General features: G+C 46.9%; 1 protein-coding gene across 1 annotated transcript; it reads left to right on the top strand.

Moving 5' to 3' along the window:
- Positions 1–52,019: 52,019 nt before the first annotated feature.
- LOC133139542 (agrin-like) lies at positions 52,020–287,134 on the top strand. Its single transcript, XM_061259113.1, has 39 exons — positions 52,020–52,427; positions 55,201–55,462; positions 127,980–128,000; positions 156,893–156,931; positions 188,881–189,096; positions 201,643–201,867; positions 205,467–205,691; positions 209,017–209,223; positions 222,566–222,787; positions 227,250–227,447; positions 228,016–228,216; positions 236,108–236,253; positions 236,481–236,586; positions 239,299–239,415; positions 240,987–241,151; positions 242,990–243,133; positions 244,282–244,406; positions 244,956–245,061; positions 249,664–250,080; positions 252,671–252,802; positions 255,179–255,306; positions 257,769–257,883; positions 259,350–259,469; positions 259,799–260,167; positions 261,040–261,232; positions 261,910–262,125; positions 262,998–263,227; positions 265,748–265,882; positions 267,709–267,805; positions 269,087–269,251; positions 269,736–269,847; positions 273,149–273,265; positions 273,664–273,859; positions 274,122–274,209; positions 275,677–275,700; positions 277,423–277,455; positions 280,945–281,174; positions 281,863–281,970; positions 284,274–287,134. Exons 1-39 carry the CDS (start codon positions 52,233–52,235, stop codon positions 284,429–284,431), a joined length of 6,303 nt encoding a protein of 2,100 aa, XP_061115097.1. The 5' UTR covers positions 52,020–52,232; the 3' UTR covers positions 284,432–287,134.
- The last annotated feature ends 1,224 nt before the right edge of the window (positions 287,135–288,358 follow it).

Genomic DNA, 288,358 nt, shown 5'->3' with positions numbered 1-288,358 from the left:
CATTAAACTGTAATATTTCTTGTCTTCATTGTTAATAAGGAAATAAAAAATGAAATATGAAAAGTTCTCATCTGTGTGCACCCTTAACCATCTTTTGAATTGTATTTTTTATGAGCTGATGGAGGAAGAAGAGTTTCTTTGATATCCCGGCTCTGCGCTGGAGCTGACAGACACGTATATCTCTCTCAGATTCCTGCACAAGGCTCCGCTGTGTACAACGCCCACACCGCCCACACCCCCACACTGCCTTCACACTTCCCAAACTCCTAAAACAGAGGAAGAGTCAAAAGATCCCTAAAACAGATCAAACAGGAAGAGAAGACAGGGGAAAAAATAAATCAAATTACATGTGAGGAAAGTGTCAAAGGACAACTGTCTGGGCACTGCTGAATTTAGTTCAGGGGCTAGAGGATTGATATACTATGTAGCTCCTCCAGAAGTATCTGTTCCAATTGTTTGTAGGCTTCTGACGCCTGTGGTTTTATACGGATGGTATAATAGGCTGGAATAACCCAATAAAATGATGGCAACATACTCTGATTGGTGGAGGCAGTCAGTATTTTTATCTATACTGAGAGCCTCAATAATTGTATTATTATGTGTCAAAAGTGTGCAAATACCCTTTTTTTCTGTTGGTATAACAGTCAGGTAAAATGCCACGTAAATAATTATAACAAAAAAACAAAATATGATGAAGTTATGATTGTACCTATCCATACTTAATAAGTTTAGGCACAAAATAAGTTTCAAGATGTGAGCATAAGGATGTGAATTGCAAATTGGCAACAAATCTTTTAAAATTGATTCAAAAGATTTGTTTCACATTGCGGTTAAATTTAATGGAGCCCTCAATTAAATTAAATGTTTCTATTCGCAATGTGTATGATCATTTATTGACCAAAATCTTTAAGAAAATGTATTTAGATCGAGGCTTATGTTTGGCATGCATTTGCGAAAATAAATATATATATTAAAAAAAGAAGAGAGTTCTATTATTAAAATGTAGAGCATTCTATAGTTTTGAAAGTCAATTTTCTTGTCCCATTCAGGTTGTTAACAGGAAGTGTTTTGGAGTAATACTAAATAACAACCTGCCTGAAGATCTGAAAATAGTACTTCTGTGTCTAAAGTTGTGTCGAATCCATTCCGCCAAACCAAACACCGAAGTTAAAGGAAAACAGGATTGTTTTGTCCTGCTGAATCACGCCTGTAGCTAATGCTGTTGGTTAACTGAAGAAGCTGAAAACAACCCAGAAAAATGGGCATTTGTCAATGCTTTTACGCACTGATGAATGTATTTCAATCATTCAAGTTGATAAAGAAATCCATTCAAGGCCGTTTTCATTGTGCACTTCAAATGTAAAATTATTCAAATTTGGGATGGGTGTTCTCGATCTTTTGCTAAAATTAGCACATTCCAGGGAAAACAGAAGTGTATGCTATGGATACTGACGCGGTGGAAAATCGTCAAAACTAATATTGTACAATGGACACAATGTGAGTGTATTCCCCATGATAGCCATAGTAAAGGTGCCATTGATCCTTTTGCTCCTTTGGGTCAGATAATGGAATATGCCCTTCCATCCAGTTTCCATCAGCAAAAACCCTTCCCTTTTGTGGAGAATCAAAATCAATGCAAATTGCCCTTTATTTCTTTATTTTGCTCCTCTGTGAATAATTAAATGTCTGCATACTTTTGTTAGTTTGTGGATTTGTAAGCAATACAAGTGCCAAAAAATGTATAGAATTTGAGTATTTATTGGGAGGATAAGAGAGGTAGGCCCGCACTCTGGTGACAAAGAGCCTATTATAGCAGTAGAGCATTGTAGGATCTGACCAGCACCATGGGGAACTCTAACGCTATTGTCATTCCAGAAAAATAAAGAATATTTACTCACATAAAAGATGAGCAAAACAAGGCACAGAGTGCACTAGCTTGGCCTACTGTTGGCAAGCACTCGATTGAACAGACAAATGAATGGACGCGCAGACAAACGAACAAACGAATGCACAGATGAGCTGTCATTTGCTGCCGATTCTGTCCCTGTCAGATGGCTGTGGGGACATTGATGAATCGCTGGGTGAGTCTAATGGTCAGTGCTCGGGATGGACGCTGTATGGCACAGGGGTGTGTCTCTCTCAGACACTGGATGCTGTGTCTCTCTCAAACACTGGACACTGTGTTTCTCTCAGACACTGGGCGCTGTGTCTCTCTCAAACACTGGACGCTGTGTGGCACAGGGTGTGTCTCTCTCAGACACTGGACACTGTGTCTCTCTCAGACACTGGACGCTGTGTTTCTCTCAGACACTGGACGCTGTGTCTCTCTCAGACACTGGGCGCTGTGTCTCTCTCAGACACTGGACGCTGTGTCTCTCTCAGACACTGGGCGCTGTGTCTCTCTCAGACACTGGACGCTGTGTCTCTCTCAGACACTGGACGCTGTGTCTCTCTCAGACACTGGACACTGTGTCTCTCTCAGACACTGGACGCTGTGTCTCTCTCAGACACTGGACACTGTGTCTCTCTCAGACACTGGACGCTATGTCTCTCTCAGACACTGGGCGCTGTGTCTCTCTCAGACACTGGACGCTGTGTGGCACAGGGGGGCCGTCTCTCTCAGACACTGGACGCGGAAGCCATAGCTGCTAAATATACTCAGACTAGGTCCCCCTCTACAGCTGAGGCCCAGTTTGAAAGCGCAGACATGGAAGAATAAAATTAAATAAATAAACAAATGGTAAAAAGTGAATATTATTATAGTAAGAATATTTAAAATACTCTCAGAACATACCTTCCCTGTGTTCAGTGTTCAGTGTTTTTACAAGAGCAGAAACACACACCACAGTTTCAGCTCATACTTCACCGGCTCAAGAGCAGAAACACACACCTCAGTTTCAGCTCATACTTCAGAGGCTAAAGAGCAGAAACACACACCTCAGTTTCAGCTCATACTTCAGAGGCTCAAGAGCAGAAATACACACCTCAGTTTCAGCTCATACTTCAGAGGTTCAAGAGCAGAAACACACACCTGTTTCAGCTCATACTTCACCGGCTCAAGAGCAGAAACACACACCTCAGTTACAGCCGAGACCAGCAGAGCCGTGGACACTTCGCTGAACACTGGCCCTGCGTGCCGGCGACCTCACTGGCTACCGGTCGGCTCCAGACCCATCACGCCTCTGCAGTCTCAGGGAGGGAGGGGGCGGGCAGGATCTGTGTCTAATGCTGCTAATTACCCAGCCCTGGATGTGAGACAATGGCATTCTTCCCTCATCTCTGGGGACGGGCCGGCACACAGAAAGGTCAGCACGGCGGTGTAATCATTAAAGAAGGTCGCATTTTCACAGAGCGCTTCTGCTCCGGGGCTTTACGCAGCGCCTGTGGGCGTGCGGGGCTTTTAAAAAGTAAAAGTAAATAGATATGAAGAGAGAAACTAACGAGTGAATCTGACTGAAGATGCAAGCCACAGGGTAAAGTGCCGTAGGCCACGTGGCAGTTTTGTCGTTTTTTTTCTTCACACAGAAATCACACAATATAGTTAACAATGCCTGGAGTTACACCACTCTGAGGGAAAAATATGCTGAGATGGAAACAGCTTCGTAATCTTTTTTGAATATTCTTTTATTTTAATTTTTTTTCTTCAATTTGACTAAATATGAACATGGCTATGAGACTGGACTGATAGAAATCCTTGTGTTCTCAGGGCTATACTGCCATTCAGCCTGACCGCAATGTATTTTCTGCTCAACATTTTGCATGGAATGAAAGCAAATATGAAACTTTTGATTTTATTTAACCATCCTTTAAAGTTATAGTCTTGAGGTGTCAACAAAAGTTTATGATAATTTCGTTATTTGATTTTACTATAATCAATATTACAATTAAATTTGAAACATTACTCCAGATAACCTTTAATCTTACTTAATTTTTAAAAAGGAATATAGAATAAATTAAATAATTGAATCATATTTACTTTTATTTCTCTTACTGTCTTCGGCCCCCGTTGTTTTATATGAACTGTCTCTATTCTCTGTTTACGCTGCCCATCTTCTCCCATTTGTATTTGTGTTCTCCCCTGTGTTGTGTGTTACTTTCAACTGTTTTATTTTGTGGTGCTTTTAAACTTTTTACCAGTATAGTAACTAACTAAACAAGTCTGGAGAGATGGTGCATTATGTTAACCTGCATTCTGTAGTGCAGACAGGTGGGTGATAAAAATTTACGAACAGACAAACGAACAAACGAAAGCACTCACTCTCTAGTTGGTCAAATACCGATTTGTTCTTGTGAAAGTGCTAATGTTTTAGGTACAATTGATGCTTATAATTGGAAAGTGAAAGAGCACAAGATGCGTACGAGTACAAACGTTTTTCTGAACTTTCACTGGCGTGTGATCTAGGTCTAGATTTCTGGCCACATACTGTACAGCAAGTGAAATAACCGACTGGTGTTGCCTGTTTGTGTTCAGCTTTAGCTGCGGTCAGTGCAGCAGACTTCAGGGCACTGCACACTTGCACATGTGAGGCTCTGCCTGAGCACAGTCACGGTACAGTGTTAAGCGCCTCAGAGACACTCAGGGGCTGTGTTCTTTGCAGTTCCAGGTCTGTAATCTGTGCTTTGAGCGCTAACCTCGCTGTAGCACCTCACTGAATAAACCTGTCGCATTCTCACTTCTAGTTCCAAAAACTTTCCCAAACACCCCCCCCCCCCCAGTCCCTGACCGTGCCCCTCCAGTCCCTGACCGTGCCCCTGCCCGGTCCGTGGCTCCGCCCCGTCTCCTCCAGGCGGGGGGACCTGTGGCTTTGGCTCATTAACAGGGCCCCACCTGGGGGCAGAGGGGCCCTTGATGTGGCGGGTTTGAGCGGCGGTATGACACGTGGCCCCCGGCTGGAGCCGCTATCCCGCCGGTTAAAGAGCTGCACCAATCGCTATAATTACCCCTGTGGGTAAAACAGGACACCTTTTATTCCCCCAAACCACCACCCACCCCCCCCCCACCACTGCAGCCTTCCTGGGGTTAACTCTTTACTTTACGGCCAAACACTTTCTCTTTAACAAGGGCTTACAAATAAAACACAACTGCTCGACACCAAAGGAGGAGAAGGCGTTTTGTGATATTGTTGTAGATATTTCCCTAAACATTATAAAAACACAATTAATTAAAACACAATAATTTAATACATTCAGTGGAATCGGCAAGAATCAGCAAGACATAAAACCTGACCCCCTTACATACAAATACATCCACAAACCATGGTCCCGGTAACAAATATGAGGAGGTATCATGGTACCATTTTTCTTCATCTGTGTAATTTTCTCCCGTGTTGTCTTTTCTCCACCCTCCAATTCTGGGAGAGGAAGAGGAGTGCCGCAGATTCCCGGAGTGAACAAGAGCGATAGCATCATCGCTCCTCCACTGCTGAATCCCACTGGGTAGACCCTCCTGTTCCATTCCCTCTGCTCTCCCCTTCTGACCAAAACCAAAAATCAACCCTCAGATCCCACAATCCTGGGCTACTCTCATGCCTTAAAGTGTCACAGGTTGTAAAAACGCTTTTTCTCAATTTGAAGCCAGCTTTTTACAACTTTCAGAAAACTGTCTGAAACACTGTGCAGGATTTGATGCACTACAACATTTCTACACTGAAAATATTTTTGTTACTGCACAAATTGAGTGGTGCATTGCTGAGTAGAGAATGATGTTTTGCACGGTTGTTCCAGATCAGCGTTGTTGCTGGATTCAATTAAGTGCCTTAAGGGAGTGTTTTGAGGGAATGTTCTGGTCTAGCATTCTATTTTACAACAATACACCTCTGTTCCCCTCCTTAACCCCCCCGCCCCCCCACTTCCGGGAAGATTACAGAGGGCTTGGGGGTGATTGAGCCTTCACGTGCACTTTACAAGATTTTAACCAATTACTCCCCAATAATGAAACTTTAATATGGCCTGCTTAACATCCTTTAACATTATGACAGTACACACATTTCCCCGTCAGCCAAACCAGTTAGACTAATGACACAAGAAATTCACTTCTAACTAATAGCAATAACGTTATGATAACAAAATACACATAATTTCTCATTAGAAACATATATGTCATCAGATATAAGTTTAATCTTTGAAAGAATGTATTTATTTATTGCTATTCTTCTTTAGAAATGTATAAAAGTAATCATTTGAAATTGAATGGAAATGACCAAAATGATATTTTTGGCTTAAGATCTACTCTTAATTAACCCTACAAAACAGCACGCATCGTGCTTCAGCTTACATTTTTGAATGGGGGGGGGGGGGGAAATGATTCAATTTCCTCGCACATGTAGTGCTGTGTGAAAGAGACGGGCTGAGAGACGCGGTTATTAACAAGGTTCCTCCTGTGCATCGCGGGTAGGAGGCGTTTTGTCTGCGGGTCGCAGATGGAAGTTTCTGGACTGCAGGGCGGCGGGGCTGAGCTCCTGGACCCAGCAGGCCGGACGCTCCCCTCCGCCCCAGCTTTAATTACAGAGAGAGAGTGCTGACACAGGGTAAATCCTCCCTGGGTAATCATTACCCCTCTCCCGCAGGGAGAGGAGAACTTTCCCCCTTTCCCCCCTCCCACAGTGTCTCCGGCTTTCACCACTCCTTACGCCCCGACTCCTGTTCAACCTGATTTAGTCCTCTGAGCTACTGAGCTACTGTCCAACAATCGTCTTTAAATGTGGATGACGCTGAGCATGTTTGTTGTGTGTTTGCAAATTCTGCAATGCAAGCGCACATTGCCGTGTGGAGAAATGTAAATCCTTGAAGAAATTGAATAAATCTTCTTTGCTAAAATGGAAATGCTTTCCATGGAACTGCCAGAAGAAGAAGAAGGTTATAATAAAAAGATAATAATCATAATAATAATAATAATAATCATAATAATAATAATAATCATAATAATAAATCTCTCCCCACACGGGGAAGTTAATGAAAGAAATAAAGTGTACTGTGGAATGCATTGTTCACAGGCATGTTAAAACAGAGGGCAGGAAGGCCCTAGTTACCTGCCGGGAGAGCAAGTCAAAACGGCACATTAAAAGGTAGTGTGTCGGAATAGTAGAAATTATATCTGAAGAGCGTTAGAACGGAGTGTTAGCACAGTGTTAAAACGGGGCATTAGAACAGAGTGTTAGAACAGAGCGTTAGAACAGAGTGTTAGAACAGAGAAGTAGAACAGAGTGTTAAAACAAACAGAGCGTTAGAACAGAGCCTTAGAACAGAGCATTAGAACAGGGCGTTAGAACAGAGCAGTAGTGCAGTGTTAGAACAGAGAAGTAGAACAGAGTGTTAAAACAAACAGGGCGTTAGAACAGAGCAGTAGTGCAGTGTTAGAACAGAGAATTGGAACAGAGTGTTAGAACAGCACTACAGTACAGCATGTTAGAACATGACAGCCTCCAGCCTCATGAAGCCTGTTTCTCTCCTCATGAGACCTGTCTCTATCTCCTGCTCCTATAGTCAGCTGCTGCCATGAATGCTCTATGCAGTCTTTAGGGCCACAACCATCATGGTGCATGCAATGCAAATTATATATCTTTTTTTTAATGTTTTTTTTTTTTCTTTTGTAATTTCGTATTTTCTGTGAATAGCTTTTTCGATTTAAAATTGTTCTTGAGCCAGCTCCCTGTCCCCCTCTCACTGCTATCCATGCCCTGCAAGTCCATTCTTGTTTTGGGGCCACCAAAAACAAAATCCCAGAGCTAGCTCCCTCCTCCTCCTCCTGTGCTCCTGCGCCTCCTCCCTCCTTCAGTTCAGCGTCGTCCTCCAAAGCTGCTGAGACAGGGAGGAGCCCCAGGGAACAGAGATATTACACCGCAGGGCGCGTTAGCAGATTAAATCCCAGAATTCCCTCCTTCAGAGCCAGGCACACTGTAACCTGCAGCCGGCCTCTTAATGGAGCATTAGCTCCGCTTCATATTAGCTTTCAGGCTAATGAAAAGAGGGACAAAGCGTGAATTTGAAATGCATTCAGGCACAGCTCTCACTGGGCATGTCACACTTTGCTAATCTCTGATCTTACATCGCATATCCTATATGAAGCAGTAGTGCGTATCAACGTAATAATACAGAATATTTTTTATCCGGCCATCCTCTTGACAAATGCATTGTTTTCCAAGTATGACCCATATACATGCTGTAAACACCAAGTTTATATAGACTATACGATAAGCCATGATAAGAAGCCCTTGAGGGGTGCTTAGTCTAATCAACTGAAAGTCACTTTGGATAAAAGCATTAGCGATATAACACATTATTATAACAAGTTATTACTATAGGTCCAGGGACAAATCAAGAGATGACAGTAGTCAGTTAAAACAGCACACCATTCTGCAATTACCCTGCTGAAAAAAACAGCTCAAGCTGTGTTTTACAGCTGGCAGCTGGTATTTTCAAGATGGATTTTACACCAGTTTAGTTTCATGTATTTAAACTATTTATTTGATATACTTTCACAGAGTCAATTTCTTCAATATATCCAATTCAAAAGATATACCTGTACTTGAATTACACAGTAGAATTGACTTGGATATCAGTTACTAGTATTCTACATTTCTGCGTTCCGCAGTTGCTTTTGTTCAGTTAAATGCATAAATACCGGTTTAGACAACAAACAGCAATGAGTCATCGGTGTCATAACTGACAGCAGTGGCCACTACATAGCCTTACAACTTAGAGCTCATATTACCTGCAACAGGGAAACAGAGAATCTGGTATTATTAAGATGCAAATGGGTTAGAGGATCTAGGTTTAGATTAAGAACAGGTCAGGCTAGTTAACCCGTGAGAAATGTTCGACATCAGGCTGGAGACGGTTTCGGGAGTGTGCACGAGACGGCTCAGTGAAGTTGAGGTTTAGGCCCAGCCCCAGGTCTGAATGCTGCTGACGGGAGGAGCAGAGGAGCGGCACGCTCCCCGGAGGGCCGGCTCAGGGGAGACGGAGGGGTGACTCCAGCCTGACCCTGAGGGGCAGCAGGGCCATGAGAACAGGGCTCACACCGGCACCGATCTCACCGCAGAGCCTGGGAAACACCGATCTCACCGCAGAGCCTGGGAAACACCGATCTCACCGCAGAGCCTGGGAAACACCGATCTCACCGCAGAGCCTGGGAAACACCGATCTCACCACAGAGCCCGGGAAACACTGGGCCTCACGGCAGCTGATCAGGCAAATTCTTCACCGGGAGACAGACAGCACAAAATCCAGAATGTGAAAATTGGTTTGAGAAGCTGGAATGGAATTTTTCCCCCAAAAAATGTAATCTCTCTTCTTTGTCTATCAGTCTGTCCTCCCCTGCCACTCTCACGCTCGCACACTCATTCTCTCTCCCTCTCAAATTTCAAATCCTTACATTTCCAAGTGCTTTATTGGCCGAGTACCCATTTGACTTACAGAGGTGGCATGAAAAACCCCATTACCCTCTATAAACCTATACATCCTCCAATCTATGAACCTATAATCAGAGGAATATCACGTATCTAACCCATTTGCAAAACACAAGGCACTCCGATAAACAGTATGACTGGTTAACATCTGTCAACATGACCGGTCCATCCAGTCGGGTTCAGATAACACCTGTCCATGCATACTACAGGGTTGGTGGTGTTGGGTAATGATTTGCCCATGTACACTATATGGGTTGGTGGTGTTGGGTAATGATTTGCCCATGTACACTATATGGGTTGGTGGTGTTGGGTAATGATTTGCCAATGTACACTATATGGGTTGGTGGTGTTGGGTAATGATTTGCCCATGTACACTATATGGGTTGGTGGTGTTGGGTAATGATTTGCCCATGTACGCTATATGGGTTGGTGGTGTTGGGTAATGATTTGCCCATGTACGCTATATGGGTTGGTGGTGTTGGGTAATGATTTGCCCATGTACGCTATATGGGTTGGTGGTGTTGGGTAATGATTTGCCCATGTACACTATATGGGTTGGTAGTGTTGGGTAATGATTTGCCCATGTACACTATATGGGTTGGTGGTGTTGGGTAATGATTTGCCCATGTACGCTATATGGGTTGGTGGTGTTGGGTAATGATTTGCCCATGTACGCTATATGGGTTGGTGGTGTTGGGTAATGATTTGCCCATGTACGCTATATGGGTTGGTGGTGTTGGGTAATGATTTGCCCATGTACGCTATATGGGTTGGTGGTGTTGGGTAATGATTTGCCCATGTACGCTATATGGGTTGGTGGTGTTGGGTAATGATTTGCCCATGTACGCTATATGGGTTGGTGGTGTTGGGTAATGATTTGCCCATGTACACTATATGGGTTGGTGGTGTTGGGTAATGATTTGCCCATGTACACTATATGGGTTGGTGGTGTTGGGTAATGATTTGCCCATGTACACTATATGGGTTGGTGGTGTTGGGTAATGATTTGCCCATGTACGTTATATGGGTTGGTGGTGTTGGGTAATGATTTGCCCATGTACGCTATATGGGTTGGTGGTGTTGGGTAATGATTTGCCCATGTACGCTATATGGGTTGGTGGTGTTGGGTAATGATTTGCCCATGTACACTATATGGGTTGGTGGTGTTGGGTAATGATTTGCCCATGTACACTATATGGGTTGGTGGTGTTGGGTAATGATTTGCCCATGTACACTATATGGGTTGGTGGTGTTGGGTAATGATTTGCCCATGTACGCTATATGGGTTGGTGGTGTTGGGTAATGATTTGCCCATGTACACTATATGGGTTGGTGGTGTTGGGTAATGATTTGCCCATGTGCACTATATGGGTTGGTGGTGTTGGGTAATGATTTGCCCATGTACACTATATGGGTTGGTGGTGTTGGGTAATGATTTGGGACCTTGAGCTTGCAGGTTTGATTTTTAGATGGGGGTCTGTCTTTGTACCATTGAGTGAGGTACTTTACCTGCACCATTTCAGTTAATATTCAGCTGTACAAATGGGTTTTATTTAAAGAATGTAAGCTGTGTGAGTCACTTTGGATAACAGCATCCTCAAAATGCATAAAATGTACAATGTACACAATTAGAAAGGATGTGTTAAACAATTACACAAACCCTGTCATATTCGTACACACAAATGTGATTAACATATTCTGTTAATTTTACCATAAGACTGTATTATCAGACTATACAAGGCTTAGGAAAGGATTTATTTCTGCACAGACTGCGGCACATTTTTCTGTGTAAAAAAATCAAGCACATTATGTGTTTATTATCCGCTGACAATGTATAAAAAGGGCAGCACACATAAATAGTATACATTTTCAACACATTAATCTTTAAGGGTGTACTGCTAGTCTCTGCCTTTCAAGCTGTACTTTCACCTGTTGTCCATATTTATGTAGGAGAAAGTGCATCCTCATGGGAGAGAGTCTGCCACAACAAACAAACAACAACACCTTCTAAAGTGACTGAACATGCCCCGGTGCATTGTGGGAGGGGAGGGTCAGCCGACGGAAAATGCCAGGAATGCTAGACTGCCCCTCGATGGGAGACCATGTTACCCTTATTGCCCACTGGCAGGGGTGATCCTCTGGGGCACTGTCCCAAATGAGATCCCAGACAATGGGGACAAGACATTTACGACTCCGATGCCGTCAGATGAATGAGTGATGTTCAGCGGGGAGACGCATATTGCTCCATACCCCACCGGAGCCCCACGACACCCCAGACAGCAGCGGTCTGAGTCTCAGTCTGAGATCGCAAGCTTTCTCATCACAACAGATGGGAAGAGTCTAAAGGGCATGATCATTGGTCGCAATAAACCCAACTTGACCAATCCCAGCTGCTCTTATATGAAAGGCCTCTCATGAGCAAATACCTTCAATTATTGCCATCGCAGCTCGTCACGGAGGAAAAGCAGAATTCCTGCATGCCATTATTTTCTAAAGTGCCAGTAGACCGGTCGGAGACAATGCAGTTTCCTCCAGCACCAGAGGAACTGAGCGCAGGAATGTGGACTGAGCTGCCCGGGCTGTGGCAGAGAAAGTACTGCTGATTACCATCATTGCTCTCGCAAGATCATGAGATCACGTTTAGGATGTTTGAATCAAGATACTTGATGGGGGATGGGGGTATTGAGTCTGTCGGAGGAAAAATGCACTGCATAAAAAAAACAGATATACAGATACTACAGTATAAGCACTTGTTAAAATAAAAAATGCTGCTCATTAACACTAGTTATTTCAATTTAATTCAATGTAATTAAATTTAAATTCATTGGGTTAATGAAGTGGCCTGTGCGCTGCAGTGGTGAGGTTTTTATAGTCACATGGAAAGTAAGACACACCGATAATGTTAGCAAATTTCACACAGGGATGTTGTGCGTATGTCTTTGCATACCAATAGGCTAACATACTTTGATGTGATAACCCCAGCTAATATTTAATATGCAACATTAAAATGAGAATTATTTGTTATTTTGTAAGGTAAGACAACATTTTCTTTGATGGCTGTGTATTGGTTCTTCGCAAGGATGACTCCTGCTGGTGAGCAGAGTTTAAAAACAGAAACGAGATCTAGCCTAGGTGACCACACTCTTCTGAACGGTAGTGAATATTTTTTTATTCCACACAAATCAGAAATCGGACTCTTTCATTTCTGTTGTTGGCATTGTGGAGGGTCTATTATATATAAACTCTGTCACTGAAGGAAAATGCCGGCACTCACTGAAGGAATTAGTTATGGAAGCAGAATGACTTGCACTAGAGCGCCATCGTCTGGTTCACCTTGATTCGGTTAAGTACCCACTTCAGCACAAAGTGCCTATACTGCAAATATTGGTTGTCTACAGATGTCCTCTTGCCAAGGGGATAAAATGTTTACAAAATATATGTAGCTTATTTTATTTTACAGTAAATTCTTCTTATTTGCTATTTAGTGTAATATTGGCTTGCATTCAGAAATAACTATGTTCAGTTAAAGAGAGTTTCCATCCTGCATACCAAATAACATCGAGGTAAATGGAAATATATTGGGGGGAAAAACATATATCAGCAGCACTAGCAATTGTACTATAAGGTTCACTTCAACATCCTGGATTTTGAGTAAATGGATGTTCAATTGATCAAAACTAGCCGTATTAAAAGGACCAAACCTCGTTTTCCCAAAGGATCTCCTTTGAAACATACGGGAAATTCTTACTACCAATTAGGAACATACCGGCACCTTTTCAGAGACGGATGCTACCATTCCCCCTTGTGATCGCTCTTGTTCTTTGTGTCATTCAGCTGGTCTGCTGCTATTTGAACCTCACACTATAACCTATCCTCCCAATTAGAACAACCTTTAGAGTTTACTCTGAAAACAGAGAAGGAAAAAACGAGCCGTTTAACAAGTGTGCCCCATTCTCCAATTCAGCAAAGTTTACCCACAGCTGCCCTGCCCCTAACCGCTGCAACTGAGGGGTCACAGGGAGAGGTCAGGGGTCACCACTTGTTCTTTTGTGTGACAGAGCCAACATGAACCTCTGTCCACCTCTGCCATTGGTGTGTGTGTGTGTATGTGTGTGTGTTTGTGTGTGAGTGTGTGTGTGTTTGTATGTGTGTGTGTGTGTGTGTATGAGTGTATGAGTGTGTGAGTGTGTGTTTGTGTGTGTGTGTGTGTGTGTGAGTGGGTGTGTGTGTGTGTTTGCGTGTGTTTGTGCGTTTGTGTGCGTGTATGTCTGTGTGTGTGCAGGAGGGGTTCAGGTTCAGGAAAGAGAAATGAACTGGGGCCCAATGCCACTGCTTCCCGTTCAGGAGGTTGGAGGGTTCCGCGGCTTTTCTAATTAGGACCAGAACAAGCGCATGCAAGGGCTCTAGAAGTGTTATGAATGAGAGGGCACAAAAACGGAAAACGGACGCAAGCGGGGGAATGAGAAACGGCACACCGCGTACACGGTTGTGTGCGGGACTCCTGTAAAGAACACAGCGAGGCAGAAGGGAACATCGCTGTTTTCCCGGGCGACGGGTTGCTGTGGGAGTAGTTTTGGGTTGGGAGCAGGACAACGGGTCTGACAGACCTCCAGCGGTCCGGGCGGGGCCGGGTCACGGGGCCGGCTGGCGGCCGCAGGGACACCCCCCACCTCATCAGCCAGCCGTCTCCTCTAATTAACCTGGTTCCCAGAGTCCCCCCACGCCCCCGCGCCCACACCCCCGCCCCTGTGGCCACCCTCGCCGCTGAAAAATGGGCAGCATATAGGTGACGAGCGAAAAAGAACACAACAAAAGAAAAAAAGAATGTATTCCTCTAATAGGTTCTGAAAGGAGAACAGAAATATCGGTATAATAGCCCAGGTCCCCCTCCCACACATTCACTCACTCACACTCTCTCCTGCCCTCCCTCCCTCCTCCTAGTCTTGATTAACCTCCTCTCCCACTCCCCCTCTCCTTCCCACACACATTCACACACACAATGTGCCACAGAGGCCCTGACAGATGGGAAGAGGGCTATTTTTCGGTGTGGAGGGGGGGGGGGGGGGGGGGAGTGCAGGGGGGGTAGTTCTCTGTATAAATGGCGGCCTGGTTTAATGTGGTGTTGTCAAGACTTGAATTGATCCCTGCTACCATTGAGAGACCCCCTCTCGGCCTGCATGCCACAATAGCAACAAGTGCGGGGATCTGGGAGCAAGCTTGCGCAGGCCCGGTCCCGGCCCATGAATGATAGCCTCGCAAATGGCCTTTCCTTTCAGCGCCTTTTCATCAGGAACCATCCTCCCCCTTTCATATCTCCGGAGCAAAAACCTGCACCACGTTCTCCTCCTGACTTGTTGTGATGGGCTGGGGACTGAGAATGTGATTTTGAGTTTTTTAGCCGCGGGGGTAAGAAGGGAGAGTCCTCCGGGCTCTCACGGTACGACCGGTGCCGCCTTGAAAAGGTATCTGTCATCTGCGAGGGGGCTTGAATGTAATTCACGGCCCCAACATGAATGGGGGTCTTGCTGGGAGGTCCTGTGGTGGGGTGGGAGGTTTTTCGTGCACTGAGAAACAGAATCTCCACGTGTGTGTTTTTACGCTGGTTACAAAGCACATCCTCTGCCAATACTGTACGTCTCAAATCATAAAGGTATCGAGTATACAGACATACAGACATACACAGATGCACAAGAATTTACAGGATATGAAGCGACTGGATATACAGGCAATTCACATGTATCCAGGTTGCCCCCCCCCTCACACACACACAAAAAAAGGAAATAAAAATATTTATGGCGAATAAAATAAAAGCATCAGTTTCATGAATGTAAGAGTCACGCCAGGGATCCCAGTGTTTTTGGCCTTTTAAGCACCATTATTACATTGTTACTCCGGTTGTAAAGTCTTCAGAATCACACCGTGGGCAACCCCTCACTGCACACCGGCTGTCCCGAGCAGACCCTGGCAGAATGACCGCAGTGTCCCCCACTGTGACCCGTGGGGACAGAGATAGGGTCCAGGGCAGTTTTCCGGGGCAAAGACAGGGTCCGGGGCAGTTTTCCAGGGCAGAGACAAGGTCCAGGGCAGTTTTCAGGGGCAAAGACAGGGTCCGGGGCAGTTTTCAGGGGCAAAGACAGGGTCCAGGGCAGTTTTCCTTAAGTTTTGCTTAAGATGCTAATTCCTGAACTTCCTCTGCAAGCGACAGATTAAGAGACAGGGGCTTAGGCAGAACACACAGCAGAACGGAACAGAGTCAAGCCCTTGATAACGAGAAGGGTCAGTTCAGATGCATGACCGTATCTCTGTACACATACGCTGCATTCTTTTGCTCTACTCGAAGGTGATGGAAACCTTTCAGTGCATACAGCCATTGCATCTCCTGCATGTTAGAATGTATGTGTGTGTCTGTGGGTCTGCATATGTGTGTGTGTGTGTGTGTGTGTGTGTGTGTGTGTGTGTGTGTGCGCTCGGTGCGGTAAACCTGACATGGGTTGGTAGATCCCGGTGCGATATTGCTGTGCAACATCTGCATTCACCCTTAAAAGCATAATATCACAACTATGAGATGAGAGCGTTCTTAGTTGAACATTCCTAATGCTGATGTCACAATCACTACTGCCAACTGAGGTTCAGTGGAGTTCTGGAACACTGACTTGGAATTTTGAAAAAGCATTCCAAAAAAACCTGCCCACTCTTTAAAGGGCTTGTGCAATACACAGAGGGGGGATTGGTGGCCTGTCAGTTCGCCTGAATCAGAATCAATTAATTTTCATTTAATGGAGAAACAAAGAGAGCCTGAATTAGCATCCGAGAGCCCCGTTTGACACCTGTAGACAGCTCCGGGGGCAAAGTGAGGGACACATGAAGATAATGACATGATTAGAGAAAGGGCCCTCTCTGACCACCCCCTCTCCCATTAGCACCACAGTGTCCACCCTGGTCAATGATTTACCGCTAACTGGGCTTGGAAATCAACATGTGTGACTTCTAAATGGCTGTAGAAGACACTGTGATGAAGATTATATAGGGTTAAAGGGGCATAGTTAATATTTATTTTTGTGTTGTGCAGATGATATTTATATTAAATGATTTGAATGTGACAGAATACATGTACTTTCTGTGCTTGTAAAAGCCACGTTATGTGTGAATGTAATGTGAATTGCCTCTTCAAATGTGGACTCACAAAGCAAGCAAGTAACCTTTCAATAAGGTTGGGGAATATTCTAGTCAGTTTGTGATTAACGGTTTGATAAGTCTAATCAAAATCACTGAACAACAATTCAGGCGTGTCATGTACCAACTTATAGGAGAGATCTCTTGATTGGATATTGTTTAACTTGAAGGATCATGGAGGATGTATTCTGAATTAGTATCGAAATGGAAGAGTTTTCTGAATTCCTGAAAATAAATAAACTCTAAAAATTCTAATTCCTGTTCAACTTGAATTTAAAGAGAAAAAAAAAAGTTCAATTCCTTCAGGTTTACCCTAACTTGCCAAACATTCAGGGAATGTTCTGAGAACCTCAAATAGTTTGATACGCAAACTGATCTGATTTGAACACCTTTAAGGTGTAATATCACACACAAGTGGTTAGAATGTTCTTAACTGAATGTTCTAGTGCTGATGTAACAATCTCTGCTGAACAGAATTATGAAAAAGAAACATTCTCTTCAAAGGGTTAAAACAAGCAGCATGCAGAACTACATTTCCCAAGGGTCATGAATTCATCAATGCACTCTCCTCTTCCTTCAAAGGCAAGGTATCATATCTTGGCTTTCCAGAGATTGATTGCAGAGATGCTCACGGGAATCGTTGTTAGAGACCTATAGATGAACGGATAGATGCGCGTGCTGTTCCCGTGATATGACTCCCGGTTCGCTGAAACGTACACGTCTGCATGCGTGTTCGCTCCGCCCGTGAGGAGCCGGGCATGAGGAGGTGAAATAAAAGGGGGATTAGAAACGAGGAGCGTGTGCTGGGCGGTACCGGGACTCCAGGGGTTAGGGAGGGAGGGGTTGTTGGTGTAACTCCTGACCCCCAGACACGGGCACGTGCTGGGGGCAGCGGAAGAGTCCGGAGAAATGGGGCGGAAAAAATAAATGAAAGGGTGATAAAACAGTTCCGGGGAAGAAAGGAGTCTGGGCCGCATCTGCGAGGGAGCAGACACAACAACGCGTTGGGGCTGAAAGCGTGTCGGCATCACGGCCGCCGCCCAGCTGTCTGGGTCACCTGGCCATTAAAGGCAGCGTAACTCACCCTGCACAGACCGGCTGGCAGCTTTATATGTCCTACAAGAGGATGGTCCTGAAGGGGACAGTTTACACTCTAGTGCAGTAAATCACCCTGCTTCAGCTCCCTCACCCAACAGCACACAGGGCCCGATCGCCCTGCGGCCCTTAGGGACCGCAATGTGAGGGAGTATCATGGCAGATTCCTCCAGTATGACACGCATACAAACAGACATGCACACACACACACACATACTATAGGCACACACAGGCACACATACACATGCGTGCACAGACACACACACACACATACACATGCATGCACGAACACACACACAATGCGTGCACAGACACACACACACATACACATGCGTGCACAGACACACACACACACATACACATGCATGCACGAACACACACACAATGCGTGCACAGACACACACACATACACACACACACTCAGGCATGTGCATACAGAGACATGCACAGTACGAGTACATAAGTGCACATTTATACCTTAAAAGGAAACACAATCTGCAAAGTACTCGATGGCATGAGGGCTCCACAGAGCAAACTATCTGTCTGCAACCGTAACAATAAGAGAGAGTGAAAAGACCGGCCTTCAGTACTTCAGTAATACAATAACACGCCGTGGAAATAGGCTTAAATGACTCTCAGAAATCAGATGGCTCAATTGTTCCCATCACTCAAAAGAACAGTTAAAGGCATGAACAGGGAGCGGAGAAGGGAAGCCCCACCCAGGATGAAGGGAATAAAGTGGAGCACTAAAAACAGTGGGGGAAAGGAGAGAGTGGCCACTCCATTGTTATGGCCGTGGAGAGAGCAGCCATTTTACAATACTGTACAATGCTGTTCTGCATCATTAACTGCTGTGGAGGTGGGGTCAGGACAATGCGCATCTGTGCCCCCGAGAGAGAAACAGCAGCTCCGCCGCCCCCCCTCCCTGTCTCTCCCCGTCCCTCCCCGTCCCTCCCGGTCTCGGCCCATATGCTTGTGCCTGGCCCACAGGCCGGCGGTCCTCCAGGACAGCCTGGGCAGCATCTGGACGCAGCTGCACTCTCCTCCGACGACAGGGACGTCATGCGGGGGGGGGGTCCGGTTTCCTTGGCAACCTCAGGGGGGGGGGGGGGGGGCACAGCAGGGTACAGAGAAATGGGAGGATTAGGCTCCCCCATTTGCCATTGTGTCTGTATTCAAAGGGGCTGGACATTCATTAAATATTCTAAGGGCTGTCTGGCGAATAATCGCAGGACTACCTTTTTGTTTGGTTTGTGTTTGTAGCTTGTACATAAAAAAAAAGAAAAGATTTCAATCTCAGTTGGGTTTTCCTAATTAGATAAGGCATACATAAACAATGATTAGTTAAGGCGGTGGTTTCTACAGTTAACTCGCTTGACCTGGTTTCACTTCAGTTACTTATTCTCCAGGACCATGTTGACAACTGGTCAACATTAATCGATGCTGCTTAATAACATATCTATTCTTTCTCTTGAAGTGCACCCCTCACAAAAATGAACCATGGTTTTACCATGGTAAGCAGGCTATGGCTAATTACAGTTTTTTTGGTGAGAGATCACAACCTGTGTATTAATGAATGACCAAAGAGCTTTGTATTTGGATTATAGTAAGCTCTGATAATACCATGGTAAATAAATAAGCAAAAACGGGTTGCTCTCCCTTAGCCATAACAGACCATGGTAGCATCATCGATAAGAGTACAATAAGCGTAGTTACCATAAAGTGCCATAGATCAACCATGGTAGTGGCATGGTGACCATAAACTGCCATAGATAAACCATGGTAGAGCCATGGTTAGGAGCATAGTAATCATAATTACCATAAATTACTATGGTAAATAGTATAGTAATACCAAAGTAAACCATAGTGAATTTTCGTAATGGATGACATTCTTTCTTTGTTTTTGCTTGTGGTTATGGTGCATGACTGGGACCCGCAAGGTCGGTGGTTCAATCCCCGGTGTAGCCACAATAAGATCCGCACAGCCGTTGGGCCCTTGAGCCAGGCCCTTAACCCTGCATTGCTCCAGGGGAGGATTGTCTCCTGCTTAGTCTAATCAACTGTACGTCACTCTGGATAAGAGCGTCTGCAAAATACCAATAATGTAATGTAATGTCATATGAATTGAGGAAGCCCATTTTTCTATTTGTCTGTTTCTATTGAGGACTCAAACCCCAGTCAAATATATTCATTTCTATGTATGTCCTACAAAGATGGAAATACATAAATACTCAACTACCAAACCGAAACGCATCTCAACTCTCAAAATAGTAATGGACATTAAATATTCATTCATTCATTCATTCATTCATTCATTATCCTAACCCGCTTATCCTGAACAGGGTCACAGGGGGCTGGAGCCTATCCCAGCATACATTGGGCGAAAGGCAGGCATACACCATGGACAGGTCGCTAGTCCATCACAGGGCACGCACACCATTCACTCACACATTCATACCTACGGGCAATTTAGACTCTCCAATCAGCCTAACCTGCATGTCTTTGGACTGTGGGAGGAAACCGGAGTACCCAGAGGAAACCCACGTAAACACGGAGAGAACATGCAAGCTCCGCACAGAGAGAACCCAGCCAACGGAGATTCGAACTCAGGACCTCCTTGCTGTGAGGCAACAGTGCTACCCACTGCACCATCCGTGCCGCCACATTAAATATTCCAAAAAGGAAAATGAATACACATGAAAGTGTTAACTTGAAATAAGTTAATGAGTTAAAGACGTCCGTGAGCCGTGTGTAATGTGTTAACTTTAAATAAGTTAATGAGTTAAAGATGTGCGTGTGGGTGTGTGTTCGCATGCTTTGTCTGACTGTCATGCATCTGGATGTTTCCGGAGGTCTTCGCTTTGACCGAGGCCCTTCCGCCCTGTCGCACGGCTGTCACTCAAAGTCCAGACCGCAAACTAACCTGCCTTAATACCTGTCCGTCAAAAACACATGGACGGGTAAAATAAGACCGCCTGGAGTTGTACCATCTCTTTACCATGTTGGCCCTCATTCTGCCATTATAGTGGAGAGCAGCAGACACCCACAGGAGGGGGAGGGGGGGCCCTGATACAAGAAGAAAGCCAGGGTCCAGGGGTCAGGGGTCACGGGGCTGAAGCTTTCTTCACAATGGGGCCAGCACACTTCAGCCTTTCTCCTCCTTTCACGGGGCCCGCACTGGAGGGAGAAAGATGGGCCCGCAACAACCGGGTGGGACCCGGGCCTTTGTGGCGGCCGGGGGGAAGAAAGGAGCCGGGCAGAAAGGGTTAAATGAAGAGCGAAAGGGCCCTTCTGTCCAATTACCGCAGGACAAATGCGGGCGGCGACCTGCGGGGGTCAGAGTTCACGGCCGCGGCACACTCGGGCTCTTTGTGGGCCGGAGGAGATGAACCTCCGCACTGTTTATCTAAGTGACTCCTGGGCTAGTCCTGAGGGTATAAATATTTTGGGAGGTTGAATGCTGCCACTCTAGTGAATTAATTTATAGGCAGGGGCCGTGTTGGGTCAAACTCTTTACCAGGCCTGTCTATGGACGGACACGGACATGACCGACAGATACACGTCACAACGCCTGCCACCGAAACAGGCCTGTGTGCTGTTTCAGTTCTTATAACTATTGTTTTGTATTTCTTTTACTCATTTTTGCCATTGGCAATGTGAGGATAAAGTTGCTATTTCTCTTTACAATAACAGGTATTCATAACTGTATCATTAACACTGTTTCTATCGCTACACTAATGAATATCACTACACTGTAGCCAATATTGTTTTTTCAATGTCAGGCCATCATTGTAAAGATCCTGGTAAAATAAAGCTCTGATAATTAAGACCCAGTTTGTGGCTTCTAAGTAAATGTTATCAAAATAGCACACAAAAAATGATCGTGAAACCGTACACGTAAGCTTGGTCTCAAACAGATGCCCCACATCCCCCTACCCCAAAAACAGGGACCAGAGAAGAAAGAGGCACTTTGTAGTGCGGGGAACAGAGATCTGGGTCCTGTGAAGGTGAAGGAGGCGAACATTCGGCAGGCCCGATCCCCAGCTCCCCTCCTCAGGGGGGACTCCTGGCCCTCTCCTCCCTGATAGCGGAGCTGGCCGGGGCGGCTCTTGAGGCCTAATACCTGGGGACACAAAGGGCCAGCGGAGTGGCACTGTGAGGACCCCGGGGCCCGGGCGGGGCCGAGGATTAGGCGGCGGGGCCACTTCCTCTCTGCCCGCGGCTGCAGCGGATTAACCCCGGCAAATTAATCACCCACTTGTTAGGTTAACAAGCAAGGTGCAATCACGTTACCGCATCCGATCTGACTTCTCCTCCTCGCTGCCCCGTCTCCGTGAGGGGCGCCGGCGCGCTCGGTCCCGGAGTCAACGCTAAAGCCTTCCCGGATCCCGCGCTCCGTCTCGAGTGCTGTCGGGATTGGGAACGCCGACGGAACAATGTTAAGACCCGCGATTACTTTAATCGTGCTTTCAACCTGAAGGCACGGACTCAGGAAGTTGCAAGTAATGAAAAAGGGCTAATGAAAAAAGTTAGACACTTGAAAGCTGAATATTGTTATTACATTCTTCTTCACGTGGGGCTCCTCTGTTCTCCACTCAACAGCAGAAGGGAGTGCATTTTTTATGAATCACCAGGGAAACACAAACCAATTCATGAACTCGCTAATATACCTCAGCAAAACATTCCTTCCATCTAAACTGCTTGAATTCAACACTAGAAAACGTGATGATTGTGATTAAAATTGACTTCTTTAATAGCTGGAATTGTTTTATTTTTGCTGCATATTTGCTATAACTCTGATGTTAGGTGTGCATTATTTTTTGTCTGTGTCTGTGTTTCTGTAAGTAATTTAGTTCTATATAGTTGTTGTTTAGGTATTCTATGCCTTTAAAAACTTTAAGAAACTTTAAGTGTACGGCATCAGCCAGCTTTATCACACATTGTTATCATGCAAATGCCACAGGTTCTTGTTAGGGATCTTTTTTAGGACTCGGGGTCAGGGGTCATGGCAGTGGTCAGTGGCAGGGTTAAGCACTGAATGAGGTCGGAGTGAATCTCATAGCAGAGCTAGGTCTTACAGGTGTCCCCTCTCACACGAGTGCTGCTTAAATCGCCATCAAAAGCCGCCAGCCGCCTTTTACTTTCTGTATATAAACGGCCATATTTTAGCCGTTTGCACAGTTCCTGTCACATGACAAAAGGACCGTGACACTGCCCGATATTTTTTATTGACAAAAGGGCGACGTCCAGGTCAAAGGAGAGCAGGACGAGGTCAGAGGTCGCCTGAACCACACCTTGGTTAACTGGACACTGCGTTTCGGTCAGCCTCGGAAATTACCCAGAAGGGTCCTCTGTCAAAGCCGGGCATTGGGGCGCTTGAAAGCAACAGGCCCATGACAGACATTCGAGTGTGAAAGCCTGCATCTCATTATGGAGAAATCCATTTTCCATGCGTCTGCCGTGAGGTTGGGCGAGGGGGGGGGGTGTGTGGGGGGGGTTTGGGCACGGAGGGGGGGGGTGTGAATGCACCAGGGGGGGATTCAGGATTTTCCACACTCCGGGACATCTTCTGCCCAAACCCTTTCCCCTCCCGTATGAGTCCAGCTAAGCCTGTTGGACACACATCAGCTCTTCTGAAGCGGCCCGGCAGGAGCGGACCGGACTTTGGGGGTCTTACAGACCCTTAGGGACTGCGGTGTGACCTTTAATCTGGGATCAGGGTCTCCGGCCACAGCTGGGCCTGACCGGCGGCCCGGCAGCCCTCCAGGGTGCACTGAGCATGCTCACAATGAAGTAATCAGGGCAGCCTCTCCCCACATGCCAGCACATGTGCTCCTCTTCCCAGTCCTCTGCCACAATACAGCTAGACACTCCATCAGGCCGATTAGACTCAACTTAACCCTTCCAAGAGTAGCCTTTTTAGAATCTTTTTTCCTTGAAAACTCCAAGTCAGTGTTCTATAACTCCACAGTAGTGATTGTGACATCAGCATTGGACTGTTCAGTTAAGAACATTCCAGTCACATAATGGTGATATTACACCTTAACCCATTGAGGAATGATGCAATTTGTGTCAAGAAGCTCTTCCTTTAATTTCTGTCACATAACTGTCTTATTTCTGAACATAGAATCTTTTTCTGTATTTGTTATGCTGGGAGACTTGCCACTCTCAAATATGGACTAAATAGACACCCTACACACTTTAGCTGTAACACTTTAATGACAGTTCTTTTGGATTATAGGTTTTATCTCAAATGGCACTTTCACAGGCAGTGTGTCACCTGCTTCAGTAGCTTGTAATCATTCATTTTATGGCTAAAATAATCATTTGTAATTAAGTAATTAAGTATAAAGTTCATTTATTTTAAATGTATAATTCAAAGTTGTAAATTGTTATTTATTGCTTGTTTAATTGGTTGCTGTGTCACCAAACAGAACCATTTAATTTGACCCTTTCAGTTCCCTGAACATATTTCCACCAGGTACACAGCTGATCATTTTTTATATTATAAAAAAGATCTATTGAAATGGCTGTATGCTGTTCTTACTCCATACAATCTATTCTTGTAATGTAAGATGATATACCAGAACTGACACTGTTGATTTTGGAGATATACTCAAGTGAACATATTTTTAGTACGCAAAAAAAACTTATATTCGTATATTGGGGTCCACCAACCATAAAGAAATAAACCATATCATATCCAGGCCTAAGTTTGGCATATACAGTACTGTGCAGAAGTCTTAGGCACCCGAGACTTTATTAAATATATGTTTCTTTTTTTGTGTGTGTGTTAGTATAATGGAACATTTGAAACACAAATTACTGAAATGTAATGTAAAATGTATAGTACGTTTATTTCGGACCTTTCATTGAATGTGCAGAATGTTATACAGGTGCCTAAGACTTTTGCACAGTACTGTATGTATTGTGGAAAGAAATTAGGGGTTATCTATGAGTTAGACCTGGTTAATCTGTAAAAAATCTGAGAAAAGTGAGAACCCTCTTTAAGGGTTAAAGAGTACAACTTGGTTGAAATGCCTATTAATCGAAACACAGCATTGTAGTCAGTCGGAGAAAAAGTTAACTTTCAAAACCATCTTCAGCGGTGCAGGACTAAGTGAAGGGGTGCAGTGATTTCCCCTGGTAGGCATTACATTATTCGTTTTTTCTTGGTTTCTTGGTTTCTTTTTTTTGGTGGCAAAGGTACCTTCAAGGAGAAAGAAGGTGTAAGATTACTTTGAGAGGGGGTGTCTTCACACCGCCAGGTTATCTCACCTGACAGCCTCCCGCAATCCTCCCTGAGCGTCCCTGTGCCCCAGCCGTGCCCCGCCATCCCACCGGCCTCTGGCGCAGGGATTAGCGCCGGGCCTTTCATTCACCTCCCGAAAAAACCTTCAGCAGACCATCTCCCCTCCATTATTACCCTCCTCGCCCCCCGCACACCTCCCTCCTCCCCCGCCCGCACTTTTCTTTTCTGCCTGTGAGAGCGAGGAGGAGGAGGATGAAGAGGCAGGGGCTTTCAGGCGGAACAATCCTCTGGGGCGGAGAGAAGGAGCGGGCACTCAATTAAGGGCCGGCCATTGAGCGCGGGAGTGGGCCTGAATGCGGGCCCATGAATAGATTTGGGGGGCTTCATGAAATATTAAAGAGTGGACAGATTTCCCACAATATTTGTACACCTCCCTTTGTGCGGATTTCTCCCTCCATTGAGCCTGAAACTGTTAACACATCCGCTCCGATACGCCGCGGCCGGCCGGCAAGACAGAGCGGGGAGTCCATCATCAAACACGGCCCTCTCCCCCTCCTCTCTCTCACTCCCTCTCTCTCTTTCCCTCTCTCTCTTCTCCCTCTCCTTCTTCCTCTTTCCCCTCCTCTCTCTCGCTGCCCTCCTCTCTCTCCCCTCTCTCCCTCCCTCTCTCTTTCCCCCTCTCTCTCTCTCTCTCTCTCTCTCTCCCTCTTTCCCTTCCTCTCTCTCTCTCCAGCCCTGCAGTAGAGGACTTTCTCTGAGTTATTCATTGAAGGATTACAGCAGTTTTAATGGCCACCTGCCCCTCTCCTGCTTTGAGCATCTGCAGATCCTGCGGTCCTTCTTCTGAACCCCCCCCCTCTCTCCTCCTGCCCAAACCCCAGCTCCCCCCCTCTCTCCTCCAGCCCAAACCCCAGCTCCCTGCCCCTGCCTCCTGCCCAAACCCCAGCTCCCTGCCCCCTGCCTCCGGCCCAAACCCCAGCTCCCTGCCCCCTGCCTCCGGCCCAAACCCCAGCTCCCTGCCCCCTGCCTCCGGCCTGTCTCTCCGTCATTAGCATTGTTGATGCTGCGTTTAACACTGTGATCATGGGTTTGATCATCCCCGTTGTCCCACTGCTGTTATCATTATCACCTCCACTCACTCATTATGGAGTATTATGCTCCGAGACCCTCCTCGTGTGATTAACACCGGCGTTCCCTCGACAGGGAGCCGGGAAGGAATCCCACAGACACTCAATGGGACAGACAGCACTGCGTTTAGGCATGGCGTCCCAGGACCTGTTCCTTTAATTTCCTTACCAAATCTGGCACTTTGGTGTACATTTAAGTGAATTTAAATATAATAAGTTAAACATTTAATTGATAAAACAATATTTTAGCTCACAATTCAAGTTACTTTTTTCTATTTTTCTTTAATTAAAACATCTCATTTTCAGATGATTCTCTACAGCACTTGCCAGAGCCAATTACTGTACATGGAATCTCAACAAGCGAAATGGATAAATAGATAATTAAATGTAACTGAATTAGCTTGTTAAATTATAACTGAGTTGGATCACACCTACGATGCCCTGCCCCTTGGTCGGGTGTTGTGGATGGTATTCCTGGTAGATACTCTGTTACGGAGCAATAATCAAAGAATCAAGGAGAACAAGTCTTCCTCCAGGACAGGCAGTAGAACAAACAATTCCAGTCCGGGGGCAGATTTTTTGTCTCAGAACTGCTCTGAGCAGGGGTATCAGAACTACCTCCTGTGGAGGTCTTCATTGTGGTTGTGTGGCTTCCTTTAGATAAATGGCTAATTTAGGTCATGGAAACAATCGTCAACCCTTCATAGTAGGGGTCTCAAACTCGGGTCCTGGAGGGCCGCAGTGTCTGCAGGTATTTGAGGTCTCCTTTCAATCAGCAGCCAAATAAGACCTTGAGAACAAGGTGTGTGGACTCAATGATTCAGCAAGTTCAGCAACACGTCAAAAATCAGCAGACACTGCGGCCCTCCAGGAAACAGGAACTCAGAATACCAAAACACAAGTACCAGGACTCTCCCTCAATCCGCTGTTCATCATGATAATCCAGCACCTAAACCACGCCGGTCAAAATGTCTACAGCATCCCCCCGTGAAGAGGACCACTGATCCCCATGACCTCTACAGTTCCTCTACACTTCGTCAAGGGCAGGTCTATGCATCCCAATCTTTCAGTGCACTGTTCACCTCCGTTCAATAGCACCCCCCAAACCCCCCAGCCCTGTGCTCCAGGGGATTATCCCCAGGGTCAGGCAGCCACCGTGGGGCGAACAGAGAGCAGGCATTGAACTGCTCCTGAGAGAGACTCCAGCGTCTACGGGGGACAAGTGGCTCTCAGCATCACTCTCGCGGGCCAGGGCTGAGTAGCAGTGCTGCGAAAACAGGCCGGGGCTAAGGAGCTGGGCAAATCTTCCATTAGCATCAGAATGGCAGTATATTCCTGCACTGTGTCAACATTAGTTAATGTTAGAATTGTGGGGGTTGAGAGCAGGCCAACAACAAACACACACACACACACACACACACACACACACACACAGAGAGCTCTCATGTCTAAATAAAGAATTCCTGGCATTCAAGGCTGTCCCTGCAGCTCGAGGAGAGTGTGTGTGGCCTGGTGATTCAAGGCCTCTGAAATATGCATGTGTTTCTCAGATTGACTGCAAGCCAGCAGAGTGCCACCGGTTTCTGTGGAAACTGGGTGGGAGGTGATGGCACGGATGGCATGAGAGGTCTTCTTCAGCCACCCCTCTTCAGATCGTCAATTAAAATGTCTGGAAGAGTAACGGGCAAGTGTGCCTTTTTAACGAGGCTTTTGGAATGTTTTTCTTCGAAGTCAGTGTTCTAAGTTCTAAGTGTTCTAAGTTCTAAGTTCTAAGTTCTTCTAAGAACATTGCTTTCAATCACCAGCAGCGATTGTTACATCAGAATTAGAATGTTGAGTACAGAACATTTTGATCACATATTTCTGATCTTGCACCTTAAAGGGTTAATATGCTGATCTTTCTCTGTATCCATCCTCAAAGCCTCTGTGTAAAATCTCGTAGAGTCACGGCAGAAGGAGCTCATGTCATGATTAAGGTGTCTGTCCCCGGGAGGATGGAGTTTAGCAGTTTCTCAACACGACTGCCTTTCCCCACAGATTCCTCTATCAGCAGTCCTTTTACTCAAAATGATCTACAATTCTTGAATTATTGGGCAGTGGTCTGCTACCTTATCAAATGTAACTCCAACTTGCTTCCCACCAACATGGTGGAGAAGGGCATACCGAAACAAAACATTCAAAATGTATTTTTGCGTGTCATACACAAGCTCTCTCTCTCTCCCTCTCTCTCTCCTGCTCTCTCTCGCACTCTCTCTCTTTTACTTACTGTAAATCAATAAAAACTCTGCTGTACTAAAATGAGGTAATCAGTGGAGAGTACAGTGCAAAAGCGCAGGAAGGTCAGCAGACCGCTCTTTAATGTGACTGCTGAACAGCGTGAGTGTTAGCAGCAGCAGCCTGTTATGACAATGAAGGGTAAAGTAACATCTGGCCGATGGCTCAGGAGGAGCTGAAAAACAGAGCCGTTCCCCAAGATGCCTTCCTCCTGGCTGAAGGGCCGAACATTACATATTCAGTCCTGCATTTCCCTGAACTGCGCACAGAACACTCGGTGACCCTAAAAAACCTTCCCAAACAGCCCCCCGGTGCCAGGCCGAGGCGCCTCTCAAGGGCCATCTCTGTTGACGCTGGGAGCTCCAGAGAAAGGAGGCTCCATATGCTGGGGCCCCGGGCCCCGCTCCCCCAGCGTATGGAGGGCAGCTGGGGGACAGGAGGCGGCCGAGGGGGGCTTTGTGTCTCAGGGACAGGAGCCGCCCGGGGCCCAGCAGGAGAGAGGAGCCCTTTCTAAAGAAGCAGCGACTGGAGCTGTTTCTCACACCCTGCTCTCTCTGCCCTCTCGCTCTCTCTCTCTCTCTCTCTCTCCCTCTCTCTCTCTGCCCTCTCACACGCTCGCTCTCTCTCTCTCCCTCTCTCTCTGCCCTCTCACACACTCGCTCTCTCTCTCTCCCTCTCTCTCTCTGCCCTCTCACACATTCGCTCTCTCTCTCCCTCTCTCTGCCCTCTCACACACTCGCTCTCTCTCTCCCTCTCTCTCTGCCCTCTCACACACTCGCTCGCTCTCTCTCTCCCTCTCTCTCTCTGCCCTCTCACACGCTCGCTCTCTCTCTCCCTCTTTCTGCCCTCTCATGCATTCTCTCTATCTCACTCTCTCTCTTTCTCTACATTCTAATACGTTCTCTCTCTCGCTCTTTCTTTCTCTATGCTCTCTCACTCTCTCACGCTCACACATTCTCTTTTCTTGTTCTCTCTTTCTCTACGCTCTCAAGTGTTCTCTCTCTCACTCTTTCTCTTCCCTCTCACGCATTCTCTCTCTACACTCTCTCATGTTCTCACTCTCTCTTGCTCTCTTTTGCTCTCAACCTACCTCTCTCCATTTCTCTCATGCTCTCTCATCCCCATTGCTCTCTCATCTTTCTTTCACACCCCACAATTTCCCTCTTTCTTCTTCAGGCTGACAGATTGATACACTCAGTGAACTGAGGTTTTTTTTTTTGTTCATTCTCCCTGAATTGACTCCATCATTTTTTAAAAAAATCTTTTTTCTGAAACCGCACCCCACCTCCCTGTTTTATTGGCCAAATCAAATTGAGCCTTGCTTCCCGTGCCACAGGCAGCTCGTCCACATCAAAGCGCCCCCTCGGAAAGTAAAAGTACGAAAGGCGGACTCCTTTGAGGGAACTAGACAAATCTCCGCAGCTTTGTGGCCACAATGGCCTGGCTCTGAATCCCCCTCGTAGTTAATCAGCCGCCTGAAAGCCGTCGGTGATTAAATGCTGTCTTTGTGACAGCACGCATGTATTCCACAGCTGAGGGAATAAATTTCCTTCTTTTTTTTTTGTGTTTTTTTGACATCAAAGTTGCTTCGGTAATATGTGCAGGAATGTAGGAATTGTGGGTCACCAGGTCTGATGTTTATTTGGGGCCCTCTCCACTGAATGTGATGCTTGTGACTAACGGGGCTGCTGTAAGGTGCTTCTGCTACATCCACCAGAAAACAACACTCAAAGCTGCAGCTCAGATGTTATGAATTGTAGGCCTTTTCTTCCTGAAATGAGCCACTGGCTTTTTCTGGGAATACATGAAAGGGTTTTTAATAGATGAATGCGTTTAATTCTCAGTACACACACAGAAAATTATATTCTGAATCCAGCATATGATAGATATGACTCTCTACATTGTGAGCAAATGATGTGGCATTATTTAAATACAAATATTATCAGGATGGAAGCAAACCCATATTTTGGTATCAGGTGCACGTGTAACTCCTTATCAGTAAATTCCATCCATGGCTAAAATTCTATAAAATTACTCACAATCTATATGTACTCAGCAAACTGTAAGTGAGCAAATTCAAAATATGCATCTTATCCGCTCACTTGTTAATGCAAATACTTAATCAGCCAATCATGTGGCAGCAACTAAATGCATAAAAGCATGCAGACATGGTCAAGCAGTTCAGCTGTTTTTCAGACCAAATGTCAGAATGGGGAACAAATTTGATCGAAGTAACTTAGGCCGTCGAATGATTGTTGGTGCCAGACAGGGTGGTTTGAGTATCTCAGAAACTGCTCCTTTGCACAACAGTCTCTAGAGTTTGCAGAGAATGGTACGAAAAAACAAAAAACATCCAGTGAGCAGCAGTTCTGCAGGTAGAAACGTGTTGTTAATGAGAGAGGTCAGAGGAGAAGGGCCAGACTAGTCAAAGCTGACAGGAAGGTGACAGTAATGTAAATAACCATGCATTACAACAGTGCTATGCAGAAGAGCATCTCTGAACACAACGCATCAAACCTCTAAGTGGATGGGCAACAGCAGCAGAAGAAAATAATTTTAATAAATACCTAATAAAGTGCTCACTGAGTGCATGTTTTTGCCTGTGTTATACCTTATGCAATTTTATATACCAAGATATGTTGCATGTTAATGTGACAAAAATCTGGAGTTGGGCATTTCGATGCTTACATTCACTTGAAAGAAACTGGGGTGAAAAATATCTGAATGTAAGTCTGCTGTCCCCTAGTGGCACATCAGAAAATGACAACTCTAAACAACATTACAGAGAAACAAGCCTCTATAACTCCTGCGGTTTGATCCTCACTCCTTCTGACTTCTTATTTAAAGGATGCATGGAATTGGTCAGGATGGGCAAAGTGATTCAATCTGCTCATTGTTTTCAGTTGAATAGCACAGTCGTAGTAGAGCTTATTCGTGCTTCACAGTCACAGACTGAAATCGCACACCAAGTTAAATAAATCGTTGCATCATGTAAGTGAGCTATATGTTAAATAGTACATTTGCAAACACTATTGAAACAGCAAATAAAGTCAAGAAATACAGTGTATTAAAAAATTGCTGAAGCATAAGTTCAATGTAGAAGAGGGACAGGAATGAGCAGTGGGCTATGGGGCATGATTACATTACATTACATTACATTAATGGCATTTGGCAGATGCTCTTATCCAGAGCGATGTACAGTTGATTAGACTAAGCAGGAGACAATCTTCCCCTGCGGCAATGCAGGGTTAAGGGCCTTGCTCAAGGGCCCAACGGCTGTGCGGATCTTATTGTGGCTACACTGGGATTAGAACCACCGACCTTGTGTGTCCCAATCATTTACCTTAACCACTACACTACAGGCCGCCCTGTAAAAAAAAAAAAAGACTTATTAAGGAGTCTGGCAAAATAAGGAATAGGGGAGTTAATCTCATAATACCACTTTATGGTATGTTGAGTTTATGACTATTGTAGGTAGTGTGTCCATTTACTTTGATAAAATTAAAAGCTTACGGCTCTCTTGTACTGCTCCTGCCCATGAGCATGGTGTTTACTCTGAATAGCTTCCTTTAAAATGTCTGGCTGTATAAATGTATTTATTCTATGTTTAAAAAAAAAAGATGTTTGCAAGTAATTCTAGATAAGACTGTCTGCTAGGTGCCAATATGTAAATCCTACAAAAACAGCTGATTCATGCTCATTAGATTAGACTCCACGCTTGATTGTACTTCACATTCCTGTAAGTTCCTTTATGTTTCGAGATTCAAAAAACATCTGAAAAGATATATTTTCTTTGAAACATTCTTTGAAACATGTTCATATTTATATATGAAAGGTCGTAAGCTTGGTTCTGTTGTAGCCGCCCCCTTGTTGGGCTCTGCATGTTGCCTAGTAGGTGGCAGCTTGCTGTCCTGGTCCTGGCACCTTGCGTTTCTAAGAAGGAAGGAAAAGGGCTTTGTCTGCCCTACACTGCCCCCATATGGCGGAGAATATATAGGCACATCACTTTTACACTGCAAACGACGACTGTCTTAATAACATTACATTACATTACATTAATGGCATTTGGCAGACGCTCTTATCCAGAGCGACGTACAACAAAGTGCATACCCATAACCAGGGCTAAGTGCGCTGAAAGACCCTAGAGGGAAGTACTATTTTTTTTTTTTTTGCAGAAAAACAAACAAACAAAACGCAAAAGTATGACCAAACCCCTTAACTAGCCAAACACTGCTTACCTAGCCAAACTAAAAATAGTGATACACAAAAAATTAAATCACAGACAGACAACAATTAAGGTTCACAGGGAGGTGGGGAGGGACGGGGAGAGGTGCAGCTTGAAGAGGTGCGTCTTCAGTTTGCGCTTGAAGGTGGGGAGAGATTCTACAGTTCTGACCTCAACGGGGAGTTTGTTCCACCACCGTGGAGCCAGAACAGACAGTAGTTGTGAGCGTGAGGTGGAAGTTCGGAGAGGGGGAGGTGCCAAGCGGCTTGGTAGGAGTGTAGGGTCTGATGATTTTTTTGTTGGTAAGCTGGGGAAGGCTTGGAAGGCAATGTTTTGAATTTGATGCAAGCCATGACAGGCAGCCAGGGGAGGGAAGTCAGCAGGGGCATGACATGTGAGTATTTGGGAAGGTTGAAGACAAGACGAGCTGCTGCATTCTGGATAAGCTGGAGGGGTCTGATGGCGGACGCTGGGAGGCCAGCCAAGAGGGAATTGCAGTAGTCCAGGCGGGACAGAACCATCGCTTGGACCAGGAGCTGGGTCGAGTAGGGGGTGAGAAAGGGGCGGATTCTCCGTATGTTGTATAGGAAGAACCTGCATGACCGGGTCACTGCCGCAATGTTCTCGGAGAGGGACAGTCTGCTGTCCATCACCACGCCGAGGTTCCTTGCACTGGGTGATGGTGTAAATGTGGTATCCCCTAGGGAAATGGAGAGATCCAGATGGGGAGAGGTAATGGCAGGGATGAATATCATTTCAGTCTTGCCTGGGTTGAGCTTTAGATGGTGGTTGTCCATCCAGCTTTGGATGTCACTCAGGGCCTTAGTCTTGAAATAAGTCTCTTATTTTTAAACAGAAAATATTAGCTTGTTTTAAGTTACTGTTTGCTTGACTGATGAAATTGTCATACCCGATCGGTAAATCTTGAAATTAGTCAAATTAGTCTTGCCTCATTGCCAATATTGTTTGTCTTATTTAGCAAAAAGACTATACGATTTTGACTCAATATAAGACTCAAATACTTTATACTGGATTTTTTCTTTGATTTTCACAGTGTAAGGGAGATTATCTGACATGGGTAATACGGATCAGTGAAATGGTCTCCATGCTCCATAAATCACTCTCCTGAGAGAACATACTACATAGTCAAGTAACTCACAGAAAGAAAGGTTAAATCTATGTTGGCTATTGAACTATTGGAGTTTGAATTCATGGAGGAACTCATCAAGGGAGCATTGAGTTGAGCAAGAAAACATATTTCCTGGTGCAGCCATTCATTCAAAACAGACTCCTGGTTAACAGTATAAAGGTTAACAAAGGTGTAATATAACACATTCAAATTCCATTAGAATTATTCATATGCATTATGTGAATGGCTTCTGAATAATGTATATTAGGTAGTTGAAGAGGTCATTTGAATTACCTCATCTTCCCATCATTATACTATGCTGTGAAATCACATGAACTGTCATATTCAAAGCTGGGTGTTCAGAAAACCCAAGCCCATTCAATTCAATTCAATTCAATTGTGTTTGTATAGCGCTTTGCACAGAAGACTGCCACAAATATGCTTTATAGATTAACAGACGCCTATGAGGTAAACGACTCCTTATGGGGAGAATTACCCCTAAAACAATAGTGAGAAAAAAAACGCCCCGATGGATGTCAAGAAGTCTGGAGAGGAACCCGGCTATAGGGGCATGCCCATCCTCCGCTGGCCTATATGTTGAGATCGTTACATTTGATGTATGGTCTTGGTAGAATTAGTTTCATATTCATGCTTTATAGCTTCATGTTTCACTTAATGAAAATATTGTTGTAACATATTAAAATATGAATGAAAAACTGGAAAATATTTTTCAGGAACATTTATAACATATTATTGTTTTCTCAGTTTTTAGTTTGTAGCATAATTATTCCACCAAGCTCAGCGCCGTGGAAACGGAATCATAAATAACGGCCAATGGTGACAGACACCGTCTCATGTTCTTTCCTGTTTTACTGCCCAATATTTACTAGTCATGAAAGCCCTAGAAAGTCATTTTGTGGTTGTTTTCTGCAGATATAGGCAATATCTTTTTGAAGATATTTTACGATTAAATAAAACAGCGGATTGTTCTTCACTGAGTCAAGGACATGTAAGAAATTGTACGAATTGCACAACATTTTGCACTGGCTTTTGAAGGTGTCATTTCCATTTTGTGTTGATTAAGGTTCACATGTTTTTCATATGTTAAATGCTGGTCTATCATTGTTGTATGGATAATGAGCAGACACTCTTATCCAGACTACACGACTATCACTCTTCTTTTACATAGTATCCATTTATACTGCTGGATACACACTGAAGCACTTCAGGTTAAATCCCTTGCTAAAGTTTACAGGTCAGTGAGCCTACCTGGGAATCAAACCTGCAATCTTTTAAAATGATAGATTCACATCCGTGCCCTCTTTTCCATTGTTTCTTCCTCTCTCTGTGCTGGCACTCCACCCCTTGTTTTTCCTCTCTCCTCATTCATGTCTCCGCCCTTCACTCCCTATATGGACTTCCTTCCTGTCCTTCACTTTATTGTCTCTTGTTATCTGTTCCCCAGTTCGCACACCTGATTCTCATTTCCCCTTGTTACCTGTTCTATATATACCTGTCTGTTTTGTTTGCTCAGTGCTAGTTTGTCCTATCTGTTCCCTATCCTGGTTCTAGCCTCCTCTTCACTGTGCATTTGTGCCCGTTATATTCTGCCCGGTTTTGGTCTTTGCCCTTGTACCTTCACTTGTTTGGACTTCCCTCCGGTTTTTGACCTCTGCCTGTTTTTTTCAGTTTGATTGGTTTGGCCCGTATATACCGGTCTGCCTGTATTTCGACCATTGCCTGTTTGTGGATTACGTTTTGGATCTGCCCTCTTATTTAACCCTGCCTTTTTCACATTGAATCTGCTGTTGGTTCCCTCTGCCTGATTCCTGACCGATAAATAGCATATGCTTGAGTTGGTTGGCACTTCCATTCAAAATGGCACATTCAACATTTTTGAACCTCAGTATCTCACCCGTTTGAAAACCGATCTAAATGCCAGTAATGCTATTACTACAATGGCAACGAGCTCGCCAACTACCGATTTTTGGTATTGCCACCGTGCACCATTTGTGTTATGGATACCCTTAATATATTGGTATATATTATTTTTTGTTGCGCAAAAATGACTCTAAATCTAACGGATCCCGACACGACGACTCATGTTTGCAATTTAGACGTATGCTTTCTGTAAGTTTATGACTTGACTTTTGACAATTTTCACCCAGTCTTAACATGGAGACATGTCAGTCTCAAATAACCCTTACTTGACAGTGGCTAATTGAACCTTCTAAATAGAAAAATAGAAATAACGTTATGTTGACTTGAGAATGAGACTTATGTTCAGCAACGTTACTGCGTGCAGATCGCTGGTAGATGACACGGACTAAGGCTAACAGCAGCCAGTCTCGCTGTCCGTCCAAAGTGGAAAGCAATCACTCAATTTGTGAATATGTCGGATAGAGTAAAGCAAGGGCGTCCAGCTTGGTTGGCTTACATAAACACAAAACAGGGTGAGTTCCCTAGGCTAGCCAGCTAGCTCTAGCTACACGGAAAAATGTCAAATGCTTTGGTCCAATTGTCAAATGACAATTAAAGTTCTCAAAACAATATGTCAAAACCTCCAGACCATAACATTACTTGTTCACAACATACGCAATTTTCCATTGCTTTCTACAAATGGCAAAGGTGTAGCATCATTATTGTTTTTAATCATTTTTGCAAATACTGAATTTTGTTCACGCTTCTGTTTTAACTGCCATACTGTTGGCATATAGGTGCTTTAAAGCCTTGATAATTCCATGCTGGTTGCGGATCTGTGCTGTTTATTTATTCATTTCTGTGATTGAGGCGTCCTTAGAGGTGCCTTAAGGATAAGGACAGAAACAGCAGTCACTTACAGCATCTCTCAAGTAGAATTTTCTAGGGCCTGCTTCATGAATAAAAGATTCGCCTCATACTCATACTTTCCAGCGTAACCTCGATCGGCTCCTGCAAATATATGTTGTGGCCACAAGAGGGAGACATTGTCTAGCAAAGATCAGGCAGTGACACATTAACTTGCTGGTGAATCAACTGACGATGAAATTAAATGGTAAATTACAATGTAAAAAAAGTGCATTGGCTACGTTTACATGCACTCTAATGATTTGCTCTTAACCCTATTAAGTCACAAGTCTTACTATGAGAGTTGTCATGTAAATGGATATAGCTGATAATTGGGGTATGGTCAAAATCTGAGCAAACATAACTCAATTGAGAGACCTAGACTTTTGATTTATTGGTGTATTTAAATGTCTTGGTTTACCCTTTTAAACTGAGCATGGGAACTGCTACTAGGGGGGTATTGCACAAAGCAGCATTACTGAATTAGCTGGATAACTGCTAATGTGTTTATTTCTGTATATATGTGATTATGGTTGCTTGTTCTTTTCTAATGGCTTCAAGTTACCAGGGTAGTCTTTTTTCTCATGAAAATACATCAATTATTTAAACACTTCTAAATTTTAAAGTTAAACATTGCATAAATACTTACTGTTATTCAACACTGAACTAGAGTGTATAAATATGGAAGTAGACAATATGCAATCATCCTGTCGCTATGATATAGCAATGCCCTTAAAGATCTCTTTGGTCACCTGTAGGAAATCTTTTGTCTTTTTAATGTTAAACTGGCATTTTTCTGTACCTCTGAGGTCATTAAATATCCAATGGCCATTACTAAAGAGGGTCTCCCCAGGGCCCTGGCAAAATTCCCAACCTGCCTCAGTAAAACATGCTATCTCATCTCGCCTTAACAATACCCTCCTCTCCATCTCAGCTGATGTAAAATGGCTGACACACATTGTGAGTGTTACGCAGTGGTAATGGTTGTGGCACCTGCAGGATTTCTCCCAAGGGACTGCATGCAGATGCAACTGATAAAGTGGAATAATTTTCTATTTGAAGAGTGAAGACATCTCTGTGGTTTTGTTTTAAATGTATTGGTATAAGAGTTATGAGGATAGACTTAAGATGCTTAATCTCTTTAAGCCTAGTAAAAGGAGACTTAGGGGGGGATTTGATTGAGGCTTTTAAATTAATTAAAGGGATTAACAAAGTGAAGTATGGGGGATTCTTCAGGGGGAGTTTGGTTAGCAGAACGAGAGGGCGCAAAATGGAAATTGGCAAAGGAGAAATTTTGTACAGATATTAGGAAGACTTTTTTTCAAGTGGTCACTGTGTGGAATAGCTTGCCAGGACATGTAGTGGAGGCAGAAACACTGGAGGTTTTCAAAACCGGCAATGAGTGCTTGATACTATTTCCGTAGCTTTTAGTCAAACTAAGCAGTAGGTACACTTAGGGGTAGAAAAAGGCGAACATTGCTGGGCTGAATGGTCTGTTCTCACCATGATATTATGTTATGTTATGTTAAATTCAATTGGATATTTGTGTTTTCCAGGCCAAAATGTTCGGTATTTCATTAAATAAAAGAGAAAAACCTTGAGGCTTAAACCTGGCTTCTCAGCCCTGGTGTAAAATCCAACTATGACCAGCTTGCAATACCAGCTGTTTCAATATGATATGTTGAGTATGAAGATGATCTAACTCGTTCACCAGCTACGAGATGTTTCAAACCCTAGTGTGAGCTGTTTTTTTCAGCAGGGACACATTCACAACCATAGTGAAGCAGATAAAGACTTTAAGCAGAAGCAAAACAAGGTAGCATGTTCTCTTATTTACCTTTTGTTAATGGTTCCAACTTTAAGCCTTGGTTGTTTTTTGGTGTTAATCTGACAGTGGTTTCTACCAAAGTGGTGGCTCCAGGTTGCTAAGAGGAGACTGTGGCAGTGTGGCACTTATCGTGACAGCAGATGTGACCATTAACAAGGCTGTCTACGGGAGGGAGGCCGCACAGTGTGCCTGGAACACAAAAGCTCTGCGGAGAAAGAGCACCCAGACACAGGCATCGGGTGAGACTGGAGGTGAGTCAGCGAGCTGTTTGTTGAACTCACTTTGTGTACGGGTGTGTAGGCAAGCTGTTGTCAGCTCCTGGAGGTCTTTTCCGGAGACCCAGTCCCCAGGCAGCTTTCAGGCTGTTATGTGTCATTTCTATAGCAGGTAGTGGGTGAAGGAGAGAAAAATGTGTCGAATGAAAGGGTGTTGGCTTTCTCCCCTGTTCTCCCATGGTCTCGGCCCCTCTCTGCTTCAGCCGGGCCTCGTGTGGTCTGGTCCCTAACTTCCTGCCAATTAAACAGAGTGCCTCACAATCTGTGCTCATGAAAGTGATAGGACACACGGGCACATCACCCAAAGACAAACAAAACAGAGGGTATATTTTGAATGGAGATGTCTACACATTACACAGAAATTACAATGGACACATTTTACAGGTGAACATTTTCAGGAGCATTTTTCCACAGATATTACCAGCGAGGGTATAACATCATGAAGGATACAGGCAAGCAGAAAGAAGTCTTTAGTCACTGCAGTCAGTCCCGGGTCACAGAAAGCTAATCACTAAACGGCACTACGGTAATTGAAAGTGGCTGAGCCCTCAGCTGTCTCTCTCTCTCTCAGGATGTCTTACTAATGCTACATGCTGAGCTGACTGCAGATGCTGGTGATATGACCCTTTGAGGTGGCTCAAGCATGCCCTGAGACATATACAATGTCCATGGTGATTACTTGATGACCACTGAAGGCTGATGGAGTTACATTTGAGGGCCCCAGGTCGTTATAGGCACACACTGTAGCTAGATGATCTGCCCAAAGATACATTTCCACCCTGCTGAAAATACCAGCTTAAACCAGTCTAAACTGGTCAAGATGTGCTTAAGATGTGTTTTCATCAGCACTTCTAGCTGGTTTCAGCAGGTCAACCAGCTGACCAGCCTATAGTCAGCTAGTCTACCAGTGTGTCCAGCAACTTACTCTACCAGCCTAACCAGATTTAATGAGTTTTGACCGGCCACAGACAAGCTATGACTAGCTAAGCCCATCCTAGAATCCCAGCTAGTCTTAGCTGAGATGTTCAGCAGGGCACTAATCCACCTTAGCGTCAAGTCAGTTATTAGTGAGGCTACCTGCTGCCAGCTGCATACCTGTTATAAATAGTCCAGATATGATATTCATCCAGCTTGAGCCAAGCAGAAGAATTGTAGTTCAGACTCAAGAACCCAGCAAGGTGAGTTAACTGTGTAATTGATCGATTAAGTTCCGACTAACAATGACAGCCAGCACACCCTGCGGCTCTCCAGGACCTGGGTTGGCCACCCCTGTCCCAGGGTGTATTTTTCAATGTTTGCTCCCAGTCACTCAATCATCTGAAGTTTACACTAGCATGTTAGCTGCCAATGTTTACATCAGATGAAGATATAGAGCATTCAGCAGCATTTGCAGATATGTTGTGGTCTCTAATGCAGATTTTTAAAAATTCATCAGCAGTATTTGTTCCCTCTGGAAAATAAATCCTTGGAGCAGCAATGCAAATGTGGTTGAATGAGTAAACTGAAAAACAGTTGAATGTAGACTTAATAATCTTAATTTGCAAGGATTTGTAACACAGATACAGTAGATGTATCAATGAGTGGGTGGTACTGCAGAGTCTCTGGATGACCTGGGCAGTAGATAAGACTTCAGCTCAAGAGTTAACCAAAGAAAGTTTGGTCACCTTGTCCTCTCTGTAAATGTGTAAAATGAAATAACTGTAAGAAAACCCTGCTTTGGTTTTTCACTGCTCTTGACTTGAGTGAAAAATCATGCAATAATTCAACACACACAGTGTGCGGCATATTTTATCAGACAGCCTGGGTTCAGTCAGAGTACAGTGATGTTAGGGTTAAGGTACTGTACATTTAAGGGAAGAGAGTGCCTAAGGTAGGGATCATTAAATATGGCCCTCGAATCAAAATCCAGCCCTGGTTGGATTCAAATGATACTATTTTGGACAGTACTTTTCCATTTTCAAGTCCAATTATTTCAAAATGTCTCTCCGCCTAGATTTCCACCCCTCTAGACATCTAGTTGAATGCACATTCAGAACACAGATACAGTAGATGTATTTTTTCAATGAGTGGGTGATAGTGCAGACTCTCTGGATGACCTGGGCAGTAGATAAGGCATCAGCTCAAGAGTAAACCAAAGTAAGTTTGATTATCTTTGGTTTACTATTAATGCACATTCAGCTAGATATCTAGAGGGGTGGAAATCTAGGCGAAGAGACATTTTGAAATAATTAGACTAGGTTACCTGGATATAGCCTGGCTACCTCCCAGCCAGCTAGTAAACTTCTCAAGCAAATGTAGCCAGATTTTCACCGGAATGCCTCTCTGCTCCCTCTCTGAGTGGAGTCATAAGAGAAGCTAAGAAATGCAACAACAACAACGTGGGCCTGGAAAACAGGGAGGCTTTTTTTTTTTTTACTGATGAGACACCACAGGCTGCAGGCATCTTCTTGGGCCACACAAAAACACTACAGGCCCCGGACTCATCAGAGACCCCTCTGTGCTCCAGACAAGCCCCAACAAGCTGCTTCAATCTGTCATTGAGTGACAGGTCCGACTCCGGTCTCTCCTCCCGGAGCACTCTCACAACCCACACAGCACACAGCTTTGATTGCCACTTGGGTGCACCTTTGTGTTCGCTCCTCTCTCGAAAAACGTCTCTGTCAGAAAGCGCGTCATGCCTTCAACACGGGGGTGCGGAATTAGGTGAATGAAAAGATCAAACACCGGAGCATTATTGTACGAGGCCTATTCGTGGCGATGGAGTGACGTGATTCATATTCTCCATAATTCTGCGTGTTGCAACACCACCTAGACGATGGGGGGGGGAGGGCCAGACGGCTTGGTTCCCAGCCCGACGGCAAAAGCCCTCCTCCCACACAAATGTGCTCCAATGCTCAAAAGAAAAAGTACAAATCCTTTTACCAGCTTAGATCAATCGTAATCAATCAAATAAACCTTTGTCGAGTGACGCAGCGATTCATCAGATCCAGCTTTTACCTAATGAACTGGACCAGCTGAGTGGGGGGAAAAAAAAGCTCTCAGCGGTTCTGAGCATGATGATGCAGCCAGTCCCGTAGAAGCCACTGTAGCATTACCCAGCAGCCTTTGCACCCCTTCCTGATTCCTGAGCGGGGCATTAGCCCTCGGGGAGGTATATCTTGTCAGGTTAGTATTGATCATTATAATTCCTTAGTGGAGACAGACGTATTGATAAAGACCTAATGTATGATAAAAAGAGTCTTGGGAGAGGACGCGGCTTTTATGTAAACTAGCAATCAGTCAACCGCAGCAAACCCCAATGGATGAAGGATGGACGAAGAACAGCCCGAAACGGAGTGAAGCGCGGCGCTTCAATTAGCAAATGAAGCCTTTAAAATTTTTTGCTGAGTAACCGCACGTCGCATTCATTGTTCCCATGTGATGACAAAAAAAAAAAAAAAAAAAAAAAAAACTGGCACCCTAAAACATTTTTTTAAAGTCATCTCGATGACTTCGTTTTCATCTCGACGACTCCGTCAGCCGACAGAGACGCTTTGATCGGGAATTAATTTATGGCGGCGTGGGAGAGCAGAATGCCCTCTGCGGACTCATCTCCTAATTGACTTGCCGTGCTTTATGCCAGAACTCGCTCCAAATGAATTGCTTCTATAAAAGCCGATGGCCTGTAAATCCTGTGCACTCCTCCCTTACTCCGAGCTCCGGCACTCAGGAGAAATGCACAACGACGTTCTCAGAAAGCTTTCTGCTGCCGTTCCTGCAGTTCATTGCTCTCGTCTGTCAGAGGAATTAGATTATATATGTGGAATAACTTTGTTTTCATGTACTTACGAGAACGGCTTCAGAATAAAGAAAATAATTTACGCGGCATCTCTGTCTCATCGTATCTCCTCCTCCAGATTTTGACCTTGTCTCTTAAAACATTTATTACGTCCTCGTATTACATACCATATAGGTATTGCAGGAGAAAGCACACCCTGAAATATTCTTGTTTGTATCCTCCATATTTGTAACAATATGCTATTTTCAGCAGTTGACTATCTACTATATATGTACACACATATATCAATTGTAATGACATTATATGACAGTTATTTAGCTGATCTTTCCAAAGCTACCTACAGTTGATTAGACTAAGCAGGGGACAATCCCCCCTGGAACAATGCAGGGTGGAGGGCCACACTCAAGGGCCCAACAGCTGTGCGCATCTTATCGTGGCTAGCTAATATTTATCTTATCTTATGAGAATGTATGTATCATGTTCATGACCCCTCCTCACCCCTTCCTCTTTTTTGAAAACTGAAATCACCCCAGTCTTGTCCTTTGTCCATGGGGTTAGCCACGAGGGGTCCAGATGGGTCCAGATGGGGTCTGTTTGCCGGTTGTGTTGACCGTGCTGACGACAGTGCAGGGACCTCACACCTCTGGACAAACAGCAGACGACTGCATCTCTTTTCTTGTCTTTCTCCCTCTTTCTCTCTCTCTCCCACCTTCTCCCTCTCTCTCTTCCCCTCTCCCTCTCTCTCTCCCTCCTTCTCCATCTTTCTCCCTCTCTCTCTGTCTCTTCCCCTCTCTCTCTGTCTCTTCCCCTCTCTCCCTCTTTCTCTCTCTCTCTCCCACCTTCTCCCTTTCTCTCCCCCTCTCACTCTCTGTCTCTTCCCCCCTCTCTCTCACTCTCTATCCCCCTCTCTCTCTCTCCCTCTTTCTCCCTCTCTCTCTCTCTCTCCCTCCTTCTCCCTTTCTCTCCCCCTCTCTCTCTCTTTCTCCCACTCTCTCCCTCTCTCTCTCTCTCTCTCTCTCTCCCTCCTCCCTTTCTCTCCCCCTCTCTCTCTTTCTCTCCCCCTCTCTCTGTCTCTTCCCCCTCTCTCTCTCTCTCTCTCTCTCTCTCTCTCTCCCTCCTTCTCTCAGACGGCGGGTGTGACAGCAGCGCCGCGGCCCCTCAGACGTTCGCCCGTTCTCTTCGCCGAGCGACCAGAGGGATGAGAGCGCATTCCACTGGCGTTTGGGAGGGTGGATGAGGGGGGTGAGGGTGGATGAGGGGGCTGAGGGGGGTGAGGGTGGATGAGGGGGCAGAACCAGGTGTGAGCGAGGGGGGGGCCTCCTGTTTGGACTTGACGCTGCAGAGCTGGACAACATCTGGCCCCTGCCAGCCGGCCGGCCAAAGACGACCTGTTTACCCGCAGCTCTGTGTTTGCGGCGGGATGATTTAGCGGGGTGTGGAGGAATGCTTCCCACAGCAAACACTGCATTCCCCTCCCATGAACAACGCGTATGCTTCCCTCAGTCAGTCAGACGCCCAGCCCAAAAAGAATTACAGTACGGCTGCCAGAGGCTGCTGGGATGCGGAGCTCTTAAGAGACACATGAAGTATAGCCACCGCTAATATCTATTATAATATTTATATAATATATAATATATATAATATATAATATTTGCTATTATTCAACCAAGTGCTATGAAAGTTCATGCTTTTTGCTTTATTATGTCGTGAATAACTGTATTTCCGTGCTCACCCATGTTTACTTTTGAAGATTGCAAAAAATGTGTTGCGCCAATTTTATTTAGGCCTAAAAACATGTTGTGTGATGAAAAGCGATACAGTATTCCGTTAGCCGGAGACATCTGCTAAATATTAGCAGCTCAATCCCCAGGAAGCATCCATGAGAAAGCATAATGCAACAGAAGGGATTTTGGGCCCCGTGAAGAGATCCCACTGCCCCAGGGCACCCCATCCCCGAACAATTACAGCAAAACGAAATTGTGGGCCCCTGTCAACCTACCTGCCTACCATATGGCACCCCTGACTGCAGGTTTAAAATGTCCTGCTCTGGGACAGGCCTGCCCACCCTGGTTCCTGGAGGTCCACCATCCTGCGGATTTTCAGTCCGCCCTCATTTGGGCACACCAGATTCTACTAATTAGCAGCTCTTGATTCTGCTAATCTCTAGCTGTTGAGTGAGGTGTGCTGTTTTAGGATTGGAGTGAAAACCCACAGGATGGTAAATCTCCAGGGACAGGGTTGGGCAGCCCTGCTGTAGTTGTTGAATGAGGTGCACTTCTGTTGGGATTGGAGTGAAAACCCACAGGATGGTAGATCTCCAGGGTCAGGGTTGGGCAGCCCTGCTGTAGTTGTTGAATGAGGTGCACTTCTGTTAGGATTGGAGTGAAAACCCACAGGACGGTAGATCTCCAGGGTCAGGGTTGGGCAGCCCTGCTGTAGTTGTTGAATGAGGTGCACTTCTGTTAGGATTGGAGTGAAAACCCACAGGACGGTAGATCTCCAGGGTCAGGGTTGGGCAGCCCTGCTGTAGTTGTTGAATGAGGTGCACTTCTGTTAGGATTGGAGTGAAAACCCACAGGACGGTAGATCTCCAGGGACAGGGTTGGGCAGCCCTGCTCTAGGAGATATGGGGAATGATGGGGTGAGACCCAGGGCATGTTGTAGGCAGTAGCACAAAGTACATGGAGGTGACGGAGAAGCAGGTGTCCAGGCCACGCTTCCTGGCTGGCAGGTAGACACACCCTGCCTCTGTGCTGTGCAGAGAGACATGGCAACCTGTCCAGGGCACACTGTCCTCTTCAGCAGAGAGCTGAGGGACTGATACACTGTCTCTCCAATGCAGCAAAACACACAGGAGGAACGGCTGATGAAGCCCGAGAGGCTACTCTGGTGTGTGTATGTGAGTGTGTGTGTGTGTGTGTGTGTGTGTGTGTGTGTGTGTGAGTGTGAGTGTGTGTGTGTGTGTGTGTGTGTGTGTGTGTGTGTGTGTGTGTGTGTGTGTGAGTGTGTGTGTGTGTGTGTGTGTGTGTGTGTGTGTGTGTGTGTGTATGTGTGGTGTGTGAGTGTGTGTGTGAGTGTGTGTGTGTGTGTGTGTGTGTGTGTGTGTGTGTGTGTGTGTGTGAGTGTGTGTGTGTGTGTGTGTGTGTGTGTGTGTGTGTGTGTGTGTGTATGTGTGGTGTGTGAGTGTGTGGAGTGTGTGTGTGTGTGTGTGTGTGTGTGCGTGTGTGTATGTGTGGTGTGTGAGTGTGTGTGTGTGTGTGTGTGTGTGTGTGTATGTGTGGTGTGTGAGTGTGTGGAGTGTGTGTGTGTATGTGTGTGTGTGTATGTAAGTGTGTGTGTTCGTGGAGTGTGTGCGTGCGTGCATGTGTGTATGTGTGGTGTGTGAGTGTGTGTATGTAAGTGTGTGTGTTCGTGGAGTGTGTGCGTGTGCGTGCGTGTGTGCGTGCATGCGTGCATGCGTGTGTGCATGTGTGTTAGAGAGAGAGATGGAGTGTGTGTGCACATGTACAGGTGCAATTTCTTGACAGTTTTCATTAAATGAGAACAAGAAGAAGGTTTGTGTACTTCTGTGGAAGAAGAAACATCTGCCTGGGGCCCATATGGCACATACTGTAAATGTGACCAAATCCCAAACTGCCAGATGTATAGCTATGACAACATATGTGACAAAAATAGTTTAAACTGGATAAAAATGTAAAAGTTTTTGTTGTACTGTACCTGACATAGCTATTTTTAATGACTTTGCACAGAGGCATTGTGGGCACCATAGTTTCTGTATTGTCTTACAATACTCAAATATCAGTTGATATGGATGCAGCAATGTCTTAGTGTCTGTGCAGTAGTTTTAGATGCAGGATGTTTCCGATTACAGACAGACATCATTACTGTGTCATAATACATTTTAAAGTGATCAATAAATATGAATCATTATCATTATAATTTTATTAATTATTTCTAAATAAATATGTGCTTATTTTGAATAGAAATCACTGTTTTTCATCTTACTCTATTTTATTAATAGGCCTAGCAGGATTTCATGTTTAGCTGATATTTTTTAATTGTCTCAATTATGCAATGCAGCCTGACTTATGGCAAGAGCTGGATAGTTCTTTGATTTAGAATAATTGTTCAATCTACAAACTAAATGAAATCTGTACAGTACAATGAATCCTTCCTGGACTAATTAGACTTTTTAATATGTGCCGGTTGTGAAAGACCAGAACTCATTATGTTTCTGTATCTGTGTTCATAACTCAGATATTTCTTCATTTCTCCTCTTAGGCCTAACTGAAGATAATCTAAAGTCATATCTGAGCAATTTATACCTGTAATAATTGCAAGCTCTTAACGCAGAACACTTTAGAAATTTCAGGCAAGGCCAAAGTTTTCATCAAATGTATTCTATTCTATAGGTACTTTAAAGTGAGCCAACTAGTGCTTGACATGATGAATTAACAGTCAGGAAATATTATATTGGCCAACTCTTGTATTATTCAGCTCAGGTATCATTCACTGCCAAAGTTCATAACATTTCAATGAAAACTCAAATGTTGCAGTATTGTGGCAATATACTGGCAAAGAATATCTCTTGAAACTGCCATCTGTAGTTCCTTGCTAACATTGTTAGGCCTCAGATTTATTTGCCTTTGCCTCTGTCTGATCTATTTGTGATTCTCCACAGTGGAGGTTTCAGTGGTAAATAAATACAAACTGGTAATTTAGGTTTGGGTAATTGCTGTTCTGTTCCCATGCTCCTGATTCAAATATTATAGGAAATTGCTATGAATACTGTGATGCGCAAATATGTCATATTTGCATGATGTGTATTCGCAGTTCATTTAATGGAAGGTTACCAGAGAGAACACAGCCTATGCTATTCTGAGATCATGTCTCAATTATAATTCACCTTTTTGTGTCATAGAATTTGGTGACATGGTTACTTTTGGCATAATCACTTGCCATATACTCACCATAATGCTATTTCATCACTGTTCATATTTATAATTTTTGAAGCAATCAGTAATTTGTAATTCACAGTTGGCTTATGTTTTGTTTGTATTGTTAATCGTCCTGAGTATCTTACCAAACTACCAAACAATCATTTTATTCTTTTCCATCTGTAAGTGCATTTTCTTGTGAAGCTCCGCGCTTTTTATTGTATTTATTGTTAATTGTGAGGTGCTTTACACACTGTGCTCCTACTGTAAAAGACCACAATGACTACAGACATTGGTAGTATCCGTGTTATTTGTGTTTTCTCCATGGGTATGGAAACACACATTTGCACATTTGCAGATTTTAAAGGAATGATTAGCTAACAGCCCACTCCACAAACACTCTCAAGATATACCAGACCGTAAGATGTGATACGGGGGCCTTTTATATTCTGAATCAATGGTAGGCCTATATTATGCTGCTTTAATTATATTTGTCTATGACTGTCAAAAATGTAATATGGCTAAGCTCCACATTTCACCACTGGAGTACTAACATGTGAGTGAGAGACTGTGTAAACCTGGATGACGTACTTTTATGAAGAATAAATCCTCCTACATCGAATCCGTGCCTGCAGGGACTACGCTTTTGTCTCCCTGATGGTTTAAGTGTAATTGCATCTGTTTTACAGGTTATGAATTGAGTGACGACAAAAAGAAGTGACAGAAAACACCTGCATGTCTTCTCAGTTGAGTCATTGGCCTGTTGAAGCCCGCTCACTGCTAGACTTTTATGTGCTCAAATATCTGTGGGGGGAAAATGACTGCTGAATTGTTGCCTGGGAACACTATTTCTTATGTTTCAAGACAGGGGCGTAACCCCTGAGAGGCAGAGTTTGACCTGTCAGTGTGTGTGTGTGGGGGGGGGGGGGTCTGGGGATTTAAGATCATGATCAGGAACCCAGGATGAGGGGGAGGTTGGGGATTTGTGATTTCCGACCCGCCAGAGGGTTAAGATCGTCGAGGAATTGTGTTGGGGGGGGGTCTGGGGATTTAGGATCACGGACCCAGGGGGCTAAGAACCTCATCGCAGACCATGGAGGGGGTTGTTGTGCTTGCAGTCCCATCTTAATCTATGCCTATGCCCTGATGTAGACACGGCCTTAATGAACAGCAAAGTTTACATGATGTGAATTTTGGCACGTCATGAATGTTGATCTTTGCCAGTGTATCTTTTAACCTCCTAAGACCTAGCGTACACATGCGTGGACTCCACATTTTGCGCTGTACAACCATAATACTTCATTCTTAAGACCGAGAGTCCACATATGTGGACATCATTTTTCTCAAAAACTACATCCTGTCAAAAGATGATGCTTAGTTTTTATACTTATCAGGTCCCAATAAGCCCAAATAGCAAAGAGAAATAAAAAATGCATACCAAAAAAGAGTGCAGGTCTTAGGAGGTTAAAGAACAGCCCTGTGTAGTTACACTGCAAATGGGCCTGTACCGGCCTGGAAAACCACATCAGGTGAGTGCTTGAGAAATGAGGTTGATTACAATGGCTCCAGCCAGCCAATCACAGGTGCGTTATGCTCCACTGTGATGCAATGGAATGGATATTGAGCGTCCATCAATGTTTCAGTAGGGGCCTCCCAACGAGAACCGTCCGCTATAAAGGAGAGCGAACAGTCTCTCACTATCTGCGCAACGGTGCAGCGACCACACCGGACATGGCTGGGTTGGCCATCTGGAAATTCTGACGAAAGCCCACACCAATGCCACCCCTCCCAGTTTGTGATCATAATCTGTCCAACTAACCACCCACACCCCCTCAGTCCTGGTCAAGGTAGGCTGCTCCCAGTCCGGTCCTGGTCAAGGTAGGCTGCTCCCAGTCCGGTCCTGGCTGTGGTAACCATGCTCACAATCATCAATCCACCGAATACTATGGCGCAACAGATGACTAACAAAACATTCGACACACTGCTCTATCTTCATCCTTCTGTTATTTTTGGTGTGGGTGTGTCATCCAAACTTATCAGGGGAAACTCATGACTCCAGTGAAGAATGTAGAAATTCTTAAACAAGACGCATCCTTCCTTTCCGAATGCAAAGACATTCAAATGTCTATTAGACTGAAATAATGCTGATTCATGCAAACAAACAAGGCATTTGGCCAGAGCCTGTTTACTGGGGGAAATAACAGGTGCATTCATCAGATAAGCTACACACAGCTAATTACAGACTGCTCCATGTCTCCTTTGAACTATTCAGACACTGCTCACTTAATGCTCCACTGCAGTTGTTTATCAGAGAGAGGGAGGGAGGGAGTGAGAGAGGGGAGAGGGAAAGAGGTGTAGAGAGGGAAAGGAGGGAGAGAGGGAGGCAGAGAGAGAAAAGGAGGGAGAGGGGAGAGAAGGAGAGAAAAAGGAAGATAGAGTGGGAGAGGAGGAGGGACAGAGGGAGAGGAAGAGAGGATAAAAAGGGAGAAAGAAAAACAGAACAAGAATGGTAGATATTAAAACACAGGCTGGGTTTAAAGGTAGCAGGCCACCTTGTGTACTGTAATTGCTTGTTAATAATTCAACAATGTTTGAATGTGTGGTTGATTTTGAAAAGACTAACCTTGTGTACACTGTTTTGGGGTACATAAATTCCCATATAGCCATCAAAAAAGTGCAAATAATATCCTGGCACTCGCTCAAGGAGAGTTTTCGCAATGCCATATACCTGTGGCAGATGGAGTGTCTCTTCCTCATCAAAAGTAAATTCACTGAACAGCAGGCAATTTCTGACAGAAGCAGCGCTATCTCATAAGCTCTGAACAGACACACCAGGGGGAAAGTGGGCTTCCACCAGCATCCTTCGGAGAAAAGACGCCAGCATCACATCCTGGAGTCATTTAGATAACATGCTGCACATTAAGCTAAAAAGACATTTCTGAAAACCATCAGAAGCTATGTTATTTTACTGTGGTCTCCTTGGCACCAAATTCAGCCACATCCACGTGGTCATCTACTGCAAGGTTTATGGAATGGGACACTGAATGACTATGCACATGGAAAATAATTGCTTTAATGGAGAAGTTTCCTGTGTTATCTCATTCTAGATCTTGCATAAGGACGCTGTTACCATTTCAAATCATTTTCACTTTGTAACTCAACTCATGTTTTGGTGGGCAGGATATTAAAGACTTTTTGACAGAGGGTTACACAGTTGAATGATAGTTTATTCAGTCTGCAGCTCTCCCCATTCCGCCCATGAAAAGAAAAATGATTCAGTAGACATCCGAAATGTGTTCTGGACACAGTTCAAGTTTTGTCACTTTAAAGACCATCAGTCATACTGTGCAGCCGTATACTGCTGCGCCACGGCACCCACTTAAGCATAAAATGCTTTTGCAATATTTATAGAAAAGATATTTCTCTCTCTCCCACACATACACATACGCCCGTGCACGCACTCTGACACACGCGCACACATTCACACACATGCTGCAGTTCGTCTGCTAACAAGGCAGTTAACAAAATTATGCCATTTTCCGCTTCAAAAATAAACAAAAAGTAGCATCAAGCGTCTCGATTTAATTTATCGTAATGAATTCAGGTACACATAACTGATGGAGTTTTTTTTTTACACAGGAAAATCTTCAGTGTAAAATCAACTCCGTTATGATACTTTTAACTGTAATTGAGCACATAATTTAATGTTCCAAAATAGCTTTTGCATCTCGTTAAATTTTTAATGTAATGGAATCTGGCACGTGCACAGATAGACTCCCCCTGTCCTGAGACAGCAAAAGTGCACTTTTGGACGGCAGAGATTTTTTTTTAACTTACCACAGGTGGCGTTTTTTATTTTAACCATATGCCCCTAAGAAGTCCGTGGACGCCCGTGAATGGAACGATAAAACCAATCACAGGTAGCCAACACAGATTAAACATTTTGTTTGCGGTTTTTACTAATTTGGGTACTCGCAATGAAGTGTACAAGGGAAACGTTTGGTTTACATTAACGTGACTAGATCTGCACAAATGGCTGTTACGTTCGACAGCACATCGCAAACCCTGTCATTTTCCAGGAATAGATGAGCTAGTCCTGAAATTACAGCTTTAAGAGAGTGGTAAAGTGCTCACTGTCTCCATCAAAAAAGGACCGACGCAAAGAATTGCACACATGGAAACGCTCTATGAACATTGCAAACCAAATTAGAACCAATCTACATCGCTGCTATTAAATTAGGCCTTAGCGAATGGGTAAACGGTCAAAATAGACGAATGGATTTAAAGTAGGCCTACTATTTAAACATAACTACAGCCAAAGCAGCCCGGGTATTTTGCATATTTAGCCAATGCCAGCGTTTTACGAGTCGCCGGTAAATCGGCTGGTGGGAAGTTTAGCGTGTTCTCCCCACCTTGCGCTTTGAATTTTAAATATGATCAAGGCTGTCGCGTTGCAGCCGCAATTTCTCCAAGGGGTGGCGTTTTACAACAGTTTCGGAACTGAAAGAATCAAGGCTCCTCTCCCCCCCCCCCAAACCCAGCAGTCTTATCAGCAATTCAGATTGCATGCAAATTAGTAGCGTCATTCTTGTGAAAGAAGGACCAAGTGAGAGAGAGGGGAGAGCAGTGTTGCACATTCCTTGAGAAAGAATTCGTCGTCTCTTCCAGCCGGCTTGCAACAAAGTAGCTGCTCTGTTGCGTTTAGTTTAGATGCTACAAGCAGGCTATTTTGGTTTACAGGGAAGTTGGGATAAGGTGTAAGCCATTGTGGAAAGCGGGAATTTTCCTCTTTTCTGGTTGCATTTTAATAGTGCTGTTTGGGATTGCAAGAGCGGTTGAAATAACGCTGTAAATCATATTTTTTAGCCGTGTTCCCCCTTTATTTATTTTTTATTTTTTTGCGATCATGCAGAGGAGACGGACTATAAACTTGTATGGGTGGGCAGTGGTTATAGTTGCGGTTTTGAATCAACGTTGCTGTCATGGAAGTTGTCCGGAGAAAGAGCTTGAGAAAAGGGAAGAGGAGGCGAACATCGTTCTCACTGGAACTGTGGAGGAAATCATGAACATGGACCCGGTGCACAATACGTACTCCTGCAAGGTGAGATCGCCGTGAGAAACTGCCTGAAGTGAGCCGGAGTGAAGGAGGTGCTCACCATAGGGCCGCGAGAGTCCGGTTATGGCAGAAACAGTTTACCCGTGTAGCCTGTTTGTTTTGATTGTGCAGTAGCCTAAGCGTAAACAAGTTAGGCTATACCTCTGTTTTTGTTTTTCAATTTCACTTGCTGTGTTAATTTCCCATCGGATAAATACTATTAAAAAAAACTTCCGACATTATATACCAGAACATAACGTATCTGTCAGAAAGTGTGCTGCCTCAAGTTGCTTGTCAGTACAAGCCTGCACAATAACCATAAATAATAGAAACGCGAATTATTATACCATTCACCTGTTAAGGCTAGGATATCCGCTGGGTTGCTCATTCTGGTTTCTGTTATGTCACGTTTCTGCACCAGGCTTCTACCCGAATAGATTCGGGGTTCTTGATCATGTAGCTATTATAGATTAATCTGATTTAATTGTGGCTATGTATGCGTTGCGAGTAAACAACGTTTTCACTTGCCTTACATCTACAAGTACTGCGGGACAGCAGTAAGTCAAGAACAAAAGGCAACACAGTGACTAGCGATCTAGTTTTGTAAAACGTGCTCGTTTATCCTTTGGGCAGTAGGTGCTTGCTGTTTTGCGAATAGTAAATTGTAATTTTATGGCGTTTAAGGATATCTGAAGGTCTCAGATCCGGGATGATCACCTCCCTTGGTGACACTTAAAAGAAGTGCTTCTGAACCCCGGCAGCTGTGAAACGAGTTCGCACATTCTGTTGGATCGACGGAGCACACCGAGCGCGCGACACATGCAACGCTAAATTAGTACTTTCTTCCCACATTAGCGGAGGCATCTCCGTGCGTAGCTCGGGGCTACCGAAAAGTATCTGCTAGTAAAAACATTAAGCCAAAAATAGATCACACCACAGCGTGAGCGCCAACGAGCGTAAGTTAGTGGATGGAACTGAAGCGCAGCCTTGAAGCTTTCTGTCGCTTGTTTTGTGGACATGGTTGTTTTTGCCTGCGAAGCACGAACTGTGGCAAAAGCATGGTGTATTTGTAATATGAAATGCCTTGCATTACTGATTATATTTTGTAGGTTCTTCGTTAATTGGTTAATGTAGGCCTACAATGTAATTTTGTAAACTGGTAAGTTCAATTGTCCATGTTTTAATAAACGAATGCTGCAGAAAGCCTTGGGTCTGTTTTGGTCGCCTCCGTAGATATTACACACTTGTTGCTTGCTATTCTGTTTTGATTAGTTTGTGGCTTGTTTATTCTAATCGGTTGAGTCATAGTTTAAACAATATATAATTATTTAGCGTCATTTTTTTGCCTAACATACCGATAAGAACCTGTCCAATGGACGGCATCTCGTGAATAAGTATACAGTGTGCCATACTGTGTTTTGGTTCTTCGCGGATAAAATCCAGAACATGATACTGAATATGGTGCCAAATGCTTGAATAGATTTTAGGTGTGCCCCTTTTCAGCAAGTCTACTGTCTGGCCTAGTGTATGTAATCAGATAAGAACTATGTGTCACACCAACCCTTCCTCCAGTATGTCTGTTTTGCTCAAATCGCACTTCCCGAAACTGATCAGTGATCTTCTCCTGTCCGTTGAACCTTTCCCAGGTACGCAGTTCAGATGGAGTTTCCCCTCTTCCTTTCATATCCTGCCTACTTTAGGGATTTCGACTTTTGCTCAGGACAAGCAAAGCATTATTTTGTGTCGTACCTTCCTTCTCAAAACAATGACTCAATTATAATTGTAAAAATGTGCATAGCAAACAAGATGCAGCTTGTTGCGTTCTGGATCTTGTTAGTGGATCGTGTTCATTTCTGCTGGTTACGAGGACAGCAAGAGCCACAGTGTAGGGCTGTCCCAATTTGGGGTTATATTCCCACTTCCCCCGAGGCCACAGTGTCCAGAGCCTTAACCACTAAGCTCTGTTTTCTGTTCCCCTTTTTCTGAGCTTTGGAAGTACAAGGCCAGGATGCATGTAGTCTTTGTTGGCAGGCAGGTCCTTGCAGGTTTGCTAGGTGGCTTTCAATTACTGATTATCAGAAAGACAGGGCGTTGTTCCACCAGCTGTGTGCAGTTCATTCATGGCCAAGGTGTTACATGAAACCCAATAAACACTGCATTTTTCAGGGGTATTCATTCAATCACAAAATAATTACACTATAAATTTACACAGTCCGTTGGTATTTAAGCATTTATTTTATTTTATCTTACTTGTGCAGGTGAATGAAAAACCACTTGTGTGCATTTAACTGTGTGACCTTCTTCTTGCTTTCATTCTGCTTTCGTCCTGTGCCTCTTACAACCTTAAGGATGTGATTATGTATTTAAATGAATCCTTTAATCAAACCAAATGAATAAAATCTGCATAATAAAGACGGCTAAACGCCCGAGGCTAGTCTCCACCACCAAAAAGAGTGTCTTATTTTTTTGTTTTTGCAGTGCACATTTTTGAAAACATTTTATATCTTGCTGAGGTTGTCTTATATTTAGATCTTATTGTTCTGAATTGAGGTGTGAGAGTTTGACGTGATTCATGATTTCTCTCTGGGGTAAAAAAACCCCCAAACATTTCAAGCAAGTTACTGTCAAGCGAGCTTAAAACCAGCTAATATTTTCGACTTGAGAGAGAAAAAAAATAAGGGTAGTAATTCTCAGCACAAGACTAAAACCCCTGTTGAGACAGACCGTGTGCGGTGCGCGCGTTAACATGCTGTATTCCTCCCTGGCTGTGCGGGGAAAGGTGCGGGTGTGGAGGTACCTGAAGGGGAAGTCCATGGTGAACGGCGAGGTTCTGCTCGACGGCGGGAACAAGGTGATGATTGGCGGCTTCGGCGACCCGGGGATCTGCGACAACCAGGTGGCCACCGGGGACACCCGCATCTTCTTCGTCAACCTGGCCCCGGCCTTCATGTGGCCGGCCCACAAGAACGAGCTGATGCTCAGCTCCAGCCTGATGAGGATCACCCTGAGGAACCTGGAGGACGTGGAGCACTGCGTGGAAGGTAGGTGCGGCTTTGCTTTACTGTACACGCCGGTCCCCCCCCCCTGCACTGCACCGCTCGGAACAAAATGGCGGCCGTTCGACGTGGGTGCACCGTCGCCGTGTTTGTCTGCGGGACTTGGCCCGAGGAGCCGGAGTGAACGTTGTTAAGACGTCGCCTCCGGTTGTCCGTGCACCACGCTCTTTATTGTGCCTTTGGGTCCGTTAGAAGGCATCGTTTTACAGTTAACAATATTTTAGTGGTCTCGGGTCAAGATCTCATCTCATCTAATGTGGATGTGGCAGGAGAGCCCAGGACAAACTCATTTCAGCTTAGTCTGCTCGTCTGTGCCACAGTGCTAGGCATGGGATCAGTTTTTTTGGTTGTTAGTTGGGTTAATGCTTAGTTTTGGACATGCAACCATTGCTTATATTCTTGTGAGATTCAACCAGAGATGCTGGCACTAACAAACAATGTATCAGATTAATGTGCCTTTTTGTCCCTCTGATTTTGTCAAGTCATTACTGTCTGAAAAGCCTTGATCATATCAAGGAGAATTTTCAGAAAAAAACGTAGGAAATCTCAATTGTTCTGCGCAGTGGCTGACAAAGGCTTCCTGAACTACAGTTTGTATCTGGCTCTGTCGGTTTCTCACCCACATTGTTTAATCTGGTTGAGATTGGTGTGCTATGTTGTGGCATTCATTAGAAAGTGGTCCTGCCACTTATTATTATTTGCCACATCACCATTTCAATGGCTGCCATTTTGTCAGGCCCCCTCGAAATCACAGACGTTGAGGATGTCGGAAATGTCCTCCTCCTCATCAAACCGTGCCAGCCGTTTAAAATGGCATTTCGAAGGAGCTTTCATCTCAGCCTTTTTTCTCAGAAAAGCGAAATGGTAAAAAATGATTGGACAACCTCTCTCACACAGATTTGGCTGTCTGATTCGTGAGGGGTATCTGCAATAGAGTAAAACCTATTTGGCTCTGCAGGGGTTTGAAACACCTGCAACTTTTTTTGAGTACTGTCACCATGGAAACAGCAAATCAAATGTTGCCCCTGTGAAATTGGTGTGTGGTTTAACTGCCACCGCACACCTCAGACCTGCCCCCCTGCAGTGGAGATGTGTACTCTGGCGCGACACCTCTGTCCTCCCCTAATGTTATTCCACACAGCCGTTGGGCCCTTCAGCAAGGCCCTTAACCCTGCATTGCGCCAGGGGAGGATTGTCTCCTGCTTAGTCTAAGAATCAACTGTACGTCGCTTTGGATAAAAGCATCAGCCAAATGACGTGTACTGAAATGTTTTACATAAGTCAGAATGGAGCTCCTGAAGTGTTTTACACACAACTTGGCAGATTTGAGGCTTCAGCATCTGTCTCAGTGTAATCCATATCTTTGTACTCTGAAAGTCCACACGATAGGAAAAAAGCTACCTCATGTAGTTTTAATTTGGATAATTGGGAGCTGGGAGAAACTGCACCTAAAAGTAAATAAAGGAATCGATCAGCATTCATCAACACGAAACCATAAAATAGTCTGCAAATAGTTTTGTTGGGTCTCACATTTTTCTTTAATGGAACAAACCGGTTTTTTTAAATTGCACTTCACTTAAAGCTGTGGTCTCAAAGTTTACCGTAAGAGATTTTAAATTCCGTCAGATCACCAAAGCCCTTGCCGTGGTATCTGACAAAGCCAGGCTGCAGCGATGTGTGTGGGGAAACTCTGCTTGCTACTTTACAATGCTGGCAGTGCTTTGGCTTCAAGCTAGTACACATAACCCAGGGCTGGAACACTGTGAGCTCTGGAGTGCACAGACCTCCCTCAGGAAGACACTGGCTCAGTCAAAGCGACACAGTAAAATGTTCGGTGTTCAGATCAACCCTTACAGAGTATATGGTCCCCGTTAGACTCTTCTGCATTCTGTTAGAGTTCAATTAACGTTGGACATCTTACTGTGCGCATCCCTTCACAACGGCTATTGGTATCCCTCTTTGGTGGGTGATTCCAGTGGCTGTTGCTTGTTTGTGGCATTTAGCAGAATCTGGCACCGATGTTCGAATTCCTCTGCTTCCCCGTCTGGGCATGAATCGGCTATCCTTTCTCTCTTCCTTTCATTCTTCTACCTTTTCTTGTGGCATTTGCGAGTGGAATTTTCTGGAAATACTCTTAAATACCGTCTTGATATTCATCTTTTTCTTTGGGTTGCTGTTTGTAAGTGGAAGGTCTCCGCATGCCCACTTGAGTGAAGCTTTGTATTTCACAAAAAAAAACAGAAGAAGATGAAATAAGTTCACCGTTGGATATAAAAGCCGCGGTACTTCAACATTGCTTTTATAACCACTGTGAACCTTTGAGTGATGCAAAGATGTAATGTACCCTAGGGATTAATTACATTCATATTTCTATATCATTTAATTGAAAAGCGCTGCATGAATATTATTATGAAGCAGAGCCTTGTTCGGTGGGACCACTGTGTTTGGTTATGGAGGTTACGATGTTTGACAGGAGGTTAATGGTAGGCAGAGTTCATTTAAAAAAAACGTACCAGATTTTTTCTCTTCCCTTCTATTGTTTGATGCTGAAGCCCTGTTTCTTGTGTGTAGCCAGTAGTTTTTTAAGCCACCTGTATTATGCGAGGAGATTAAGTAGATAAAAAAAGGAAATTCAGCGTGTTGTGCAGAAACGCGTTATCCTTGGCTGCGGAAGAAAGCGTCTATGCGCTTGGCATAATGGTGACTGGAGTCACAACCCCCCCCATTTGGCTGGAAGCAGAGAGAATGATGGGAGGGGTGGCTGTTGTGGGGGTGCACATTATGCTACTCATTAGGTTAAGTGCTTTAATTAGAGGGAGAAGACATTAGCACGCTCATTCACTGGGCAGCTCAGCGAAGACTGATCAGCAGCTGCTGAATAGATGACTCTGCACTGTTTACTGCGTCTGTAGGTGGGCAAGTGAAGGTGGATTACATCGCATTAGGCGCATTCTCCAGGCTTCGGCCTGATCAGCTAAATGCAGGACTCATCTGGCACTCAGGCTCACTGCGTTGTGGTTCTGGACTCCACACAATGCCACCTTGGTTTCCCTTATTATATCAGTGCTGCCTCGCTGGGTCACCTTTTTATTTCGCTTGATGGCCACCTATCAAATGCACGTGTGCATGTGGAGTACTGGATGCATTATTGATGACAAAACTCATGAAGCTGACTGTAGATGTTATTTTAAAAGCTGCTTCCCATGTAACACTACTGCAAGAAATGGAGACTTTATGTGTATGTTCAGTGTACTGGGCAAAGTTTTTCTTATTGTAGAAATGTGAAATAAATCATAAAACCTGATTGTTAAACCCCATTTAACACTTATAGAAAAAAAACATAACACTTGATCGATTTCTGCTTTCTCGTATACATTGCATACGCTATGCTGATGTGCGCACTGTTTAAAAAGTTGAAATTTTAATCACGGATGACGTGCAACTGCTCCCGCCATTCTCATCTTGAAACCTCATCCTTTTCCACGTCCCCTGACATGCAGGGGGAGTTCAGGAATGCCCGGAGAAGAATGTTAGCGTTGAGGCTCTTCAGAGAAAAATAAAGAAGCGCATTTGGAGCCTTTCTTCGTGCTGCTGTTGAACTTGAAAAGACAGCAGGACACAGGTGTGGATGGGGCTGTCTCACGCCTCACGGGGTGACGGAGGGATTGGATCTCCATGGGTGGAGGAGACACATTTCCACTCTTATTCTGCTCCATGCTGTTGTGGAACCAGCAGTTTGATCACGCTGGATCAGTAATGCCCGGGTGGGGTGGCAGTGTGTGCTGATATTTCCCAGGAGAAGCCAATGTTTCTTTCTCTTGTACTTCACTTGCCGCTATGGAGTCCTGTATAAAATATAAGAGCAAAGAGAGAGATTTGAGGAGCATTTAAGCGATTATAGACATTTTGTTTTGTGAAGCTGTCGAGCCGTACAGATCTGTGTCGACGTGCGGCTCAATGGCCTTTGTGAAAACATTCACTGTTCAATGGCTACGGAAAGAAGAGAAATGTTGTTACATTTGCTGGTACTACGCCACTGTAGAAATGCAAATCAATTCATCAGAAGTCAATGGCCACAGTACTGCTGAATGCAGACTACTCCTTTATTGTAAGTAAAAGTCTGCTTTACAGACCTTTTATTTTTCCACGAGTCTAGTCTGAAATAATGTAAGAGATTTCGAGTTGAAGTGTCCACCAGTGCCTTGTCTCTGTTCAGATCCTGCAGTCTCACCCACTCGCTCAGGGCTAAAGGGGCTGCTAAATCTCGGCTGGGCGGAAGAGGAAGGACGTGACAGCTTGTCTGTCTAACATTTCCCTCTTAAGTGTTATTATGCGCTGCCTGCGTGTGACAGCGGGAGGGGGGAGGGCTGCCACTGATGGAGAGATGTTGAACAGACAGCGAGATGCTATCAGCAACACTTCCGTGTTTATCAGTTTCTCTCTGTTTACTCTTTCCCTCTCACCTCCTGCCTGTTTTACTGAGCCCGTCACCGACCCTGTGGCCGATTCGGCTTGACCCCTGAGCAGATGGCGGGGTAGGGGTACTTAACCTGACTTAGCTGCCCGGTGCACCCCACAGTCATTTGGGGGACCTGAAAAGAAGTTTGGGCGCACTCTCAATACGCAGTTTTCACAAGAAAAGATGAAAGAATAATCCATGTCGATGGTCGTATTGTGTTTATACACATGTCTGTTTGATTTGTGATTTCAACTGTGGCTCCGAGAAGTGAATTGACGGGGAGCGTGTTTGGTTTTGGAAGTCACTGTTGCCCTGTCTGCTTGTGCCTGTAAAGCCCCAAGCCTTTCGCTGTAGAAGCGTCTGGTCCCACAGCAGACATGGGCTTTTATTGAGTAGTGATGGAAAGAGACAGAGGAATGAGGGTGTCCCATGTTTGCTGGCTCATTGCTTATGCAGGAGAATCATGTCCAAGTAGGAACTCTTCCACATACTACGGCAAAGCTGCCAGTGCCACAGCCATTTATTCTCAATCTGATGATACTGCTGCCATTTCCAAAAAGTAACTACAAAAGTTGCCAACACTGGAAAAATCCCCAAAACATCAAATGATGTGTAATGTGTAATCAATCTTAGCTACTATTTTAGAAGTACTGCATACTTAGACGTGAAATCTTATTTATAATGTCAAGATTTGCTGGTAGGGTACGCTAAAAGTAACTTAAAACAAAACCTAATATTTTCGACTTGAGAGGATTTCTGAATGAATCCCCCCAGTAGGCATTACGGAAGGGAATGAATCATTTTGCCACCATGTGACTTTACCCAGCCAGCATTCCTATCTGATTTGGCTGCTGTGATTCATGTTGACTTTTAGAAAACACAACATGGCTTGAGGCCATTTTCTTAAGATTTCAAGGCAATCTCCAACATCTTTTCCTGAATGGGGATATCGACATATTTACATCCACACGCGGGAAGCCTGTTTACTGAAGTTACTGGGCCGGGTGTTCTCTGAACCGCAGCCTCCTGCAAACTCCACCTGCACCTTGTTTGTCAAAATCATTCAGAAACACGTCTCTGTATAAACAGGCGAGGAGGAGGAGGAGGCTCGAAACCTCGCCGAGCACCTCCTGGGCCTCGCTTAAACCTCACGAGGGGCCATGACATCTGAAATTCTGGAATCCTTGAATTCTGGAATTCTGGAATCGTTGAATTCTGGAATTCTGGATTCCTTGAATTCTGGAATCCTTGAATTCTGGAATCCTTGAATTCTGGAATTCTGGAATCCTTGAATTCTGGAATTCTGGAATCCTTGAATTCAGGAATTCTGGAAAGAGGATCGATGACAAGAAGAGGTGACAGTGGGTGAGGCAAAGGGCACAATGAAAGATGGAGAATAGATGATGAGGAGAAAAGAAAGAAAGAAAGGCGTGGGAGAGAGGTGAGCGATGAAGGTAGATTTAGAGAGGGAGTGAGAGACAGGGAGCAACAGTAAAATTGGGGCGGGGGTTTTTTGAAACAAAAAAAAAAAAAAGATAAATGTAGCTGCTTTGCCAGCTACCCAAAGTCTCTGGGACAGATTAGGTTTTTTTTGAAGTTTTAATTAAACCTGAGAAAGTCGAGTGGCTGTCTGGAATGATGATGGCGGGGGCTGAAAATGAGAAAGCTTTGACAGACAGACGGGTGCTGGGGTGGGGGCTGCTGTGAGATTTCAGTGCCTCCACCATGCTCTGTTCAACAACTACCCCCCGTCCCCCATCTTCCCCTGGCCTCTCCTGTTCCCGGGCAGTGTGCCGGACTCAGTGGCACGACAGCTCCCACAGGGAGGCCCGGGAATTAGAAGCGGGATTGATGGCTCGAAATACCGCCGCATACTTGTGGAGCGCGCTGATGGACTCAGACACGCGAGGAATTCTGGTGTGTGTACGAGCACGGACAGCTGTTAAAAAAAGCGAGGAGATTAAGATCGGTAACTGCTACGAGCAGGAGTTTCCCTGCGCCCCAGGGGGGCAGGGGAGAGGCGTCCTCCGCGCCCGCTTCAGCTCCTCACTGATTCAGAGTTTTATTTCATTCCTGCATCCCGAGGCCCCTCGCCGTCAGACACCTTGACAACGGCCAGGCTGGGATTAAGCACTCCTTTTCGGAGAAGGGAAATCCAGGCGGGGTGGGGCCCCCCGGGTGAGAACTCTTGGCCGCAGACCGGAAAGCCCTCCCCGGATTTCGGGGCTCAAAAGACGAGAGCAGGGATGAAAGCCCCTGGAGTTTTTGCGGAATATTTGTTCTCTTAAGAGATGTGGTGGCGGCGTTTTAGAAGGGCAAAGGATCGGGTTCCCGAACTCTTGTTCATAAGATCTGTGACAGCATTCCATCTGACCAATTACAAAAGCTGTAGTTACCACAAGCACTTAACACCGTAAACATCTGAAGGCTTCTGGCAGGGCTTTGAACCTCTGGGTACTTAACAATTTCAGCCTGTGTCTGAATTTGTTATATCTTGGCCACCTAGGAGAATTAGTTTTCTATTTTGTTTTTATTCTGAATGTGCAAATGTATAATGGAAGACGGATTCAATTTCATGCCCTGCAGAGTTGTATAAACCATGTTTGCCCGTGTCATTTCAGGCACGCCTAACTTCTCTCATTTGAATGACTGTAAATTAAAAATGTCAAATGAGAAAGAGCAAATATGCCCGCATTAGGTAGTAAAAAGGAATTTTTTCAGTCTTAGCATTTCAGATCTCTGCTTCAAAAAATGTGTTCATATTTTTACATTGCGTGTTCATTGTAAATGTGTAACCAACGTTAAGCTATGTGGAAAATTAAACGGTAGCAAAATTAACGTTACAAAAATCATTAAACAGAGGAAGAAAATCCCAATGTTAATCCTAATGGCTTCCTTCACATATTTGGAATTCTTTTACAAAAATAATAGGCAAAAATACCTTCTAAGGGGCAAATAATTACCTTACAATAATGTAATGATTGACATGTTAAACATAAAATCTGCATCATTATGTTTGGAAATACTACTTATTTGTGTATCATTATAAAAAACAAGCAATTTTTGCAATTATATTACAATGGGTATTGTTGGCTTTTTAAAGGTTTTCTGTTGTGTGTACTGTATGTGTCTTTGAAACAATGTTAGATGAAGGCTTTAGCAGTTGCATTTTCTCTTAATTGCATGTTCTTATGTAGGAATGCACATTAAAGTGTAATGAACCGTCACAATCAAACTGAGGAGAGAGGAGGCACACTGAAAGCTGGATAATTATCTTGAGGACCTGTTAAAGTTTTTTAATTAGCGGGAAAGATGGAATTTCTCTGCTTGGTGTGGATCATTTTGTCCTTTGCAAAACAGCAGCAATGTAATATATTGATAATTGTATTAACCCTTTGCGATGAAATATGATTATTTATGGATAATCATGTAGAATTAAGAAATCATTATAGAAACATATGTTCAGTGAATTCATGAATTAACATCTGACACCATGGAAATGTATGAAAAGATCTGCTTGGATGAGCATCTGCACACACTCATAGACTACTGCAGGGGATTGTCCTCTAACTGCCATTTAAACATGTCTTTCATCATCATCATAATCTCTTTTTACATTTTTGTATAAGACATCATTGGGAAAGAAAAAAAAAAAAAAAAAAAAAAATTCAGCTTGTTCTGTTTGCCATAATGGCGCCTGTGATTTCACATCAAAATTAATCCTGCTTCCTTGACATCCCGACACAGTAGCTGGATAGATACTCATTGCAAAAACTTCCCAGGCTGATTAATCAGCTGTGGTGTATCCACAACATTAATGTGAATAAGGGAAGGGAGTCCAGTATTCCTGGGGGGGGACAGTAAAAGAGCTGGGAACTGTCCCCCGGAAGAGTCTAGAAGTTTCTGAGGGGTCAGGAGGTCACACTAGAGTGCACAGTCTGCACCTGTTTGCTGTGTTAACAAGTCCGTGTTGACTGGACTGGGAAACCCCATACCGTGCCACTGCGAGGCAGGGTAGCTGCTGAGGTGTAAACAATGTATGCTAATTGAAACACAGTAGTGTCCTCACTGCCCCCTTGGCCTCTGCGTAGCACCAGGAAGAAACGATTTGTGCGAGCAGATTGGCCCCCTGATCCTCAGGTGCATTGCCCTCGCTGGCGCTGGTAAATATTTAAACGGTCCCTGCTGCGTTTCCTTCCTGTACGCTCACCTTGTGTGCAGGCTCCTGCCGGCTTAGAACCTGCGGCCGGTAGTTAACCTCAAACTTTTGAGAAGACACCTTCTCAAAACTCTTTCTGACAGCCGTCTCATCAGGGATAGCCCTGGAGATGCGCACTGTTCGAATGTGTAGTCTTTTTGTGAAGTTAATAAAAGTATTTTGGATTCACATTGCACACTAACTTTGTTGCCCAGAGAGAAATCTGGGATCTGGATGTCTAGAAGGGAGGGAATCTAGGTTTAGAGACTTTTAGACATAAACTGATTAGGTTAACCCCAATATAGCACAGGTTTCACTCGGATATAGAATGGATATGTGCAACTTGGCTTGAAAACTTCTTTACTAGTGGAGTTTTCACCTGAATTCCTTTTCACTAACTTTTCTCCTAAAAAATGTTCACTGGGTGTAAAAGTTTCTGTCGTTGGTACAATGGCCTGTGCTTGCTATTCCGTCCTCCTGGGAAACTGTCTTTCTTTCCTGGTGAGAGTGCCAGGCCATGCTGTTGAGGGCCCTGCGCTCAACGTGGTTTGTCTGAGTTATTTTACATGGCTTCTGATTGTATCTTCTCCACATTGTCCTCTTGACTTCTTGCTGTGGTTGAACCACAAGATTATAGCCCTATGGTTAGCAGGTTTCCCACACTCTCCTACATCATGCCACAGAGCACATCTATAATTATCCAGGAATCTGTAGCCATAAACCTGCTGGTGTAATGACAAGGTAGGCACCACCAGTTAATCAGACCTAGTAACCAGGTTTTGATAAACAGAGCCAGCTCTATGATTTTCGTTGCCTGGGATGAACTGAACCACGAAAGAATAAGACTCTCACACTTGATGTAATGATCCAAAATACTATACTATGTGACAGAAATTATACTTGTAAGTGAGACATGCAAGCTGATTCACATAACAGTATCAGCAGGGAGGCATGGTTATATCAGGGCCCTATCTGTTTCTGTCAGTTAAAAGCTTAAAATGAACATATCACTTCAGCATACAGATTATGGGTGATATGAATATTAATCAAAGTTGTTTTAATTGCTGTTATTTACTCTTATTTATTTTTAATTGATGGGTTTTCCCAGCAAAAGTCTCAAGCAAAGACTCAGTACCTCTCTAGACTTTTGCTCTCTGCGTGACAACAAAGTAAGCAAGTTTAAATTTGTTAGACAATTAAATTGTAATAAAATTAAATAAATAACTTGATATTCTCATCTGCTTTCATGATGAACGAGGCAACTTGGTACGAGTTTCTGCTATAATGGAAAACCAGAAGGTAGCATCACTCCGTATGTCTAGACGAATGTTGTTCATTGACCGTGGCCGCAGACTCTGCATTGTGTGCTTCCAGTGTGTCCAGTGCATTGATATTTATATGGGGATGGTGGATCGGGCCATTAGCAGCTGTCCGCGGTCTGATTGAGGAATGCAGCACTCTGCTGCTGAAGCCAGCTCCAGCCTGGGGATTTGCCGGGATTGGGGCAGATTGTTAGTGGGAATCCTGTTGTTTTAGCTAACAATGGCAAGGAAGTGATGGCTTTCAGAGGCAAACTGAGACCTCACAGAAGGCTCAGTAGTTTCAGTGTGCACACATACGGGTGTGCACGAGCGCACACACACACACACACACACACACACACACTTAAATATGTGCTGTCTCTCTCTCTCTGTCTCACACACAAACACACGCACACACACATGTGCTCGCTCCCTCTCTCCCCTTCTCATTCTCTCTCTCACACACACACACATACACACTCACAGACACACTGCTTGCACATGTGCTTGCTCCCTCTCTCTCGCACACACACAGACACAGACACCCACACACACACACACACACACCTAAGCACATGTACAGTCTCTTTCTCTTATTCTCTGTCACACACAGATGCGCAAACACACAGACACATGTGCTAACTCCCTCTCTCTCACCCTCTCATTCTCTCTCACACACACACACAAACACCTACAAGCACCTAAACACACATGTACTCCCTCTCTCACACACACACACACACACACACACACACACACAAACGCCTACAAGCACCTAAACACACATGTACTCCCTCTCTCGCACACACACACACACACACACACAAACACATTGTCAGGCATGGCAGCGTTCATGAGTGAAGACATCAACACGGCTCATTTCTCTTGATCGGTACTTATGATCCAAACCGTATTCCCACGCGGGTCTAGTGCATCAAAGGCCCCGTCTTCACACGCGATGGTAACTGACTGCAACAGGCAGATCTCTTTGCAGAGTTGTGTCAATGCAAGGCGCTGAGATTAGTGAGGAGGATGCACCCCACCAGGACACCACGTAGGGGGAAAGGGGGATGGGGAGTTGCCTCCACCCCCTTGTTTGTAGTTTTATTGTCCATGCTGAGATGAAGCCATTACAACAGCCGACAGTGGGACCCCCTGGATCCCTCTTTACTGTCTTTCTGTGGCCTCAACCCTATGTTTTCCCTGTCACTGCGTGTGTGTGTGTGTGTGTGTGTGTGTGTGTGTGTTTTCTTATCCAGATTCCCACACATCACAGCTGGCCAGCTGGAGGAAGTGTTTTCTGCAGGTGTGTTCTCACACTCAAGCCTTAGGAAAGGAAACGGGGAATATACACGTTCGCACACCGCTCTTTTAATGTTCACAAATCCGCCCGAGCCTTTAAAGCGCCGTTACGTATGCGGAACATGTTTGTGCCAGTTGCATAATTACATAACTGACTGTTGTTGGCTTTGCTCAGTTAGTAGCTTTGTTTGCTTTTGAGTTGGGTCTTCATTGAGGGCCCCAGGCCCAGATTTCAGCCACAAGCGCAGTGTTATATCCATACTGTAGAAAACAATGTGGACAGAGAGACTCGTTGACTTACTGTATCAGTGCGATAGCCTCACGAAAAGTGCTTTGAATCTGCAGAAGTGCAGTGATTACAACCAGAGGCCACACTGTAGGGGAAAGTGCGGACCCTTATATGGTCATGAATTCCGGACCGTGTCCGGGCACAGTGTGATTGACAGTACGGAGCCATCCATAAACGCGTGATGCACACTGCCGGCGATTGGTCAAAAGAATATTAAAATATTGTACAAAGGCGACTTAACTAAATAATTCCGCAGATGCTGAGGCATTAGATGAAGATCAAACACCTTTTGGGTACATGCGTTCTTGTGGGTAAGAATATAGAAAAAATAGAATAGTGTTGGTACCATTAAGTTCTATTGAAACAGGTGGCTGAAATCTGCCTTGGCACTAACAACAAGACCAGGAAGTGATCTTCAAAAACAAAGCCCAGTTTTGGCCACGTATGTGTACCTCTCTCTTTTCGGAGGGGGTGGGGGGGGGCGGTGGAGAATTGCGGAGACTGCGCCCGACCGAAACCGTTTTCATCTTCAAAGACCGCGGACGGCGGCATTTTCACTTGGCAGGCATCAGCCCTCTGGCGTCCCGTCTTTGAGTTTCTGAAGGTAGCGTTTGAATTTTTGATGGTGCAGACCAAAGCCGACGAGCGCCGGGGCCTGGTCATGAGGACACGGGGCCTCATCAAATATTTCCCCGTGCCGGCTTTGAAGGTTCGACGGCAGCTCCTCGCTCTGCTCGGGCGGCCTGTCTGGCTGGAGGAAAGCACGGGCGAGAGAATGAAAGAGCGCTGTCTGGGAGAAGAGATGGAATGGCCTGCGGCTGAAGGAGGAGAGCGGGATGGAGGGAGGGAGGGGGGGAGATGGAGTGATAGAAGGAGGGAGTGGAAGGAGGAGGGAGATGGAGGGATGGAGCAAGTGAGTGGCAGGAGGAGAGTAGGATGGACAGAGGGAGTGGAAGGAGGAGGGAGATGGAGGGATGGAGCGAGTGAGTGGAAGGAGGAGAGTAGGATGGACGGAGGGAGTGGAAGGAGGAGGGAGATGGAGGGATGGAGCAAGTGAGTGGAAGGAGGAGAGTAGGATGGACGGAGGGAGTGGAAGGAGGAGGGAGATGGAGGGATGGAGCAAGTGAGTGGAAGGAGGAGAGTAGGATAGACGGAGGGAGTGGAAGGAGGAGGGAGATGGAGGGATGGAGCAAGTGAGTGGAAGGAGGAGGGTGATGAGGGATGGAGCAAGTGAGTGGAATGATGAGAGTAGGATCGAGGGAGGGAGGGAGTGAGTGAAAGCAGGAGGGAGATAGAGGGATAGAGGGAGTGGATGGGGAAGAGGGGGATAGAGGGAGGGAAGGAGTGGGTGAGTGGAAGGATAGAGGGATAGGGGGACAGAGTGTAGGCGGAGAAGGGGATAGAGTGTGAGCAGGAGGAGGAGTGTAGGATGGAGAAATGGAGAGGGTGTGTGTGGGGGTGGGCGCTCTCTCTGCATTGGCTGATTCCTCGGTCTCTGGAGTGCGTCCCATGCGCTCAAGGAGGATGGGCATTGCTAAAAGGTAGCCCAGCAACAGGGAAACAAGTTGATACAAAGTGCACTTGAACTTGATTGGAGAAGAAAGGAATTCCCTATTGCAGTTGCCTCTCAGACTGGCTCGAAAACCATTGTGTTATTTTTCACGGAAAACCTTTGCGGTTCTGTAGCTGTCTGTGTAGAAACTGTTGGCCTGACTGATGGGTCATTGTACTTTTGAAGTAGTGGGCATTCGTGGCTGGTGGCCTCTCTCATTCTCCTCTTTTGTGACATGGCAGACAGACCTCTCATCAAATGGGATGGGAAGGCAAAGCAGAAGAAAACGTGTGCAGTCCAGCACAGACTTGCTGCACAACAGTAAGATGGATAGCAGGTTACTGATGATACAGCGCATACATTTCAAGGATGTCTGTCTTTGCAAGGCTCTAGTCTTGTAACAAGACTTAAAATCTTATTCTTATTCTTTTTCTCTGAAGTTGAAAACATTAGCTTGTTAAGTAACAGTTTGCTTGACAAGTGCAATTTCCTTACCCCACTGGCAAATCTTGGAATGAGTAAAACTCTCACTGCATCGGCAATTTTTTTATTTTTTTTGTCTTGTCTCAATACGTCTAAAATACTTGTTGAGATTGACTTCTTTTTTGAGTTTCGCAGTGTATGCGCCTCTGTGGATTGTGGATACCACTTTCCAAACTGTCTGCACTCGTATCAAAAGGGAAATCGGTTATTTTCTTCCGGAAAAGGTATCGTTGCAGGTTCCGAAACGGAAGATAGGCTCCTCATTTTGAATTGCAGGGTAACTGACTTTAAAGTGTTGCCGTGCCTACTGGAGCCATGCCCGCTTATGGTAATCACGAGCACAGAGAGAGTTAATTGGTCTGATTACGGCTCTCACTGAGATAGCACAGGTGCACCGGTGTAAATAAATGAATACGTAAACTTGGCGTTTAGCAGATGCTCTTCTTCAAAGTAACTTACAGATTTAAATATTTTCCTGTCGTGTAATGGGGAGATTGCTTATGAGCAGTTTCTTGTTTGCTTTTAATGGATCTATTATACACTTTTTAGCTCAGATAGTGAGCCGGCTAATGAAACGGCCTACTGAATCAGAGAAAGTATCATAAAGATGTGTTTAGTTGGGAACTCCTCCTGCTTGTACCCAACTCATTCACATGCGCTCAAGGCAAGTCAGACATGTTTTGTAAAGCAGGGTTTGACTGTGTCAAGCATGTTTTTTTTTTTACAAGCTGGAAAACCGAAATCCTCACGCTTACTATCGGGAAGGTTTTCCAGCCCTCTGGGAGTATAGGGCTGATGTATATTTGACTCTTCCATATGAATGTGTGGAGATGTTAAATTCATTAATGCACATGAGAGGAGAGATTAGGAGAGACTTAACACCATCGTCACCTCCGCTGGGAAACGGCAGGGAGAGAGATGTTGCGCTGGAGAGTTTGCGCTGCAGAGGGACGGGAGTGAAGAGGCAGCCGCCCTGCTGTATGAGTCACGCCAAGAGAGCGCATGACCTGCATCTGCTGAGAGAGCTCCTGGGGTTCTCTCTCTCTCTGTCTCTCTCTCCTTCCTCCTCTCTGTCTCTCTCTCTCTCTCTCTCTCTGTCTCTCTCTCTCTCCTCCTCTCTGTCTCTCTGTCTCTCTCTGTCTCTTCACTCTTTCCTCCTCTCTGTCTCTCTGTCTCTCTCTGTCTCTCTCTCTCCTCCTCTCTGTCTCTCTCTGTCTCTCTCTGTCTCTCTCTGTCTCTCTCTCTCTGTCTCTCTCTGTCTCTCTGTCTCTCTGTCTCTCTCTCTCTTTCCTCCTCTCTGTCTCTCTCTCACTCTCTGTCTCACTCTTTCCTCCTCTCTGTCTCTCACTCTTTCCTCCTCCTCTCTCTGTCTCTCTGTCTCTCACTCTTTCCTCCTCTCTGTCTCTCTCTTTCTGTTTCTCACTCTCTCTCTTTCCTCACTCTCTTTTTCCTTCACATTTTCCTTCTGTTTCTGTCTCCCTCTGTCTTTCTCATCTCTTTCCTCCTCCCTCCCCCTCTCTCTCTGTGTCTCTGTCACTCTTTCCTCCTCCTCTCTCTCTCTCTCTCTCTCTCTCTCTCCCTCTCTCTCCGTGTTTCCCTGTCTCCCTCTCTCTCTCCCCCTCTCTCTCTGTCCCCCAGTCTTTGTTCTCGGGGTGGCTGTAGGAATGTGCACAGAGTTCGGTCACAATTGAGGCCGATGACAAAGTGGGGGGAGTTTGGGGTCGACCGCGGTGGGGGAGGGATGTTTGGTGCGGTGGTGGTGTGTGTGTGTGTGTGGGGGGGGGGGGGGGGGGGCATATTTCTCAGGACCTGGGGGCCAGAGACTTTAGTCTGCGGTGGTCATTGTGGCCAGAATCATTTTTTGTCTCCATTCTCCAGGGAAATTGACATCAGGCCCTGTTTCCCCAGATGGCCATAGCTGTGTCCCTCCAGGGGTTTAGTGTGCCAGCCCATCAGATGTAGTCAGGGCTTTCATGTGTGCTGAGTAATCAGGTATGAGTAATGACAACCAACTAAAAGTTTGACAAAGGGAAGCTGTTATACAATGCATATTCACTGAACGTTATGGGTTATATTAAGCAGGTTTTTCTTCCTCAGTGGTGGAATTCCCAGACCTGGGAATTTTGTAAAAAACCTTATACCACTCTGCTGATCTCTTTCCGCTAGATATCAGCAAAAAAAAAAAACACCTGTAATGTATCTGCATTCAGAAATAATTTTATTTTGTCGTCCATTATGGGTAATCCGATGGTTCCCTGTCTGAATTTTTTAAATATTGTTGTGCGTGAGCTTGTGACTTGTGTGTGTCTATGCATCAGTGTGAGTTTCTGTGTGTGACTGCTTGTTACTTGGTGTGTTGTGTGTTTTATAAAGGTGTGTTATGTATGAGCATGTGTTTGTATGTGTGTGCGCGTGTGTGTATGTGTGTGACGTGCGTGTGTGTGTGTGTGTGTGTGTGTGTATGTGTGTATGTGTGTATGTGTGTATGTGTGTATGTGTGTATGTGTGTGTGTGTGTGTGTGTGTGTGTTGTGAGGGTGGCCTCCCTCCTTTGCACCCCCTCTCTAGCTGTGGCGGACCTCTCCCGGCAGAATCTTGATCAGGGGGCATTTACATCCAGACAATAGAGGAAGTTCAAGCGATTTCTCCTTTCTCTTTTCTTTCCCTCATCTCCCTCTCTCCTCCGTCGCTCCCCAAGATCATTCTTCTCAGATCAGTGTCCTCTCCAGAGAAAGGAATCATTGACACGGTGCTCAGCAGCGGCACTCCACTACAGTAGAATGGTCTGAATAGATCCAGACTTTATATCTGCTGTAATGGACAAGCTCTTCTCAATACCCACTACATAATGAAGTGGTCCCCACTCGCCCACTACATAATCACATGGTCCCCACTCGCCCACTACATAATCACATGGTCCCCACTCGCCCACTACATAGTGAAATGGTCCCCACTCGCCCACTACATAATGAAGTGGTCCCCACTCTCCCACTACATAATGAAGTGGTCCCCACTCGCCCACTACATAGTGAAATGGTCCCCACTCTCCCACTACATAATGAAGTGGTCCCCACTCGCCCACTACATAATGAAATGGTCCCCACTCGCCCACTACATAGTGAAATGGTCCCCAATCGCCCACTACATAATGAAATGGTCCCCACTCGCCCACTACATAGTGAAATGGTCCCCACTCTCCCACTACATAATGAAGTGGTCCCCACTCTCCCACTACATAGTGAAATGGTCCCCACTCTCCCACTACATAATGAAGTGGTCCCCACTCTCCCACTACATAATGAAGTGGTCCCCACTCTGCCCCAGGACACAGTTAAACAGCCTTTTCAGCCTGTGTTTGTCTTGTCCTGGGCCATGTTCGAATCAGCCTCCTCGCTACTGTGTCCTCAATGTATGCAGTCTACCAAGCATACTATATGCTGGTTGGTGCATGTGTTTGGTAGTAGGCAGTACGTGACAAATATCCTCAATACTATTCTCCAGCCATATTGTGGAAGTGTTGCAGGTTCTGTTATTTCGCTCTTTTACAGCCAAGCTGTGCATATTATTTATGGGGCCAACATTTTTTTTTTTTACTTCCTGAAAAGTATGCTCCCAAATGTACTTGGCAAATCCCTGGAAATAAGTTTGCCATCCTGTGATTCTTCTACTCTAGTGTACTCAAAGACTGTCTGATTTGGACGGGGCACTGCTTTCATACTATTCAAAATGAGAGGTAAAAAGTATGACATTTCCTTATTGCCAACCAGGTGGAACAGAGCTTGTCTGTCTATCTGTCCGTCTGTCTGCCAATCCGTTCGGCCATCTGCATTTATGGTTGTCTCTCTGTGAAAAGGTTAGCTCAAACCGCTTTGGATGTCTTATTTTTCTTGAGATAGCCTAGACCACTGCCAAGGACAAAGGGAATGTTGAAATGGCTTTTCAAGGATGCTGGAGTATGCATTCTACCATGTGCCCCTTTGGTTTTAAAAGCGTCTCAAGCACAAGCCTTTTCACTGTATGAAGTGCCGTACGTCTGCAGGGTGACTAAGAGTCAGTCAGAAAGACATGTTTGTGCTTCGCTTGCGTTATCGTCCTTGCGAACCCCGGAAAAAAAGAGAAATGGAATCTGCCGTCGTGATCAGATATCGCCTCATTGCATGTTGCTGGGAGGTTGAAATGCACGACCCTATGAAAGCTGTTGTTTTTCAAGGGTTCGAAGTTATTCCTGTTGGACCGTGAGGCTTTCTTTCGCCCCTTTCTTACAAAGAGAGGTTGAAATGTTATTATATACTATTTTTCTGTTCTGACATGGGGGTGGTAGGGTTGGAATGCAGTGTAGGAAATGGCAGACACACTTGGGCAGAATGACAGAGAGGCAGGGGTGTCACTTATGAAAGCATTTTGGGTGAAGGGGTGCAGGAGCTCTGAAAGAATTTAACTCCATGTTCATGTTGCTCATCAGAGTACCAGGTGGGTTATGGTGCCTTCAAAGGTTTTGGTGTGGTTTTTAGTTTGTTTCAGACTGGACAAACTGATGGCTAAACTACAAGTCAACCATCTAGCCACAATCCCTTTGTATCTCCCTCACAGCACACCTAATCACACACAATCTGTCACTAGTACAGAACCAACAACCGCAAACTGCAAACCCAACCAGAACACCGTTCACATCACCAGCGACCCCAGAACTGGCCCTGCAGGGAGAATCTCTGTTCCTCATGAGGGGGAGGTGGAACAGGGCAGTGAATTGGACAGCTCAACGACCTTGAGCTCAGTGAAGGAGAGAGGGGGGAGTGTGTGTGTGTGGGGGGGGGGTGTGACAGGATTAAGGAGAGGGACCACTGTGGCTCTGAAGAATCGCGCCATTGTTGCGGCCCTCTTCATAAAAGAGAGGAGAGAGGCCTGAGGCAGGAGAGAGAGAGAGAGGGAGTAAAAGAGGGAGGAAGAGAGAAAGAGACAGAGTGTGTGAGAGAGAGAGAGAGAGAGTGTGAGAGAGTGAGAGAGAGAGAGAGGGAGGGAGTAAAAGAGGGAGGCAGAGAAAAAGAGAGAAAGAGAGAGAGAGTGAGTGTGAGAGCGGCTGAAATTGCTGTCCGTTCCTGTTCTCCTTCCCAACTCTCTTGACCAAGTTTCTGCTGTGGTTTCTGAACTCAGACCCCTGCAGAATCCCGCGTATAGAGGCTACTTTGTTTAACGCAGAAGATCAGCTGAAGTACTGAATAAACTATTTGTTACTTTACACTACACAGGCACAAATCTGCCGTAAGAAATGTCTGTGTTTCAGTTTCGTTGTTACTTTTTTTTCAAGAAGATGGAAGAAGAAAATATTTGCTTCTTTTAAGTTACTGTTTGCTTGACAATTGAAATTTTCTTACCCCATTGGCAAATTTAAATGAGTCAAACCGGCTCAATCCGTTTGCAATATTTTTCTTATTTAGCAGAAAAGTGATAGAAATAAGAATTCAAGTCTAAATACTAAAATACTAGACTAAAATAGTTGCTGAGATGAAGTTGTTTTTTATTTTCTCTTTGTAGAGGCAACTTCAGATCAGCTGAATTAATGAATAAACTATTTGTGACTTTACTTGAGGGGACTGAACCATGTCACCTTTTCTACCTCTCTCTCTCACACACACACATACACACACACACACACACTCACTCACTCACACACACGCACACACACACTTCTACACACTGCCATGCTTAGCTCAGTGCCCTCTGAAGCAGCGTAGCCCCAGCTGGCAGGGCGCTGCTCAGTAATGGGGTCAGCAGGACTTATGCTGGAACGGCCAGGCTTTGGAGCTGGAACATGCCTCTTCCGTCCGACGCTCGGATTAGTCCGGGAGTGAATGCTGCCCGGAGGCCTCCTCTCCATTCTGACACTCCCGAGAGAAAGAAACGGGAAAGTTGGACTTGTGCACCACCAATTATTCATGGAGATTTCTTACTTAATAAGGTGAACGTATCGCCCTCATCATTGCAAGTCAAGGACCCAGGTAATTAAAGACACCATTGCTGTTATTCGCTGAGACGCAGAGTTATTGAAATTTGGATATTGTACCAAAACATGGAATCATATTGGTGATTTATACTCATACCAATCATATTGTGATCTATACACATTTTATACAGAGACTCTATCACAGAGGATTTATAGTGGAAACGCAAAAGCAGAACCATCCCAGTGTAATATTTAAGATAAAATGAATGGTAACAAATGTATGGAGGCATCTATGCTCTCAGAAATAATGGTACAAAAAGTGACTAAAAAGGTACAAATGCTTGTTGCTGGGGCGGTAACCTAAAAATTGTACCCCTAGCCAGCAATATAGAATTAATTTGTATCTTTTTTACTTGGAAACATACTCATTTGTACCCAATGTGAACACTACTGTACTTTCAGGGTACATTTGGAAATTTGATCCTTTGAAGAACAAAAATGTATACACAATAACATGTGTTGGGCAGGTTACAGTCAGGTAGTTAAATTAGTGGGAAAAATAGGCAGCCCACAGAGAGGTTTGGTAATTAGCAGAGCAGAGAGAGGTTTGGTAATTAGCAGTGCAGAGAGAGGTTGGATAATTAGCAGAGCAGAGAGAGGTTTGGTAATTAGCAGAGCAGAGAGAGGTTGGGTAATTAGCAGAGCAGAGAGAGGTTTGGTAATTAGCAGAGCAGAGAGAGGTTTGGTAATTAGCAGAGCAGAGAGAGGTTTGGTAATTAGCAGAGCAGAGAGAGGTTGGGTAATTAGCAGAGCAGAGAGAGGTTTGGTAATTATCAGTGCAGAGAGAGGTTTGGTAATTAGCAGAGCAGAGAGAGGTTGGGTAATTAGCACTGCAGAGAGAGGTTTGGTAATTATCAGTGCAGAGAGAGGTTTGGTAATTAGCAGAGCAGAGAGAGGTTGGATAATTAGCAGTGCAGAGAGAAGTTTGGTAATTATCAGTGCAGAGAGAGGTTTGGTAATTAGCAGAGCAGAGAGAGGTTGGGTAATTAGCAGAGCAGAGAGAGGTTTGGTAATGCTGGGGTGATGCTGCTAGGCCTCCAGGCTGCATCGTGGCGTGGGCTTGACCCAGGAGAGGGACGAGGCTGGTGCACTCTGGGAACTCAGGACAAGGGGAAGGGACAGAATCCCCTGGGAAGTAAAAAGAGAAGAGAAGAAGGATTAGGCACCATATAATTATGAGATTAACCGCTGCATATGTAGAGGCCTTGAGTGTCATATAGAAACCCCCATTGTGCCGTGCTATGGCAGATGTCAAGAAAGGGGGTATGGGCAACTATGAGTGATTTTGAGCAGGCAATGCCCCAACATGGCACATGACTGCAAACGTGAGCATTGGCATGCAGTGGCAAGGCAACAGCACAGTCAGTTCAGTTCACATAACAGCTCCAGGCTGCTGATTTCACCCTTCCTGCACATTACAAAAGGATTGACTAACTGTCCACTTTGAGTGTACACTTAAAGACAGAGAGTTTGCATAAAGCCTGAACATGCAAGGGGGGATTGTTCCATACGTCAGGAGCTCTGTACAAGAAGGCTCTTCCTCCCACTCTACTTTTAGATCTTCTTTTTTGATTTTCAGATAGCCAGCACCTTGTGAGAGAAGCAATCTTGGAGGAGAATGGAGTATAACTCTTAAAATGTTCTGGAGCCGAATGCCTTCTGCTTCAGCTGACTATAGTATTCACTCTTAGTATTCTACCCATTTATATTTAACAGGCAAGCCAGGAAGAGATCTGAGCCCCAGCTCTTGTAAATTCCCAAGCGGTAATTTGGAGATGTTCCAATGCTGAATTAGGGCAGCTGCAGTATAAAGCATGATTGTAATCCAACCTTCAGGTTGCAAAGGCATGATCCAGCTTTTTAGCATCCTTCAGGGTCAAACTCTTCCTCAAGTTAGATGTTTTCATCAGGTGAAAGGAGTCAATTCTGTGGCATTATTAATGTGGGTCTGAATCAATAGTCACGCCAAGGTTTTTAAACTGCTTTGGCCTTGTTAACGTAACCATCTCGATTTAAAGAAAAGCGATAAATTATTAAATATGTTTACATCTTATGTTTCCATATAAGCCTGCCTCGGCTCAGAGATTTCTGCAGCAGAGTGGCTGGCTGCATCAGCTTACTGTGACCTCTTGAGCAAACTCGAGCACATAGTTAATATTTACACCATAACTGGGTTATTAAGCGCAGTGATTCTGAAGGAGATTAATGCCGTTCAAGGGTTTAATTGGAATCTCATTGAAAGTTGAAGGAGTCGTGACCTTGAATTATGCACAGTGTTTGCTCAGCTGGTGTCCTTATCGAGAGCTCATTACACAGCCTACATGTACTGTATAAACCGTGCACGTGTAATACGTAATATAACGCGTAGCTGGATTTGCAGGAAATGGTTTCCTGTGTCAGTCGCCTTTCTCTGGGGTTCAACTGCACGGCCTCGCCCGTAACTCTCTGGTCAAAGTCCGCTTTTGTGACTGCCTTGTCTTAGCACTGTATCAGGGGGAAATAACACTTGTGGGAATGGCAGCTGAAACGATGAATTCCTACCCTCCTACACTGCAAAATATATATATATATATATATATATATATATATATATATATATAATAAGACAGATCTTATTAACAGGTATTTTAGTCTTCTATTTAGGTTTAAAATCGTATTTATATTTTTTGAAAATAAGAAAAAAAGATTGCTAATGAGTCAGTTTGACTCATTTCAGGATTTGCCAATGGTGTGACTATGTCACTTGAAAAGCAAAACTTGTCTTTGTCTTTACTTGATTTGCAAGACTAATGGTAATATTTTCTACCTGAGAGAAAATACAATACGAGTCCTCTGCCTCCGTCTGCTTGTGGTCCTCTTCCCACTGAGAGACTCTTGCTCAGTTCCGGGCAGCGCGCTCTTGGACTACAGGGCCTTGTGGACGCTGTGCGGCACCAACAAGTGGCACAAACACACAAACACCCCGGCCCCTGATCCACCATCTGCCCTGTTCAGTGTTAAGAGCAGGGATTACAGCAGGACGGCCAGCACCGTGAGACCGTCTCCAATCACAAACACACCTCTCTCTGTTCCAGCACCATGCTTTCAATTTTAAGTTGATTTATTTAAAAGAAAGGGACAGTGCACAGTAATGAAGATTATATGAAATGTGCCAGATTAGGGACAATTTTCATCTGTAGTCCCGGGTTAGATGGGTATAAAAGAACATAAGTCATGACATGAATGCACAAACATCGCAACAAATGAACATGACCAAGTGCCCAGCAAGCACATAGCAACACATGGATCAGATAGAGCGCACATAGCGACACACACCGACACATACGTGCCTTTGACTTCTCAAATTTCATTTGCAAGCCCACTGACAGATTTGTCACTAACAGTAACAATCGTGAATTGTATTATATAAACACACGGTTCTTCAATAAACATCAAAGGGACCAAGCACCTTCCAGAGAGCCCTACTTGACCCCTTTCCCCCAGGAAAGTAGAGGCCCCAAGGGGGAGCCCTAAAAAGAAGAGCAGTTATTTTTATGATGTTGATGGAAATCAGGGTGGCGGATGGTGATATGATAAGAGTGGAGATCTGCCTGCGCTGGTTTTACCCTCCGAGCGACGAAGAGGAGTTTAGACCCCGGGGGTGTGTTGGAGGGCACAGAGGGGGTGATGGGGAGGGGGGAACACACCACACAACAGAGCGTTCTTTGTTCTGCGTTTACCACGCCGCGGTCAGAGCACTGATACTGCGGAAGTTGCTATTCTGTGCACGTTGTCAAACTTTTTCTTTTTTTTGCCCCCCCCCCCCCCTTTTTTTTTTTTACCCCATATACGTTTTCCCACGAGGCTCCCAGGGGAGTACGGGACAAAAGCCCCAAAATGAAGCAACACCCTCCCCTCCCCCACCCCTAGAACTGCGAGTGCTGGAGGGGGCTGAGGGGGTAAGATGGCACACAGAGAGAGAGAGGGGGGGAAAAGAAGGCTTTCGCTGTTCCGTCCTGTAGGTGCTTCTCTTCTGCTTGGAGACTCCTGGTGGCGTCTCCACTAATGCAGTGGGACATGACTAATGTTCCCTGTGATCTGGGGTCTTGGGCTGTCAGCTCCTCACAGTCTGGGCGCTCCTGGATGCTCGACGACGCGTTTCCCCTGGCCTGCTCTCTCCGGCGCTCTCGGAGGTTTCTAGAAGGATCGGTATCGATTGCAGTGCTCCGGTGCTTCAGAAATACCGCCTGCTTCATCTGTTTTCAGATGGCCTTGTAATGAAGCGATTCATATTGAGTTTTTTTGGAAAACAGTAAGGCAAGAGAGGTGAGGACGGGCTCATACAGGTGCCTCCTTTGAACCTCCCGCACAGGTATCTGAGCACTGATCTTCAAAGGGCCAGCACCTGGCCTGGGCTATGGAGGACCTCAACCCCTCCTCAATGCCTCCTCAACCTTTCCTCAACCTTTCCTCAACCTTTCCTCAACCGCTCCTCAACCGCTCCTCAACCCCTCCTGAAACCCTCCTCAACCGCTCCTGACTAAAGAACAGTTTTGGATGTGAGCAAAGTTTTGGTGTGACACAGAAAGGTCTGGCTTAAGCTGTGCAGACATCTTTTAAAAGGCTCCAACCTTGGCCTGATGCATCACCGAGTCCTGCATGTTTTCAGTCACATACTCTTTTAAAGGGCTTTTTGTTTTTAATGAGGACATATGTTTAAGTCCAGGCATTACAGAGTAGCAGTGACTACAGCCTTGTGTGCAGTGCTCTTATCGGTTTCTGCTAATTTGATTACCATGATGTGTAAGGGACAAGCAGTACAGCAGCGCTGTGGAAAGAAAAAGGGCATCCAGTATCCTGACAGCGGCCTCTGGACACAAGGGAATTGGATAACACAATTTGATTTTTTTTTTCTAGTCTGTGGAGACATCTAAACTTGCTCCAGGAATAACATGGTCATATACGTATATGTATACACCAAGTGTGTATGTGTGTGTGTGGGGGGGGGAGTGGGGTGTGGTCCATGGTGCAATGGAATATTTTTCCCTGATGCGACAGACATTTATGTGCAAAAGGAAGGTGATGATTCAAAGGCCTTTTCTATTAAAAAAAAAAATCTAATCCTGTTGACACAGTGGCAGTGTATTTTAATGGGTAAGAAACAGGCTTGTAACCCAAAGGTTGCAGGATTGACACTGTGCTTGAACAAGGTGCTCAGCATATATACTGTTTCACAATACACCCAGCTGTATGATGATTAGAGTGTCAGCTCTGTGCAGGTAATTTAATGTATGGATAAGATGCACTGCTGATTCTGGAGAACAGAACAAGGTGTGTTAACTCTTATAACTTACACACATCCTTGGGCTATCAATTACTACATTGCATTACCGCCATTTCGCATTTAGCTCTTATCCAGAATGACTTACACAACTTATTTTGCATTTGTACATAGTATCCATTCATACAGCTGCATACTGAAAGCAATGTAGGTCAAGTACCTTAGTCAAGGATACAACATCTGTGTTCTACCTGGCAATCGAATCTGCAACCTTCCTTACCCATTATTCTACACTACCAAATACAGATTTGTAATTCTGCACCATGAATATGCTTTTAGCGTAGCTGCCAACATAATTTCACCCAGCTGTTTCACTGAAAATATGAATTGTTCTCCATTTTGTTCATTGTGTCGTAAATGTTTTTGACCCAGAGTTATTTATTTCATTTTGAAGTGTCTCTGAGCATAAAAACACCCAGTGGTGTTTTGTACTTTGTTGAAAGCCCACATATTAGAATGCATGTGTGTGCCTATTAAGTACTAAGTGCTACCTATTCTGTTGCTTGGCTATTTACATTTTGTTAATGGCGTGCAAATACATGATGATTGAACTCCAGTGTATTAGAGTACTAGAGAGGGAAACCTGGGGATTTATTCCATTCTAGGTCACCAGGAGGTTGTTTTATGAAGCTGTTCATGACCACCCCACCAGCGCAGGTTCAGTACCTGGGCTGTGTGTTGACCGTCAACCAAAGGCTGGAGAAAGCTGGACATTATCCAGACCTCTCTCCACGCACATGCCATTCTCACTCAAGCCCCTGGAGTTCACGTATTACCATTCTGCTGAATAAACAGATGAATGCCAAATGAGATGAGTTTCACCCATTTTAACACTTGTCAGTAAGACAATTTCACGTCACAAAAAAACTTACATTCTCTACCTGAGAAAATAACTCAGGTTATTTTAAGATTAAGACTAAAACACATCTTTTGCAGTGAAATGCTTGTCTCAAGGCTTAAATAAATTATTCTTCATCTGTCTGCCCTCACAAGCTAGGGAAGCTGGGAGAGAATCTCATGGCTTTTGAATGAAAAGTTCCATGGTTCTTGACTTCACTCTCCATACTGTCATTGCCCACACGGTCTGTCACGTAGGGACCTGGTCTTGGTGCCCTTCCTGCTCTGAAAAAGGACTCATTGTCCAGTTATTGTCTTTTCTGCACACTTTTCCTGCCATCACTCTCAATGCAGTGTCTGGTAATGGCATCTTGACAGCTCCTTTTAGAATAGCTTGAGTAAACTTCCTCTGCGTTATAGGTGCCCCTGCTCTTTCAGGTATGCTTGTACTGTTTGTAGTGCTTCCAGTGTTCATAACCCCCTACATAAGATCCCCGCCCTTCACATGGGTCATCTGTGAAGCTGAAGATAAAGACCTAAATGAACTAGAAAGGGTTTTCCAGGCTCTGTTGACATTTGCACATTTTTAAAATTCCAGCCTCTCTTGCTTCCTGAAGTGTGTGGTCGTATGTCACTGCTCTGCAAGCTCTGATAGTGCTGTTGGAAGCGTTCCATCGCTCTACCCACAATCCCTCTGTTCTGTTATTGCGAAGGTGCGCCGAGGCCAAGATCTTTTGGGGAACAGGTGTTTTATAAATCTCATTATGAATTACTGGAAGGCTTCTAATGCCGAAATGTAGGTCATTTAGTCTTCTTATTTGCATTGACAGACACTGCCTCTCCCCCTAACAGTGGCATAGAAGTGCCTTTTACGGTTGAGTATACTGTAGAAAATATTTCAGATAATCCATGTCGTAGATCTATGGTTTTGGTTGAGATTATACCCCTTTGTCGGTTCTTCTAAACCCCCCCAGATTCAGATTGCGCTGTGCCTCTTGGTCTGGAATTGCACCCTTGACTGTCCTGGGATTGACTTCCTGACAAAGGGCTGGAGCTTTGAAGGAAAAAGTTTGTAGTTTTTTTTTGTTCCTGTTACTTCGCTGGAAGACTAGTGGCTCATGAATGGCCTTCTGAAGATTAGTAATCAGCCCATGAATTATTCATCCTGTGTTTCCCTCCGACTTGTCACAGGCCGAAAGCCCTGTTTTGGGCAAAGTGCTGGCAGCCTGCTGCTTAACTGGCTCCATCCGAGGAAAGCCTTCGGAGGAACGCATGAGCCAGCCTGTTTACCCGCATCTGTGTTATTAATGTGTGGAAGTGCTTCTACTTAACAGTGTTCGGTTTTCATTTTGAGGTGTAAATTGCTCTCGAGCTAATGCCTGTCAGGTGTTTATGGCATAAATCGGCGTCGAAAGTGGTTTAGAAAAGTGATTAAAAACACTCGGCGGGTCAGCGTTGCTGTGCGGGAGTAGAGTCTGCGGTCACGTTTTTAGCTCGGCGTGTTTTATGTAAATGGGCTTTTAACGGCGGTGGAATGCCATCAGTTTCTCAGCGTCAGGTACACGAGCGGGAGCTGTCATCTTCCCACTAAGTGGGGAACCTGCATTAACAGATAGCTTATCAAAAACTGGGAGATAGGGATGCAGGTGTTTAAGGGCGTCGAAACGGAGAGGAGCTGGAGGATGAAAGGGATGCTTCGGAGCGCAGAGAGGCCCTGAGAGAAGAGGCTCTCAGGGGGGGCAGGACTGCGAGCTTGTTCCCCGTCTCTTTCCTTACCTGCTCCGTTTGGGAGCTTGTGTGAATGTGTGTGCTGTGAGCTGGGGACAGGTACTGAGATAGAGAGGCTACTTATGTGACTTTCACCACAATCAGTCAATGGCCATCTGTTGACTGATTGTGGTGAAAGTCACATAAGTAGGCCAAGGCCTATCCAAGGCCCATGGCCAAACTTACTTTAATGTGAAATTAATATTATATTATATAATATTTTCTTTACATAGACTCCTTTAAGCCCTGGCTAAAAACTCATTTTTATTATATAGTATTTGAGTGTCTGTGATTAGCTGGGGGTTTCTATTATTCATTGTGTGTGCGTGTGTGCGTGTGTGCGTGTGTGCGTGTGTGCGTGTGTGTGTGCGTGTGTGTGTGCGTGTGTGTGTGCGTGCGTGCGTGCGTGCATACGTGTGTGTGCGCGCGTAGACGCATGGATGCATGCATGCATACACACACACACTCACCCACACACACACACACACACACACACATACATGCGCGCACACACACACACACACACACACACACACACATACACACACTCACACACACTCACACACACACTTCATAATGTGTCATTCCCCTTGTTAAGAAAGATCGCACGGATGGGTCCAAACCGGATAAAGGCTGTTATGCCATAGTCTGGCTTTTGGCTCTTATGGTGTTATGATTTTTAATAAGCAGTTTTGCTGTCAGCCAATGAAAGGGAAAACCAGGAAGAAAACAAAAACAACAGCTGCTATGAAGTCACACTGTCAGAGCTGTCACAGCCGCGGGAGGCCGTAGGAAATTCAGCCTAATTGCATTGTGGGTATTTGAAGAGAGCCGGTGTCACTTAGAAATCTGACCCCATGGAAAACTGACCCAAGGGTTACTGTACTATATAGAAAAACAACCCACAGGTCACTTTTCTAGAATAGATAAGTGACCTCCCCCTCCCCTTCCCATATTGAAATTGACCCACCTATTGTACTACAGGTTTCTGGGATAGGGGTGAACTTTCTATAGTGTAGAAAAATGACCTGCATATTATTGTAATGTAGGTTTTTGGAATTGGGGTCACATTTCCATAGCATGAAACCAATCGTAGCCTATTGCATTGAACATGACAGTGACTCACTTATTTTATCAGTTGGGTTTCTGTTGTAGACAAATTGCCTAAGGGTGACTTTTCCGCAGGGGTCACCTTTCTATCTGACCTGCCCTTTGTGAAGCTGACCATGGTAGTATGTCACCACTGGTGCATGTATCTGTCTTGGCCCTTGCACTTATACCATGGAATCAACTCTTGGTTCATGAGAAACGAGGAAGTCTGCTATCTTTCCCATGGGTGTGTTTAGTGGTTGGATCAATGATTTGCACCGCTACACAGCAAAAATGTTTGTGTTTTAGTCTTATAATGAGACATAGAATTGTATATTGTTTCTCAAGTAGAACATAGTATTGGCTTGTTTTAAGTTACTGTTTGCTTGGCATGTGAAATTTTCTTACCCCATTGGGAAATATTGAATTGAGTCAAACTGTTTGGGAATGTTTTTGTCTAACGTATCCAAAAAGGTAGTAGCAATAAGACTTCAAGTCTAGATATATGGTAAGACTGAAATGCTTGTTGAGATTTTACCAGTGTGCTGTATAGATCCTCCCCATATTGGATTACATTACATTACATTACATTACATTACATTACGGTCATTTAGCAGACGCTCTTATCCAGAGCGAGTGTACAATAAAGTGCAGATCATAACCAAGGTGCACAAACAAGTACACTGAAAGCCCTAGAGAGAAGTACAGTTCCAGCTGCTGGTGTCATCACATAGATTAAAAACTTGAACCCTTGTAGATTAATCAGATAATCTCACCAAGAAGTAGCAATAACAGTTTGGGCAACTAAGATTTATTTCTTACAGTTAGGGAGGGGAGGGGAAAGTATTGCTATAGCATGTACGATCATATAGCTTTATGAGTTTGCTTAAACTCCTGTCAATCTTTGATGTTTCTTCCTCTCCCTGCGCTAACCCGTCCCATCCGAGATAGCGGCAGACCAAGCGCTAAACCTTGCTATGCGAAGAATGCCTGAAAGGAGGCTACTCAGATAAGCCATGGCAGAGTGACGGTCGTAAAAGCTAGTGGAGTGACTCGCTGTGTTTGCCATTGCACTTAGTCATTCCCCCGGAGAGTGGCGGTGAAATTTGATATGGGAAGCGGCTCCGTTATTAAGGCGTGGGGCTAATGATTTACCGCAATTACAGCCTGGTGCCCTGTGTGCCTGCTTTGGAAATATCAGAGAGGAGAGGCGAGCTTCCACTCCTCATTTCGCCCATTACGTTTGCATTTTAATGCCTCAAACCATTTTCCCCCAAAAAATAAACAACTTCGCTAATGCGCCAGGTTTAACAACACATTAACCCTTTGAAGATTAGGTTTTTTAAAACTGTTTTTTCAACTCCCATTGCTTTCAGTTACCCGTAGTGATTGTTATGTCAGCATGTTCGGTTAAGCTGTTCAGTTATTTTTGAAAATGAGCTGAATATATGAGCCCTCTGTCCCAGTGTGCTCACTGAGAGATGTCTGGTTTCCCCCAGGGGTGTGATCTGCTCCCCCTCTCGCTGTGAGGGTTACATTTCTGCACCCAGGTCCCTGGAGCAGGTGAATCTGAGCCTCGGAGAGACCTTACGGGCACCTGCATAAATCAGACCAGCAGGGCTTCAGTGTGTTTTCTTAAATTTATTAAAGCCTCTTATGTAGACAGAGAGGTCAGGGAAACAACCCCCTGGTGTGAAAGTGGAACCACTCCCGCTACAGCTCATCTGGAACCCGATACGCCCAAGTGTACCGGTGTTTCCTTCACTGCCAATGGCATCTGGTTCATCTGGTGTAAAAATGTGTCAGTTTTGCATTAGGAGTGAGCTCCTCGTGTTCTTAAGATGGCCGCCTCTGTCTTGCCCTCACCCTGTGGCCCATTTGTCAATCTAAGGTTTGGCAGTTTGGTGTGTTCAGACCTCAGGACTCTCTTAACTGTCCCCTGGACTAAACCCGCCCCCCCCCCCCCCCCCCTCTCTTTCCCTGGGGGATCCAGAGGGGGGTCACAGAGTTCACCCGAGGAGTCCCCGGTGGGTTCCGCAGCATGGAGCACTTAAACGGGGGGAAGCGGAGCGAGCCCTCCTCCTGCTGGGCTCACACATGCAGGTTGTGAGGGCACACCTGCACGCTGGCTCCTGACGTTCTAGACCCGCGTTAGGCAACGGCCAGGAGCTTCAGCTCCGTAACCGGAACGCGCTGTCATGTGCGATATCCCCCGTGAGCGCTTAACTTCGGCTGTGTCCAAGCACGGCAACAACCACAAAAAAAGTCAGTTTCAACAAGTATTTTAGTATTTTAGTCTTGCATATGGATGTATAATCTCATTTCTATTCATTTTTGCTAAATATGACAAAAATACTGGCAATGAGGTGAGACGAGTTTGAGTCATTTCAAGAATTGTCACTTGTCTCTTCAAGGGAAAAAATAACTTGAAACAAGGTTTTTTTTGTATTTGAGAGAAAGATATAAGATCTTAAGTCTCATTACATTACTTCCCCTCCCTCCCTGCCTCCTTGCTAGCCGCAGCTGTGCTGTGTAATGAGATGAGCACTCGAACCCTGTTCCCATGCACGCTGCGCTGAGTCTCTGACTGCAGCAGCGGGGATATCGAATGATTTTACATTTCCCAGCGTGTGGCTGACGTCCCCCTCCACCACCGCCCGTCCGTCCTCCCCACCCCACCCCGCCCCGGCGCCCCTCCCGCTGGCCCCGCTGTTTTTGTAATCTGGGACCCGGTCGCCTCAGACGTCACTGCGGGACACGTCGCCGAGCGTGGTTAACTCACATCCTTCTTATGACAGCTGGAGCGCGATCACGCCAAACCATAACATCCTGCCCGCTGACCCCGGTGGCGAAGCCCTTCTGAAGCCGCGCTCGGACGGGGTGGGATTTTTTGGGGAGCCTGTCCTGGTTCCAGTCAGGAGAGGGGCGTGGCACTCATCCACATATGTCCCTAAAAGATAACGTGCGCAGTGGTGGTGATTTTTTAGCTCCCGGCTAATTATACTGTTGGAAACGCCTGCCCGTTTGCTAGTCTCATAATGTGGACTGGAGCACAGGTTCTTGTGAAGTTTAAAAACTGCTGCTGTGGAATATTCTCATATATTTCTGAAATACCTACACTTTCTGTGCATCAGTTCAGCCTGTATTATAAATGTATTCTCAATGTTGCTGATCATTTGCCGTCGTGTTTGGCACTCTGGGAACGTGTCAACTGTTTCAGTACATGAGGCCTCCGTGCACCCGGCCGGGTCGACAACAAAATACAAACGCTTCAGTGCGTCTGTGAAAACTCAGGCCAACACTTGGTCTTTGAGGCAGTGGAGTTCGCTGTGGGTTCCTGTAAAAAGAGGGGAACTGTGCAGAAGAAAATGTCAGGGGCCGGATGTGGGCTCCAGCCTCCGTGGCTTTGCCCTGAGCCCCTGTCAGTGTGAACGTCGGGAAGGAAGATTGCTTTCCCTCCCCCTGCCTCCCCTCCTCTCCTGGGCCTGGTGTCAGCACCCCAAAATGGTGTCTTTTCTGGGGTTTGGAGAGGAGCTCTGACTAAGAATAACAGGATGCACGATGTCACAGGAAATGCAGATCCTTCTTTCCTTTCCCTGTGTTTTCGTGTTTGCCTGGACTGAAGTCAGAGACGGGGTCTACATGCATAAACACACACACGCACACGCGCACATGGACTGACGTGGTCTACATCCTGTCGCCTGTGTGCTGGGTGAAGCTACATCCTGCCAGTTTGTATCTGGCCCGTCGCTAATCCTCCACCCACCATCCCCGGTATGCAACCTCCGTATGAGCGCTGCGCAAATACAGTATCAGTATCAAAAATATACCCTGTAGATAACTGTGCCCACCCATGACTGTTGATCTGCACCCCACTGAGCCCTGGCAATGGGTCTGTCTGGATTTATTGTTTCCAATTGAAAGTTACTCTGATGAAGGCCTAGTGCCGAAACGTCAGCACGCCTGCCAATAAAGTGGTGACTCTGTAAAGTAGCAGTGTTGCGCTTTTTCCTTACTTTTTCAAAAGTTTAACCTCAAAAAAAGCTGCACCTGCAAAAAAACTCTATCAAGGTGTGCAGGCCCTCTCTGACTCTGTTCCCATTTCCAAAATGGCTCCTGGTTATTTTAAAGCTACAAGTACAGTGTGCAGATTATGTCGCTGTTTGAAAGTGACATGAGAATAAAGCTTCATCAACATCCTATTGGGTGGTGCTACCATACACTGCCATTCTCCTGCAACCAATCAAATCTGGTCTCTTGACAACAGTGTCATTCCATCAAAGCTGTGATGGCAACGGAACGGTTTTCCCAGGTTCACCACTGCATGAACCAAACTGCTGCTTGGCTGGTTTCATTTCATCCTCTCATTTCTACCTTTTCATACTGCGGCACGGAGAGAGTGCTGCTTCGTGACCACTGAGGAAAATGACAGCTCGTTACCGTGCTGTTCTGGCGGTTGGAGGTAGGGTCAGTGGTGGGCACTGTTGCCCTGGGAGACGGATCGTCAACACGTCTCTCAGCCTGTCCGTCGGCTGCACTATGGGAGTAAAGTGATGACCTGTATGCCACTTTGTCCGCTCTTGGGCGAGATGTTTTGAGCCATATGTGGGTCTGCGGACAGCACTTTGCCACCACTTTCACCCGCAATGGGGTTTATTATCTTTCAAATGTAACTGCCCCAATTTAACTGAAACTACGTTTCCTCCCTCTCTCTGTCAGAGCCACAGTTACAGAAGAGGGTTTGAGACCATAATCCCCTCTCAGTTTTTTGTTATGTACTGAGAGTCGGTTGACATTCTGTTTTGGATAATGCAAAGTTCCACAGAGCGAGACTTCACGCTCGTTCCAGGAATAATCCCTCCTGCATTAGCTGTAATGATTTCACTTTAAAAAAAAAATGAATCTTAATGCGATTAAAGTGATTAAAAACGCGTCTGAATGCAGGCATTTTAAGTTTTCAAAACTCGAACAAAGAAAAGTACTGCGTATAAAAAAGATTTTTCTGTATTACTCTCCGGATAATATATTCGTAGCCTGCAACCTGCCCTTTACTTTTGAAACCAACCCAGGATTTTCCTGCAGAGCGATTGGGGCAAAGCTATTGCATTTGTCTATGGCAGTGTAATTATGGCAAAGGAGCAGTTCCCCTGGCAACCCATCAAAAAAGTGTAATTGTTATCATAAGCCCTCATCACCATAAAACAAGTAAACATTATGCTAATGAGATTAGAAATAATTAGACGTAATGTAAGCATTTTGGATGGGGGGCTGGGGGGTAAAGCATTATTTAAAATGGCTGACAGTACTTGGCTACCGACTGTTGCGCTTGTTTGGGAGAGAATTCGCTGCTCTGTAATTATTTCAGTTAAGGGCTGCGGATGAGGCAAGCATGCTCTCTGTGGTCTTTTTGCCTGAAAACACAAAATAGACCTACTGTTCCACTGTAGGGTCTAGAGCTCTATAGATCCTGGTCTCATCAATATGTAGATATAGACACACATACGGTACATATACAGACAGACAGACTGACACACACACACACACGCACACTCACACACTTGCATGAACACTCTCAATCACACCTCCACACCTCACATACACATTCAGACTGACACACACACACACACGCACTCCCACACTTGCATGAACACTCTCAATCACACCTCACATACACATTCAGACTCACACACACACACTCGCATGCACACACACAATCACACCTCACACATGCACGCACACACACACACACACACACACTCACATGCACACACTCAATCACACCTCACTCACACATTCAGACTCACACACACACACACACACACGCACACACACACTCACATGCACACACTCAATCACACCTCACACACACACACACACACACACACACATTCAGGCTCACAGGCTCTCACACACACACACACACACACACACTCAGCTTCCACAGCAGGAGGAAGTTGTGAGCCGTTCCCTCTCTTCCCTTGGCCAGATCTGATGCGAGCAGCCACAGGGTGTCTAATATACATGAGCGGGGAGAATTCACAGGCACGTTCAGCCATCATCATAATTGGTACTGCTTGGTGGTAATTGTGTCTGAGATTCAATTTGCCTAAAACGCACTTGATAGCAGCTGTCAGCTCAAATTCATTTCCAGGGCCGGGGATGAGGTGAGCATTATAAGAGCCTGCTGTGGATGAATCCCCAGGTCACCCTGCCCGCACCCCATACCCTGCCCCCCATACCCTGCCCCCCCATACCCTGCCCCCAAAAGAGCCCTCAGGCCCCACGGTGGGCCGAGGCCAGGCCACCTGGATGGAGAGGGATGGACGGACATTTTGTTTGCGTCGTAGATCTCATTAAATTCAGACGGCGGTGGCCATTTTCTGTCACTCAGTGAAGTACCAATGAGCTGGAAAGCCTGGCCCAATCAAACGGCCCTTCTCTGGACCAGCGGCTCGACTGTACGTGTCCGTCTGGAGAGCGTGGACGGCACTGGCTCCTATAGGGCAGGAGATGTTGAGGCTGTGTGCTGCTTCTCAGCGACAGGAAGAATTTATGAAATCAAATGTTCGCCTCATGCATTTTAATCGATGCGTTGGGGTTTTATTATTTAATATTTAATAACATTGTCATAGTATTATCTATAGCACTTATAAGTTATAACTATAACCCAAGTTGGAATTCATGGAACCTTTTCACAGTACTGCTGTGCTTAGATTAGTCTCCTAATTCGGTGTGGTAATGCTATTCTCATCAAGCATTTCGTCAACATCTCACAGACATCATAAACAAGGGCTTAGCAGTGAACCGAAATGAAGTGTAAAAACCCTGAAATGGCTGCGTAAATCTCTTTAACACTGAAGTCACATGTATAGAGAATAGATTTTCAGATTGTACAGTTAACTGCACCTAACCGTCATGTACGATTTGCCACAATCACGGGAGCCGCTCTCTTGTCGAGCCGGCGTGATGCATGCATCGTTCTCTGCAATTTTCTGTTATTGTCTGTTACCTTTGTGAGAATCTTTCCCTTAAGGGCTAGTGTACTAGATGCTGCCACTGGCTCTTTGTGTGGTTGATATGCGTTTGTGGGGGTCGTTCGTAAGTTGGTCTTTCAGAAGTTGGTCTTTTCAGGCGGCTATCTCTTCAGAGAAGAGGACTTCCAGTCATGGACGTTTTGTGTGCATACGAGCGGGAGACATTTGGGGGAAAGTGAACTGGTGTTTGATTTATCCTGGGTTTAGGGTACAATAAAAAAAATAAGATTACAATTGATCTGTGTTCTTCCTATTTTTTTTGTACAGTGGGAGTTTGAGTGTAGAATGAAAAAGACAGGAGCACTGAAGATAATTGCTTTGTAATTGGTTTCTCATCTTCCATGGGGTCGGTTAAGCCTTGTGGTGGAGCGAGTTTATGTTGCCCCCCCCCCCCCCCCCAAACAAAACCTCTCAATTGCACTCTCTCTCTTTCTCACTCTTTTTCTCTCAAGATTCAAAGATTCAAATGTGCTTTATTTTATGAACTTGTGTTGAAAATGCATTGACAATAACAACATACAATAAAATAATAACAACAATAACCCCCCCCCCCCCAAAAAAAAAACACAAGGAAAGTGGGGGGAAAAACGGTAACAACCCTTCCCCAAAAATACATACACACACTCTCACACACAAACACATGCGCAGATAATACAATTAAATAATATTGTTTTTAGTCCACATCTCTCTCGCTCTCTCTCTCTCTCTCAAACACACACACACACGCACTCTCACACACAAACACATGCACAGATAATAGAATTAAATAATATTGTTTTTAGTCCACATCTCTCTCGCTCTCTCTCTCTCACACACACACACACACACACACACACACTCTCACACACACACTCTCTCTCTCTCTCTCTCTCTCTCTCTGTTGAACGATATTGTGGCATTGTAATTTGAGGACAGCGAGAGTTTGTCTTGTGCGAGCCGGCGGTCTGCTCCGTGGAGAGCGGGGTAAGGGCTGTAAAGAATTCCCCTGTCAGCGGGCTGAAGGGACGACTTCATCTTTCTCTGGGTAATTAGATCAGCACGGCCGCTCGCTGGGGAGGGGAGAAAAGGCACATCCAGCCCGGCCCCCTCACAATGGATGAATGTGGCTATCTCTCTTGTTCGGCTGCGGGAGGAACACAGCGGCGAAAGTGAAATGGGAACGCTCGGTAAACGCTGAGGGGTGTAGGTGGGTGGTAAGGGAGGAGGAGGTGGGGCGAGGGGGAGAGGGGGGGGGGGGTTGTTTTTGGGCTACGTCGAATGGCTCTGCTGGAAGTCTTTACTACTACTATCACCCCCCCACCCCCACCCCCCAGCCCCTTCTCGTATCTCCCCTGCCTCTGTAGCTGTCGTAAAAAAGGAAAAAGGGGAAAAAGGATTGAGGGGCAGGGGTTATTTTTTGGTTATTTCTGAGGCTGCAGGAGTGCAGGAAACAGCTCTGCGGTCTGGCCGTCGCTCCCCTGGGGAGGCCTGGAAGAATGGCCCCAGCTGCCCCCCTCCGCTCCGCCCTGTCAATGGGGTATTGAGCCCGGGCCAGCGCACAGATATGGGAAAGAAGCACAGGGTCCTCACAGAGAGGAGAAGTGTCTCATCCAGAAGGCCCCGGCTCCTGTATCGCACACACACACACACACACACACACACACACACACACACACACACACACACACACACACACACACACACACACACACACACACACACACACACACACACACACACACACACACACGGCTATAGAGGCGCAATAAAAGCAGAGAGCCGCCAAAGAATACTGCACATAACCCAATTTCCACGCCTCCTACAGTCTTAATCTTAATTAGCCAGGGTGTGAATGAGTCCCCCTGCGAATGTGTGCGGATGCTTTAATGATCGCGCCCCACACATATTTCGGGTGCCGCTCCGTGCCCAGTTCTAACAGGTGCTCCGGGCTTCTTGTGTTCTTTTTGGGCCTCCCTGCACAATGCCGCCATTATCTGCAGAATACCTGTGTCAGTCTGACTCTGCAGTCAGACTGCGGGAACAATGGAGTCCTTTCTCACTATCCCACCTTCTGATGCTACTCTGGACCCATTGGCATCTCTCTCTCTCTCTCTCTCTCTCTCTCTCTCTCTCACTCTCTCTCTCACTCTCACTTTCTCTTTCACTCACCCTCTCTCACTTTCTCCCTCTAACTCTCTCACTCTCCACTTGAAGGTAGCCTGCTGTTTTCGTGTAGTTCTTTTTGATGTCATGGACATGTTTGTCATTAGATTCATGTGGCATCAATTCAAGACCTAAAAACGGACAAACGTGCCTTGAGCGGACATAAGCCAAATGGTCTGAATAGAATTGCCTTGACTTTTCCATTAAAATAAGAGTGTGAGTCCACCTACCTTTGTTATATGGAGTTGCGTCTGTCCTGTGGGTCACAGTGCAAGACCACCGAGGATGCCCAACACTTCGCTGTGATGCAGACCCCCGTGGCTTCGTTAACGGAGACGTTAAAAGGAGAATGGACTGTCCACTCCTCCTTGTGTATTTTATTTATAGTAGATTGATGTTTATTGTTTTGAACTGACATTCACAATTATTTCTCATCTTTGTCATATCATATTCAAAGAAACCAACAATTGTCTGGATACTAAAATGGATACTGTTGGGCATTGAAAAAAAACTTTTTTTTACTTTTTACTTTAGTCTGAAAATGAAATGTCATTTAGTATGAGACATTAGGCTGCTTTTTTCTTATGAAATGGTAATACCAAGTTAATTTGCAAATTATAGTATAATGAGTTCTTTTTTTAAGAACTGTCTTCTTTTGAGTTAATGACTTCTGATCCCTGCTCAACATTTCAAGATGAATTTTTAAACCACTGGGTACTGAGCGAGGCGTTGATGGCTTCTGAGACCGTCGGAATGTGATTGTGTGACAGTCCCGTTTGTCTCAGCTGTGGGCCAGAGCAGACGTTCGTGTTCCCGGGGCTCGTGGGTAAGCGGCGCGCTGGGGGCTGCTCTCGCAGCATTGACCTCGGACGAGCGGAGCGGGCGGCAGGACTGTGAACCTGCACAGGAAGGTCCTCTGACACACGAGTCTCAGAGTGAGAGGCTGTTTACACTGGGATCAGTCCAGTGCAGCTGGGCTCTGTCTCTCTACGGGCAGGGTGGGAGGTCACTCAGAGGGCAGCCTCAGGTGGCTGCATGCTGCACTGTTTATGTGGGTTACTTATAGTTTGCTTGGTGCCCTGTTTTTGGATTGTCTGGTTCTTCAAAAATGTTTTGTTAGTTCTGCCCAGATAATAAAATATCTGGCTTGAGTAATTGAAAGAAACAATTTGAATGCATTCTAGGTAGACCTGGATCAAATATGTAATTGTTTTGGATTCAGATACTTTTCTGTACTCGATTAATCTTGCCTGGTGCAAGAGCCAAACCAAGAGGACCTGACGGCAGGATTTCCAGTTTTTGAGAGTGTTTCATAGGCTCCAATCCACCAGACAAGTTCGATAAAGTGTAGATAAGTATTTGAATCCGAAACAATTATGTACTTGATCAGGTCTGATCCCGTGTGAACCACCCCTGAGTCCGCAGTCTGTTCTGATTGCCCATCCCAACGCCCCGCTTCACCGCTGGGTTCGACTGCCCCCCACCTTGTTCGCCATTAAGCTTCCAGCTGCTCATGTTGTCCAGTTTTGACAAATTGTAAATCTGGCAACCCTGGGGTTACTCCTCTTCTGGCCAGAGAATGTTTAGTCTGCTGCACATCTGCGGTAGAGCAGAGGACTCTGGGGAGAGAAGGAATAAACGGCTGACCTGACACTGTCTGATAGCAGTGACCGATCTGCCCCTCAGAGATGTGCTGAGGAGCAGCTGTTTGGGGGAGTTTGTGAGTGTGGGAGGCGGAGAGATTTTGTGAGTGAGTTTGGCCGGGGGAAAATAAGTGAAAATAAGTTTGTGACGGGGCAAATGAGTGAGTTGGCGAGTGTGTGAAAATTAGATAGTGGGTTGAGTTGTGTTGAGTTCTGCTGTGTTGTGTTGGGATGAGTTGAGTTGTGTTGAGTTCTGCTGTGTTGTGTTGGTATGAGTTGTGTTGCGTTGAGTTGTGTTGTCTTGGAATGAGTTGGGGAGCCAGAAAATGTGACTGTGATTTCTTTCTGGCTGAAAAGGATTATAGCATGGATGGGCTTGGGCAGGTTTAATACCGTTAATGAAGTGAAGCACAAGCACCTCGCCCCCTCTCACAGCAGCAGAGCTCTTCTGGAAAAGGGAACCCCTGTGTTTTTGGCACCAGCGGAACAGGATCACTGTCTGTTGAATTTGTCATTATTAAATTCATCATCCCCAAAAGGCCTTAAACAAGTGTGCTTAATTCATTTCCAGTTCTCTGTTGTTGAAGCAAATGAAGCAGTGAATACATCAATACTTCAGGATGCATTTGCATTTTGGGGCATTCGAATCCTGTCGGCGCGGTGGCCTGTGCTGAATTAGCGCCTGTCAGAGTGGATAGATGGATTTTGAATCAGTAAATTATGAATCGGTGTGGAGAACATGCTGAGAGAGGACTCATCAGGACGGAAGACCTTTCTGGCCCTGGTTCAGATGGCTTTGCAGAGAGAGGTCTGGCTGACCTTTATCCAAAGAGCTGTAATTGATCCAGGAGCCAGAAGATGTTTTTTTCCTTAATGAAGTTTTGAGGTTTGTGACGGGAGCTGTCCCGAGCTGACCCGTTTCAGACGGTCCCGTGACTCGCTGGGCCCAGTTACCCACCAGGAATTTGGCTGCCCGTGTCTGTCAGAGGCAGCATTGACCTCTGTTCTCTATTATCTCTTGTTACCTCATTTAAAATTTTCCTTGAAATTGAGATGCACTCATATGGTGTGTGCAGTGATTATCAGGCTCCTCGTTTGCTCAGGTTCTTGTTTTTATGTTTCATTTTGCTGTATAGAAAGCAACATTTCATATTTAGAAGCATTTTTTTGAAGTCATTGAGGCGAAGCTCAGCTTTCAGGGATATCTTACAGCCGTGTTGTTGACTCATTACATTACATTATTGGCATTTGGCAGACGCTCTTATCCAGAGCGACGTACAGTTGATTAGACCAAGCAGGAGACAATCCTCCCCTGGAGCAATGCGGGGTTAAGGGCCTTGCTCAAGGGCCCAACGGCTGTGCGGATCTTATTGTGGCTACACTGGGATTCAAACCCCCGACCTTGCCTGTCCCAGTCATTTACCTTAACCACTACGCTACAGGCTGCCAAGACTCCTCTTCACTGCCCCTCCCTCGTGATTGCCTTGCACCTTGGGCTGGTTTCTTCTTCCCTGCTGATAAGCACGGCAGTGTGCAGTGTGCAGTGTGCCGTGTTTGGTGGATTGTGTGGTGGAAACATTCTGGTTGATGGACTCATTAGAGCAGGAGATTTTATAGCAGTGTGCAGTGTGCCGTGTTTGGTGGATTGTGTGGTGGAAACATTGTGGTTGATGGACTCATTAGAGCAGGAGATTTTATAGCAGTGTGCAGTGTGCCGTGTTTGGTGGATTGTGAGGTGGAAACGTTGTGGTTGATGGGGGACTCATTGGAGCAGGAGATTTTATAGCAGTGTTGCAGTGTGCAGTGTCCCGTGTTTGGTGGATTGTGTGGTGGAAACGTTGTGGTTGATGGGAGACTCATTAGTGCTGCAGATTATATAGCAGGGCACTCGCACGCATGTTCTGGGGGAAGGGGTCAAAGGGCAAAAGTCCTCTCAGCAGGGGAACGCCCTAGGTAGTTCCCCTCAGGAGGCACGCTGCACGTGATTGGACAGCTTAATCAGTGGGCACTGTCTGTCATAGCTGGGAGTGGCATACGCGCCTTGTTACAGGATGTGTTTTCAGTGCAGTATGTGTGCTACTGTGTCATAACTGAAAGATAACACATTTCTTCAGGATTACTGCCGAGCTGTACTGCTGCCTCAAATGTTCTTGTAACTAAATTACCTCAAACCACCCATCGACCATTCACTTGTACACAGTGACATGCCCGGTATTAATTCAGCTCAGAGTATGTGCTGTATCAGAGTACGTACTGTATGAATCCAATAGGGTTCATGTGTGTTCTTTTAAGAGCTGATTTAACAGTGAAGATTTGACTGTGTAGCTGCTGTTTCCATAGGAGTCAGTGCTGCTGACTGGGAGTCTGCAAGCAGAAAGCTTCACATCAGGAGCTGAGTCCCATCTGCCACAGCAGCTGCACAGTACAATCCTCACTGTTAAAACTATTAGAGCACGCATATGGACCCTATTCCACTCTATAGGCACCCTAAAAGCACAAACACAAAGGCACACACACACACGTACGCACACACACACACACACACACACACACACACACATGCACGTACACATGCATGCACACACACACACACACACACACACATGCACGTACACATACACAAACACGCACACACTCACACACGTGCACTCACACACATGCACAGATCACATACTGTATAGTACACACAGGATGTGGTCTGCTATGAATATTGACCACTACTGCAGGTAGCTCTAATCTGTGCTTATTCCTGTGGGAGCTTGTGGTAGTTGGACTTTGGGAAGGTCTGTATTTCATTGCATGACTTGGTTGAATTTTACATCAAATTTAACGCTGTTTCTGGTTACATTTTGGAGGTGCTTCAATGGCAGTTCAGCAATTGCAAGTCTTCAATTACTTCAGCCACTGCTGATCAGCTGGAACAATGAAGATGACGTGGAATTACAGTCCTCGTGGCTGTTAGCTTTATTCAGGGCTCGCCTTAGCAGCAAGAGCACTTTTATTAATCATAAATTACATAGATCATCTCACTCCTTGAGAAGTTTCAATGCAATGAAGTATCTTCCGTAATGGCATACCTTAATGTAGAAGCTATATTGTTCATTAGGTTCCCTCCTGTGTTTTTCACCGCTGATGTTCTGTTTTATTAGATTGCAGTCTCCCTCTTGCTCCCTCTTTCATTCTAACAGAATACTGAGGTAATGAATGGTCAGTTTTCTTGCTGAGAAAAGATGATTACAGGTAATTATATTACCGATTTTTATGATGAAAAATATTGAAACCTGTTCTGTATCTCTGACAGGACCTTTTGTGTGTTAGCAAGCAGAATGGCTGCAATACTGGAAATAGGAAAAAGTTGTCTTGCATTTTTTTTATCCATTGAATTTTAAGGTTTTGGTCAGCCCTTCTGGGCTCCACATTAATGGCCATGTTATGATAAAATGTCCATGTCATGACGCCCGGATTGTGACTGACTTGAGTGTTATTGATAGGGCACTAAGACCATGCATATGTCTAGCCGAAATCCTTTGAAACCTGTCGTAAAAGTCTAACAAATAAATACCATGAGGCGCTTGAATCTATAGATGGCGTTAAAAATGTCCATACGTTGAGATTTCTTGGGGTCTCGGGAGTTCATGACACATGCAGGTGAAGTCCTTGCACCCCGTTCCCCTGGAACTCCCCTTTCCTTCTCCACTTCCCAAAAAAGCCCTCAACTCACCTGTTCAAACCAGCCTGCAATACGTTGTATGATATCTACTTTTATTCCCTATGTTTTTTGTTGTTGCTACTTAGTTATATTGTCCTTATGTGGTCCTCATTTGTTACATTGATATGCACTGTTGTTCTCTTTGTATTGCATTGGTTTTGATTGATTTAGTATTTCTTTCGCTTTTGTTGTGAAATATCTTTCAGTACTTTGAAAAGCACTACATGAATGAAACATTATTATTATTATTATTATAGGTTTTTTTACACACCATTGCTTCCTCAGCAGTAACGAATGAACATCCTCACTAGTTCTCGGTATTCTGCATCTTTTCACTCTGACTGAATCACCTCCCTAGTTAAAAGAAAATAAGACGAATCAAGTAGCTGCTATTGTAGCCTCAATGACCTTCTACCTTTTCCTGGAGCATAGCAGCAGTCAAGAAGACAGAATGATATCACTGTATGTCAGGAAGTTGAGTGCACTTTTGCCACATGTATTAGTCATAGTATTGGCTGGCATTTCCCATGAATGGGGCTGTGACTCATTTCCTGGTGATTCAGGTTGGCTTCTGATGGCGCTAACATTTGGGACATGCTCTTTGTCATCCATGTTACTGATGTTTAGATGGCTTCAGCACCTTGATGATGAAAGTGTTCCTCACAGCCAGTCACAGGTGCTGTGAGGCTTTCTGCCTGAACTCCTGGGAGAATTATGTGATTAGAATGTTCTCACCTGAACATTCTTACATGCTGATGTCACAATCACTACTGGTAATTGAAAGCAATGGAGTTCTAGAACGCTGACTTGGAATTTTGAAAAACCATTCCGAACAACCTGACTCTTCAAAGGGTTAGATATGAATGTACGTGGGGGAAATGTATCACACTGCAATCGTGTTTCTCCGATCGGGAATTCATTGAACGTGCACTATATTTGTGCTGCACATTTATTGTATTGTATATACCCTTGTACCGTCTTTTTACAGTCTCAATCGGCAGAGAATAACCAATCAATCCGTTATTTGATTGGCTGACCTTGCGGACGTTGAGAACAGACGAAAAAATATTGAGCATTAGAATAAGGGGAGAGAATGAGACTGAGCTCAAGGGCGTGTATGCACAGTAATGTTGGATTAATAGTTGAGGTGGTACAGGAGTCAAGAACAAGGAAACTGAGGCCATTCTGAGTTGGCGTAGCATGTCAGAAGTGAACAAGAAAGAGAAAAGATGTGAAAATCAATAAACTGCTTGGACAGATACTGAGTTCATTATTTCATTTTTTTAGCTATGTTACAGTGATCAAAGTATAACTTGTGGCAGTTGGTTGAAGGGTTCCTCTTTCATATTGGTAGTTGTTGCTTTTCAGTTCTCAATAGTGTTTCACTACTTCTAATAACTTGTGTTTGATAGGATGGTATTTTTGCTACTTTTGTTTAGCTATGTAAGCTGTTTATTGTTCCTATGTAAGTGTAAATTATTCTATTGTGTTGTGAGGTATAAAAATGGTTTTTGATATATTTCATTATCTGATTAATCAAATAGGCCCAAGTCCTTATCTTTGTTGTCGCCTTGGCACTTGAAATTGTACTTCCTTCTAGATTCTTTCAGTGCACTTGTCCCTGGTTATGGGTATGCACTTTGCACTTTGTTGTACATCTGCCAAATACCGTGAAAAATGTAGGGTTTTTAGTTTCAGTGGGCAGAATGTGTTTTGAGAAACCTGCGCAGGTCTGTTTCAGTGTCTTGGGAGGATAGAACAGGCCGCGTCTGTCGGCAGATGTTTTAGCACGCTAGCGCGCTGAACTGATGGGCCTGTGTGGGGACACTGACACAAGCTTGAGTAATGACAGATATGTAGTGCTCATCAAGGAGGGCAAATGTGTCTGTTTGAAGACTGTGGGTGCCTGCAGTTACTCGCACAGCTGGTGTACGTGATGGAAACGCCTGCTTATGGAGCTGTGACGGGAGCCATTGTGTTGTGGTGCGGTTGGTCCCATAGCTTGGCGGGGGAGGGGCGATCGTGCGGTTTTTAGTGTGACGAAGATGAAGATCTCCGTTGAATTAGAGTGGTGGTGTGGAGTAGGTGCGAAAAACCGCACGCTCCCACAACATTTTGATTAAAATTTGATTTAAATTTTGATTATTACTTCGCTTCTTTCTCTAATTGTGTCATCTATTTCCTGCCTTATTTTTGCTTTGCATTGGAGTAAAGCTGTAGTAACCAACCCTGTTCCTGGAGATCTACCATCCTGTAGGCTTTCACTTCAACCCTAACAAAGCACACCTCATTCAACAGCGAGAGATCTCGTTCAGCTGCTGATCAGTAGAATCAGGTGGGCCAAGTTAGGGCTGAGATGAAAACCTACAGGACAGTAGATCAGGGTTGGTCACCACTGGTGTGAAGCATTATGGGATCAAGGATGAGGGGGAGTGTAAAAGAGATGAGACAGCCTCCACGGTTAGGAGCAGTCTGTGAGCTCCTGGAGCAACATGACCAGGATAGCAGCCTAATTTAGGACATTCTTCTTCGGGGCACTTGACTGAATGAACCTAGACAGAATCTAGACAGAATCAAAACCACTGTCACCAGTCATAGTCACCTCATTGGATCTCTGGAGTCTGCGACGGATGATGTTAATAAAGGACTGAACGGAGGGGAAGGGGAGGTCTGTAAGATGGATAGGGTGGGGGGGGGGGCGGGGTGGATGAGAAGGGGAGGTGGGAGGGGAAAGGGTGGAGGGAGGGGGGGTAAGAGGGAGGAAAAGGGAGGAAAAGGGATGGGATGGGTTCATTATAAAAACATGTCATGTCATTGTAATATGTGATGATACTTCAGAATGTCAATAAAAAATGAAGACTGCATAAGCTTGAGTCCGCTACAGTACAGAAAGACAATAACAGACTCCAGAGTGCCGTGCTGGAGATAGAGGCACGCAGCGGAGACAGAGCATCCGTACTGTTAGCCGATGGAAAGCCATCGAGGACACAGGGTCCTACTGAGTTCCACTCCAAACACCTAATGGAGGCTGAATTGGACACCTGTGGAATGAGCAGATTCGATCTTTACCGGCAAGCAGGACACAAAGCATTTTCTTCGGTGTGAGCGGGGTGGGGGTACCATCTGGGAACTGATGTTGTTCCTATAATTTAATTACCTCGGCTGTTCACAGCAACACTGTTCTGATTTAGGACTTCCTGACAGTGAAAGTAAAAAGCTAAAACATTTTGTTCTCTACTCGGGTGCTGACCAGACAGATCATTGCTCTCAGAGATTGGCTTCTGGCAGCAGTTTTTATAAACGCTGTTGTAAAGCCGTCTTTGACCCTCTCTGATTTAATTACGCCACCAGAGCTGCCACATTATTTAAAAAGGAAAGATAAAATAATACTAGTGCCCTTGAACATTTTTAAGTTCAATGCCAAATCTATCTGAACTGCTATTTTGTATTTTAGTTTTTTTATTTTATTTTACCACTTCCACATCTCAGCTTGTAATTATATTATTGCTAATATAACTTTATATTCATTATGCAGCTATTCTAATTAATTCTGTTCTAATTGCATTCTCAGAATGCTGCTGGTTCACAGTTGGAAGGCGACACTATTTGCTACGGTACATGCCCAAACTGGCAACCGAAATGCTCTCTGTCTGCCACCGCTTTCTCCGTCTTTCAGTCCTCCATTAGTATTCTGTCATCATAACCAGCCATTATGAAAAGAAAAAAAAAAAAAAAAAAAAAAATCATCCTATATTTGTTGTAATCAAGCAAGAAAAGGAAGTTTACTTTAGCTGAAGTTCACGGGGAGGGTGCGGCGTTGGTGCGGATAAGTTGGGGAGCCTGAATCGGGGGGTCACGCCCCTCGCTGCGGGGGCAACTTCGAGTGTTATTCTCTCCTCTCTTCTGTGTTCTCCCTCTTTTTCCCGTCTTGATCCTCTCAGCAGAACAGCGGCCGGGGTGTAAACTGCGCTTGAATAGAGAGGGCTGAGAGTAAAGGGGAAACTGACAAATGGCAGCCTTTGCTTATTCAGTTCTCCTGCGCTGCGTGCCAGCCTGGCCCTTTCGCCATTCATCAGACTCCACTTCAGCTTAGCCACTCTTTTCCATCTCGCTAATCTTTTCTTCCACAAGACCGCTTCGCTGGAGGACTTGTGCCTCTGTTTTAATGAAACGACCTGTTATAGCCTCGCCGTGGTAAACACGGTGCTTCTACTGCTTCTTCATGCATTTCTGTGTCCAACTTGAACTCGGAAAATGTAGAAATTGGCCATGGTTTGTATGAATCCACAATTACAGTACAAAATGTGTCATTAGTCCACATCATTTCCACATTGGAAGTTTTTCCGTGGTCATTACATCGTCACCTAGTCAGCAGGTTGTTGTGGATCTAGCCGGGGCATGGGGGATGGGGGGAAGAGGAAACATCATTCTGTCTGCATTTGCAAAAAAAAAGGGCATTTCAGAGAGCCTAAACTTGCAGAATTGCACTTTGATTACTCCTCTGCCCGTTAGAAAACTTGGTCAATGGAAAACAAGAAATACAATAATTGCGAGGAAGGGGTAAATCATTGAGCGCAATAAAACAAAAGAACGCGTGAGTAGCTGCTCCCGCCAGACGTTTAATTTACAGGTTTTGCGAACGCGGTGGTCTTCCAGCGTAATGGCGGGTGATATATGGTATTGATTCATTTTTTAATACGGCTTAGTAGCAGAAGGAGAAGGAGCGGGCCGAGGCTCAGGAGTCTGGCCTCAGCGGTGAAAACGCGACGTGTCGGGGTGTGTGGAGTAAATCTTGGGCCTACTTCGGGAGGAGTGGACATATGCCCGGGACCGGCTCTCCATCCTGACCAGTTCCCTGCTGTCTCCTCCATCGCAGTCTTCCCCTTGCAAAGTCGCCCGGCTCGCAAAGACCCCTTCCTGCCCGCGCCACTGAGAATTAAATTAAATTGTAGCTGTGTACCCTGTGCCCTTATTGCTTTAAGTGAAATCAATAAATATCCTTTCTGCTTCCAGGCAGCCCCCCCCCCTGTCCCCCACTCTCACTAGCCCAGTAATGATGATTACTGAGGGGTGTGATTTCTCTTCTATATGTATTGCAGTGTGAGACCTTCACTGTGGAGTCCAGCCAGAATCCCATCATAATGACTTGCAGTACAGGGCTTTTCTTATAGAGGGCGGGATATAAATAACATGCAAGATGAGGCATGTTCATGCAAAGTTTTTTTTTTTTTTTTTTTTTTTTAGTCCATTGTTGATGCCAAGTTTTTCTTTTCATCCTTTGTTGTTTATCGCATCGTGATAGGCCTGGCAACTTTGCGCAGTGGAGATAAGTGACCGACAAGGATGAGAGTCTTATCTCGCAGGAGCGATATAATCACGTCCTCCTCTTCTGCTCCTTTTTTCTCCTTTCATCATCGACACTATCACTTTCTTCACTTTTGTTTACTTCCATGCCCCCGAAACAACTTGGCTTGTAGCCACAACATCTTTCAAGTTTGCAATTAATCTCATTGATTTTTTAAAGACAGCCACAATCGCTTGCCGTTATTTACGCGAATGCTCTTTGTCTTCTCCTGACAATAGCCAAGTAGGCACTGATCTTGGATAACAGGAGATGGATTCTGGTCTTGCTCTTTCTTCTGTGGAACATCACACGGACTACATCAGTTAACCACAGGGAGATTTGTATCCTGGTGGGTTACTTAAGGCCCTGTATGTGTATTCATTAAGCCAGTGATCTTCATTCACTGGTCCTGGTGAGCCACAGGGTCTGCTGCTTTTTGTTGATACTCAGCATTTAATTGATGAGGTAAAGCAGTCGATTACACCGTTAACTCACCTCACCTAGTTTCTTGGGTCTGGGTTACTGATATTAAGGCAAAAACAGAAACTTAGCAGACCTGCAGCTCTCCAGGACCAGGAATGAAGATCCTGAGGTACTTACAGTAAGTCACTTTGGAATGAAAACATCTGCCAAATGACTAAAATGTAAGCCTTCGCCTGGTTCAATCCTGATTGATAACAGGGTGACTGAGAGGGAGATGTGTGTTATGTCTGAGCTCCTGCTCAGGATCAGGATGTGGCAACATTAAGGCTTGAGCTAGCAGGAAACAGGGGATTACCCTGTCCCTGTCTCTTCATCCCTCTGTTCCTCACCTCCCCTTTCACTTTGAAGAAGGGATGTCTTATGTAAAAGCCCTTGACCTCCTGTGTATTCCTGCATTTGGAAATACTGTATAAAGTAAGAAAACACTTTGGCCTGCCTTAAAGTGTCAGACTGGGGTATACTGTGAGTTATATTTAATTGCACTGAGCCCGCTTTTAATGTCTGTTGGTTGTTTAAGAGTTTGGGGTTCCCTGGTGTTCTTCTCAAATTTCCAACCTGGCTTTCTCCATCTGGCCCTATAATCATCTCCTACTAGAATTTGGCAAACAATCTCCCGCCCCCTCCCCCCTCCACCTCGGCTAATGGGCGAGCATATTGGTGCCAAATGGCTGCGCTGCATCACCCAGCTGTACTTCTTGGTGAAGGTGAGGCTGCGTGATAAAAATGCAGTCGGTTATCTCCTCCGCCAAGGAAGGTGTGCAGTGATTTCTGTCCATCCGTCTGTCCGTTTTTCTGCTGCGCAGATTCAGATTCATGTTCCCAAGAGGCAGAAGCCTGTTGATTCTGGTTTTCACTCTCTGGCATTTCCATTTGTGTAAAGTAGTGACTGCCATGAAATCGGCTGTCCAGCAACGTAGGTCAAGCGTACAGTAGGTCAAGTATCGCCCTGATGTGTGACAAAAAGCAGAGTTATATATAGGCCGAGCGTAAACAAGGCATAATAAGTGTATGAATGAGTGAGAAGGTTAACAGACAGAATTATGCGACCTAATTTGGCTGAAGGACCACCCACCTGCATCAAGGTACAGGGCTTTGAATGCAATGTTCGTATGAACAGACAAGATGGTATGTACTTATTGCTGGGACTTCTGGGGACGTACACAGGCAAACGCTATACGCTACATAACCAGCAAATGATGCACTGAAGCCATTGGGTCATCAGAAACATTATAGATGCAATGTTTATCACTGCCCAGAATTTTTAAAACAAAAAAATGATACTATAGTGATTGGGTTTTCTTGAACAGCTCTCTTTGAACATAGGGAACATTCTCTTCTGTCAAGGACGCATTGAGTTTATTGACTCATAAACAAAACATTTATTTATAACCAGATTGCCAAGACATTTTCTGTGCACATTCATTTGAGGGGAGATTGTTGCGCTTTGCCGGAAGTCTGCACTCCACAGTGCATTCCTTGTAGTTATGTTTTTCTTTTTATCTACTGGCCGGTGAACCCTAGTTTATTCTCCTACTTTGTCCTCATTCAGGTTTTTAAACATTCTGTAAAATTATCTATTACTGTTCATGGCTCTATGTTAAATACAATATGTTGAACATATTTAGTTCTTTAGAACATATTTAGCTCTAAAGAACATGCCAGTTTCATTGAAGTTGATAATACCTTGTGGCACTCATTACACACTGATGTACTGTTGCATAGGTAGCTTTTTAAAATGGTTAATCAATGTGATCCTTAGAGTATCATTTCACAGCTTTCACAAGTGCTAAAGCAATGGACTTCAAATAACAATTTAATTATTTGTGCAAATTAAACATTTTTCTTTATGACTTCAGTTCTGTGTAGTCACGTATTGCAGTGTTGGCATTTAAAAGCTCTACATAACAATAATAAATATAGAATTGATTGTACTTTGACCTTTTCCCCTTGTCTCAGATTTAGGTCAGTCAGGCACTGACTGCATATGTATGACGTGTGGAGTGGAAGCCTTGTGTCTAAACGGCCTTTTAAACTTTGCAGTGGTATTGGGACACTGGGACTGCTTGCATTCACATTTTTAAGCAGAAATATAGCAAAATCCTCCCTTTGCAACTCAAGCACTAAGAGGGGTCAGCCTGGTCCGTGTCATTCCTCTGAAATCTCTGGTTTGTAATTTGAAATGTATCTGTATAATCTCTGGCAGCCTCTCTTGACTGGCTCCTCTCCAGAGTCCCGGGGTTAGACTCTGGACCTCTGAGGATAAAGTGGAGGAGGTGTTTCACAGATATAGCTCCTCTCCTGAGTTCCTGGGGTTAGACTCTGGACCTCTGAGGATAAAATGGTGGAGGTGATTCACAGATATAGCTCCTCTCCTGAGTCCTGGGGTTAGACTCTGGACCTTTGAGAATATAGTGGAGAAGGTGATTCACAGATATAGCTCCTCTCCTGAGTCCTGGGGTTAGACTCTGGACCTCTGAGGATAAAATGGTGGTGGTGATTCACAGATATAGCTCCTCTCCTGAGTCCTGGGGTTAGACTCTAGACCTTTGAGAATATAGTGGAGAAGGTGATTCACAGATATAGCTCCTCTCCTGAGTCCTGGGGTTAGACTCTGGACCTCTGAGGATAAAATGGTGGAGGTGATTCACAGATATAGCTCCTCTACTGAGGCCTGGGGTTAGACTCTAGACCTTTGAGAATATAGTGGAGAAGGTGATTCACAGATATAGCTCCTCTCTTGAGTCCTGGGGTTAGACTCTGGACCTCTGAGGATAAAGTGGAGGAGGTGTTTCACAGATATAGCTCCTCTACTGAGGCCTGGGGTTAGACTCTAGACCTTTGAGAATATAGTGGAGAAGGTGATTCACAGATATAGCTCCTCTCCTGAGTCCTGGGGTTAGACTCTGGACCTCTGAGGATAAAGTGGAGGAGGTGTTTCACAGATAGCGCTGATTCCTTTGCTTGATAGTCGATGACCTGCATGACCTTTCGCGGGCATGCAAATTCCTCTCCGTTTGAAAAGAATGGTAATTTGTCACTGATTATACTTGGTGGTGAGAAGCAACCGCACCTCATTCACATTCAAGGTCGGTCAGTCTGAGCGGGGCTCTGTTACAGAGCTTCCACCCATGTTAAATATGTATGATGGAAAAAGGTGACTGTCAGTTATTTTTCACAGGGAACACTCCATGGTAAACATTGCGCAGAAACCCCCACCCCACCCCTTGCGGTAAATATTTCAGAGAGTTTTACAGGTATAAGGAGTGGTACTGACTGAATCTGTGGTTTGAGATACGTGTAGCGGCTTCTAGACTCTCTTTAATGTAGGGCCAGCAGAAAAACTTGAACCCACGTGAATGGATCAATTCCAGGTCATACAAAGTGCAGGCTTAGATACTGATCTTACTGAGGGAGGAGAATGGGCAATTTAAACCTGTATGGAAGTCAGTCTGTAAACTACCCTGTGAAATAACATGGCCAGCCTTATATCAGATTTAATGCAATCCTATAATGTATTACCCAGTGAGTCAAGCTCTGCAGTGGGATATTTTATTTATCGGAAAGCATTGCTCCACTGCTAAATGAGTATTAGGCCTATGAGTCTTATTCGATTTAATGTGATTTATTTTTTGACATTGGGTCATTCGTCATAACAGTAAATCAGTCTATCCAGGATTACAGTTAAATCATTTTTTCAGATAGTAATTTTTTTTTTTTTTTTTTGCTTAAGTTTCTTCTTGGCGTAGTAGAAATAATGAAATCATGCATAAGATGTCTTTTCCTCTGGTTTCAGAATTGTATGAAAGACCCATCTGTTTCAGAGAAATGAAATCTGCATTGTTTTATCTTTTTGCTTTGCTTATCCTGGTCTGTTCTTTAGCCTGCTTTGGCAACTGCTCCTAAATTATTCAAGTAATACATCTTTCTTTAATAAGTATATCTCAATAGTCCTGCATACAGCACTGCATCCACTCCAACCTTCGATATACTAGTTTTGCATGTTGTATACATATGTATCATGATCTTTGTCTATGAGTGAATTTTAAGAGAAATTGTGGAATTAAAAAGTATATATTTAAATTATGAATGCACAATATTATTGCCATTTATGTTACACAAGTTAATATGTGACAACTGTTCTAATTGTTCCTCCCTCTCTCTCTTTGCATGTTCCTTCTGACCTGTGAATCACCTTTTCTCAGGTAAGACACTCCGGTTCATTTAATCAAAAGTGTGTTTGTGCATGTGTGTGTGTGTGTTTGTGCATGTATGTGTGTGAGTGTGAGTGTGAGTGTGAGTGTGCGTGTGACATGTCTGTACTGAAACCCCAGGCCTCAGGGGCTGGTTGATCTGAAGGTGAGGTGAGTGGTGCTGTTTGGACACAGTTCAGGTGCTCTGTCATCAGAGCGCTGTGGGGGTCTATGGGCGGTGAAAACAATGGAAACAGACAGCCCACTGAGGTCTTTCTACCACCAAAACAACTGTGGGTCCACCTCTGTTCTCTCATTATCATGTAAAGAAAGAGGGCTTTCCATGGCCTCTAGAGTACAGTAAAGGCGCGATTGTTTTTGTTTATGTTTTTTTTTGCCATTGTGGTCTTGGTGATTCTGTAATACACTGATGTTCCAGTGTGATGCTTGCTGCTGTATATTCAAAATTGTGATGAATCGCACAAAAGTTATAACCCGAGTCAAAACAAACAAAGGAACAAGTTCTGGAAAGTTTCTCCATTACTCACGGGAAAGCCAGCGTGGCGAGAAGTCCTTCGCCTTGTACTATATCATGCTGTAAAACTGTGACGGTCAGAGCTGAACCAGAGACGGAGGCTAAGCCTTTCATAGTCTGCGTTCCCCTCTCTTCCTGTAAAACAGAACTCTACCCTCGCTGCTGTCAGTTATCTGGCCACTCTGTTGGACGGCAGTCTCTGGGGGCCGGGCATGTCCTGGCATGGACCTGTCTTTGTGCGAAGGTGCATCACCAGTCTGCTAGTCTGAGTAGGGATTAGAGTGGAATCAGTCAGAGAGATTGTCATAATGTCCTTTGGCCAAATCTGTTCCCTGCTGTAGCTGCATGATCTGCTGACATTTTGCCTTGTGAGAACTGAGCTGATTTATAAGAAATTAGTTTAACTTTCTCGCTTTGTTTTTTTTTTTTTTTTGCATTAGCGTTGAACTCCTAATAGGTTTCTTCATTAAATCAGAAAGCTTTATTTTCCCTGGGAAACACTGAGGTCTTTGTGGCAGTTAATAGGATTTTTCATGCCTCTACCGTCTGGTTGGAAGTTCTTAACCGTTCAAACTCCCTTTGCGCTTCTGCGGAACGGGGACTTTCCAAGAATGTAAAATAAATGTTTCTCCTCGTTGTGATTCAGGAACAGAACTGGTACTCAGAAGTATGAAAAATAGTCAGGTGTCTGGCCGTTCATTTCCCAGACAGTGGGGCTTGGCGGGAACCAGAGAAGGGTGTGAGGCGCTGGAGCAGACACACAGCTGAATGTTAATCTCGCTCTCTGTCCTGGCAACGTGTCCTGTTGAATCAGACCACCGTATCTCTAGCCAGACTCCTGGGGATCCAGACCTTGGGGGTTCAGACTGTTCCGTCAGAAAAATACTGTCAACTAGATCCACCTGAGCCAGTCTGCGTATACTATTATATAACAGCGGGAGAAATGGTTTAGTACAGTGATTTAGACATTGGTAAACAAGGTGAAAGGTCAGTAATGTGCGTTTTAAGTACAGAGAGCACGCATTGTTCACCCGGTAGAGAGTTCTGTTTCTAATGGCAGACTGCATAGGGGCTAAACTAATCTGCTGGAACTAAAGCATTATAAGGGCTCCTGCCTAAAGCAGAAAACATAGCTCTGACCATGTTGTGTGTTGTTCTGCGAGGGCGGGTTTGTCCCTTGTTGTTTGGGTGGTGGGTGTAGGTGTTTGGGGGTGCCGGAGGGCGGTGCAGGGAGGATGAGAGGACAGCGTTCTGTATGGCGGTGTCACCGAGACCCTCCGTCAGGGTGCAGTTCGACCTCAGACACGGAGGCGCAGGGCACGTAGGAATGTGCGTCTCGTACTCTCCCAGATAATGAGATTAGGGACATGCCTTTCCGTAGCTGGAATTCCAGCGATCCCGTTACCGCTGACAGATCCTGGCCTGCGCTCCGCGGGAGCAGGGGGAAGGTGTCTGCGGCTTTGTGGGCTCAGCCGAAGGCATGCCGGTCACATGAACAGGAAAAATAATCACAATAATAACTCGCTGAATATGCCTGAAAGATACGCTCTTAACACTATTAATGCATGCCTTTTCTATGAAATTCTGAATTCTGCGCATATTTAGTCCAAGAATGCCATTTTCCTTTGTTTTGGATTGTCTGGACATGAAACCTCTGAAAGATTAGGGTGGATTTAGGCAGCCCTTTATCTGTAGTGGAATATTAATGAATGGAGTGGCTGTCTAGGCCCTGGCTGGACTCGCATGGCTGATATCAGAGACCGTGATTTCCATGGCAGAACCTGTTTGCAGAGGTCCCAGTGAAATGGAAGCTGTTTGGAGCTCTAAGCGTTTCTGTGTGTCTGCAGGGAGAGTATCTCCTTTGGACGGGGAGGTATCAAGGCCAATATGAGCAGTTGAAGGAGGCCTGTTGAGTAGGAGGAACACATCACCTACTGCTGATCTGTGTGGGGCAGTGTTGCCAGAGCTGATTCTCTGCCTTGTAGGTCACCTGTCACCTTTAGAGTGTGTGTGTGTGTGTGTGTGTGTGTGTGCGCACCTGTGTGTGTGTACAGTACGTGTGTATGTGTGTTCACCTGTGTGTGTACAGTACATGTGTGTGTGTGTGTGTGCGAGAATGTGTGTGTATGTGTGTGTGCACCTGTGTTTGTGTGTGTGCGTGTGTGTGTGCACCTGAGTGTGCATGTTTGTGTGTGTGTGTGTGTGTGTGTACCTGTGTGTGTACAGTATGTGTGTGTCCACCTGTGTGTGTGCAGTACATGTGTTTGTGTGTGTGCGTGTGTGTGTGCACCTGAGTGTGCATGTTTGTGTGTGTGTGTGTGTGTGTGTGTACCTGTGTGTGTACAGTATGTGTGTGTCCACCTGTGTGTGTGCAGTACATGTGTACGTGTGTGTTTGTGTGTGTGCGTGTGTGTGTGCACCTGAGTGTGCATGTTTGTGTGTGTGTGTGTACCTGTGTGTGTACAGTATGTGTGTGTCCACCTGTGTGTGTGCAGTACATGTGTACGTGTGTGTGTGTGTGCACCTGAGTGTGTGTGCATGCGAGAGTGTGTGCGTGCGTGTGTGGCAGTCCAGTCCAAACACTGTTGCCTCCCGGTGTCAGTGTTGACGAAACCTGAAGCGCTGGCTCTCAGGGGATTCAGTGCCTTCTGCACACGTACACCATCCATTCCCCCGCTCCGTTCTCCTCTACGCAGCATCCAGGCTGGCGTGGGAGAAAGCGCAGCGTTCTTCACCGTGGACGTCTGGAAACGGCATTGCGCATTATTTACTGTCGCTGATTATTTGTCTCGTCATACACCCCCCCCCCCCCCCCTCCCCATCACCACCGCTTCGGGCCACACTGCCCATTACAAACATCAGCACAAAGCAGGTGTATGATTACATCAAAGCCCAGCAAAAAAACCCCACAATGCAACAAAGGCTTTTCCATAAGTGGTTTGCTGTAGCGAAGGAAAAAAAGAAATAAAAGATGGCTTTGGACCTGCGGAGACATGCCATTGTGTGGCGGGAGAATAGAATAGGGTTTCATCGCTTGAGGATCTTGTGTTAACCTGCGCCGCATTCTTTCCTGCGGAGCTCCCATTCAGGAGGGCTGACCATTGGCAATTAATCCGAGGTTCTCTTTATGCCCCTCCCCTTGAGCAAAGATGTTGGACTTGGCTGGGAGTGAAAAGATCCTCCTGCGTGTGCGGAGGGCCTATTTTGCCGCGTTTAGTCTCCGGCTCTGATCCAGTGCGGCCCACACGATGCTGAGATGTCTGACAAATGAGAGTCTTTTGCTTTTGCCGCTCTCTCTCTCGCTCGTTACATCAGTCGCATGAGAGATAGGATGCCTCTGCTCCGCGCTTTAAAGAGCCTTGTTATTCCCCCTCGCGAACAAAATGGAAAGCCTATCTCTGACAAAGTAGACCAAAACAGCTGTCAGACTCTCTTTCTCCCTCCGCACACCCTCTCCACAGTACGGAGCTGTGTCGGCCCCGTCTGATGTCAGTGGCTTGTGTACTATCTCTGGAGCAATAAATAAGGACTTTTATCTCTTTTCCCTCTCCTGTCATTTGCTGCATTACCCCATTTTCCTGATGTATTTTCCTCTTCATTCTTAGTCCATAAAAAGCCCGTGCCTTGTAAAACACTGGTGCATGTTTTCTTGTGTGGTGTTGTGTGTGTGTGTCCTTTCCTGTATTGCTGTTAGCGATTGGCCCGTTGACTGTGAAGTGGAATTTAAAATGGTGGTGATTCATGGGCATCAGTACAGCACCATGATAAATGATATCATTTGTTATTCATCTGACCCTTTTTTCCGAAGCGACTTACAGTTGATTAGACTAAGCAGAGGACGATCCCCCCCTGGAGCAATGCTCAAGTGCCCGAGAGCTGTGAAAATCTTATCGTAGCTGCACCAATGCTTGAACCACTGACCTTCCGGGTCCCAGTCGTGTACTTTAGCCACTAAGCTCCAGGCTACAGGCTGCTGGCAGTGATCTCCACTCCTGGTCTTGGTGGGCCACTGGGTCTGCTGATTTTGGTCTTTGGCTTAAAATTAGCCACCAATTCAGACCCAAGAAACCAGAAGAGGCGCGTTAACCGTGTGAACGACTGCTTTAATCGATTGTTTAAGTGCCAGCTAACAACAAAACCCAGCATACCCAGTGGCCCGGCTGGACCTGGAGTGAGGATCACTGGAACGGCAGATGCGCTTGGGTTATTGTGCGATGTGCTTCTCCGGGTAAAAGCTTCTGCCGACGGACTGAATTGTAAATTGAAGGCAGCCCCCCTGGTCGTATGGAGACATAGGTGGCCATTGTTTATTCAGGGCTGGCCTTTCTGACTGGAGCTGGAGGAGTGCCCGAAAATTCCAGGGCAGGCTGACCGGTCACAGCGGGAGTCCAGCCGGACCACCCCAATTACCCCCCCCCCCCCCCCCCCACTTCCCATACCCTATTCCCCTGCCACCACAGACTCCTCCTATTCAACATCTCTATTATTTGAATTAGCTTTGGCGTACAGGGAGGCCTTGGGATAATAGGTCTGTTTGTCTCTCGAATAAAGACAGCCGGGATGACACAGGCCACTGCGAGTGTGAATTCTCCTCCTGGTGAAACGGTGCAGGTTTTAACTCCTCCTGCCTCGCAGGTCCCCGATTCTCCGGGCGTGGGCGTCCTCTTAAAACAAGACGAAGAGGGGAAGTGTTCAGGGACGTGGGATTTAGAGATTCTTATCTGGGATTGATTGCCTAACGGGTTCTCGAAGTGTGAAATCGTACAAAAATAGATGAACAAAGTGAGAGAAAGCTAACTCCACATAAATTTTAAAGGTTAAAAGGGGGGAAAGCGTCAGTAGCACTTACTTTAAAGTTATGGTTTCCAGTAAAAAAAACATTAATAAATTGTTGACAAGATGAAGAAAGCTACTGTAGATGAAGAAGAAGATGAATTGGTGGGTGGATGTATTGCCCTCGGCTTTCCGTACCGTAGCTCAGAGTGGATTCTGGGACATAGAGTGCACTGGTTGACAGATGCTATGGCCAATTCTCACATATGGTACCTCTTCAGTTACCGACTGAATTTCGCCTGCGTGCTTCTCTGTAGCTGATAACAGGGGGCAGTGATTCTTCATTTGGCAGTTACAGGTAACCTGCGTCTGATTATTTCTGCCAGTGAGGGGCTGATGGGAGCGCAGTTAAATGGCATTTTCGGGCTCCCCAGGCCCCGAAGCCTAGCTGTGATTATTTCAGTTCTTGGCTTTGGCTGGCGTGTCTGGTGTTGGTATTTGGAGGCTAGGCCACATCTCGCACACCAGGCGCCAACCAACTGATACTGTCGTCAATGGGAGGCTGGCCTCTCCTCTGATTGGACGTAGCTTCAATGTAGTACTGTGTGGCATGTGATTTAGATGATAGTGGGCTAGTGCATGAGAAATGTGTGCAAGAAAAGTGCATGTGCTTCAGCTGCAGTGGAGTACAGCGTTGGTTCAAGAACAATTGGTGATTCCAAATTGGGAAGGAAATAAAAAAAACAAAAATTACATGTGTATGTGCACTATGTATGTGTGTGTGTCTGTATCTGTCTGTGTGTGTGTGTGTGTGTGTGTGTGTGCGTGCATGCCTGCATATTGCAGCAGTCTCTGAGAAACATTTCTGCCAGGTCCTCAGCTGCTTTATGTGAGGCAGTTATAGAAAATAGCGCCTTATTAACATGGTTTTAAAGCAGCGTTCCTCTTTAACTGTACGCTGACGAGGCTGAGTTTCTCAGTGAAGCCAGGCTGCATTAACGCATGAAAGACATCCACAGTTCCACGCGCATTGTCTCTGTTTTCTGCTAATTATGTGCATGCCAGGCCTGTTCCAGGCGCCCTTTCAGATGTCACAGAGTGTGTGTGTGTGTGTGTGTGTGTGTGTGTGTGTGTGTTTGTTTGTTTGTTTGTTTGTTTGTTTGTTTGTTTGTTTGTGTGTGTGTGTGCGTGTGTGTATATCTGTGAGTTTGTGTGTGTGTGGGTATCTGTGAGTTTGTGTGTGTACGTGTGTATGTGTCTGAGTTTGGGTGTATGTGCGTGTATGTGTGTGTGTATCTGTGTGTGAGCGCGCGCACATGTATGTATCTGGTTTCTTTTCCATATACTGTACCATCTGTATAGGAAAATTATATACGCAGCATGTATAATATATTATTTTTTCTCTGAAGGGAACATTTCTAATTATGAGGTGCGCTCCAAAAAAACAATGCATGTTACTCCGCTGTTTGGGCAGATCTTTTTGACCTGGGTAGAATACATACCATGCAGTTAAACATATAAAATAATTGTGCAGGAAATAATTGTTTTAAATAAGTGTTTATACCAGAATTTCTTTTTTTCAAGAAAGTTAGCACAGTCATCCCAAGTATCCAGGCTACTGATTTGTCCTCCCCTGTGTTTGTAGTATGATAAAAATGGAATTTTTCGTTGGTATTCTTGATAACTTTCTAGCAGGGTTATAGCTGTGACCTCTTCAAGGTAATTTAACGACTGCATCCTCCTGTGTTCTTACAAACTTGATCCCTGTGACCCTGTTCAGCACCTCAGACTGTCATAGTAGCTTCTTACAGCAGTTCAGGGAACCTTCCATTTCTCCTTTCTCATTAGTAGGCCTCTATGCTGTCAATGGTTCACACAGTTGCCTGGGCACACTATACATTTCATATTTTTCACTGTAAAACTTCACTGTAAAGAGCCATTGTCATAAGACAGACAGTCGCAAAATCCCATTCCTTCACTGTCTTTTGTTTGTCATGTTTGTCATCTAGTAGTAGCAGTAGCAGTAGCAGTAGCAGTAGCAGTAGCAGCAGTAGCAGTAGTAGTAGTAGTAGTAGTAGTTTCAGTCCTTATCAACATGAATGCACATAGAAATAATGAATAACAATGTTCACCGAAAAGGTGTTGGCTGAAGCTTTAGCTTATTACACCTACCCTTTTTACATAGCATATTCTCATAGTCAACCCTTTCACTACTAGGTCTAGGCTATACAAAAAAAAACATAATAGAAAGAAAAACAGAAGTTCAAAATGTTTCATACACAATAATAATCATTCCGATTATGTCTATGAAGACACAACACTGTTCGTGATCTGAAGTTTGTCTCGGCTGATCTGGTTATATGGCAGGGACCATCAACCCTGGCCCTCGAATCCAAATCCAGCCCTGGTTTTATTTCTCCCACGCCGCTCTTCACACCTGACTCAGGTAAAGGGAGGGTGGAACAGCAGCGCTTCTCGGCCCTTGAGCACTGCGAGGTGCTGATCTATAAAGACAACGCTTGAAGTAATATAGCTTTGCTTATGTAGATCTATCGTTGTGAGGGCATGTATTTTACTATATGCACTGCCTAGTACATTTTCAATAGAGTCCATGTCCCTCCACTGAGACATCATAATGCGTCAAACTTTGAAGGCTAGATTCAGAGCAGTCCAACACCTTGGAGGTGTGAACAGTGGAAAAAGTAAACAGAATGAATATTTTAACACCTTGGAAAAATGTAGCGCATTAGCCAGTCCCCGAATTGAGATTACAATATCACGGTACAATGAAGACATCAATATTTTATGCTACCAATTGTTGCCTCCCAATAAATCTTGTTGGGTATTGAATATTTTATTTTATTGTTGCAGTGCCCTGGCAACTTGTTTACGTAAAAAAAGAAAGAAGCAAATGGTGTCATATTTGGGGTGGAGCTGGGTGGTACAAGGTGAAGGTAGGAGACCTTGTGACTGTTGCCCTAGAAAGCTGTACAGTCATGTCAGGTCCTGAATGGTGGGCTGGAAGCGCCTTGTCCAAACACCGTCCAGGACTCGAGCTCCGGGCCGTAATTGATTTGCCTGGGGGTGGAAAGGCGCCGGTGAGTCTTTTATGAATTAGCTGGGTGTGTAAACCGATCGGTGTGAGCTGGCACACCTGCTGGGTGCCCGTGGCTGCCTCCGCACGCCCGTCCTCTGGCCTTTGTGGCTAGCGGGGTTTGCGTGCGCGGTGATGAATAGCTACCATCGCGCAAGAGGCGTTCATGGTTTAATTATGCAGGCTTGCGTGTAGGTCCCTCTGAGGGAAAAACTGAGTGATGAAGCTGGAAAGGAATACGAAAGAGAGGCAGGCTGTCAGGAGTTTAGAAGAAAACCACAGAATGCACGATTATAAAAATATTATTAAAAAAACTTTTCTGCACTAAAGGCCCTTGCCACTAGCTGTAGTTAAGAAGACTCTTTTCTCCTTCTTCGCAAGTTGCTGTGTGATGCTTTAATTTCCTGTTTCCCATAATCCCGTTTCATTTGCAAAGCCCTCTTATTCCCCTTCTAATTAAAATCTTTGGCAAACATTTCCAGGTTTCAGTTTTCACCCGAGGTGGTGATGCGTGCTGAGCTTATTTATCTGCAGACATACGTAATATGATTCTGGGATGCAGATTATAAGTAAAACATTTGAATAGCTGAGTGATAGTTCATAATATATTTCAGGGGGATTTCTGGAGTTATCAAAGGAGCACAGTCTCAGGACAAAAAGGTATGAAAAAGTGCCTGTGAAGGTAGTGTAGATGTATATTGTACTCCTGGCCAGCAATACATAATTACATAATTCATTTGTACCTTGTTTTGCTTGTACAGTGCAATGTAGTACAGTGCAAATAGAACATTATTGTACAGTCAAGGTACATTTGGTGAATTTGAACAAACTTGTACCTCCACCGTAACTTTATTCCATAAAGGAAAGGATTAAAGATGCTTTTGTTGTCGGTCTCTGCATCACCACACTCAGTGACATTTATGATGACATTTCATGTCTGTCTCTTAGACCGGGACTTCAGCTGTGCACAGTTAGTTTGATTATTCATTTCCTGTTTTGCAAAAAAACAGTAATTACGCAGAGAACCACAGAGCATTAATGAAATACAGGGCTTTAGATGGACAGCAGACTTTTGTGAATACGACATGATTAAGAGTAGGATAGGTTGCATTGCCAGCAGAGTTGGCAATTCACAATCAGTGATAATACGACTGGTTTAATATATACACACCCACATTATTCCTGTAACGTCATAATTCATTAATCGATCTTCCCTCCTGATGGCAGCCATTTGGCATGAATGACCCTCCTCGCGATGCGGACAGCGTTATACTATAAATCAGCTTCTTCCCTGGCTGTAATGGTGGGCCTTCACTGTCGTGGTTTCAGCTGGTAGTGATAACCTCCCTCTCTGAGTAACCCCAGCCAGCTGTGAGCAGGGCTGTCCATGTCCTCCGTCTCCACCAAGCGGAGCCTGACCTCCACCGGGAAGGTTCACAGAGTGGCTTTCAGAGTATTAGCAGCGTGTGCAGTGGATTATGGGATAGCTGCAGTGGGTCGCTTAGGTCTCCCCATTGGGCTAATGCCTCCCTGGAATACAATTACCCATAATGAGGTCTCTCCCCTGGAGGTACTGTCATCTGCATTCTGTGAGTGATGTGTGTGTGTGTGTGTGTGTGTGTGTGTGTACACGTGTGTATGCATTCGTGTGCGTCTGTGTTCATATGTGCATCCACATGCATGTCTGTGTGTTTGTGTCTGTCTGCATATGTGTGTGTGTGTGTGTGTGTGTGTGTGTGTGCGTGTGCAGGGTGGGGGGGTGGTGGTGAAGGTAAAGCTAGAGAGCGAGTGAGTAAAGCAAAGCAAAAGAGATGTAGAAAAGAAAGCAGGAATGAGGACTGCTCAAAGAGAGGGAGAGCGAATGAAAGAGGGATAGAAAACGAGGGAGGGAGGGAGTGGGAGGGAAAGGGAGGGAGAGGGTTGGAGAGAAAGAGAGGGAGAGAGACGCCCGCCTCCCGGATTGGTATTCCATCTTCCATCTGAACTAATGCTCTGATTTAATCTCTCTGGCTGTCAATCAGAACACTTACCGCAATTGCCTTGAGAGGTGACCTCCGCAAGAGTATTGAGCAGGCACTCTACGACGTGCACCCCCCCCCCGTCCCCCCTACCCCCCCACCCCGCCCCCAGCAGCTCCACTTAGCCGGCCACCGCTCCCACTCATGAGTCAGGACGGCTAGCAACAAGAGCCCTTCCTCTTTAAGTCCCGGCAGTGACACTTTTATTGGCGTGATGGATGAATGTGGCTGCATATGGAAGCTGTTTAACCTGTGGGCTAAGAGCAACACGGCCAGTTCCTGCTGACTGGGGGGCTGGGGGGCTGGGGGAAGGGATGGGGGGGCGGGGGGACACCTCGCTCAATTAAGCCCCCCTGCAACCCGGGAAAGAGGTGGATGCACTTCATTAACCCTGAAACCCGTTACTAGTGTTGTTGCCATAAAGTGAGCCGCTCGCCCGAGCAGCCTATGCCAAGTGATAATATTATAGCACACCATAACAATTAAGATTGATTACCCTTCCCTTATGCTTTCTCTCCCCGGTGGGCCTGTTCTTAAAGGCGGAGAGCGAGGCGGAGATGGTTGTCTGTGGTACAAATACAGAGCGGAAAATGTGTGGGCTCAGAGGAGAGGAGAAAGTCGGTTTTCAAATGGCTTGAGTTCTGGACATTCTTATGTCGCTCGATTCTTTCTCCTGCAGTTCTCAGTCGAGTTCTCGACTGAACTTTCATCCTAATGCTGATGTGTTCTAACAGTCAGCGCTGGTAATCGCAAAAGTAATGGAGTTGTTGAACACTGAAAAAGCATCGCAAAGAAGGCCTACTCCTCAAAGTTGCTACAGTTGCTAACCTCGCTGACGCAAAGCGGCCACATCAGAGGTGATGAGAGGGTCATATTAAGCTCATTCAACAATGGAATGATTTGAGAGCTTGTCTGAAAAATATTAAGGAACTCCTCATGAAGTGCTGTGGAATCTTAAATGACCACAGTGAGTGAAATCCTCCTCTCGCTGGCTCTCCAGAACCTTCTCCATAAGGTCTACTAATGGACCGTATCAGTGGGTTAGAAAGTCCCAAGCACCCTCAAATCCATGAGCTTAAGCCAGAGGCGGGGAGATGTATCTGCAGGAGTGGCCGGTATGGCTAAATAAGCATTGTACTTAAAGGTTGTGGAATTTGATGCCAATGAAATGACTTTCGTTATAAATGCTAACCGTACTAAATATACAAAAGGTATATGTTACTGTACAGTTACTTTTTAAGCATTAGAATATGATTAGTGTTGGCAGCAACATACGGCCATGACTTCGCAAAAAATTCAATGAGCGTTTTTGTGCTGAAGGCAACATTATATCTAGGATTGAGCTGAATGTAATGGCCATCTCAGTGTGGTGAAGCTTGATGGGGAAAAAAAATACAAATAAAATCCACATTTTTTAAATTTAATGCTGGATATTTAACAAATCGTCACTCTGGCTAAACTACACATCCATCACAGTCTGCACTGATGCTGAAGGTGGAAATGATCACATACTGCGTATGCTTTCTGTTTTTAAAGTATCTTTCTCTCAATTCCATTTGGTTTTTCTTCTTACTGTTTACTGCCACTGCGTCAAAACGGCAATCAAAGCCTCCTGCTTTCAGCTAATCCCTAACTCAGTACCGATGGGTCATTCTCATTTCGGGAGAAATTCACATTATGATCCTACTGGCATCAAATCTATAATACAGAATAAACAGGATGATTGAGTGTAGAATCCATTACCAGCCCAGTCTTATACTTGCTGAGCCTAGGCAACCAAAGAAAGTCTTCAAAGCAAATCTGATGGGATTCCAGTTGGATTTATTTAATGTTTCCACCTTTTTAGCCGACAGGAGACAGCAAACGCTTGCTTGTTCTCAAATGTGAAAAAAGCACTCTGCATTGTTTAGCATGCACAATAAGGCCTCAATTGTCTGGAGCTGAATACTTTTACTATCACTGATAAAGTCCTCATTTGTTTCTGTGCATTTGGAGGGCAGGGAGGCTGAGCCTGCATGTCCTCAGCTCTCTAAAGAGTGATGGGAGTTTGTCGGAGTGATGGGAGTTTGTCGGTGTGATGGGAGTTTGTCGGTGTGATGGGAGTTTGTCAGTGATGGGAATTTGTAAGAGTGATGGGAGTTTGTCAGAGTGATGAGAGTTTGTCGGTGTGATGGGAGTTTGTCGGTGTGATGGGAGTTTGTCGGTGTGATGGGAGTTTGTCGGTGTGATGGGAGTTTGTCAGAGTGATGGGAGTTTGTCAGAGTGATGGGAGTTTGTCAGAGTGATGGGAGTTGGAGAGGGATTGACCATGGGGACAGAGCAGGGCTAGAGTAGGTTGATATGTAGATATATCTTTTTCTCTATCTTGCCTTCCTTATCTTTTCTCTTGCTCCATCTAATAGAGCACAAGGGAACATATATATAATTTGAATAGTTATACGGCTATTCAGTTTGCTGTATTAACGCACAAACACACATGAGCACACGATTGCATGTGTGCACACGTACACAAACATACATACACACACGCTCTGCACACAGTAACACACATGCACACTCTGCACACAGTAAATCACACACTCATGCATCCACGCATGCACTCACATACACAGTAACACACACACACACACTTTTCATACTTGGGCTGAATAGCGCAGAGCATAAATCATTCCAGAGGAGGCGCTGACAGGTTTATGTGGTCCTTAATTGCGACGATTAAAAACCATTTCCTCTGAATGCAGGAGTTTTAGTGTGGTGAAATGGGTCGATCTGCGGCGTTCACAGAGAACAGGACATTCTCCTCCTCTCATGCAGAGACCTGAAGGTCAGACAGTGAGACAGCCTGTACCAGACCTAAAAGTGCTATGGCCAGGACTGGGCGTGCAGGAGAGGACCAATGACAATGGCTGATGATGTTACCGGGTAGGACAGTGCTGACTAAGGGCTGTGATGTCATCGTGTGCGGATTGACATGAGTCATCAGTTTGTGCTTGGCAGTTATAGAATGTTCCTTAATGTCCCACTGAGGGGTACCTTTGGATTACTCATTTTGTAAGATTTTAATTCTCCTGGCAGCCATTCTTTTCCTATCCTGGTTTTGTGAACCATTATAGTTTTCTACAATAGTGGTGTAATAAAAAATGTAATTAAACATGTTTGTATAGGGTATTAATCATAGCAGTATGAAGTAAAATAGATGTAAAAAAAGCATTTATTTTTGCCAGCACAAAAAGGGAAGTTATTCTCCTGACTGGTGGTACATTTAATTAGACTTAATGGTTGAAGAGAAAGTATGATAATGAATGTTCCTTTTTAAAGAATCTTCCGCTTCAGCTTCTGCAAGTCTCAAAATAACGTCCTATTCTTGTATATTCAACCTGCCAAGGCATAACTTTGTAGGTAGCATACCTGCCATCCAAATTCATGACCGTTTGTTCATTAAGTTTTACTTTCATCCTGAAGTATAAGATAATCGTGTATATATTTTCATCAATTAATTCAGTATCTAAGACATAATTCATATTTTTAACGGACATAATTAAACCGTGTGGAATAGTGGTGCAATGCAGCCCTGTTGCCTCACAGCAGGAAGGTCCTGGGTTTGAATCCTGGCCTTTGAATTCTGCACGTTCTAACTTGCCCTTAGGAGTGTGCCCTGCAATGGCCTGTCAATAGTATATTATTGCCTCTCACCCAATGCATGCTGGGATAGACTCCAGCCCAAACCCCCACTTGAGCCTGACCAGGAATAAGCAGGTTAGATAATGGATGGATGGACAGATGGATAAAAATGCTAATAAAATGCTCACAGGGACGTAGCGTCTCTGGCTCTGGACAGACGTAGGAACAGAAAGCTCCTTGGCGGTGGGGTCTGGCACTTCTCAGGTGAGGAGAGATGCTGTAGGCAGGAGAGGGTTCGGGAATGCCAGGAACGTGGAGCGTTTGCTCTGTGCTCCTGATAATGTCAACAGAGGCTGTGCCTACTGTAAATAAGCCTCAGTGGGATGACTTGTGTTCCTAACGACCTGACCCCCCCTAGTGCTCTCTGATGTACCCCATCCCCGACCCCAGATTGGAGAAGGTAAATAGACTGTCAGTCACAGGGGCAGGCTGGGCTGTGTCAGACATGGGGAGGCTTTGAGGAGTCTCCACATCATGACTTCTTTGGTCACCTTTGACCTGAATGAAGGAATTTCGGGAGACCAAAAAATGCTCTCCATGAGGCAAAGGTGAAAGCTGAAATTGGGTACGGGAAATTGTATAATTGTCAACGTCAAGTGACGTGTGTCAAAATCTCATTGGCGCTACCTCCATTATGGCACCGTATTAATAAGTCCATGAAATTACATTTGCAAGTGGAAACTTGTTTAATTGTTCCCAGCATATCGACATCAGTACTTATTGAACGTTTTCAGCACCAAAAATGTTTCTTCACAGTCAGTGGCTGTGTTCCCTCAGTTTCTCTATCACTAATTGATCTGCTGAAAAGCAAGCCCATTTAAATAAAAATAAGAAACAAACAACAAAACAATGAACTAAATCCTTCCAGCACAATGATCATCATTTATATTCATTGATTCTTCTCAAGTTTTTGTGGAGATTATTTTTTTTTTTCTGTCAAGATTTCATACCTGTTTTGAAGCATTTCATATTATCCCATGTTCTGAATTCAGGGGGAAAAAGGGAAAATGAGGAGAATTGTTTGCTGTGGAGTTCTGCTAATATGAGAGAGAACTGTTTGGGCAGAACTAAATCTGTCTATGTTTTCATATTCTGTCGGAACAGAGTATTGTTCAATGATATGAATGCAAATCACGCTGCATACAAAACTCGAGGATCGGCAGTGATTAAGTTTAACATTTAAACTTTGAAAGGCAAAAGCAGGCGGCATATGCAAAACTTGTGTGGCTGTTTCCTCGCTGAAGGTTGTTATCCGTGGATTGCGTCAGCACTGCAGCGTTTCATAGTTTCAGCTGAAATCCTGCACTCAGAAATAGCGTCAGTGGAGGTATGGAGGTACATTTTTCCCAAATGTACCCTGAAAGTACTGCAGTGCTCTCTTTTGGTACAAGCAGAAAAGGTGCAAATTAATTATATATTGCTGGTTAGGGGTACAGTTTTATGCACCTATTTGGTACCGCCCCAGCAACAAGCATTTGTACCTTCTTAGGCACTTTGTGTATGCTCTCAGAAATAAAAGTACGAAATCAGTCACAAGCGCCTGATTTCATACGTGGGCCTAGCAGCCATCTCTGCCATTTTCAACACACCACTACACTGCATTAAGCTAGACTACACTGCGCTAGGTTATGCTACACTACACTGCATTAAACTAGACTACACTGCGCTAGGTTATGCTACACTGCACTGCATTAAACTAGACTACACTGTGCTAGGTTATGCCACACTACACTGCATTAAACTAGACTACACTGCACTAGGTTATGCTACACTACACTGCATTAAACTAGACTACACTGCACTAGGTTATGCTGCACTGCACTGCATTAAACTAGACTACACTGTGCTAGGTTATGCTACACTACACTGCATTAAACTAGACTACACTGCACTAGGTTATGCTACACTACACTGCATTAAACTAGACTACACTGCACTAGGTTATGCTACACTACACTGCACCGTGGATAAGAGTATCTGCTAAATCTCACAATACAGTACAGGACTACAGATGAAATTTAGCTCATTAGCTAACTCTGGCTCATTTACATTGATGTGAAAACTGAAAATGTTGATTAATGTGCACTGTCCCTGGTAAATAAATGAAAAATAAATGCCTGCAATGTAATGCAATGAAATGTATGCCTAATTAAAGCACCTCTAAAATGAAAAAGCTTGTTTGCTGTGTAAGTGACATTTACAGGTGGAGACAGAGCTGAATGTACAATTAGCTGCTACAGTACTGTGTATATTATATTATTAGCTCTCATTAGCTATATGTTTGCATTGGTTGGCACTACCATTTGAAATAGCACATTTTGAACCTCAAAATGTTAATAATTATATATAGGCCCATATACGTACATACTGTAGGCTATATATCTGCTGCTATACTTTTATCCAGAATGACATGCCTAGGCCTATATGAATGAGTTCATGGCAATATACATTCTGTACTCTACAATATACACTTTAATGCAGGATCAATCAATTAATAACACACGTTTCAAAATGTTAAGCTACGTTGTGGGCAAGCTATGTTGAAAGAGTGATACAAGATGTGTGGTACCAAAGAGGACATGTTGGAAATAAAGCATGCTTTAGAAAAGTGCAAAATAAGTATGTTGCCTCTAACTTTAAGATGCAAAATTGCCAGTATTTTTTTCTGTGCACTAAAAGTTGGGATTAATTGTATCGTGTAGTTGGATCGTCACTGATGATGATACCCATCCGCATATCACTAATTTAAAATGTATTTGTTTCGTGACAGTATGTGCAACAAGCAAATTAACCAGTTTGAGAGTTAATTTGTTCACCATCTTACTTTCAAAACCGTTTTCATTCAGTTAAGGTAATGCAGCTTATGACAGTTGAAGGGAGCTGTGTTGGTCGTGGTGTTGTGTTCATTGAGTGAGTGATTGTGCACATCCTGTACCAGGTGTCACTCTGGGCTAAAAGTCAGTGTGTTTGCTGCCTACCATTAAGGGCACTCTTGACGAATAGCACCCCCCCAAACCCAGAGGGCCCCCTGATGTGAGAATTGGGGAGGTAATTGAAAGTGGAAAGAGAAGTATCCAGCGTGAGATTGTTCTCTCCCTCCCCTCCCCGCCTCCTGCTGAAGGAATCCTGTCATCTGACATCTGCTGGGGCTCCGGTCTGGGGCTCCCTGACAGTTCAGAGGGGTTCTACTGCTGGGTTGTCCTACAAAGAGCCCATGCCAGGTCAATGAACATTTTGTTCCCATTATCACTGCCACAGTGGTGTTAAGGTCCCCCTTCTCCCTGGGGAACCTGTTGGATATTTGGGTCCTGATGGGTCAGGTCCGTTGGGGGTATGTGGGGTAGAACCTTCTGTCCGTTGAAGTTGCGCTGTCTTAAGTTCGTTAGTCCCTTTCCCACTCTCTCACACACTGCCCATCTCACAAACTTGTACAGTAACTTGCACTGACACGATCACTGAAGCACACTCACTCTTGCCATTCATTCAAATGCTCTCTTCCTCACTTGCTTGCTCAGTCCTGTTCCCTCTTTTGCATTGATTCACTCGCTTATTCATTTCCCCATCCTCTGTGTCACATTTGCACACACGGAGGGTGATGATAACACAGCCCGTTTAAAAATGAGTGAGCAGAAAATGTGCTGCTGCTTTCGTGTGTCTAATGGCCTGATTGAGGGACAATCACTGTCCATCTGTCTCTACGGCAACTGGGTGTGTTAGGACTGTGACCTCACAACCCTCTCACCATTTGGGGGTGGAGTCTGACCCATCTGCTGCCTCTGGGCCCCCTTGTTAGCTGTCAGCCACAGTCTCATTCAACAGCTAGAGCTGGGCTGCCCAACCCCGTTCCTGGAGATCTACCATCCTGTAGGTTTTCACTGCAAACCTGACAAAGCACACCTCATTCAACAACTAGAGCAGGGCTGCCCAACCCTGTTCCTGGTGATCTACCATCCCATAGGTTTTCTCTCCAAATCTGACAAAACACACCCCAATCAACAGCTAGAGATCTTGTTGTGATGCTAATTAGTAGAATCAGGTGCGTGTTTGTGAGTATAATACATAGTGAATTAGCATGCAAGTATTTGTAATGCAATTCATGACATACTTCACTGAATGGGTTTGTTCATCACACCTGTAAAGTATCACAGTAAAGTGCTAATCGCAGAACGCAAGGAAACAAACAACAGAAGATAAAATAAAATACCAGCTAATTGCCCAGATGCTAGATTTGCCTGTTTCACCTGGAAGGTAAACAGTCCGGTTCAGTCTAATCACGTTGAGCAGGTCCATTTCATCGCTCATTGCCACCAATAATGGCAGAATGAGGACTCTTGGGGGGCTAAAATCAGTGCTTGATTACAGATTTCTGCGGGGCGAAACAAAACAAGTGGTTTTTAGAGATAATCTTGAGTCCAAGGAGTGATCAGGAGGGTTTTGCAGTAAAAGAATGAGTAGGTGTTGACTTTTTAAAAGCTGATTATCCTCTTTGCTGTTACGAACTCACTTGGTGAAAGTTCTTGTCTGGGTATGTACCTCACTGTAATTTTGTTCATCCTTTTTTGGATGAACTCTGATGTTCAGCTGGTACCAAGTACCGAGAGAAGTGACAGTGGTCGTAAGAGCAGCAGTGTTTCTGTTTAGGGAGTTTGTTGGTGGAAGGCTCATAAAATGTATTAGTTTTGCCTTAACGTGTACCTTTTAAATGACGGTCTAGCTGTTATTTCAACTTAAATGTTTTGTTTGTCAGTGCATTTAATTTGCTTCACCTTCAGAATGTTTGTTTTGTGCTAATGCTGCGCAGGCTTGGTGCTTGGCCATAGCACAGAGTACAGATCCCTCTCTAACTGTAGGCTACAATTAAAAATGGCAAAAATCTGTCTTTCTAAATGGCGCACATCTGAAAACCTCTATGGCTGTTTTCTGGAGTTTTAATAAGTAAACAAATTAATACGCAAATTTGCTTTTTGTACTCAGACCATGGCTATGACTCGAGAAATGTGTCATAGGTGCTATTATGTCCCTGACAGTGCCATCTGCTGTGGAAACTGTTAGCCTGGTAGCCCAGTCATGCATTTCTCCACTGAGTCCTGTAGGTAGCGATGTGGTTACAAGCCTTTCCTAGTCCTGTGTCTGTTCTTCTTCTCTCCTGCTATATTTTCAGTGCTCTCACTCGTTGAATCGTTTTTGTTTTGTTTGTGTTTTATTCTCGCCAGCACTAACTGTCTCGTTTCTCTCTTCTTTCTCCCTTGCTTACCGAAGATCATAAAATGATCAATGCAGGTAGGTACTGCTCTTAGTTGCTATTCACTTTAGTAGCTATCAGGTGATAACACATCCCATTTTTTTAATGGAACAGATCTTTGTTTCTGCCAACTGTCTTGTATAATCTAAATAATCTGACTAATAAAAACTTCTGCATGAAGCAATTCATCCCATGAGATACTACCCACATTTTTGCTGCAGTAAGAGCATAGCAATGAGATGGTATTAAGTGTTATTGTACAGTAAGTGTACACTCAAGGGAATGTTTCCATGGCACCCATAACAGTCTTTTTAAGCCACTGAGCAGAGTTTCAGTTCTAGAGCATTGGCCAGTACTTTGCTGCTGTGCATGATGGGATATGGGGTACAGAGGTGACTTACAGTAAATGTGCTTTTTACACCACAAGCTACAGGCTGCATCTTCCTCTTTATTTTACGCCTGAAAGACAGAGAAAATTGTTTTATTTTTATTTAAAAAAACAGGCAGGGCAATAGGAGTGCAGTGCTCTAAAAGCTTGATTTTGAAAGTGCCTTAACCTCAATAGAACAGAAGCTTATTTGTACTGTTAGTTGCTAGTTGTACCAAGTTTTTATGCCCTCATGTAATGATGTAATAATGGCATATTTATTTTTTAATTATCTTGTTACATTTCAGGCATTTATCAGGCATTATCATCAAGACGATTCTGGTGTACACATCTATACTGTTCTGAAGAGTGTTCTTATTTTAGAATACTGTTCTTGTTTTAGTATGAGTAATTTGATTCGCTGCGTTCATAAAAATACATAATTGCAGTGCCTGTGATGGGTTTAATTGTCGGATTAATAATTGTGTGAAGTTACAGTTTTACATAATTTTGTCAATGTGTGTATTTTTGAGGGTGAAGATCGATGTTGATTTGTTCCTCGGTTTTTCTGTTTATCGAGCCTCTGGTTCCGCTCGTGTTGCCTGAGTGAGGGGCAGAAGGGGGGGTTCTTGGCTGTGTGGAAGATGGAGATCTGCAGGGCTTAGGAGGGGAATGCGCAGGGCCTCTCTTTTAAGTAGCTAAAGTATCTGTGCCAGAGACTGATTGAAAAAGATCAGTGCTTTCAATGGAGACAAAATCAAAGTCAAAACTCTAAATTGGGGTGGGGGTGGGGGGGGGGGCTCTATAGTTCCTGTGCAAAAAGTGAAACACAAACTTATCTGTACTGATATAGTCATGAAGTGCTAAAATAATTTAGTCTGTATTAAGAGTAAAATGCTATTGGGTTATTTCCCTAAATTCCCAGCATGTTAGGGTGAAGTGTGAACCTATCTGCTGCCAGTGGGAAATACAGTGTGGATCTGTTCTGGGCCTGTGCCTGTGGCATGAGTGTATGTCCCCTTCTCCTATAGGTTGGTGGGGGAAGATGACTTAAGGCAGCTCCTCGTGCTATTCAAGTGTGTTTGTTTCATGATCACAGATAGATATGTGTGCCTCAGCAGGACCGTCAGAGGGCTTATTCACTGTGTGCATGTGGGGGTGTGTGTGTGTGTGTGTGTTGGCTGGAAGGCTAAACCAAACACTGAAGGGTTTTGTGTTTTTTTTTTTTGGATAAGGATCATATTTAGGTTTTGTGGCCGGCTAGCTGTGAAAGGAAGATGTTTAAGGCCTGGGCTGTCTGTGTACCCCTCAGGGTCCTTTAAAGTACTGTCGAGGGTCCCTGATCAGACTTTTTCTTTTTTCAATATAACCCCTTTTAATTTCTGATGGGTCCCCTGGAGGCCTTTGAGCCTGGATCAGAAAACCCCTGGTCCGTGATATTAAAGGTGCATCTGAATAAAAGCAGCTGGGCCCTTGGCTGTACAGATCTTATCGTGGCTACACTGAAGATTGAACCACCAACCAGCGGGTCCCAGACATGTACCTTAGCAACCTTAGCCACGAGGCTACAGGCCGCCACACGTCAACATCAGCTCCCTCCTCTCCCACCGCTGACCTTCACCACAGTCACCCTCTTGTCCTCTTCCACGGTCATTTTCCCCTCTTCCTTTTTTTGTTTTTCTCGTTTTTTGTTTTTTCCTCCTCCCTTCCCGAGCGCTTCCTGTGTCTCCCTCGCCGAGTCGTCTTCCGTTTTCACTCACGTTAAGCGTTTGGTCTTCCCCGTCAACCGGCCTGCTGCTTTTTGGCAGGACTGTACAAAATGGAGGACGTGAGCGATTGACGGGCGAAGGCTCTGCCGCCCTGAATCGTTCGCATTCCGCTTGCAGCCTGTTGTCCCCCCCGGGTCGGTCGGCGTTGTTAAAAATGCATGTCGAAATGAAATCCCCGCTCTGCTCTGAATTCGGATTCGGCGCCCGTGATTCAGCGCTCCTCCTGGAAGGCTGAAATGCTGTTTCACGAAAAAACAATGTAAAATTCATCAGCATCTCCGCCAGTCCGGGCGCTCCTGAGATCTCCCCGGCTATCACACCATTACAGGGGTTTAGTGTTACTTTACAGTGTGGAGAATGCAATTACGCAGTGATTGGCCTAGCCGAGCCGGTCCCGAGGAGCCTGCCACGGCCAGCTGAAGAACTTTGTTATTATCAGACCCAGCGCTGTCCGTCAGCGTGAGTGACAGCCCGCGGTTTTTTATTATTCAGGACCGCACGTTAACTACAAACGAGCGGTGAATAAATAAGGGCCGACTTAACGGAAAGCGGAGGCAATCGCAGTGCGCAGCTGTGTGTGACATTTTATTCTTTTATGCGGAGGAAGGCATCCTGGGAGTGTGTTGAATAGTGCATGTGTCCAGGCCTCTCGCGATTGCGACTTTTCATCAGCTTTTGCTTGGTAGTGTTTCTATTGTTGCGGGGGGGGGGGGGGGGGGGGGGAGAAATGTATTGCATATTTATTTGGGACATCTGAGGTCATTTTTACAAGAACCGGAATGTTCTTTTGAAGCAACCTGAAGTGCGATAAGAAAATAGGCAGAATTGTGCCTCACACACTATCAGACTGGAGCCATTTGTTATGCGGTATCGTACAGATGAAGTGTTTGTCAGGCATGAGACTTTGTGATGAAAGCTGGTGCCGTAATAGGGCTGAGCTTGAATCTGATGTCTGTAAACAGCTCGCATTTTTCAACAATGTACGATCAAGATTCCTGTGTTTGCAGGGGGTGGCGGGCGGGGTGTTTTGAGGGGAGAAAAAGGGGCGGGGGGGGAATGTGTGAATGTTCTGTGTGAGAATAGTTTTTGAATAAAAAGTTTTTTCTGTTACTACTTACTCTCTGTGCACTTGTGGGTAAATTGTGTGAACCTGTATGTTGGTGTCTGGTTTATTTTTAAGTGTCCCGCCTGCGTTATCAGGGGCGGGTGACGGAACACCTGTGATCACTCTGGAGCTGTTCGCTCCTCTGTCCCGGGACGTAGGCCCTGCAGTGTGGGGGTTTGGACAGTGAAGTAGAGCAGTTGGCTTTTGTCAGTGTCAGATTCCCGACATCTGTTTTTGCTGTTGACACTGTCAGCCACTCTCCAGACATCTTTCTCTCTCCCTCTCTCTCCCTCTCTCTCCCTCTCCCTCCTCTCCCTCCCTCTCCCTCTCTCTCTCCCTCTCCCTTTCTCTCTCCCCCTCTCTCTTTGTGTCTCCTGCCCTCTCTCCCCCTCTCATTTTCCCTCTCTTTCTCTCTCCCCCCTCTCTCTCTCCCCCTCTCTCCTCCTCTCTCTCTCCCTCTCTCCCCCCCTCTCTCTCCTCCTCTCTCTCTCTCTCTCTCTCTCTCTCTCTCTCTCTCTCTCTCTCTCTCTGTGTGTCTCTCTCTCTCTCTCTCCCTCCCTTATAATGGCTGACATGCTGTGCTTGTGAATGTTGGCACCCAGCCTCACTCCCTCCAGTGGTCACTTAATTTCGAGGTTGTGCTGTCCTTGGCTGCTGGCCTGCCTGTTAGCCAGCCCTGCTGTCTGCGATGCGGAGGCCTGTACTGGCTCTTCATCCTTTTAGGCACGGGTCTGAGAGAGGGGGAAGATGGGGCCAGAGACTGAGAACAAGAGAGAGCGAGAGACAGACAGAGACAGAGACAGAGATGAAATATGGGGCGAGAGAGACTGAGAACAAGAGAGAGAGAGAGAGAGAGAGAGAGGCTGAGAGAGAGAGGAAAGATGGGGTGAGAGACACTGAGAATGATAGAAAGAGAGAGAGAGACAGAGAGGAAAGATGGGGTGAGAGACACTGAGAATGATAGAAAGAGAGAGCGAGACAGAGAGAGAGGAAAGATGGGGTGAGAGACACTGAGAGACAGTCTCCCATGGTAGATGGCGGTGGCAGAAACCCTCCAGCCCCTCACGCTGTTGCGTTAGCGTGCCTCACGGGAGAGAGGGCCTTAGTGAGCGTTCAGTGGGAATGCCTGCGTGGGGGGTTGGTTAATAACGCACGGGCACTTTGTACACGCTGCTGCACTGAAGTTTTTAATAACACGCTGTTCTGGATGGCTGCGCGCGAACCCCCCCTCTGCCAGACCTCACCCCTGCCTGCGTCTCCGCGGGAGTACGGAGAAACCTGTTTCCTCCTCCTTAATTGGCTGTTTGCTGTTGAAGCCGGAGAGAACCTCTGGCCTATGAGACGCGGCGTGATGGCTGTTCTGAGGTGCCGTTGGGAGGGGGAGTGCGGGAGCAGTGCGGGCGTGTGCTGAGCGGGAAGTGGAGGGCCAGGGACCAGCTCCAGCCAGGCTGTGGTGGATCTCAGCCACTCTGGTGTGGGGATGTGTGTGGTTCTCAGGCCCTCTGGTGTGGGGCTGTGGTGGATCTGAGGCCCTCTGGTGTGGTGTTGGGGCTGTGGTGGATCTCAGCCACCCTGGTGTGGGGATGTGTGTGGATCTCAGCCACTCTGGTGTGGTGTTGGGGCTGTGGTGGATCTCTCCAGACATCTTTCTCTCTCCCTCTCTCTTTCTCTCTCTCCCGCTCTCCCTCTCCCTCTGGCGTGGTGTTGGGGCTGTGGTGGATCTCAGCCACTCTGGCGTGGTGTTGGGGCTGTGGTGGATCTCAGCCACTCTCCAGACATCTTTCTCTCTCCCTCTCTCTCTTTCTCTCTCTCCCTCTCTCCCTCTCCCTCGGGCGTGGTGTTGGGGCTGTGTGTGGTACGGGGTTTGGGTGTATTTTGTTTCCAGACTGACAGACGCTGTCAGTGTAGTGTGTGCGAGAACATGTCCCCCCCATGGGCTCTCTGGGTAAGGCAGGTGCAGGTGAGATCTGGAGGAACAGCTGGAGAGCCTCCCGATCCCTGACAGATATCTTTCAGTCTGTGCCCAGGGGGAGGTGCACTGGGACAGCTGGTTACGGTCTGGGCTCACACACTGTACTGCGCATCCCTCCGGTTCTCTGTCCCAGCCTAACCGTGGTGCCATTTCCTGCCTTTCTCTTCGGTTTTTAAACAATATTCCAACATCTGTACTCTTATTGAGCTCTTCTCCGAGGGATCAGGGCACAGGAGTGAACAACACCGCCAAATGTTGTCCAGGTGTTTTTCGTCTATAGTAAGAAACACCACACACTGTGCACACGGCCTTAACGAGTGTTTTAGTCTTGTAATAAGACTTTCTGTATAATCTTACATTTCTAAAGAAAAAATAATTCTCTGAAATAGAAAATATTAGCTTGTTTTAAGTTAGTTTGAATAGTAAGTGAAATTGCCTTACCCCATTGGCAAATCTGGCAATGGGTCAAACTGGCTTACCTCATTGGCAATATTTTTGTCTTATTTAGCAAAAAAGTATTAGAAGTATAATTTTATGGCTAAATTTAAGACTGAAATACTTATTTTGGCTGCGGTGCAAGGTTAAATCACACATTCCGGCTCTGAAGCATAGCGTTCAGCCACCATTTGCGTCTCCGGTCCTGCTGAGCCCCAGGGCCTGTAGATGGTTCATTACTCACCGCTTAATTAAGTGAAGCAGTTGATTATATCATTAACTCCGCTGACCTGTTGCCTTGGGTCTGAATATGTTGCTGATTTTAAGGTTCCCACCCCTGGCCTACACACACCTCTCTGTGTTTTGTTAGGCTTGTACTCTGATCATCACCACTCTTGTCTCAGAGAGTCTCTTGTTCGAATACTTCCAGTCATTGAAGGAACGACATCATTTATAAGGGGGGGGGGGGGGGGGTCGGGGGTTATTTACTACCCCCCAATATTACAAAACTGGTCAAATAACCCCACTAATAATATAGCATGATGATGAGAAATATAATGTAATATAATAAAGATGGGGATTTCATGTTGTGATTGGGGTAAACTGATCAGTCGTGTGAAGTATTTCCCCCTTGGAATTCACCAGAAATTATCACTTCACAGCTGGTCTTTATTCTTCCGGGGTTGCAGTTCTCATGGTCTCTGCACTTTAAGCCCCCCCAATATTAAAACTAATGGCACACCCTGGCATTTCAGTGCACAGAAGAGGGCTGTGTAGCCTTGAATTATCTGTCCATCTGACACTTTGGTTAGCCCAGATCGTCATGGGAAACAGCTGGTCCCTGTGGCTGCAGGTAGAGCCCAGGTGCATGATGGGAAGGGATTCTGACAGGGGATTTAAAAGCTCATAAAATATATATGTTTATATTGCTGAGAGGATGCAGCTTCTGGTGCAAAGCAGTGAGGCAGAACACAGCATTAGAAGAAGAATGAAAAAATGCTATTCAGCTGTGTGCGCTTGACATAATGACCATTGACATATTGCACTGAGAGTTCTGTATGCATGGAGGCGTTCTGCCATCTGGTGGTTTCTTAGGGGTAGTGCAGACATTTGTTTGAATGAACCCTAAGCTGTGACTTGTGAGTGAGCAGAGGTGGCTAGCCGCCTTGGTTCCAGGGTTTCTTTCATTCTAATGTTAGGTGTCATTGGATGGTCTTGGTTGTACAGTAATCTCTAAATTTGAAAATACAAATTCAGTTTGCCTCAGAAACTGGCTTTTTAGCTAACTAACTAGCTTGTAGTAAACAATGTATCCTGATGGCCATGTTTCCTCAGTGTTCATTCAAACACCATTTACACACACGACATTAGCAATATTAGGTGACATGAAGGCTGTTGCAGACATTTGAGTCATTTTGTTGATTAAGATCTGTTCCAAAGCCTGTTGATGTTTCCCCTAATAGCGTACGTCACATTCCAATGAAATGTGGGTGTTATAATTACAATCACAGGGTTTTCTATAATGACATTTAAGTGATTGTTGTTGGCATCATTCCACCAATTGAGACGAAGCAAATAAGAGGAACACAGTGGGGAGCTTTGCTGTAATGAGGGGTGCTTTACTAAAGTGGATCCTGCACTGCGTAGACGTGTGTAGACGTGTGTAGATGTGTGTAGACCTAGATGTGTGTTAATGTGTGTAGATGTGCATAGATCAGTATAGATGTGTGTAGACCTATGTAGATGTGTGTGTGGTATTGAGTGGGGCACCATGCTCTGTTGCACAGTGTCAGGGTGTGAGCAGAAGTGACTGTGCTCGTGGGGAGGGGGTCATTTTGGGCGGGTGACCCACTTTGGGGGAGGCGTGTGGTCCAGGCAAGGCGCTTGTCTCGTGGCCATGCCTGGGCCTGCTGGCATCTGTGCTCCACCGCCTTTGTGCCGTTAGCTGATAATAGATTAGCGGCACCTCACCCCCCCAACCCAACACCAGCTCCCTGTGTGAGTGTGTGTGAGAGTGTAAGAGTGTGTGTGTGTGTGTGTGTTCGTGTCCACCACTCTAAGCTTTCCTGTGAGGCATGTGGAATTGTTTGTTTTCTGGATAGATTAGGTCTTGTGTACAAGAAAAAAAAATATGATTCTTTCTTAGTGCCTGTTTATTCATTATCGTAAACAGGATTAGCATTGAATCGATAACGTGGATTCCTTTGAGGTGAATGATATGAATGAGAAAGATGTCTGAGTGAGGCCGAGATGGCGTACAAGCGATTCAGTCTGCACTACTCTGCAGTTCCACTTGGGGGAGCTGGTGTCCCTTTGGTCGACAGAATCATCGCCTCCCTCGGCCTCAAAAATGGATTTGAATCAAATCAGGGATTTTAATAGCGAATCCCTCCGAGGTTCGACCTCTGAGCCTCGGGCGACTGAGGCTGCCCCCTTCCTCTTGGCTACAGGAGGAATCAATCGCACGCCCGGCGAAAGAAAAGGAGGAGCTGACGAGAGCGGCCTGGTCGTTTCCGCCAGCCCTGCTTCGGCGTCCTGGTTAGCGTCGATCGATCAGCGCGTGCGTCTGGGTTTAGCGGCGCGGGCGGTGCTTTAAGAGCTCTGCATTGAGGGTGAAGTTTTTACCGTGACCCCCGATGCCTCTCCAGCTGGGCCCGGGGGGGGCTTCGGGGGGGTTCAGGGGGCTTTGGGGGGGGTTCGAGTGTCTAATCCGTTTATCAGCCACCCGCACAAAGCCACTGGAGCGGAGGGGACGGAGGGAAAAACAGGGGCGCCCCTGCCCCTCGGGATAGGCTGGTCGGCTAAGTGGAGTCCCCATCTGGTGTGTCGACGTTTCAGATCCCGATACTCCCGATTAAAACCCAATCCTGCCCCCAGACCAGCACTTAGACACCCCCCCCCGTTCCCATTATGCTTCCCACTAAAGACAGACGTCAACCCCCATTTCCTGCCCCGGAGCACGGCCTCCTGGGAAGGGGCGAATCAGGGCCAGCGCTTCCATTAGCGCAGGGGCATGCAACAAGGGCCGCTTCCTTTCAGGTTTTTGTGCCGAATTCTGCTCTTAATTATTTCATTATCTCAATCACAACTCAGTCTGACATTGGTATAAGCGGCAGCTATCGCTGCAGACTGTGAGTGTATTCTCCAGATTTTACTGTCCTCAAACACAGGAGTGAAACACCGTGTTTTATAGAGCTGTCAGGTAACAACAAATAACTTGGTTGAGAGGAAAAACAGCGTGCGGATTAGCTCTGTAGGAACGGAGCTGTGTGCCTCTGCATTAGTAGTTTTGAGTGCACCCGGGCACGAGGGAATCAGTGTAATGATCTCATCATCCGCCCTGCAGTACCTGCCCGGCACCCCACCTCCGGAGACTGCCCCACCCTTCCCCCAGAGTGAAGCCCCAGACAAAGAGCTGTGGTCGTCCTGAACAGACAGGCACGCTCCGGACCCTCACTGCCGGGACCCCTGCTGCACAATCAGCGCAATTACACCGAGAATCTGCCCGTGAAGAAGCGCTTATCTTCACACCACCTGTGAAACGTCTGCATGTAATATCATTTGACGGGATTCGTCTGCACGCCGAAAATGGAATGAATTGATATTCGGCAGTCGTGATTTTTTCGGCGGAAAAGCGTTCACGGGATTTATCCGTTTTGCCTAGGCGTCCATTGAGACGGGACATAAAGAGAAGCTTATTGGTGTGGAGAAACAATGTTTTACGTCTTGTACCAGCGTAGCCCGCCCCCCCCCCCCCCAGCTGAAGGGCTGCGTAGAGGAGTCTGGCCAGGTTCCCCCTCCACGTGCAGTGTTTCACAGTCGCTCTGATAGTTTTGACGCTGATTGAGGTGGATGTCGGCACATTTTGCAGCTGTCACCCTGAGTTACCGCCGATGCCAAGGGCTGCACGAGTCGCTGTGTGACGTTACATAGGATTGATCTGGACCGTATGTTTTTATGATTGTACACAATGCTGAAAACGCTGTTCCTCCTGTAGATTTATAATCTGAGCTGTGAGGGAAAGCACTTACGCTGTGGAGCTTTATTGTAGAGAGTGATTCGGGGGGGGGAAAGCTCTCCGAGGCTCACCTCTGTTAGAGGCGTTGTGGGAGAGGGGAAGGAAAAAACGCTCTTGTGGCTTATCTCCGATTTTCATCATCAAACCTCAATGCTGAATTCACTGTAAGCATTGAATAATTTAAATTGTTTCACTTCTTAATTTCCTTTAGGTTATTTGGAAATGTAAACTCTCTTTGTTAAATTACTAGTCTCAGACGAGTACATCCCCCCATTATTGTTAAATGAAGCCGTAATCTCGTTGTAAAGCAAATTGAATAAATTGGTTGGGGATTTTTTTTTTAATGTAGCACTTTGTTTATGAGGTTATTTTCCCCAGTGGCAAGCCGTTTCTAATTTTGAAATTGATTGTTTCTGTAATTGATAAGATGAACACACAGTCATTTGCATTTTGGCTAAATGTTGAAACGCAGTCGGAGGCAATGCAGAAAGTATCATTTTAATTTCATCCTTTTCCTTCATGGAATAAAATGTAACAAGGCAGCACTTATCAGGCACTTTCAATCGTTATATACCCCAGGCTGTATGTGTACTCTGCGTACTCAAAGCAATATGCTCTCTGTAGGGTTCAGAAGGAATATTAAAAAATACTCTATTAAAGTTACGTGATCATGAGTTGCTGGTCATATAAGGGGGAAAAAAAAGACAATGGATGGTAATCTGATGGAAATCCATGAAGTGCTTTGTTGTGGTTCAGATATTGGAGGGGTGGGTACGTGACGCGGGGGGTCAGGGGAGAGATGGGAATAATTGGGACTTTTGTCTGTCTTGTCACAGGCCTGTTTAATTGGCTTGCAGCTGAGTGGTTTTGGAGAGGAGGCGGTGTGGGTGGGTTTGGCGGGTTGCCAGGCGGGATTCGGTGAACCGCACACACACTCAAAGGACAGCGGACCAGCAGCCCCGGCAGAAGACACATAAAACATTTACAGTAACCAATAAACACTCCTCTAGCTAATTGCTGTCAGGCTTTCTGGCCCTTTCCCCCTGTTTTTCTCGGCTGCGAGAGCTTCCGGAAGCTTCCTTCCTCCTTAACTACTGAAGGGGCAGAGGAGGGAGCTGGAGGGAGAGGATGGGCCTCTTCTTCTTCTTCTTCTTCTTCTTCTTCTTTTATTCTGTCCTCCGTCTTTGCTACAGGCTGAGGCTCATCTGAAATGACTGAACCACACTGCAAAAATTTAAAAATAAGTCAGTCTCAACAGCTATTGTGTAAGCTTATCTTTTGACTTAAAATTTATTTTTTGGAGAAATAAGAAAATACTGCCAAATGAGATGAGACGGTTTGCCTCATTTCACGATTTGCCAATATGGTGCAGTAAGCAAACTGTATCTTCAGCCTAGCTAATATTTTCTACATTACCAGACTTAAACTCTTGCGAAGACAGACATTTTGTGCAGTGTAGGTGCTGTTTCAAGTATCAGACCTGGGGCTTGTATCGCAAAACAGGATTACTGAAGTCGCTTGCTCACTGCACTGAGTAATATTCAGAACCATCCCAAATCAGGAACATGGACTGAAGTAAAAAGAGCTGTTTGGGTTTTGCTCAGTACAGTGATCCAGACAGCTGGGTCTTTGGTGGCTTGCCTTGGTAAGACCCGGTTTGTGTCCTGGCCATGCTAACCCTGCTTGTGACCAGCAGTTTAGCATGGGGGCAGAGCCTAACTGCCTGTAGATTGACATGGAGAAGGAAGCGTTTTAGTCAAAAAGGATTGCCCCTGCCATCACCCCTCTCAATGGGGCAACTGCAAGCAACAGCAAATATTTCTTTATGCAACGCAGCTGAATAGGCCTTTGTTCCCAAGACGAAGAGCGTGATAAAGGAGAAGAGAAAATGAAAGCAATAGTTCCCTCTCAGTCTATGAGCCAGCGCTAAAGGTGTAGTTTTGTGATGGAAATTGATTCGTGGGTGAATTATTCTCAGAGCTCAACCTCTAGCAGTCTATGGCTCCCGTGAGGACGTTGTGCCTGTTTTCTCCGTTCCGTTATACGGCACAGTGCTATTTCTCCCCTGGCTAATCTCAGCCGACTGATGACACGGGGCTAGCGCCATGCACAGCTCGTTGGCTAGGCAATGACACTGAAAATGAAGCTGTGAGGCGTGGCGAAGTTGTGGCCGTCTAGTCTTGGCCAATAAGGTGGCAGTGCTGACTAGCGGTTAGTTGGAGCTTCAAAGCTGTAGGGTCATGTCGTCAGCTCGTCTCGAGCAAAGGTGCTTGACCGGAATTGCACTGGTCAGTATCCATATCTTCATACACTTAGTGAGCACTTATTTATTAGACTTGTTTTTTTAGACCTATCCACTTAGAGTTATGGTGCGTTGTGTGTTCACAGATGCTCTTCTGCATACCATTGTTGTAATGTGTGGTTATTTGCACTACTGTCACCTTCCTGTCAGCTTTGACCAGTCTGGCCATTCTCCTCTGACGTCTCTCATTAACAAGGCGTTTCTGTCTGCAGAACTGCTGCTCACTGTTTTTTGCACCATTCTTTGCAAACTCTAGAGACGAGTGTGTGTGAAAAGATACTCAAATCACCCTGTCTGCCACCAACAATCATTCCATGGTCAAAGTCACTTAGATCAAATGTTTTTCCCCATTCTGATGGTTGATGTGAACATTAACTGAAGCTCCTGACCCATATCTACATGATTTTATGCATTGCACTGCTGCCACACAATTGGCTGATTAGATAATCGCATGAATAAGTAGGTGTAATAAAGTAAAAATGTTCCTAATAAAGTGCTCTGTGAGTGTAAGTGGATTGTATGGCAGAGAATGTGACCGCTGAAATTCCCTGTGGATCAGAGTGTTTAGGCTAAGTGCATAAAATATAATTGTCATGCAAAGGCAATTTAGACCTTCTGTATCAGAGTGGGAGTCTGGAGAAATGAATAATGGAGTGTACATTTGCTGGAGGTGGGCAGATGGTGAATTTGGTCAAAGAGTGGACATGTTGACCTGCTCACTGCTTTGCATGCATGCTCATGTTGAGCAGATAGAGAAAGAGAGCGAGAGAGAGAGGGAGAGGGAGAGGGGGGGCGGGGGCGTCAAAGAAAGGACAGCACAGAGGATCCATGCGCCTTTGTTTTGTGTGTATATGTGTATGTGTGTAAATGGTAAATGTTTTGCATTTATATAGCGCCTTTATCCAAGGAGCATTTGGGGGTTAGGTGTCTTGCTCAGAGACACTTCGAGACAGCCCGGGCGGGGGATCGAACCGGCAACCCTCCGACTGCCAGACGACTGCTCTTACTGCCTGAGCCATGTAGTGTGTATATGTGTGTAGTGTGTGTAATTTGTGTATGTGTATATGTGTCGTATGTGTGTATATGTGTGTGTAGTGTGTGTTCATGTGTATATGTGTGTAGCGTGTGTTTGTGCGTGTGTGTGTGACATGTGTATTATGTTATTATGTAAAAACATATTTCTGATTTCTTCTTTGTGAGCTCGCCGTGGTGATTGTGGGTACTGAGCAGATGTAACCTGGATCATGTCTGACCTTTGACCTTCCATTGTGTTTTCAGTTTTATCTCAAGGGAATTGCTTAAATACAGGTTAAATAATCCACCCCTTGCTCAAATGCAAGGAAGGCTTCATTTATCCATAAGTTCAGATAAATCTACATATGACAAAATGCAAACTTTTGTGTTGTTAAAAAATGGCGCTATTGCAGATGAACAAATAATTCTTATGTTCTAAGAATTAAGAATCTAAGAATTCTAATGTATTGTAGCTATAAATATCTACATGTTAGCCATGACGACCTCCTGCTCTGACTTGACATAATTACTGATCACATGGGTACAGTAGACTCCACGAGACACTGTCATCAGAAGCCACATGCTGAGTTGTGACATCACCCCAAATTAGTCATACTCCACATCCAAAGTGGCATGGAGCCCTCCTAACTTTAATAGCTTCTCTTTAGACGATAAAAAACATTCTCGATTCCACGAGAAGATATACGGTAGAAGACAGTCTGAAGACATTCTAAGAGAGGCAGCACATGCCCATGGCTAACTCTGAATTTGTTGCACATCATTACTTCTCAGTTTTCACAATTCTCTCCATCTCTCTCTCCCACTTCACCTTCATCTCAGTCAGGGTCATTTTCTTTCCTTCTGATGAATCTCTTTCACCTCAGTCGCTTTTGTGTGATCTCCCTGCTAACCTACCATATGGGCTCTCCCTCTCTCTCCCTCCCTCTTGTTTCTCCCTCCGTCTCTCTCTCTGACTCTCTACCCCTCCTTCTCTCTCTCCCTCCCTCTGTCTCTCACTCCATCTCTCTCTGACTCACTCTCCCTCCATCTCTCTCTTACTCTCTCTCCCTGCATCTCTCTCTCCTTTCTCACTCCTTCCATCTCCCTCTCCCTCTCCCTGCCTCTGTATCATTTCTACCCCTCCTCTCTCTCTCTCTCTCTCCCTCTCCCTCTCCCTTTCTCTGTCTCTGTTCCTCCCCTCCCTTGAGGCCGGAGTTCTGATGCTGCTGTTGAAAGCGCTTTGCTCTCTCTCCTCTCCAGAGCGTATGGGCTGCGAGGGTGTTTCAGGGATGGAGAGCTCATCGCTCACCATCTCCAGCCCAAACCGGCGCGTTGTGTGGGGCTCTCGAACACCTTCTGCGCCGAGGCCTCTCGCAGTCTGCCACCACCGTGAGCGCAGTGGATGTGTTAATTTAACAGCGCTATCTCCGATACGCGCGCGGGCTTATTATAAAGCCGCTGCTGAAAATAGGAATGGGTTTGCGTGGTTTTCACAGCCCTCCCTCTGCGAGAGCGAGGTTGCCGGGAGACAAATCCTAATTTTACGAGGCACGTGTTGGGAATTCCAGGAACAGGGTCATGTGAAAACCAGCTTTTTTCTTCTTCTTCTTCTTCAACTGAAAATGTCTGCTGAGAGAGAGAGAGAGAAAGCGAGAGAGAGGGGAGGCAGAGGGAGAGCGAGAAAAAGAGAAAGAGATCACATGAGCTCTGTAACCCCACGGGACTCACTGGCGATGAAAGTAGCAGGGTCAGGTGACCCAAATGTGGATTTGACTGACAGCAGCAGAATCCGTGTGAGAACCAGGGGAATGAGAGAGACAGGGATTGATTGTGGGAACAGGAAGTTCAGGGTAAACTGAAAGGAGCGATTGCAGAAGTTAAAAGAATTCGAGCTCCAGTGGGATGATTACTCATGAGAACATCCTGCTGGTTGAACAGTGATGTCTTCCTGGGCAACATGTCACAAATGGTGGAGGACTCGCTTTCCCATCAGGCTGTGTGTGTATATGACCCTGAGAGCTCAGCCAGCTTGTCTACATAAATCCCCCGCGCTGACCTCTTGACCTCCCGGATTGACCGACAGCAGGCCTATTGATTGGAGGTGCTCCAGCAACATGACCACTGTTTCTGGGCACCGCACCAACAGATCTGCCTCAACCATAGACGCAGACCCGCCCGGGCTGGATCGGCAGATGTTGCGAAGTCAAAGTTCATAGGTCATAGTTCACCCCGTGCCGCTCCCTGCAGGCGTGTGCCGCTACAGTAAGAGCGTCGTCTGGGTTTTTTATGCTCTAAAGAGAATAAGCACTGTTGCCGGGGAGGTCAGTGGATGAGGCGTGACTGAACGAGCGGACGTTTTCATTTTCCATCCCGCTGCAGAGATTTCTCTCTCTCGCGACCTCGTCAGACACGTGCGGCGCTGAGACGTGTGTTTAATTGGCCCGCGAGGTGCAGCCGTTTTCGGCGGTGTGTCCCCCCCCCCCCCCCCGCAGCTGGGAGGAGGCGTGCGCGTCCGCGTTCCGTGTTGCGGCTGTTGTTCCTCTTCATTTGCCCTGTCTGAGAGCTTATTGCTGGTGAATTATGGATGAGGTCTCCCGTCATGTTAAAATTCAGCGCTCATCATGGCCGCTATTACCCAAAAGCAGGTCGTTTTCCCTGACAGCGCCTCCGCGGCGGGGTGTCAGCAGGCCCCGTTCCGCGATGATTGAGCGACCGGGACCGCGTGCGACGTTGCCGAGATGAAGACGCAGAACGCCGGAATAATGAATGAAGCCATCTCGCCCGGCGCATGACGTGCGATTTTAGTTTTTTTGTCGTTTTTTTTTTTATAGAGCGCACTCGAAAGGGGAAATTAGGCGACTAAGATTAAGAAATAAACGCTGGACATACTACGTGGGTAGATGGACTTACGCTACAACCACGTCTTGCGTAATGATTGATATGAAATATTTTTTACGTGTAGATACAATACGTAATATGTTTTTAAATCCATTGTTATGTTTGTATCCATTTATCTTCTCATCCTTTGGCTGTAGAGCATCCTCAGTTTCATTAGCAGCGGTGAGGCTGTGTTCGATGCCGCGACCACGGTGCTCTGAATTCCACAGCAGAGGGTCTGAGGTGTGATCGGTAAAAGATAATTATGGGGCTTCGGATGCCCCTCGGGCCTCCGCCCTCTCCATAAATTGGATCAAAATGGATCCTTGAACAGGAGAGTCTGCCTGCGACGGAGCGGAGGACAAAAGGCCTTATTTATGATTGATCGTTAAAAAAGAAATTGTCAGCTGGTGCGATGCTGAGCCGGCCGGACGACCCGTTGAGCCCGGCGCTGAGGAGCTGGTGATACAGGCCTCTTCACAAAAGGCGGCGGAAATTGCCGGCTCAAAACCTCAGACACTTGTTCAAAGCTCACCGCACTGCTATACTGAGGAAACTGCACTTGGAATGGTTGTTTTCAAGATCCTTGAAGCTTGAACAGCCGGGATAGAAACTGTCTGAAATTGTAAACCTACTGCTTTATTTCTGTTGTACGTCGCTCTGGATAAGAGCGTCTGCCAAATGCCTGTAATGCGGTGTAATGTGCACGTATTACTGAGACGCAGTGTGTGCGCGACTGCGGTGTTTGTTTGGGTCGGTGTGTGCTGTACTTGTATGTACACGCAGTGAGCAATTTATTAGGTAGGCCTGTACACCAGCTTGTTAATGCAAATATTTCATCCGCGAATCATGTGGCAGCAACTAAATGCATAAAAGCTCAGACCAAATGTCAGAATGCGGAAGAAATGTGATCTAAGTGACGTTGACCGTGGAGTGATTGTTGGTTGCCAGACAGGGTAGTTTGAGTATCTTCAGAATGTGATTTTCATGCACAACATTCAGTGTTCAGAGAATGGTGTGAAAAACAAAAAACATTCAGTGAGCAGCATTTCTGCAGGCAAAAATGCATTGTTAATGAGAGAGGTCAGAGGAGAATGGCGACACAGGTCAAAGCTGACAGGAAGGTGACAGTAATGCAAATAACCACTCATTACAACAGTGGTATGCAGAAGAGCATCTCTGAACACACTACACTAAGTGGATAGGCTACAGCAGCAGAAGACCAATAAGTGGAAAAAAGAGTATTTTAGGTATTAAAAATACATACCAAACAAGTGTATATGTCTGTGCGTACATGTGTGTGAGTGTGTGTGACCATGTGTTTGCTGTGACACAAAATTTGAGAAATTCAATTTTGTGAGGCCGACACCTTTTTGCTGGGGCGGGGGGCGGGGGGCGGGGGGCGGGGGGTGAGAATGAGAGGCAGCTCCACAGATGGCTTGTCTGAAGGTGAAGAGGATGTGTCTTTGTGTTCCAGGGCTGTGGGGAGTAGAGCTTCTCTGCCCAGTAACAGCGTCCGTAAAACCAGCCTCTTTGGTTTGGCCACTGGAACACCTGTGCCAGGCTGACCCCCGCGTCCCTGTCTGTCCCCGGGCGCTGGGCAACAGCGCGGGGAACGGCATGGTGGTCGCTCAAAACGACTCGCTTAAAATCATTATGAGTGAGGAGCAAATGGGCCTGAAAATTACCCCTACTTTCTGTCTCCTTCCTCTCTGATTGTAGACTGCATCTTTCACTGTTTTATTCTATCTGTTCTCCGCTACCACTCCTTGTATTTTCCATTATTGAAAAGCCTTTTTATTCTGAAATCATAGTTTTTGGCAAAAAAAAAAAAAAAAAAAAAAAGAATGTTTTCAAAAAGTGTTCCAACAGCAGGAGCCTTGATGGATAGCTTTGATAATTTATGTCCCTTTCTACCTCAGTAGGCTGTTGCAAGGCTGGGACTGTGTGCCAATTAAGATCCCCCCCACCCTCCCCTCCTCCATCTAAGACGATCGGCTTGTCAGGGAGAGAGAAGGGGAAAGAAAGAGTTCATTACTGTAAATGCAAATCAAAGGCCCGCGCATCTAATAACCTGTCACTGTCAGCTTTGATACAAAAAAGAGTTGTGTGTTTGTGTGAGAGAGAGGGAATGTGTGTTTGTGTGTGTGTGTGTGTGTGTGTGTGTGTGTGTGTGTGTGATCTCACATTCACACACTGTAAGTGCTTTTGGAATTTAAAATGAACTTGCAAGGTGCATTTGTTGTTAATGGATGTTGAAACTCACTTGGTAATTCCGTGCAGAAGCTGTTTTCCGTAATGTGCTTTAGTGATGTAAATAGGCTTTTTTCATTGGCTGCGGAGCGTGGAGTTGGTGATTTTTGCTAATTTATGTTGGTGCTGTTTAGCTCATTTAAGCCTAAGCAGTCACCCTGAAATGTTCTTTGGTGGGAAAGGTTATGACAATGCACTGCAAAAAGCAGCATGACAATACACTGCAAAACACAAAATTAAATGAAGTATTTAATTTAGACTTAAATTATTTTCAAGACTTCTATAAAGTGTTTTGCTATAGTAAATAAGAGTACCAATGTGGTGAGCCAGTTTGACTAATTTCGAGATTTACCATTGTGCTAAGAAAATTTTACTCGAACAAGTCTTATTTTTAGAACTTAAGACTTGAACTTAAGACAAGACTTAATAAAATAAGCTAATATTTTCTACTTGAGAGAAAAAAAAAAGATTCTAAGTCCCATTACAAGTCTAGGACACTTATTAAGAGTGTTTTGGCAGTGTGCAGAACTGAAGATTTGAATAATCACAACCCCATAGTGGTGATCAGAGAGCCTTTGCGTTTTGAACAGAGGTGCCCGGGGCAGGGGTGGAGCGTGACCGTTACGGGACTGCCCGAGCAGTCACAAGGTCTCGGACTCGATTGTGATTCCCGCGTGCGGAAGCTCTGCTGTTCTGTCAAGTTACATTCGCATCCGAGTATCCAGTTGTGTAAAAAGGATGATCAATAATAAACTATGCCTGTGAATACGGGTGTGTGCTGTGTGGATAAATAATGCAATATAACCGTATGTAGGGCGCAAGTGCTGTGCGGGATTACGTAAGGCTGACGGCTGTGGGTGTGGATGGAGAGGGAAGAGCTCGTCTGTAGGAATCCTCCAAATTGAATTGTGGACATGCTTCCTGTCCACCATCTCTCAGCCAATCGTCTTATGCGCATGGTATCGCTTGATATAGTGACTGAATGAATGATGAAACATGTTTACAGTCGTGGCGTTGAGACGTTGGCAAAACAATGAGGTTTCCACTCTTGGTGGAAGAATACCAATCGAATGGTTAGTGAAAGTTGCCACTTTGTCGTGCAATCTTTCCTGGATGAAAAATGATCTGCCTGCTTCTCGAATTCCATCCAACAGTAAATTTGGTCCCGGTCGTTTTTTCATGTCGAATGCGGTACTTTCCTGGCAGGCTACTCTTTAGCAACGGCCATTACGATCAATCCCTTGTCTAATTTTTGTATAATTTCAAGTATTTCTCAATTAAGTGTTAACTCATTTGCATTTTTCAGTCGTCATTTCGTATTAATGTTGTACTTACAATTCCATACCCTGTTCGGTTGACCGGACTTTTTCGGTCCACTGAGGTTGTAGCAGTTCTACTGTATCAGTCATACTTTCCATTTAGACATCTCCAGTATTTCTCTAGATGTGGATTACAGCTATTTTCAACACACACACACTCACACACACACACACACTCACTCACTTTCACACACACTCTCACACACACACACACACGCGCACACACAGATCAATCCAGCATGCAGGCCCCTTGTCACTCAGAGATGCCGTTGAGTGTTGGAGTGTAATTTCTGCGGGCGCCATTAAGGGGAAATGCGCAGGAAATGAAAAGTGAATGGCTAAAGTGAAGCAGCGGAGCAAGCAGGAATTAAATGCTCACATCATTATTGTTGTTAGCGCGATGAGAGGGAAAGGCAGCATGCTAATGAATGGGCCGGCTCCACTGCCATGGTTGTCACCGCTAGCGCTCCCGCGTTAGCGCCCAGCTGTGCTCCACAGGGCTTACGCACCGGCCCCACCTCCACAGCTCGTCCCCGGGGCCCGGCCCCCCTGCCCAGGCCCCCGCCAGCTCCTCCGCTCCACTCCACTCCACTCCTCTGGCCCTCACCCAGCCACCTGGGCTCAGAGTAGGAACAGGTGGCCTGAGGTTTGAGTGCTGGAGGAGACTGATCTTACCCAGGCAGACAGTTTTTACTCATTTCCAGATTTGCCAGTGGGGTAAGACAATTTCAGTTGTGAAGCAAAACGTTACTTAAAAAAAGGTAATATTCTCTACTTCAGAGAAAAAAAAAAAGATTTTTAGTCTCATTGCCAGACTTTAAAAAAACGTGATTTTCTTTGCAGTATAGTGCGGTGTTTGGGAGGATTATCGTTGTGTGGCAGGTGTGTGATACAGGTGTGATACAGGTGTGCGTATTGCTCAGCACCCCGGGTCGTAGTCACAGCCATGGAACGATCACGACCAGTGTTAGGAAGTGACATCGCTGACTGGCACCTTTCCTGCTGAAGACCCCCCCCCCGCTCCCCACCACCACCACCATTAGACATTGTCGTCATGGTGACATCAGCCTTCACATTGGCTGGAGTGAGAGACATCTGTTTTCCCTGGAAGCATCCGGAGAATCCCAGGAACTTAACCCCCCCCCTCTCCGCCCTCCCGAATCTGGCACAGCTGGACCCCCGCGCGGCTCTGTCCGGAAACACTCGACCGCGGCGTGGCGGAGCGCAGCGCTGGCACGCAGAAATAAGCGTGTTTTTGTGTGCAATCACTCCGTTTTATTCTCCTCGCTGCTCTTCCCAGACCGCGCGCTGGGCGACAGTGTATCACCGGGCCTGACTGGAGAGAGCCTGGTCCTCAGACTCCCGCCGAAAACCCCGGCCCTGTTTACGACCCTCCGCCCCCCCTCAATCACCCGCATCCATCCTGCCCAGCCTAATGACCGCGCCGCCCGCGAATCTGCCTGCAATCAAAGAGGCCCCATTTCTCTGATTACCAGCCCAGAGAGGGAGACAGGAGCAAGGCCTCAGCCTTATCTGAGGCCCCTGGGGATCTCCGTGTCCCTGGGCGAGAGCACACTGCACAAACGTGCGCCTTAAGTGCGTTAGTCTTATAATGAGACTCAAGATCTTAGTTTTCTCTCTCTCAGGTAGAACATATTAGCTTGTTTTAAGGCACTGTTTGCTTGACAAGCAACGTTTTCTAACCCCTTTGAAAAACTCTCACCTCATTGGCAGTATTTTTGTCTTCTTTAGCAAAAAAAAATAAGATTTCAAGTCTTAAATAAGACTAAAATTCTTGTTAAGATTGACTTATTTTTTTGGTTTTTGCAATGTCTGTGGATCTGTGGGGCTGTTTAATGGTGGAGTGCAGGTCAGTCTTGTAAAGCCGTTTTTCATTTGTATACCACTTTGTTGTATTTGCTTGGGCAAATAACACATTGTAGCGGAGGTATGCAGGCAGCCTCAGCATGTGGTTCTACACTGTGTTATTACCTGTGGTTTTCTCAGCATATTTTACTGCTGCATTTTGGCTGCTTCTGTTTGTTTTGCCAGATGAGGATGGCACCTTGTTTCCAGCTAATGGTTGTCTGTTTTGAGCTAGGCTCCGGCCTGTGCATAGCAAATCGATTCCCCATGCAGCAATTCTCCCAAAAATGTTGTCTCTTATAAGCCTTTTGGGTATTACCGTGAAAATGGAGAGTGCATTTCCTGGCAGATTTTTGACTTTCTTTTTTTTTTTTTTTTTTTTTTTTTTTTGCACGAAATTCATCATGTGAAAAATCCTTACCTTCTGTGATGTCATGAACATTAATGATTCATCAGACGAAGCTTTGATGTCAAATGAAGAGTATTAGAGAGAGAGCAAGAGCGAGAGAGAGGTGGAGGGAGGGGGGGGGAGGCAGAGAGCAAGAGAGAGAGCAAGAAAGAGCCCAAAAATGGTGAATTACTATATAGAACTATAGTCTGCGTATTGTTGTAGCTGAATTCACTGTTGATGGCTATTATTTGAGGAAAAGAGGTCAGGGAGAATCCTGTTTTTGGGGGTACCAACAATAAGACACAAGTCTGTAGCATGTAGTTGACCTGTAGCCTGGGGCCCATTGTGAAGCATATTCACAACAACAGATTCTTTGTAAAAAGCACTATAAACCTAAACTGGATGTGCGTTGACCTCATTAGGCACACCCATTGTAAATACATTGGAATTACATACAATAAATGTGCTTCCTGCTCTTCCTCCGACCAGCTGCCAGCTCTGCATCTGAATATTCATGTTTTTTTATTTTTTTTATTTATCAACGTAGAGCAAAAACGGGTGGGCTGGATGTGGTGGGAGCGAGAGCGAAATAAACGATTTGAATATTAGGACGTGGTGCCAATTTATGTTTGAGAAATATGCTGGGGATTTATCAAGTCATTTCGCAATATTTGGAGAAAGAAGAATGTGAAGTATTGAAGAGTGGCAGGTGGAATATGCGACGGTTAAACGTGGGGGAATTAACAGGTTCTTTGAGAGCCAATGAGAGCCCAGACCCAAATGCCTGTGATTCTGAATTCTCCTTCCCCCTCGAGAAGAGTACAGCGCCTGCAAATTGTGGCAATTTAGAGGCAGTGCTGCGTTCAGAGAGAGCCCCGCACAGACCTACAGGGTCCTGACATTTTTCTGTCCAAACCGCTTTCGTCTTGATCCTGTCACACAAATCTCTCTCTCTCTCTCTCTCTCTCTCTCTCTCTCTCTATATATATGATAGTGTACCCACAAGTATTACCAATAGCTTTTATTTTCTCTCTCCCTTTTTACCTTCCTCCTATCTTTCTTTCTCTCTCTCTCGATGACAGTGTACCCACAAGTATTACCAATAGCTTTTGTTTTCTCTCTCCCTTTTTACCTTCCTCCTATCTTTCTTCCTCTCTCTCTCTAAAATAGTGTACGCACAAGTATTCCCAATAGCCTTTATTCACTCCCTCCTTTTTTCCCTCTATCCTCTCTCCCCTCCTTCTCTCTCTCCCTCCCTCCCTCCCCTCTCTCTTTGTTAGAGACGGCCCCTCCTCCTCCCTGTGCTATCTGCCGGTGGCAGGGAAGGGGGCTGGAACAGTGGGGCCGCTCTTTCCGTAACGCGTGGACGCTCTTCCCATTGTCCGTCCGAGACGACAGCCGGACCAGAGTCAGGAGCCGGCAGCCGCCTCCTCGTCCTCCCTCTCCCCCTTCTTCTCAGTCGCGCGCACTCTCTTTCTCTCTCTCCGGTCCCCTCTGTCCTATTCTCTTTTTTGGCGGCGGCGGGCTGAGCGGGGTTTGGCGGGAGGACTACCTGCTGGCTTGGGGACCTGACGTGTGTGTGCGCGTGTGTGTCAGCGAGCGCTCGCAGCTGAAGTTGGTGTTTTGGCGGGGGCTCTGAATGTTCCGGACACCGGCGGAGCAGAAACGCAGAGCAGGAACCCAGCTGGAGAGAAAACGGCAGCGGCAGGAGTCTGAGAGAGGGAGAGAGAGAGAGAAAAAAAGGAATAACACCTCTTCACTCAGAAAGGAGAAGCTACTTTAAACTCTTGTTTGGTGGAAGCCTTTTTTTTCTTTTTTTTTTAATGTGGGATTTATCGACAGGAGTGGACTGAAAAAAGAAGCAGCAGGGGGGAAAAGCCACTAAGCTCCTCTCTTAAAAGCTGTCTCAGTCTTTTTTTTCCTGTTAGTTTGCGTTTATTTAGGATCCGATATTGGCTGTCTCCGGGCGGTCTCTGGCGGACACAGGCGAGGCAGGGTGGTATCCCCGCAGGAACAGAGGAGTAATTGTCCCTCTGGGTTTCCGGGGTCTCCTGACCCCTTTTTTCAGAGGGCTCGCGGCGGGAGCCGTCCCTGGAGGGGCCGGTATTTTAACAGAGGGGGGGGAGACAGACGGGCAGAGGGGGGGGGGAACAGGGCGGGGGTCCGGCGCGTTTCGGTGAGCATATGGATGAGCGCATCCCGGACGGCCGCTCGTTATCGCTTCGCTAATTACTCTTCTGACACGCGAACGCACCGGGAGGGCGAGTCCGTGCCTTACAGAGCGGGCTCTGCTGCTCGTGTCTGCCGTGTTATTCTTACAACTTCAGGGGAATAATACACCGAAAGCCTTACTTAGATACAAAGCGGGAGTGTTTGAGTGTGTGGTGGTGTGTGTGTGTGTGTGTGTTTGTGTCTGTGTGTGTGTGTGTCTTGAGTCAGCTGCGCGTCTCTCAGTTGAGTTGAGTCCCCAGATGCGCTCAACGATGCCCCCATCTCTTCAAGTTGTTTGGAGCCCTGCCAGCAATCTGGAGTAACTGGATACAGGTACCTGAGAAACAGACGGCAAAGGATTTCGGCTCTGAAGCTTTCACTGCGTAAAATGTTTTTGCTTTTCTGATGGAAAGTGCTCGAGTAGAATGATCACAATCCTTCTGGCTTTGCTCCCTCTTCGCTCGCTGTAAGTGATTGGGCGCTGTTTTCCTCGGATTGGGGGATAAGGAAAAGGGAAAAGAGACACGTTTTCACAGAAGTGCTGGGTAGTCCCGTTCACCTGCTTTCTGCCCGTGGAGAGGCACACCTGATGATCCGGTCTCTCCGGCTGTGCTGGGTCATTCCACCCCCCCTCGTTGGGTCTGGAGTTCTCTAACAGGGGATGTGAGGAAGGGGGCAGGGATGGGCTTCAGGAGCAACTTTAAAACCCCTCTCCTCGTTCGTTGTTGATTGTTGTTTTTTTCCCAAAATGTGTTGCCTGGAAACGGTTAAGGGCGAGCTCCATTCTAAAAGGGACAATCCTGAGGACGCAGGAGAGGAGAGCCGCCGGAGTTTGAGCTGAACTCGCTCTCTCCGCTCCGAGCGGAGGCTGTTGTTTGACTCCCCCCTTCGTTCCGCGGCCGCCCCCCCGATGCTGGGGGGAGGGGGTGTGGAGTGGAGTATGAGCAGCTGCCCGTACCCCACGCCTCCCCCGGAGAGGGAGAGGGAGCGGATGTACCAGCACAAGGTCTCCCTGGTGGTGCGCTACTTCATGATCCCCTGCAACATCTGCCTCATTCTGCTGGCCACCTCCACGCTGGGGTTCGCCGTGCTCCTCTTCCTCAACAACTGTAGGTCTGCCCTGCCCCCCCCCCCCCCCCCGCGCTTCTGTCTGTCACTGAGAGAGAGGGGGAGTTGGGGAGAGAGAGGGAGGGAGGGTGAGAGAGGGAGGGAGGGGAGGCACAGGGGGAGAGAGAGAGAGAGAAGGAGAGAGGGAGAGAGAGAGGGAGACTGAGGGAGGGAGAGAGAGAGCGAGTGATAGAGATACTCTAGATAGCAAGAGATAGAGGGAGAGGCAGGGAGAGAGAGACAGGGAAAGCCTGTTTGTATGTGTACTCTTATGTATGTTCTCTATGGTAGGAATATTGGCATGTGACGTAAGTATATTTTGGGTGAAAATGGTTTGCACAACAGGAATGGGTTTGCCACTGTTGTGGATATCTGAATGTTGAACCTTTCCCCACAGTTTCTTAGAAAAAAGTTGCTAAAAATGACAAATTCTAGATGAGGCTTGTGCACAAAGTGGGAAAAATATATGAGATGCATCCATTTGCCACCAGTATGGCTGCTTTTAGGAATAATTCTTCATTTGAGATGAAGCCTCGTGAAATGATGATAAATGCTGGAGGTGCTGATCGTGTTGTGAATTCTAGAGACAGTGGACTTTCTCATTTGCGGGGAGAACTTGGTGGCAGGTTCAGGACACGGTGAAAGGTCTTGCCATTGTTACCGGGGTTACATCGTTCACAGTCAATGATGTCATCGCTGTACAGTAGTCACTGTCTGATGACAGATCTGTGAAATCATTCCCGTATCACTCACTCAGCAGAACTACTGCAGATGTATTCTTACAAACTCGTTTTTGCTGAACCTCCGGGGTTAGATATCTGACAGTTTTACACTATTTTGCTGTCTGTCTGCACACAGGGTGAAGATGTCTCTCGCGTGGTACACATTAAGGTGTAAATACACACCCCCTACCCCTCATGCATTCATTAATTGCAGAACTTGCAGATGGCTCTAAAGCCAGTGCAGGCTTGTGATGTGATTAGAACGACACGTAACAGGGTTTATAACTAACTCGGTCTGAATTTTAATGACCAATGTGCCTTGTTTAAGCCACTAACCTGATCCCCGTGTACGCATTACACATCGTTTAGCCTTTGCTAATGCTTCATTATTGTCGGTGGATGTGGCACTGTAAAATTCACATCTTACTTCATTATTAGGTTCTTTTGTCCTGGCCTCAAAAGCCATTGTGTTGGTAGAGGATGCTTGCTGTGTCATTCACTGGCATATCGTTCCTCTTGATTTTGTACCTGTTTGACTATTTAATAACTGCTCAATGGCTTTTTAGCATATTAATTGGATCGAAGGTGCATATTCACTGATGTTTCTGCTAATTTCCCAGTTAAAATGTGCCATTGCCCTTCGGAAAGATCTCTGGCATTGACGTTGAGCGTGTCTCCGTGTGAGAACGCGCGGCGTTCGGTGGGAAGGCGGGACGCCTCGCCGTGCCGTGTTTGAGGGGGGATGAAAAGGCGCGTGGCGGTTTTGATACGTCTCCGCTGCGCCGTGTTCTCCCTCCCCGCTGCGTGCAGCGTGTTAAAACAACACCGGGCCCCTCCGGTTCGGCTCCCGCCGCGCGCCTCTCTCCGCTCCCTGCGCGTCCGCCCGCGGCCCCTAACATCCCGACAGGCTTCCCGGTCACGGGATCCTGTCCCGTGGGGCCCGGGGAATGTCCACCCTCTCTGTGGGAGCATTCATGCATGCTCCTTTATGGGGCAGTGTGCTACTGAGCCTAATCTAATCCAGGCAGATTAGGTTTGAATACCAGTTGAACCCCGCCCTGTAGAACGTAAGTGGCGAAGGGAGAGGCGCGTTATCGGCGCTGTGGGGTCCCTCTCTGGGACGTAAGCTGCAGAGGGACTGGGACGTGAAGGTGGCTGTTTGGGTTTTTATTTCGCAGACGGATGTGTCTTCATTGCCTGCGTTTTTCTCACCTGACGGGAAAATACTTCACTGTCTGGAAATCCGAGCTCAGAGCTGCAGAAACACACACACACGTAGGAATGCACTGACGGACAGCCACACACATGCACGCACACCAGACACGCAGCCACAGACAACACACACATGCGTACATACATACCATACACACACACTCACACGTGCACACACGTGCAGATGCACACACACATCAAGCTCAGTCTCACACACATCAAGTATTTCTGTGGAAAAGGAGAGAAGCCTGCATGGGAGGAATGCTTTATACACAGATCCAGCCATGGCATTCTGCCTGACTCATGTACAGGAGGTTTCACCACAGCATTGCTTTATTGTGGCATACGTATAGTGTGTGTGTGTGTGCATGCGCACGTATGTGTGTGTATGTGTGTTCATGCCTGCATGCATACGTGTGTGTATGTGTGTGTGCGTGTGTGTGCGTGTGTGTGCGTGTGTGTGCGTGTATGTGCGTGTGTATGAGTGTGTGTGTGTATGTGTGTGTGTGTGTGTATGAGTGTGTGTATGAGTGTGTGTGTGAGTGTGTGTGAGAGTGTGTGTGTGTGAGAATGTGTGAGTCAGAAAGAGAAGAAGAGCAGCAAAAACAGTAGAGAAGGAGAAAGTGAAAGAGAGTCTGTATGTGTGAGTGTGCGATGGAGAGACACAGACCTGTGTGTTACATGTGTGTGCACGCCTGTGTTTGTTTTTGTGTGTAGTTTGTTTTGTATTTGTGTTTAGTTTTTTTGGTTAGGTGCTTGGCAGGCATGGAATGAGACTCTAGTACAGCGATGATTGCCTCTGAAAACACTTCAAGAGACACTTCATTATTGAAGAACTGAAAACGCAATCCGCCCCCCCCCCCGCTCCCCACCTCCCTCTCCGCTCCATGCTTCCTGGCTGTGTGTCCACATGCAATTTTAAGTGCAGCTAAATTTAAACCTGTTTCTGGCACCTGGTTGCTTTTCAAAAGAGGAAAACTGGAAAAATGCCCCTTGACCCTGCCCCCTCCAAATAGCAAAAAAACAAAAACCTCCTTAACACAGTGAATGACTGGCTTCCTGAATTTTAATAGTCCTCATGCAAAGGTTGTCCTACTTGTGTTGAGGGTGGGTGGAGAGCAGAGGGAAGTGTGTTGTTGTGGACTGGAGTGCGTTGCGTGTTAAAGGCACGTTTTCATGTCCTGGCGGTGTCGGTGGGGATGGTGTGCGTTGTTGTGTCTCTGTGGAAGGACAGGAGCAGAGAGTAAATGATGTAGCATCGCGCTCTACTTACTCACTACTTACTGACACATACCCATTATGAGTCCTGTCACGCATCATTTTATACCCTCGTTTTATTTAATTATTTAAAATCCAAGTGAGATTTCAAAATCATGTTATTTACACACCTTTCCGCACGCACTCACGCACACACACACACAAATATATTTTTTGAGCTGAGTCAAACGTGTTTTCTTCAGTGTCAAAGTATCTCATAGAGTCGATAATAATAATTATTATTATGTATTGCAGCTGTATTGACTGTATCCCATTTGCTTGCTGTCAGGTTGTGTGAAGAACAAAATAGCTATTCTACAAATATATCTAATTTTCACTTCTATTGCAACAATGTCAGTAAGGTGTGTATGTGGTGAATGCCAAGACCATACAATGCAAAAATAGCGCTGAACTCTGTTTTTGAAAACAGTTGCAAGAAAGAGTGTGAGAAAGATGGCACTCATTTCTTGGGGATAGTGACAGTGTGACTATTGAGTGATATTTGCTGATAACATTCACAATAACAGGTGAAGTGCTGTAATTTTGATGATATGAATGTGCTGATACCTGCTGATTTAGTGACAAATATTTACTGTCGGTGTTGACATTTCTCAGCTATATCACACGGCCTGTTCTGGCAGTATCGCAGTGTTAACTTTGGCCAGTCCTTGAATGTTTACTGATCTAATAAACATTTTTAATGATTTTTTTTTTTCTCTCCTGTTTTTTCCAGACAAGCCTGTTCACTTCACCCCGCCCCAGCCTCTAGACGGTAAGTCCTCTGTGGTTTATGTGGGTGTTTCATGCTGGCCGGATCATTTCCATGCAGATAGAGATGTCAGATGGGCCTTGTGGCCCTGCTTTGAAGTCCGGGCCCCCTCCCCTCCATCTTTTATTTAACTGGAGTAATGCTGCGGTTTATTATGCACGAGATGCACAGACTTTCTCTGCTTTCATGTGCAATTTCTGACAACTTTATTTGTGTTCGGCACAATTTCAGCACACTTCCTGTGTCTCTTCTGCCTCGTGCCCCCCCCCCCTCCGCCCCCCTTCACTGTACCCCCCCCTCAGCCCCCAGCAGCTCCTGTAAATGCAGTAGGTTAGGGGGAAACAGTTTTATGCTGCACCACCTCGCCTGTTTGATTTCACCCAATTTGCACATCCAGGTTTCCAAAATTCTACGTGTTATTACAATTTTTTTTGTTGTTGTTGCAGCCCAGCGTGGAGAGCCATTAATTAAACAGCGACAATTTATTGGCAAATGGTGAATTTGTGCGAGTTTAATTGAGGGAAACAGCTGGTTTGCTCGGCGGTTATGAATATTTATGCGGCCGCGCTCGAAGCGGAGCTGTGGGGAGGCTGCTGACGGCGGAGGCGAAGTTCGCGCGGAGAACCAGAGGCGCGTTCGCTGCCTCCCCGTTCCCCGCGCGCGCTCAGGAGCGCAGGCTGCTTTTCCAAAAATAAAATCTTGCTAATTATGATCTGAACCTTATGCCCCATCAGTGTATGCTCTTGAGTGGTGCTAACGCAAACAGCAGTAGCCTCATCCAGCGTCCAGTAATCCTCGGCCCGTGCGCTGTCCGCAATGCCTGAGGCAGAAAATGCTGCTGTAAGATGAGATGAGATGAACCTTATTGTCCCGATGGGGATATGTGCTTTGGACATGCATAGAAAGCAGCCATTTACAATAACAACAAGTAGCCTAGGCTACAGGACTGTGCAATGCGCAACAAAACCAACAGCAATTAATGGTAAAAGATGTTGCAACTTTAGCGAACAGAACGCCACCTCTGTAGTTAGCGCCAGGATGTTTCGTGCAGCTCTGGTGTGATGTCACAGGTCCCTGGTCACTCAGCTGTTTGATTGGCAGATGGGATGAATGCTTGAAGCCATTGAGTTTGCACCTGGGGAATCTGCAGAGTCTTCCTGATTTTGTTAATTGGAATTCGGGAGGCAGCACCGGAGTGGAGTCAGCGGTAAATTTTGGTACTTGTCTGATCAAAGTTTGCTTGAAAATGTAATTTTATTGAAACGGGGAGTGATGTGCCAAAGATTGGACATACCGCTACCATAAATATTGTATTTCTGTCTTTGCATTTAAAAAAATCATTAGTCACTGTTTGATTGGGAAGCCAGACTGGCTCTGCGGCCACAGAATTATGTATAATTGAAGAATTACTTTATTTTATTCACCAGCGCTTTGGGAGAAAGGAGAAAGAAACCTTTTAATATATTTTTCTGGAACCTCTTTCCAGAGAGGCTGAACGGAAGCAATCCCTCCTTGTTTTTGCTGGGATTTTTTTATAATGAAATTTTAATAACGGAATAGATTGGTTGGCCCATTGGCATTCCTGTGCAGTGGAGGCTGTGGTTTGTGATCGTTGGGAGACAGGTGAATTTGGAATGTAGCGCTCTGATGTGTTTTCTGAACCTTGGGCTATTGATCCATCTCATTTCCAATGTATGAAAGTGAAGACATAGAAAATGTACCCTTTATTTCTGCTCTAGTAATCCATTTAAGAGGTGCAGCCCCTTAATTATATTTCCAATGCCTTAAAATTGGGTTCAGTCAAAATTTTTTTAACTATTTGATATTTTCAGAGATCCAAATACTAGCGGAGTGATCCCCACTAATCCTGTAAGTTAAGGGGCTTGCAGTCATAAACTAAGATTCAATCACAATTATTCCTTAACATTGACTGCAAAACCATTTTTTGGCATTACCCCTTTTCTCAATAAGCAGTTTTATATGAAATCTTATACAAATGAATATTAGTGAATACTGAACTGCCTCTGTGGGGGGGGACACGTACTTTCATGCAAATGTGAATAAAAGATGAAGGCAGATGTTGACTGAATCCATAATATCTAGTGAGACCAATGACTGATCTCTTTTCTGCTTGAAAGATTGCTTATATTTGCCATATTTTTGTGGAAATGATATCCATCAAAAAGTTATATATAAACAGGAGATCTGCTGTCCCTGTAGGATAAAGTTCTGCACAGAAGACTACATTACTCGCAGATATTTAGTTTCAACAAGTCACTTGAGAACTTCTGTAACAGAGCTGAAAATCCTTTTTGAGCAGCCATGGGGTAGTTGGATCGCGGAGGAATTCTGGAAATTAAAGAGATTAAACGAAAGAGCCGTGCTCAGGAAGAAAGGGGCTTTTGGAGAGGCAGAAGTGGTCATTTTTTTTGCTGATTGTTCTCGCGTAAATGGGACACAAGCCTTGTGTTTTGGGACAGGGGGGTGTAGGCAAACATCTGTAATTAGTAGCAAAGTTCCTCTTAATAAAAGCTGTCTTAGCCGTCAGCTGTAAACTGACACAGTAACAAAGCACCCTGTGATTAGTGCTTCAGTCATATTTAAAGGCGGGGACCACGCCATCTAAGGTTATTATTGGCTGTCTGGTGGGAATAATGAAGCTTTTGTTCTAAAAAAGTGCCTTCATTGTCGAAGATGTCAGATTTTGTAACATTTGAGGGGGAAAAGGCTTCTTGGAATGTAAAGTGCGGTCAAATCGACTTGCCGAACAACAATCTTCATTTCAGTGTGTTTTACTCCTAAAGCGCAGACTATAGATATATATTAGGAATGAGTCCTCTTGACAGTCAGCAGCTGTTGTTTCTGTTTGCCATTGAACATGTAGAAAAATGTTTAGGCAGGTACCACAAACTCATGTTTCGTCAAAAACTACCCGACAATACAGGTCCCCGATGGAACACGTTATTACATTACCTTATTTAATGCTTAATATACATTTACATATTTCTCAATTTATGTGTTAGTTATCTTACTGAAACACTTCAGCTACATATGCTCTTTAAATACATGATTGTTCAAGGGTGCAGTGGGCATTTTAGCCTGTGACCTGGCTTAAGTTCACTTGTAGGTTGCAAGCCCAGTTGGTAAATGGCTGCAGTAAACTGTGCCCAGGTCTCTGGTCCTGGCTGAATTTATGAGAGGTCTCGGGCAGGGAGGACGGTGCTGGATCTTTGAAGGTGTTCCTGAGGTTCTTCCAAACTTTCTTTTACAAGATTTCATTGCATCACCTGACCTCTCTGTAAATAAATAAAATAAATAAATAAGTCGGCAGTAACTCTGTCCTCACTGGTCATGATGGTGAGGCTCGCCGAAAGAGAGGGGCCGAAATTAATTACCACCGGCCTTATCTTAATTAAATCTCTTCATGTCTCAAATTTCACACAAAAGAGCGTAAAAAAATCTGCCTCGTCGTTCTGGCGCTGAGGACGGGTGTGTGTCAGGATGTCCGAGGTCGTCCCATGCTCCCTGCTCAGGGATTAGCGCGTTTAGCACGTTTAGCGCGTTTAGCGCTTACGCCGGAGAAGGCCCTGGCCACGCTCAGCCGCTCAGAGGAGCGATGCTTTCGGGCTGCTGCGTGGAGCTCCACATTATTAGGGCAGAGTTATTTCTTTCCTTTTTTTTGCAAGCCGGTGCTGTATATCCGGACAGAAATGCGCCCACCAGGGCTCCCCAAACAAAGGCCTTTTCTGAGGCATAATACCGCCGTCTCAGCATGTGCTTGTCCGGGCCTCACCTGTACAGTAAAATTCCCTTTTAAGAATTTTAAAATGCGGGAACATTTCCGCGGTGTTTTTGACATTTTCCTTTCTCCTTTCCGTCATTTTATTTGACGAAGCTTGGCTGCAGCGCGCGGAAGAAAATAAATAAATAAATATCAAAGCGCAGGCTATTGATCCGTGTGGTACCAAGAAAAGATATGTTTCAGAAAGGTGGGTTTGAGACATGTACTAAAAGACTAGGCAAGCTTCCTCAGCACTCAGGTGGCTTGTGGGTGGAAAGTGGTTTCTGTCTCTCACATCTAATTTTATAGATTTGTCACAGCCGACATCTTCACAAGGCTCCTCAGAACAGGCACTCCTAGGTCAGCAGAAGACCTGCCACAGGGAGGATTACGCTCCTGTTCACCGGCTGCTGAGTCGTCAGCAACAACATTTCCTGATTTTAATGGGTGAAGCTCAAAAGTTTTCCCCTCATAGACTTCAGAGGAAAGCAAGTGTGCCTTACGTTAAAGTTTTGGCATTCCATTTCAGGATTTCCCCACATGTCCCCGCACTTTTAGCAGCCTAGTTAAGTCCAAATGCATTCAGAGATGTGTGTCCTTCAATGTGTGAATATTTCGAAATGATGGATTGCTTTTCAGGAGTGTGTTTTGCTGGAGGTAAATCTACTTTTATTTTGCCAGTCCAAGTCTAAATGTATTTCTGCAGAAAATCTCTGTCCAGTGTTTTTGTCCAGTGCACAAGGAGAATAAAGGATAACCCATTATTGTTGTTTTTTCACCTGCATTGTTGAGCACTGATTTGCATTTTACACGGTAAACAAGGCATCATGCAGTAAAATCTGTAATTGCTTCTTCAGTGTGAGCGTACTATAGGCCCATCAAACCTCTTTTTGATGATCACTTGCCTTTTCAAGTGGCGCCGTTCTTCTGCTCTATTTTTCGTTGAAAATAATAACTGCTGGCAGTGCTATTCAGTAGGCACAGATAGCTACACCTTTGTTGCTATAATGAGACCCTTTGTATCCCCCGGGTTTGACTGTGTGCAAGCAAAATTAAGATTAAATAATACCTACTTGGAAAAGAACAGTCACTCTCAACCTTACAGTCCTGGGTACATTTTAAAAGTTTAAAAGTGAACACTTTATCCACCATTCCTGTTCACGCACTAACCACAAATTCAGTGACGACCAGGGAATTCCGGAGTTTCCAGTTAATACTGAAAAATTGAAATCCTACTATGTAATTGGCTTAGCCCTGAAGATTGGCCTTGTTGCTGGTTAAGCACTGTCCCTACATGTAGATTTGAGGGATGCAGCTCTGCTCTGCTGTACTGTACATCTGACCAAACAGTGGTTCATTTGAACAGGATTCTCTTTGCTCTTTGGGAGTAGAACATTACATTATTGGCATTTGGCAGACGCTCTTATCCAGAGCAATGCAGGGTTAAGGGCCTTGCTCAAGGGCCCAAAGGCTGTGCGGATCTTATTGTGGCTACACTGGGATTAGAACCACCGACCTTGTGTGTCCCAGTCATTTACCTTAACCACTACGCTACAGGCCGCCCACATGTTAGTAACCTAACAGTAACCTAAATCGGGAGTCTGTTAATACAGTATTTGGTTTAGGAGCTGGCAGAGAACACCCCCCCCCCCCCCCCCCCGTTCCCCCTTCACCTCCCGGACCCCCTGAGGATTCCGGCTCATCCTGATGGGGGTTGTATTGTTTCCTGACTTTCCCCGAGTGCCTTGTTTGACGTGCGCTCCACGCTGCCACACACAATTATGACAAGCTGCTCCGGCTGCTGACGAGGGCTCCCCGCCAACTTCCCATTGACACCATTTTACTGAGGGGACATTCAGCACAGCCACAGCCACAATCCTGCCATTCTCCCCCAAATCAGACTGACATATGTGATTATGTGTGTGTGTGTGTGTGTGTGTGTGTGTGTGTATGTGTATGCTTATGTGTGTGTGCTTATGTGTGTGCGCGCATGTGTGTATTTGTGTGCATGTGCATGTGCATGTGCATGTGCATGTGCATGTGTATGTGTGTATGTATGTGTGTGTGCGCGTGTGTGTATGTGTGTGTGTGTGGTTTCTTTTTTTCTTCTTTATGTATGATGTTGCTGGGAGATTTCTAACTGAACCCCAGCATCGTGAAATCCAAGGGAGAGAAAATGAGTGAGGGAGAGGTATATATATATATATATATATATATATATATCACAGAGAGAGAGAGAGGTGTCGACATCAGCTAGAATTGTATGTGTGTGTGTGTGTGTGTGTGTGGATGTGCATATGCTCCCATGCGTGTGTCTGTGTTTTCCTTTGCTCTTAAATGATATAGCGTGGATTGTGTAATTGAAGGAGAGCAGATAGAAGCTGCTTTGTATGCAGACGCTCCGCTGGGCTCTGGGGAACCCTGCATCTGGCCTATTTACATAATAAAAGCGATTGTAGGTGTCATAGGAGGAGACTGGCAGCTGGAGAGGTGGAGGGTTGGACAGGAATTTTAACGCGTTGTGCCAAATTTATCATTCCTTTTCATTTTGTTTGAGGAGACGGGGGAGACAAAACCTCTTTCACGGTTCTTAAGTGCAGAGCTTATGCTGGTTGTGACTGTAGGCTGCTGCTGTTTCTGATGGGTTGTCAGTGATCGCTAGGTGCTTGTGCAGGTGTGGACTCTCCCTGCAGAGTGCTGGAGGTCAGCAGTGTTGTGCTCAGGTTGTTGTATTTCCTGGGCAGGCACTGGACCAGGCTCCATTTTGAGGCCCTGTATCGCGATTAAACGGATACAGTTTTGCTAAAGATGTGAGCGAGATCAGACCTGAAAACAAGGCTTTCGGCAGTCTTGTGGGCAGCCTACGTATGTCCTCCACACAAGCTTCATCTGCAGTCAGTCGACATTTGTTCAATTTTATTTGTATAGCGCTTTTTACAACACAAAGCAGCTTTACAAAAAGCCTAGGGTGACACTGGCAAGGAAAAACAAAGAAAAACCTGACTAACAGGACGAATCCTTGAGCAGAACCAAGCTCAAAGGGGGAGCCCATCTGCTTCTGCCTGGCTCTGGGGAACCAGTGAGTTTAACAGAAGTGTTATTTGTAATATATAAATAAATTAAAATGAATGATACAAATAATAATTATGCAGATGACAAATATAGATGGTTATCTATATTTGGGAAGGTCTGGTTCTGGGCAGAAGGAGGGTAGAAGTAGCAGGCTAGCTGAAGCCAGGGTCAGGTTGTGGTGCTTCAGCTACAGCTCCAGGCTGGGGCCCGGAGCAAGGAGAGGACAATAATGTAGTCTATAATGTAAGAAATTCATCTCATGTGAAAAGTGGCAAACTATTACAATGTTAGCATTGCAGTGTATGATGGCTCAGAGTATCTAGTATAACTCTGCACAAGACTCCGCATTTCACTTGGCCATTTCACTGAAAGCATTTCACTGTATGCACCTGGCCACATGCGTGGTGTAGTGGGTAGTGCCATGTCCAGTGCACCCCCTATCTTACTGCTGGCTTTACAGGCAGTGACACATTTCTCTAAACCACAAACTTGCTGATGCAACGGCACGAAAAGTTGTTTGGTGCATATATCGTTTTTTCCGGGCGAACTTGCCGTTTAAGGACATGCTGATCGTGTGGAGGCCACACTGTGTGAAGGTGCTCGGTTGACCTCAGAAGATGACTCTTCCCGGTGAATCGTGCCGTCCCCCCCCCCCGTCTCCGCCCCGTGCCCTCAGGACAGTTCAGCTAGCGTCGCGCGCAGGCCGCTAATTGCCTCTTTTCAGTCCGCTCGCCGCTTCGCGTCCGGAGAACACGGAGCCTGGATCCCGCCAATTAATTCCCCCTGAACTTCCGCTGACGGGGCGCGGGGGCCGGATCAGACGGATCAGGGTGTTGGAGTAACGAGGCCGGTCTGAGGCCTGAATGCCATGCCCCCGGCAGGCCTGGTTGAGCCGGAGCTTAGCTCTGTGGGATGAGTGAACACGCCGCAAGAAAAGCCCGTCTTAACAAGCGTTTTACTCTCATAATCAGACTTAAAATCTTTTTTTTTTTTTCTCTCAAATACAAAAGACTTTGTTTTAAGTTGCTGTTTGCAGACATTTATGCGTGTGTGCAGTACACCCCTGTCTGTGTGTTATGTTACGGTAGTGTATGTATTGATCAGCGATGGGGTGGATTTGAAGTGGACGTATGTCTGTAACCGGGAAGCAGGCGGCTGGCCCAGATGTGCAGCCCTGAAGCGCGTTGTTTTAGCGAACGGGGACGAGAGCGAAATGTAAGGGAAACACAAAAAAACCAAACCAGCTCTGTATGTTACGGTTATGTTGGTGTGTGGATCTAAGATTCCAGCTTGCAGCCTGAGACAGAGCCTTGTGTCATTCTGGACCAGTGAGATGTTCTTATCCCATTCACAGATCTTGTCACGCTGGTTCAGCTCAACTTTGGCATAAGTAATGGAAGCAAGAATGTATGTCTAAACATAAGACTAAAATAGCTGTTGTAATCTATGATCTGGGACAGTGAAGTGTTACAGGCCTTTTATTCACTGTCCAGTAAAAGCCCTGATCCTGCAACTCCTACAGAACATTCCAGACTGCTTTATCAATCGCACTCCTCAGCTCCAGCAGCTAGAAGTGAAACCATGGCTGCAGTATGAGCAGGTATCTGTCGCTAACCATGACAATCCTTGTGCCATATGCCCAAGTTTAATTATAGCTGGAATGTTCTGTTTTTCTCAAGAAAAAAAAAAAGGCTGTTTCTAATTGGAAATGAACACCAGGTGCAGTGCATTTAACGGTGACAACTGGCATTATGTAATGCAGCCCTTGCCATAATTTTCTTTTTGAAATGTTCTGATTTCTTTGTTCAGTCAGACACTTGCATTGGATATTCTATTAAAATAGCCCTGGTACAATGACCTGTCGACAGAAGGTGAACTATACTTACTGTTGAATTGTCACACTATTGGAGCTGTAGGTAAGATGGCTGATCCATTAACATTTATGCCACATCTTCCATATTGTTTCTGGGAAGTGAACTGGAGGGAGCGTCTTTTGGTTGCTTTGGCCAATGCAAAGAACAGGAATAGGGTTGTGGATGTGCGCTCCTGTCTGTTTACTGTTTACTGTTTACAGTCATTCCACGCTTTGGTGCTCGTTCTCTCCTGCTCTCTGCCTCCGATCTGCCTTTCCTCTCTCCATCTCCCTCCCTTCTCCGCTCTGCTTTCCTCACCCGTCTCTGGCTGTCTGTCTGTCTCCCGGCGGCAAGCTTTGAAGGGCTTTGCGCCTGGGGCGAGGAATCAACCCTGCCGTGGAGAGGCGGCTGTCTGGGGCAGCAGACAGACAGGCTGATGTGGGGAGGTGAGGTGAGGTGTGTCTGGGGCAGCAGACAGACAGGCTGGTGTGGGGAGGGGAGGTGAGGTGTGTCTGAGACAGCAGACAGACAGGCTGGTGTGGGGAGGTGAGGTGTGTCTGAGACAGCAGACAGACAGGCTGGTGTGGGGAGGTGAGGTGTGTCTGAGACAGCAGACAGACAGACTGGTGTGGGGAGGTGAGGTGAGGTGTGTCTGGGGCAGCAGACAGACAGGCTGGTGTGGGGAGGTGAGGTGTGTCTGAGACAGCAGACAGACAGACTGGTGTGGGGAGGTGAGGTGTGTCTGAGACAGCAGACAGACAGGCTGGTGTGGGGAGGTGAGGTGTGTCTGAGACAGCAGACAAGACAGGCTGGTGTGGGGAGGTGAGGTGTGTCTGAGACAGCAGACAGACAGACAGGCTGGTGTGGGGAGGTGAGGTGTGTCTGAGACAGCAGACAGACAGGCTGATGTGGGGAGGTGAGGTGCGTCTGAGACAGCAGACAGACAGGCTGGTGTGGGGAGGTGAGGTGTGTCTGGGGCAGCAGACAGACAGGCTGATGTGGGGAGGTGAGGTGTGTCTGGGGCAGCAGACAGACAGGCTGGTGTGGGGAGGGGAGGTGAGGTTTGTCTGAGACAGCAGACAGACAGGCTGGTGTGGGGAGGTGAGGTGCGTCTGAGACAGCAGACAGACAGGCTGGTGTGGGGAGGTGAGGTGTGTCTGGGGCAGCAGACAGACAGGCTGATGTGGGGAGGTGAGGTGTGTCTGGGGCAGCAGACAGACAGGCTGGTGTGGGGAGGTCAGGTGTGTCTGGGGCAGCAGACAGACAGGCTGATGTGGGGAGGTGAGGTGTGTCTGGGGCAGCAGACAGACAGGCTGATGTGGGGAGGTGAGGTGTGTCTGGGGCAGCAGACAGACAGGCTGGTGTGGGGAGGTGAGGTGTGTCTGAGACAGCAGACAGACAGGCTGATGTGGGGAGGTGAGGTGTGTCTGGGGCAGCAGACAGACAGGCTGATGTGGGGAGGTGAGGTGTGTCTGGGGCAGCAGACAGACAGGCTGGTGTGGGGAGGTGAGGTGAGGTGTGTCTGGGGCAGCAGACAGACAGGCTGATGTGGGGAGGTGAGGTGTGTCTGGGGCAGCAGACAGACAGGCTGGTGTGGGGAGGTGAGGTGAGGTGTGTCTGGGGCAGCAGACAGACAGGCTGGTGTGGGGAGGTGAGGTGTGTCTGGGGCAGCAGACAGACAGGCTGGTGTGGGGAGGTGAGGTGAGGTGTGTCTGGGGCAGCAGACAGACAGACAGGCTGGTGTGCTGTAAACGGCACAGTCAGATGAAGCTCAGTTCAGCTCTCTGTTGCTGTTGGTTGGGATGGGTAAGGGGCTGGTGTCTCCTGCCACAGTCTGGTACAAAAATTATTAACATATATTTGAAATAATAATACACTAATAGCAACAACAGTAATAATTATTATCATCAAAATACTAATGATAGTAACAACACATTGTATTTGTGTAATCAAGACCCGAGCGCACTTTAGGAAATGCAGCATCACAAGAAAAAATATTCAAAGATTAGAATTAAAAAAAAAAAAAAAAACACAATAGGCTTATGGTTTAAAATATGAAAAGTAATACAGATTGGTCTTTAAACTAGACTATGCTATGCTTTTTCCATCTGTGGTCTGCTTGAATACACCTTTGGGTTCCACAGCTTGGACACTGAAACACCAAAGGCCCTTGAATTGTCCAAAGTGGAAACATTTGTTTTGTGGGTGGAGAATCAGGCAGTGTTAGGGGATCCAGGTGTCCGGTGTGGAGCGCAGGACTACAGCAGGCCTGTAGGCAGGGGTGAGGCCCTTTAGCGCTTTAAGAAATGGTTTGAAAGGCCTTGCGCAGAATATGGTAACCAGTAGCTTTAAGCCAAGGTTTGGGTGATGTGTTGGGCCAGAACCCTGAGTTCTCCCCATACTGAAGTTTGCTGAGTAATTTGAAGTCACTCTGAGGAGAAGAGCAACAGCGGGAGGGTAAAAACATGTCAAGCATCTCAGCGTACTCGGTTAATACGTTTCTGCGGTGAAAAAAGGGAATTTTTCTAGTGATGTTGATGTATTGAGAGCATTCAATAGAAGATGACAGTTGGGTTACTCACACTGGCAGCGATCCCTCAGCAGTGGGACCATCCAGGCTCAAATTAAAGCCACTGATTCAGACAGCTGAGATTTGGGTGCCATAAACAAGACTTTCTCACTGTTGAGCATAATGAAATTCACGCTTACACAGGCTTTACGTCCATATTGGCAAACAATTTCCTGCACAGCAGCGTAGATAATAATCGAAAGGAGGCCATTTTCTACACTTGCTACTTAAAGCACTGCATCCTCAATCTCCCTTTCGCACCTATTATGGTACTTTACGTTATCTTGTAGGTTTATGTACTGCACTGCAAAAATCTTAACAAGCGTTACAGCCTCGTTTTAAAACTTAGGTTGTTCTTTTTTTCTCTCAAGTAAAGAATACGAGTTCAGTTTTAGTTCATGTTTGCTTCACACGTAAATTGAGGTAACTGTCTTACCTCATTACTGCTGTGGAGGCTCACTGTCTTATTTAGCCAGAAAGTTGAAGACCAAAGATCTTGAGTCTCAACATAATAAAATACTTATTTTATTTATTTTTTTATTGTAGCTCGTGCTAGACTAGATGCTCTATTATACACACGTGACACCCCGGTGTACCCACAATAAGATCCACACAACTGTTGAGGCCCTTGAGCAAGGCCCTTAACCCCACTGTCTCCTGCTGAGTTGAATGAACTGTAAGTAAAATTACATGCAATGTAAGTGCTAGGACATATAATACCTACTGTATGTGCCGCAGCCTCTGACAATGGTTTGTATCGACTAAATAGGAGCATTTCTTCTAGATTCCTTCCGCAATTTATGAGGTCAATGTCATGTCTATGGAGCTGTCACTAAGATGCTTTACGCAGTAACGGAAGGAAGAATCCAGCCTGCACCCTCAGAAAGCGAGGGTGGTAAAAACTCCGTAATTTCGCGCTAGCCTGATATTGAGTTTGAGCAGATGATGTTTGGAGCGGTGATGAAGACAATAACGGCGCGTACACAAAGCCTGCAGCACGACCGTGCGCTTTTGTGCCGTGCGTGCAGAGGAACGAGGATTAGGCAGAATTATGTGTTCATGAACTGAAGAAGCGGGCCGTTTGAGATGGGAGATTTGTGCCGTAGCTCCCCGGGTGTTTTTCTGTCTTGGTCGTGTGATTAAATTCATTTGTTAGCGCATGGACGCTAGCTGATTACATTCACCGTTACACTTTTTCATTGTTTTTTTTAATCCCCTGGCAGGCAAACAGGTCTGCGTTTTGCCTCGGAAATGAACTGAAATGTGTTTCTTGCTCTTTGTAAATCACTGTGCGTGTGTGTGGTACGAACAGGCCATTTGTATCACAGAGTGCTTTTGTATACTGTACCTCTGCATTAATGTAGATTAGCTTTCCAGTCTTTGGAATTCATAGTTCATAGAATTACTGTGCAGTCTGGAAGTATTTGTAAAGTGTGCTCTCTCTCTCCAGCAAACAAACTGTTGAAATAAAACACTGTTGTTAAAGTGCCAATGTTCAGGTTTAATTTGAGGATTTTTACATCCATATTGGGTGAACCATGTAGGAAGTACAGACCTTTTGATACATAGTCCCACCAATTTTAGAGGACCAAGAGTAATTTTACTGTAAAACATATATCATTCCGATGAATGTATTAATACAATATACAAGTGTAAGTGCAAGTTACTTGGTAGCACTTAACCAGTTGGAGGTTGTCTGGTAATTTTCTGCAATGGTTACATTGCTCAGCGCAATACTGTGTTGGTTTAAGTTTATAGGTTATGGGTTGTTAAACCATACGGTACATTTGGTGTGTGTGTGTGTGTGTGTGTGTGTGTGTGTGTGTGTGTGTGTGTGTGTGTGTGTGTGATATAGTGTGCGCGTGTGTGTGTGTGTTATACTCACAGGACTCTGCCAGTGATGTGTGCCTCTGATGGTTTGACTTTTTTGGACAGAAACAGGGGACAGATGTGTTAACTGGCACCCTCATAATGTATTCATATGGTAGCACTAGAGCTATGCTCAGTCACATCAAAAATCAAGAGGTGATCCTCACAAAGGCACTTTCTTGAGGAAGCAGTTAATGCATCCAACTAGCTAAACAAACCCGTTTCCATTGATCTTCAGAACATTTTAATGGTTATGTAAACTGCATTGTGTGATATAATTATAAATAGAAATTCTATTTTAACATTATTTCTTTCTTTGTAGATGTAATAATTAGCCTAGCCTGGTGTATTATGGATCATACTGTACATTCACTGTAACCTACTGTTTTGACTATAGGGCTACAGTATTTCACACAATTAGGCTATTCAGCAGTGTGCATGTGGGCCAAATTTAATGATCTAACATTATCATTTTAATAGTTAACCATTAGGAATTGCCCCGTTAACTGATGAGCAAATCTGAACCAAAAGCATATCCCTAATCTCACAAGTCTGTTGTAACCTGGTCCGGAGTGTTCTCCTGGTCTTCTTCTTAATAGCTCTTCTGCGTACATTTATTAATGTCAGCTAACCATATTTTTAATGCTGCATAGTGCAGGTCAAGCCTTTGTAACAGTACGTATACAATGTTAAGTGCTCCAAAATGCATTTAAATGTCAGCCAGACACAAAAAAATACATTTCATTGAAGCTTTCAAAACCTGAGCTACGCTCTCGGAAATAAAGGTGCTGTGGAGGTAGATTCGAGTTCTTTAGGGAACAAATTTGCCGAATGTACCCTGGAAGTACAATAATGTTAGATTTGGATTCTAATAAGTACATTTTGCAAGCAAAAAAAAGAGTACAAATGAATTATGTATCGCTGGCTAGGGGTAGAATTTTATGTACCTATTGTGTACCACCCTAGTGACAAGCGTTTGTTCCTTTATAGGCACTTTTTCATGCTGTTTTTTTTTCTTCTTTTACTCGGAGTGCAGCATGAAAAACTGTTTATTGGAGGCCGATGCTTGCAGCACTGAGAGTGAAGTCGGACAATAGCGCAGCTTGAAAGTACACACGGGGTACGAAGCCCGGTGCTCTGATGGTGATATTTCGTGGAGCCGGACCCTCTCGACAGCACACGCGGTCGCGTGTTTGGCGACAGCACCGCGGGCCAGTGAAATGTTTACAGTGAATAAGCAGACGGGCCGGTACCTGACCCCGGGCTATCTCAGAGCCAGGATGGCGCTTTCATAAGTCTGGCTGTGTTTCCATCATCAGCCTGCAGTAATTAAAGCCTCAGCGCCAAACGGACCCCGACGGCCAGGGCTGGGTTCTGCCCGTGTTCTTCACAACGCTGCCGTTCCTGCCTCTCTCGCGCGTTTTAACATAACACGGTTCCTTTCGATTAATCGGACAGAAAAAACGAAAGGTGTTTGAAAGCCTTTTGTGATGAGACCGTTTCGCATTCCTTCAAACACGGCTGCTTTTGATTCCTCGCCGAGGGCGAAAGGGGATTCAAAATGGAGGCGGCGCGAGGGTCTGAGGGAGTGTGTGTGTGAATCAGCAGGAACTCGGTCGTGAGTAGAGTGACCCGGCACCTCCCGGGCCTCCAGACTGCGAATACGCGTGCGTTCATTAGTGAGGATTCTCAACGTGGTAAAAACAAAATAAATCTGAAGCACTTTGGGTTTTGGTGGAATGCATATGGAGAAGGTACAATTGTTTAAATCTGTGGGTTTTATCATTTCACTGATGCCACTACGTTTTCGTCTCGGGCATAGCTTACGTTATTTTCATTAAATTAAACCTGTATGTGCCAGTCTTACAGCACTTAAAATACTCTACAGCATGACAGTGAGTTGACCTCATATCCCGATTGTGCGAAACGAAAAGTGAAAGGTGAACCTTTTGACTCAATATTAATGTATTAATTGATTATAACAACTGCTTGCTGAAGCTGCCGGTGTCTTCTGCTTTTTGAAAGTGGGGTTCTTTAAAGGCACGGCGTATTCAAATGCAGACTACCAGGAGACCACGAGTACACTGGCGTGGATTTGAATAGTAAAGCGGTTTATCCTCAGAGAAGATGAAGATGAAGCTTTTCCGTCTCGGGCTCTGTCCTCAAGGTCACCTTGGTACTGCAGGAGTTTGCAAACTTGCGGCAAGTTCCCCCCTCGTATTCTCAGAGCGCGTTTAGTGTGGCGGTCGTGAGTTTGCAATTTGCAAGTTTGGACGAGGTTCTCCGAGAGCAATCTTTTGTGAGCCGCAGTGTAATTATTAATAATTCTCATGTGAGAGTCCCCCAGCTCCCCTGAGCTTCCGTGTGATTTTGCCTCATATTTAAAATGCGGTTTGTGAAAACATGATGCAATGCCTAGTTTCACATATCTAATGACTGTTATAATGAAATGTCTTCCTGGGTGCCCTGTGGCACACTCTTAGTCATCGTCATTAGCAGCTAGCTAGCTTGCGCTGCGGTGGGTTCCGAGCGGGTTCCGAGCGGGTTCCGCTGTGGTTTAATGGGCAGGCGTGTTCTGTCGGGTCAATCTCCGCCCCACAGTACTTGTGGATGCTGTTTGCACACATCACAAATATAACTGCTGCTGACATGTCATATTTTTCTGAACTGAAATAATGATTTCATGGAGGGTGCTAAAATGGAGGGTTATTCCAAGATTGTATGAGGGGGTGTTATGGAAATTGCTTCAGTTAATTTTCATAATATTTTATGCAGTGTTGTTTGGGAACCATACCAGATTTTTTCCCCCACATTCATAGTCATCAGACCACAAACTTTATAGCCAGAATCCTAAGACTGCTCTCTGTTTTTAAACTGCCAACAGCTGTCTGTACCACAGACTAGATCCCATATAAGAGATCCACAGTGCACCCTCTCTGTCGACAACATGGGAGCTGATCAAACAGAAAGATTCACCAATGTTGCAAGCATCAACAAGAAATCAAATTGAGAGGCAGAAACAGTTAGCATTTTTCAACCTTATGGCAGGTTTATGCATTTGCTTGCATTTAGTTCATTGCTAATAGTGTTTATGTCTTATGTTTCTAATATTTAATCTGCTCCTGACATGAAAGCACAGAAATCCCTGCCCTGTGTGTAATTGGAAGCACTGTGACCTGTGCCCTATGTCTCACTGACAGTGAAAAGGAATTCAAAAACTTGCCTGCTGCATTTCTGCAGTTGCTAGTTATTTGGCAGGTGTGGCTGTGGTGTATGTTTGGTAGGTAATGTAGCATTTGTTAATTTTTAAAAGCAACATTAGGCTGGCCCACCTACCCACCACTGTAACAGCCAGTAGCTGCCTGCAACATGTTTGATTGGACTGTGTTAGCTAATGATGTCACAAACTAACAATCTATAGCAGTGGCTCTCAAACTCAGTCCGGGGGGACCCCCGTGTATGCTGGCGTTTGGTCTGACCATAATTGCAGTCCCAGAATTTTAACAAGCTGTTAATTTTTCTTGATTACACTTTTAATATTTCGAGGGATTATTTACCCCCTTAAGGCACATTATATTTAAAAAATGTGTCAATGTGATTCATGATATATAGAATAAAAGTAACATATTCACCTTGTGTTATATTGCAAATGATTGGTTAAAAAGAGTTTTGAAAAAGTCTAATTAAATACTGAGGTGAATTAATATGGTCCTAATTGGTGAAAGTGTGGACTCATGGCCACTACAACTAATTGATCGAAAAATCATTTTTGAAGACAAAACAAATTATAAAGAACCAAACCTGCACTCTGTTAACAAGCAAAAAATAACAGAAGCCAGCATACACAGTGGTCCCCCAGGACCCGGTTTGAAAACCACTGATCTAAAGTGTTCAGAGTGGTGTGTGCAGAGAGTAGAACATCGAATATCCAAGTGACAAATCACATAGCACTCTGCGTTTTTGAACAGCCAGTTTGAATCTGAACCCACCTTTTGAAGAGTAGTTTTTTGGAAGTTTTTTTCTTTCCCCAAAAATTCTAAATCAGTGTTCTAGAACTCCACTGCTTTCAGTTAACAGTAGTGATGGTTGCATCAGCATTTGAATGTTCAGTTAAGAACACTCTAATTGCATATTTGTGATCTTACACCTTAATATGAGTACACCTTAATAATGTTACTAGGAAGGATATATACTTAAGCGAGATCCCCTCATTATAGTGTGCTGGCTGGCATGCACGCAGTTATTGAAAAAACAGTGATAGAAGTGATAAAAGATTGCCACAGTAGTTACTATTAACTGGACCCTACTTTTCAGTTTCCAAACAATGTAGTGTTGCATGGTCTGATAACACTGTGTGAGGTGTAAAGCCTTAGGTTAGCATCACGCTAAGCATCACGCTGTGCTTATGCCTGGGTCTTACTACAGTAAGCCCCAGAATAAACAATGGCTGAGCCCCTAGCACAGGTACTTCAGAGTTTGTGTTCTAATATGCGTCAGTAAAAACAATGGTAAGTCATCAACAGTGAAGTTGCTCACAAAGAATGGGATAATTGCACAAGACGGGACCGGAGTCAGACAGGAACCGGAGTCAGACAGGAACCGGAGTCAGACAGGAACCGGAGTCAGACAGGAACCGGAGTCAGATAGGAACCGGAGTCAGACAGAACCGGAGTCGCACAGAACCGGAGTCAGGCGGAGCTCTGATGTCGCTGAGCTCCAGGCAGGGCTGCCCCTCTTCTGACTCACCCCACACCGGGGGGAAGATATGGAGCTCTGTGGAGCTCTGTGGCGCTCTGACACTTCCCACAAGCTGTGTAATTAAGACTGCGCCGGGGAGATATTCTCCCAGTTCTGGATGACTGCAGCTCCCAGACAGCTTTTTGAATATTCTCCCTTATAAATAACAGTGTAAGATTTCTCATAATTGTACAAGCTGACTGAGGAGGTGGCGTTTTGGTTCAGATGATCCAGAGTAATAGCCCGGCCGTAATCCAACCCTCCCCAGCTCCCAGGCCTCAGCCGGGGGGGGGGCAGCGCTGCCTATAGCGGCGAGAGAGTGGAAGTGTGCTGTGCGTTTGATAAACATCGTGTTATTGTGGGACAGGGGTAATGGAGAGGCCCAGAGCAGATGGTGTGGGTAATACTCTGGCTACCTGGCTTGGCAGGATTAGTTATTTTAACTGGACCCTGGCAGCGCTCCGTAGAAAATAATGCTTTTCCCAAAGGCCCGCGGGAAGCAGATAGCAATTTGTTGTGGGTAAAACGCCGTTTGAATTATACCCAACTGCCTCTCACAGAGAGCGCGTCGTGAAGTCTCAGCAAATTTATGAAAAAAAGGCTTGTAAAGCAGACACCATTAAAACAGAAGGAGAAATTAATGTACTGGCTTAAGTACTTCATTTTTTATTTATTTTTTTCAATTCAGCTCACTGTGCTGTATGTATGTAATGAGGAATTATTTAAATGCTAAATTAAAATGTTATAATGTTGTAAACAATGGCTGAGCGTCTGAAAGTGAAAGGATGACAGTATCCTCCTCTGCAGCCAATCACGTCACAGCGGGTGGAAAAATGAAGAACCACTTTCTGCGAAAACACGCAAATATCCATTATTATTGTTATTATATTACTATTATAACCATTGAATTTGTACTGCTTTGCACCACTGCTGCTGCTGTGATTAGTTTTAGTCCATAATTACCATAATTATCTGACTTTTTAATGTATATTTTACACTCTTTATTATTATTATTTTTTTTTAACTTATTTTTTAGACTTATTGGTCTTCTGCTGCTGTAGCCTATCCACTTAAGAGGTTTGACGCATTGTGTGTTCAGAGATGCTCATCTGCATACCACTGTTGTGATGTGTGGTTATTTGCATTCCTGTCAGCTTTGACCAGTCTGGCCCTTCTCCAATCTCATGAACAAGGCGTTTTTGCCCGCAAAACTTCCACTCACTGGCTCACTGTTTTCCGCACCATTCTCTACCAACTCTAGAGACTGCTGTATGTTTCTGAGATACTCAAACCATCCTATCTGGCACCAACAATCATTCCATGGTCAAAGTCACTTACATCACATTTCTTCCCCATTCTGACATTTGGTCTGAACAACAGCTGAACCTCTTAACCATGTCTGCATGCTTTTATGCACTTAGTTGCTGCCACATGATTGGCTGATTAAATATTTACATTTAGACATGTACAGGTCTACCTAATAAAGTGCCCAGTGAGTGTATATCTCACACATACCCACACACATGCTGTGCAAATAATATTATAGAGACAGATATTGAAATCACATCTTCAGATAAATATAAATGTATTCATATTTTCAATCAAAAATAGCCATTGACCAATTCATTTCTGGTAATGCCTTGACTCTTGCAAAGAAAACATCACTGAGTCAAACAAATTTACAGTGACAACAAGGTATGAAATATGGATTCAAGAATATCTGTATAAGAATCAAATAACTTTTATTTGACAGTTTCTCTTTTCACAAGTGTCGCATGAATTCATTTTCCCCACATGCTGAGGCATAAAAATACAGTATCTAATTACAGTTAGTTGCATAATAAGTCAGTGAGTCATTTACAAAAGAAATGATTTTGATGTGGCAAATAGCTGGGTACTTTTGGGTTTCTGTGTGGATGTGACCGTGAGCTGCACCTGGCCCCTCCCCCTGTCCACGTGTCACATGGGCACAGATGAGGCCCAGCTTGATCCAGGGGAGACCAAGGCCTGGTTGTCATGGCAACCTCCGCCCCGGACCGCTCGTGCGCAATCCCGGCTAACCTTTCCCTCTCCCGGAACGGCCCAATGACGGCGAGGAGTGGGCTGACCCCGCGACCCGGGCCCAAGGCTGGGATTCGCTCTCCGGTGCCCACGCCGGCCCACAGGGGGCGGGGTCAGAGGGGCAGAAAACGCGCCCCCTTCCATCAAGCCGAAAGAGGCAGGAGGTTGTGGAAAGCGGAGGGAGGGAGATCTGTATTTATTGTTTATTGTATATCGTATATTGTATTGCCTTGGCAACAATGGTCCATTTCCACTCATGCCAGTAAAGCCATTTTAATTAGAATTTGAGTGAGAGGGAGAGAAAGAGAGAGGGATAGGGAGATGGAGAGGGTTGAGAAAGACAAGGAGAGACACCGAAATGGTGAGAGAGAGATGGAGGGATAGAGAGAGGGAGAGGGGTGAGAAAGACAAAGAGAGAGACTGAAATGGAGAGAGAGAGATGGAGGGAGGGAGGGAGAGAGAGAAAGGGAGAGAGTGCGAGAGAGGAGAGAGAAAGAGAGGGGGGAGGGGGTGGCAGAGGGAGAGGGAATTGTGTCTGCCATGCTGACCTGTCATTCCTCACACTCACAGCGTGGCGAATAGACCGCAGCTCCCTCCTGCCTAAGGGGCCTGTACCGGTCCTGCTGTGGAGAGAGAGAGAGAGTCATTTTAACCGCTCATAATCGAAGTGCCCGTGTTCCTGGAGTCATCCAAAAGGCACCACTTTCACATCGCCATTAACATTTATTACAGGAAGTTTCCTCGCTGGCACATATTTATGTGCTTTTAAGGCCGTTAATCACCGCGCGCGCTGAAAACGGCCGAATCGAGTGCGCTTTCCGAAAACGGGCGTCCTACCCCCCGCGCATTACCACATAAAACTCTCCGATTGAAACATTAGTCTAATGCTCCATAGATTCTATCTCCGCGGGAACGTTCACACGAAGATAATTCATATATCTCATTATCTCATGATGTATCCCCCGCTGGTCCCTTAGCGTAATATGTTTGCTCAATCAGGCAACAGTTTGTTTAATTTTTCATAATTATGCCCTGGCGCAGTATTAGCGGGAGGGGAGTGAAATGTAGACCGTGGGGGACTGTCGCGGTCCTAACCCTGTGTCGCGTGTCTCATTTCTGTTCTGGAGCAGAATCCGTACACAGAAAGCGCTGGCTGCACCGTTTAGAAAATATACTCCATTTCTGTCATTACACTCCGTGTGTCTCCAGCCAGAACTCCCCAATGAGACAGGGACTATTCATGAAACATATCTTCCCCCCCCCCCCCCCCCCCCCCCCCCCCAAGTAGAAAATATGAGCTTTTTTTAAGTTACGTCCTGCTTGAAATTGTCTTACAATTCAACAGAAATAAGGTTTTGGTCTAAATATGAGGCTAAAATGCTTGTTAAGACTTATCAGTGAAGATATGAAATTCTCTCCTGGTTTTTGCATGGATGTGACTCTTGTTGTTCTGCTCTCTAGTGAGAGAAAGAACACCTTGTCAAACAATGAAGTCTGCTTCATCATACAGTGGTCCTGTTCCCTGTGTGTACATATGGTGTCCATACTGTGTACTGTTCTGTGTGCGTCACTCTCCACTCGATTCAGGGCTGAAGCATATTATTGTGTAGGCTCTTTCCCAGCTCCCCATTGTTGTAAAATAGATGGATGTGGAATGGTGAAAAGCTTTCCATATTACTATAGCAACCCGTAAAGCAATTGTGGGTGGTTAGTGAAGCGGATGTTTTTTTCTACTGGGAGGCTTATATTATAGATAAACAACATTGCCATGTGATTTAACCTTTCTCAGCCGTGATATTTATAGGGCCATATTGGCCCGGATAAGGAAATAAAAGCCCTTAAAATGCCAACTGTACCCCTGTAAAATATTCCATCTGGCACAGGTGAGAGGGGTCCCCCATTAGAAGTGTGAGCAGTACTTGGAGAGGGTGCCGGCCTGTGAGATCGGTCGTTTGGGCTGGGTGGCATATGCCGTCCCGGAAAAGTGCACCCTGTAGGTGTGTTAAAGCGTTCGCCGGACATAAGGCCTTTTTAGGAGTTGGGGACAAAGGGAGGCACCGCGGTTATATCTGTTTCGCCGACGACCTAAGCTTTATTTAAAATTCACAGTCGCACAGAGCACATGAAAAGGAAACGTGGTTTTGTGCGTCGTCCAGAAAAGCGTTAGGATAGAGGAAGCTGTCCGATAATTCCGCCAAGCGCCTTTCCTTAACCCTTTAAAGACCAGCTGAAATCTAAATTTGCTTTGTCCTCAATTTAGTCAATATATTCTTCATAGCCATACGAACACATCTTAAAGTATGAATAAATTTTAAAAAAGGAATATTTGCGTATTTGACGGGGAATGTTGGGGAAAAGACATTCCAGAAAGCAGACTCTGGAAAGGGTTAACGCCTCCGCAGCAGGTGGGACTGTGTGGCTCAGCTGGCCGGGGACTGTCTGCTGGCTCCAAATTAGCGGGTGCTGAAAACAAGAGCAGGGATTTTCAGAGCGAGGTCACCACTCTGGCCTTTAGGGATGGGGCTGCTGCCACAGGGTTGGCCCTTCTCCTCCGTTTGAAAGGGGCAAATCGATAGTGTAACTGGTGTTGTGGGAGATTACGTCTCCATCTGCTCCCTGCATGGGAGGAAAGGCTGCCTGGGAATCGAGTGGCTCCCGTAGATGCTCTGGAGTCGCAGCCTGAAGCAGGGTCTGGATGCACTGTGCTGTGTGCATGGGGTCTGCATGCAGCCTGTTTATATACACTAACACACACACACACACACACACACTCTCACACACTCACACCCACACACTCACACATGCACGCATGCACACACACACACACACACACTCACATTCACACTCACACACACACACACACACACACACACACACTCACATTCACACTCACACTCACACACTCACACATGCACGCATGCACACACACACTCACATTCACACCCACACACTCACACATTCTCACGCACACACACACTCACACACTCACACATGCACGCATGCACACACACACCCACACACTCACATTCACACCCACACACTCACACATTCTCACGCACACACACACTCACACACACACATCCACACATGCACACACACACCCACACCCACACACTCACATTCACACCCACACACTGACACACTCACACATTCTCACGTACACACACACTCACACATGCACGCATGCACACACGCACGCGCACACACACACACCCACCCACACACTCACATTCACATATACGTGTACACACGCACGCACGCGCACACACACACACCCACACCCTCACATTCACACCCTCACATTCACACACTCACACACACACATTCTCACACACACACACACACACACACACACACTCTCTCTCACAGTGCAGTAATTATCTTCAGGGCCTCACACTGTAATGGCGGTTGGGCTGGCAGCTAATGGAGCCCCTTTATGACGGGACAGCGGGGGCAGGCGGCTCATTGAGGGATTGTATTAACCCTTTGAGCCCTCTGCTGGACGGGAGGGAAATTGGTGTCACACGGGGGCCATTTTCTCTTATCTGAGGCTGTATCCCAGCATGCACTCGGCCTTGATCTCAATTGGATCTGCATGTGTGCTGTACTGTACATTCTTCTTGTGTCTGTCTGGAGAATTTGTGACTTTGGCTGAATGCGATCAAATCAGTGCTATTCCAGTATTCTTTCAGAAAATGCCATGGAAATGAAATGGCCTTTTCTGTGTGTGTGTGGGGGGGGGGGGGTGTTTGTGTGTGTATGTCTGTATGCATCTAAATATTTGTGGAACACCTTCCAAGCTTCATATACCGTACAATGGACGGAGAAAATGACTGAGAACACATCGTCATCACAGTCAAATTTCAATTTAATACCATCTTTGTCATGTAGATCTTTGTCCACTGTCAACATTAGATTGAATTGCATTAATTCATCCAGTGTAGACATTTGTGAAAGCCGCTGACCTGAATGTCTCTGGCTAATGAAATTTACAGAGGAGTGCTTTGCTTCCTCTGTGTTAATTCGTTCACTCAGCCAGACGTACTGTAATATGCCCATTGCCGATGCAGGACCATTTCTCACTTATCTCTTTCTGTTTCACATGGAAATGCGATATCCATCGGCACACTCACTGAAGTCAACGGAAACTCACAGATCTCCCATAAAATCAAAGTCACGTCTGATTGGCCGACAAGAGCTTGCTATGATTAATAATGCCGCATTAACCTTTTATTATATGTCGTACGTGAAGCGAGGAAGAAAACGGAAATGAAATGTAGGAGAACACGGCTTGGAAGCATTCGGGGAGTTTTTATTTCGCCTCGCTAGTTCTTCGGAGAGAGAAGTTCTGTCTCGGGGGGAAAGAAACGCGGTGAAAGCGGGAGATGGAGTGATCTGCGGAGACGTTGATGGACACGGGGCTGATCAGGGCACTGAGAGAGATGGAGGAGTTCTGGCTGTGTCTGGTACACAAAGCTGCGCTCTGATGCCAGTGAAGGGTTTGGCTGAAGAGCTTCTGTCGGAGGCCTGAGCAGGTGGGTGGGCAACGTTGCCAGCTTGGAGAGGTCTTTTTTGGGGTTTTTTTGCTAAAATTTATCAACTTTTGTTTTTTGGTTGTTGTTTTGTTTTTGCTGATTGCCTGTTTCTGTGGCTCACACAATCGTTGCGCCTCAAATCTCACACTTTTAAAGATCAACGTGGAAAGTGTGATTCCTGTGGATGTGGCAGTTGCGCTGTTCATTTTGGTTTTGCGTATTTACGTAATGATGTCTTCGAAACTGGCCATGTACTTTCATGTGCGAAATCAAGAGTCGTATCCGTAACTGAGAAAAAAAAGGTTGCTCCCAGAAAGTAATGATCAGGTTCATTAAGTGTGAATGTCAGTGTTTAATGAGCCTTGGGCCTGGTCTAGATCAGTGGTCAAGGGGGATATCTATTGAATCTGTTGATTTTCTTTTGAACAGCAGTCAGTTTGCCAATGCATACAGTATATCATGTCTTTATTTATGACCATGCTTGAGTGCAGTCTATTTTTGTACCTCAGTCATAATCAATGTCCTCCCATTTGAGACAATGTCATTGATTAATAATTTAGATCCATTCATTAAACTGATTAAATCTCCAATGACCATAACTCCACCTGAACGGTGGTAACATTTAAACTGTCAAAGGCAGATTTTCAGGAAAATAGAAAAAGTCAAGCCATGAGTGTGAATGAGTGTTTAAGCGAGAGAGTATTCCTGAGAGTCCCGAACGGGGCCATCTGTTGTGGCTTGGGCCCTGTCCAGGAAGACCCCCAAGTCCCAAAACTGCATTATATCTCACACACACACACTCACACACACACACACACACACACACACACACACACACACACACACTCACACACTCTCACACTCTCACACACTCTCACACTCACACACTCACACACATATGCTCACACACACACACGCACATACACATATGCACACACACACGCATACACACGCACAGCCACACAAATACACATACACAGACACACACATATGCTCACACATTATATGTGTGTATGCAGATTTACACATACACGGACACACGCGCACACACACACACACACAGCCACAGCCACACACATACACATAAGCGCACACACACACACACAGGCACACACACATGCACACACAGCCACACACACACACGCACACACAGCCACACACACACACACAGGCACACACACACACCGCAGCCCTGAAGATGAATCTCTCTCTCAGCACTCTTCCTTAATGCTGCTCTGATAGTTCTCTTGCCTGGGTTCTGCTCTCCTCTGTTTGCTACGTGTGGCTGCAGGGCCAGTGGAGAGCAGGTGAGGGAGCAGGAGAGATGGACACAGCCCAGAATATATGACTGGCCATTAAGAGTATATATGAGGCGCGCTGGGAAAGGCGCACTGATGAAGAGTCCGATCGGACGCAGGGAGAGAGGAGCGCAGTGCAGCGGAGGCCTGACTGTAGGCATAGAGAGGTGTGGAGAGAGGGAGCGAGCACACCTTCTGGAAGAGAGGTGTGGAGAGAGGGAATGAGCATGCGTTCATAGAGAGGTGTGGAGAGAGGGAACGAGCACGTGTTCTGGGAGAGGTGTGGAGAGAGGGTACGAGCACGCGTTCATCGAGAGGTGTGGAGAGAGGGAACGAGCACGCGTTCTGGGAGAGGTGTGGAGAGAGAGAATGAGCACACCTTCTGGGAGAGAGGTGTGGAGAGAGGGAGCGAGCACCCCTTCTGGGAGAGAGGTGTGGAGAGAGGGAATGAGCACACCTTCTGGGAGAGAGGTGTGGAGAGAGGGAATGAGCACACCTTCTGGGAGAGAGGTGTGGAGAGAGGGAGCGAGCACACCTTCTGGAAGAGAGGTGTGGAGAGGGAGCGAGCACACCTTCTGGAAGAGAGGTGTGGAGAGAGGGAGCGAGCACACCTGGAAGAGAGGTGTGGAGAGAGGGAGCGAGCACACCTTCTGGAAGAGAGGTGTGGAGAGAGGGAATGAGCACACCTTCTGGAAGAGAGGTGTGGAGAGAGGGAGCGAGCACACCTGGGAGAGAGGTGTGGGAGAGAGGGTACGAGCACACCTTCTGGGAGAGAGGTGTGGAGAGAGGGAATGAGCATGCGTTCATAGAGAGGTGTGGAGAGAGGGAACGAGCACACCTTCTGGGAGAGAGGTGTGGAGAGAGGGAATGAGCATGCGTTCATAGAGAGGTGTGGAGAGAGGGAACGAGCACGCGTTCATAGAGAGGTGTGGAGAGAGGGAACAAGCACGCGTTCATAGAGAGGTGTGGAGAGAGGGAAGGACTGCGCTCCTCCGCAGGAATGAGGCTCTCCGGACGGTCTGAATAATTGAATCTGGCGTAGCATCGCTGCCAGGCTCCGCTGATTTATTCATGTATATTTCAGGAAGTTGTAATCTTTTCATAGCTCGTCTGCCTTCCTTTGGTGCCGGAGATGAAGGGTGACAGAATCGGGCCTGAGACTGCAGCCCCGTTATTAATACTGCGGAGCCCAGGCGAAACGGCCCTATTCAAGTGTCCACTGCACGACGGCTGCACTTCTCCCCCGCGCCCCAACGTCCTCTCGTTTCTTAATCCTCCTTCCTCCAAATTACGCGCCGACAAAGTTATTATTACGTTGCTTTGGAAGGCGCTGCTGCCGGTCCGCCCACTCCAGCCCTCTGAACGCTGGCGCTTTTTTCCCCGTCGTCTCTGAAATGGATGAATCCGCCGCGCCTGGGAAGGCGAAGAGGCTAGGGATGACGTCTGGCAGTCACAGGCGTTTTCGATATTTCGGGCGCTTTTGTTGTTTTTCTTCTTTTCCGTCTCTCATCTTTCCGTTTTCTAACAGATTCTTCGCCGTTTCCCTGCTCTGTGTGGGAGTTCTTAGCTGATTTTTTTGCGCGTGCGCGTCAGTAAATAAGTTCACGCCGCTTTAAGACGGGTCAGAGCCTTTCTCAGCTCGCTGTTCAGCGAGGAGGAGGCGGATTGATGGGGCCTTTATACACAGAAATGAGAAAATGGAGGGCTCCCTGCTCCCTGCTCTCTGGCTCTGCTGTCTGCACATTGTGCCAGATCAAATCACGCCTGCCTTCATTTCCTTCCTCCCGGATAACCCGCTTTGAAAGGGAGAATGCAGATTCTGCTTCTTTAATAATTCTGACGCCAGTAGCACTCCATTTCTGTAGAAAATACATACAAGTTTTCACAAGGTGATTAATTTATTAAAAATGCAAAGAAGGGTGACCATTATGCAGCTGTTTGAACAGGAAACTGGGTCGGATGTAACACTTAATTTCATGACATCATAGTTAGCTGTGACCGGAGAAATGATCCCCATGGAAACAGAGAGGGCTTGTCCACTTATACTGCTGTCAAGATCTTCCTCGCATTCCGAGGAACACTTTCAGCACCATGGACAGCTCTGGCCTCATCTGCCCTCATGCAGGCTTGTGATTGGCTGGGGATGATCCCAGCTGCTGCTCCTCGAAGCTTGTGATTGGCTGGGAATGAGCCCAGCTGGTGATCCTCGCAGGTGCCAGAACTCTATATAAAGGCATGGCTTCTGAAACTTTGACACTTCCTGTTTCTTAATGGTCTGATTCACTGCAACGCTCACGACTCATTTTAATGAGAACATTTTCTTCACGACTTGAGTGCGGGCGTAGGGATTTAATTTCTCCTTTTTTTACCATTGTCCCTGCTTTGTTTTTGCACCAGACTCTTTATCAAATTCTCTTCTTTCCATGTTTTCATTGTTTGACTGCTAGACTCGAGAGGCGCTAAACAATAATTATGTACTGCGCCACTGTATGGAATACATATTTTTCCTCTATAATCAAATAACAGAGCTGAAATTGTCCTGTTGTGAGTTATGAATCAATAACCAAAAAGACTTTGCGCTGGGAAAAAAAAAAATTCTGAACAAGTATTTCTTAGAGCAATATTTTACACAGAGATGAACACCCTAATTTCTAAATCTAAAGTTCTGCAATTTACAGATAATCCAAACTGCCGCTGAAACTAGAAATGGAAAAATGCTGCATTCATCGAAGTCATTGGAGTCTTTACATCTGTACCCATCCATTAGGCCGCTGCGCTTTGTCATGTCATTTGTATCTATTTTGTTGCCAAGCATCTGCATCACAACAGGGTAGGAAAAGGTGCTGACAAAGCACCATCTTTTACATCAAAATAGCATTATTTCAATTTAATTTGAATTGTATTTACATATTTACAGCTGATACCCATTCCCTTGCAATGCTTAGAGATGCATAAAGCATGAATTTATTCAGTTTGGACATCTCCTGCTACCTCCAGTCTATGAATATATTAATCTGTATGGTATTCAATATACGAAGGTTTTCAACCTTGTAGTAGAGCGTAAGTTAGCCGACTCGTATACAGTTCGCTACCGCTAAGGCTAGTCGTAAGCCACAGTTACCGCAACGTCTGTCTCACTCTGTGAAACCTGTCAGAAAGAAAGTTACAGATGCTCCTGTGTTACGAGCTACTTCAGGCACACACGTATAGATGACACACAGGGCTCTGGTGTTTATTCTCAAGCGTAATACTAGATCAGCATTACTTTGTGTAGCTGTTGACTGTTTGGTGGAAATGGAGGATCAGATGTATTTAACCCAGCAGCTTAACCCCAGTGAGACCCAGGAACAGGGGAGCGCAGATAAAGTGTCTTCCCAGCAGTGCTCTCACACTGATAGCACCAGGCTGCTGTGCTGTATAACGAGTGGAGATTTATAGCGTTATATCCAGTCTTTGTTTGAGAGCCGTTCTCCGTTTGTGTTTTAGGTGGCAGATCTAACTCTGATTTATTAATCTGCTTCCGCCTCCTTCCTCCCCACCCTCCCCTTCCCTCTCTCTCTCTCTCTATATATGCACACCCAGGAATGAGCGTTGTATATAATATACAAAAAAAAAATATGCAATGGATATTCAGTGCTGCACTGTGCCTGGTCTCCTGTGCACTAAGCCCAGGTCAGTTTCATGAACCCCAAAAACAAGTGGCGTTTTCTGTTCTGTGAGCAATGCCGTTCTGCTATAGTAGCAACAGCTATTTACAGCGTTGCTTTCTGTGCTGTTAATTGAGCAGTCCGTGCGTGAATGGGGCTATGTGCATTGCGTACGCTGGATTGATTGAACGGCAAAATTACATTGTAGGCCTAAATTGTGAAAGGGAAATCTGGTTAGCGAAAGGTACTTAATATGCAAAACACAGGCTGTACGAAATAAGAGTGGCAGAGAGTGAACCCTGCAGTCTGAGTAAAGCAAATCAAATGTATTAGCATTTTACAAACGGAGCGTTTTACAAACATTTTACAAACTCAGTTCGCCTCACACGGTGGACCCTGGACTCAGCCTCCCAGGAGGGCCAGCCTCGGGCGCCAGTGGCAAGGAGAACTTGTGGGACAGTTAGGGGGGGGGGGGGGGGCGGTCTGCATAATGACCAATGCAGGCAAAATACGATGTTAATGCGATAAATAAAACATAACATGCACACAGTATATATTCCCAATCACCATAACTTAATATGAGAGAGCCTGGAAATCAGCCAGCATGTTACGCAGGTGTCCCCAGAGACGGCGTTTGGGAAACATTGCTATGTGGGGCTGATTGTGTCTCATTCCCACCTGCAGCCCTGCGGAGGCAGGTGTGGCATTAACAGGCAGCACGGCGGTGAAACCCATCCCGTGCACCCGGCCTGTAAGGAGCTCTGAGGAGTCCGGGTTTCAATTCCGCTGCAGGCTCCTGGCTTACTGTAAGCCCGGGATTAGTGCTCCTATCTCCAGTGCCATGCACAGAGGAGCCCCTGCAATCCACTTACGGCTGGAGCACACTTCCTCGACCCAGGTGCGAGAGTGAGGTCCATTACTGCAGTGCCTGTTTGTGCGCCCGTTTGGATTTAGTCGTTTTTTTTCCCCCGTCCTCCATTTAAACATGAGGCCTCACATCCCCCCCGCCGCCAGTGAGGGTACATACAGAGTGTGTCATGCAGAGGGGCGGTACTCATGCCATATGCACTGAGATGGGGCAGTGACTGTTTACAGCCTTTCTGAGAACGCCCTGGCTCGGCTCAGCAATCAGTCCTGGCACTGGGGATTGTGTGCTGAAAGATGGAATAGAGTGCACATCATACATGGTGCTGTTGAACAGCTGAATTGCGCTCTTAACCCTTTGAAGAGTCTTTTTATTTTTTTTTATTTTTTTTTAAGTCAGGGTTCTAGAACTCCATTGTTTTCAGTCACCAGTAGTGATTGTGACATCAGCATTAGAATATTCAGTTGTGAGAGCATTCTAATTGCATTGCATTACTTGCATTGTACTCATCATATTGTTGCTGCATCTTACTGTGCTGTGCTGAATGCGCTTTCTAAAACATTTTGGAGGGAAAAAGCGAGCATAACTGCAAAATACGGCCACAAAGGATGGTTATTGTGTTGGCCGTGAACGGAGCTAATGGGGTGTGCTTTGTCAGTAACCTGTGCTCTGCGTGTGGTGCTTGCATCGCTAAATGAGTTCATCAGCTCGTGTGAGCTGAGCCTGTTCCACGGTTGTGCACTTCTGTGGGTTTTGGTTTTTGTTTCAGAATCTCGTTGACAGCCGTGTCCCATTTCTCTCCCAGACGTACGTTTGAAAAGCGGTTTTCTCCTGCCTCCGAGGTGATGAGCTTGACTATGAAAGGAGCTCAGACAGAGTTCGCTGTCAGTCTTGCAGCAGGAGTTCAGAAGCTCTGGAGAACGCGGCGGGCTGTAATATCAACGCCGTGCGGGTTGTGACAGGGTTTCCTAATTCTCTGTGCCACGGGACCTAAACCCTGCATTCTTTTTTGTTTAAAAAAAGAGGCAGAAACACAGGATACCTGTCAGCTGTCTTCGCCCTGGGCAGTGGCAAACGTGTGCGCTGAGCATAACGTCTCCCGTCTGGTGCGAAGCCTCTCTTCTCCGTCTCACGCAGAGAGAGTGATTAAGCAGGTCCTAAAATTCAGAAATGGCATTGCATTACTCACCAGGGGTCAGCAGGGATCAGACAACAGCTTTGTTTGAACATGTTCTCCAGCTAAAAACCCCTTTGAACAGCTTTTTTTTTTTCATGCTTTTTCAAAAGTCTGTGTTCTAGAACCTTCAATTAGCAGTTGTGATTGTTACATCAGCATTAGAATGTTCTTAGCCGAACATTCTAATCACGTATTTGTGACATCACACCTCAGAGGGCTACGGGAATGGGCACAGAAGAGAATGGCTAAAATCTGACCATATAAAAAAAAAAGAAAGATACTCTCTTTAACCAGACTCCATTCAGTTACTCGCCTCAATTCATGGATCTGTGAATCAATGAAGTGCGGTACGGAGAAGTACCACCCGGGAGGCTGAATCTAACGGCCGCACGCTCACACAGGGATGTGTCGGCGTGGGGTATCTCTGGCACGTTGCGCAGTGTGTGAGTGCACAGTGTGGTAACCCGTGCCTGCGTTTCCCCCCCCAGGCTGCCGCGGGATGCTGTGTGGCTTCGGGGCGGTGTGTGAGCGGGACCCCAGCGACCCCTCCAGGGGCATGTGTGTGTGTAAGAAGATGGTGTGTCCGTCGATGGTGGCCCCCGTGTGCGGCTCCGACTCCTCCACCTACTCCAACGAGTGTGAGCTGGAGAGAGCCCAGTGCAGCACGCAGAGACGCCTGAGAGTGCTGCGCAAGGGGCCCTGCGGTGAGTACTCCCAGCATGCACCACTGCTGCTGTGCCGCACACACACACGCTAGTACACACACACACACACACACACACGCACACACACACAGACACGTGCACGCTCGTACACACATTCTCACACACACACACACACACACACACACACACACACACACGTGCACGCTCATACATATTCACACACACAGGCACGCGCTTGTACACACACATACACACACACACACACACACACACACATGCTCGTGCACACACATACACACATACATGCTTGTGCACACATATGTACACACATACACACACATACACACACATGCACATGCTCGTGAACACACATATACACACACACACACCCACACATGCTTGTGCACACATATGCACACACACATGCTTGTGAACACACATATACACATACACATGCACAAGTGCACACACACACGCTTATGCCCACACACATGCACAAGCTCATGCACACACATACACACATGAACATGCGCGTATACATTCATACACGTATACAAACACTCACAACACACATTCAGGTATACAATGCTTAATACTATTTTCTCTTTTTACTTTTGAAAGAGACCACACTGTGCCCCGTACCTTACTCCATGCCTCTGTGCACTTATCACAGTGGTTGCTGGCTGTTGGCCTGGACGTGCCTCTTAACTGAGGCTGTGATTGTGGACCTACGCCAGAGAGAGAGCTGTGATTATGAGCACTCCAATACCGACCCACGTGCGCACTCCTGAAACTCTCAAAAAGCTCCTCGTCTTCCACTTCTGTCCCACGGCGACGTTGCCACGGAGCTGGTGTCCTCTCCCGAGGCCCTCTCGCCACTTCCTGAAAGAAACGCGCCGGGAACGGCGAGCTTTCATTGGCCGAGCCGCTCGTCGGCTCCGGAGACACTGAACGGCCTGCTAAACACAGATCAAAGGCCGGCGTGTCAGCAGCTTACACGCCTGGGACGAGGCGGATCTGTGGTGCGTCTCTGAGTAGACGAGCTCGTCTGGCACGCCGGCGTTCATTAGGTCAGGCTGTGAGGAAATGAACGTTATCAAGAGCGCGCGTGCTGTGTGCTCCAGGCTTAGGGAGTCTGTTTGACTGGCGCACACAAGACGCGTAGAGGCACGGCCGGCTGGAAGGGCCTCTCCGTTTTTACATAATTGAGCCCGGGAAGTGTCACGGGTCAGAGTTATCTCGGTTTGCTCAGAGCGCTCCGCTCAGATAATGGGGAGATAATGCCTGAATTAAAAGGGCCGTTTGTTTGAAGCGCTCCGGCGGCTCTGGATGGCCGAGGCGGTTAATAGACGGACGGGCTGGAGGAGCGGAGCGGCGCCGGCCAGGTTTCGCTGGAGCGCCGCGCGGCTCCCCGGTTTAAACGCGTCGGGGCGGCGAGCGCTCGGCTGATGTCGAACTCGGGGCGGAGCGAGCCGGCGTTCCCGGCGTTCCTGGCGTTCCCGCGTTCCGAAGCTCCTTCCGAACGGAACGCCGCGGCCATCGCGCGGCTGGGCGTGACCCCGGCTCTCTCGGCCCGGCGAGAAATCGATGGCGGGATTGATCATGGGGAGACGGTCACGCGTCCGCGGCAACCGCTAACGACCCTTTTCATCTCCGCGCAGCCTACCTGAGGCCGGCACACCTGCGCGGAACGGTGAGATTCCCCGGCGGTTAATATCTGGACGGCATTAAAGGAAGACTTCTGAGCTCTGTGACTCTGCTGCTGACGGGAGAATGTCTGCTTTTTTCCCCCCGTTTCCTCGCTAGATTGGCGAAGGCAGAGCAATTTACAGCCGAGGCTTTGAAGCTGCCTCCGCGTCTCTCTGTGCCTTTAACTGGGGCAGCGCGCTTCTTTCTCCACTTAAACCCAGACACACACCGCACCGCCACATTTGCAAGGAAGAAACGGGTGTGAAAAGGCTGGTTTTCTACCAATTGTCATGACAACAGAAGTGCGGTATACAAAGTCCGATTCTCACAGAGCCTACTTTCTGCCTTTTTGAATGATATCAACGACAGATGCAGGTGTATGTGTTGCACTGCACTGATGTATACTAGGTCACATTGTGTTTGTTTTTGTGATTGATTTGTCTGTTTTTCTTGCGCTGTATGGGTGGGTGAGGGGTGTGGGTAGATTGTTGTTGTTCTGTCTATACACTCAGAGCTACCAATTCTATGCCTGTCTGCCTGCCTGCCTGCCTGTCTGTCTGTCTGTCTGTCTGTCTGTCGGCCTGTCTGTCTGTCTGTCTGTCTGTCTGTCGGCCTGTCTGCCTGCCTGCCTGCCTGCCTGTCTGTCTATCTGTCTGTCTGTCTGTCTGCCTGTCATCCTGCCTGTCTGTCTGCTGTAGTAAGGGACCCATTCAGGGACTCATAACCATCCTCATCACACATCGTGAGGTCAGCAGCGTCTCTGATTCACCTTGTTTTCCGCACGGATGGCGCGCTCCTCCCGGCTCCCTCTCTCTCTGGCGCGTCCGCCCTCCTTCCCCGTAATCACAGACCGCACTTCCCGCGCCGCGCTGTTCCGCCTCCTGGCCTGTCAGATTAATGCACTGCGATAGCGGGCTCGTGAGCGCGGCAGCGGGGACCGCTTTGGGTGACGGACGCGGAACGCTTCTGACCCGCCCGGGTGCGGCGTGTGCGCTGTCAAAATAAAACGGTCTGTTCCGAGCGTGTGTGCGGAGGGGAGGGGCCGCCAGACGCCAGTGACCGGGCACGGCTCTCAGAACGCATTATTTCCTCAACTGCGTAGCTGATATTTATTCACATGTACATGGAATGGGGTTTCGCAGCTGGGATGAGTATAATTGCAGTTAAGTACCTTGTTCAAGGGCACAACAACGGTAGCCAACCTAGGAGCCTGCAGGGGGCTGGCAGAAGGGTTTAGACCTTCGTGAGTAGAGTCAGGTATCTTAGCGCTGGGCTAAAACAAAAACCTGCACCTACCCAGGCCCTTTTTGGGTAATATTGGGGCCCCTGCACCCCCAGGGGAGAGAACGGTCCATTTCAGGATGCACACTTCCCCATCCCCTGCTGAATGAGGATCACAGTATGCATGGGTACATTTTTCTCCCAATGCTCTGGGCCTGAATCACATCGACATTTTTGAGAGATGGATGGTCGACGTTAGCCCAATACAAACAGGTTTATGTTGCTAATGATTTGTGGGGGAGATTTTGACAGGCGGCGTGGGGGGAGGAGCCGTAATACTGCCGTTTGCATGAGCCGGCCTCTGGGCAGAGTGCCGCGTCTCCACGGGGAACGTGGAGCGAAAGCTCAATGGTTCCGCCCTGCGGCCGATTCCTCCCGCTGATGAGTCATTACTCAGCCAGCGGTCAGGTGACGCGGTCAGGTGACGCGGTCAGGTGACGAGGCGCCATCCTCCGTACAGGTGTGTCCCTTCCACTGTGCTCACCCTGCGTCCCTCAGCAGAGCCGTCTCCTTCCCCCTCCTGCCCTGTCTGCCGGAGTCTTCCTCCCCGTCTTCCTCTGTTGCGGGCTGATTATTTATCCCACCCTCCATCCGTCCATCCATCCATCCCTGACATGCCCCAAGGAGAACCAGTATAAAAACAGAGATGTAATCACATAATCCTGCCTCAAAGGACCATGGGAAATGTTAGGGAGAGGGGAGGGTGAATAAATACGCCATTCACCCCACCCTCTCCCCCATCTCGTACCCCTCAAAACCAGGCTTCCGCGCGCCGATGACAATACAGCTTGTGAGTGCAGTCTGGGCCTTACTCTCCATACAGCAGTGCTACTGTATACTAAGCACATCCTGCCCCTCTCTCCTCACCCGGGCCCTGTCACCCTGACTGTTCGGCAGAGATAACACAGATTAGAGCGCTGTCCTGTCCATTCAGAAAGACCGCCGCATTCCCCCGCTCTGCCTGACGCCATACAGAAACTGCTCTCTTACGACGCCTCGCTTATGCATTTATGCAGCTTATTGCTTGAATAATGCATTGTTATTGCCGTTTCGTCCCCTACACTTCCCAGTACAATGATGAAAAATAGCCACGTACGCTATGGGGAGACAGTCGGCCATTTTGTATTTGGCCGTGATGGACGTATAGGCGGTGTGGAGACCGGGAAGGGCATTGAGGTGGCACAACTTGCTGATGCACAAAAACCGCAAATAAAAACTTTTAAAAATGAGGGAAAAAAAAAAAGGAATATATTGTTGCCGTAATATAAAGCTGGTGATAGCCACCATGAACGGCCAGGGGGGTGCTGGGTATAGCTGTGTAAACAGAAGGGACCCTGGTTTGGGACAAGAGGACAGGGGGTAGAAGGAGCAAGCAGCGGCTTAGTCATTTCCCTCTCTTTCACTCTCAGGTGCATTGGAGCGGTGTCGTGCAGGCACAGGAGCAGGCTGGGCTGTGGAGCAGGGGCTGAGTTCAGTACACGGCCGTTTCGTACATGAATTACACACATGGAACATGGCCACTGTCGCCTCCATTTAATGCTCACTAAGGCGTTTCTTTTTGTGCCAGTTCTCAGACCCACTGAAGCTCCAGATTAAAAACCCCCTCCTTTACCCACTCCTGCCTCCTCGCCCCTCCTGTCACGCCTCCTTCTCCTCCCCTCTACCTGCCTCGTCTCCCAGCACTTTTCCGTAATCGCCCATTTTCCATGAGGCGTTACAGCATGTTCCTCCTCCTGTCTTTCAGGGTAATGCCGTGCATTAGCAGGCTTACTGTAGGTGACAAAGCCAGGCACAGCTTTTTGGTGATGGGTACATAATGACTCTGACCCTCTGTGATGCCGCTAGTCCACCCTGCTGATAAAACAGTTTCTCCTAGTGTGGAAGGTCCTTTTTTTCTTACCTTTAGTTTACCAGGAAAGTCCCATTGAGATTTACATCTCTTTTACAAAGGAGTCCTGGCCAAATGGCTTAAAGTAGAACAAATAAAAACAGATTGTGCTTTAGACACAGCAAGACACAGAACAATTTAGGCTGTAAAACAAGTGCATACAGTGTCCATTGTCTTGCCGATAAGCAGTTTCACATTTTCTGAAGGTATCAGTAAATTAAGCTGGATTTTTTCTTGTAGCTTCTTCCAACCTGACTGTCTCTGTCAAGGATTTAATTTCATCTTTGGTGGGTCAACCAACTATTGTGTTTGGGGGAGGAGTGGGGGGCTAACAGTACCCTTTTGATGTTTTCCCAAAGTTAGGGGGGACATCTGACTCTCACCTCCCCCAGAATGTATGTCCATGGTCTCTGTACCACTGGATCACTCTGCAGAGGGATGCAGTCAGAGATATGGTCTTCATATATCTTGTATATGTGTATAGAGGATTCCCTGTGGAGTTCAGCTCCCCTCTGTCTCCTTCAGGTTATGATTTGTTTGTCCATGGGCTTATTGTGTTTTTTCTGTCTCCCTACCCTCCTCTCAGTCGAGCAAAATATTTTCATGAGGAAGTTGCTTATCATCAAACCCTGCTGAAATATTAAATCCCCGTCTCGTTGAAGAGACGGCTCCATTCCTAGAGGGTAACCGGTCTGCAGATGTGTGTGTCTGTGTGCGACTGTGGACATTTAAGAGATACAGAAAGGCGTAAAACTGTTAGCTACTACACTTCCCTGATAGAAATACAGTCTAATCCCGTTTGAGTCATATTTCAAAGCTTCCTCGGGCGACTTCTCAGGGTAATGCGCATACAGTACAACCCACGCAAACCGCAGCTCTCCCAGAAGAAAAGTTAGCTGCAGTCAACTTCACAACGTTCTAAGAGTGCTTTTTCAATCCCTTTAAAAAAGAGGAAATATAAAAAATGAAAATAAAAACAATGAGCTATTGAGCTATTAGCAATTTAACTTGGATATTAATTGGATTTCCAGTGGCATTGGAACTGAGCTGAGATAGCCACGAAATGGCAAAAAGTACTGTATAAGTACTGTATATATTTGTTCAGTAGTAAGTTGGAAAAACGGGTCTGAGATGGCTTCATCCTCATCATCATCTTCATCATCATGTGGCAGTAATATAGTGGTACTCTCGCAGTAGCAGTAGTACTGGCAGCCATAATTTGACTTTAGTTTTTCGCTATTTCCGTAGACCCCTCTGCCTTATCAGGGTAGCGCAGCTAGAAGCACATTCATTAATTTGCTTGTGTGCGGGTGTTCCATTTGCATGTCCTGTGCGTTTGGCTCCCTCATCGATCTCTTATCTGTTACAGCTAATGGTGGATAAAATGGTGTTTAACCACCCTGTTATTCTTCAGGCCGTAAGCGGCAGAGTTCTTTGCAGTGCCTCTGCAGTACTGTACTCACATCTAAACTTCAACACGCAGTTGTCTTCATGAGCCTGAGGATATTAGCTGTATCCATCAGCCTTTAGGCTGCTGTTCAGCCTGGCAGCTCTAACAGGCGAGCCGTGGGACACTGTGTGTGTGTGTGTGTGTGTGTGTGTGTGTGTGTGTGTGTGTGAGTGTCTGTGTGTGTGTGTGTGTGTGTCTGTGTGTGTGTGTGTGAGTGTCTGTGTGTGTGTGAGTGTGTCTGTGTGTGTGTGTGTGTCTGTGTGTGTGTGTGAGTGTCTGTGTGTGTGTGAGTGTGTCTGTGTGTGTGTGTGTGTGTCTGTGTGTGTGTGTCTGCGTGTGTGTGTCTGCGTGTGTGTGTGTCTGTGTGTGTGTGTGTGTGTGTCTGTGTGTGTCTCTGTGTGTGTGAGTGTCTGTGTGTGTGTGTGTGTGTGTCTGTGTGTGCGTGTGTGTGTCTGCCTGTGTGTGTGCGTGTGTGTCTGTGTGTCTGTGTGTGTGTGTGTCTGTGTGTGTGTGTATCTGTGTCTGTGTGTCTGTGTGTCTGTGTGTGTGAGAGTGTGAGAGTGTGTTAGTGTGAGAGTGTGTGAGTGTGAGTGTGTGTGTGTGTGTCTGTGTTTGTGTGTGTCTGTGTGTCTGTGTGTGTGTCTGTGTGTGTCTGTGTGTGTGTCTGCGTGTGTCTGCGTGTGTGTGCGTGTGTGTGCGTGTGTGTGTGTGTGTCTGTCTGCGTGTGTGTGCGTGTGTGTCTGTGTGTGTATGTGTGTGTGTGTGTGTGTGTGTGCGAGAGAGAGAGAGTGCGCGTGTGTTTGTGTGTGTGTGTGTGTGTGTGTGTGTGTGTGTGTGTGTGAGAGAGACTGCAAGAGTGTGTGTGTATATGTGTATATATGTGTGTGTTTGTGTGCATTTGTGTGTGCGTGTGCGTGTGCGTGTGTGTGTGTGTGCGAGAGAGAGTGCACGTGTGTGTGTGTGTGTGTGTGCGTGAGTGTGTGTGTGTGTGTGTGAGAGTGCATGAGTGAGTGTGTGTGTATTTATATATATGTGTGTGTGTGTGTGTGTGCATTTGTGTGTCTGTGTGTGTGTGTGAGAGAGTGCACGAGTGTGTGTGTGTGTGAGAGAGTGCACGAGTGTGTGTGTGTTTGTGTGAGAGAGTGCGTGAGTGTGTGTCTATGTGTGTATGTGTGTGTGTGCGCGTGTGTACCATTGGACCCATTTTGGCAGGTTCAGTCCTGCCTGGCCTCGACATCCCAAGGTTTCCGAGTTACCGCGGTAATCTGCTCACCTTCCCGAAAAGAGCACCCTGCCCCCGGTCGACCCGCCCCTGACGGTTAATGACGGACAGCCTCTGTTCTCAGACGTATTACTGTACGAGCCGTGCCGCTGCTGCTGTGAATGTTAAAAGCTGCAGGCTCAAAATGCTCTCCAAAAAAAGGAGTGCACTTCATTTCACTGCTGGCCTCCATCACGGTTCCATCAGAACCCATTCTGGTATTACGGAAAATTGAGGATGATTCATAACAGAGGAGCTGGGGAGAATGAAAGGAGCAGGCAGTGGCAGCCCAGCAGTGCTCCTCCAATCGCAGGCCTGCATGCGTCAAACACGCCAACTGCAGAGTCTCGGCGCTCGGGAGTGGAGGATTCTGGGATTGCAGCATCACGCAGGCTAGTGATTGGGCTGGGGACCCAAAAAAAGCAACGACAAATTACAGCGCTGCTGTTCTGTCTCCATGCTGTCTCAGAATGAGGAGGCTGCTCCCGCCCACACCTTCCTTTCCCCCTCATTATCCCTGCCTGCCGCGCCGCTTTGGACAGCCGTCACACCAGGGCACGACGCTGGTCCCTGCCAGACATCTCTGCTCAAATTAAGCTTTAACCCTTTCGAGAGCCCGTTTTTTTTTCAGAATGTTTTTTTTCCTTCAACGTTCTAGAACATCGCTTTCAGTTACCAGTGGTGATTGTGACATCAGCGTTAGAACATTAAGAACATTCTAATCACAGCTTCACAGGGTAATACTGCGCTAAACTAAGACTCCCAGATCGAAGCGTGGAACCCGGGATTGTAGATGGGGGTGTAGGATTTCTTATGGCCATATTTATATTTAATTTGGTGCTACCGCCATAGTTTTTTTTTTTGGCACAGAAGGAAAAAGTTCCCGAATGCCACTCAACCCCCTTTTGTGCTGCAGGGCACAACTGACATAATTATGTCTCCAATATATTAGCCCCCTCCAACCACGTCGCTGTACTCATTAAAATCTTAACTTTGCCATACCTCAGCAGCCTGCAAGAGACCCTGTTCAAGCACAAAACTTAATTGGCTGCGAAAAGCACTGCAATTTAAAAGCTAGTGACTAATGCCACTTTCTTTTTAACATTTCAGACACAAAAAAATAAAGAAATAATTTAAGATTAAAAATAAAAAGAACTCATAAAGAAAGTGCGGCTGATCTTGCTGGCGCGGCTCCCTGAAGCTCCCTCTCTGTGCTTGTTAAATCTGTCGCATTCTTCCAGGCAATTTGCCTCTTTGTGTGAGTGTGCAGGGAGGGCTCAACTCCTCTAATGCTACAGTGAAGGGTGTGTTGTGCAGGGAGGGCTCATCTCCTCTAATGCTACACTGAAGGGCGTGTTGTGCAGGGAGGGCTCATCTCCTCTAATGCTACAGTGAAGGGCGTGTTGTGCAGGGACTCATCTCCTCTAATGCTACAGTGAAGGGCGTGTTGTGCAGGGAGGGCTCAACTCCTCTAATGCTACAGTGAAGGGTGTGTTGTGCAGGGAGGACTCATCTCCTCTAATGCTACAGTGAAGGGTGTGTTGTGCAGGGAGGGTTCATCTCCTCTAATGCTACAGTTAAGGGCGTGTTGTGCAGGGAGGGCTCATCTCCTCTAATGCTACAGTGAAGGGTGTGTTGTGCAGGGAGGGTTCATCTCCTCTAATGCTACAGTGAAGGGTGTGTTGTGCAGGGAGGGCTCATCTCCTCTAATGCTACAGTGAAGGGTGTGTTGTGCAGGGACTCATCTCCTCTAATGCTACAGTGAAGGTCGTGTTGTGCACGGACTCATCTCCTCTAATGCTACAGTGAAGGGTGTGTTGTGCAGGGAGGGCTCATCTCCTCTAATGCTACAGTGAAGGGCGTGTTGTGCAGGGAGGGCTCATCTCCTCTAATGCTACAGTGAAGGGCGTGTTGTGTAGGGAGGACTCATCTCCTCTAATGCTACAGTGAAGGGTGTGTTGTGCAGGGAGGGCTCATCTCCTCTAATGCTACAGTGAAGGGTGTGTTGTGCAGGGACTCATCTCCTCTAATGCTACAGTGAAGGGTGTGTTGTGCAGGGAGGGCTCATCTCCTCTAATGCTACAGTGAAGGGCGTGTTGTGCAGGGAGGGCTCATCTCCTCTAATGCTACAGTGAAGGGTGTGTTGTGCAGGGAGGGCTCAGCTCCTCTAATGCTACAGTGAAGGGTGTGTTGTGCAGGGAGGGCTCATCTCCTCTAATGCTACAGTGAAGGGTGTGTTGTGCAGGGACTCATCTCCTCTAATGCTACAGTGAAGGGTGTGTTGTGCAGGGACTCATCTCCTCTAATGCTACAGTGAAGGGCGTGTTGTGCAGGGAGGGCTCATCTCCTCTAATGCTACAGTGAAGGGTGTGTTGTGCAGGGAGGGCTCATCTCCTCTAATGCTACAGTGAAGGGTGTGTTGTGCAGAGACTCATCTCCTCTAATGCTACAGTGAAGGGCGTGTTGTGCAGGGAGGGCTCATCTCCTCTAATGCTACAGTGAAGGGTGTGTTGTGCAGGGAGGGCTCATCTCCTCTAATGCTACAGTGAAAGGTGTGTTGTGCAGGGAGGGCTCATCTCCTCTAATGCTACAGTGAAGGGCGTGTTGTGCAGGGAGGGCTCATCTCCTCTAATGCTACAGTGAAGGGTGTGTTGTGCAGGGAGGGCTCATCTCCTCTAATGCTACAGTGAAGGGTGTGTTGTGCAGGGAGGGCTCATCTCCTCTAATGCTACAGTGAAGGGTGTGTTGTGCAGGGAGGGCTCATCTCCTCTAATGCTACAGTGAAGGGTGTGTTGTGCAGGGAGGGCTCATCTCCTCTAATGCTACAGTGAAGGGTGTGTTGTGCAGGGAGGGCTCATCTCCTCTAATGCTACAGTGAAGGGCGTGTTGTGCAGGGAGGGCTCATCTCCTCTAATGCTACAGTGAAGGGCGTGTTGTGCAGGGAGGGCTCATCTCCTCTAATGCTACAGTGAAGGGTGCGTTGTGCAGGGAGGGCTCATCTCCTCTAATGCTACAGTGAAGGGCGTGTTGTGCAGGGAGGGCTCATCTCCTCTAATGCTACAGTGAAGGGTGCGTTGTGCACGGCCCGGCCTCTTGGTATTCTATTCAAACCCGCCTCTCCCCGCTGCCTGTCAGCTCGCCGCAGCAGCAGAAGAAGAAGAGGAGGAAGAATCCCTCGGACCGCCGGTTAATGGGTTGAATAAGCGCGGGGCTAATTCTGTTTACCGCCGCCGGAGCGCGGCTCTTCTGCCCCGCGCGGCTCTGGCTGCCGCTGCAGACCCGCGCGTGTGATTCCACGGTGGCGGTAATCTCCCGCGGCGTGTCCCCTACGTGACCCCTCTCTCCCGGTCCCTCCGGCCCCAGCAAGCACCTGTGTTCACCGGGCGAATCGCTCCAGGTGCTCAAGACAAAGGGGGGAATGACTGTGGTCGAATTTCCCCCACCTGTTTTGATATGCTTACTGTTGTCATTTTTAGTATCGGCATTCAGCCGGTGTACATATATAGCATGGCCTGGACATTTCACACGGCTCGGCTGTATACAGTATAACCATTTATCTTTGTCGCGTCTATCAGTCCGAGACGTACAGGAACGCAATGTATATCCACCCTACGCTGTCTCTTTAAGAACTCCACGGCTGCCTACAGAAATGGCTGTTGGCTTTACTTAATCCTCCCTGAAGATGTTCTCTTTGGGGAAATATATTCAGTGCCTGAACTCAAACACAGATTCGTGAGACGAGATGGTTAAGTCGTGAATGCGTCTCCAGAAACGAAATGTGTCAAGATTTGGGGAAAAGCCCATTTCATATGTGCGGGGATAAGCGGGCTTTGATCACAAACCCACTGATCTCCCCGAATCTCATTTGCATCCGTAGTGGGTTTTTTGTACATGTGTGCGATTCTCCCAATGAAAAGGAGTGTCATCTTGGAAGAGATGTAAAGATATTCTGGAAGAAGCGTTCCCACTTCAAAAACAAACAAATGACACACTGTGGGGGATTGTGGATTAATATTCAGATTCCCTGTAAGTGGGAAGAGGAAAAGCAGGAGGTACGGAGGCAGGAGGAGCTGTGGATGAGTGTTGGCAGAGTGGCGAACGCGGCCATTTCTGAACATTTGCATCCCCTGCACTCTGGGCCCAAGTGGGGTTTTTAATGCCTTCATAAATATTTATCGCTAAGGAAAATCATAATAATCGTATATCTGTAAGTGTACGCGTCACTCAGAAAGCACATGCTATGTTGAGACATTAAGCCCTGTTTGAAAGTTCCCACCCTCCCATTTATCACAAATTAAACGTCGCTTGCGGCTACAAGATGTGCTCAGAAAAAAAAAAAAGAAACATTTCTGGGAGAGAAATGCAGGTTTTCTCTTTTCAGACCGGGTGAGTTTTTTTTTGGTCGGGAGCTCTCTGGGCTGCTGTGAAATGACATTGCAGCTTGGCTGAGCACGGTGAATGCAGATTTAGTCGGAGCCGGTGTACAGTACAGAAAGCAGAGGCTTGTTTGTGGGAGCCGGCAGCTGCGGTCAGTCACGGTGTCAGACTCCGGATCAGCAGAGCGTAGTCTGCTACACTGCAATACCAGCGCTTATACACAGACTGGGGAAGAACTGTGCGCCAGAACAACTTCCATTTTGTGTATACATATACAGTGTATGCGTATTTCTTAATCGGCTTTCCGTGTGACATGACTCCAGAGGGAGTACGGAAAGGAATTTATTTGCAGCCATGTTCTCTTCTTGTGTGATGTCACACTTATTTTTTTTTTCTTCTTTCTAGTGTGATGTCACCTTTTTTTCAGATGTGTTTTCCCTTCTAGTATGATGTCACTTTTTTTCCCCAAATGTTTTTTCTCTTCGAGTGTGAAGAGAAAGACACGAAGATATGTTCTTCCTCGAAGGACCAAGTCCCACTTCTTCTTCTCCGCGTGTTCTTCCTTCCGGCGTGACGTGACTCATTTCCCCCAGACGCGTGGCGCCCTGCGATGACGTCTCTCCCCCTCTCTCCCCTCAGCGCTGAAGGACCCCTGCAGTGCGGTGAGCTGCAGCTACGGCAGCACCTGTGTGCAGTCCCCCGACGGGCTGTCGGCCCGCTGTGTGTGCCCGCAGACCTGCGAGGGCCGGCCGGAGCAGGTGGTGTGTGGCAGCGACGGGCAGGACTACCGCAGCGAGTGTGAGCTCAACAAGAGGGCCTGCGACCTGCAGAGGAACCTGCAGAGGAAGCACCTGGGGCCCTGCGGTGAGCCGCTCCGCCTGTCTCTCTTTCTTCTGCTCTCCCTCTCCTCTGTCTGCATCCTGGGCTCTGCTCTCCCTCTCCTCTGTCTGCATCCTGGGCTCTGCTCTCTCTTTCTTCTGCTCTCCCTCTCCTCTGTCTGCATCCCGCGCTCTGCTCTCCCTCTCCTCTGTCTGCATCCCGCACTCTGCTCTCCCTCTCCTCTGTCTGCATCCCGCGCTCTGCTCCCCCTCTCCTCTGTCTGCATCCTGGGCTCTGCTCTCTCTTTCTTCTGCTCTCCCTCTCCTCTGTCTGCATCCCGTGCTCTGCTCTCCCTCGCCTCTGTCTGCATCCTGCTCTCTGCTCTCCCTCTCCTCTGTCTGCATCCTGCTCTCTGCTCTCCCTCGCCTCTGTCTGCATCCTGGGCTCTGCTCTCTCTTTCTTCTGCTCTCCCTCTCCTCTGTCTGCATCCTGCTCTCTGCTCTCCCACTCCTCTGTCTGCATCCTGCTCTCTGCTCTCTCTTTCTTCTGCTCTCCCTCGCCTCTGTCTGCATCCTGCTCTCTGCTCTCCCTCGCCTCTGTCTGCATCCTGCTCTCTGCTCTCCCTCGCCTCTGTCTGCATCCTGCTCTCTGCTCTCCCTCTCCTCTGTCTGCATCCTGCTCTCTGCTCTCCCTCGCCTCTGTCTGCATCCTGCTCTCTGCTCTCTCTTTCTTCTGCTCTCCCTCTCCTCTGTCTGCATCCTGTTCTCTGCTCTCCTTCTCCTCTGTCTGCATCCTGTTCTCTGCTCTCTCTTTCTTCTGCTCTCCCTCTCTCTACATCCCTCGCTCTCTTTTCTCTCCTCTCCCTCCTCCACTCAGCCTTCTCTCTATTAATCCCTTACTCTACACTTTCTTTTTTCTCTCCCTCTCTCTGCATCCCTCACTTGTCTTTTTCGATTCTCTCCTCTCCCTCTGCCTTTTCTCTCCCTTAATAACTTACTCTACACTTTTTGTATTTTAGGAACATTGGTATGGTTTAGAGGACATATGTTATTTGTGTCTGTAAATATTAAAATAAAGGGGATATAAAAATCAAATCAGATCCTTCCTCTACTTTCTCTTTTCTCTCGTCTTCCTCTCCTCACCCCTCTCTCTCTTCGTTTCTCACTCTGCTTTCTCTCTCTCAATCCCTTACTCTACGCTTTATCTTTCCTCTCCTGGCCTCTCCTCCTCACCCCTCTCTCATCCCTCACCTCTCACCCTTCTCGCCTCCTCCTCCTTCACATTCGTCTTTCCTTTTTCTCTCCCTCTCCTCTGTCTCTTTTATCTCCTTTCCGCCTCCTTTCGCAACCTCTCCCTCCCTCCTGTCGGTCTTTCTCTCCCTCTCCTATCCCTCTCCCCCTCACTCTTCTCATCTCCCCCTCCCTCACATCAGTCTTTCTCTCCCTCTCCTCCTCACCCTCTTCCTGTGAGGCGCTGTGGCCAATTAGCCCAGCGAGGCTCCCCGCCCCAATCAGTACTGGCCGCCGCTGGATCATTAACACCGCTCCGTTTGATCCTTCCTGCCTCTGGATCCGATCCCTCCTGCCTGTGGTGTGTCCCTGTACTGAAAGCCGTGTCCCTCAGCACTCCGGAGCTCAGTGCGGGGGTAGCCAGAGATCCAGGCCGATCCCCCCCCCCCTTCCCCCTCCCCTCCGCTCTGGGTGGGTGGTAGTGAGGTCTCTCCCTCAGAGAGGGATGGAGGGACCGCCAGACGCGGGCACCCAAAGAACAGACTGATGGGAGCGGAGGGGCAACGTGGGAGATGAATGTTTTGGCCCAGAGGATGTCTGTAATATATCTACCAAAGCGTAATGAAAATGTTACGCGTCACTTTCCCCGGAGAGGGGCGAAACACAGGAGAAATGGCGCCGCAGTCCTAAATCTTCCTGAGCGATGCCTCCCCCCCGTTCTCTGGTGCCCCGCACTCCTTTTTGAGGACGGGGATGGACGGAGATTACTGAAAGCGCTCGCCCGGTGGGTCTGTAATCTCGCCGCCGTTTGTGCGTCGAGCGCGGATCCTGGAAATTACACTGATCCTTTACTGGCTGCGTGTGTCCTTTCCCCCGCTCTTTTGTGGAGATAATGGCCCGATTGTCCGACATCTCGTTAGCGTAGCCGGGGCTAGCGTTACGGTGAATCTCTTGGTATCGGCCCAGGAGGCGTGCCTCTTTTGCGATGTAAAGGCATCGTGTTAATATCTCTGGCCTCCGCTTCCCCGGTTCCGGTTTGAGTGGACGGACATTAAAGACAAGTCCGCCCTCACTCTTGCCGACACTCTCGGGGCCTGATTCAGAGGCCCAGATTAAGTTTAGTCCTGGACAAAATAGTTTTGTCTGGAAAAATCCATTCAGAATTGAATTTAACCTTGTGCGAGGCTTGATCTCTGTGTGTGAAACCAGCGCTTGGTGTTCTTCCTTTTTTTTTTTTATCTGCGGGGTTTCGAAACCGTCTCCCCTCTCTCTACTCTTCTCCTGCTCCTCCGTCTTCCCAGCATGCACTGTGCATGGCTAGCGCACGGCGTAGCGGCGTTTTCATGTAGCGCAGCGGTGGAGGAGTCCTTCTCTTCCCCTCCGGTGTGAACAGCGGGAATCGGGAGAGGAAGCCGGGCTTATCCCATTCGGCACCCCTGCAATTCCACTACAGCTGGGGCAGTCCAGCCTCTGGGCCAAACCTGGGCTGACTCAGGAGACCAGGCGGGACCTCACGCCTGCCGTTTAGACAAATGGACAAGTGCTGATACCTCCTCAATGATAGGTGCTGTTTGTAATAGTTTTGCATAAAAATAAAACTTCATATATTTATAAATGAATAATTAGCCTGTATCGTTGGTACTTCTCTTACTGTGACACATACAGTATCTCTTTATTACGGATACTGAGGGCTTTCCTAATTCATCTCTCCTTTTCTCTGTCTCTCTCTCTTCCATGCCAAAGTGATGTATTGTTTTTAAATGTTTAATACTTTAAATGCCAAAGAAAGCAATTTTATGACTTCCCCCCCCCCCCTCCCAGTTATAAATGATTGCTCTAGTGTGGATTAATGATGTCGATATTATATTTCTGTTTTGTTGTAGCTGTTCTTGTTGATGGAATATTTTGATGCATTGGCCTAAAGGTTGTTGGCTAAACCTCCTTTCAAAAAATAATAAAGCTGTATCTCCCTCTCTCCCTCACTCTCTTTCACTCTATCCCACTCTCTCCTACTCTCTCTCTTTCTCTCCCCATCTCTCTCCTCCCCTATGTCTCTCTCAACCCCACAATCCCTTTCTCTCACTCTCACTCACTCTTTATTTCTCTCATCTCTCCATCTCTCTCTTTTCCAACTCTTTCCCCATTTCTCTGTCCCTCACTCTCATTCACTCTCTTTTTCTCTCTCCCTCCCCATCTCTCTCCCTCCCTCCGCATCACTCTCTCCCTCTCCCCCCTTTCTCTCTCTCTCTCTCTCTCTCTCTCTCTCCAGCACCCTGCTGCTTTTCGAGGGGTGAGGAGGGGGCGGGAGAGGGGGGAATGGTGTGTAACTAAGATGGGAGTTTTTGGAGTTTGTGTTTCTTATTTGATACTGGGTGTACTAAAAGGTGTTGTATTGTGGTGGGGTGTGTGATGCAGACCCCTGTAAGGACAGCCAGAACAACCTGAACGTGGCGTGCCGGGTGGAGCCGCGCACGCGCCGGCCTGTGACCTTCGCCCCCCCGGAGGCCTGCCCGGCGGACAGGGAGCCGCTGTGCGCCAGCGACGGGCACACCTACGACAGCGAGTGCAGGATGAGCCGCACCGCCATGATGAGGGGCGTCCACCTGAAGAAGATCCACTCCGGGAGGTGCAGGAAGCAGGGTGAGTGCGTGTGTGTGTCTGTGTGTGTGTGTGCGTGTGTGTGTGTGTGTGTGAGTGTGAGAGTGTGTGTGTGTGTGCCTGTGTGTGCGTGTGTCTGCGTGTGTGCGTGTGTGTGTGTGTGATGTGTGTGTGTGTGCGTGTGCGCGTGATGTGTGTGTGTGCGTGCGCGTGTGTCTGTGTTTGTGTCTGTGTGTGATGTGTGATGTATGCGTTTGATGTGTGTCTGTGTTTGTGTTTGTGTGTTTGTGTGTGCGTGTGTGTGTATTTGTGTGTGTCTGTGTCTTCAGTAGTTTGGCTCATTATATGAAGAGCGATCTTCATCACAAGTTAACAAGGACCCCAAAGTGTAAACTGAACACTGTTCCCAAAGTGTCATTGTACACAGCATTTTCCTTACTTCTGTTCGTTTGAAGCAGGGTGAGGCAGGCTGTCTGGGGTCACATTACATTTCATTACCATTCATTTGGCAGTTGCTTTTATCCAAAGTGACATACAGACTGCATACCTAATGTCTTAGGAACAATTACAGCACATGCATAGGTCAGACGTGGTACAAGTCTCATAAGGTATCTGTAATCCATAGCTCTCAACATCAAGTCTAGTTCACAGGGTAAGCATAGTCCATAAAGGCTATAAATCAGTACAGGCTATACGTCAGTAAAGTTATGCCATGTCATAACTAGAGCTGAGGCATGAGTAGAGGAGGATATGTGCTAGAAAAACTAAAGAAAATCCAGTGTGCGGCAGTTCTGCAGACAGAAACGCCTTGTTAATGAGAGACGTCAGAGGAGAAGGGCCAGACAGCAGGAAGGTGACAGTAATGCAAATAAGCACACATTACAACAGTGGCATGCAGAAGAGCATCTCTGAACACACAACGCATCATATCTCTAATTGGATAGGCTACCGAAGTAGAAGTGTAATAAATACTCGTGCTCGGTGAGTGTATATTGAAGAGAGTGATGATTTTCTATTGTGGATGGTATATTTGTGAACCCCATTCATTTTTTGGGGGTTGTGAGTTGAGCACGCCGTATTCGTGTTCAGAGGTGCCACATCCCGCCTCACCCTTCTGAAAATAATGGTGGGGTCCTTATCACGAAATTAAAATTTGTCGCACCTTCCCAGCTGTACAGCAGACGGAGCTTCACTAAGTAACTGACGAATTAGCGCAGAGGCTGACAGCCCCATCACAGTTTAGCAGACATTTTAGTCGCTGTGAAAGTTTTTGACGTTGGGATAATGTATAGCAAGTGAGCGCTATTGTGTTTGCATAATGACAATGTCAGGAATCCAGTTTTCCCTTTCTTGCTGGTTTTTTATCGCCTTTCGTAAAACATTGTAAAAGTTTTTCCTCATTGTGGTTGACGTGGGGGTGGCTGCAGGTTTCCAGAGGCGTGTGTTAGAACACAGAAGCGCTCCCTCACGCTGGTGTGCGTGTAAGTGTGATCTATGAGGTGCCTGAAGGGACCCAGCGTGAGGAAGGCAGAAGAACGTCTCCCGCCTCGTCCTGTGGTGTGACAGGCAGGCCGGGAGACGCCCTGCCCCCGTCCCCCCGTTGTACGCTCCTCTCCGTCTCTGGCTCCCGCTGTGCGTAATGAGCGGTTCAGTGTTCTTCTCTTAGACCAGCCTCCTCCGTCATACAGAGCCCTCTCCCACACGCAGTTATCGGCACCTCCACCTCCACACCCCCCTTATAGAGCTGAATCCACGCCCCGTGACTCCCCTTCACCACGTGCGTTTGTGAGGGGGGGCGAGGTGGATTGTGCGTTTCTGTGATACGTGTGGCTCTGTGTCTACGTATACACGTCTGTGTATGTCTGCGTCTCTGACAGTTTGGCTTTTCCGCATAAAGAGTGGTCTTCATCGCAAGTTATCAAGCACCACAATGGGTTAACTGAACACAAGTCTCATTATACACAGCATGTAGTAGCGTTTTCCTTCATAATTTTAATATATTCATGACTTCTAACAGCACTCATTATGTCGATTATTTTTAATCTGTGTCGGTGTATCGTGTTTTGAAATTATTTCGATCTGATCATGCAGTTTTTTTTTCAAATGAAAATCAGAATGGACAGTATTATCGCAGTTAGAGTATACCATCTGTGCTCAATACTTGCCTTCGATATCACCAACGCCATTTTAAGTGCTTTAATTAACCTCCTCAATTGCTTGATGAAATAATCAAGCCTTTAATTAATTCAGATGCAGTGTGCTATGTTCAAGGATTGATAACGGCGTTTAGTTGTCATGGTAATTTGTAGTTGTGTGATGTGGTTCTGTCGTTGTTGTTAGCGAGCAGGAGAACATTTTATTTGCTGTTTGTGGTCAACCACATTGGAATGAAAAAAGTGCAGAGCTTGTCAAATAACAACAAGTACAAAAACAAGATCAACAACAAGAATACATTAGGACAAAATCCAACAAAATTGCTTTTTAAAAAAGCTTTAAAAAGAAATCTGCAGTACAGAAAACAATTCAAGTAATAACCTCAAGTGTGAGTGCTTGTGTCAAAGTGTGGTTACATTATTATTAAAATACACTATGGCACATGGGGGACCACACTGCTTCTAAAGGGGCAATTACTGTACAGCATTTTTTGATATGCTATTGTGTTATTCTTAATCACAGCTCCAAAATTACTCCATTAAATAATCAAGCCTTTAACAAATTCAAATACTGTGCACCACAGTCACTAAAGCAGTGGTCTCCAACCCTGGTCCTGGAGAGCCGCAGGGTGGCCTGGCTTTCATTGTTACTCTGCCCTTTATTAATCAATTAGCACAGTCGATTACACAGTCAGCTCACCTCACCAGGTTACCTGGGTCTCAGCAGGGTGCTGATTTGAACAAACAACAAGAAACCGCAGACCCAGTAGCTCTTTCGGACCAGGGTTGGAGACCACCGCTCTAAAGCCTGATAACGTGAGGTCTGGCAGTGATGATTGACACTGTTACGTGGTTGTGGTGTGAGACTGATAACCTCTCCTCTGGCAGTGATGTCTGACACTGTTACACGGTTGTATTGTTGTGTGTGAGACTGATAACCTCTCCTCTGGCAGTGATGTCTGACACTGTTACACGGTTGTATTGTTGTGTGTGAGACCGATAACCTCTCCTCTGGCAGTGATGTCTGACAGTGTTAGGCGGTTGTATTGTTGTGTGTGAGACTGATAGCCTCTCCTCTGGTAGTCATGTCTGACACTGTTACACGGTTGTATTGTTGTGTGTGAGACCGATAGCCTCTCCTCTGGCAGTCATGTCTGACACTGCTACGCGGTTCTGTCGTTGTGGTGTGACGCGCTGCTCCGCTCCCCCTCCAGAGGAGTGCCGGGAGGAGTGCAAGTTCAACGCGGTGTGTCTGGTGGAGCGTCTGGGCCCCCGCTGCTCCTGTGAGCCCATCCAGTGCGACGGCACCTACCGGCCGCTGTGCGGCAAAGACGGCCGCACCTACGTCAACGACTGCGAGCGCCAGCGGGCAGAGTGCCTGGCCAAGGCCCACATCCCCATCAAGCAGCAGGGCCCCTGCGGTAAGGGCCCGGCAGCGGCAGCTTCCTCTTCCTGTCTGTGTCCACTTCCTGTCCGGCTCCTGAGGTCGGCTCTGAAATGTGTCGCTTCTTATGTCTGCTGTGTGTTTGTATGTTTGTGTGTGTGTGTGTGTGTGTCTGTATGTTTTCCTGTGTGAGTGTGTGTGTGTGTCTATATGTTTTCCTGTGTTACTGTGTGTGTGAGAGTTTGTGCTGCTTGTTTTACAGTTACATGCTCTATGTCCTGACGGACAGCGAGAAACACACTGTGCCACACACTGACCTGCGTTATCATTCTTTCCTCCCCTCTGCCATTACATGTGAGTCCATCCATCCATCCATAGCACATCATCACCCATGACCTCCGCTCTATGGTAGCGTCAGTCCTCCACACTCCGGTGTCCTGTCTGCTGTCTTCTCTCTGTCTCTTGTTTTGCTTCCTTTAAAGGTGTCTAAGCGTTTCAGTGCTTCACTGTCTCTGTCCTTGTGCCTCCGGTGGACGCTCTCCTCACTGTGAGCGGGCGGAGCTGGAACTACATTACAGGGGATTCTGGGAGATCTGTGTCCTGTGACTGGTTGAGAAAAAGGGGTGTGATCGGGAAATGGGAGTGTGTTTGACGGTGTGAATGGGCGGGTCGTGCCGTCTCTAATGGAACTGTGAGTGCTCTCTCCCCCCCACCTGCACATCCCCCCCGCTCTGTGTCCGCTGTCCTGTTGCGGGGGACGGAAAGCTTCAGTGAGGCTGGAGAGCTCTTCTTCTTCTGGGTGCTGTCTGTTTTTCCTGTTCTAAACTCCCCCTGAGCTTCGACCCTCACCGTGACCCCTGACCCCTGACCCCTGACCGTGACCCCTGCATGGCACACAGCATGCACCTCCTTCCCCTTGTCCCACCCCTCGCTCTGCCACGCCCTGTCGCCCACTACTGCTAAAGTCTGCCTGACTCCCCAAGCCCCTCCCATTTTAAGCCCCTCCCTTTCCAAGCTCCTCCCCTTCAATGTGCAATCCAGTAATCCAGTAATGACTCCATTTGGTAAATGGTCTGCATTGATATAGCGCCTTTATCCAAAGCGCTGTACAATTGATGCTTCTCATTCACCCATTAACACACACACACACCAACGGAGATAGGCTGTCATGTGTTAGGGAAAATGCCCTTTTTAACTTTTCACAAGTGAGCATTGTCTGATGAAACAGATCCACAGTAAAACAACGAAAGCTATACTTGAGTTTAACTTTTGTATTTATTTGCAAAGAAATAACAGAAAGTGAGAAAGCTTACCGGCTTTGTGATTTGAATCAGACATAGTAAGACTCTTATACACTTTTCCAGAAGGGGCGGCTTTACCAAAACAAAAAGACATGAAGCTGGCCACTAACATTTATCAGTATTTTGTCTTCTGAATACCCCTTGTTGACCTTGCTGTTAGACCAGAATGTGCTAGCTGAGAAGTAGAGACATTAAGGTCAAAGGCTGTCTGCTGGGAGAGACAGGGAAAGACTCCTAGTAAGCACTTAATTCAGAAAGTGGTCTAATAGTAGTAACGATTAAAAATAAAAGGTTATCACGTGATTGTCTTTATGTTAACACACATTGTCTATTAAGAATGAATTAAGAGTCAATTAAGAAAATTACCCTTACACATGCAAGGCACCAACCAGCTCGTCGGGAGCATTAGGGGTTTAGGTATCTTGTTCAGGGACGCCTCGACACACTCCGGGCGGGATTGAGCTGGCAACCCTCCGACTGCCAGACGACTGCTCTTACCTCTGCACCTCCTGAGCCAATGTCACCCCGTTGACCCACAGATCTTGTAAACAGTATTTTCTGATTGAAGATCCCAAATAAGGCCTTATCCAGAATATGGCATATTCAGATTAAGACTTGTGTCATATGGCAATATTATTGGGGTTATTAAAGCGTTATTTGGGCATGTATACAGGTTATTCAGAATAACCATCTCATTCAAGGTTTTTGCCATGAGGGCGCTGTTTACGGCCAGCATTGTTCAAAGTCTCAGGACTGTTAAAATCAATTCTACAAACATTTCACTGAGGCAGTGGAGCCGACTGGCCCCAGGATTAATCTCAGGCTTTCAGAGAGCTGCTGCAGGCCCAGGACTCCTCTCAGGCCGTCATTACATTATTGGCATTTAGCAGACGCTCTTATCCGGAGCGACATACAGTTGATTAGACTAAGGTTAAGGGGCTTGCTCGAGGGCCTAACGGCTGTGCGGATCTTATTGTGGCTACACCGGGGATCGAACCACCGACCTTGCGTGTCCCAGTCCTTTACCTTAACCACTACGCTACCGCCAGAGAGCAGGCAGGCCCCAGGACTCCTCCCAGGCCTTCAGAGAGGGTCAGGGCCGATCTGCTCACTCACCCCACGGTCCCGCCTACTCGCTGGGACGTGTTTTAACCGCGTTCTGATCGCTCCAGGACCGACGGGGGAACCGGGGAACCGAGGGCATCGTCGATTTGGATCCACGCATCGGTGCAGTTTCTGCTTCAGCGCGATTCCTGGCTTCTGCCGCTGATCTCCCGTCTCCTCCGTGACCGGGCAGGATCAGACGGTCACCCCGGGGAGGAAGTGGGTTTGGTCACGGCTCCGGGGCCCTCAGCATACTGATGATGACGGGGTTCGGAGCGGAAGCACACAGCCGATCCACTTCACGCACCGCTAATAAGCCCAGGATGAGTACAGCGGAGGAGGGAGGAGGAGGGAGGGATGCAGAAAACAAAAGAAGAAGAGCGCTGTAATTAAACATCAAACCCAGCGCACGCCGCTGTCCGTACGGAGGGACTTCCCTCCAGAATACTCAAAATCTCCTCCTCGCGAAAACGCAAACCGGCTGGCGCGCCTATCGAGCGCGCGTTTGATGTTTAATTAAAACCAAGAGGTGTTTTTCTTTCTGCTTTTTAGCGAGCTGTTTGCTCAATATGCAAATGTAAATAAATGTTTTCTTTAAAAAAGCCTCCTCCGAGTTGCCACAGGCAGAATCCGGAAGCAGTCACTTTGTCAAAAATAATGAAGCCGGGAAAGAGGCGTAGTGGCGTTGCCTTTTTGCATGATAATTCATGCTCTTCAGAGAAAGAGACGCGAAAACAATGCTAATGAGCCAGACTCTGAGACAACGGGCCTCTTAACGCTACTCCTGAACAAAAGGTGATGTCTGTGTGAGTGACAGCCCGGCCGCTGTTCATCTCCGGTGCGTCAGCGACTGACCCGCTGCTGCCTACAGGGTCCTGACGGGGTACGGGAATCTTACCGCCGCCAGACTTCACTTCCTCTCAACGGCCGTCGCCGGTTTGAGTCGCTGTTCGAAGTGGACATCGACGCAGATTAAACGTAACGCTCATAGTAAGCGCTGCTAGAAATCATAAACGTATGAAATCTGGGAAGGGAAACGCTACTGCGTGCTGTGTATAATGAGACTTTGGGAACTGTGTTCAGTTAACCCACTGTGGTCCTTGTAAACTTGTGATAAAGGACACTGTCTATGTGAAAAAGCCGAACCATCATCAGTATGCTCAGGGCTCCGGAGCCGTGACCAAACTCTCTTCCTCCCCGGGGTGACCGTCTGATCCTGCCTGGTCGATGAGGAGAGGGGAGATCACCGGCAGAAGCCAGGAATCGCACTGAAGCAGAAACTGCACTGATGCGCGGATCCAAATCGATGATGCTCTCGGTTCCCCGGTTCCCCCTGTCCTGGAGCGATCAGGCGTTCTGGTTAAGGCGCGTCCCAGCAAGTAGGCCGGACCGTGACGTGAGTGAACAGATCGGCCCTGACCCCAGCTGACGGGGGCCTGCCTGCACTCGCCTCACTCTCTGAAGGCCTGAGAGGAATCCTGGGGCCTACCTGCTCTCTGAAGGTCTGAGAGGAGTCCTGGGGCCTACCTGCTCCAGCTCGCTGAAGGCCTGAGAGCAGTCCTGGGGCCTGCCTGCTCTCTGAAGGCCTGAGAGCAGTCCTGGGGCCTGCCTGCTCCAGCTCTCTGAAGGTCTGAGAGGAGTCCTGGGGCCTACCTGCTGTCTGAAGGCCTGAGAGCAGTCCTGGGGCCTACCTGCTGTCTGAAGGCCTGAGAGCAGTCCTGGGGCCTACCTGCTCTCTGAAGGCCTGAGAGCAGTCCTGGGGCCTACCTGCTCTCTGAAGGTCTGAGAGCAGTCCTGGGGCCTACCTGCTGTCTGAAGGTCTGAGAGGAGTCCTGGGGCCTACCTGCTCTCTGAAGGCCTGAGAGCAGTCCTGGGGCCTACCTGCTCTCTGAAGGTCTGAGAGCAGTCCTGGGGCCTGCCTGCACTCCCCTCTCTCTCTGAAGGCCTGAGAGCAGTCCTGGGGCCTACCTGCTGTCTGAAGGCCTGAGAGCAGTCCTGGGGCCTGTCTGCTCTCTGAAGGTCTGAGAGCAGTCCTGGGGCCTACCTGCTGTCTGAAGGCCTGAGAGCAGTCCTGGGGCCTACCTGCTCTCTGAAGGCCTGAGAGCAGTCCTGGGGCCTGTCTGCTCTCTGAAGGCCTGAGAGGAGTCCTGGGGCCTGTCTGCTCTCTGAAGGCCTGAGAGCAGTCCTGGGGCCTGTCTGCTCTCTGAAGGCCTGAGAGCAGTCCTGGGGCCTACCTGCTCTCTGAAGGTCTGAGAGCAGTCCTGGGGCCTACCTGCACTCCCCTCACTCTCTGAAGGCCTGAGAGCAGTCCTGGGGCCTGCTTGCTGTCTGAAGGCCTGAGAGCAGTCCTGGGGCCTACCAGCTCTCTGAAGGTCTGAGAGCAGTCCTGGGGCCTACCTGCTCTCTGAAGGCCTGAGAGCAGTCCTGGGGCCTACCTCCTCTCTGAAGGTCTGAGAGCAGTCCTGGGGCCTGCCTGCTCTCTGAAGGCCTGAGAGCAGTCCTGGGGCCTGCCTGCTCCACTGCCGTAGTGAAATGTTTGTAGAATTGATTTTAAGAGTCCCGAGAGCCGTGGCACTTTGAACAATGCTGGCGGTAAGCAGCGCCCTCAGGGCAGTTTGGATTCAAACTGTTGGTGAAAACCCCAAATGAGATGGTTATTCTGAATAACCTGTATACAAGCTCAAATAACGCTTTCATAACCGCAATAACATTGGCATAAGACTTAATCATAAGGCTTAATTCTGTCTATCAGAATATGCCATATTCAGAACAAGGCCTTATTCGGGGTACTCAATCAGAAAATACTGTTTACATGACCTGTGTCTTATTCAGAATATTGTATTGTTCAGAAAAATATTGGAATATGACATGCGTAGTCAATAGTCAATGGCTGGTATAGGTCCTTTTGGGGTTTGTGGTCGAACACAGGAAATGGCACTTCAGATACTGTCACGCCAAATCACCTTGTTTGTATTTTATTTTTCCTTTATTTAAGCAGGTAGTCACATTGAGATTGACATCTCTTTTGCAAGTGAGCCGTGGAGCCTGTGTGTCTTTGGCCTCAAGAAGCTGTTATAAATATAAGCTGAATAAATATAGGGGCTTCCTGGCTTGCATTCTCCTCCAGGGAGAGCGGGGTTGGCTCGGGTGTTGGTGTGTAAGGTCCTGCCGGTTACCCTCTGCACCACCCCGCTGTCAGAACAGGGGCAGTGGGGGCAGTATTGATTGGATGGAGGGGAAATGCTAACACCCCAGAGGTGTCGTCAGCTCTGATCTCTGGAGGATTCTGCTGTCCAGTAAAGTGGATGACATCCCAGCATGCACCATTCATTCACTGGCTTCACTGACCCCACCGATCCCAGAGGTACACCGGGAGTGTCAGTCAGAGGTCACGTGACCAGATTTCCACTCCATAGGCTATATGCAAGATACATGTTCTTACAGACTTCCCTAGCAACTGAGAATGGGTGAATAATCCAGATGCTCTTAGTAATTGTGCATTCATGAGAGTTTGAGAAATGTGAAAGAATGTGTCAATGCTGTCTTGCTTTAACGAGTAGGCGATGCTTTGGAGGCGGCAGACTTCGTGTTGGGATATTCTGGGTCAGCTCCCTCGTCTACAGACAGAATGCAGTGTGCAGACGTTTGGCGCGTGACCCAAATTGAAGCTAATGTGTTTGAAGTGATGGAAATTTAAACCCCGGTTGGGTGGGGTGGGGGGGGGGTTCCCACACCCGTGCGTGGTGGGGGGTGGGGATTCAGAATGTAGGGCAGCTCGTGAGATGCTGGGGGATCCCCGCAGCACCATTCTGGGAGCTCTGTGAATCCGTGTTTTTGAACGGAACTCTGTTGGCATTCGAGGAGCTCAGCGAGTCCTTCTTTTTGAACGGAACTCTGTTGGCATTCAAGGAGCTCAGTGAGTCCGTCTTTTTGAACGGAACTGTGCTGGCATCTCCCTGGGACTGGATGGGTGGCAGGACGTGTCACATCCGGTCCCTCTCCCTCTCCACACTGAGGACATGGCCACGCTAACACGGACCAGCTCAGAATAGTTAATCAGTTCAGAAATCATCGCTCGGTACCCGGCATCCATTGCAGTTTGGCAGAGATATGCAGTGACTTATGAGGCAGACTGAACACCCGCTAATAGGCATGTATACGTTCATACATCCCCGTTTAGCGGAGTTTAAATCTGTTGTCATGAGAGAGCAGAACGGGGGGCCTTGGGCCGGTGGAACAGCGCGGTGTCTGCTCCCCGACCCCCCCCCCCCCCCGGCCACCCCGCCGCCCCGCTCAGCGTGGAGTCTGCTGTGCCCCCTCAGCTCGACCGGCGTGTGCACGACGACACCCATCTGCTCTCCACAGCGGCTCCTCCACCTGTTCCTCTCCGTCTCCTCTCACGTCTCCTCGCACAGGGCCGTGACTCAGCCGCGGTTCTGCCTTTCTTCACTTTTTCTTCCCGGTTTATTTATCTTTATCACCGTCCGCTTTGCACGCTTTTGTCTTGCATTAATTTTATTTGGGGTTTTTTTTTCTCTTGCCGCGGTTAGCTGGGAAACGGCGGCCGCGCTGCCATTCATAATACATGGGCGGAAAGGGGCCTCTGCTCCTCGCGGCTGTTGGTCTAATATGCGTTTAGCGCCTTTGGGGATCCCTGTGTTAGCAATCGATCTTCTTCTTTCTTTGCTCTCTCCGGCTCTCTAGCAGTTTAATAAAGACCAGAGAGCCCTTTCCCTCTGGCAGGGGGGGGGATTCGTCTCACTCAGGGAGGGGTCACCTGTGCTCTCGGTGTAGCTAGGTCATGTGATCCCCCCCACCCCCCTTACCGGCGTACCCCCGAATCTCCCGGGAAGAGGCGAGCCCCTCGCCCCGGCGAGTTACCCCGAGCTGGTATCGACGGCTCGGAGCTGAAGGCTGAACTCGAACAGATTTCGATCTGCATATGTATGAGCAAGGCCCGCTCCGCGTGCTGGCATCGGTGTGCGCGGTGCAGGGGCCCGGCGCGTTGGGGCTTGTATCCTCCTCTGAGGCGTTGTGTCGCGAGGCTCACCGCGATCCGACAGGGGCCAAAGGCAGCTTAATTGTGAAATCCCGCCGCCGCGTTCGGCGCTAATCTCCCCCGGCGGAGGAGGACTTGGGCTTCCGCCTCCTCGCAGGTTCGGCGGCGGGTGCCAGGGCGTGGGAAGGCGGGCGGGAGAGCTCCTCGTTCGGAGCGCAGCGGACGCTGCCTGAGCTTCTCGAGCTCGCCGGGACTTTGCTCCTCCTGGCCTCCTGTTTCCTGTGATACTGCGCAGTAATGTGGGGCTAATTACACAGGGGCGGCCTGTAGTGTAGTGGTTAAGGTAAATGACTGGGACACCCAAGGTCGGTGGTTCTAATCCCGGTGTAGCCACTATAAGATCCGCACAGCCTTGAGCAAGGCCCTTAACCCTGCATTGCTCCAGGGGAGGATTGTCTCCTGCTTAGTCTAATCAACTGTACGTCGCTCTGGATAAGAGCCAATAATGTAATGTAATGTAATTAACCCAACAGAGGGAGCAGAAGCATCGGCCTCATTTCAGCCGTGTTGGAGGCACGCTGCTCCGTCTAGACCTGGGTCAAATGCGTAATTGCTTTGGACTCAAATACTTTTCTACACTTTGCTGAGCTTGTCTGGTGTATTGGAACCAATGAAATACTGCCTTCTTGGTTGACTCAGTTGCACCAGGCAAGATTAATCAAGCACAGAAAAATATTTGAATCCCAAGCCATTGCATCTTTGATCCTGATCCCCCCCCCTCCCAGACCTGCGTAAATGAGAAGGAGGTCTCTGTAATGGCGGTCCGTTAGTGGTGGCTCTGTGCAGCACTGCCTCAGCCTGACAGTCTCTAGAATGTTCCGGAGTGAAGGCATCTGCCTGCATGTCACATGACACAGAGAAGCTATTTCTGTTCTGTGTGCCCCTCTCTCTCACACTCTTTCTCTCCCCCCACTCTCTCTCTCTCTTTCTCTCTCTCTCCTCACAATACCTTTCTCTTTCCTTTGTATTGTGTATTTTTTTGTGTTTTTCAGCATTGGTATTTCGCGGGTATCTTATTTTCATATCGTTAATAAAGGGAATTACCTCATTTTCTCACTCTCCCTCATTCGCCTTCTCTCTCCCTCCCTCCCTCTCTCTCTAGCTCACTTTCTGCCTCAGCTGAAACAGCAAGGCACTCTGACACGACACCAGCAGCAGCTGATCACAGCAATTTATACCCCTTTAAGTGGCTGTAGTGAACATATACCTTATCATTACTGTCCTCCCATTAAAGCTAGCTCTATACTTTCGGTTTGTATGCATTCGTGTTGAAGTGGTGATGCGCTTTGTGCAGTGCCTGGCTATCAGGAGGTCTTCGCCCGATAACTGGGACTGGAGGGCAGCAGTGCCAGTAAAAGCAGTCATGGCCAGATTTTTTTCCTCCTCAGTGAGCCTTGGGCTTGATTATTGAAGATCTTCGCTGTGTTTTCTTCTGTTTGTGACACGGCTGCGTGTTTGTGGGGCTGCCGTAGCTCTGTAGCCGTGTCGGAGAGGGGCCTCGGGGTGCCTGGCTGTCGTTTCAAAGCGCTTCCGCTGGATTAAAAGAATCTTTCTTTTTTCTTTCTGAAATAATATGCAAACCGTCTCAATTACCAAAGCCGGCGAACGCTCGCATAAGTTCCGAAAACCGTAACCGCAGTCACGCGCAAGAGCGTTTCTCAGAGAAACGCGTGGTTAATTACGTCTTCGTCCTCTTCTTCCTCTCCTCCTCCTCCTCCTCCTCCTCCTCCTTCGTCTTCGTCTTCTCATTAATAAATCCGGGGGAAGTTTTCTCTAGAGGGCGGCAGAAAAGAGAAATGAAAGGAAAAGACAGGGGGGGTTTTTGGAAGGCTTTCATCTTTCTTTTGGGGAGACAAAGCGGGGAGAGGGACACAGGCGTTATCGGAGGCAGCAGTTGTGTTTTGGGCGGCGGGCCCGGGGAAACGGGTCACTGAACCTTTCAGAGGGCCCGCGAGCGGCCCTCCCCGGCCCGGCCCGCCCGGGGGAGCGGGCCGCGGGAAGAGCGTTCTTTGAAGCTTGGCGGAATTAGACACAGTTCCACAGTTTTCATATTTATGTGCCAATTCAAAGATATTTCTTTGCCTTTATTCCCCCCGCCCCCACCGCGGTGGAAACGAAACGCCGCACCCCGCCATTTGAACCGTAGCTCGCTCATTACGGAAATGAGAGTCTCGTCGGCGCTCCCACCATCCCGGCTGCCACACTGCGCTCCCGCTCCGCTCGTTTGTTGTCTGTTTTTTCACAAGCTTTTTTTCTTTTTATTCTGTTTTATTTTAAGTAAGAGAAATCTCTCGCTCTCTCTCTCTCTCTGTAGCTCTCTCTTGCCCTCACTGCCTCTCTTTCATTTCAATTCAATAATGCTTTATGCTAATGCGGTATATAACATATTGCCGAAGTAATTCACAATTAAACAATTAACAGTAATGCATAAGACTTATGCAGGGCAGATTAATGCAGTGCATTGGAAAAATATAAAGTAATTAACATATAAGTAAATTAATAACCAAAGCCAAACCTACAGACAATCTACAAGTTAAATGACAAACACTAATTAGGACAGAACTACTAAGAGATGGTGCCTCTCTTTCTGGTGTCTCCTTCTCTCTGACTTTCTCTCTCCCTCCCCTCTCTCTTATACACACTCTATCTCTCTTTCTCTCTCACTCCCCCCTCTCTCTTACGCACATGCTGTCTCTGTCTCTCTCTCTCCCTCTCTCTATCTCTCTCTTTGTCCCTCTCTCCCTCTCTCCCTCCCTCTCTCTCTCTCCCTCCCTCCCTCCCTCTCTCTCTCTCCCTCCCTCCCTCTCTCTCTCTCTCCCTCTCCCTCCCTCTCTCCCTCTCTCTCCCTTGGTTCAGCTCTCAGGATTCAGAGCTCATGTCTGTGGAGAGAACGGGAGAACTCCCTGAGGTAGCGGGGGCCAGTTAATGCTCTTAGCGGCTCCCTTCGCGGCAATCAGAATGACCTGCTGATATGGCGTGTGCACTGCCTACCCTCAGCCGCTAACCTTGGAGGGAGAACCAGCCAATCAGTGGGGCTTGTTGTGGGTTTGAGGGCTATATCAGCCAATTTGTTGGGCTCGCTGTCGGTTAGAGAGTTATATCAACCAATCGGTGGGGCTTGTTGTGGGTTAGAAGGCTATATCAACCAATCGGTGGGGCTTGTTGTGGGTTAGAAGGCTATATCAGCCAATCGGTGGGGCTTGCTGTGGGTTAGCAGGCTATATCAGCCAATCGGCGGGGCATGCTGTGGGTTAGACGGTTACTAAAGAGTTTATGTTACTGACAGTGGGGATTGTGGTGAGCTATTGCTCTCTGTCTCCACACCGTAAAACCTGGGAGGGAAAGCCCTCCTTTTCTGGGGGTGTGGGGGAAGACAGCAGTGTGTTCTGTTGGCATCCTACACTCTCAGAAAAAAAAAGGCGTGAAGTAGTCCCTAAAAAAGGCTAATTGGGGTGGTACCCGATAGATAGGTAAAGTTATACCCCTAACCAGTGGGTTTAATAATTCATTTATACCTTTTTGGCTTTTGAAAGGTACTTATTAGTACCCAAAGAACATTATTGTACCTTTCAGGGTACATTTGGGAAATGTGTTCCTTAGCGAACAAAAATATGCCTCCACCAGACCTTTATTTCTGAGAGTGTACAGTAGACCCATGGTTGTGTGTCAGGACTGATGAAGTTGAACTGTGGAACCTGTAAATTCAGAGCATTCTGTCACTAATCCAGAAGATATTTCAAGAGGTGAAAAAGCAGAGGGGGTGGGGTGTCAGGAGAGCAGTACAAAAATCGCTTATTTAAAGATGGAGGTAGGGAAGGGGGCCTGGGAGCAGACAGTTTATTTGAAGACAGCAGTGGAAGTTTGTGTAATATTGACAGTGTCCCTCTGCTTGTAATGAAAGTGGTGTTTTTAAACGGAGCGTCGATGGTGAGTGTCTAATCTCAGAATAATTACGCCGATGACATCACCCCAGCTCATGGCGCTGCGACTGACTGCACAGAGCGTTTAAGGCGAAGACTGTCGCCAACGTGTGGAGCTCAGCTCAACCAATTTGAGCTGATAGCGGAGCGCAAATGTGGACAGCACTCCCTGGAAAAAAAACGAATACTAATGAATTGCCTGGATGTACTGTATTCATTGCGTGGATGTACTGTATGACGCACGCAAATGTTTTGCCAGTCGCCTTCTCCAGCATGCTCGAACGTGCGAAGGCTCAAATTAAAGCTAAGCCTTTGAATTTTTAATATGTGCTTTTTTTAATCTTATCTTTATTTTATCAGATTTAGGTCATCTGAAAACTCAATTTTCATTTGTTCATTTTTTAACTTGAATAATTTGGGGTCGATGTTCTTTCCTGAAGGCTTCGTCCGTCAAAGGGTTTTTATTTCGCGGATAGACGTTCTTCACTGCGATGCTGTAGGAGTGATCTGGGAAAGCCTCAGTGATGAAAAATCTCTTCTGAATTGACCCACTTTCCCGCGTCACCCCGGCAACAGTGGGGGACCGCAGCCCTCCCGAGGAACCCCCACGCGGTAACCGTGCCACTTAACGAGGTTCCACCGGAGCCGCCAAAATAAGAGCCATCGAGACCCTCTGATGTTCATATTTCATATCTGTCTCTGCAGGAGGACAGCTTCCTGAATTATTAAGCTGGCCACTCGTTTCTGGAGCAATTCTTCTTTCCTCTTCTTTCCTCTTCTTTCCTCTTCTCCTCTTCTCCCGTTCCCTCCCTCCCTCCCCAGAGGACCGTTTGACGGTGCCTCGTGCTGACGGTGGCTTGCGATCCCCCTCAGTCAGATGCAAACGACTCCGTTTCAAGGGTGGGCGGTGGGAGCGTCAATTAATCACCCTGTTTACACCAGGAACACTTCTCTTTACCTCATTGCTCAGTGTCCTACCCAGCATGCACTGGGATGCAGGTCTATGAACACATGTATACCTTGATGACCTCATGCTTAGATGCAGAAGGCATAAGGGCGGACAGGTTGGGGGGGCGGGGGGGGTTAAGTTGGGTATTACAGATGCACAGTCCACACCTCTTTTCGGGGGGGGGGGGGGGGGGGCTGGGAGGGGTGAGCTTACAGCTGTTAGCAGCTCTTGTTGAAGGGGGTCAGCATCTCTACCTGACATTAAAGGAAAAATTCACCCAAAAACATAAAAATGACCATCTGCAGGCTATAATACCAATGTCCAGAGCAAGATGGGAGTACTGCTCTGATTCACGAGATAACAGAGAAATCTTGCGAGTTAGGATATGGAATTAGACCATCGCTCTTGATTATGGAGATGAAAGAGCTTTGCTTAATATGAGAAGTATATGCATCCGGCCATTCATATTTTCTTCAGATTACTTTTCATTCTTTTTTAATTTTTAAATTACATTTAGACTATATAGTATAATCTCTTTCTCTTCCATAAATCAAGCAATTCATATTTTAATATGATGGTCCAGACTTTTAATCTTTATTCTTAAGGACAGTGTGCATCCTTGTGTGCGTTTCCTTTTCCTCAAGCTCCCATAGTTCATTGCAACGCCCCTGTATTATATATGGTGTCTATGAAATGTTGGGGAAATGCTTGATGGGAATTGTATAACAATGCCAGACCAGCTTTGCTGAGCATGGCAGAATATTTTACTAGGTACATTTTATAACTAACAAAAGCGTATCAGTCTATATTTTGTTGCAGTACAACGACAGTAAACACAGTCTTAATTACAAGAAACATCATGGAACTGAGGTGAATCTTTCCTTAAACAACCTGCCCCTGTCTGCCCAAACTAATCACTACTCACCCCTCCTTCCCTGGTCCCCCCCTCTCTAATCCCCCCTGCGTCTGCCCCCCCTCCCTCTCCCCTCTCCCCCTCTCCCCCTCTCTCTCCCCGTCCTAACACCCTGTGTATCTGCCCGGAGCAGACCTGCACGCGCCCAGCCCCTGTGTGCGGAAGAGCTGTGCGTTTGGGGCGGAGTGCGTGGTGAAGGACGGTGAGGCGGTGTGTGAGTGCCCGGACCCCTGCCCGCCCGGCCGGGACCCTGTCTGCGGCACCGACGGCCACTCCTACGCCAGCCGCTGCGAGATGGCCGCCATGGGCTGTGCCCTGCAGAGGGACATCCAGACCAAGCACCGGGGGCCCTGTGGTGAGTACAGACCCGCTGTACCAGTACAGACCCGCTAAAGCAGTACAGACCCGCTAAACCAGCACAGACCCGCTAAACCAGCACAGACCCACACACCCAACTATGAGTACAGACCCACGAAACCAGTACAGACCCGCTGAACCAGTACAGACCCGCTGAACCAGTACAGACCCGCTAAACCAGCACAAACCCGCTAAAGCAGTACAGACCCGCTAAACCAGTACAGACCCGCACACCCGCCAAACTATGAGTACAGACCCGCTAAACCAGCACAGATCCGCTAAAGCAGTACAGACCCGCTAAAGCAGTACAGACCCGCTAAACCAGTACAGACCCGCTGAATCAGTACAGACCCGCTGAACCAGTACAGACCCGCTAAACTAGTACAGACCCGCTAAAGCAGTACAGACCCGCTAAACCTGTACAGACCCGCTAAACCAGTACAGACCCGCACACCCGCCAAACTATGAGTACAGACCCACTAAACCAGCACAGATCCGCTAAAGCAGTACAGACCCGCTAAAGCAGTACAGACCCGCTAAACCAGTACAGACCCGCTAAACCAGTACAGACCCACACACCCACCAAACTATGAGTACAGACCCGCTAAAGCAGTACAAACCCGCTAAAGCAGTACAGACCCACAAAACCAGTACAGACCCCGAAACCAGTACAGACCCGCAAAACCAGTACAGACCCACGAAACCAGTACAGACCCACGAAACCAGTACAGACCCACCCACCCAACAAGCACAAAATCAGTACAGACCCACCCACCCAACAAGCACAAAATCAGTACAGGGGCTTTGACCACCAACCTTCCGGGTCGCAGTCGTGTACCTAGGTCATGCCCCTAAGCTGCAGACTGCCCCAGAAAATCCCAGTCCTCAATGTCAAACCCCAGTCCTCAGCGTGCGACTGCATCAAACTGATGCCTTCAAGGTCCGATGCCTTAACCGGCACCAGCTCAACAGACATTTTTCAGCAGGCCAAACCAGCATTAATGAGCCTGTGGAGTGTGCCTGTGGCAAAATGTTCTCATAATGTTACTGCAATGTTTTGTGTTATAACATTGGCACTACATTGCAGCGACATTGTGAGAGTATTTTGTCTTAACTGGGCCCTTCTACAGTTTTCTCTGTTTCTTTCTGCCCATTGCGGGACATGTTTCCCTTTATATCTCTCTTCTCTTCTGTCAACCAAGTCCAAGGAAAATTTATCGAGATCCGAAACACCAAGACATGGTTTTAGACATCCACGGGAGCCAACACATCTGAGAAGTTTGCTGCCTTCCAGTCCTGTGCGTCGAGCTTGTCAATATGCAGAGGTTTTGCTTCAGGCAAGACGATGACTGTGCTTCTTTGTGTATGACGCAGTTATGCTGAAGAAGTGAAGTCCGACACAACTGAAGTCTCCATTTCCTTTCCAGTCAGAAAGCTCTCCCGCTGGTTCCTCTAGTCAGATCTGTGCGGTTTGAGGACCCTGGAGGCGGGTGTTGTTATTGTTATGCGTGAGTACGGTTTCTGCGCTCTACCTGCTGACGAGCTGGAGTGTGAAGGAGAGTGGATTACGCCGGTTCTTGACCCGTACGGACGGGAAGAGACGCTTACGCTCTCTGCCTGCCGGAAAAATCAACTCCGCTCTGCTTCCGGCTTTACTGGAGCTCAACACCAGCGTGGATGTTGCCACAGGCACAATCAACAGGCTCATTAATGCTGGTTTGACCTGCTGAGAAATGGTCTCACCCCGAGGACTGGGGTACGCACCCCGGTCCTGCCAAAGATGAGTTTGGCCGGCACGCGAGGGAGTGGCATAATTGGACCGGCACTCCGTCCACCAGGGGACGGGGTCTTAGTGGTGTTTCCTGAACTAACATGAGCGCTTGAAATAAACAGGGTACAACTGGCCACCAAATTGGGAGAAAAATAGGAAAAATTCTAAATCAAATGAAAAATGTAGCAATAAAATCTATGGAGGGTTTTGGATTACACGTCGCCAGTCAGCGGAGGATATCTGGGGTCTTCCCAATATTTCTTCCCATTTGTTTTTTATAGCCACCGTTTAAGGTTTTTTTTCTCCACACTGGGGAGTTTGTTACCAGATTTGTTTACTAACTGGGGTTTCCCTTCTGTTACTTTGTAAAGTGTCTTCTGTGAAAAGTGCCATACAAATACAATTGAATTGAATTGAATTTGGTTTAGCATTTTAACACTAGTCTGTCTGCGTGCACAATACCTTTTTCCTTTCTCTTCATGCTTGAAACGGAAGTCCACCTGCACAGACATAGGACACAGTGGTTATAAAAGAAGTGTTTGAGCTCGGTGAACTTGGTGAAGTAGCTTTTGGGCAACAGGTCGCGTTGCGGCGTGCCGTCGGGTAGCATGCCGTGCTAATTTAAAAAGTGCACGCGGAGGCACATCAGTAACACAGCGCTACTGATGACCGTGGTTTCCGGAGAAGCAGGAGTCAGCGGAACAGCGCTGTATAACGAAGACCCGACGGCTAGTTCTGCATGGGGGAGGAGCTATTCCCAGCTGTTCTCAGGTCCTCCTCTCCACCCTATGAGCACTGCTATTATCAAACCCTGTCCGCCGTAATTATGTGCTCATTCAGACCGCCATTATAAACATAAAACAATGAGTACCTAACCATCGGTGGAAAAGGGCGGTATATGCGTTTGAGCGTGTGCGAGGGAGAGGGGGAGGGAGAGAGAGAGGGAGGGAGAGAGAGACGGAGAGAGAGAGGGTCCGCAGCACGCGTTCATGTGTGTGGTCGGAATTTAATTTGCTTCCTCGAGGGGAAGGGAGAGAGAGAGGGAAAAAAGGGATCATAAAAAGCGGTTATCTTTATAGCTCAGGGGCTGTCTTACGGTGATATGAGAGGGGACACTTTTTATTATTCTTATTCGCTATAATGTTTGAGTGGCGGGTGACCTTGGCTGGCTGGCTGGGGCCGGCACCCGGAGCTAATGGAGCTGGGAACAATGTCACCTGCTCTGAAAGGCCCTTCATATTTATTTATATAAACAGAGACAGGGGGGGGGTTGTGGGAGAGAGGGCTCTCCACGATCCTGGCCCCTGAGCTCGTGGGGGAATGTAGGTCACATCAAAACTGAGCGGGCTTCACAAACACAGGAGGGAACGCACAGAGCCGAAGCAGATGGATTGGACTGAGAGACAGATCGAGAGAGAGAAAGGGAGAGAGAAGGTTGGGGGGGGGGAGCAGGGTATGTCATCAAAACTGCATTAGTCATATAATTTTAGTGTAGGTGGAGGAAGAAACAAAAAAACAACCTTTTTTTCATGAAAGCGAACCGTATTGGCGGCCTTCTTTGATGGTCTGAGATTGGAGGTCGCATTAGGCGCCGACTCACCCAGGAGCGCAGAGTCTCCCGCCCCTGCCGCCCCTCCCGTCTGAGCCCGGGTCTCTGTTTCCTGTTCCCGGAGCGGGGCCGCGGCACGAGCGCTCCCCCCCTGCCCCGGGTCAGGGGGGGCAACGGGGAGACCGCTATCTCCCGCGGTTACCTCGCGCGGCAGAGTACTCGTGGTTGTCGTGGAGATAAAGAGGCTCCTTTATCGGGATGGGGGGCTGATTGCGGAGGACACTTCCAGACGTCCGGCCGGTGATTTATAACTCCCGGCTCCTCGCGGCTCTGTCACCACGCTCCCCGCGCCCTGCTGCGGGTTCCAGTGTTCGCTGCTCTGGCCTTTTTAATAAGATACCTCCCCCCCCCGGGCCCTGGGGCCAGGAGCCAACTGCTGCCAGCGTGTGAACAGGGGCCGTTTATTAGCGCATAATAAACAGGCTAATAACACCGGCGAGATTTATGCATGAGAGGACGTCTCCATTAGCAGTAAATCTGCAGCTGTTATTGCCCCGCGTCTTAATTGAATATGATAGCTGTGGCTCTCACACCCGGCTGGAGGTGCCGCCGTCAGTGGAGGCACGCGCGCTCTCCGGCCAGGCGTCCAATCATTCTTTTTATGGTTCCTCCACCTCTATAAATTAGTATGTTCCAATATTTGTTGGAAGATTAATGCCTCCCAGGTCCTAAAAAGGCAGTTGATTGAGCCGCGTGAAAGCGCAAATGGGACATAAATAGTGCTGTTGATGGACCGCCAAACTCGTGGGAGACGTAGACCATCTGCATGAATGGTCTTTATGAAGGCATATATAGATTTTGGCTAGCCCTCTGTTGGGCGGTCACGCAGACCGTTGGTAATCTGGCAGACGGAATGCAGCAGTGGGATGGAGTGTGAAGACCAGCAGTTTAACCCTTTGAGGTGTGACATCACAAATATGTTCTCAACTGAGAACTCTAACGCTGGTGTAACAATCACTACTGGTCATTGGAAGCAGAGTTCTGGAAAAACAGAATTCTGAAATCAAAACATTCCCAGAAAAACGACAGTACTCTTGAAAGGGGTTTAATGATGTTCTCTGCCCTTCCGCCCTCTCCCAGCGGAGCCCTGCCGAAACTGCTCCTTCGGGGCGATCTGTGACGGGCAGACGGGGCGCTGCGTGTGCCCCAGGGAGTGCGTGCATTCCCACCAGCCCGTGTGCGGCAGTGACGGGAACACCTACAGCAATGAGTGTGAGCTGCACGTGAGAGCGTGCACACAGCAGCAGGACCTGAGGGTGGCCGCGCAGGGAGAATGCAGTGAGTACTGCTTGTGTTGGTCAGCTGACTATTAGTGATTATTTGTGCGGAGGCTGTTTATTTTGAGCATGTGCTGATCATTTGTGATTATTTGTGCATGTGCTGATCATTTGTGATTATTTGTGCATGTGCTGATCATTTGTGATTGTTTGTATATATGCTGATTATTTGTGATTATTTGTGCATGTGCTGGTTATTTGTGATTATGTGTGCATGTGCTGATCATTTGTGATTATTTGTGCATGTGCTGATCATTTGTGATTGTTTGTATATATGCTGATTATTTGTGATTATTTGTGCATGTGCTGGTTATTTGTGATTATGTGTGCATGTACTGATTATTTGTGATTATGTGTGCATGTATTGATTATTAGTGATTATTTGTGCATGTGATAATTATTTGTGATTATGTGTGCATGGACTGATCGTTTGTGATAATGTGTGCATGTGTTATGCGTACACGTTGTGGTTATGTGCGATTACGTGTGAATGCCCTGGCGGTTTGTGATCATGTGTACAGGTGTTCTATGTCCAGGTACTGATCGCTGTGCCCGCCGCTCTTCCTCAGAGATGTGCGGGGGCGCGGTGTGTGCGTGGGGCGCGCGCTGCGTGCAGAACAGGTGCGAGTGCCCGCAGTGCGCGGGCCGGCCGCCCTCGCCCGTGTGCGGCAGCGACGGCTTCACCTACGACAGCGCGTGCGACCTCCAGGCCACGTCCTGCGTCATGAAGCGGAGGATCGAGGTGGCCAAGGCCGGCGGCTGCGACGAAGGTGCGTTAAAAGCGTCCGCCGCCCGTTCCTCCTCCGCCGCGTTCTCTCGTCGCGCTTTTCCCGCCCTCCGTTTTCCTGGTGCTCTTATTCGTGAGACACGACATCTCCCCCACCGCTCTCAGTACAAGGACATTTGTTTCTTCTCCCTCAGGTTATTTTTGGAGCTGTACCCTTCCGTTTTGTTTACCGTACAACCCTCTCAGCGAACGGCTCTCCGGAGTGCCGCTCAGCCAGAAGACGAAAAACACTCTTAATTATGTATAATATGTCATTTGAGGTGTTATGTGCCCCTAGATTATATGGCACTTGGTTGCTTTTTAATTAGCCAGTGTAAACATTCTCTGTATGGGTTCAGTGTGAATATGACAGGGATTTCGCCCGCAACGCCACTTTCATTCTCGGCTGTTCGCTAACGTTCGTTGCATCCTGGCGCTGAACATAATTACAGCAACAAGCCCGGAGAGAGGCAGGCAATGGGCTCGGCATCAGGGATGATAACACTCCTGGTAGTCTGGTCATGGCTATACAGAATACTTTTGATTTCAGATTTGAGTCTAAATCCGAGACTTAGAATTTTTTTCTGGTCCCTTTCCCCTCAGTTGACAGAGATTTGGTTCCCTCAGTCAGTTTAACCTGGCTCAGTGACCTCCAGGGCTGTGTGCAGTATGTGAGTCTCGGTCTGACTGAAGATCCCTCCTCACTCCACTGACTCCATAATCTCTTTCTGATGCTGCTTCTCCTGCCCTCTGTTCCTTGGGTGTGGCTCTGTACCAGTCAGACTTTGTGTACTCTTTCCCATCTACTGCTGTGTGTCCATTGGCTTAAATATCTTGCCGTATGTTATGCCTCACCTCAAACTGGAGGAACTTCAGCACTGCCAGCCTGGCTCTGCCAAGAAACTCTACTATAGGGTGTGGCAGCCTTTCCTAAACTGTTTCACTGCTGACTTCCCTTCTGTTAGTCTGACCTAATAAAACTTTCATGCGCGAAACTCACAACCTTTCCCACCCCCAGTCTTTTTGTTGTTCTTGTCTTTGTATTTCCCTTTGTGTTTTTGTATAGATGTCTGTTTTATACAGCTGAAAGGTTCAATAGAAACAGCTGAAATATAAATATCTTGCCTTTCATCAACACTGCCTCCCTGGCATGTCCCATTATTTGGCATGTGCCTTTTTTAAATGTGCACTGCAGGAAGCAGGAGTTCCTTTCAGTGAATGGTTTTACTTTTAACCACGGTAATAAAATAAAAATAATCCCGTGTGTCATTAGTCATCAGGGTTTACAGTGGGGGCCCTTTATATTATACTGCGGCTCCACTTGCCCACGTACAGTAGATGACAGAAACACATATTTCTATGTAAATGATAGCTTTTGACTCTGGGAATATAAATCTCCACCGTTAACACTGAACTGCCTTTTTGTGTTATTGAATCTGCTCAGTGTTAATTATGCAATGCACGAGGAAATCGTTACAGGACGTTATCTGCCCGTGTGTGGCACAGCACTGCTCTCTGAAACCGCATCAGTTCTCCGCTGTCGATGCGCAGGGAGCTCGTAGCCTGCTGTGTGTGCGGCTCATTAGGGTGTTATTTAAAATAATACAAAATAAAGCAGTTCTCTGCTGTTTAACCTTGTAAACTACATCCGTGCGTTTCAGAGGAATCAGAGCAAATTACCAGCGCAAATCGTGTACTGTGCCCGAGTGGCTGATAAGACTGCTTCAGCTACATACATACATTTCAGCCGATATTTTTACAGTAGCTTTACTTTGCTTTGCAGATAATTAAACATTATTGTTTCCCCGCATCTTCCCCCTATTCTCCCTTTCTGTCCTTGACTTCCACGTCTCCTGATGATCCTGCGTGGGGGGTGGGGGCGGGGCGGGGTGGGTACTGTGGAGGCGGTGGGGCGGGAGGTTTGGAGTGGGGGGGGTGGGGCGGGTGTCAGTTAATCAAGCTCTCCTCTAGGGCCAGAGAACAATTCCCACAATGCACCTCCCCTGCGCTGCTAATCTGCCGCAGACAGGCTGGGGTTTGTGTGTGGGAGCAGGGTGTTTGGGCATCGTGTGAGGAAACTGCAGGGTATAGGCCTACGCCTAAAGGAGTTTTTCTGCGGGGGTTTCCTCACTGTCGTTCGCCGAAGGGCTTTTTCAGATGTTTCTCCAGTGTTTATCATCAAGGAAATGCACACAAACAGAGAAGAAATAATTCCTCTGTGTCTCCATAGAGGAGCCCTATCTGATTCAAGGGTTCTTTGTCAGGCAAAATGGTTCAATCTGGAAGCTTTCATAGCTTTTATACATTTAGGTTATAAAAGGGTTTATACCTTTTAGGTTTATACCTTTTGATACGAAAGGGTTGCCTGTTGCGACAACCCAAAGAAACCTTTGTGTATCGCTCTAATCTGCGACATTCAACTTTAGCACTCCTGCACCCGGCCATTTTGCGATTATGGGCGGGTGAATTTACCTGAGAGAGTTAAGCGGCGGTCAGAAGCGAGGTCACACAACAGAGTCTCCTATTGTGGGAATTCCAGTCGTGTTCCCAAAATTGTACACAAGATAAACTGTCCTTTTTCCCCTCAAACAAAAAAATCAAATCTTTTCCTTGGCTTGTTGTGTGCTGGTTGGCTTTGGTGTTAGTCACAAAGGAAGGAAAGAAAGAAAGAAAGCAAGAAAGCAAGACGAACACAAGCAGGTGCTTTGTCCCGGAGTCTCAGTGGCACAGCCGGAGACCTGTGAAGATGGAGGGTACTTCACACGACTGAAATAACTGTGTTATTTAAAAAGGCACTCTTCCAAACGGATAAAGCTCACCTAGTTGTATCGCTGTGACCCTTTTTTTTTTTTGAACCGCATGTCTACGCATTGCATCCCTGTAAGCACAGGTTGACTAATACATGGGTGTTTATTAATTTATTTATACCAGATTCCAAAATCCATATTCATTACTCACATGGAGAAACAGCCGCCCCCCACCCCCCCCTTTTCTTTTATTTAGTGGTAATGAAAAATGACAGTGTTCCGAGCGGTGGCCGCGGTGGGGAATTTATCACCTGTTTAATTTCACACTCGGGCAGGCCTAGGCTCGGCTTCTTTGTGGACACTGACAAAGCTCCAGGTGAGAATAGTGCATCACCCAGGGCTGAGACCTCTTTAATTGAATACCCGTTTAGTAAATAGGATTTCTCCCGGTATAAATATCAATATGAAATGCTCCGGTAATACACTGCATACATCACATCAATAGTCCGGCGATACCGGAGGAGGAAGGGGGTAGCAGGCAGGGGGGGGGCGTGAGGGAAGGGGGACGTGGGAAGGGTTCGAATGGGATCAGGAAGGCTGGGGCCATCCATCACGGCTTCCCAGACAAACCCGTTTTTCTTCTCTCTTTTTTTCCGCGTCTCTTCCGTGACGCTGAATCCCATCTGGTGTTTGTGTGGTTTATCTGGGCTTGTCACATTCTTTAAACTGTACGCGCACGGTAAACTGGGGCGGTGCAGAAATGAGAGAACCCGCATTCAATTAGGAATGTGCATGTACTGTACCGCCCGTGAGCCGGGAAGGCGCTGGTGTTTGTGCGGTGCAGATGAATTCCCTGGCTTTGGGCAGGCGGCCATCTTAGCCTCCGCTCTGTGGGAGTGATGGCGCTGTTTGGTGTGTGTCACAGATAGCAAAATTCTCCCAAGGTCATTACTTTCTTTCCTCTATCCTCTGCAATTTGTCTTAATTCTTTTCTTATTTTCCTTTCCTTGTCACCATCATCTTTCTTTTTGAAGTATAAGGCTGGCGGGATATTTTTAGCTGCTCCTCGCTGTGGGTGATTTCGGCAGTGGATTCAGACATGGGTGCTGAAAGCACTTTCCATTAAAAAACACGCAGTTAGTGCACAGTAACTACAAATTGGAAATCTGCAAAATGCAAGAGAAAAAAACCCCCAGAAATATGCAGAATAAATAAGAAAGTAGAGGAAGTTGGTGTCCCTAATGCACCCGGGCTGGGTGTAAAGCCGTAAAGATAGATCACCCTTCATTCTCACTTGAGTATTTCGGAGCAGGAAGACCATAAGATGCTGATCTAAGGCTTCTGGTTGGGAGATAATTTGATAATGACTCAGGTGTACTCTCAGAACCCAGGCATGGCGAGCCAAAAAGAAATGTAAAGAACTTTAAAATAGATTCAGAGAGAGGCTGGAGGGCACTTGGATCTTCATCCAGCCAGTGGGAAAAAAACGGCACACCCGAATTAAGGTCAGGAATGAACCATCTGACTCAAACTGCACCAGTAGGAGTGAGAAAATGGGCAATCAATCTAAGAGCAGGTAGTATATTAACACTTGAGAATTAAAAAAATAGTGTGTGAGCCTTATATATTAGTTTTTAGTGCTCGGCACCAGCACAGTGGTGATTACGTGGTTACCACTGAGGTAGTACCCCACTTGAGGTGGCACCCGTCTTCCCGTCTTTTTCAAACATACCCCATCCTCCACTCCACCTTTTCTATTTTTCGTGTGGGGACTCTTCCAGACTTGCTGTCCCAGCTTTCCTCATCCCTCTTTCATTTCCCCCCCCCCCTTCCTCTTCACTTCCTGCCGTCACCCGAGCTGGAAGGCGGGCTGGAGAAGCTGACGCGGACGTTATTCGCCCGCTTGGCTAATTGAAATGTTGTGCTGTGATGTGCGGGGGCCGCAGCTTCAAAGCGCGGGAACTAATTGGGATCCCCTCAAGCCTTCATTTGCGTTTGTATCGATTTGTACGCGTTGTTTTGAGTGTTGGGCGTGAGGATATGCGCTCGTTCGTGTCCGGGGGCAAGCGAGCTCAGGTGGCCAGCGAGGCTGGAATAACTGCGGCCCCCTGGTCCGTATGCATCTGTGTGGCTGTGTCCACCAGGGAGTTCCATCACAGGATAGAGCCACAATCAGAGATGTCTCTTTGGATGAAAATGAAGACATTCTGAATGTTTGGGCCTTAAAAGAGACTTAAAAACAACGACAACTTTGTTGCCCAAATTGGGACTGAGAATGTCCAGCTACCACCCTAATTTCCCTGTCTGCAACCACAGCCTATAACACACAGTTCCAAGAGGCTGCTGACCATAGGGGGCACTGCAGCAGTCTGGAGTCAGACCCCCAGTCCCCAAAATCTGTGTCTTTAAAACTATTGTTTGTGTGTCTGTGCTGCCTGTGTCTATTGCAGCTGGTGCCCGATGCACTCCCAGGTTTCTCTGTGTAGTGCCTGTGTCATAGGGCGGCCTGTAGCGTAGTGGTTAAGGTAAAAGACTGGGACCCACAAGGTCAGTGGTTCTCATCCCGGTGTAGCCACAATAAGATCTGCACAGCCGTTGGGCCCTTGAGCAAGGCCCTTAACCCTGCATTGCTCCAGGGGAGGATTGTCTCCTGCTTAGTCTAATCAACTGCAAGTCGCTCTGGATAAGACCGTCTGCCAAATGCCAATAATGTAATGTAATGTAATGTAATGTAATGGTGCTCGATGCACTCCAGGTTTCTCTGTGTAGTGCCTGTGTCTTTTGGAGCCGAGTTGGATGTTCTCTGTGTGGTGCTAATGAAATACCGGCCTGTCCAGTTCATTACTCACACTCAGCGCTATTGGCAGCGCTGTCACCATTCTCAGCCCCGGAGCTGCCAGCTCAGGCCAGGGCCGGACTGGTCAAGCTTAGCATCGCCACCAAGGCCATAACCTGCTGCAGGGGAGGAGTTATGGTCTGGCCCTCCAGGATTGTGCACTAAGTTCTGAGTGTCCGTGTGAATGTCTGTGGCTCACAGACTCACCGTCTTAAAGGCCCACTGGCCCATGGTGTAGTCGGCAAAACCCTTGCTTAACTGTTCTTTCCGATGTCTTACCTCACGAGTGAGTTATGAGTTTGTTTCCATGGTACTCAGCTGTGCCAGCCAAAACGTCAATAATTAAAAACAAAGAATGAGAATGAAATCCGGAAGACAAAAGACACTCAAATATTTATTTTTCCTTTTGAAGTGATTTTTACAAGGATCTTTACCGTTATTTGTATTTTTTATTACGTTTTATGTTTTATTCATGTTGAATATCGCCCTCTTGTTAGACTGGCAGTGGCCACACAGTTATATAGGGTATGTACTGGCCACTAGGGCAGTGCTGTTGGGGCCCATATATTGCAGGATGTAGCAGCAGGTTGTCCATCTTGGCTCTGCTCAAGGCTCCCTGGTTTTATTTCCCTTAATTGCTTTGATGAGAAATTTCTGCCAGTGTATTTATTTCTGGATTTTTTTGCAAACACTTTTTTGAGCCAAAGCAAAGAAGGGAAGAAAAAGTGAGTGTTTCCCAGCTGATTCGTAAACACAGCTACATTTTGACCTACTTGCATTTTTAAGCAGTTGTTTGATCAGGTTTCCTCTATTCTTCTTTAAAAAATGCATAAACAAATACATAATTAGTAAATGAAAGCTGAACTCATTTCTGCTGTATAAAGATTGCATTCTTTTTTCTGAAATCTTCCAAAACATAGACGATGCCAAACATACTGTATGAAAACTGAACATGCTGAAATCCTCACTTTTAATTATCAAGACAAACTTTCTTTAATCGCGTCTTCCCAGTCTAATCCTGACATTAGCATAAAGCTATTGTGCGGCTGTGTCTGGCCTCAGTGATGATAATGGTGTGTTAGCGCCACGTGCTGTATAATTAGCAACGGGGATAATTCCTGATATCAGGTAAATCTGTGTCCACAGGGCCAGCTGCCACAATGATCTGTGCTACAGAGGGAGTGAGTGCGCATATCTCTCAGTGTTTCTGTGCTACAGAGGGAGCAAGTGCTCATATCTCTCAGTGTTTCTGTGCTACAGAGGGAGTGAGTGCTCATATCTCTCAGTGTTTCTGTGCTACAGAGGGAGCGAGTGCTCATATCTCTCTGTTTCTGTGCTACAGAGGGAGTGAGTGCTCATATCTCTCAGTGTTTCTGTGCTATGGAGGGAGCAAGTGCTCATATCTCCTAGTGTTTCTGTGCTACAGAGGGAGTGAGTGCTCATATCTCTCAGTGTTTCTGTGCTACAGAGGGAGTGAGTGCTCATATCTCTCAGTGTTTCTGTGCTATAGAGGGAGCGAGTGCTCATATCTCTCAGTGTTTCTGTGCTACAGAGGGAGCGAGTGCTCATATCTCTCTGTTTCTGTGCTACAGAGGGAGTGAGTGCTCATATCTCTCAGTGTTTCTGTGCTATGGAGGGAGCAAGTGCTCATATCTCCTAGTGTTTCTGTGCTACAGAGGGAGTGAGTGCTCATATCTCTCAGTGTTTCTGTGCTACAGAGGGAGCGAGTGCTCATATCTCTCAGTGTTTCTGTGCTATAGAGGGAGCAATTGCTCATATCTGTCAGTGTTTCTGTGCTACAGAGGGAGCAAGTGCTCATATCTCTCAGTGTTTCTGTGCTACAGAGGGAGTGAGTGCTCATATCTCTCAGTGCTTCTGTGCTACAGAGGGAGTGAGTGCTCATATCTCTCAGTGCTTCTCTGCTACAGAGGGAGCAAGTGCTCATATCTCCCAGTGTTTCTGTGCTAATTGAAAAGTAAAGGGTTCCTCTACAGGGGCTCTGGTGAACCTCTTCCTGTGTATCAGCTGGACTTCTCCTTTCTCCACAGTCATTATCTGCTTCTTCCAGCTGTGGACCTGCTGTAATTTCTGCTTGAATGTGGAGAACATTTCAATAGACAGTCATGTAATGGAATTAGGAAATATTTTAATGAATATTGCCTCGAGTGTTCGAAACTGCCGCGTGTAACATATGGCAGACCGAGTGTTTGCTGTCAGTTATATTTTTAATAGCCTGTTAAAATTATAAGGTGTAAAAGCATACGTGTGCCTGTGTATAAGGGTGCTGATAATCTCCTCTCCCCTCTCCTCAGAGTGCGGCTCTGGGGGTTCTGGCTCAGGGGCGGAGGGGGGCTGTGAACAGGACCGCTGTCGGACCTTCGGAGGCTCCTGGGACGAGGACGCCGAGGACGACCGCTGTATGTGCGACTTCACCTGCCTGAGTGTGCCACGCAGCCAGGTAGGGCGGCCCCTGGCCCCTCCTCCCTCCCCTGTGGGCCCCTGGCCCCTCTTCCCTTCCCTGTGGGCCCCTGGCCCCATTTCCCTTCCCTGTGGGCCCCTGGCCCCTCTCCCACTGCCCCCTGGCCCCTCTTCCCTTCCCTGTGGGCCCCTGGCCGCCTTCCCTGTGGGCCCCTGGCCCCATTTCCCCTCCCCTGTGGAGCTCACTGTGACCTCTTCCCCGCGCAGGTGTGTGGCTCGGACGGACGCACCTACAGCAGCGAGTGCCAGCTGAAGAAGACCCGCTGTGAGAGGCAGGAGCACCTGCTGATCGTGGGCCAGGGACCCTGCTCAGGTGAGCGCTCTTACCTGTGTAAATAACCAGCAGACTGTGTTCCACAAACGGCTCCTCCGCAGTCTCCACCAAGAGTCAGTTTCCTATTACTGCTGTCATATTAGGGAAACAAATCTGAGGACTTGCATATGCGTCTGTAATCAATATAGTGAGTAACAGTTCTACCTGGAAAAATAAAGAATAATGATACCAGTCTTGCTTTTTGTAGTGCAAATGATGGTTAATTTTGTATTCAGTTTCGCCTGCCTCGCAAAACATCCTTCAGCACAAGTGTCCATTCATTGGCTTTAACCCTTTAAAGAGCAGGCTTTTTGTAATGTTTCTTTTTAATTCTGTGTTTTTGAACTGCCTCGCTTTCAATTACCAGTAGCCATTTTTACATCACCATTATTGAAGAACATTCAAATCACATACTGTACATTTATGATTAAGGGGCTTAATTCAATTCAATTAAATGTTATTTTCACAGAAGACTGTTGCAAAGAATAGGGAACATACCAGCCCTGAGCCCCCAAATAGCGCATGGGGTAAAAAAAACTCCCCAATGGGTAGATATCTCGAGAGGAACCCAGCTATAGGAGGGATGCCCATCCTTTTTGGAGACCAAACATTCAGTAGGTCAGGCACAAGGACAGTAGATTTCCACAATCAGGGCGTGAGCTGCGGCTTTAGGTCCCCTCAGAAGCTGCCAGATCAGCTCAATGGGGAACTGTCGTTGGGTCTTCCCTATTTAATATTCATGGAGAAGTTTGAGCTAGGTTTGAGCCCGCATCTTTTGAGAGCTCATTCGTATTGATGGAGAACATATAAATGGCACACAGTCTCGCGGTTGTGGGGGGGAAATGCACACACCAGCACGCACAATCCCACTGATGGAGTGCAGAATGTCGGCGACTCCCGCTTTACCCCGCTGGAATTCATAAATTGCTCTTTTTCTGTTTCACCGAGAGGGACAATGTGAGAAAGCACAGAGGCGGAGGGGAAGAAGATGTTCTATTAAAAGCATTTTTCTCCTAATGGCCGAGGCACAAAGGAGCCGGGCAGAAGCGCAGGTTTAATGAACTGTGTGCAAAACCCATCTTTGCTGCAAAGCACTATGGGAGGAACCGTCAGCGCCTCCGCGCTCCTCTCCGGTTCCCATCGGCAACGACCCGCTCCACCATGCCAACTGACCAGCGCCACGCGGAGACTAATCTACTCTCCCTCCCCAACCCTGACGCTCATTCTGCTCTCCGCTTCATAGACTCACCACTGCCTCCAGCGCCAACTCTCCCCTCTCCCCTCTTCCTCCTCCTCCTCCTCCTCCTGCTGAGCGATTCTGACGGCTAATGAATTTATTCTGGTCTTACACTATAGCTGTCTCAGCACTGTGAGACCTGCCTCACAGATAGATAAGCACGGACACGTACACACACAGACATGCACTCAATCATATCCATTAGCTATCACACGTACACACACAAACATGCACTCAATCATATCCATTAGCTATCACACGTACACACAGACATGCACTCAATCACATCCATTAGCTATCACACGCACACACACAAACATGCACTCAATCATATCCATTAGCTATCACACGTACACACAAACATGCACTCAATCACATCCATTAGCTATCACACGCACACACACAAACATGCACTCAATTACATCCATTAGCTATCACACGTACACACACAAACATGCACTCAATCACATCCATTAGCTATCACACGTACACACACATACATGCACTCAATCACAGACATTAGCTACCATACACACATTACATTATTGGCATTTGACAAACGCTCTTATCCAGAGTGACATACAGTTGTTTAGACTAAGCAGGAGACAATCCTCCCCTGGAGCAATGCAGGGTTAAGGGCCTTGCTGAAGGGCCCAACAGCTGTGCGGATCTTATTGTGGCTACACCGGGGATCGAACCGCCGACCCCTTGCATTTCCCAGTCCCAGTGTCCCAGTGATTTACCTTAACCACTACGCTACAGGCCACCCTACACACACGCACACACACACGCACACGCACACGCACACGCACACGCACACGCACACGCACACACACACACACACACACAAACAAACACACAAAAACACAAACACGCACTCAATCACATCCATTAGCTACCATACACACACACACACACACACACACACACACACAATCACATCCATTAGCTACCATACACACACACACACACACACACACACACACACACAATCACATCCATTAGCTACCATACACACACACACACACACACACACAAACATGCGCTCAATCACTTGTTAGTGAGCGCATATGCATGCATACATACCCATGCGCTAAATTAGGCGCACGCGGCCATACACACTCGCGCACCAGCGAGCAGATAAAGAATGCGCTGCTGCAGTGTCAGCTGTCGCGAATCCAATTTAAACTGTACCGCTCCTTTTCAGAGACGGAAAAGGCATCTCTCTTTTTTTTCTTTCCGTCCAAGATGTTGACATTTTATTTGGGATTCTAAATAGCGCTGTTATCTCAGAGGCAAGCAACTGCACCACAACCGCTCATACTGAAGCAGTTTCTTTTGTGTCGCGCAGAATTTCCCGTCTTACTTGTTCACTTGTGTTAGCCATTCACCTCAATGCCAAACTCAATTTCTGTATTAAGATGAAATTATTTTTGTGCTTTTCTCTGTCCCGTCCACCCCTCCCCTAAAAACAGCTTCAGCCACATCTCCACCTGGCTTGACCCAGGCGCTGCATTGCAGTCAGACGGTCTACGGCTGTTGCCGTGACAACATAACAGCAGCCCTAGGAGTGGGCCTGGCTGGTTGCCCCAGTAAGTGCCCGACCAGAATCCGACACCAATCAACTTGTCACAATATACAGCACAAAGAGGAATGCGAAATGGCAGTTATGTCCAAACATAATTCAGCTGTTTGAAACATGATGGTATTATTATAATACATTTAGACGAATGAAAACAGTTTTTTATTCATCGTGTTGTTTGTGTAGTGATCAATGGGCACTCAGCCAAAGTGAAAATAGCAGCGCTATGTCTGTGAAATAACAGTCTTTTAGTGAGAGGGACCAGAGTCCCTTAAATATTGCTTCATTGCCAATGTTTCAGCATCAATATTGTTTATCTAAATTGAGTTATTTTCAAAAGTACTGCAAATTCATCAGAACATTGTATCAAAGCCAACTTTAAGTCAGCATGCACCACGCTGAGCTCTGAGATCTATTCAAGCTAATAAATCTTGGTGAAGGATTGCCTATTTTCAGGCTTTTTCAAAGATAGGCCCATAGCTACCCTCGATTAATATTAATTGAACTTTAGGCAAAATTTTGATTTGTTTGTTTAAATCAAGATCCATCATAACCAAAAATTAATTATACTGAAGCTATATACAGTAGCTATTGGGGGGAGTTATTCTGAGATATATCTGGTCGTTGTTTAACTGATATAGTGTGCTTATGCTGTTTGTACACAGTTATGGTTGCTAATGAGTTGGCGTGCTTGATTGTTGGTTGGCGTGATGGCTATGAATGGCCATAAGATAGAATCTGCAACACCGCTAACGTGCGGGAAAAGTGGTAATAATTCAGGGATGGAAAGCTGGATGGGGCCCAAAATTGTCTGGATTTATAAGGGAGAATATTATCGCTGTCATCAATATATTTTTAAGGTGCTCAGTGTCATATCTTTTAATGGGCCCCAGCGTGCCTGGCAGGGTCCCTGGGTAAGGCTATCTGCTCCAGATTTATTCCAGACATTGTAATTTGCTTTCCCAGATAAAGATGGTGTGCATTTAAGCATGTAAATCCTAAACCTTGTTTGAGGTAGCTGTATGATTATTATGGGATACACGAGCACAGGTTTTGGTGTGACTCTTCCCTCCATCCCTCCATCCCTCCTCCCTTCTCCCTCCTCTCTCCATCCCTCCTCCCTTCTCCCTCCTCCCTCCATCCCTCCTCCCTTCTCCCTCCTCCCTTCATCCCTCCTCTCTCCATCCCTCCTCCCTCCCTTCGTCTCCTCCCTCCTCTCTCTTCCCCTCCTCCCTCCCTCCTCCCTCCTCTCCCCTCCCTCCATCCCTCCTCCCCCTCCCCCTCTTCCCTCTATCCCTCCTCTCTCCATCCCTCCTCCCTCCTTTCTCCATCCCTCCTCCCTCTATCCCTCCTCTCTCCATCCCTCCTCTCTCTATCTCTCCTCCCCTCCTCCCTCTCTGCTCCCCTCCTCCCCTCCCTCCTCCCTCCTCCCTCCTCTCTCCATCCCTCCTCCCTCCCCTCCCTCCTCCCTCCTCCCTCCTCCCCTCTCTCCATCTCTCCTCCCTCCCTCTCTCCTCCCTCCTCCCTCCCCTCTCTCCATCTCTCCCTCCCTCCTCCCTCCTCCCCTCCCCCCTCCCTCAGGCACGTGTCTGTGTAACCCCTACGGCTCGTACGGGGGCTCCTGTGACCCCAGCAGTGGGCAGTGCTCCTGTAAGCCCGGCGTGGGGGGGCAGAAGTGTGACCGCTGTGAGCCCGGCTTCTGGAACTTCAGGGCCATCGTCACGGAGAACATGAGCGGCTGCACGCGTACGTTTACTCTCCTCCTCCCCCTTTCTCCTCCTCCTCCTTGGTTATATGCTAAACATGCCACCCTTAACAGTGTTTTCTTTATGTATTATGTATTCTGTATGAAGATCTTTTCCTTAAATTATTTAATTCTGGGGATTATCCGTGTTCTTTTTTGTATATTGCAAGATTCTGTGTCATTTTTTGTATATATAAGGAAAGGTTTCAAAACAGGATCCTTTACCTTGTGTACAGTAGGTATCACCTTGAATTGGCATGACCCAATGTCACTACTACTGAGAAATTAATCTGTACAGTTCTGTTAATGCGTTTGTCATTCATTCATGCTAATAACTACATTATTGCCAATTCATATTGGAATGAAAGTCAGTTAATGTATTTGTTGACGATGAACTAATTATCAGTGCATCCTATGGTTTGCTAATGTATAAATATCATGTAACAAACAAGTTTGTTTGTTGTTAACAAATACAGTAACAATACAGTTAATTTCATGCTTAATTAATGTATTTGTTCATCATTCATTCATGTTAACATCTATATTAGTTAATGTTAATTCATTAACCTTTTTTAAAGTGTGACCCATTGATAGTATTCATGCATCAGCAAAGCTGTTTCCTATAGTGTTAGAAAGGTCTAGAAAGTCTGTTTAAAAGATAACAGGATGTGCATGACTGACTAGGTTTTCTCACTGAGTCTGTGTTCATTAACCAGGTGCACCACACATCAGCAGTAAAACGATCTAATTCAAATCTCAAATCTTGTAGCGCTCTGTCACTCTATTTCTCTAAGGACTTCTGAATTAGTACATTTCTGCTGCTTTACCCACAATCCCCTGGGGCTGGCTGGCCTGAAGTTGAACTCCTCCAGAACCCAGTTTAAGATGCTGGTGCCTCAATCACTGTAGGGTCACATTCAGAGCAGTCTCTGACAGTTACTTCTGTGTGTGTGTGTGTGTGTGTGTGTGTGTTTGTGTGTGTTTGTGTGTTTGTGTGTGTGTGTGTGTGCGTGTGTGCGTGCTTGCATGTGTGCATGCAGCGTGCCTATGTGTGTCTCACCTCAGTTCAGTTTGACTCAGTTCAGTTCAGTTTGACTCAGTTCAGTTCAGTCTGACTCAGTTCAGTTCAGTCTGACTCAGTTCAGTTCAGTTTGACTCAGTTCCGTTCAGTCTGACTCAGTTCAGTTCAGTCTGACTCAGTTCAGTTCAATTCAGTTCAGTTTGGCTTTATTGGTTAGAAACACCAGGCCAATGCTGTCAGATCGGTTATTTACAGCATAAGCGGTGGCTGCAGCAGATAACTACAGTTCAGTGTAGCCTATATGTCTCTGAGCTGGGAAGAGGGAGTTCTTTGTGCTCCCAAATCATGCTTAAAGGATGATACGGCCCTCCCTGTCATCTGTGCCCCAGACTGTGAAATGCCCTTGCTGAAAATTTAAAGTTAGCCCAAAGCACTGTGGTCAGCCATGTCAGCCCCACTGCTGGAAAAAGCTTGCTTTACATAGAATTCATTAATAATGAAACACAAACATGCCCTATGTACGATTATATGCTATTAGTACCTCATAAATGTATCTTCAACAAAATGCATCAGCACTACCCTATTGTCATCTCTCTCTCTCTCTCACTTTCATTCCTTTTCTTATTTATTTGTCTTTCAGACATATTGCCTGTTGTGGTTATAGGTTAGGATGTTATTGGTTAAAGCCCGAAAACGGACTACGATATCAATACGAGCTGAATGCAAGAATGTCTCCTCTCCCTTCTCTCCCCCTCCTCTCCTCCCTCCCCTTCGACCCGTCCCTCCCCGTTGTTCATCGCCCCCCCCCCCCCCCCGCAGCGTGTCACTGCGACGCTCTGGGCTCGGTGCGGGACGACTGTGAGCAGATGTCGGGGCTGTGCTCCTGTAAGACGGGGGTGAGGGGCATGAAGTGCAGCGTGTGCCCCGACGGCTCCCAAATGGACGCCAGCGGCTGCAACAGAGGTACGGTCCCCCCACGCCCGCCACCTGCCCCCCAACGCCCGCCACCTGCCCCACCAACGCACGCCACCTGCCCCCCAAACGCACGCCACCTGCCCCCCAACGCACGCTACCTGCCCCACAACGCCCGCCACCTGCCCCCCAACGCCCGCCACCTGCCCCCCAACACCCGCCACCTGCCCCACCAACGCACGCGACCTGCACCCCAACGCACGCTACCTGCCCCCCAACGCCCGCCACCTGCCCCTCCAATGCACGCTACCTGCCCCCCAACGCATGCCACCTGCCCCCCAACGCACACCACCTGCCCCCCAACGCCCGCCACCTGCCCCCAAACGCACGTCACCTGCCCCCCAACACACGCCACCTGCCCCCCAAAGCCTGCCACCTGCCCCCCAACGCACGCCACCTGCCCCCCAACGCACGCCACCTGCCCCCCAACGCACGTCACCTGCCCCACCAACGCACGTCACCTGCCCCACCAACGCACGCCACCTGCCCCCCAACGCCCGCCACCTGCCCCGCTATGCGCCCCACCAACGCACGCCACCTGCCCCCCAACGTGCCCCACCTGCCCCCACCAACGCATGCCACCTCCATCTCCTGGGTCCCCTCCATCACCCTGTAGCCCCCTCCATCTCCCTGTGGCCCCCTCCATCCCCTGTGCCCCCTCCATCTCCCGTGACTCCCTAAATCTCCCATGACCCCCTCCATCTCCCGCACCCGGGCGCACAACCCTCGTTCAGTCCCCGAACGCAGCTTCAACACCGAGCTCATCTGAGGATGACAAGCGGAGCTCCTACTTTGTCCTCCATCCCATTTGCGTAATGCGTTTCAAACGCAGTTCTCACTTAGAGAGCGCCTTTGTGCCTGCGTGATGTCACAGGGTTATAATTTATTAAAACCCAGATCAAAACACATCACGGAGCACGACCCACTTGAAGATAAGGGCGCTGCTTTGGATTATTCCCATTTGCGTAATGCCTTTCAAACGCAGTCGTTACTTAAGGGAGTGCTTTTATGCCTGGGCGATGTCATTTGTTTATTATTTATTAAAATGGAGATCCAAACACTTCACTGATCGCAAGCCGCTTGAAGACGGATAGATGACCTTTGAACCCTGTTCTACCCGCTTTGCCCCCCCCCCCCAGGTCCCGATGCTAAGGTATCCTGCGAGGAGATGGAGTGCCAGTTTGGGGCGTCTTGTGTGGAGGCCAACGGGCGTGCCCACTGCGAGTGCCCCTCTCCCGAGTGCGGAGAGGAGAACAAGACCAAGGTGGGGCCACGAACCCTGCTCCTCCACCAATCAGTGCAGTGGAGCGGTTCCTGCGCACTGAGCCCCGTAGGGTTATTACCCAACAGTTTAGCCTGCTGCTAAGATATAGCATATTTTCTCTGCTAGGGGCTGCAGTTAAAATCTTCAGTTGGAAGAGCAATAAAAGAACAGTGCATGTTTTTAACTGAGCCCGGGGGAAAGTGAATAGTGCGGATGTCTAAAGTGCAGATTAAGCCTGTGTGCCCTACTGGGCTGAGTTATGAATGAGTGGTCAACTAGGTCCAAGTTCTCATCTACTGTATGTGGTCATTCCTACTGTAGCACTTGGAACTGTACTTCCCTCTAGGGGTTTTCAGCACACTTGTCCCTGGTTATGGTTATGCACTTTGCTGTACGTCGCTCTGTTGTAAGAGCGTCCGTCAAATGCCTGTAATGTGGTGTAACCGACGCTTCTGAGGCAGAACCGACCGCTACAGGTTTTTGGCCTACTCTTTAACTAGAAGCAGCTGTGTAAAGGTGTGGACTGACTGTCTGTGTTTTGGGGGGCAGGTGTGCGGCTCTGATGGGGTCACCTACGCAGACCGGTGTCAGCTGCAGACCATCGCCTGTCGACAGGACAAACACGTCAGCGTGAAGCACCCGGGCCAGTGCACAGGTGGGTCTGCCTTCCAGAACATTCCAGGATCTAACCCGTGTCGGTGATCGGGACAGGAAGTTCAGCGGTTTAGCATCCGCTGCTAGCCGTGGTTAGTCTCAGCGCTTCCTCAGCGCTGTGGGGGAGGGCACAGTCGCTTTTCCACTCTTTATTGCCCAGACCGAACCCTCACTGTTGGTGGGTTGGCATACATGACCATGAACTGGCATTGCCAAACTGCACACTAAGAAATAAAGTGACAGTGGAGGTACAGTTTTGTTTTTCAAGGATCTAATTTCCCAGTTGTGTTTTCCAAGCAATAAAGGTACAAATTAATTGTATGTATTGCTGGCTAGGGGTACAATTTTATGTACCTATTGTATAGGGTACCACTGTACCTTTTTAGGCACTTTGTACCTTTATTTCTGAGAGTGTATGCACTGTAAGGGGGAACGGTGATCATGAGTCATAGTCACTGGTCTCTCGGGCTTTGAGACAGTCTGTCCCTGTGCCCCTCAGTCAGGTACAGGGGTATTATTGAGGAGCTAAAATATGAAACGAGTCCAATCTACTTGCTAGGAGTGCGTAGACAGGTCCTCTCTGTAACTCACACCGTGTACTCTCCTGTTGCGCTCCCGGGCCGGTCCGAGTGCGCCCTGCGTGTGATGGAGAACACAAAGCAGGGACAGATGTCTACCCGTCACGCTTTTCTGCTCGGACTGCGCGTCACCTGCAGAGTGAAATAAACATGCGCTTTATTGGAGAGGAAATTGGATGGAAAAGCACAGGGGACTGCCTGCCACATGCTCTCCTGTGGGAGAGAGAGAGAGAGGGAGTGGGAGAGAGAGAGAGAGGGAGGGAGAGAGAGGGAGTGGGAGAGGGAGAGAGAGGGAGTGGGAGAGGGAGAGAGGGAGAGGGAGTGGGAGAGAGAGAGAGAGGGAGGGAGAGAGAAAGAGAGAGGGAGTGGGAGAGAGGGAGAGAGAGGGAGAGAGACGGAGGGAGAGATAGTGGGAGATAGAGAGAGAGATGGTGAGTGTTAGATAGAGAGAGGGAGAGAGAGTGGGAGATAGAGAGAGAGATGGTGAATGGTAGATAGAGGGATGGGGAGATAGATAGAGAGAGAGAGATGGAGAGTGGTGGATAGAGACAGAGAGATGGAGAGCCACCGTTTGGCTCTGGGCTCCGTCTCAGAATCCCAAGGAATGAATGATATTCACCATTTCATCCCCCGCCCCCTCCCTCCAAATCCCTGGATTTGTATCTTCAATTAGGGATTGTCCGTTGGGAGTCCCTCAATTGTGTGATTTAATTCCTCAGCCTTCCAAAACAAGCCTGCAGACTGGTGCAGGAAACGCTTGTGTTTGTGCAGCTGCAGACACATTCTTCTTCTGTGGTGTGGGTGTGGATTTTATAACAGTAGAGCGGGCTTGGCGCGTGCTGCCCTGGCTCTGCGGGGACGTTGCCCGGTGCCAGCTGCTGGTTTTTGGGCGCGGGCCAGAGGCAGCCTCTGTGTGTGTCTCCGCTGTGCTTGCTGACCTCACCTCTTAGCGCCCAGAGATAAGGCCCGTTAAAACGCTGTTTGAAATGAGCGATTCTCATCTCTCCGCAGACTGCCGCCGGTTTGTCAGATCTGAAATAGGTCAGGTCATCAGTGTGCGGCCCACACGTGCCATTATTATTTTTTTCTCTCCGCAATTATAAGTCAGATCTCCATTGCTTTCAGTTACCAGTGCCGATTGTTACATCGACGTTAGCATGTTCAGTTAAGAACATTATAATCACATATTTGCGATCGTATGCCTTGTACTTAAACACCACCGATTGAATCAGTGATCGGGAGGGGTTCACAGGAGGTAAATCTCTTCTGTGTAAGATGTTGATCTTCAGCTGCTGTAGCAGCTAATGCCCTGATGTTTTGGAACGTTGTTGAAATGAATTAAAGATTCGGTGGGAGTCGGTTGGCTGATAACGGCTACGGCTCTGTTAATCGCCCATCTCTTCAGGTTTTTATTCTGGGTGCACAGAGACGGGGAGCTGGCGGTGGCCTGCTCAGCCGGTACCTGGAGGAGCGGGCGACGGTTGGCGGTTAGCGTTTAGCGGTTAGCGGTTCCTGGCGGCGGTTCGGGCGGTTTTTAATTCCTTCAGCAGGACGCGCTCGCGCTCAGGCTCCTGGCTGCGCCCCTGCCCGAGGGCGGAGGTTCCCCCCGGAGCTCATTTCACGTGTCGCTGGACGGGAATTAGCTGGAGCCGCGCTTCCGTCTCCACTCCCGCTCATCCCGCCTGACGGTAACCGTTCAGAGCGCCCAGCGCTAGCCCAGTGCACTGTGGGCACGGCTATGAGCCCTGCGGAGAGAGAGGGAACAGACACGGGTAGAGGATCCAGGCCAGAGGGGAGGGAGGGGGGGGGTGAGTGAACATAGTTAAACTTCCTGGAGGTGAAATGGGTGAAATATGTCTGGCCCTGAAAGTTTGTGTTTCTCTGTTTTTCCTCTCTGGTAAGTTTACTTGTAAGTCTGAATTTGCAGCAGGTACGTAAACAACTGGCGTGATGTCAGACAGGATATCTCTCTCTCTTCCTCCCTCCTACTCCCTTTCTCTCTGTCACAATCTTTTCCTCTCTATAGGTAGATATAGTATATCTATTTCATTGTCTCTTCCACTGTCTTGTGCTCTCTCTCTGCCTTTTCCTCGGTCTTTAAGTAACATAATTTCTTGGCTTGCGCACTCACAAGAAACAACCAATGGAGTTTCATGGGTACCAACTTCTTTGTCTAAGTGGTGTCAAATGAGGATTTTTATGTGTGTGTATGTTTGTATGTGTGAATGGTATGCTAAACACAATATGTGTTTCATGCAATGGAAGACATAACGTTTTTTGGCTCATTTATTATTGGACGAAGGAATCAAAAGGATACCTGCATCCTGAATATCCTCTCAAACAAAGTCACTGCTGGAATTGGGTCATGATGTGTAGCCAAAGATAAATATAAACAAAAACTCCCTGCATAGAGTGATAAAATCTCTCACTCTCACTCTCTCTCCCTCTCTCTCTTTCTTTCTCTCTCTCTCCCCCTCCTTCTCTCTCTCCCTCTCCCTCTCTCTCTCTCTCTCTCTCTCTCTCTCTCCCCCCCCCTCCCTCTATCTCTCTCTCTCTCTCTCCTTATGTCCCCCTGTTCTGTGGGAGGTGTCGGCTGCTTAAAATACGCCGCTACGGGAAAAGAGGAGGTTGCGCATTTCACACCCCACTGGGTAACCGCTGCTCAGATATGAGGCAATTAGGGTGTAATTAAATGGGAATTTGGAAACCCCCCAAAGCAGCGTGTTATAGGAGCATCATTGAAGGGCAGAGCCCAGTCACACGAGGGACGCATGAGTATATGCCATAAGCCTCCCACAGTAGGGAGGTGTGTACACACACACAGGGAGGTGTGTACACACACACAGGGAGGCGTGTACACACACACTGTCAACTTGTCAACAGGGTGGCGCATGTCACTATCCCCTCACAACTTGCCTTGACTCCTCCCCCGAGACTTGAGAGTTGAGTTGCATTGTATCTCTGTGGCTGGGGATGATGTCAGAGTCGATAGAACCAGGTCACACTGGTGACTGACACCCGGGAGAGGGGAGAACTGCGGAATGTTTGTCTGTGTCTGCGTGTGTGTGTGTGTGTGTGTGTGTGTGTGTGTGTGTGTGCGTCTGTGTGTCGACAAAACTGCCGTGTCAACCGCAGTGCATGCTGGGAGGTTGCGAGCAGAGCCGACTGCCTTTGAAGCCAAAGTTAAAACCTGATTGCTGCCCTCGTTACATCAATCTTTCATCACACGCGGGCCCCGGTGGTTTGTGATTAAAGCTTCTCTCCAGTGTTGGATGAAATGCGGCAAATGTGTGTCTGCTTGTGCCGTATTCAGTGATTATTATATGTGTAAGGCTGTGTAACCGTTCACTGACTTGGAGCGAGAGAAACGCTTTTCTGGAAATCATCATTTTGATCATTCTCACTGTATGTCACAGTGCTTTATATTTGTGCTACATTGACAGTGATGTCTGACAGTTACATATTTAACACTAATTTAACACTGGCTAACAACAAAAGGTGCTGTAACCTGGGAAAAAGTGTGTCTTTTAGTCTTGTCATGGGACTTAAAATCTCATTTCTTTCTTTAAAATAGAAAATATTAGCTTGTTTTAAGCTGACAACTGTTTGCTTGACAAGGGGAATCTGTATTCCATGCAGTTGTGTATGCCACACATATGTCACTGCAGTCTCAGGTGCTCAGGTGCTTTCGCGTAATGGGCTGAACAGGACTTTATTTAAATGACTGCTCGCAGATTATTCTTGTTTTTCAAGCAATTGGGGTTAATCTATGAAAGATGCATGAGCATATGACAGTTCTCGAGAATAATGGATTTTGTGGTTCTGCTGGGGGTCCGTGTATGGACTGTGAATAGCCATAAATTATTAAAGAATATCGGGAACTACAACTCCCATCAACCATCTCTGTCTTTTAGGGCTGTAGTTGCCCAGTGATTGTGCCTGGTCTAAATGTTAGTGGATATTTCAAGAAATAAAAAAAGCATTTCCATCTATGCTTACTCATCATTCATTCCTGCTTCCTCCAGAAACCATCTTACACCCTGGGCCGGCCACCAGACCCACCCCCTCCCCAAACACCCCCCGCGCCACACCCTCCACCGCCCACGTCAGGGTCACCATGCCCCGCCATGGCCACTCCTCCACGTCACGCTTCGGGGAGGGGGCGGAGGACCCGAGAGAGAGGAACGCTCTGCCCCCCTCGTGGGTGGAGGCCCTCCCGCCGCCGCCCGGGGTCACGGAGAAACCCGGCAACCCTCCCATCCCCACCCACCGCTCCACCGCCCACCACAAACCGCCCCGCACGACACCCCCCTCCGCGGGCTCCGCCCCCCGCCGCGTCTCCCCTGCCTCCCCGTACGAGGACTCGGGGAGCGGTGAGCCCAGCGGCGACGACGACGAGGAGGGTAGCACCGCCGCGGAGGCTAGCGGGGAGGAGCCAGTCGGTAAATCTACTTCCTCACTACATTTCCCACAATGCCGCCCGCGCCTGTTGTAGTGGTGAGTGTAAGATAGAGTGAGATAGAGGGAGAGACAGAGGGAGAGAGATAGATAGAGAGGGAGGGACAGAGAGAGACAGAGTAAGAGCGAGAGACAGAGAGGGAGGGAGAGATAGTGGGAGATAGAGAGAGAGACCAGCCAGGTCTCTGTCACGTAGGTGAGAGAGTTAGGGAGTGGCGTAAGTATGTGGCAGATTTTTTCCAGTGCTTTTCATTGTTTGCAATACTAACATCATTGCCATTGCACTGCCTGCACTATCCTTTTTACAGAACAATTGTGACTGCAGTATGTAACCATTTGTAGTATTTAGCATTTTTTTTAGTAAGTAAGTGAAGTGCCAAACAAGCAAAGTGGGACATATATATATATGTGCCTCATGGGCTACAAATAAAGACTCGCAGAATTTTGTCGGGAGAATATTTTCAGTGATGTATATGAATATATGAAGTCTTGTTTATGTATTTGAGGCCCCAGAACATTGCTCCCAGCGCTCTAATGATGAACACAAAGCAGTCTGAACAGGGCTCACTGTGAGCTGATGGGAGTTTCAGCACTCAAAGGAACGTGTTCTGAGTGCACATACCGCTGCGCAGCAATTTATTTTTAAATAGATGTGACTTTTTTAAGACTTAAATTAATAAAAAAAGGTTGTCGTTGTTGTTGCTGCTGTTGACAAGAACTGAGAACAAGGCAGAAACTGGTATCTGGTATATTCTGTTGTTCTCGTTGTGTGTCGCTAGTTTAGTAATAAAGAGTTGCCAGTAGAACGGTTTTATTCTGATATTTTCTGTGGCTGTCACATCCAGAATAGTGGCGAGAAGTAGGGATGACTGTGTCTATATGCGGAAAGTATCCATATTGAGTCTAAGCTGTATTATTAAATGGCAATGAGTCCACAGCCCCAGGGCATGATTGGCCTTGTAGGACTATAGTCAGGGTGGGTTATTTCAGCGAGCAATCTGTGGATTACTGCTGCACCAGTCCCTCTCAGTTACTGCATGGTCTAGCATCTTACCCAAAAAAGGGCTGGTTTGGGGGCAGGTTTTTGATTTATCCCAGCACTAGGACACCTGTTTCAACTAATTAGCTAATCCTAATCAAGACCTTGATGAATAGAATCGGATGTCTTAGTGTTGAACTCTATGGTATTGTCTAGCAGTTCTATGAAATTGTGTAGCCAGCTCTATGATAGTGTGTAGCAAACTCTACGGTACTGTGTAGCCAGTTCTATGGTACGTTTTAGTATCTGAATAGTACTGTGTAGCAGCATTGTGGTGTTATGTACAGTAGCAGCTGTATGGCACTGTGTAGCAGTTCTATAACACTGCGTAGCCAGTATTGTGCAGCCATTGTTTCACGGGCGAGTGCGTTGAATGAGAGCGCACAGTTCAGCTGCTTCACTCCCGTTCCGCGGGCACGGCAGTGACCTGGAACCGCAACTGGTGATTTCAATTTGGAGAGTAAATAAGAGGAAAAGACCTTTATACGTTTTTTTTTTTTTTTTCACCTGACCCGCGAGTAAACCGGAACTCCGCACTCTGAATTTCACGACTCGCTCTCCATCCAACCCCACGAGTTTCTATTCCGCCAATTTGTCCGTCCGGCCCCCGATGGGCCGCAGGTTTTCCAGGGGGGGGGCGGCGTGTATCCTGCCCCCTGCGCGCGCTGCTGCCCGCCCCGCCGCGCCTAGCGCCCGCTCGTCAGTCTGACCACGCCGAACAGATGCCAGGGGACGCTCCGCAGCTCCGAGTCTCCGTCGCAGCCGTGGCCAGCCTCCTTCACGACTCCCGCTGAAATATTTACGACCCGTTCCGCGTGTCAGTTGGGTTTTTTATGGTCATTTCTAATCTCTGCTGGACATAAATCTGTGGCGCTGCAGAATAATAACCCCGGTAACAAAACTTGTTATAGACCAGCGGCCGTTTATTGAGCGCGTGTGCTAGGGCTACGCGCTGTAAAGGGAACAGGTGTGTCGATAATACCCAGATTTAATACCAGATGACTTTGCGCATCACTTTGAGCTTTTTATTACCTTTCTGATCAATGGAATAAATTAGCTGTTGTGATTATTTCTGGAGCTGTGTTGCGTATCTGCCTTTTAATACCCTGGCTGATTCCGGCAAAAATTGTCAGCGATAGTCGCCCTGGGTACGGAATGTCTGCGGTTCACAACTTTTCTTTTTTTTTTTTTTTTTTTTATCGGGAAGAGATTGTGTATTTGCATTCAGCTCCGCCTCAGGTCCTCCAGCCGAAGCCTGGGAGAAGCAGTAACAGCGCAGACAGCCTGCCCGCGGGACCGCAGCTTCAGCACGAGCGTCAGCAGGTGTCTCGGGCGTCGTGTCGGAGCGCCGCTGATTGCTTCCGCTGACAGAACACACCCGGTCGGCCTTGAAGTCCCCCCCGGACGCCTCTCACTTCACACTGTAAAGTTCTATCACCCCGCCCGTGGTAATGGCGGTGGGGAACAGAGCGTATTCTCGCTGTGAACGCGCCTCACCCTCCCCCCCCTCCGTCTGTTCTCTCTCCCCTTCCCAGAACCCACGGCGGCCGTGGCGGTGACCACTCCCCCGGCGGTAGAGCCCCGCTCCTCGTGCGACAACACCCCCTTCGGGTGCTGCCCCGACGGCCGGACGGCAGCCAGCGGCTCCGAGGGAACCAACTGTCCGCGTAAGTAACCTGCCAAAACCCACCCTGCCATCCCGACATGATTAATTGGTGCAGCAGGGGTTGTGATTCCTTGGCAGGGAAAGGGCTAGGTTGTTGTAATGCATGGTTGTGTTCTTCCAGACACCCTCAGCCCCCCCCCGCGCCCCCCGGGCCTTGGCTAATTCTTCTTCGCGGCTTTTCTTCGGCCGGGCTGAACTGTGAGCAGCGCCAGTTCCGTTCGGCACTGCCCGCCCCGCTGCGGGGAGAGGGGTGGGTCGTGACTGGCGCTTCTCGCGGGGTGTGAAGGCAGAATTATCACCGCCTTGTCTCCGGAGCGTCTGACTCACCGTGGCGGCGGAGAGCGGGCTAGCTCCGCAGGTCCGCGCGCCCGTTAGCCTCGCCGTCGTGGCGACCCCGGTTACTACCGCTTCTGCGCCCCGCCGCGCATCGAACGTACCACGGACGACCTCTCCGAGCCCCGCCCCCCCCCCGGTGTGAGTGACAGGGAGGAGATTAGACGTGCGGGTGAATAACGGGCACAGGTGTGGGCTGGCAGGTTTATTGTGTGCTCGGCAATGGGACAGAGATTGTGCCTCTAAACAACAATGCCGGGGCGGGTGTGATGTCACGTCCGCGCTGGGCTGTTCATCAGATACGTTTCAGCGCTGGGGAAGGTTAGTGCAGATACATGTCCGGCTGTATCTGGACACGGGCGTGGAGCCTTACTGGCTTTCAGAAGACGCTGTTGTTTAAAGGCCCGTGCTGTCTGCTGATTACCCAGCCTATATAGACAGATTTTTATATATATATATATATATATATACACACACACACAATGTATTCACACCTTTCATGTTGTGTTAATCCAGATTTGCCCACATTGCAGGACATTTTGATCATAAATCTCGGGTCACGTTACAGAAAAGTATGTGATGCTCATGTACAGTATGTGTTTAAATGTACAGGAGATGGGTGAATGTGTGTCAACGATGTGCACGTACAGTATGTTTGTGTGTGTGTGTTTATACCGTATATATACAGCGCAAACATAAAGTGAAACAAATAACATTGAACAAGAAAACAATGTCATTGTTAAATGCATAAATATGTATCTGCCGTGCGTTACAAGCTGTGGACAGACGGGATAATGTATGGTAATTCACTTTTGAACATGGTTTGAATCAGGGCTGCTGCGTTTCTGAAGTCACGGTTCATTACAAAAACAAAACGCCACTTTCTCCCCCGCGTCCCTCCCCTCTCCGCCCCCCCCCTACTTAGTCACGTCCCGCAGCCTGTAATTCCAGTCTGTCGTTTATCTCGTCCTCAGATGTCATCTTCTTCCCCGTCCTGTTTTTTTTTTTTTATAAACACGGATCTCGCCATTTCCCGTTCGTGTCAGATTCTACGCGATACGCGTCCGGATCGGGGAGTTTAAAAAAAAATAATAAAGAAATAAAAAAAGCCGGAAGCTTATCACGCGGTTCTAACCGGCTTCTGTCAGTCACTGTTTCCAGGGATTAGGACACAATTACGTCTATCTGTCCCGATAATCGTGTAAGCACTCCTCCCGGTCGCGGCTGCGTGCTAGCGGCCCGGCGTGATTGATTCGGGCAATTTGCTGAGCTGATTACGAGCAGCGCGAAGCGCGGAGTCCGCCAGCGTCCCCGCTCCCGTCCCTCCTCTCCTCTCTTCTCTTCGTTTACTTTTATATTTCCACATCTTTCCTCTGTTGTCCTTCACCCCGCTGCGCTAATGCGCTAGGGCAGGGTGGCGGCGCTACGCTGGCTAAGGAAGCCGGCTCCGCTCGCCGGTTCAAGTCCTTACAGTGGATGTCCGGCTTTATTCTGTGGTTTGTGTGTTATAATGTTATTTTTTCCTCTTTAGTCAATGTCTGTTTTCTTTCAACCTTGTCTTTTTTTTGTTGTTCTTTCTTTCTTTGTTTTTGCTGTCTCTAGCCGTGTCTCTGCCTGCGTCAAACGCACACACTGTGTGTTTGCCCTGTTGTGTGTCTTGGGTGTTTGTCATGTTGTGTGTCTTGTGTGTTTGTCATGTTGTCTCTAACTGATGTTTCTCTACTTAGTCCTTCACGCTCCCGCCTGCTTCTGGGAAGAGCGGGATTCGCGGTGTGGTAAACTCCAGCCCCTCCCCCCCCCCCTCCCGAGCGCCCGTCACTTTCGATCACGATCCACTCTCCCGTCCGCTCTCTCTGACCCCTGTCGCCGGGGGAGAGCGACGGTCAAACCGCACTAACTCCACGGCTGTTCCATCCCACTAACCCCCTGACTGGCACTACCTCAACCCGGGTTCAACCCGGTCACTGCGTGAGCCTGAGGGCCGGCTGTCTGGCGCCCCCTGCTGGTGCGCGAGTGTAACGCCCGCGTTCGCCCTCCCTTGCAGCCACCATGAAGTTCAACGGCTTCCTGCACCTGGACCAGGTGGAGGGCCAGGAGGTGTTCTACACCCCCGAGATGGAGGACCCCAAGTCGGAGCTGTTCGGGGAGACCGCCCGGAGCATCGAGGCTGCGGTGAGTATCTGCCAAATTTCGCTTGCCCTCTTTTCCCGCCATTTCCCACCAACTCCCGCCATGACTGGAGCCCAGAAGGTTGGTGGTTCACGGCCTAGTGTAGCCACAATAACGGGCCCTTCAACAAGCCCCGTAGCCCGACATTGCACCCGGGGGGGTTGTCTGCCCCCTGCTTAGCTTGATCAACTGTAATTTGCTTTGGCTAATAGTGTCACATAGAATAGCTGTAATGTAATTAAACTGTAATGTAAGTAAATTAAGATTTATATGCCCCCGCTGTTGCTATATGAATTCATTAATATTTTTTTCGTGTCATGCTGCTCATGTGGCCCATCCCATATGGGATTATATGGCACATCATTAATCAAACTAATACAAATACAAACCTGCATAGTAATGACACTCCTGTCATTTGTTTCCATACAAATGGTCTCAGTGAGTTTTGGCTATTTGAGTAAAGGTGTGACCCTGAGGGTCACATTCATTTGGGCCGTGCTCTTTTCAGTATGGGCTTCTATCACAGAGCGGCTGGAGTCTACTTTCATTTCATTCCAACTTATGAAATCATTTAAGTTAATATTCAGTGTTATTTTATCCGCAGGTCTCTTCGTTCAGGGAGCTCATGTCTCATTTTCCCAGTTAGAGCCATGAAAGTGTTTTGGTCTGTGGCGGTCACCTCTGAGTGAACCTGAACGCAGACGGCCGGTGTCTGCCCGTTCCTCCCCGCCCGTTCCTCTCCGCTCGTTCCTCTTCGCCCGTGGTTTTACAGCGCATGTCGCCCTGGCCCTCTAATCAGCTCCCTTTTGTGTGTCTTTTCAAGTGAAATGGATGGGGCCAGGAGTTCTCCCTGATTATACTTTCAGACAGGGGGGGGACCCTCTGCCAGCTGCAGGAATGGTGTCATTGACCCCCACCCCCTAGGGGCATTTTCTAATCCACTGCCCAACATGCCCTGGGGCCCCACAGGGCTGGGCTGTGGCAGGAGATAGCGGAGCGCAATCCCCCTTCTCTTTCCACCGCTGGGCCCCTGTCATGCGCTGGGCTGGACTGGGGAGCAGTGGGGCCTGAGGGGGGAGGCTGGTTTCTGGGTCACCGTGCCCATCGGGGGGGAGGGTCAGCGCCCCGTCTCCACATCGCTCTCCGCTGCACGCAGAGTGCCCGTGTTACCCGCCCGCCAGCGTGTACCACTCCCTCCCAGAGGCCGGTAGAGAAGCTGGAGAGCAGAACCCATTAACCTAGGAGGCCCACTCCGTAATATAGGTTTGGTAATGCTAATGGCTTATAACAAGCAAAAAGACAAAGCTATGGTACAATTATTTAGAATTAAATTCTATATTTGAGAGTGAAGCAAAAAAAATTTCCTGGGGAAATTATTGGTAAAGATCCTCAAAAAAGCACTGAATGACACAATGACATAACTTGTTTTTATTCCATCTTCCACATTTCATTCTTTGTTTTACATCATGGACGTTTGGAGTCCTTGCTCATCTCAGCACCGTGGAAACAAACTCATCACTCAATACTACCTGTACTATGTACTATGTTGCCATCCACTTATTTTTTGCTCGAAAAGCAACAGAACATTACTGAGCGGGCCTTTAATGTTTCATCAAATTTATAACTCAGTGTTCTAGAACTCCATTGCCAGTAGCGATTGTTACATCAGCATTAGAATGTTCAGTTGAGAACATTCTTTTCACGTATTTGTGATTGTGCACCTTAAAGGGTTTAAGCTTGAAGTCTTCTTCTTTCCTGCTGCCTCTCAGTGCAGGTTGGGGGGAGGGGATTGGAGGATCAGGGAACGGCTTCCGAGGCCCCCCTCCCCTTTGAGGGTAATTGAGTGTCGAGGCTTCCCTTAGGGGCCCTCCTACAATAGAAGTCCTCGTGCCAACTGTGCTTGAAGTGTGGAGAGAGCAGGTTCGCTCCTGAATACTATACACGCTCTCAAAAAGAAGGCCAACGCAACTGGATTAATTTCGACCCTCTTGTTCTCAAGTCACCAGGGGGCTGGGTAGGCAGGGGTCCAGGGAGGAGAGGGGGCCAAAACTGCAGATTCCTATCAGTTTCTCAGGGCCAATAAAGCTGAAATAAGCAAGTAAGTGAGTGAGGTGTAGGTGTTTAAACGAATGTCGGGTTCTGGTGTTGGTAGTGACTTGGGACTTGCCTGTGGACCTGCACACACCAATAATAAAACTGCAAAAAATAAACTCAGCCAATCGGCAAAATGTGCTGTAGTTATCTGACATTTACCATGGCTTCAAAAAAAAATATGTGTTCACGTACAGTAATTACTTCTGCTCCACAGCTAAATGTCAATTTCCTTGCTGTGGCCCAATGGGGTTTCACGCAGTTGCCTAGTGACGCAATTTGTCATCCCTCGAAGAAGTAGACATTCGATTTGAGGTCCAGATGGTAAATATGTATTCATCATATTTATTGCATTTTATTTTTCCTTCTGCCAGCTAAATGAGTTGTTCCGGAAGTCAGATGTCCAGAAGGATTTCAAGAGTGTTCGGGTCCGGAATCTGGCCCCCAGCAACTCTATCCTGGCTTTTGTCGAAGCGCACTTTGACCCAGGTAAGCCTGAGCCAGCCCTCTCATGCAAAAACACAGTGAACTCAGTTCAGTTTTATTTATTTTTATCTGTCTGTATAGCACCTCTTACAGAAGACTGTCACAAAGGCACTTTACAGAGTAGCAGAAAGGCGAACACCAGGACCGTTCCCCCAAAATAGCAAGCGCATGAGGTAAAAAACTCCCTAGCAAGGAGAAAAAAAACTCCTCATGGGGAAGAAATCTCTGGAGGAACCCGGCTGGCTATAGAGGGGGGAGTCCATCCTCCGCTGGCCAGCAGGTGTTACGGTGACTGCGTGTAACAGAAGTGTGAAAAGAAATATGATGCTCAGTGCTTGTTTGGTGCTGATGTGGTCACAGTCATCTAAGGTTCTCACTCTCATTTATTACAATTTCTGTTTTGATCCCATTTGTCCTACTGCGAGAGCAGAGTTATTTGGAACTGAATGTAAATTCAATTTCCAATGTCAAAACTAATTCTGCTGTGTTGGGAGACTGCGGTGCGAGTCAGAGGAGAAAATAATCATTTAAATGTGATCCTGAGGGAGGTAGATTTATTTTAGGCCTCGTTCCTCGGTGTACAGTAAACCTTCTTGGTCCACCTCTCCTATGCGCATAAAACCTGCACGGCACTTAATTTCACTGGCTTCGTCTTTTATTTCTGCTGAAGATTGCATTGTAAAGGAGGTCTGCGGTGGCCAGTTAATGTGGGAGTTTGTGGAAACATTATGTGCATTGCTTCTTCTTGGTCGATGCTTACAAAGTGCTCCTGCTGTGGTTGTGGAGGACGGGTGTTAATCTGCGTATTAGCCGTGTCACAAGTCAGTGGTGCAGCGGATAGTGCTGTCACCTCACAGCGAGAAGGTCCTGGGCTCGAATCCCGGCCGGGGCCGTTCTGTGTGGAGTTTGCATGTTCTCCCCGCGTCTGTGTGGAGTTTGCATGTTCTCCCCGTGTCTATGTGGGGGTTTAATCTTCTCCCTGTGTCTGTGTGGAGTTTTAATCTTCTCCCTGTGTCTGTGTGGAGTTTTTATCTTCTCCCCATGTCTGTGTGGAGTTTTTATCTTCTCCCCGTGTCTGTGTGGGTTTCCTCCAGGTACTCCACTTTCCTTCCACTGTCCAAAGATATACAGGCTAGGCTACTTGGGGGGGTGGGGGGGTGTAAAAGAGCATGCATGCTCAGTCAGCCTATGCTGTATAAATAGAGGTTGATAACTCAATAACTCTGACAGTGTGGAATAATAGGCCCAGCTTATCTAGGCCTTTTTCTCACTGCCAGTGCGCTCACTGATCTGGGATCAGCCGCCTGTCATGCCTGTCCTGTCAGTTCCCATCAGGTTTAATCACACTTATCAGGACTCCAGTTACAATCCCAGTTGGCCGTGCTCAGCGTTGAACACGGGGCTTGCTGTTCTGGGGTCAGCCGGAGCAGTCGGGGGGATGATTAAATTGCTTGTTCCCTGTTTCTCAGACACAAGGTACACGGTGGAGGACATCGAGGGAGCTCTGCTCAGGCAGCTCAAGGCAGCGAAAGAGCCGGCCATTTTAGTGAAGAAACCAGAGGAGGACAACATACGGTTCAGCAACTATGGTAAACCGCTGTGGGATTCAGTAACTACAGTAAACCACTGTGGGCTTCAGTAACTACGGTAAACCACTGTGGGCTTCAGTAACTACGGTAAACCACTGTGGGATTCAGTAACTACGGTAACCCACTGTGGGGTACAGTAAGTACGGTAAACCACTGAGGGGTTCAGTAACTACTGTAAACTACTGTGGAAGCATGTTCTATGCCCTCTGACATTTGGTTGTTATGAATTAAAAGTTGAAGTCGAGCGTCCCTTGGTTGACTTTTGAGGATGTAACTTTTTGTTGTATGTTAAGTGTCGGCCTGACGAAGACTCAAAATGTCTCTCCCAGGTCTATCGACCCTCCCCTTCTTCACCACGACCACCACCACCACCACGTCCACCGTGACCACGCCCACAACCACCGCCATGTTGTCCCCCACCGTCGCCATGACGACCCGCCGCCCGGGCACCACCCGTCGCCCCTCCCCCGGCCGCAGGACCACGACCGTCGCCCCGGCGGCCACGCCCCGCAGTGCCACCGCAGCGCCTCCGCCCACCACCGTGCCCCAAGCCATCACCCGGCCCGCACCGCTCCCCAAAAAGGTCTCCCGCCCCTGCGACTCCCACCCCTGCCGTCACGGGGGCACCTGCGAGGAGGACGCCGGCGACTTCACCTGCACCTGTCCCGCGGGCCGAGGAGGCGTGGTCTGCGAGAAAGGTGCTCCTCCCGAAAACAGTCCGTCTTCCGGTCAAAATGTGCGGCTCGTAAACATCCTTTTGTAGAAAAAACACAAGCAAGGGGGAAAATAATAAGCTTTCCTGGTCGCGGGTTGCGTCAGCAGTGCTGAGAAAGGTTTTTAATTTAAATTGGGCTGCGTGTGTCGCCCCGCTCCGCTCCCCGCGCGCGGCGCCCGGGCTCTGCAGCTGTGTCTGAATGGTAATTTGGCACAAACTGCCTTGATGAGCATCAGCCAATCATCCGAGGCTCCACAGAGAGCGCGCTCAGTGCAGACTAAAGAGATGTCCCTGGGTCTCTTTCTCTCTGATCAATCACATCATTAAAGGCAGGGCACCGCGGAGTCTTCATTAGACGGGCCCTTTCTGGAGAACACTGCCGCCTTCCTGAGCTGCTGACTGAGGAACTTTTAGTAATGAAAACGGTAGTAATGGCACATTACCGCCTGCGTGCGAGCTTGTGTGGGTAAACAGACAATCAGGCAATAACGGGGGGCTCGCACACATACGCACACATGCACATACGCCAGACCTGGGTCAAATGTATAATTGTTTTAGATTCAAATACTTTTCAGTGCTCAACTGGTGCAATTGAGCCAACCTAGAGGACCAGTATTCAATAAGTCGGGTTAATAAGACTCTGTCCAACCAATTTTACTTAATAGCAACACACCAAACAAGCTGAGTGAAGTGTAGAAAAATATTTGAATCCAAAACAATTATGTATTTGACCCAGTTCTGTCTCACACACACACACAAGCCCTTTTCGCTGGTCTTATTAGCTTAGAAAGGTCAAAGTGCTGGATGAATTCTGCTGAAATCTCTTATTAATATTGGCGTTGTGTTTCCCTGCAGTGATTAAATACTTCATCCCCTCCTTCGGGGGGAGGTCCTACCTGGCGTTCCCCACCATGAAGGCCTACCACACGGTGCGCATCGCCATGGAGTTCAGGGCCTCGGAGACCACCGGCCTGCTGCTCTTCAACGGGCAGAGCGGGAAGAAGGACTTCCTGTCACTGGCGCTGGTGTCCGGCCAGGTGCAGCTCAGGTGAGAGAGTCACTCACACACAGGGCCTTCTCACACACAGGGCCTTCTCACACACAGGGCCTTCTCACACACAGGGCCTTCTCACTCACAGGGCCTTCTCACACACAGGGCCTTCTCACACACAGGGCCTTCTCACACACAGGGCCTTCTCACACACCGGCGTAGGAGCTTGACGGCATTCGTTTCACATTCATACCGGCTCAGGCTGGAGTAACAACAATTCTGTTAATGAAGAGGGGAGCCCTGCACTGCTTCTGTCAAATCGTGTAACTCACTGTAGTTTAACCCTTTAAGGTGTGCGATCACAAATTTGTTCTGAACTGAACATCATAATGCAGGTGTTACAGTCGCTACTGGCAATTTAAAGCAATTGAGTTCCAAAAACTTCCAAAAACAGGATTAAGCGAGGGTAAAATTACAGGGGAGAACAAATCTGTCATCAATGCTGGATTTATGGTCTAGATAATATCAGTATCACAATGGACCTTTTTATAGCTTTAGCTCAGATTTTTTTTCTTTTTTATATAAAGGCCGCTTTGTGAGAACAGCGATTGCCAAAATGACTCTGTGTCTGTGAAAAAGTAACGCTTGCACTGCCCTTACATGTGTTTAGATTAGGTTTTGTGGCATTGCCTGTGCACACTGCTTGTCTTATTGTGTGCTCTCTCTCCCTGCAGGTTCAACACAGGCTCTGGGCCCGGCACTCTGCTCAGTAAGGTCCGCGTGAGGCCGGGCCGCTGGCACCAGCTGGTGGTGACGAGGAACCGGCGTAACGCCATGCTGAGCGTGGACAACGAGCCCCACATCGAGGGCGAGAGCCCCCCCGGCACCGACGGCCTCAACCTGGACACCAACCTCTTCATCGGGGGCGTGCCGGACGAGCTGCTGCAAGAGTGAGGGCCCGTCACGCACCGCCATCCTCAACATGCACATCTTCAACATTAACATCTTCAACATGAACATCCTCAACATGAACATCCACAACATGAACATCCTCAACATGCACATCTTCAACATGCACATCACCATCATGAACATCCTCAACATGAGCATTTTCAACATGAACATCTTCAACATGAACATCTTCAACATGAACATCCTCAACATGAACATCACCATCATGAACATCCACAACATGAACATCCTCAACATGAACATCCTCAACATGAACATGCTCAACATGAACATCCTCAACATGCACATCCGCAACATGAACATCCACAACATGAACATCACCATCATGAACATCACCAACATGAACATCACCATCATGGTTTACTGGATGTCTTACCTGTCCTCCTTTACTGGAGTTTTCTATTGTGTGCGACCATTTCCCTTGAACTAGGAATGAGAAATACTTTAAATAACTGAGTCATTGAACTAGCCTTACCAGATCAGTATGCTAACATTGGGGGTGTGTACATGCAGGTCCGCTGTTTTATGTGCATTGAAGGGTACTTACCAGAAATGAGAAGCACGACTGCGAGTTTGTATTTTCGTAACTTCTTCCGGGCTCATTTACAGGTGGTATTCGCTCCCAACTTATGCTTGCCTTCCCTGCGACGCGCACTTAATATTTAATGTTTCACATTTAATAGGTTCATAAATACGCTTTAATGCCTCCCGATGATAATTTTTATGGGGATTTAGTGGATCATAGACAATTTAGTGGAGGGACATTACACCTGAAGGATGTCATAAAGCGGACGGGGCCGGAGGATTGATGCGCTGGCCTCGGCTGACTGGCACCGCTCTCTGTCCTCAGCGTGAGGGAGAGGACCTCCGTGTCCGTGGGCCTGGTGGGCTGCATACGCATGCTGGACGTCAACAACATGGTGTACAACCTCCAGGAGAAGGGCGGGGACGTGATGTACGGCACCGCGGTGGGCGAGTGCGGGAACAACCCCTGCCAGCCCGACCCCTGCAGGAACGGGGCGGTCTGCCTGGTCCGCGAGGCCGAGATGTTCCACTGCCGCTGCATCAACGGGTTCTCAGGTGGGCCTGACCTTCGGATCATACCATCCCGGTACCCCGACTAAGCGTTCTCAGTCTTGTGATATGACTTAAGAGCTTATTGTTTTTCACTCAAGTAGGAAATATTAGCTTGTTTTTAAGTTACTATCTGCTTGAAAGGTGAAATGTTAATGTTGTTGGCAAATCTTGAAACGAGACAAAACGGTCTTACCTCATTGTCAGTGTTTTTGTATTATTTTGTAGAATATTTTAAGTCTCAATATACCTTTTTTGTGCAGTGTAGGGGAGACCTGTGTGGAAGTCCACATTCAGTAGGCTTTCTATGTATTGGTGTAACAGGTTAAGATTTAAAAAATAATAATAATAATAAAATAAAATAATAATAATAAATAATAAAAGCAGGACTGCGAGCCCCTGGGCATTTCACACGTATAGTCTACAAACACTGGGGATAATATGAGACCACACGGAAGCGAAGGTGTTTGATTGCTGACTCTCACCTGAGATGATGGAGTGAGAGGATGTTACATTCCTCATCCTCTGTTAAAACCACGTGATGCATGTGCTGAGGAACTCTGGCAGGTGTGACTTTACGTCTTTAATTACCAGTTCATTAGCAAGCTTCTGTAGATAGATGAAATAAATTACCAAATGATTTATCCCCAAGGACCCCTGAGCTTTTAAAATCTAGTTGCTAATTGTTAAGCAATTAAAACTTTTTAATATTAATATAAAGGTTTGCTAGATGTTCTAGATGTTCTGAATGTATTCAACAGCGTTCACAAAAATACTAAGAAAGAAAACATTAGGTTTATGTTTAAAATGGTAAAATGTACTTAAAATGGCTTCCTGTCTCAAAGGCAGTGCAATTGTATGAGGCCAGTTACTTTACTTGTGTACTAGCGTTGCTCAGGTGCCTTCAGTCCGTTTCCCCCACTTTAGTGGTCCCATTTTACCACAAAATGAGCTCATGTGAGCTGCTCTAATTGAGAATTAAATACATAATTTCAGAGCCTGAAAATGATGAGCCATTTGTGTCTGACGGCTACACGTTAGGGCCCTGTCCTCGTGCCGCTCTGAATGGTCCATTTGTGACCGCAGAACTACCTGCAAGTTCTGAATCTCCTGAGCGGGAGGCTCGATGGCTTTTGAGCGAATAGTCCTCCTTTTCCTCTGAGGTGAGAGGAGAGGCAGTCGGTCAAGTCCGTCTGTGAAATTGTCTTCGGGTGACGATTGGGGCCCCCCGGGCCGACCCCGGGCTGTCTTTAGGCTGCTTGCTCCAGAGAGGGGGGGGGGTGGGGGGGGGGGCAGTGGGCTGATTCACACCCCGTCTCTCTAGCCCAGAGCAATGAGCTCCAGAGGTGAATAATGTCACCGTCCTGAAGGAGAGCTGGTGATGTGATATTGGGGGAGGGGGGGAGGGGGGGTACAGATCACAGCCAGGCTTGGGCCGGACAAGTTTGGGATTGAAGCATGGTGGACATCTGAAGGTCTGAGAGATTCTCTCACCTCCCTCGCGCCTGTCTCGTCACACGCTGTTCGCCTGCCGCTAATGAGAGCTTCAAAGAGAAGGGGGCTTATAATAAAAATGTAAAGCACATCATTTTCCAGAGACTCCCGACTGCGCCCCCAGCACAGGGAACTGCGCCCCCAGCACAGGGAGAAATGGATGAGAGGATTGGGCATAGGCAATCAGCTACCCCAACTGTCACCATTCCCCCTGCCCCCAACATTTCTCCATTAATGGAGCGCTGGTAATGGACCCAGTGTGGTTTAACCTGAGATTGGATATGTCACCTCCAGTACAGAGAGTCACACGGGGCGCAGGCCAATCTGTGGGAGCCCGTGCCTGGTCACGTGACTCCCGTCACCTCCTCCGTTTGTGAAGGTTGGTGCAGGGCTGATGAAAAACAGCCCGCTCAAACAGAGAGCAGAGGAATGGGGGGGGGGGGGGGGGCAAATGAGAGCGCTCAGCTGCTGAAAGGAATGAGCGTCTTCTGAAGATGAGGAAGAATAGAGGAGAAGGGACGCGCCGCCCGCCTCCCTTTCAACCGGAGTGATGGACGTGGCCATGGTCTCCCGGGCGACGCACTCTCCCCCGAGAGAGAGCGAGAGAGAGGGAGGGAGAGAAGGAGAGAAAGAGGGCAGGAGAGAGAGAGAGAGGGAGGGAGAGAGAGAGCGAGAGAGAACAGCAGGGAGTCTGCAGTGACATTCTCTGGGTTAAAATAATAATTATGTTGAAATTATAGCAAAGACAATTTTGTGCAAAAAAGGAATTCTGAAACAAGCCAAAGCCACAGTCCTTGAAATCATTTCCCCTCTGAGGGCCCTGAACAGCACGCTGTGCCTTTTATTGAGAGTCTTAACTACACTAAATTATACCGCAAAATGGGAAGTCTACGGGAAGTCTTTGCCTCCGCTTGCTTTGAAAAATATACCTGTGATTTATTTCTTTGTGTTGTTTTGGTAGTACAGAGATGTGATAATTTGATGTGTTCTGCGTTGCTAATGCTGTAACGTTTTCCGCCTGACGGATTGCAGGTCCAACGTGCGCAGATGCGCAAAACCCATGTGACCCCAACAGGTGTCACCCGTCCTCTCAGTGCCAGGTGCTCCCGGAGGGCGGCTACAAGTGCGACTGTCCAATGGGGCGCGAGGGAACCCACTGCGAGAAAGGTAGGCTGGAGTCTCGAATTCTCAACGATATACAGTAGAAGCCCATGGATCTGATTAGAACGGGGGGTGTCCAATCTCATGTGAAAAGGGCCGGTATGGGTGGCCGGTTTTGTTTTTGTTCGATTGAAGACTGTGATTCGTTGAATAGTTGCATCCGGTGTCGTATTGCAGGGTTCAAACAGAACCCTGCGCCCACACCGGTCCTTTTTGGGTACGATTGGACACCCCTGGATTAGAAGAATGTTGAAGAAATGCCACGTTGTCTGCCTTTCATGTGAAATTGAGCGTCTGCTCTAAATGAAACGGTTGATTAAAGAGACGGGTCCTCCCCTTGCGTGCTGGAGACCTGAGGACATGTAAGAACACTGTTTCCTCCCCGGGACGTCTGTTTGAAGGAGGCGTCTCATCACCTGCTCTGTCAGAAGGCAGTGTGATATCGCGTTGTGAGCCTCTCCTCTCCTCACCTCCATGTCTCGGTGACGTATCTGCCTCCTGAATTGGGAGATGAAACGTGTGGAGGCCCCCCCCGGGGGGGGGAGAGTCTGAATCACTGGGATTGAGCCCCTCCCTCGCTAAGAGCCTGCGTAGGGGGTTCAGGTTCTGTATGAGTCAGGCGGCACCCTGAGCACAATGTGACCGCTGTCTTCACCAGCCTGTTAGCCCCCCCCCCCCCCCAACTCTTTAAAGTTCTCACAAATGATTCAGAAAGTGAAAATCACACGCTAATATATCCTTGCGAAGGCCGGCTGAAAACCCGGCCGGAAGTGCTGATACATTTCACTGAACAAGTAACAGTTATGAGTCACTCATTACAGCCCAGGAGAAACAGGTGAATGAAAAATCAAGCAAAGTGTTCAATTTCGAAGCGCATATTTTCCAGACAGAGGGGACGTGTTTAAGGGTATGTGTCCGCCAAACCCTTGATTGCGGCTAATGCAGCCGGAGTAACTGAGGGAGACGGGGTGAGCTCTCGGACCAGTCCAGCTCTGCGGTCCGGCTAAAAGGTGGTGGACGGCGAGCGTATGCGTGTACAGGACGTACACACTGACCTAGAGCAGAAAAACAGAACCCTTTTCTCATCAGCAGAACAAAAACTGATCAGACTCACGGTGGTAGCTTACTCAGCTGCCTGAGCTCCCCCGTTTCCTTTGTCGTAGAGGCCCAGATATATCTTTGTCTGTCTTCATTGTACATCGCTCTGGATAAAAGCATCTGCTAAATGCCTGTAATGTAATGTCTTTCTTTTAAGTGTCTACATTCATTAGCACCTCATTTTAAGACTACCTAACTTCCTTTTAATGTAATTCTGGCATCCCCTCCTTAAATGCACACAAACTAATCCCAATGTAATTGCCAACCAAAGACCTGGAAGGCGGGGCAGTAAGGCAGCAGGTAAGGCGGGGAGGTAAGGCAGCGGTTAAGGCAGCGGTAAGGCAGAGGCAAGGCGGGGCAGTAAGGCAGTAGGTAAGGCAGCAGGTAAGGCGAGGCAGTAAGGTGGTGGGTAAGGCAGCGGTTAAGGTAGCAGTAAGACAACGGTAAGCCGTGGCAGTAAGGCAGTGGGTAAGGCGGGGCAGTAAGGCAGTGGGTAAGGCGGGGCAGTAAGGCAGTGGGTAAGGCGGGGCAGTAAGGCAGTGGGTAAGTCAGTGGTAAGGTGACGGGAATCTTGTGAGTGCTGTCTGTGTGCAAGGACTGTGCGTCTGTGTTATCAGCCCAATGCCTGGACCCATAATCCCACTGGCGGATGAACGGCCTCCCTCTGATGTGCACAGACTAGCCAGATCACTGTGTGTGAATGCCCACGGATGTCTGTGTAATGTCTTCATCAGAGTCCAAGAATGACAAGAATGAGGCCTACATGCCCTTCTTCACCGGAGATTCCTACTTGGAGCTGAAGGGCCTGCAGACATACGGGAACGATCTGCAGTAAGTCCTGACCGAGACCTACTCTGTGACTGCCCTGAGAAACAGCATTTATTTACACTGGTTGACTGGTTGAATGTTTTAATCTTAAGATCTCTGTAAAAAAGATTTGTTGTTATGTCTTATTTTACTGTTTCATTTCATTTAAACTTCTTTTACATCTACTATGTATTATTAAGAAATGTATGCTATCTGTATATACACTCACTGAGCACTTTATTAGGTAGACCTGTACACCAGCCTGTTAATGCTAATATTTAATCAGCCAATCATGTGTCAGCAATTAAAGGCACTCAAGCATGCAGACATGGTCAAGAGGTTCAGCTGTTTTTACAACCAAATACCAGAATGGGAAAGAAATGTGAGCTAAGTGACTTTAACCGTGGAATGATGGTTGGTGGCAGACAGGGTGGTTTGAGTATTTCAGAAACTCCTGGGATTTTCACGCACACTAGTCTCAAGAGTTGGCAAAGGATGGTGCAAAAAAACTTTTAAAAATCCAGTGAGCAGCAGTTCTGCAGACAGAAACACCTTGTTAATGAGAGACATCAGAGGGGAATGGCCAGACTGCTCAAAGCTGACAGGGAGGTGACAGTAACACAAATAACCACTCATTACAACAGTAGTATGCAGAAAAGCGTCTCTGAACACACAACGCATCATATCTCTTGAGTGGATAGGCTACAGCAGTAGAAGTCTTAAAAATAAGTAATAAATGCTTGGTGCTTGGTGAGTGTATATTTTGTAACTGATGTAATAGTAGCAGATCGCTCACATACTGTATCTCGTCACTGGATCTGACAGCATGGATGTCTAGCTCAGCTGAAAGGGGTATAAATATGACTTTTCTGGAATCTCAGTGGGAACACAACTGTGGATAATGTTCACTTGTGGAGTCGTAGTGGTGCAGAGGATTGATTCTACAGACTTTCTCAAGGAGTCGTGTTTGTGCTTTATACCGTGGTCTGGGCGAATACTCAATTCAATGCAATGCACGCAGGCTGGTTCAAGTTTAATCACCATTCTAGATTCATAAACTGCTGGCCAGCTAACCAACCTATGTAACCGTAGCAACCTGCTGAAATAGTTGCAGTCGCCTAGTAAACAACTTGGAAAGTAGTTTTTACATTGAGGTCGAATTGCCCCCAAATATTAACGACCCCTTCGTATAATTTAATCTTTGGCAAATGACTATGGTATAAACAGAATAATCCACTCCGTATTGCGAGTTGAAACCCTTTACAACACACGCATCACGGATTATTACTTGTTTCTTTTTTGCAGGCAGAAGGTCAGCATTGCCGTGGTCTTCCTGGCCAACGACTCCAATGGCATGATCTTCTACAACGGGCAGAAGAACGACGGCAAGGGCGACTTCATCTCACTGGCGCTGAACGATGGAATCCTGGAGTTCAGATACGACCTGGGCAAGGGGCCCGCGGTCATCAGGTACTGTAGGCTGACTTCATCACCGCGGTTACAGCATTCTGCACACGCAACCTCAGAATGTGAAGTGCTGAGGGATAAGTGTAATGTCTTTAGAGTATTTATATATCTAATGCGTTTGACAATGAGTGACCATGGCATAAAGGCCTCTCGTTCATCTCTGGCTCTAATCATGAAATGGTGGTACTTCAGAGCAGTCGATGTCCATAGCACAATCATGTCAAGCACAAGCATTTCAAACTAAATCAAATCTATATGTGTTTGTATAGAGCACTTCAGAAACCTCCTTCATTTTGTTCAATAAATTAACCGGATTGTATCTGTTACATGTGATCAGTATAAAACATTTTTTATTTGTGCTGCTCTATTGTTATATTTTGAGCTGCTGTTGAGTCCTTTGAGTCCCTGGTCTGCCCCGTAGGCGTGTCACATGTTCTGAACCTGTCCCTCACCCCGCACTGCGGTGGGGTCTGTTTGGTGTCCGCAGGAGCAAGGACAAGATCCAGATGAACGTGTGGAACACAGTGAACCTGGAGCGAGCCAATCGCAAAGGGGAGATCAGCGTTAATAACCGGGACCAGGTCAGAGGGGAGTCTCCGGTGAGTCAGCGGGTTGTGTTCCCAGGGCTGGTGTCCCTCTCACTCTTACTCAGATCCTAAGTGAGATACTACTTCCACTGCACTGTTGGAAATGCACTGTACTGTGAAGTATGTCTTGGCTTTATTTCTGGCTTTATTTATTTGTTTCTTACAATAACTTGATCATTTCGACGAATAGCGTGAAGTCGAGACATTTTTGGAACTGACGGGAGATTTCTCTTGAAACTGTGAAACTTTGATTACCTTGTGTCTGCAGAGTAAAAAAGTGTTTCAGGGAAATATTTTTTGGGCATGGTTTGAAATTTGTTTTTCGATTGGCTGTTAGGTGGTGTCCATATTTTTAGTGCATGATGGATCAATCAATGCACTGTTACTGTCACACTCTGCAGAATTGTCCCAGTATGCCTTCCTGAAAGCAATCCTAAACAGATACGACACGTAATGGGACGATAAACAAGAGTAATGACCCAATAACTGAAAAAAACATCTGGAGTAGTTGTATTATAAAAACACTGAGTATTAGAACCACATTATCCTCTGGCATGCTGCCTTTTGATGTGATTTGTCAAGAGAGTGATAAACATATTCTAGAACCATTCTGTCCTCATAATTTTGCTTCCTCTCCGCCTCGATTCGTCCTGAAAGCATTATGAATCTCCCCGTACGCTGGCCGTTTTTTTTCTGGGCCTGTGAGCTCCAAACTTTAATCACTTGGCTGATTCGTTTGCACCCACAGAACTTAATCCTCCTCATCCCTCAGTGTAGGACTCCAGCAGCCCAACAGGCAGCGAGGAGTGAGGGAGCATTAATTAACGATGAGATCGGCACTCAGCCGAGGCAATTAGAGGACAGGGCTGGGAAGTGTCCCACGGAAAGCAGTCTAATAACCTGCAAGTCTGCAAGTCATCCAATTAGGCGGAGCAGAAACAGTGGGTTACAGAGGGAGACTCCCTGGCGAAGGCACTTCTGCCTCAGCGAAAGGCTTGCCGAATCACTCTCCCCCCTCCTACACGTGCCGGCTAATTGTGTTCGATTCCAGCGGCGGAGGCAACCAATCAGATAAAGCCAAGCGGAAGAAGGAGACGGCAGAAGTTCGGGCGGCGAGGTTGTCTCGGAGGAAAGACTCTCTGCCGAGCGTTTTCGGTGTATCGTTACTGAACTTTTTCTTTTTCGATCAGGGATGGATTTTGTGTTCGTGAAAAAAGGAGGAACTCCCAGTATTACAATTGATTATTTTTTTTCCCATGAAAAGAAAATCCATCTGAATGCCTCTAACAGCAAATGTTAAGGATTAACTGGTCTAGTTTCTTTGACCTCTCAGAAAAATGTATTCAGCGTTATTTTCAGAACACAACATTTCTAAGGAAAAGAGCACACTTCTCAAATTACGTGGAAGCATGCTAGGACCATCTCAGAACATGTGTTTTTTTCCATAATGATGATTTGTCTTTGTTAGAATAATTCCACGCTGAACTGTCAGAACGTGCATCCTCCACCCTAAGCTTGTGAGACCGCAGTAGAAGCCGCGTGTTGGCCTGTGCATGACCTGCTGCCTGCCGGCCCTGCCCGCCCTCTCTCTGCGTACGGCTCGGTCTCTGCGGATGCGCGCTGTGTTCCACACCTCCGCTGGCCTCCTCTCCTCTAACTCTGCTCTCTCTGTCAATGTTTTTCTCCCCCCGTCGTCTCCTCTTTCTGTTCGCTGTCTGGATGTAAGAAATCACGCAAGGTAAATGGCTGATGTCTGATTGGTCGCTAGAACTTCTCCATCTCCTCCAGTGGCTTTCGCCGGCCTGGCCGCCCTTCGCCTCATCCCAGATCCATATCTCAGGAAATTAGACGCAGGAAACTGACAGACCCTGGGGTTGTTTCATTAGTGTCACTCAGGTGAAATGGAGGCATTTGATAAAGAACTCTGCTTGGCTTTTACCTCAGGGCCTGAAAGAGAATGGGGACAAGGAGGCGGGGGTCTGTATTGTCCATCGGAACCTGATTCCGGCAGGAAGCTCTTTTCATTTATCCCTTCCGAGATAGCCTTTATTGGGAAATGTACTGTATGGACGTGAAAGACATAGACATAGAGGGGGGGTTCAAAGCCAAACAGAGTTGTACTTTTGTGTGTCCACCTGCGTGCCGGGCAACCCCAGGTTAGAGTCGTAATCCTCAGTCACTCATCTGCACACGGAAGTGCCCTTCACCTCCAGCACCACCGTCTCCTCCAATCTGCAGCTGCTGGGAATGCTGGGCTGGGCTCCGTGTGGAGGGAGCACCGGGCCTACAATGGACGCTACCCTGGGGCCGCGGCCTAGGACCAGGGCTGGGGGCCTACTTAAGCCTCCCGCTCACGGTCGTCTAAGGCATTGCCTGTCTCCACACTCAGCCTTGTGTAACACTCGGCAGTGTCAGGGGACGGGGCGGGTGGGTAGGGGGTGGAAATGATAACGTCAACACCATTGCATTTGGCAGCTCTCTCTCTCTCTCTCTCTCCCAACAATTAGCTGGTCTCTTCCTCCAGGCAATTACTGCCCTACATAAAATAAAGGCTCTTTGTTTTTTAATAAGCGGGGGCCTTCGCTCAAAGTCCTTATGCGACGAAAGTAATTCCCATGCAGGTTGGAGAACGCTGATTTTCATGGTCATCCGCAAGAGCGAGTGATATGCCAATTAAGATTTAGCACCCTACAGGACATCAGAGAGATCTGAGAGGCAATCACGCATCCCATTATCTTCCATCAGAAAAGCCATCCAGACTCCATATCTCTTTATCACTTCCCAGCACTCAAAATCTTTGCCGTTACATTGTTTTGCAACTATTTTGCCTCACTGTTAGGTTGAGGTACTCAGTCTCATCCAGAAAGGGCCTGGGTGGAGGCAGGCTTTTGTTCCAACCAAGCAGTTACACACCTGATTCTGCTAGTCAACTTTCCTTTGCAAAGCCTCTAGCGCTTGATTAGTAGAATGAGGTGTGTACAGTATAACTGCTTGGTTGGAACAAAAATCTGCACCAAACCAGCCTTTTCTAGATGAGATTGAGGTCCTCTGGTGTAATGAAATCCAGTTATATGTTTGTGGAAAAGACCAGGAAGAAGTTGTTGAACTAGTTGCCGATGTTGGTGTGCCATGCACTGCTAATTTAATTGAACTATTGGTCTGTCGGCTCAGCTATTGATGTCACTTCTGGGTTTCCCTCCAGGTAAGGCTCAGCTAAGGGCTCTGAGGCAGTTCACAGGGTCGCGGGTTTTGTAAAGGTCAGCTTGTGCGTTTCCACGGCGACGACCTCACTCCGCTCTCCCTTGTGTTGCAGAACCAGCACACGGCTCTCAACCTCAAAGAGTCTCTGTTTGTGGGCGGAGCTCCGGACTTCAGCAAGCTGGCCCGAGCGGCCTCGCTCAAAGACGGCTTCAAGGGGGCCATCCAGAAGGTGAGAGCCGAACGGCGTATTCATGTTTTTAATCTTCAGACCTGGGTCAAATGTGTGGTATGTTTTATGTGCTCAATTGGAGAGCATTTCATAAGTTCCAATACACCCGACCAGCGCAATAAAGCATAAAAAAAGTATTTGTGTACTTTGTATTGGGTCTGATGTTGTTCTGCTATGTGAGCAAGTTCCAAGGTAAATCCCTTAGAACTGGTCTTACCGAGAAAATAAAATAGTAAACGTTTGATAGGTTGTTCTACTGTTAAAGGTAGAATTCACCATATTAACAGCAATAGATGTATCTTTTTGCAGGTGATAAATGTACCGTGTATATGTGCGTGTTTGTAATGGTGAAGCTGCGACACGACTCTGGGAGATCATGCCTGACTCTGTTCCTCCAGATCACTCTCATGGGCTCTCCCATCCTCAAACGGGAAAACGCCCTGCGCGCCAGTGACGTGTCTGCGTTCCCCCACCACCCCTGCACCCGGGACACGTCCCACGACGTCTGCCAGCACGGGGGGCTCTGCACCCCGGCCCTGGACAGCTACGAGTGCGTCTGCCAGCACGGCTTCTCTGGGGCCAACTGCCAGAACGGTAGGGATGAGAGCCGACCGCCGCCTTTCCCCGTTCACACCATGTACTGTGTTAGAGGCAGAAACTCTGGCAGGCTTGGTACCATCTATCCTTTGGGTAAACTGAGCATTAGGTATGCTTTAGTGGTAGGAAAAGGCAAGCATTGCTGGCATAACTGGCCTGTTCGCATCATTATATTACAGTATGTTATGTTCTGTTGTGTTCTCCTCTACAAATCCCCCTCAATGCCAAATAACAAGTTTTGCTTTTCCTTTCACGTCAGCTATCATTGAGAAGTCTGCAGGAGAGACAGAGTCCATCGCCTTCGACGGATGGACGTTCATCGAATATCACAACGCCGTCACCAAGAGGTAAAGGGGCTGTTGGCTTGTCAGTCTTCTCAGAATGAGATCATCTTATTATGTGTCCCTCTTCTATCAACAGATCAGAATTCATATCCTAAAAGCTGCAATTTATAAGGTTGTTTTCTCAAATATAGTGTAGATTTAGCGTTCACAGATTAGCTCTCTTCTCTTCAGCTAATAGCTGGACTTGGTGAAGCCACACATCCACCCAACAAGATCATGTCAGCCTTGCCTCCCACAATTGGCTGCTTGTGGGCGTAATGAAACCTCAAATTAGGGACAATTTCCACATGGGATCTTTAATCTGATTGTTCATCATGCCATGTTCCACGGCTTCACCATCACCCGCTAACCCAGCATGCCTTGCGGATGTGAATGATCGTCCCTCATTGGACATAAATGGAGGCGATGTAATCGCCTGACAAATTCACTTCTTGTGTGGCTTTACCCTTTGGCAGTGTGCTGTCTGTCATTGGGAGACTTAATTGATCAGGAGTCATTGATTAGTATAGCCCCTTATTGTGTTACACTACAGCAGTAGACAGCGGTGGAAAGTCCAGAGGGCAGAAAGTAAAAGTTCAGCCATCAGCGAGCTGATTTCACTATTTAGCTCCACCTCCAGGCTGAAGAATTGTGGCAATTACAGGTGATTGGAACAAAACACTGGGGAGGACTTACTTTCTGAACCTGGATTTTCCCTCAGTTGTGCTGCTCAGCCTGCCGCTCCATATTGCCTCACCGTGTTTTCACCATTGCCTTCGGTCCATTCTACTCAAGATGGCCGCCCTTTCTGTCTCAATAGGCACTTAGTGTAATTTACACAAGTTGCACCAGCATATTTGTACTGTATGTTTTCCACAGAGTCTTGTAGGAAAAGGCACTACCTACAGAAACTTTGGGTCAACCCTTGCTTGCACAGTGAGACGATGTGTTATATGTGGGCATGAATTGGTATACAAACACTAGTATTCTGGCTTTGTGTGCCAATAGATTTATAATCATAATCAACAGCTGCAATGACTACATACTGCATTTTTTTATGCCACGGGTATGTGACCATTGGTCTTTGCCTGAGACAGACTGGTTTTAATTAAGCGAAATTGCCTCACAAGCAGATTACAGTAGACCGTTATGACAGATGCAGTATGTCTATGTAATTATGTACCATTTTTTGCTTTTTTAATTTGGTTCCAATTGTCGCATCCATGATCATTCTTAAGAATTATTACTGAAGGGCTGTGATTATTGTGTAACGGCTGTATTTCTGCGATGTTTGTTCGCTCACACTAAAACCCAGACACAGACTGTTATAGTCCCTTCTGTCTCGATCCTGTCTGTCTGTGCCGTCATCTGTACACGGAGCTATTCCCTGTCAGATACCTCTGTCTGTCCGTCCGTCCGTCTGTCTGTCGGTTTGTCTGTCTCCTGTCTGTCTTATATGAGTGTTTCTGTCGTCTTTTTCCTGCTCTCAAGTCAACTGAACAATGAGCTCCCAGAGTAAGTAAGCTTGAAGAATTCTGGGTATTTTCCGATCAGTTTTTAATTTTTTACTAACAATCAGTTTCAGTAGTTTTGTGTGACTAACTTTTTAAAATCAAATGTATACCTTTATTTATTTGTAACTTCCATTGTATATATCCAGGGTCATTTGATTTTGTAATATACGAAAATAGAGCTTTCCATTTATTGTCCTGATTTTGTATTCATTCTTGACATTTACCCCATTTCTGGGTGTTAGAAATGCATCATGGTCCGTTTACCTGGAATGCATGCCCGCATGACGGATAAGCACTGTGTTCGAAGAAACTTGAGTCAATTTCCAAAGGTTGACCCCTCTGTATGCACGACCCCAAAGTTACATTTTCCAGTCTATGCATCCTGCACTGGATGTTGTCAGTTTTCATTTAATATGAATGGACCCAAGTTTTACTAAATGTGTTCCTTGGTTTGCTACTAAAAGCAGCCATGTATCTGTATGGGGTTGTGAAATGTTTCCTAGTTTGGCCTCAAAAGCTTTAATCCTTTAAGAATATAAAACCCTGTGTAAAATATAAATGTGCTAGTGGGTAATTGGAAGAAATTGCCCCTCTTCGACATAATTAACTTGGTGAGTAATTTTTAAAATTATATCAACAAAGCAGAGCCATTGATTTGCTTTGAGTCCTTCTTCACGTTTCTCTCTGAAAGTTTCTGTCCACATTAAAGCGTGTCATTTTGTCAAATCTCTGACCGTTACTTGGAATAATGGAGTCCAGGACGGACAAAGGAAATGGCACATTAATCGTGCCTTTCGCATAGTATAATTAAAAGCACATCCAATTAAAATGTCCTGAGAGTTGAGTGCCAGTGCGATACAGCGGGCATCAGTAACATTTAGGCACAAGGCCATTCTCAGTCATTGGAGCACAGCCTGTGGTCTAATAGGTGCCACATCCTGTATAAATGAGAAACAGGATTAAAATTAATCTGGGCTAAGAAAGCTGACCAGTCCTTCTGCATGACTGTGCCGTCAGTTCAACATGATTTGGTTTTGTATAAGGCTCTTATAGTTAATGAATTCCACAGTAGACATTAACGCAGTGGCTCAGTGTCTACTCTACCCTGTAATAATATTTCTAATACCGTTTAATGGCAACAAATTTGTCTTCATTCCCCAACGCAGCGTCCTGTGAATCCGGGATCGATATGCTCGTGACACTTTCCGAGCGGGCCTGAATCATTGCGGTTTTTAGCTTTAGCAGCAGGCTCACTTTCCCTGTTTTCTGCTGAGATTTCATTTCTTCACTTCACGTCAGTTTTATTGTAGTCAGTCAAGTAGCACCTGTTCGCAGCGCCCTACAAAATGTCCGTTGGCGTGCAGCTAACCGAAAACTCGACCTGCCCCTGTTTGTTCACCACAGCTGAGTGCGCCTACTGTAAGAGCTTGACTGGTGATATTAGCCCAGCGTTGATGTTACCCCCTCAGTGATAGTACCCCCCCGCCAGTCCCTTTTCGGTCTCCTGCTGACCGCATTCGGTGCTCCACTGCTCCCAGTGTGGATTGTCAGGGCCTTCCCCCCAACCTCCCCCCAACACCAGAGGGTTCTGGTTCTGGTTCTCTCCAGTGTTCCATGCATTCTGCGCTAAGCCTGCCCGCAGAGTGGGGGGTGTACCAATTGGCCAATCCCTCCGCCCCTGGAGCTTATTGCATGCCCTTCACTTTCTCCCCTGCTCCTTAAGTCCTGAGTCGCTGGAGAACCCATCCGAAGAGAGGTGAGTCCTGTATGAGTTACCCCCCCAAAGTGGCATGCTGCCCTCATCATCATCTTCCCCCATGCCCTCCTTGCCCCAACCCCAGCCCCTCAGAGCACAAGGGCCACTGGACTACAGAGGCAAAAGTAGACCCCAGTCCATGTAGAAGCATCTCTTCCTCTGGTGCAGTCATAATTATTGGTCATCCAATAATTACACGCCTCCGACTAAATGTTTGCACCATACTGCTACCTAGAGGCTCAACAGATATGATCTCTCTAATGGACCAACGATTCCACCTTGGGCTATCAGGACTATAACAAGGATAAATTAGAATTTAGTCACATCATCAGCACATGCAAGTAGAGCAAATGCTCTTTCACAGAATTCATCAGTAACCAAGATGGACTTTGTCTCTCTCTAATAACACAGAGACACTGTGGTTTCCATTTTTAAAGTCACGCTCGTGTATGTGTATGAGTGAGTTTGATTTGTGTTAAAGTAAATAGGCACAGTGCTAGAAGGAGGTTTGTTTAAATGAGGTGTGCCCCAAAAGTTGTGCCAGCCCAAAACATGTGGCTCTCTGTGTGGGCAAGGGTGGGGGGGTTGGGTGGGTCATGGAAAGAGTCCAGTTAGCTTTCACTGTGTGTCCTTCAAAGAGGTGAAGCATTGAACACCACTGAATGATAACTCTAATGATTAGCTTTATGGTTGTACGATTAAGGAGAACACCTTTGCTTAGAGCAGAGATCATCAAACCTGGCCCTCGAATCCAAATCCAGCCCTGGTCTTCTTTTCTGCCAGGCAAATAACTGAACAATTAGTGCTGCTGACCGCAAGGCCAGACTGTCTTCACACCTGACTCGCAGGTAAAAGGGGGGTGGAAAAGCAGTAGTTCTCAGCCCCCGAGGCCCGTGATTTGAGGAACAGGGGCACAAAGATTGGGCAGTGCATTTAAGATCTTTCGTGGGTGGTTCGAGACGTGAGGCCGGTAATTCGTTGTGGCGTATCCCACCGCCCAATACTTGTCTCTCAGCTGGAGGCTCCGTTGTGTCGGGCGGGGAGATGCTCGCTCACACCCCAGCGTCTCTCTAACTTCCAGAGAAGGCTCGCCACAAATTAAAAATGATCTTACTGATGGAGTAAAGCACTGCCCAAAGCTATCCTTTTAAAGCACCAATTCCTTTTCTAAATCTGGATTCTGTGCTGGGAATGTATGTGAAAAAGAAAAAAAAGCAGATTGCAAAGGTATAATGTTTTATTGAAGGTTACAGCCAAAGTACTCGGCCAATCTTGGTAAGCAACACCTCATTTTGCAGCTCTGAATCTGTACTTGTCTGCACTAGTTTCATGTGATGGAATAAAAATGAGAATGTTGCGAATGTGCCCCTGAAACATGCGTTCGCTCGCAGTGTGAGGCGACCGCACGCCGCAGGGTGTGTATGCGAAGGCGAAAGCCGGGCGGAAAGAGGCGGGCGGTTGGCGGGATTGCCGCAGACACACAGTGCTAGACTCTGGGCTCTTTCTCCTCTTGTCAGGTTAAATACTCCTGGCGTAAACTCTGCTGCAGGGCTTACCTGAACAGATTCACAGGGTGCTATTTGCCTCTTAAAGGCCACTGAATAATTGACTGTGAATAGCAGTTTATCGATCCCTCTTTCTTTAATGTGCGCGGGTAGCGATTCTTCTTCCACTTCCCCGTTCGTAGCCCGAGTAGAACTTCAGCTTTGAGCTCGGCAGATTCCTCTTTTTCGGGCGGGATGGAGTGGAGAGGCGGAGTGGAGCTAGGCTAAGTTTCCAGCTGTGTTTTATGTGTTCTTCTGCTCCTGTGTCTCTGCTCATTGTAATTCCTCAGTGTCCCGTGTGTTTGCAGTGCTGACTCAGCGCCGGGTTAAGCTCCCCTCATGTCTCGTGCTGTGTTTGTCCTGTGTGTTTGCTGTCTTTGTGTCTCCCTCCCTCCTGGGTCCTGTTGAAGTCTACCTTTTGTTCTCAGTGTTGTGAGACTTCTTCAGTGCACATACACACACACACACACACACACACATACCCCTTCTTATGCCAAGACCAGCATATGGTTTATGTGTTGGCCATCTCCAGAGTGCTTCAGAGGCGATGTCTGTGAGAAACAGCTGAAAATGGGTGTTTGGCTGTGCGTTAGTGGGCCTGTGAGTGTGCGCTCTGCTGCGCTGTGCTGCCCCACGGTGTGTGTACACATTTTCCTCCTGACCCCGAGTGTGCACAGTACTCTGTCCTGCTTCAGGGGCCTGGCTCCCCATCCATCCACACACACACATACACACACATACACATACACATACACATACACATACACACACACACACACACACATACACATACACACACACACACACACACACACACATACACACATATACACACACATAGACGCACGCACACACACACACACATACACATACACACACACACACAACACACACATAGACGCACACATACACACACACACACACATACACACACACACACACACACACACACATAGACGCACGCACGCACACACACACATAGACGTACACACACACACACACACACACACACGCAATTTATCCGCCGTCCCTCCCCGCGGCAGAACAGGAAGTGAGCGAGCGATGCATCGTGTGTCAGCAGCAGCGTCAGCAGCTCTGTACAGCTCACCCTCCCACTCACACCTGGCCCCCGCCGGCCTCAGCTTAATCTGACCCGGAAGCCTCCGGAAATGACTGTGGAGCTGGAGTGGCTGCACGGGTCCATCAGTTAGCAGGCAGTCCCTGTCCTCAGAGGTGCGGGGGGGAAGCTGGCTGTGTGCCGCTGTGTGAGGAATCAGTGGGTCTGTGCTGGGAAGTGGTACCTGAGCGACGGTGACATTCCTCTCTCCCTCCTTCTCTTTCTCTCTTTCTCTCTCTCTCCCTCCCTCTCTCTCCCTCCCTTTCTCTCTTTCTCTCTCACTCCATCCCAAACTCCTCTCTCTCTCCCTCCCTCTCCTCTCTCTCTCTCCCTCCCTCTCCTCTCTCATCCCAAACTCCTCTCTCTCGCTCTCACTCCCTCTCTCTCTCCCTCTCTCTCCATCCCAAACTCCTCTCTCCCTCTCCCTCTCTCCCTCCCACCCTCCCTCTTTTCCTCTCTCCCTCTCTCCCTCCCTCTTTCCTCTCTCCCTCTCTCTCCCTCTCTCTCTCCCTCCCTCCCTCTCTCTCCCTCTCTCCATCCCAAACTCCTCTCCCTCTCTCCCTCCCTCTCTTTCTCCATCCCAAACTCCTCTCTCCCTCTTTCCCTCCCACCCTCCCTCTTTTCCTCTCTCCCTCTCTCTCTCGCTCTCTCTCTCCCTCCCTCTCTCTCTCTCTCCCTCCCTCTCCCTCCCTCTCTCTCTCCCCCTCTCTCTCTCTCCCTCCCTCTCTCTCTCTCTCTCTCTCTCCCTCCCTCTCCCTCTCTCTCTCTCCCCCTCTCTCCCTCTCTCTCTCCCCCTCTCTCTCTCTCTCCCTCTCTCTCTCTCTGCAGTGAGAAGGCGCTGTTGGTCAACAGGTTTGAGCTGAGCATAAAGACGGAGGCGACGCACGGGCTGATCCTGTGGAGCGGTAAAGGCGTGGAGCGCTCGGACTACATCGCCCTGGCCGTGGTGGACGGGCGCGTGCAGATGACCTACGACCTCGGCTCCAAGCCTGTGGTGCTGCAGTCGTCCGTGCGGGTCAACACCAACCGCTGGGTCCACATCCGGGCCAGCAGGTACTGTAGCAGGTTGTGTAGGGGAGCAGGTTGTGTAGGGGAGCAGCAGGTAGTGTAGGGCAGCAGCAGGTAGTGTAGGGGAGCAGCAGGTAGTGTAGGGGGGCAGCATGTAGTGTAGGGCAGCAGCAGGTAGTGTAGGGGAGCAGCAGGTAGTGTAGGGGAGCAGCAGGTAGTGTAGGGGGGCAGCATGTAGTGTAGAGGGAGCAGCAGGTAGTGTAGAGAGGGGCAGCAGGTAGTGTAGATGGGGCAGCAGGTACTACTTGCAGCCCCAGGCTGGCTCTTTACACTGGCAGCCCAGGCTGGTTCTTTACGCTGGGAGCCAGGCATGCCCCATTAAACTTTATGTAACCTCCCTGTTGCTCTATTAGTGGTGTGGTTTATGAAAGCTCCCTAAAGTTTAAAAACTCATTGTGTACTTAACATAAGTGTAAACTCCAGCGCCGGCTAATGGCTATAGCAGTAAGCCTAGTTACTTGTTTATTTGAATCACTGCAGAAAGTTCAAAGCCTGTGTATGTTTTTCTTCTTACCGCATCTCGTTTATTTCCTCTGCCTCCCCCCGATCTCTCTCACATTCTCTGTCTTTCTCATTCTCTCTCCCACATCTTTCTCTCACTCTTCCCCTCTCTCTACCCCCCCCCCCCCCTCTCTCTCTCTCTCTCTCTCTCTCTCTCTCTCTCTCTCTCTCTCACAGGGGCACTGAGAGACGGCTCCTTGCAGGTGGGTAACGAGGCGGCCGTCACTGGGTCCTCTCCCCTGGCTGCCACTCAGCTGGACACAGACGGGGCCTCTGGTTGGGTAAGCCACTTCCCGGACTCTGCACCTCCTCTTCACCGCCCCCCCCCCCCCCCCCCCCCAAATTCACCTGCAGGTCACATCTGTCCCTGTCACACGATTGGCTACTGATCCACTGACTCATGGCACGGGACAGGTCACACTGCCCCTCCATCACACTGCTGTGAAACATGTGACTCTGTAGCATCCAATGGGAGCGCTTTGATAGAATAGCTACCCCTTGAACTAAAAACTTTCAGTAACATTTTGAGATAATATTGATTCCACTCCGATGCAATTAAGGGTAATTAAAGCAACGCTGTCTCTCAGAAAGACAAAGGCACTGTTATCTCACCGTTTGACTTTTCAACATGTCTTTGTAAAAGGTACAGCTTGTTGAGCAAGGCTTAATGGATCGTTGCTTCAATTAAAAGCTAAACGAAACAAAGAGTCTCTTTAAATGTGTGTGTGTGTGTGTGTGTGTGATAGCATATGTGTGTGTTTATAGTGTGTTTTTGAGTGTGTCTATGTGCATGTTTGTGTATGTGAGTGTACCTGTGTCCGTGTGTGGTGTGGGTGTGGGTGTGTGTGTGTGTGGTGTGTTTGTGTGTGTATCTGCATATTTGTATGGTGTGTATGTGTTTTATGTGTGTAGTGTGCGTGTGTGTGTGTGTGTGTGTGCGCGTGTGTGTGTGTTTTGTATTGCATGTATGTGTTTGTATTTGCATGCGTGTTGCTGTGTATGTGTGGTGCTTGTGTGTAGTGTGCGTGTGTGTGTGTGTTTGTGTCTGTGTGCGTGTTTGTATTTGTATGTGTGTGTGGTGGTGTGTGTGTGTGTGCGCGTGTGTGTGTGTGTGTGTGTGTGTGTGTGTGTGTGTGCGCGTGTGTGTACTGAACAGTACGTTCAGGGAGGATAGGCACTGCTGAGCTGCTGTCGGCTGGAACAGGTGTAGCTGGTGCCCCACAGCTATAGAATACATTACCCTGGAGGAGCACTCATTTGAAGAGCCACTTCTGTAAATGGCCTCTTTCATTTCTCATTATTTATTTACTTATTCTGCCGTAACCCTGCACAATGAGCCCTGGCGCTCCCACAGTCCCCGACACGCAATCCCGTTTAAAAGAGGAAGGGCAGGAAAAGAGCGAGAAACTCAGCTGCCGGTGCTTAATTTAGGATAAAAAGAGATCTCTGCGCTCGTACACACAGAGAGGGAGAGCGAGAAAGAGACGAGGAGGTGGTGAGAGAGAGAGAGAGTGAGAGAGTGAGGGAGAGAGAGAGGGAGAGAGAGGAGAGAGAGGGAGAGAGAGAGAGAGTGAGAGAGAGAGAGAGTGAGAGAGAGGGAGAGAGAGGGAGGGAGAGAGAGGGAGAGAGAGAGAGTGTGAGAGAGAGAGTGTGAGAGAGAGAGAGAGGGAGGGAGAGAGAGAGAGAGAGTGTGAGAGAGAGAGAGAGAGAGAGTGTGAGAGAGAAAGAGAGAGAGTGTGAGAGAGAGAGGGAGAGAGGGAGAGGGAGAGAGAGAGAGAGAGAGGGAGGGAGAGGGTGTTGTAATATCCGATGACAGGGACCCCCGAGTGAGTTAAACAGCTCTCGGCGCTGTGTGCGTTGGAGTCGCACGCAGGAGCTGGGTGGGTGTGTGCGTGAGCGGCGTTTCATCTCTTTGTCTGACGGTGAAAGGAACGGTCTGTGCGTGTCCATCGCCAGCCCACACCCACAGCATCGGCTGTCCTTTCCTTAAACTTCAGCCGTTTCATTCCCGATCGCCTACAACACATCTCAGACCTTCTACCTGCCACCGCGCGCGCGTGTATTTATGACTTTAGCCACCTAAAACCGGAACAGGACTGAACTGAACGTTCAGAAGCAGAACATTGCAGAGATGGCAGGAATGACAGTTGTGAGGCCTTCATACTGTGGCCAATTAGATACACTACCACCACAACCTGGTTTTCCTCCCAATGACACATCTCCTCAGGACCAGGCTCCTTCTCCGCCTGCAGTTAGAGTGCCTTGCATTCTGTTTTGGGATCCATGCTTATACTCCCCCATGTTTTCACATTGTTGGCAATGGATATCTCCGGTATTTTTCAAGTACTGTTGTACCCGCCTGCCAAAGAGCACCTGTTACTCTTCCCGTCGCTAGCTCAGATCCAAGTAGCATTCCAGTTCTTTCCATTTCTCTGGATGAGTGTGGCAAAGGTTTTGCAAGCCGTTGAGTGAACTTACCGTTCCACACACAGAATGTAAATAAATGTTCCAGAATGTTCTGTCTGTTGACTAAGCCTCCAGTCTCCCCGTTAAAAAAAAAGTAATTATCTGTGCTCTATCGCCCCCAGGTGGCTTGGAGGAGTCGTCGGTGGCGCGCAGACTGCCCAAGGCCTACAGCACAGGTTTTGTTGGCTGTGTGAAGGACGTGACTGTGGATGGCATGGACCTTCACCTGGTGGAGGACGCCTTAAACAATCCCAAAATCCTACACTGCTCCGCCAAATAGCCTGGAGCCACCTCCCCACCGATGCCATGTCTACTGCTGTAATTATTTTCTATTTTTGTATACTTTTCATTGCTTTTGTATTGGAAATACATTGTTTTGTTTTTTTTGTTTTGTTTTTTGTTATATATTTTGTTTCTTTTTTTCCACCCATCCCTCCTTACATTAAAAAAAAAAAACCCTTCTCCAAATGTACACATGGTGTCAAGAAACACAAAAAAGGTTATGTATATTAATTTTTGTCGTCTTCAAGAAAACCATGCTCATTACTTGAATTGTGGCGAAAGACATTGGTGCCATTGTCGTCCATTTTGCCTTCTTCTGGTGCCATAGATTTCTCTTTGGCTTTTGTGACCGCAGTCTCCACGTATTACACTGTGAGCAGGTGCTGCAGATGAGCAATCTCCATTTTGAGATCATATACTGTAGACTAATGTTTTGACCTCAGCCTCACAGCAAGAAAAGGAAGCATCACTTGTGACAAACGTAGAAGTATTGTTGGGATTTGTGCTCCCTGAAGGAAAGTGCAGAGGTGATTTAGCTGTAGCAGAAGAATCAGCTTTCTTGGAATGGATGCCCCCATCGTGTCCCACTTACCACATACAGCAGTCATGCCCCTCCTATTATCCACATAACTAACCTTATAAATATCTATAAATACAGTATATATTTTTATGCGTATTTTCAATCCCATTCATTATAGATCTTTGAAGCCAAAATCACAACCATTCGAGAAAAAAAAATCACATATCACAAAATATGCATTAATCTTTTATTCGTCGTTTTATTTAAAAAAATAATAATAATGTATTGACTATAAAGAAAATACCTGAAACTGTGAATATGTTACGTACAGTTTGTTTTGGGATCTTTGTCACTGATATTTTGCGTATCATATTTTATAAATAGGGAGAGCTCAGTTGTTGCATGCTGCCGTTAGAATTCATGTTAATCGGGTCTGGATTTCCTTTCTCCGAATAGTGCATATCGTCTTTTGCTCAGAAAAGAATATCATTCTGGTGGCATACATTTCAAAGGAAACATTGTGTATTTCTAAATATTTGAGATTTATGGCATTTTATCTGCATGCTTGACACCATATTTAAGGAAGGAAACACTGCTTTCTTATTTATATTTTTCTTAATTTTCTTTTGATTTCTTCTTCATTAAATTGTGCCAAAAGTTCTCATACCATCACACCACAAGGAGGTGCTGTAGCACAGTTTGAAGTGGAAAGAAACAAGAGGAAGAAAGCGTGACGTGCAGAACTTCAAAAGGGGAAGGCAGAAAATAAGAATGAGAATGTCACATTTTTAAAACTGTATGGAACTTATTTTATTTTTCTAAAGACATCTGCATTTCAAAAGCACTTGCTTTGGAAATAAACTGAGAACTTGTTACAGCTAGACCCCTGCATCCTCTGACCTGGGCCCTAAAACAGTGCAAATATAGTCAAACTGATAATGATTACAACACATTAAAATAATAATGCATGGGTTTGTATTGTGAAGATGATGATTTTATAACTTGTATGAATATAAATGCAATGGAATGTGTTCTGTTGGCCCAAAGTGTGCTTTTTGACTGAAATACGCGTTCAGATTGATTTTAAAGTAATATTCTAACAGTGAAAGACAAAAAAAAAAAAAGAAATTACACATGCTTGTATGTAGTAGATTCAATGGTCCTGTAAAAGGGTATTCATGTTTTATTATGAAATATATTTTTTATTTCCCCCCATGAGAGATCATTTTTGTACAGCCCTGCAATTTGAAGTGTAAATTAGCAATGTGTAATTGTGGAGGTCTTTTTTTAGTATTATACACTGGAACAAAGTCTAACTTGTCCTGGAGAATACACTAAGCTTATGTTAATGTTTCTATGTCTCAGTGGAGGGGGGAGGGGTAAAAATATATTTATGTATCTATATTTTGAGTGTTATTGAGGGGGGTTCTCATTATGTCTCATAATGTTAGCCAAGGAGCCTGTGATCTGTGCATCAGCTACGAGGAGCTAAGCAGCCCCTGCACTCAACTGTACACATGTACACTTTTAAAATAAACATTGCAGGCTAGGAAATGTAGCTAAACCTAATTTAATTATTTTCACACATTATTTTTGTTTGTCTTTTTTCAGTCTCTCTTTATCATGTAACAGCAATGGCTGTGCATAAATTGAAATGTGCATTTGAAGGCTATTTGGATCAGATGACAAATCAACACATCATTTGGGTTCATGAAAAGACCCGGGCAAAACTAAAAACAAAATGACCCAACAACAATAAAAAAGAAAAAAAATGTCTGGATGAAAACTTAAGAATTGCCTTAAAACCTACAGATCACCAGACACCGGTGAGAGCTGTATCCATGCATTTCTGCGCTCTTACTTTAGACTGTAAATTGGTTCCATCCACATAATGTAAAATAATACATGATGGTGATATTTATGTTAGTAATAATTAAGCTCAGAGTGTCTTTGAGGTCACATTTGTGGACAAAGGCAGTACGCCACACTTTTTTCTGTTCTTAATTTGTGTCTCCTGTGGATTCCCTGTCTGGCCTTCGTACTGTACATGTAAACTAATTCTGATTGACACATACCTGAAGGACAGTGCACAGAACAATTGTGGCATGACATTCCCATGACTAACTTTATTACGTGTGTCTTGTGTTCCAACCACCATGAAATAAACTGTAAAGAAACCCAGCCTCCGTCTCTCTTTTCTGTGACTTCCCCGTGACCCCAAATCTCACCTCATGCACAGCGTACCTGCACGCTGCGGTGTGGCCCTTCTCTGCCACCTCATCCCCCATTTGTGGAACCGTCTTGTTTGTGGAACGCATCATGACATGGGCAGCCTGTAGCATAGTGGTTAAGGTGCATGAGTGGCACTCACAATGTTGGTGGTTCGATCCCCGATCCCCGTTGGGCCCTTGAGCAAGGCCCATAACTCCGCATTGCTCCTGCTTAAACTTGACATCAGCTGTCAAGGCTGGCTAAAAGAGTCAGCCAAATAACATGTAATGACATGGTAGCGTCTAGGTAAAGGGTTGTCTGTGGCCATGAAGTGATGCACTGAGTCAGCAACAATTCAATATGTGACTTTTCTGTTAACCTGGAAAGTCATTCTCCTCTGATTTCTCATTAACAAAACATTCTCGCCCACATAAATGCCGCTCCCTGGATGTTTTTTTTATTGCACCATTCTCTGTAAACTCTATCGAGACTATAATGTATCATTGAGAAATCATTTCCCATGGAGAAAATACTATTCCTCATTCTTACTGCTGTTTATCTCTTCTGCCACCCCAGTACTTTCCTGCAGAGATTAAAAAATGTACCCCAAACCAAATCAATGAATGACGAATAATGCATCCTGTAGCATTTATAAAGTTTGCTTGGGTTCCCATTTAACAAAGTAAACTTTATGAACCAGGTTCCAGTCAGGCAGGCCTATCCTATAATGGAAAAAAAAAAATGAATTGAGTTCCGGTGGAAAACTGTGGTGAATGTTTCATTTATCATAGAAGTGAGCGTTTCGTAAGGTACACATTTAGTACAGTGCAGGTGTAAGAGGATTATGCGCACTGACACTGAATATAGCACAACTAAATTCCTCAATATTGGGTAACTGATGTAATGTTTATTTGCCGCTGTGCTCTTGTTCGACGCTCAGTCTAGTAGTAAAAGTCAATGCTGTAATTCCACAGTTCAACCCCCCCCCCCCCCCTTCAGACAATTGCATAACCACCCTCCCCCTCCCCCTGGCAGATTAACCTCTGTGATTAGCAGAGACCGGTGACGTCAATGCATCCGTGAAATCACTAGCCACGCGCACGCTGTCCTCAAATACGGGCGCTTGCTGAGCAGCTGCCAAACTAAAGGCTGCTTTCACGCTGGCTGGTAAATATTTTGCAATAGAAAAAAAAC

Source organism: Conger conger, chromosome 10, assembly GCF_963514075.1.
Source record: "Conger conger chromosome 10, fConCon1.1, whole genome shotgun sequence".
Taxonomy (NCBI): domain Eukaryota; kingdom Metazoa; phylum Chordata; class Actinopteri; order Anguilliformes; family Congridae; genus Conger; species Conger conger.
This window is presented reverse-complemented; position numbering and strand designations above follow the sequence as displayed.

Coding starts and splice junctions, on each gene's coding strand:
- LOC133139542 (XM_061259113.1), top strand. CDS start 52,233: ATGCAGAGGAGACGGACTATAAACTTGTATGGGTGGGCAGTGGTTATA. Junction 241,152..242,989: donor GAACATGAGCGGCTGCACGC/GTACGTTTACTC, acceptor CCCCCCCCGCAG/CGTGTCACTGCGACGCTCTG. Junction 274,210..275,676: donor CACAACGCCGTCACCAAGAG/GTAAAGGGGCTG, acceptor CCTGCTCTCAAG/TCAACTGAACAATGAGCTCC.